This window comes from Hippopotamus amphibius, chromosome 12 (genome assembly GCF_030028045.1).
Source record: "Hippopotamus amphibius kiboko isolate mHipAmp2 chromosome 12, mHipAmp2.hap2, whole genome shotgun sequence".
NCBI lineage: Eukaryota > Metazoa > Chordata > Mammalia > Artiodactyla > Hippopotamidae > Hippopotamus > Hippopotamus amphibius.
The window spans coordinates 7446847-7735204 of NC_080197.1; the positions used below are offsets into that span (position 1 = coordinate 7446847).

The 288358-nt window shown below is 40.7% G+C and overlaps 1 protein-coding gene across 2 annotated transcripts; it reads right to left on the minus strand.

Annotated features, from left to right (window-relative positions):
• Positions 1-80856: 80856 nt before the first annotated feature.
• DOK5 (docking protein 5) lies at positions 80857-230068 on the minus strand. 2 transcript variants are annotated; one of them, XR_009048578.1, is made up of 9 exons: positions 229744-230068; positions 162622-162729; positions 141604-141718; positions 141400-141519; positions 138443-138632; positions 122517-122652; positions 89701-89821; positions 85542-85755; positions 81515-81600 (listed from the first exon to the last, which is right to left on the minus strand). XR_009048578.1 is itself a non-coding variant. In XM_057704251.1 (8 exons), exons 1-8 carry the CDS (start codon positions 229807-229809, stop codon positions 81536-81538), a joined length of 921 nt encoding a protein of 306 aa, XP_057560234.1. In that variant the 5' UTR covers positions 229810-230068; the 3' UTR covers positions 80857-81535. The 2 variants fall into 2 exon arrangements, 1 of the variants encoding a protein (XP_057560234.1); XM_057704251.1 differs by lacking the exon at positions 85542-85755 and having other exon boundaries at positions 80857-81600.
• Between the last annotated feature and the right edge of the window lie 58290 nt (positions 230069-288358).

Consider the following 288358-nt stretch of genomic DNA (forward strand, 5'->3'; position numbering starts at 1 on the left):
AAACTTCACACTAAGGACCCATTTACTACAGTTCCTGTTACCAAATACAACATGTTTGGCTTTCCACAAAAAAATTAGAAGTGAGGCCAAAAGGCAAAGAAAAAAACACTGTCTGAGTAGACAAAACAAGCATTTGCACCAGACTCAGATATGATACAGATGTTGGAACTATCAGACAGAGAATTTAAAATAACTATGATTACTATGCTAAGTGCTCTAATGAAAATTGTATTCAACATGCAAGAACAGATGGGTAATGTAAACAGAGAAATGGAAAATCTAAGAAAGAATGGGGAAAAAAACGCTAGAAATAAAAAACACTGTAACAGAAATGAAGAATGCTTTTGATGGAGTCATAAGAAGACTGGGTACAGACAATGAAAGAATCTGTGAACTTAAAAACAGATTGATAAAAAACCTCCAACTAAAATGTAAATAGAAAAAAGAAAAAGCAGAATGTCTAAGAACTCTGGGACAATTTCAAAATGTGTGTTCTATGTGTAACTGAATTACCAAAAGAAGAAGAAAGTGAGAATGGAGAAGAAATATTTAAAACAATAATGGCTGAGAACATTCCAGAATTAATGACACTAAACCACGGATTGAAGAATTTCAGAGAACACCAATAGGATAAATACCAAAAAAAAAAAAAAAAAAAACTACGTCTAGTCACATCACATTCAAATTGTACAAAACCAGAGATTAATTCTTAAGACAAAGGAAAAAATAAACACCTACGTTACAGAAGAATAAAAGAGATGAATTACAGCAGATTTATCAGAAGCCATACAGGTAAGGAGAGTAAAATACTTAAAGTGTTGAAAGAAAAAAACTCCACCAACCTAGAATTAATTCTAGATCCAATGAAATTATTCTACAAAAGTGAAGAAGTAATGATGATGTTCTTAGATAAACAAAAACTGAAGGGATTTTATCAGCAGCAGAACTGCCCTGAAAGAAATGATAAAAGAAGTTCTTCAGGAAAAAATAAAATTATATAGCTCAGGGCTTCCTAGGTGGCGCAGTGGTTAAGATTCTGCCTGCCAATGCAGGGGACACGGGTTCAATTCCTGCTCCAGGAAGATCCCACGTGCCGCAGAGCAACTAAGCCCATGTGCCACAACTATTGAGCCTGCGCTCTAGAGCCCGTGAGCCACAACTGTTGAGCCCATGTGCTGCAACTACTGAAGCCCACGCCCTAGAGCCTGTGCTCCGCAACAAGAGAAGCCACGGCAATGAGGAGCCCGTGCACCACAATGAAGAGTAGCCCCCACTTGCCACAACTAAAGAAAGCCCAAGCACAGCAAAAAAGACCCAACACAGCCAATAAAATAAATAAAAAATTAATTAATTAATTAAAAAACAAACAAAAAACAAAATAAGATTTAAAAAAATTTTTTTAAATTATATAGCTCAGAAACTCAGATCTACATAAAGAAATGGAGAGCATCAGGAAAGGAATAAATGAAGGTAAAATAAAATATTTTATTTTCTTATTCAGAATTTTAAAATAAGTTAGGGAATACTTCATTATAAGGTACCTACAGTACACATGAAGTGGTGTAGTGTTATTTGAAGGTACACTCAGATTAGATTAAAATATTTGTTTTAAACTCAAGGGCAACCACTAAAACTTCAAATAAAAACAGTTGATATGCTAACAGAGGAAATAAAATGAAATCATATAAAATGCCCAATAAAACCAAAGAAGGCAGGGAAAGGGGGGAAAAAGAAACAAGAAATGCAACAGAATCGTTAAACGTGGTAGATGTTAGTCCAATTATATCACTAATCATTTGAATGTAATACCTAATTAAAAGATAGATTTCAGAGCAAGTTAAAAAATCCTCAACTATGTTGTATCCAGAAGAAACCCATTTTAAAGATAAAGACTCATATTAAGAGGATGGAGTAAGATAAACAACACTAATACTGATCAAAATACAGCACAAAATCCTACCACGAACTTTGTAAAGATAATTACCCTTTGTCCAAATTGCCCTTTATATAGCTCAAAATGGATTTTTCTTTTTCCATAGATATTTATATTAAAAGTGTAAACAAACAAAAATGCAGCAGAAATTGGTTGAACCAACAATAAATTGCGCACTTTGGAAAACTGTTTGGAGCCTCTACTACGGTAAACATACACATACACTTCAACCCAGGAATTCCTTTCTTGGGTATTTAGCTAAGTCAGTATTTATGTCCATCAAAGGAAATGTTCAAGAATGTTTATAACACCTATGTTCGTAATAGCCAAAACTGGAGAACAAGGACCCACAAATGTCCTTTCCTGGTAGAATGGGTTAATAAATTATGATAAATTTATCAATGAAATACTAGTGAGCAATGAAGATGAATGAAACACCATTATAACACAAAACTGGTGAATCTCACAAACATGATATTGAGTAAATGAAGCTATACATAAGACATACGCTGTATGAATCTATTTAGATGAAGTTCAATAGCAGGCAAAACTAATCCATCATGACAGAGGTCACGTTAGCATTTAAATTGGGGGCTAAACACTGCTGGCGGGATTGTAAACCAGTAATGTCACTTTGGAAAACAATTTGATAGCTTCTCCATAACCTCACCAAATCTTTATATCACCTGTGTTTTTGATTTAGTTATTCTAGTGCATGTGACATGACACCACCCTGTGGTTTGAATTTGCATTTTCTTTATGGTCCGTGATGCTGAGCATATTCTCATGTGCTTACTGGTCATTCAGAAATCTTTGGGGATTTATTTGTTCAAATCTTGTGCCCATTTTTCAAGTAAGTTTCTTGTCTTACTATGATGGAGTTGTAAGAGTTCTTCGTATATTCTGGATACAAGCCCTATACATATTTGATTTGCAAATATTTTCTTCCAGTCTGTGGGTTGTTTTATTTTACTTTCTCGATATTTGTCTTTTGATGGGATTTTTGTCTTTTGATGGGATTTTTGTCTTTTGATGGGATTTTTGTCTTTTGATGAGCAAACACTTTGAATTTTTATAAATTCACAGGTTTTTTTTAATTAATTAATTAATTTATTTATTGGCTGTGTTGGGTCCTCGTTGCTGCACACAGGTGGGCTTTCTCTAGTTGTGGCGAGCAGGGGCTACTCTTTGTTGTGGTACAGGGGTTCCTCTTGTTGCCGAGCACGGGCTCTAGGTGTGTGGGCTTCAGTAGTTGCAGCACATGGGTTCAATAGTTGTGGCTCACCGGCTCTAAAGGGCAGGCTCAATAGTTGTGGTGCACAGGTTTAGTTGCTCCGCGGCATGTGTGATCTTCCTGGAGCAGGGATGGAACCCATGTCCCCTGCGTTGGCAGGCAGATTTTTAACCACTGCACCACTTAGGAAGCCCTCACAGGTGTTTTTAATAGAAAAAATATATAATTGAGAAAATATTTGGAAAAGATGAACTTGAACAAAAATATGTATTTGTCACCTACTGGGCTTAGGGTCACAGAGATGAAGGGAGTAAACACAACGTGTAGTTACAAGAGAAGCAGCCAGAAGGAGCATCCACATCAAAGTATCCATTCTATGCCTCTTTACAAAACATGTGGCATTACTATTTATATGCACAAATCCCTAAGTCTGATTAAATGTCATTGTCCTACCAGTTAACATGAGGCTTAACCCAGTTAAAATGTTAATCTTCTTAAGCTGATCATAAGGGATAGCTTTAACGATGATGACTATTCGGGAGACCACTAAGCTGATGCCGGTGAAGACAGATGAAGTCCACTGAGACTTTCTTCTTAAAATCTGAATTTTTTCGTGCCGGGAATCTTTTAGTATTCATTAGATCATCTTTTGAAAAAGCTTTGTACAAAGTGAAGAAAAATCCCACATTTCTCCCATCAAGATTTTTAAATTAATTCATCCAAGGTTTTTAGTTATTGCTGCACTAGATTATTTGAAATTTTATCCTGCATGGAAAAACACCTATCACAAATGAATACCTGACCAATAAAAAAAACATTATATTTCAAGTCCAATTTATAAAAGTCTCTAGAGAGACAATCTTATTTAGTTTTTTAAAGGAGTAACAAACTGATGTTTCAAATACTTATTTTCAGAAGAGACTGTATATTTAAGAATTCGAACATTGAAAATAAAGGGAAGTGGGTGTTTAAAAAATACATTTAGAAAATTAGCCTTTAAAATTGTTTTTCCTCAGAAGAATCATCTTGAATCAACAACGAAGAAGCAATATTGCAGCCCATCTTTTTGTGGTATTTTAGGAATATAGAACTAAGCCAATGTTAGTTGTATGTAGGAGATACAAAAAGCCAGGAGAAATTGACTATCTAGAGATGGTTTTATCTAGAAAGACCTTGTGCCCTAAAAATGAAAATCAGACTAGAATTCCACTAGGAAACTGTTAAAATGATTCCATCAATAATTTATACACAAAGATGTTGAATGAAATATTTTAACAAAGAACATTTGGCGTTGCATGTTAAATAAGGAATAAGCATATTTGGATATGTTACAAAATGAAATCCTACACTGCCTTGCTTTTTCCTCTTCAAATAGTTATTAATAAATTATTACACTCAGTTACACTGATCACCAGTTTATAAAGTCACAATTATCAAAGCAATTATTCTGGGATAATCCTTGGATATTTGCTGACCTGGAGATTAAATATTTGTTTAGAGATACAGTGGTATGTCCTAGGGGACGTCTTTTAAACATCTGTATTCTAAGAGGATGTCTTTTCTGCCCGACACTACTGAGTGATTGCCCCCTTCTCCTTCATGTATTCAACAAATCTGTAAAACACTGTGTGCCTGGTGTCCACCTTGCTAGTACTTGAGGGGGACTTACTAAAGTATCATGTGTGTGTATATGCACACAATAGCCCTGTGTGAATTAGAATTCGGTACTGTTTTTCACAGAAGAGGATTTTGAGGCATAAAGAGAATCTGTAGCTTTCTAAAGGAGTCACAGCTAGTAAATTATGTTGGCTTTTTGTCTTTGGAGCCCAACTCTTTACAACCATGCCTTAGTGTCTCTTCATTAAAAATTTAAGTGTTTTCCAAGTGAAAACAAGTCTTCAGTCCTTTATCTGAAACCCAAAGGACAGAATTTGATTATGCATTGAGAACTTTTCTGTTCTATAAAGATAATGTAGTTGACCCAGTAATCAATCATCTTGCTCTTTCTGCAGCCAAGTGTATGAATGAGGGTTACTGCTTGTCTCAACTCTAAGTTCTGTTTTACTGTCATGTTAATTTTGACTACAATTTTACCAAAAACAAAAAGATTGAAATTCAGAACATTTTGTGCTTGAGAATTACAAATAAGGGATTTGTGGGTCTGTTTTTCACGTCAGAGCTAGTGCCGACTTAGTTGCATGGAGTTCACCTGGAAGCCCAGGACACATTATTTGATCCCTTCTGAATGCGGGAGTTGACGCTCCTGCAAACCACAAGCTCCTTAGAGAGGTTACTGCTATACAGACTCAGAATGTAAGATTTGAAGTCTCTGCAATAACATGAATTCAGTGCAAAAACATCTCATTATCAAATGATTTTTTTAATTAAAGTCTTCAAAACTTATTTTTTAAAAAACTGCTTAGAAGCAAAGAACGTTACTTATACTTTTATATATAAAGAATTAATCTCATCTAAGTCTAAAAGTATATTCACAGTAAAAAAAAATTGGCAGGAAAGTAAACTAAATTGTTAGCAGGGTGTTATTAACAATGATTTCTCATTTTACCCTTTCATATGCTTTTTTTTCAGTTTCCTATACGCATTTTCATCATTTACTCCATAAACATTGCGTAAACACCGATTCTATGTTACTTGTTGATCAATAAACACGTGACTGAATGAACACTGTGTGCCTGGAATACAATAAAAAATTTCTGATTTCCCAATGTCCACAGCCGAGTAGAAAGCCAAGGATAAATTTTATTTAGAAAATGTATGGGGAAAAATGCAAATAGCATTTAAATGGATATATACTAAAATCTCACTGAACTAGTTATATTAGGAGGGAGGTAGAGACAAATATGTCTTAATTTAAATTTATATATCTTTTAGAACTTAGAAAAATTTTTATAATTTTATAACTTTCAACTGTCTCTATTAATGCTGCTAAGGAAATGAGGTTAAAAAAAAAAAAGCTAAACATTTTACATGAAACTTCTAAAAGCTTTAGTATATTCCAGGAATAAAAAACTATTATATTGTAAAGTTGATTAAAATTTACTTTTAGTTATTTATTTATCTCATTTCATTACTAATTTCTTTTCCAAACCCTTTTCTTAAAATTGTGCAGAAATATATTTTACCACAGACGGTGGGAGAATATAATTTTCAAAAGAATGAATTCCAAATTAACGTGGAACTCAGTGTCTGTGATCTGCCTAACACCTAGTAAGTGACTGATACCCACTGAATAAACCAGAGTGTAGATCTAGCAGGCCACACATAGTATATAGTGGAGATGATGTAGCTGTAGCATATGTAGTGCAGCATGTATCATATATAGCTATAGAATACTATAGTGTAGCTGAAATGACATCTTGAACAAATGTCCTCAGTAAAAATCCCTTTGGCTTAACCTAAAATACAGTCTTTCTGTTTATAGTTTCACTGTACTGCATCGAAAAATTCAGTCAAAACTCCATCTTTGATTTCAAACAAACAAACAAAAAATACTTAAGAGTGATTGATCGTTTTTCTCACTGAACTGACCATTTGTTTCCCCTTGTGGTAAACTGCACAGTAGAAACAATTGTCTCAAATGATGCATTGACTGGAAAATGTGGATACCATTTTTTTTCCTGAGCAATTATTATATGCCAGAAATGGTTCTCATATTATAGATGATTGTTAAGCCTAGTTAATTGTATATGATTTAATTTTATTAATTTATTTAATAAATTTTATTTAACCCTATTATAGAGCACACAGTATTATAAACCCTATTTTATAGTCATGGAAACTGAGATACAAAGAGCTTAAATAAATTTCCAACAGTATATCGCTAATAAATTGTAGAGCTGGGATTATATTCTAAAAAGAATGATCTAAGTAAATTATTTGCTTGATTTGTAAATCAGTTGAGAAGAATGAAAGACAGAAAATTAAAGTGAGTTTAGCGGAACCACTTAAAAGGACTGTGTAGATATCCCCGCTAGAATTCCCCAGAGATCTGCTTTTCTTGTTTCCCAAGATGACCAGAACTTGAGACAGACTTAACACTGTTAAAATTTCCAAAAGACCAAGGCAGATAGTAGAATGCCAATTTATTAATTTCAGAGAAAAATCCAGCTGTCTAATAAACGATGAATACTTGGGCTGGGAAGACAAGAACACATTCCCTTTGTTGTCATGTAAAAATCAAGATTCAGGCAAAATTAAGTCATAATCAGAAGACGTTTGATGCATACACCATGCAAAACTGCTCTCATATACACTGGAAAGCCATTTGTTGAATCTTTCAACAGATTACAAAGAAAGCATAGTATTATTAATGCAACAAATAGGTAGAGGCAGCCGAACCCAAAATGCATTATCATCAGCTAAGATTCATTTATTAATTCAGTAATCATTGCTTGAACTCCAACAGTATGCCAGAGCCTGGGGCTATGGTGGTGAATAGGACGCACTGATGTGATACAGATATAACCTGGTTTCTGACAGAAACATAACAACGAGTTCCTTCCACAACACAGATGTTTCTACTTATTTAATAACCACTTATATGAGACAGTACTTTGCAAATATTAACTTATCACAACCATCCCATAAGGTGGTGTTAAAGAAAAAAATTATTCACATACTTGTTAAAACAGTAAGACAGACTAAACAATTAAACCCCTTTAACTCAGATTTCCTCTCTGGGCAGTACCTGGGATGGGAACTGCCAACATTTCTCATGAACATACTTTTACTATGCGTCCTCTGCTTGTTGACATGTTCTTTATTAAATAAAATAAAATAAAATAAATTTGGGATCTAATCTGAAATGAGTTGGCATTATTTTTTTTCTGTCCCGACCAACAATATGTTAGTTTTATATGTTAAGCGAGCACAGTTAGTTGTGTACAAGTATCTTTTCACTGAATTTGTTCTAAGTAGCAATATACTCGGATAAAAGTTTCACCTCCCCAAACTTCCTTCCAGCAATGGGTGGACCTGTGGCTGAGATCTCATCTATGAAATGCAGATGGTAATCTACCACATGGAAAGTTGTTATTTCCCTGAAAAAGGTGATAAACCTGGCTGGCACTTGACTCGTGCCTTTTGCCCTTCCCCTTCCTCCTGATTGGAATGTACATGTGATGGCAATAGCTTCTGCAGCCATGCTGAGACCATGGGTGGAAGCCACATGACTGAGGAAAGCAAAGCAGAACTATAGATGCAAGCTGGAACCACACCAGAATCACAGAGCTACTTTTTCATGGATTTCTTTTTCATCCCACTTGCTATATGAGAAAAATAAATGCTCATTTGGTTAATCCACTATAGTAGAGTTTGTATCTCATGCACCTGAAAACAATCATAAGTAATAAACAGATTTTCAAAGGGAAATTATGGGTGTTATTTTCTCATACTCAGTCAACATCTCACTGTAACTATTAAGTATTTCTAGTAAATATTATCCCTGACAAAACTTTATTGAATAAAGCATGAGGTACATATTTTAAGAAATAACATGCAAAAAAAAATTACTCATAAATTGCTTTTCCAGTTGTTTCTAGTACTCTTCCTTCTTATTTTCCTACTATTACATTTTTATCAAATGGCTGCTAGAGAAAAAAAAGTTTCATCTTGAATTTTTACACTTTTACTATTGGTCAGTTATTTGAAACAATAGTGACCTTAGAAATAAAAATGGAGGTGGTGGAAATTATTATTCTGAAATATTTATGGAATAAATGCAAATTGTGCAGCCTAAATTTCAGATATAATACGATCTGAATTCAAAGAACTTGAACTGGTACTTAAATTCAAGTATTTTCTCCATTTTCTGAAAACACACTCATTACTTTCCAAGCATCTTTGGCTCAAAACGAGCCACTTCCAGAAATGCAATGTTCGTTTGTAAGTGGTTTTGCAGGAATGATCAAGGAAAGAAGATCGAAAAATCTGATGGTCCAGATTATTTGGGGGGAGAGGCAGCATGAAAAATGGTCACTGGCATATAATTTCACTTCTGAGAAACAGAAAACCTAGAGGGAAAAAATAAAGACACTAAGGTCTCTGAACTGCCTCGGAAGGAGAAAAACAGTTTAGATTGCTCTGTTGCCATAACAAGCAGCAGAGTTCATTGTTTTGTTTGCAGACTGAGTTCTGCAGAAAATAAATATCTGCAGCTGCGGACATCTAGAGATAATGAACATGCAGAAGTGCAACTACACCCCCAGGCGCTCTGGGCATCTTCCTACTGACAGAATGAAAGAGAGAAAGTAGCAGAGAAGAAACTTTAGCAGTGGTGAAGCACAGGAGAGGCTGTGAGAGAGGGCAGCTGACTGGTAAGGAATAGAACTCCTTCCTCAGTCAACAGCCACATCCATTCAGGGCGTATTAAAGAACAGGCTTCACTTCATTTCTGCTATAGAGTCTTTAACCCCTGGAATACTATTCAACCAGGGAAACAGTTACGCTTCCACAAAGTTGAGCTGTACCCTCTTTCATTCTCTTCCATCAGCTTCATCCCTTGCAGAGAGCACAGTGAGACTATCCTACCCAGGAAAGTTTCATGCATATTGATTTCAAGAAAATGCGTTGAGTGAATGGTAGAGGAAAGTTGGCACCAGAAAAATCAAAGCAGTGAGTTAATTTCTCTTCTTTTTTTATAAATTATATATGTAATCTACCAATCTATATATCACTCTACCAAATGATAACCAAAAAATGATTTGTTGGAGTTTCTGTTTCTAATTGATGTCTCAGGTCTTAGATTATTTCTACTACCTTGGGGGTTAACTTGGAACATCTGTCTTATTTGGTGTCCTAAAATGCAAAATTTAAATGATCCTAAGGTGAGTCATTGCAAAATGGTGGTTTCTGATGAATCAAGCCGCTATTCAATTGCCTTTATTCAACACACATGAATTTACTAATTCCACAAATGTCTATCTTGTACCTCCTATCCCCAAAGCACTATTGCAGGTGCTGATCTATACAGACAAGTGCACTAGACATGGATTCTGCCCTCAGGATGTGCAAAATATAATAGAAGGGGGAAATAAACATCTGTTTACAAAGAATTGTAAAAAAGTATGTGATGACTTCAGTGATAGAAAATTATCTGGGGCAAACAGGACAGGTACATTCTCAGCTGTGAGAAAAAGGAAGACTTTATGAATACCGTGTGAATGTAGCTATGATGACATGGGGCAAGAGAGAGGAAACCGTACGCTAAGGAGCTGTAATTGGAAAGCATGTTGTTCCTGCAGAGAAAGGTAAGCATATGTCTGGAAAGCAGCATTCATCAAAAGTCAGAAAGTGGAATCATGTGCTGTGTTGTCTCTCTCATTATCCAGTCATACCCGGACTGCAGTTACGAAGTTTACATATTGGCTCACTTTCAATGACAATTTTTGTTAAAGTTGACTCATTGTTTTCTTAACAACTCTTTACATTTTACTTTAAAAAATCACAAACAAGCAAAAAAAAAAAAAAAACCCTCAGTATCATTTGACACAAATAGAAAGTAGACATAAAATTTAACTGAAAAGAAACCAATGTGGTTAAATTCTCCTCAGGCCTTTTTGGTTGCTTGAAGTCTCCTATCAAAGTTAAAAATGCAGATTAATGAGAGGGAGGGAGGGATTGATACCTACTGGAACCAAACCAAGAGTTTTTCCCTGACACAGTGTAGGAGAAGGAACCAAAGAAAAGAAAACCAATGTCTCGTCATTGAATGCTGTTGAATGTTATGTCTGAGTTCCACAAAAATGCAGTTCATATTTTCCAAAGATGTAAGAGGTACACTTGGCAAATCAACCTACAGAGGTAGGAAGACTTGGATTTAAATTATGGCTCTACAATAAAATAACTAACAATTCTCTGTGTTAAACTTTCCGGAAAAGATTTCTTTGTCTCAGACAGCTGATAGATAGATAGATAGATAGATAGATAGATAGATAGATAGATAGATAGATAGATAGATGATAGATAGATGATAGATAGATAGATAGATAGATTGATAGATAGATGATAGATGATAGATAGATAGATAGATAGATACATGATAGATGATAGATAGATAGATAGATATAAGATGTATATATGTGTGTGTCTGTGTGTGTGTGTATATATATGTATGTGTATGTGTATATATATACAGTTGACCCTTAAACAATACAGATTTGAACCACAAGGGCCCACTTGTACATGAATTTTTTTCAATAGTAAATATTACAGTACTGTACAATCCAGGGTGTGTCCCTGCATGTGGAACTGTGGATACAAGGCACCTCGAATACAGAGGAACCACGTATATGCAGAACTGTGCAAACAAAGGGCCGGCTATAAGTTATATTCAGATTTTCAACTGTGCAGTGAGTCAGTGCCCCTACCCCCACAGTATTCAAGGGTCAATGGTATAAAAAATCTATCATATATATATGAATGTATAAATATTTATGTATACAGGAACAAACATATATACATGTAGAGAGAAAATGACAGAGACAGCTAAATGTACTTTTATATCTATGTCTATCATTCTACGTCTTATATATAGATATACAAATAAATATATATAAAGACATGTAAAGAGATAGGAAGACAAAGAGACATCTAAATGTACAGCTGTCTATTTATCTTAAGAGAGAAAGAGAAAGAGAGAGAAAAGACAGAAAGAGACTGGTATATACTAGGCATGCAATCTGGTATTGCAATCATAAAAATGAAGTCGGGTCAAAGTTTGGGACCAACTTATGGAGCTTTAGGCCAGATATGACTAAAAGCACATATCTCTGAGGAGATAAAGCTACATCAGAACACTACTATAATGTCAGAAACATAAGAAAAACAATAAAAATGATCTTGGTTCGTGCTAAAAGGAAGACAAAATGTCAACTGCATTCCAGTCTTACAAAGATTCACATTTAAATGCTAATCAACATGCATGGCTATGTATACAGATATATATAAATTTACTTTAATTTCAGAAGATTTCGAAATAGGTCATATAGCTTTCATCAAACATTTTAAGTAATGTTCTAAGATATTTTTCAGGTGAAAAGAGAACCATCCAGATAGCCAGCTGCCACCTATACACCTCACCAAGCAATAAGTTTGTCCCTTTGCAGGGGAGGGTGTTCCCCAGGAGATTTTACTGATCGCTGTTTTGTCTGGTAAAATGACTAAGTATTTGACAATTCCAGCAAAAGAACATAAATGACTGCCGCCTACAATCAAGACTCAATTATCCACATGCAAATAATTTTTGTTGTGTTCGTTACCCCAGTCTGCCATTATCCTTCTGCCAAGCAGAGTTTTCTAGGCCAATTTTCCCCACCACTGATTGGGATAGACTTAGGAAATTCACAGCTGTTTCAGCATGAGCCTCAGCAAACCATAATTAGGTGAGTCTGCTGAAACAAAACACGGTCAAACTAAATAATGCATTCCAAGACCAAGTATCAATTACAGTAGATGATATAAGTTTCTAGGCTGCTGTCCATTGGCATGGATAAATGAAAACTACGTTTTATCTTCATTATTTTATACTTGAGTCCATATGAAATTGGATGAATAAAGCACTTGCTTCTCACATCTGCCCTTCCCACCCGAATTGCTCATATAGAAAAGATAGTTAAAGAAAGTATTTGTATATCCTGAGGAAGTGTCTCTATCTGTGATGTTGATAAACCTGATTTGCCTTTCTTGTCTTTCTTTGTCATCTAATTAGGGAAGTCATACCATTCTGGACTTCTATTCTCCATCACCTCTTTCCCAGGGGAAATAAAAGCAAAAGAGGATGCATCCTACTGTGATAATATGAGTTTATGGCTCACAGGTTAATCAGTAGTTGGCTTGTCCATTTCGTGATTCTAATTGAAGATGAGTTGATGACACTCTTAATTAGAAGAGTGCATAGTACTCTAATTTTAGCAACTTTCGTTTTCTATTGTCTGAGGGTTTACTATGTGTCAATCACTTTGCTAAGCATTGGTAAAATGAACTGTTGCATAACACTTACAACAACACAGTAAGGTAGAAACTGTAGATATCTTCACTTTACGAATGAGGAAACAGTCTTGAAAACATTTAGTTCCTCGCCCAAAGACATAGTGGGAAAGTGGCAGAAGGATGACTTGAATCCTGAAATACCTGACTCTAACATCCAAGTGATGTCTTAGTCACTTTACTCTCCCACCTCCCCTCCCACTGTCAGCTCCATGGACACCATAACACCAAACTCTCACAAGCCAGAAACATTCACTAAGCTCAGCAACAGGTAAACTCAGAAGCTCTCACCCTCAAATGCGAGCAGAGCAGAGAAACAGAAGCTGGAAGTTATCTGGTGGCTGGAGGACAATGGAGTAAAGGCCAGGAGGCTGAAGGTCATGTAATCCTCCATGTGGGTTTCTGTGTTGGTGTGTCAAGGATGCTGCTGAATTTTGTTGTCCTTTCTAATTTACTTCAAAAAAGGTCATTTCAACCTCAATGTCTTCTCGGTGGTGACATACTGATTTTTATCAGAATTTTCAACTGGATTGACTGACTAAAGCCTGAGAAGGTCAATGGCAATGAGTCAAAGGCTCTGACCACACTGGAATTGAGATTGCATTTGGCCCACTGCTTTTTGCTCTTTCACTCATCACTCCTCCTATTTGTTTAATATTGTGGTTCATTACACAAAATTTCTTATGCTAGGCTGAAGGCTCAAAGATTCAACGTGACTTCCCATCCACTGTCGGCTCTAATCAAGTTTGAATGAAATCAAATGCATTGGGAAAGCAGGAAATTGTATTTTAGTAAAAAGAATTTCACGTGTTAAATTCATTTTTAAGAGTGCTAACATATGTGCCAGATGCTATATAACAATAAACCAGAGAGAGAGATTTTCTCTCCCATGAAGATCGCATTTCAGAGAGCATCTCCTGTTGTGTACATCCAGTCCTCTTTATTCCTTCTTCTGCTTCCTTTGAGGAAACACTGTTCTGCCTCTCTGAGTCCATGTGGTTTGGGTAGATCTATTCCAACCACCAGCTGCCAAGGACATAATGAGGTGGAAGCATGTGACCCAGCCCTGGCCAATCAGCATCATCCATTCCATTAGTCATGCTTATGGATTCCAAGACAGACATATGACTCAAGTGAGGCAAATGAGACTCAAATTTTAGGACTGTCCATGGAATTTTGGAAGAGTGGCTGCTTGACAGGATGGTAGAAAGTAATCCTGGAGCAACTGGTAGCCATTTGCCACCACATGGAAAAAGACTGCCTGAGAAAGAAAGAAGAATTCAACACACACACCACACCACACACACACACACACACACACACACACACACACACACACACACACAGAAAAGAGAAGTAAAAAAAAAATCCTGTGATGCTCTTTGAGTCCATAGATTCAGCTGAAGCTCTGTCTACCCCTAGGTCTCTTACATTCTAAGAGAGAATGAATTTTCCTTTTGTTTTTCTGTTCTTCTTGGTCAGGGTTAAGGAAGGGTTCAGTTCAGTCGCAAGCAGAAGAGTTCTGATTAATTCCTTCCCAAGAGTAATGTTAGCTTTTATTCTTTTAAAAAATATTTCTGAAATGAAGAGTTCTACTTTCCGGCTTTAATAAATATAGGCACCATAAGCTTTCCTTGCCATTTTGTGATCTTAGGCAAAATATCAATTATAGATGGAGGAGGAGAAGGAGATTGGATCTAATAATTTTGGGCTCTGAAGCCACCCTAGAAGTAAGGGATTTCAAAATAAATAGGTGTCATCCATTTATTTCTAGTCATTTTTCATTACCTATAAAAATCAAAGGGAAACTATAAAAGTATTTATACACACATATATATAATTGATAAATGACTTTTCTGATTGATAGGGACAGAGGTAGTTTTGTTAATAGGTCTTGAAAGCCTATCTTCTGTCTGGCTATTTTCCATTTAGCCTGATTTGTCCTCTGAGTAAAGTGTTTCCATCCATGCCTCAACTTCCTAAAAGCTAGAGTGGCTAGTGTCATATCTAGTTTGGTGAAAAGGAAATTGGGAGAAAACACCAGCCAGTCACTTGAGGTCTTAGAAAACAGTCTGTAACTGGTTCCCTCTAGTCAACCAAGCCAACAGTTGAAAGTCAAACAATGAGGAAGACTAAAAGAAGAAATCAGCTCTCAGAGGTGATCATATAGATATTTGGTCATATGACAGTTACCAAATCCTAGACTAGCAAAGCCTGCATGGCCTCAGGAACCATCTGGCTCAAGGGCTTCATTCTACTTTTGCTCCCTACACTCAGTTTTCATTCAGCAGCAGGGACATATTACAAAATAAAATGATACAATAACATTAATCAAATCAAATCAAATCATGAACTTCTCCTATTGAAACACCACCAGCATTTTCCCAATCTACTTAGAATAAAATTTAAAAATCCTTAACTTGGCCTGTTCACACATATTCTGATTCATGTTCTCTTCATCTCCTGTTCTCTTCATTTGTCTTTACGTTCCCTCCTTCCTTACTCTCTGACTTTTCTCATTTTCTCATGCACCAAGTTGCTTCCAGACTTAGACCTGTTTTGCTTCATTTGTCTTTAATGCTTTTTAATCACTTTTCACCCAGATAATTCCAACTCCTCCCACCATCTCTGCTTACATTTAACTAATTTAGAAATTTTCTTTGGCATTACTCAAAGAATGAAGACCTCTTACATAGTTTGCATTTCTTTAAATATTTGTTTTCCCACTAGCCTTCAAGCTGTAAGGTCAGGGGATGTTTGTGCTATAACAAGCTGATGGTACTGACATAAAGAAGGTATTCAACAAATTTCTGCAAAGAATTCATAAAATAAATGGGAATGTCTAGAGGAATGAAATAACTTGCCCTTAGAACTAAAAAGAAATTTAGATGTTTTCATATTTTGACCTCTAGATTCCAATAACTTTAGCATTTATTTTTAATAGTAATGAGATATCGGTATATATGTATAAATCATGGATATTTGTATACACTATAATTTCTTTCAACTTTCTGCTAACTTATTAATGTTCAACAGTAAGTTATAACAATATCATCTTGCAAAATAAAATACAAATAAAACATAACTGAAAGTATCAGAATGTACTGTATATAGTAAGGTGAATGTTATTTCATGTAAGTAGTGTCTTATATACAGTATACATACGTGTGATGATCCCTTACTAGGTTCTAGTTCTACATTAGTAACTTTTTCCCTAGCTCACTACCATATTTTAAAAAGTCACTACTGGTATTTTATTTTGCATTTCGTGTCATCTGTTACCTAAATGGTAGAACAAACTTGGGATTCATAACCAACCAGATTTCCTGAGGGAAAAAACACAGATCCTAATTGTCTGAAAGTACATTTTAATATCACAAAACCCCACGGCAAGATCAATAATTTAAAGCCCACAAATCCATCCAAAGGCACATATACACACGCACCTCCTATATATCCATTCCCCACCCCACCACTAAATATTTCTTTTCCCTCAGGCCCTCAGGGAGAGGCTGCCCATAGCTCAGACAAAAAACATGGACATGTAAGTTAGGAAACAAGCACTTCTTTGGTGAGGTTTGGGGAGACTGAAAAAGGAATTAAAAATGAAAGAAGAGCAGAATCTTGTGCTTGAAAATCCATTAGGAACCCGGCTCCTATTTCCAACCAGTCTTATGTTTCTATGGTCTTCAAAATCACTACCCTAGAATCTGTTAGATCTTAGTTAATAAATTTTAACTGGACCTTTAGTAGAGGCCAATATACGATGGAAATGAAAAAAAAAATAGCAGTGAAGAAGGCTAAAGAAAGGTCTTTTCTAAGACCAAACTTGTCTGGATTGAAATTCCAAGTCTGACACACACCACAAGTGGGATCTTAGGCAAAGTACTTAAGCTCAGGGGGTCCCAGATGTCTCATGTGTGAAGGGGACACTAGCAGTGCCTTGTACGATAATAAGGACAAAGTGAGGGGAAGCAGGTAAAGTTTATAAGCTTAGCAGCCAGTATATAGAAAGATCCAATGTGTATCTGCTACTGTTCTTATTACCACCGTATTTACAATTATCATTACCAGCCTTTTCCTTCAATTCTGATTAATCAGAAGTATTACAGCATCAGCTGAGTATTTTCTATAGCGATCACGAAACGTTAGCTTCAATAAAATAGCAAAAGGAGGAAATGCTTGTTCAGATTTTTGAGCCCCTTTTAACACGGGCCAACATCATTTCTCTTCTACATACACAGATGGAGATCATTCTCTCTTGCAAATCACACCCAGTGAAAACACTAAGAAAGTGTTCTAAGCTTTTCATCAATAACCCTATAGAATAGGTCTCAAATTTATAACAAAAGAAACATTTTAAATAGTGCAGTCTTCCTGATTAAAATATAGATCTTCTAATTTGTCATTGCTTTTGCTTGTCTAAATTTAATGTTTCACTTTCGGTGTACTGGAAGATCTAAGCTCCATTTCCATTCAGTTCAACACCATACATATTTGTTGATTTGTTGATCACTTAATGTGCAGGGCAATATTCTAACTATTAGGGATGCAAACTTGAAGAAGACACAATGCCTGTTTTCTTAAGGATTATCCTTAATGCTGTATTCCTTTTTTTTTTTTTTTTTTTTTTTTTTTGGCCGCGCTTTTCAGCATGCGGGATCTTAGTTCCCCAACCAGGGATGGAAACCACACCCACTGCATTGGAAGCACAGAGTCTTAACCACTGGCCCACCAGGGAAGTCCCATAATGCTGTATTCTTTGCAACCTCTGGTATGATGGATGATGGTATATACTCTGTACACAGTTTCCTCCCTTTCAGAAAGACTTTTAGTAACCACCGCTATAATTTTAGCCGTATAACAATAGTATGACATTAATTCAAAAAGTAAGCAATTGCTAAGCTACATTTTCAGCAAAGCTTTACCAAGTGCAAAGCTAAACATGTGCTGTTATCAAAGCTTATCTTCTCAAAATCATTAAAGCCAAATGAACAAAAACATTTTTAAGTTGTTCATTTGTTTTTATTGATTTAAAGAAAAATAAAAATTGACATTTGAATTAAATTCTACTTAAAAGGGGGACATCTGTAGGTAATTTTGCCCATTATTTGATTTCACAGAAATAAGGCAAAATTTATTTCCGCTATTAGTTAAAAGTTTAAGTACTTATTTAAAAACAAAACCTACATCGTTATTTTTCAGTGAGTCACTTGAACTGACTGAGGGTTTCAGTATCATGGGGCAAACCCCGCAATGTTAAAAGAATAAAATAACTGATGGCAAAAAGCATATGATTAAATACATCGCTTGATTCTAGCAAGGATCAGAAATTGGTTCTGATTAAGTAATTCTCTTAACAAACTGGAGAAGTCAGAATAGGGAGAAACGTTGTATGGTCTGCTGAGATTCAGAACAGAGATGCTCGTATTTCAGACACTTCACTTTGCTCCCAAGACTGCATGTGATATAACTGGGCTGAGTGTTCTCAAGAGGGAGGAAGGGAGGGCCAACGCTTTAGAAACACCTGCCCCGTAGCAGACGCAGCAGATGTTATCTCACCATGTCAATGGCACTGCTTGACAGATCAGACATGGTGGCCACCTCTTTATATGTAAAAATGCCCAACAAATTTAGCCTTCATTTTTATTTAAAACAGTCCATTGTTTTTACTGTTACTATAGTTGGATTTTTCTATACTCCTTAGCAGGGCTTGACCCTCTTTAGGAGCACCCAGGAGCAATGAGGAGAATTAACTGAGGTAGAAGTGGCCACAGTGCAAGAGGCTCAGGCCAACTTAAAAAGCCACTAAGATACAGACTTGCACCATGTTGCATGCCAGGATTTCCCCAATCCAGCTGCAACAGAGGAAGCAACACATCGGAACAAACCGTTGTGTTTATAACTAAACCTCTTCCCTTTTGATCTCATCCCACGTTCTCCACCTAAACTCTCAAACTTCTCCCAACCCTCTTCCAAGGTAGTGTTATAGAGAATACCCATTGCTCTACCTAATTACAATTTACTGAATTTGCATGTGGCTTTTCTTGTGGGGGGTCCGGGGAGAGGCATCCCCTACCCAAGGCCAAGGGGGAACGGGCTGCATGGTCTAAGTGTAACCAGACATTTTGTTCCACTTGGTTGAGCCACTCTCTTGTCCTCACAGGACTGTAATTATTCTACAGTCTCCTCTTTTTCATCTTGCTAGCTTTTCTCTCAGTGTTTGTCACACATCTTCTGTTTGATACCCTGATTTTTATTTCAGTCAATTAATATGTAAAAATCCCTAAGCACATTTAATCTTATAATTACAAAATCTCACAATTTACAAAATCTCTTGCCAAATAACAACTCTGTTAAGAACCCTACATGACAGAACTGTCTTAAGAGCACCCCCATATTCAAACAATTACATTTTTAAAATAAAAATTTAGTATAAAAAAATCTAACATAGACACAGTCAAAGTAAAAAGATTAAGCATTTGTATGCAATGCAGTGGCTTTGAAGAGCACACCATATGGTAGCTCAGTCTCCTACCCTCCTCATCACCCAGTTTATTTCTGTTGTTTGCCTTGTGAGCCGTAGAGTATCAAGTAAATCCTGGGTCTTACATGTAAGCAGATCCAAATGCTAAGTGTTTTCCAACTTTCCCAGCAAACACGTGTTTTCAACTCATTCGAAAAGTAAGAGTGAGGTAGTAATTAGAGTTGACCTTTGAACAACAGGGAGATTAAGGGCACTCGCCTCCCTGCACAGTCAAAAATCAGCATATAACTTTATAGTCAGCCCTCCTTATCCATATCCGAGGATTCAAGCAACCACAGATCGTGTAGCACCATTGTATGTACTTACTGAAAAAAACCACGTGTAAGTGGACCTGCGCACTTCAAACCCTGTTGTTCCAGGGTCAACTGTATATTTGTTTCAAAGTTGAAAATTAAGACTAGCTAAAGAATGCTTGATGTTTTAAAATAAATATAAAAGTGAGAAGAAATTATAGCTGGGAAATTCCATTCTTACCTACATGCCCTGGAGAAGCTCTCACAGATTTGCATACGGATACGGTTTGCACAACTATAAACACTACATCATTCTTTATAAGAATGAAAGATCGTAAACAACTCTTACATACATCAGTTGAGAGATGGATAAATTCATTGTGATATATTCTTACAATGGTATTACTGCACAGCAATCAAATAAATGAAATAGGCATGATTTATCAGCATGAATACATTTTAAGAAAGAAGTTGAATGAATAGAGGAAGTTGCAGGAAATGACATTTAGTAAAATATTATTTACATTGATTTTTACAAACAAAAACTATATTTTAAACATTAGCCTGGGGAACATACATTTGTATTAAATTATTAAAATCATGGATGTCTAAGATACATAGCAGCTCCAGAATAGCATGCATGGAGGTGGGGAGAGGAGGCAGACAAGAAGGAAATGGAATGGAGAAGAGGTAGTTGTGTCTGTAGTGTTTTACTTCTTTAAAATGTTAAGTAAAATTTTTAAAGTTGATATCCATTACATTTGGTTAATCAATACATAGATGTTGATTATGCTATTATATCTACCTTTCTCTATTTCTGAGATACTTTATATCTCAAATGATATAAAAAATAATGTGTATAATATACACATATATAACATATGTATCTCTAAAGGTATTTATAAATGCATATATTACAAAACTATTAATATATTATAGATGCTCATTTATAAATATATACAAGATATATGTATAAACTATGTAGAGTTATTTATGAAAGATGTTTTCCATATAAAATATATAAAACATATAATGGGTATTCTATAAATATATATATAATTCAAAAAGAGAAAATTGCAGAGTATATTACATATATATATATAATAATTGGATAAGAAATAATCAGAAACACCCGAAAATGATATGATAGAATCCCTATGTGATGTTATCCATCTCCGTGTTATTGCCTGTCTTTGCATAGCTAGCTAATAATATATGCATATACATATAACATAGCTAATAATATATATGCATATATATGCATGTATAGCATGTATATATGTACATATGACCATATGTGTAGGATGACGCATTCATGAAAGTCCAGGGAGATGAATGAGAAGACAGGTTAATTGTGAGTGCTGAGCAGCAGCAGCAAGAGGAACAAATAAGACCTGGCATTTACTTATTTTGTGATTTCTAGATGCCATACATTCTGTTATAAGTGCTTTACCTATTTACGTTCATTCACTTCTTACATAGTTGAACAAGTTAGGTGTTATTATTGCACCCATTTCATAGACGTGCATCGCAAAGAATGCAAGCAACTTGCCATGTTACACAGCTAGGAAGTGCAAAGGCAGCACTGGAACCAGGCCCTCTAGCTGCCAAGTCTGTGTTCTGAACTAAAGAGTTAACTTGGCAGCAGAAGCTACGCTCCTAGTATTCTCCAACGGGGACGATTTTGTCTAAGACACGCTAGAGTATGCCTGCTTTCGTTGGTGTGTTCAAACTATCTGATATTCAAGTTTTTAAAATGAAATATAGCAAGTTTTCACAGTGCCCCTTAAGCAACTCTGAAGAACTCTAGGGGACCACAGAAAAATATCGCAACTCTTAGCAGGAATCTCTGATATCTGGGAGGTGTAAATTCGGAGACTTTCAGAATCGCATTTTCAAGAATACCAATTAGCATATAACACTCCCCCATGAGACAAAAACAGTTGGAGAATAGGAGTGAACCCTCAGTTAGAACACTGGCCATTTTCCAGAAAGAAAAAGCTGCGGAGTGCCTGGGCAGCTTTTTGTGGGCTGTTAAATGGAGAACAGCAAGCCCCGGTTAACACACAGATGCTCACAGGCAGCTGGGTTTGCTCACTTCCTTCTGCACCCCAGGCCCACCGTCCTCAAACTTCAAATTCCAGCTTCCTCAAAGCAGCCAGCAGATGCCCATCAAGGCCTTTGGGGTAGCTTGCTGCAGCCATTAGACTCTTTCAAGTCTCAGGAGAAAGCAGCGAGCTCAGATGTTGGAGGAGGTCGTGGAAGGACGTGGGTTGACCCACAAGCTGAACCCGGGCAGTGGGAGGCTCCTCACTCCCTCCTCTGTCCTTGGAAGGAACATTCTGCCCACTGTTCCCACAGTGAAAAAGACACAGCATTGAGAGAGCAAGGTGGTGTTGCGACTGTCTATGCAGGGTACATAACTAAACCCCATTAAGGGCTCTGTACAAATGTTTAAGATTCTGGCAGGTGGGTGCAGAGATCTACTCATCTTGCAGAGCCTAAGATAAGCCTCGTATGTTAGATGGCTTGCTTGTTAAAACTGCCACCTAGCCATCTGGAATGACTGCCTCTTTCTTGATCTCTCCTCGCCCTCAGTGTAAAGAGGCCAGCTTCACGTTTCACCCAGGAAACTCCTGAGCTTGCAAACCACGAGCAGATGCCCTGAGGGAAGGAAGGCAGGCTGCCACTCTCTTAGCAGGTAAGCAGACTTCGTGAACACCAGGACCGTCGTGATGCAGGGTCCCTAAGAAGCTCAAGAGGCCACAGAGTTCTCTCGCATCTTACTCAGTCCTACTGGGTCATCTTCTGACGACAATCAGTTGCTGACAGGCTCTACTCTTCTCCCAATCTCATTTCCTGTGCCTTCTTGCCATGTGCCTCAACTTTTATTCTACCCCAATCTATTCTCTGTCCCTGTCATGCCAAACCTTCTGAGAGAAAGATTCTGGTCATTAACTCCCCAACACAAAACAGCCTTCTTGGTCAGAGGTATCTAGCCAGGGCCTCCCTAAGGCTACTGGCCTCTCTCCAGACTTGGCCATTTCCAGGTTTATGTGAACTTAAGGAGTTAATTAACCTCTAAGTTCCTCAGAGTTTCCTCATTTCCCTATATGCAAAAGAAGTGTCATCAGAGCATATTTTATTAAGCGAAATGATACATGGGGAAGGATTTAGAAGAATGGCCAGGTGGTGTACCCTGCTGTTCTATGCCTGGGCCCATGGTGCCCAAGTTCATACCAGTTCATACGGATGCCCCAGCTGAGTATTAATAGAGCCCTTTACCTCTCTATGCCATCCTTATTTTGACCATAAGTTATTTGAGCCTCCTACCCATGCCCATCTTATAGATATTTATTTTTGGATCAGACAACAACCTCCAATCCAAATTGAGATGGCTGGGTGTCATGGCCACGTGGCTCAAAGTCTGGCTGACTGTGACCCAGAAACTCTGCCAGCTGTTTTATGGATAAGGACCACGTGGTATGACAGATCATCCACATGTCCCAGGCTCCTCCCTGTGACACCTGTAAGTAGCACGAACCACGAATACTGATCCTTTAAGAACAAGCATTTTCCATAGAGAAGAAACAAAGCTACATTTATCCAATAGGACACATAATTTCAGACCTTTAATTTTATATTTTTTGAATACCTTAAACTTTTTTGTTAACACCGAAGTTGGTTGCCTTGGTTTCTCTTGGCTGAGCTGGGAAACTATAAGTTACGGCTGGGTTCTCTTCTCTTTCTAATAGATTAGCTCTGGCTCTTCCTAAGGCAGAGCTAAGACCCAGGTGACCTTTCTCCTAGCCCTGGGCTTCTTCAGGCTGAGCATGTAAACAATCAAAAGCAGAGGAGAAAATGTAATTCGACAGTCTCTCCACGCAGAATGCTGAGAGGTACTTTGAGATGCTTTTCAACTGTTAAGGGCTCCAGGATTCCAAATGGCCAGAGATGTGCGAGGCAGTCCCATTTGACACTTAGCTTGCCATGGTCCTTTGGGTCAAAGGAAGCTTCCAGGGAAAGATGAGCAAAGTCAGCACCTTCATACCAAGATTCAAGACACCAGGGTAAATGGAACCATCTGTACCTCTTATTGAACTGGGGAAAGTGGCAGAAGGAGGAACTGGCAGCTACATCTGTTGTCTGAAATGTATTGAGCTGCTGCAGACACATATAGAGCCCTGGAGGTTTCTTTCTTATGACTGACACATGCTATAATGATATCCTACATTTAATAGAACACAATAGCAGTGTAAACATACACCAGGAATGAATTTCATGAACCAGACGAATTTCTGAGAGGAGGGAGAAGAGACAAGTCTTAGAAGCAAGTATTCAGCAGCTAAAAGAGCTTCTAACATAATTGAAACAGGAGATTTTTATGTCTTGAAAGAAGTATTGAAAACACTATGCATTATTTATTTTTTTAATGGTATATCTGTTATTGTGTCAGCTAAAAACATTTTCTCCATACTGCTGATAAAACAAGCACCGCACCAAAAATGATCCCTCATTGAATCAAATACATAAGGCACAGAGAACTCTGATTATAGTGTCTGGTTTTCAAATTGTCTCCCAAAGATTTGCACTTTGTGCAATATTTGCATGATCTAAGTTCAAGTGAACAGAAACCAGATACGAAGAATGGGAAAAACTGACGTTCAACCATTTGTTTTCGTGACTTTGAGATTCAGGTCTTTTCTGTGTTAATTGTACAGGCCTTGAAGAATTCAAGCTAATAATGTCTGAGGGGGAAATTAAAACAGATGACAAAAAATCTTAACATAAAAGGCAAGATGCTTAAAGAGGAGATGATTGCTGCACTGCTTTGGATATTTATTTAAGTTCCTGGAAAACAGCAGTGGCTTAAACACTTGGTTGTTTATTTCTCTCTTTGTCTAAATTTCCTCTACTTGTAAGGACATTAGTCACATTGGATTAGAGTTTACCTTAATAATCCCATTTTAACTTAATCTCTATTTCAAATACTGTAACATCCTGAGGTACTAGGGGTTAGGACTTCAACATATGAATTTTGGAGGGACACAATTCAGCCCCTATCAGATAGTTACAATATGAGACCTAACTATGTCTTCTTGGCCTCTTCTGTTCTTCAGCAGAAGAACTGACTTTTGTTTGGAGTCTGCTTTCTCCCACTCTGGGTCTACCTGGATTGAGGAGAGGTTCAACACCAGGTTCAGCACACCACATTCTCCAGGTCTAGTAGGAGGTTCAGAAACTAATCCAATCAGAGCAGATCTCGGAATTCTGTAGGAATGAGTGGAATGGGGTTTTCTGTTCCTGGCTAGACTTGAATCCAAGAGGTTGTGCTGCAGCCAATTTACCATCATTGGGAGAGACCCTGGAATGGAGTGGTGGGAGGCATGTCCACCACATGGACCCTAATGTAGCATCGATCCCATTGAATGAAGCATCAGGAGTTGGAGAGAAAGGAAGTTTAATTGACATCATGTAAATCACAAATCTAGACACATGCCTGAAACCAGCATGACAGACCTTTCAACTATGCTTTTCTAAAGTAAATTTGGGTTAGTTTCTTTCTCTTGAAGTTGGAAATGTCCTAATCAATCTAATAGGTGCCACACGTTATAGAGATGTTGAAACTTCCTCAGCTGTTGCACTGGCATATCCTTTCTTAGAAACAGGAGGAAAAGAATTGATAGCATGTCATGGCATTAGAAAAGTGCTGTTAAAAGTTCATTGTAAAAATCATCTTGACTTCTTTGAAGCCATGTGAGATCAAGATCCCCATCTTTCTAGTAAGTAGCAAGTGTTCCTCTCAGCAAACATTGACATCCATGCTTCATGATATTAAGACATTCTGAGGGGTCATCCTTGTCCCCCCTCAAATGGTCAGTGTTTCTGCATTCTCCTTGAAGAGTTCTACAACTCATCATGTTATTCTCTCATCCAAGGTAACATTCTGGGCAAGGGGCTTCACTTGACGCCACCATTCCAGAAACCTCAGAATCAAGGTGACCTTCCTTAAAAATGAATGGGCAATATTGTGCACACATTTCTATCCTGTTGCTTTGGAAACTTAGTGGAGATAAATGTCATTGGCTTCTCAATGTTGCACTCAACTGGCAGAACAAGCCATTCCAGTACAAGTTGGGTCCCAAGTATTTATTATGGGAGGATGTTTACCTATGATGCACTTCGGCCTAGTCAGAATGCTACCTTGGCATTGCTAGAGTCTCTAGCAGAAGGAGAACCCCCCAAAGCAGCTGGCTTCTATAGACTTAAAAAATAAAACAATAATGAAACCCTAGAGTCTCTGCATAATGTATGTGTGTTAGAGAGAAAACACACCAATTAAACTGCAGCCTTTCAGAGCATGATGTCACAAGTCAGATCCCATTAAAGGAAGCAGAAGATGAATGTTTGCTCCCAGCTGCTGGAAGGAGTCAAAAAGAAAATACATTGTAAATCTTTCCACTGCTTGCCTAAATTGTAAAAGATGACTATTGGCATCAAGCAGACTTCTTTTAGTGGATAACTTCTTCCAAGGGAAGAAATTCTAAGCACTCAGTAAATATAATATATGGGTAGTCTGATGAGCAGAGGGGGAGTTGTGTGTGGTAGTTTATTCCCTTCCCCCAGATTAAAGCCTAACTGGATATTAGGGGTGTGACCAGGGAGGTGTTGGAATCCTCACCAGGCGAAGTGGATGGGTAGATAATCCAGAGAAATGGCGTATCCACATGCGCATCCCAACTGAGCACTTCATCTTCTTTAAGCGGGGGGGGGGGGGGGGGGGGGGGGGGGGGGGATGCCCCTCCTTGGACCTAGAGTGTGGGTTTCATTATCTGTAAACGATATTAACAGCATTTCATTTGGTGAAGCCTTAAACAGATTAAAATAAAGAATATCAATGGGGCTGTCCTCCAGCACTGTTTCCTAGGCACATGTGGAGACAAGGCGTGCACCCTATACTATAGCGCATTGCAAGAGCAAGAGGCCTGCTGGGGAGGAAAGAAGGCCTCTCATGGACCAATATATGGAAGAGGGAAATCCTCTTTGGAGTAGGACCAAGAACCAAAAGCCAAAGCTTGTGTATAATTTCAAAATATTGCTAAATATCTCTTGTATATTTTACACACAGACATCTGCATACATCTGGGCAGACAGCCACAGAATACAAGTCTCCACTTCTGTGAGCACACTATAGTGACATAGGCCTCAAAGCAGCTTAGGTGAATGTAAAGCAAAAGGAACACAAAAAGTGTGGGGGCAGGAAGAAGAGGAACATAAAGGAACAAGGGGAAAAGGAAATACACGGAGACTGGAAGTGCTGGGAAAAGGATATGGATGGAAAATGGCAAGATCATCAGTAGGTTCATTATGAAGTGTTCACATGTCTGCAAATTAGAAACCCACATTCTATTGAGTTGGAATTAAGGAATGGCTGCCATATTGAATTGCAGAGATATTGACTATTGGACGGAAGGGTAGTTTGAGTTTAGAGTGGGAAATTAATTCCAATTTATCATTCTAAATCACAGAATTACCCTCATCCCCTAGATATATTGATTGACCTTAACATCTTTTGGGGGGAAGAATTCTGCAATTCAGATTTTCATAAATATTGATTGCGACAACTTTCTAGATAACGGCCCTCAGATTTTAGAATGGCTGTTACAAAATAAGATTCAGAGGGACTAATTTTTGCAAAACTCCAAAGTATATCCTAGCCATTTCAGATTTTTTAAATAATAATAATATTAAAATTTTAAATAATAGTAATATTAAAATGTTGACATACTATAAGGATTTACTATATAATATTTGATTTTTGAAAAGTGTGACATGTGGGGAGATGTCAAAAAACAAAAGAGCAATGATAAGATACTCAAAGCCCGAAATTTGGAAATCATCTACAGGCCCAGGTGGGAAGAAACTCTACAAACCATCTCATCCAGACATGACAAGTACCCTTCAAATTCCATTCAAGTCTGATTCCCAGCCCTGTGTTGAGAAAGCTTCTGAGGCTAAAAGGAAAAACAGCTGTTTTCTATTCACATTTCTATTTCTGTTTCTAGTCACATCACTTCTGGTTTTTCCCACATTGGCCAATACTCCAACAACAGCTAGGTGTCCTACAATTCTATTAAATTCTGATATTATCTACCTGGACTTAGCATCAGACCTCACAACTTAAGGGTTTAATTCCAAAAGACTGCCCTCACTTCAGATGTTAATTATATCCAGCTATAAACCAGGAGTTCCCATGACCCCCTCCTCTGGTTCAATAATTTGCTGTAACAGCTCACAAAACTGAAGGCAATCCTTATTTATGTTTACCAGCTTATTATATAACAAAGAATATTTATGAAGGATACAGATGAACAGCCACGTGAAGAGGCATGGAGGCCACGGTCCTGAGCACAGAAATTTCTCTCCCTGTGGAGCTGGGGTACACCATCCTCCTGCCATGTGGGTGTGTTCAGCAACCTGGACGCTTTCTGAACCCTGCATTTTAGGAATGCTTACGGAGGCTTCATCACCCCCAGGGGATGGGGGTGGAGCTGAAAGTTCCAAGCTTCTAATCATGTTCAGTCTTTTCCGGTGAACAGCCCCATCCTAAAACGATCCAGGAGTCACCTCATTAAAACAAAAGATGCTCCTATCACCCAGAAAATTCCGAGGGTTTTAGTTTGTGTAAGATACTCCTATCACCCCCCCGTCACTCAGGAAATCACAAGGGGGATTTAGGTGCCCCACGTCAGGAACTGGGGGCACAGAGGCTTAGGAGGAAAGAATATGGCCATGAATATAGGGGAGGTGACACCTCCACCTCATTCCCAATTACACACCTATTTCTGTTAAAGAAGATGAAACCCTGTCTTCAGAAAGGTTAAATAAGTTGCATAACGTCAGGAAGTGAATTACTAGAAACTCCACTGCAAGATTGTAAATTTCTTGATATTCTTACCGTCATCTGTACGTCATTTGTTGCCGAGTCATGTTGCCTCCTACACTGATGATCTGGTACATTTAATATACAGTTGGATCAAAAGTGAAATCAAGCAAACACTTGAGAAAACAGATGGCTGTTATGAGCAACTGGTAAGCTGTAAAAACCTGCCCCAACCAAACGGTCCAAAATACGATCTCACTGGACAAAACAGTTACCAACAATGTTTCCAAGTTAGCATCTTGGTGAAGAAAATTTCCAAACTACGGATGAACCCAGTGCTCCCTTTACGTTGTAATTTCCTACATTGCAACCCAAGGAGTTGGAAAGGAAAAAGAGACACACCACACTTTCTGCAGAAATGTTAAACCATTGGTTGTGAGTTTATGATTAACCATATCCTCATTTTTTTTTTTGAAAAATAAAACACACAGGCACACGTACACACCACAAAAACAGAGCATTAACGATTATGCTAAGCACTTTGCCATCTATACCTGTTCATAAGGGGTTTATTTCAACCTAATTGAACTTTTGCTTTTATGCCCATTCCATGTTGTTGTTTTTTGGGTTTTGTTTTGTTTTGTTGGGTTGAATCTGTCATTTCATGAACTGAGGTATTTTTCAGTATGATCCATTGGAAGTTTTTGCTAACCTTGGGTCATTTGAAAATGTGAGCAGCATGTCTTTAATAATCGAGTTGACATACAGGCAAAAGGCCATTTGGAATGCTGAGCTGGTGTTTAGGTGTCCAGTTCATCATTTAGGAATGCAAGATAATGGTATTTATCTTATACAGTCAACCCAATAGGAACGAATCAATTAATACACATTGGCCCTTGTGAAAATTATCAGTCCTATATAACTGTGCTATCATTTAGCCTATTTCTTCCTTTTGCCTAGTAGTATATACTGAGCATTGCCAAATACTTTCCTGCACTCTCCATATATCCTCTGCTCATGCTGTTCAGCTATTTTAATAATTTGATTTACCAATTTAAGTTTGATATTTGTTTTTGTTAACACACCAGGGAGCAATCAATCCTTAGCCTGCCTGCGTGTTTAATAACGTGTTCCAGTACATCCCAGTGATTGAGCTCAACATTCTGCTCTGTGGTTCCCAGACGTGATGATTTTACCACCTTCAGAAAATTAGTACTCGTGTCTGCCTCCAAATCTGATCCTTCACTCAGATGATAACATCTGTGTGGATGGATGACAGTGGCTCCTTAGTCATATCTCCAAGTGATGCTAATATACTTTACTCAGTAGTAGAGGTCAATGTTAGTATACTAACATCAGGAAGTTACTATACTTTATTCAATAGTAGATAATCATTTCACACTTAAAGTGACTAAGGGAGCTCTTATTTCAGGGTCAGCAAACCGTGGCCCAGAGGCCAACTCTGGCCTGACACATACTTTTATAGCACTCAAAAATCCAACGTTTTTTAAAAATATTTTTAAATGGTTAAAAAAAAATCAAAAGTAAAATAACATTGCATGATATGTGAAAATTACATGAAATTCAAATTTCAGTGTCCACAAAGGAAGTTCTCCTAGAACCCAGCCACACATTGATTTATATTCACACGTGGCTGCGTTGGGGCTTCAATGGCTGAGTTGAGTGGTTGCCCTAAAGACCAGAAGGTTCCCAAGGCCAAATATTTATGTTCTTGGCCTTTACGGAAAAAAGTTGGCCAACTGCTGCCTTATTTTAATGTTGTAGTTTGTCTTTAATTCTCCCCTTAATGATGCTTGCTTGACCCTTGCAGATCGAAGGTCAGATGTCTTGATAAGAAGATTGAGAGAAAATGAGGACTGGATGCCTGGGCCATCGTCTCACTGCTCACTGTGCCCCAAGCGGAGGTGCCATTTCTTTCCAGTTTAATCTTCTTACCTGACATATTGCTGTAAAGCAGTTCTCCCTTTAGATAATATTTCCACAAGCTTTAATGCATCATGACCTTTAGCCTCCATGAACATATTCCTATAGATCTGTGACATTTTTTTCTTTTATTTGGCCTTGATTATCTTTTCCTGTTTCCATCCCCCACTCATGTTTATGAATTTATCAGAAATCTACCTCCCCAGACACACTGGCTTTTTCAGATATTTTTTCCCACGTGAGCAGATAATCATATATTATGTTTAAATAACTGATCCCCTTCTTTTAGTACGAAAATGTTTTAGAATCTCTTTTCAAGTGATTTTACTATTTCTACTCATTTTCAATCTGATTTTGTAAAGGCAAGTGCAGAAATTGAACTTAGACAACACCAGCCCCGTCCTCTGTAATTCTTCACACGTCGCAGACATTGCTAGAAGATGGATGTGTTATCCACCCAGCCCCAGCTGCCAGCCCCATTGTGATCTCAGACTTCTGATGGAGTAGGAGATTGAGACCAGTCAGTGTCTGAACCCACTCCTGGGTTGCATTCATAGTCTGAGAAGCAGAAATCCCTCATGTAAAACTGAAGTCCAGCCCTTTCCTTCTCTGAAGGAACTGATATTATTTATTGCAAGTTGCCAACTTTTTGAATCACACATCTGGTTCACTAAAGTTCTATATACTAAACAGGTAAAAAGATATAGGGAAAATGCCTGCTCAGGGTTTGCAGTGGAGATTTTAAAAATCAAAATGTAATTTGTAAGAAATATAAGCTTTATCACTTAGTGTAGGAACAAGAGAAAATGTATTCTGATAAGAGATTTCTTCCAGATTGCATGCATATTTTCTGTTGAGGAAGAAAGAAGACATTTCCAGAGAAATTAATCCAGATTCTCAAATCTTTGCTGAGAAAAGGAGTCACCTAGCTACCCATTTGAAGAGGGTTCCATCTGCCTTTGCCACACCTGGAAAGATTGAATGATAAAGCTTCCTTTTTTGTTTTATAAAATATGTCCACTATAAGTAGATAGGTAATGCAGTCACCAAAAGTACATATAGCAAAATGTTTTCTGTTGAACGAATGAAATTGCCGATATTTGGCAATTTTTGACTATCACAAACTGTAATATGTTTAAATGTAACATTTAGAATGACCCAAGTTTGAAATACAGTTAAACCTAAAATCATCATGCATAGAGCTCAGGGTGAGAAATCCTGATGACAGCAATGTTGAAATAGTTTTTTTTTAACCAAAGAATAACTTTACAAGCCCTGCTTGCCTGTGTTTTCTCAAAAATCCCATCTTCATTCACTGGTATTGAGCAGATCTCTTAACTCTGTCAATTCAATATAAAAGTTTTTTTTTTTTTTTTTAATTTATTTATTTATTTATTTATTTTTTTTTTTTTTTGGGGGGTACACCAGGTTCAATCATCCGTTTTTATACACATATCCCCGTATTCCCTCCCTTCCTTGACGCCCCCCCCAAGCCCCCCCCCACCCTCCCTGCCCCAGTCCTCAAAGGCAACTTCCATCCTCGAGTTGGACTCCCTTTGTTATACAACAACTTCCCACTGACTATTTTACAGTTGGTAGTATATATATGTCTGTGTTACTCTCTCGCTTCGTCTCAGTTTCCCCTTCACCCCCCGCCCCCTCCCATACCTCGAGTTCTCCAGTCCATTCTCTGTATCTGCATCCTTGTTCTGGTCACTGAGTCCAACAGTACCATTTTTAGATTCCGTATATGTGAGTTAGCATACAATATTTGTCCTTCTCTTTCTGACTTACTTCACTCTGTATGACAGACTGTAGTTCTATCCACCTCATTACATATAGCTCCATCTCATCCCTTTTTATAGCTGAGTAATATTCCATGGTATATATATGCCACATCTTCTGTATCCATTCATTTGTTGATGGGCATTTAGGTTGCTTCCATGTCCTGGCTATTGTAAATAGTGCTGCAATAAACATGATGGTACAAGTTTCTTTTGGGATTATGGTTTTCTTTGGGTATATGCCCAGTAGTGGGATTACTGGATCATATGGTAGTTCTATTTGTAGTTTTTTAAGGAACCTCCAAATTGTTTTCCATAGTGGCTGTACCAATTTACAGTCCCACCAACAGTGCAGGAGAGTTCCTTTTTCTCCACACCCTCTCCAACATTTGTTGTTTCCAGACTTTGTGATGATGGCCATTCTGACTGGTGTGAGGTGATACCTCATTGTGGCTTTGACTTGCATTTCTCTGATGATGAGTGATGTGGAGCATCTTTTCATGTGTTTGTTGGCCATCTGTATGTCTTCTTTGGAGAAATGTCTATTTAGGTCTTCTGCCCATTTGTGCATTGGGTTATTTGCTTTTTTGGTATGAAGCTGCATGAGCTGCTTGTATATTTTGGAGGTTAATCCTTTGTCCGTTGTTTCATAGGCAATTATTTTTTCCCACTCTGAGGGTTGCCTTTTAGTCTTGTTTATGGTTTCTTTTGCTGTGCAAAAGCTTTTAAGTTTCATGAGGTCCCACTCATTTATTCTTGATTTTATTTCCATGATTCTAGGAGGTGGGTCAAAAAGGATGGCGCTTTGATGGATGTCATATAGTGTTCTGCCTATGTTTTCCTCTAGGAGTTTGATAGTGTCTGGCCTTACATGTAGGTCTTTAATCCATTTGGAGTTTACTTTTGTGTATGGTGTTAGGAAGTGTTCTAATTTCATTCTTTTGCATGTTGCTGCCCAGTTCTCCCAGCACCACTTATGGAAGAGGCTGTCTTTTTTCCATTGTATATTCTTGCCTCCTTTGTCAAAGATAAGGTGCCCATATGTGTTTGGGCTTACTTCTGAGTTCTCTATTCTATTCCATTGATCTTCCTTTCTATTTTTGTGCCAGTACCATACTGTCTTGATCACTATGGCCTTGTAGTATAGTTTGAAGTCAGGAAGCCTGATTCCACCAACTCCATTTTTCCTTCTCAAGATTGCTTTGGCTATTTGGGGTCTTTTGCGTTTCCATACAAATCGTAAGATTTCTTGCTCTAGTTCTGTGAAAAATGCCATTGGTAATTTGATCGGGATTGCATTGAATCTGTAAATTGCTTTGGGTAGTACAGACATTTTCACGATGTTGATTCTTCCAATCCAGGAACATGGTATGTCCCTCCATCTGTTTATGTCATCTTTGATTTCTTTCATCAACGTCTTAAAGTTTTCTGCATACAGATCTTTTGCCTCCTTAGGCAGGTTTATTCCTAGGTATTTTATTCTTTTGGTTGCAATGGTGAATGGGAGAGTTTCCTTAATTTCTCTTTCTGCTCTTCCGTTGTTAGTGTATAGGAATGCAAGAGATTTCTGTGCATTAATTTTGTATCCTGCTACTTGACTAAACTCATCAATGAGTGCTAGCAGTTTTCTGGTAGAGTCTTTAGGGTTTTCTATATATAATATCATGTCATCTGCAAAGAGTGACACTTTTACTTCTTCTTTTCCAATTTGGATTCCTTTGATTTCTTTTTCTTCTCTGATTGCTGTGGCTAAAACTTCCAAAACTATGTTGAATAATAGTGGTGAGAGTGGACACCCTTGTCTTGTTCCTGTTTTTAGGGGGAATTCTTCCAGTTTTTCTCCATTGAGAACGATGTTGGCTTTTGGTTTTGCATATATGGCTTTTATTATGTTGAGGTAATTTCCTTCTATGCCCATTTTCTGGAGAGCTTTTATCATAAATGGATGTTGAACTTTGTCAAAAGCTTTTTCTGCATCTATTGAAATGATCATATGGTTTTTATCCTTCAATTTGTTGATATGATGTATCACATTGATTGATTTGCATATATTGAAGAATCCTTGCATCCCAGGGATAAACCCCACTTGATCATGGTGTATGATTTTTTTAATGCGCTGTTGCAGTCTGTTAGCTAGTATTTTGTTGAGGATTTTTGCATCTATATTCATCAGTGATATTGGTCTATAGTTTTCTTTTTTTTGTGACATCTTTGCCTGGTTTTGGTATCAGGGTGATGGTAGCCTCGTAGAATGAGTTTGGGAGTGCTGCGCCTTCTGCAATATTTTGGAAGAGTTTGAGAAGGATAGGTGTTAACTCTTCTTGAAATGTTTGATAATATTCGCCTGTGAACCCATCTGGTCCTGGGCTTTTGTGTGTTGGGAGATTTTTAATCACTGCCTCAATTTCCGTACTTGTGATTGGTCTGTTCATGGTTTCTATTTCTTCCTGGTTCAGTCTTGGAAGATTGTATTTTTCTAAGAATGTATCCATTTCTTCCAGCTTATCCAATTGATTGGCATATAGTTGCTTGTAGTAGTCTCTCATGATCTTTTGTATTTCTGAGGTGTCCGTTGTGACTTCTCCTTTTTCATTTCTAATTCTGTTGATTTGCATCTTCTCCCTTTTTTTCTTGATGAGTCTGGCTAATGGTTTATCAATTTTGTTAATCTTCTCAAAGAACCAGCTTTTAGTTTTATTTATTTTTCTTATGGTTTCTTTCCTTTCTTTTTCATTTATTTCTGCTCTGATCTTTATGATTTCTTTTCTTCTGCTCACTTTAGGGTTTCTTTGTTCTTCTTTCTCTAGTTGTTTTAGGTGTAAGGTTAGGTTGTTTATTCGATCATTTTCTTGTTTCTTAAGGTAGGACTGTATTGCTATAAACTTCCCCCTTAGAACTGCTTTTGCTGCATCCCATAGGTTTTGGGTTGTTGTGTTTTCGTTGTCATTTGTTTCTAGATATTTTTTGATTTCCTCTTTGATTTCTTTAGTGATTCCTTGGTTGTTTAAGAGTGAATTGTTTAGCCTCCATGTGTTTGTATTTTTTGCAGTTTTTTTCCTGTAATTGATATCTAGTCTCATGGCGTTGTGGTCTGAGAAGATGCTTGATATGATTTCAATTTTCTTGAATTTGCTGAGGTTTGATTTGTGACCCAAGATGTGATCTTTCCTGGAAAATGTTCCATGTGCACTTGAGAAGAACGTGTATTCTGTTGTTTTTGGATGGAATGTCCTATAAATATCAATTAAGTCGAGATGGTCTAATGTGTCATTTAAAGCTTGTGTGTCTTTATTTATTTTCTGTTTGGATGATCTGTCCATTGATGTAAGTGGGGTGTTCAAGTCTCCCACTATTATTGTGTTCCTGTCGATGTCCCCTTTTATAGCTGTTAGCATTTGCCTTATGTATTGAGGTGCTCCTATATTGGGGGCATAGATATTTACCATTGTGATATGTTCTTCTTGGATGGATCCCTTGATCATTATGTAGTGTCCTTCCTTGTCTCTTTTAATAGTCTTTACTTTCAAGTCTAATTTGTCTGATATGAGTATTGCTACTCCAGCTTTCTTTTGACTTCCATTTGCATGGAATATCTTTTTCCATCCCTTGACTTTCAGTCTATATGTATCCCTTGGTCTGAAGTGGGTTTCTTGTAGGCAGCATATAGAAGGGTCTTGTTTTTGTATCCATTCAGCCAGTCTGTGTCTTTTGGTTGGAGCATTTAATCCATTTACATTTAAGGTGATTATTGACATGTGTGTTCCAATTACCATTTTCTTAATTGTTTTGAGTTTGTATTTGTAGGTGTTTTCCTTTTCTTGTGTTTCCTACTTAGAGAAGTTCCTTTAGCACTTGTTGTAAGGCTGGTTTGGTGGTGCTGAATTCTCTTCACTTTTGCTTGTCTGGAAAGCTTTTGATTTCTCCCTCAAATCTGAATGAGATTCTTGCTGGGTAGAGTATTCTTGGCTGTAGGTTTCTCTCTTTCAGGACTTTCAGTATATCCTGCCATTCCCTTCTGGCCTGCAGAGTTTCTGTGGAAAGGTCAGCTGTTATCCTGATGGGTTTTCCCTTATATGTTGTTTGTTGCTTTTCTCTTGCTGCTTTTAATATTTTTTCTTTGTGTTTAGTTGTCGTTAGTTTGATTAATATGTGTCTCGGTGTATTTCTCCTTGGGTTTATTCTGTATGGGACTCTCTGTGCTTCTTGGACTTGGTTCATTATTTCCTTTCCCATGTTGGGGAAGTTTTCCACTATAACCTCTTCAAATATTTTCTCAGACCCTTTCTTGTTTTCTTCTTCTTCTGGGATGCCTATAATTCGAATGTTGGTACGCTTAATGTTATCAGTGAGGTCTCTGAGACTGTCTTCTAATCTTTTTATTATTTTTTCTTTTTCCTGCTCTGTGGCAGTTATTTCCCCCATTCTATCTTCCAACTCACTTATTCGTTCTTCTGCCTCAGTCATTCTGCTGGTTATAGCATCTAGAGTATTTTTAATTTCAGTTATTTTGTTAACCATTGCTGTTTGTTTTTCTGAGTTCTTATGAACTGTTTCTTGTACTTTCTCTATTTTGTTATCGAGATTTTGTATCATTTTTACTATCATTACTTTAAATTCCTTTTCAGGCATTTTTCCTATTTCCTCCTCATTTATTTGGTCTTGTGGGTTTTTTTCTTGCTCCTTTGCCTGCATGGTGTTTCTTTGTTTCCTCATGGTTGTCCAAACTTTTGGGGTTGCTTGTCCTTGGGTTTTTTTGCGTTATTCTGTGACCAGCAGAGGTTCCTTTATTGTTCGTCTGTAAGCGTCGGTGTGTGGGGAGGGAGAGGGTACAACAGTGGCTCCTTCTCCTGGGAGGGAGTGGGCAGTGGCGCACTGATGTCTCAGTCAGGCTTGGAGGTGCCTGTTGCAGAGGGCGCCGGTGGCTCAGGCGTAAACAGAAAGTCTTAGAGTTGGGCCTCTCTCGGGGTTTTTTTCTTTTCTTTTTTTTTTTTTTTTTTCTCTCTGCAGCCTCCCTGCTGCTGGCGTTGCAAGGGGTTTTAATCTAGCCCCACCCGAGTGCCTGAGGGTACTTGTTATCCCTGAGTGCCTTAGGTGGCCCGCAGGGCGTCTCTCCACTGCCTGTTGCAGAGGCGCGGAAAGAGAGAGAGAGGCTATGCGCGTGGCTCCTCCCAGCCGCCAGTGAGCCTGCAGCCTCCAGCCGCCATCATGGCCGGGCAGCTCTCAGGAACGGGCACTCCTCTCCGCGGGCCTCCTCCCTCCTGTCCTCTCGGTCCGTCACCCTACCGGCAACAATGTTTCTCACCCTGAACCAGCTCTCCTGCTCCCACACTCCCGCTCCTGGACCCTCCGTTCAGCCGCGGATCGATGTCTTGGTCCGGGAACGCTGAGCTGCGCTGTGGACCCTCCGAATGTTTCTCACTCCCTCCCGTCTGCCACAGCTCTGCCGCTTCACCCTCTTTGAGCCCTCGTAGATGCCTCCCTACCGGCTATGTCGGGCTCCCCGCAGTCCCATCCGTTGTCCGAGGCCGTCTGCTGGTGTTCAGCTGGTTCTCTGTGAGAATTACTGCGTCCTTCCGTGCATTCCCAATGCATCTGTGGGGAGGGATGCACTCCACCAATATAAAAGTTTTTAAAAATTACAAAGATTTAAATTTATCTGGGGGCCCCTGTTTAGGTTGTTGTTTGACATTATGTGTGTGCTGAGCTTCACAACTTAAATATATTTGCTGGGTGGAAGATGGAGAGAAAGAGATGTGTGGGGAGAAAGAGAAAGGAAAGGAGAGAAGGGCTAAATGAATGATAACATCAAAAGGAGCTGAAAGAGGCAGGGGTAACATAATGTAAGGCTTCTACATGAAAAGCCACGAAAAATTACTGAGAGAAATCAAAGAAGATCTACATAAATGGGTAGATATACCACTATCATGGGTTGAATGACTCAACAGTATTACAAAAATCCCAATCAAAATCCTAAGTTTTGCATGTGGGGGGAAATTAAGGAGCTGATTCTACAATTTACATGGAAATTCAAAAAACTCAGACTACCCAAAGAAATCTTGGAACTAGCCAAAGAATCTAAGGAACTTAGATTACCTGACTTCAAGGTTTACTATAAAGCTAGAGTATTCAAGACAGTGCTGTCCTGACCAAAGGATAGACAAACAAGCCTTCACTTGGTAATGATTCACTCGGTCAATGTGCCATCTATTCATCCATCCATCCATCTGTCCATCCATCCATCAATCCATCATGTATTATAATTTATGCACTGAATGGGGTATTGGATATACAAAGAGAAATTGGACATGATCTCATTATTAAGAAGTTCTCAGTTTAACTGGTGCTTTAAGCATGAACAAGATAATTCAAATTCATTTGTATAGCAACATTATACATTGTGTTGTTGAAATACAGAGGAAGTAAGAGAAATGTATTAAATTGTGTCTAGGAGACTGAATAGCCATATTGCCCGTGGATAATGAGAAGAAGGTACCTCTGAAAGAAGAATTCGCATGGGCAAGATGGCGGATAACTGAGACAGCCCATGTTCGTGGAGCAGTGGGGAGTTTGAACAACCATAAAAGGAGACAAGGTTACTAAGTAGGACGGAGTTAAGACACAAAAGGTTGTATAGGTCCTGCAAGAAGCTTTATGCAACAGAGAACCCATGTTTTGTTTAGTTTTGTTTGTTTGGGTTTTATAAGCAGGTGACACAATACACGTGGTTTTGTACAAAGATAACTTGGTCGGGAATGTGAAATACCAAACCGCAAATTTGCCTGGAACAGCTCAAAGCAGGAAACCAATTATTCCGTTTAATATGTAAAAATACTCCCCAGATATATTTTCTCACTTGAACACTGGCAAAACAACTGATAACCGCTTAGAACTTGGGAAGAATTTTAATTTCCCTAAAATGTGTTAATGCACCTCTCCATCAGTAAATGGAGTATTGAATGATTGATTATATTTATAAATTATTCTGCCATTATGCAGCCATCAGAAGACATTTCTGAAGCATATTCTCATTTGGGGGCTCATAACAAGTTATTAATATGTCAGCTGCTGTGGTAACACCTCTTCCCCAAGCTCCAGTGAAATTCATGTGAGCAACATATGCTCTCTCTACCCTTGATGCCTAGAGACCAATACCAGGGAAAAAAATACAACACGCAAATGTAAAACAATTTAGAAAATAAGTTCAAAATAATGCAACTAACTTTTCCCAATTACCTTCTGCACCCAGATCGCTTTTGTTGATATGAAAACTTACATAATTAAGTAATGAAAATATAAAGCATGACTTGGTGCTATCAGGCTCCATATAGACACTAGGGCAAGTAATTATAACTCAAGGGCCACCCTAGTCCTACTGGACTGTACAATCCCAGGCTGTGATATGGAAAACAGAATGCAGCCCATCTTCAATTACCTGCTCTAGTGGAAAGGATAATCACCTTTCATGTTATATTGTAATTTATACCTGCATCCTGTCCCAGCTTGATTATGGGCAGCCCATGGTAAGAAAAGAAAATCCTCATGAAGTAAAAAGAGCGTGAATTTTGAGGACAATATCCATCTGACTACATCACCCCAATTTTTATGTTATTAACAATCGCTTCTTTACTCTCTATCTCTGCAGATGGGTCCAGTCCATTCTCCCTTTACATTTTCCCAACTCCAATTCCACAGAGAACTCAGATATGATCAATGTTTGTGTTACCATGGTTGCATAAAAAATTCCCCCCCAAAATTTAATGGCTTAAGAAGACAGCAGCATCCCTGTTTGTCTATAAACGTGCAATTTGGGGAGTGTTCAACAAGGATAGCTCTTCTCTGCTCCACTCAGTGTCAGCTGGGGCAGCTTGAAGGCAGGGGCTGCAACCATCTGAAGTCTTTCTCACTTGTATGTCTGGTAGTTGATGCTTGCTGTCAGCTGAGATCTTAACCTAGTTGCCCAGAATACCCACATGTAGCCCCTCCACGTGGCCTCAGCTTCCCGGGAATATGGTGGGGGTTTCAAAGGTAAGTGTCTTGAGACAGAGACCCAGGTGAAAGCATTCTCACTTTTTATGACCTAGCCCTGGAAGTCCTGCAGCACCCTTTCCATGACATTTTCTTATTTCTGGAAGAAGAGGAATAGACTCCACCTTTCAATTAAGAGTTGCAAGGTTCTGGAGGAACATACCAGATGATTATTGTTGTAGTTATTTTTGGAAAAATCGCATCTTCCACATTGGCATATTGCATCTCTCTGACATTGGTTCAGGCATTGGAATTCCACTCCAACAAGACTGAATCCTAAGACTTTCCATGGGACTATTGTAAAAGAGTCTTTCTATATTCTAGACATGCAGAGAGGCTGGAAGGGATATTGGAGCTTCTGATAAAACGTGTGTGCTGAATCAAGCTAAACCAGTAGAACCAAGAAATACAGAAAGACAGATATATAGTCACATGGTCTCTGGGCCTATTTCTGAGCTTTTCAGTTTCACAAACTAACAAATTCCTTGTATTTTCTCAATCCAGAATCAGGATATTTCCCTCCCATTTGCTTCTAAAGCTTCTTGATTAATAAAACCATTTGCCAGGTGAGTAACTTCAAACAAGATAGTTGAGTTTCTATTACTTTCCAGCAAAGGGAGTATGCAAGTCTACACCACACAGAATTCTTTTGAGGATATGATGGGAGAACAAACTTAGCTTATGTGAATTAGTCATAGAAAATGACCCTCACTTGCAGGTGCATCTACAAGAACCATTTCACCTCTCTTCAGTTCAAGGAACCTGGTCTGAAATACATAGACATCCTAAAGACATCATGATTAAGATGGGAACTCTTCCACCCATAACCATAAAACCTCAGTTAATCAAGATATTATAAGTGGAATCCAGGTGTAAGATGCATTGTGCTGGGAAACTAAGCATGTGTCCTTCATTGCTAGGCCATCAGCTGCATGGGAGTGGACATCGAATTTGCCTTGTTCATTCCCATCACCAACACCTGGTACACTGCTTGCCGCAGTGTAGATACCTGCACATCAATAGAAAGGACTAATGATGAGCTAAACCCTCAACGAACTCCTTTTTAAAAAAAAAATTATCTTAGAATAATTAGCAGAATAAAGCAGCTGACAAAAAATCAAGCTGGAGCTGGTTATTTACTCAACTTTGAACTTCCAACAGAGCTACTGAACGTTGTGTGTCTGCATCGCTGTGTCTTCTGTCTTGTCTATAGTCTTATTAAAATTTCTGTCATTCACTTATTGAATACTTATTGGGCATCTGTCATGAGCTAGGCTCTGAAAAGGACTCTGCCAGGGTAATCTCTTAAACCAGGTTAACTGAAGTTTCACAAACTCATGATTCAGCTGAAAGCACCAAATCCATTATTTGGGTGTGTTATGACCTCAGTTGCTCCCCAGGTCATCCACTGGATCTTGGAACAGGCACAAAAGTGTCCCAGAGGTCACAAACTGGCTTCCTGTGGGCCGTTTCCATCTCAGAAGCATGTTAGTTTGATGGGCACTGTGATATGTAATAGATACCATTGCTATATATTGCTTGCAGTTGGCAGCTATAAATGTGAGAAAATTCCCACATGAAAATCCATATTTTCAGCTTCTTTTGAAAAATTAAAACGTAGGGCACACTTGTTCCCACATTCCCAAGAGGCAGTACTCCTCTGGAAGTGGGTGGTGGCTCCCCTATGCGGATGTGCAGTCCTGTTCGCCACCAGCCCTCACCTCACTCCTCCAGCACCTGTAGGGCTTAGCCCTGCATTCGGGAGCTAGTATATGCAGTGGTTCAGCACAGGCTGCTGGTTTCATAGAGACCCATGCGTGCTTCCCAGCTCTTCACTGCCCTGGTTAGGTGCTGTTTTACCTCTCTAAGCCTCAGGTACCCTGTCTCTAAAGTGGCCGTAATAATAATAATAATCCTTTTCAAGGATGCTAAGATTAAACAAGACAAAACATTAAAATGTCTTCATTAGGGACTGTATTCATCAGCTACAGCTACTATAGCAAAGTATCACAGACTGTGTGGCTTAAACAACAACCATATTCTCTCACAGCTGGAGGAGCTAGAAGTCCAGGGTCAACATGCCAGCAGGCTTAGCTTCGGATGAGACCCCTTTCCTTGACTTGAAGATGCTCTGTCCTCTCGCAGCCTTTTCCCTGTGTGCACACCCTCTTCGTGTCTCTTCCTCCTCTTACAAGGACACTAGTTCTGTTGGGTGAGGGCCCTACCCTGTGACCACATTTGATTACCTCTTCAAAGACCTGCTCTCCAAATACACAGTGGGGGTCAGGGACTTGATCTATGAGTTTGGGGGAGAGACAATTGAGGCCACAACAGGCGCTTCCACAAATTAGCTTAAAATAAGACGGGAAACATTTTACTACACATTTTACAGAAAAGGAAACAGAGGCAAGGGCAGCAAGGTTGCTCTCCTAACATGATACAGGCAGCAAATGGAGGAAATGGGGTTAAAACTAAGTCAAGCTCCCGATTCTCTGCCCATCCTCTCCACGTGGCTGTCCAGCCAGTTCTCTTCTCTGTATTTCCAATTCCCATCATCTCCATTTTCTCTTTCTGCATTTCCAGAAATTTGCATAAACTTGACTGTGGCTCCTATTTGGAAAATAGTGTTAAAAAAGAAAAGGTCCCCTTTAGAAGGAAAAAAAGAAAAAGAAAGGCAGCAGCTCAGGTTAACCAAGATAGATCGTGGCACTGACACTTCTACACCATGCTTTTTCGGCACCACTGGCTTCATTAAAGAGGTAAGTGACCAATAACTTGTGGGAATGAGACATTCAATTGGAAAGACATGAGGAAAACGTGTAACTATTATAGTTGCTCAAGAGCTATAAGTGCAAGCTAAGGCATCACCAATGGTATATGTGGCATAATTTTCACTTCATATATCCACTCTCAGTAGTCCCCTGTATAGTTTTGCACCATTGCCGTAACAAATGACCACAGACTTAACGGCTTAAAGCAGCACACATCCCATAGTTTTGTAGGACTGAAGTCTGAGCAGCCTCAACTGGGTTCTCTGCTCAGTGTCTCACCAGGCTGAAGTGGAAAAGTTTGGTTGGTCTGGGATCTCATCTGGAGGCTCTAATCCATCTCCAGACTCATTCAGATTGCTGGAAGAACTCAGCTCCGTGTGGCTGTGTGACTGAGGTCCCCATTTCCTTGCTGGCTGTTGGCCAGGAATAATTCTCAGCCTCTACAGGATTCCCTCATTCCTACACTCACAGCCTCCTGCATCTTCAGAATCAGAAAGAGTGCATCCAGTGCTCCTGTTGCTTCCCAGTCTCTCTGAATTCCTCTGCTCTCAGGCAGGAGAAAGCTCTGCAGTAAAGATTTGCGTGATTACATCAGGCCTGCCCTGATAATCCAAGATAATCTCCCTGTTTTAAGGTCAATTGATTAGCAACTTTAATTACATCTGCAGAGTCCCTTTAACCATGTAACAAAACGCATTCATAGGCATGAAACTAGGGGTGGAGATCATGGGGACCAAAAATCTGCCGATCGCACGCACCCAGCGAACGCACACGAGTACAGGTCTTCACGAGTCATGCTAATTCCCACTCACTGCGTTGATGATAAACTTCGAAACGCATATAAAACTGGAGGGAAATGCATCACTTCTACTTCTCCTCTAGAATTATTATTTTTCATGCATAAGGCATCTGATTCCTGTATGAAGGGAAACACAGGGAGATTGCTGTATGGTGAGAAAGCTAAAGGGACACATGTGCAGTAGTCACTCTCTCTAAGAGGAAGGAAGGTGGGTGTTGCAGAGACTGAAGTCATCCACCTAAGTTAAGGAGAGAAGGCTGCCAGGACATAAAGAATGATGTCAAAAGGGTTTTATATAACCTAATGATGGTAAAAGTTAGCTTTAAAGAGACCAGAAGGAATAATATGTACACACATATATGTATACACATATACACACACACATATATATTTTACATTTTATTTTGTTTATTATTATTTTGGGCCGCACCATGCAGCTTGAGGGATCTTAGTTCCCTGACCAGGGATCGACCCCGGGTCCACGGCAGTGAACATGCCAAGTCCCAACCACTGGACCGCCAGGGAATTCCCTATGCTTTACATTTATACTGGATTTAAAAAGAAAAAAGAAGCATTCATTGAAAATGATTTGTGTACCATGTGGTGTCTCTGCTAAACGTGGCCACGGTTTGTCTAGTAAGAGTTAACATTTACCAAGCCTGCTGTGGGTGGCAGGACCATCTCATTCAACCCATAAACCGTACAGCATCAATGTTGTGGGGTCATCATGACTGGCATTATTTAAAGGTAAGAAAATGAAGCATAGGCACAGTTCAGACACTTGTCCAAAGTCACACTGCTGATAAAGCTTGAAGCCAGACTAAAACCCCAGCAGTGTGACTCCAGGACTCATGCTCTTAAGCATCTCTGTTCTTTTCAGGAAAACATTCTCCAGATTCAGCATGAGGCACCCTGAAGATGTAAACACTGTAGTAACAAGAGGCTGCAGAAAAAATGAGGTCAGTCATGGCCTCTAGAGCCTGATATAGCCAGGAAATGAGAGCGAAGAACTAAAACAGGTATTGGAGTTATTTCTGGGTTTTAAGACATACAAGAAAAAGTGGATCAGTGATAGTGCCTCTAAGCAAAGGCTGCATCTACACAAACCGAAAGGTCCAATGATCCAGGCATCTGCCGTTAATGTCCTCAGATACCTGTTTGTAATTGAAACCAATTTTTAAAAAGTTTAGTTGAAAGGCTTTGAAACTGGAAACTGAAATTTGTAGATTATGCAATCGGGAAAAATAAATCTTGTGACTGAGACCTATTCGTTTTAGAATAATCCCGCACAGTTCTAGAAATTTTCACAAAGTTTGTGGACCACAGACTCTTCTGTCCAAAGGCTTCCAGAGATGTCTACAGAAATAGGGTTCCTCCTCTTTCATAACTCTAATTGCTGTAGACTTAGAATAATCTCAATAAATCTAATTGTATGATAGGCTGAATTATGGCCCCTAAATGTCCACATCCCAATTCCCAGAACCTGTGACTTTGTTAACTTGTGGGGCAAAAGGGACTCGATGTGATTGAGTTAATGATCTTGAGATCCTGGATTATCCAGGGGGGTCCAATAGAGGGTCAGAGACAGATGGGCAGCAGCGCACAGGTTAGAGAGAGAAAGATTTGAAGGCTGTGGGCTGCCGGCTTTGAAAGTGGAGGAAGTGGCTTTATAGGAGCCAAGGAGGGCAGGTGGGCTCTACACGCTAGAAAAGGCAAGGAAAGCATCTCCTCTAGAGCCTCCAGAAAGAACAGAGTCCTGCTCACACACTGATTTACGGACATCTCACTTCCAGAACTTAAGATGATAAATCTGTGTTGTTTTAAATCACTAAATTTGTGGGGATCTGTTATATCAGCCATAGGAAACTAATATATCTGGTCATATGGTTTAGCTGTGCTTAGCCTCTCCCATCCTCAATTTTTTTCCTCTGTTAAAATGGGGGAGTTTTTCTTCCCTCACAGGAAATAGTGAAGATGAAATATTACAAGGTAGGCATGAGACAGGAGTTAATTCCCTTACCTGACTGTCACAGTCAGCACAGTTAAAAAAAGGACTCCTGCCTCTCCAGGCAACATTTCTTTTTTCTCTACAACTGGGTTTTCCAGTAAAAGTGCAAGGGATGAGAGGGGAGAGAACAGAGACACCTGAACTTTGTCTCATGTATTGGAACTGCTTCGATGGATTCTACCCTTTTATTTTTTATTTGAGCAACCATAAATCCAGTATCACTATGAATAAGTTGGAGATAGTTCTGTGCAAATGTTATTACACATGAGAGCAACCTAGGGCCACATAAAAATGATCACCTTAGCAGGTGGACACCAGGGCAGCTTCCTTGGAAATACAACTGCCAAGTTCAGAAGCTGAAGCTAGAAAAAGAAACTATTTTTCTAGCTGTTCTCCTGTTGTAGCAGGCTGAAACATCTTCCTGGAGCCTCTGGTGCAAAAAAGTCTTTCCTGAGTCTTGAGGATTCATTTAGATTTCACTGTTTTTTGTTGCTGCCTACTATTTATGATTCCCTAGTAGCAGAAGTTTAAGTGACAAGCTCAGCTTTAGCTCCTGTACCTTCACATGCGGTGGCAGCTGACAAACAACAGCCCAAACTTTCTTACCATGAAGTTTGTTCTCTCCTGATGGCCCAGTTGTGCTTTAATGCACACCACACTGAAATTACAAGTAGAAATGTAGCCCAGGTTCTGCAAAATGGCATTTTATTCTTTGGCTTTTCTCTCTGATAACTGTTTTTGTTATCCTATTAGCCAGATGCAGACACACTCTGAAGTCATCTACACAATGCTTATATCCTTGCCTCTTCTTTCATGAAAACAGTCTTTATTCCCTTTCTCTGTGTGAGGAAAAAGATATATATTAACAATTTCAGACACCTCTGAAGCAAAAATGCATTTAAACTTCAGTCGAGGATGATAATCTGAAAGTTGCAAATAAAAATTAACATACGACATCATGGATAAAAGCCTGAGGTTGCAAATAATCTTCGGAAAGTTGCATTCTCTGTAACTTGGGCCAGACCAAAGCTATGACTCAATCCTCCTCATCTTGTGGTATTTCTTTTTGCTTTGATTTTGGCCGTCTGGTTCACAGTTGTAGTGATAACAGAAGCCTTGCAATTTAAAAGCAATGAAATTTTCAGTTGATAGGGTTTGGGAAGCTATAACCAGCGAATCTGATTGTGTTACAAAGAAGTTTGTTCTCAAAAAAAGAAGGCAGCAGGAAATCCAGATGCGGCAGCTGCCCACCGACCAATCAAATCACCACCAAACTCCACATCTGCAAAGATAATTAAACTGTAATTAAATGCTCTACCCCACTCTAAGCAATGGATCATGCAATGTAAGCACTTTTCCATTGGGATTGGACAGTCACATGTCCTGGGGAGAAAACGACTTTGGATTGATTTTGCTACACTGTGTAAACAAGTAAATGAAATAATCCATTTGAGAAACAAATGGCAGAAGTAGCAGGCTTGCTCCACCCCAAATCAGGTCTAAATGAAATTTGCATTGCGTATGGCTGCGTAAGAGCCTTTCCAAAAATAAAGGATAGAATAGAGCAGAGGAAAATGCCCCCCCCCCACCCCCAGCCAAGGAAGGGTTGAGGTGGTTGGCCGTGAGAACAGGATCTCAGTCTCTCACGGAATTGATGGCAAAGGGAAGAATAATTTAAAAGTAGAGACTTAGGGGTATTGCAACTTTCTCCTCTGACAACGCGTGAATGTGTGTGCAGGTGCGCTCGCGTGTGCGTTCACATACACATACGCGCACGGATACACGCACGCAATGTTCTTTCCCTTTGGTCTCTGAGAGGACAGGAAGATGCTGCGATTTGCTTGGAAACACGCTGCTCAGTTACAGAAATCCAGTTCCGCAGCCCTGACCTCTGCATTTTGGCTCACACATTCATATCTCAATGGCCCAAAGCCTGAGTCTCTAGTTCCAAAATTCCAGTGTTTGTTGAAAGGCTATTCGCGTCATAATTATGAAAGGGCGCAAAAATGTAGGCGATACTATTTCAAGCATACACATGAGGTGCTATTCTAAAGATTTTGTATGCTCCATGAACCCTCCTAACAACCTCATTAAACAGGTTCTGCCTCTAATTTTTACCTCCTCAAACTATCCCCCCTGAAATACTTACATCCTTCCTATCCTTCCCCACTTAGCCCTCACTGGCACCATGTTATGAGACACTTGTTTCTTTAGCATCTTTCTATGCCAGTGACACCTAAGTTCCTTGACGTCATGGGTGTATTCACTGAGTATTCGTCAACTCCTCTAATGAATTATGACCCTGTGGCTTGAAATTGTGTAGTAACTTACCAAGGGTGCTGGAGCTCAGAGCAGGTCTAGGATCTAAATCTGAGTCGATCTGAATCAAGGCCTGAACCTTTAGCTTATCTTTTAAATTATGAATCAGGAAAAGGCATTTTCTCCTTAAACATGGGCTGCCACTGCTCTTCATAGGTCTGCTTTTAGTAAATATGGTTGTAAAACAATCAAGAAGCACGATTTCAGAAGGCCAGAGATCCAAGTTCTATATTCAACTTGTGGTCTTCTCAATCTCTCTGTCAATAGGTAGGTAGGTAGGTAGGTAGGTAGGTAGGTAGGTAGGTAGATAGATAGATAGATAGATAGGGAAATATATACATATATATATTTCTTCTTTTGCCATCTTCACCATCTGCCCATATAAAACCCAAATCAGTGAATCATGAATTGCCAGAAGACTAAAAAAAAGGCCTTCCCCACTGCATTAAGCTTGCCTCTTCTCAGATTCGGTCTAGGGCATTTATCCCAGATGATTAATAAGCAAGATGGTTCCACAAACTCACAAGTATCATGATAGAGGGGAAAAATTGAGTTAGAAAAAAATGGAAATAGAGAAATGATGCTTATTGTGTGTTCAGAAATTCAAGATCCCTTGATGGAAAGAAGGGCTTCTCAGTATCACTGAATACAAAGGTATTTCAAAACCAGTCTTAAAAATACCTCATAATTCTTCCTCAGTAGAGTTTGCATTTAAGGGGGATGTAATCACATAGATAGTGGTACCTATCAGTGCACAGAGCAGTGCATCATTAGAGACTTGAGGCCTGAGAGAATCAGCACTGAGACACGTTGTGTTGGTGAAGAAGGTGCCTGAGTGTTTGCAGTGATGCCGAAGAGACCACTGCTGCTGCTACTGGGTCAGTAATCACAGGAACTGCTCCGTAAAGTTAAAGCCATTCACCCCAAGGCACTAGGTTAGATATGTTACATGTATTGTCCCATTAAATAGTCACAAGCAGTAAATGCAATGGGTATTACGTTTATCCCCTTTTACAGAGAGGAAAACTGAGGTTTAGCGAGTTTGAGAATTTGCCCCAAGGTCACATAGTCAATCAGTTGTTGAGTTCAAAGCAAACCAAGTCTGTCTCTTAACCTCATCAGCACTAGTATATGTTGTAACCCGTTCACTTGTGGTTTTTAGTGTAGCAAACACATGATTCTGTATAAAATAAGTAAAACCCAACAATTAAAACTCAAATCTTTCTAAACTAGTAGGAGAGATAAATTAGAAAAATTAGACAAGGAAGATGGGGAGCAAGTAGTCTCATGCACTGCTGGTAGGAAGAGGAAATCTATGGCCTTTGTGCTATGTAATTTGGCAACATATTGTAATATTTAATTATATCCAATCATCTAACCTACCAATCCAGTGGTAGGCAGGCCCAAAGTGACCCCCAGTGAGTCGTACCCATATATAATTTCCTCCTCTTGAGTTCAGGCAGGTCATGTGACTTGCTTCTAATCAATAGAATATGGAAAAAGTGATGGGCTATCAAACCCACAATTAGATTATATTATATAAGACTCTATCTTTACAGACTGGTGGGAGAGATTCTCTTGCTCACCTTGAAGAAGCAACAGCCATGTCCTAAACCCTTTTAGGAGAGGGCCACGTGACAGGGAACCGTGGGAGCCTCTGTGAGCTGAGACAGACCCTGGACCAATAGCCAACGAGTAAATGGGGACCTCAGGTACACAGCCTGGAAGACAACTTAGCAGTAGCCTTATAATACCTCAAGGAGAGGACCCAACCAAGCCATGCCTGACCTACAGAAACTGAGATAATAGATGTATGTTGCTTTAAGCTGCTACATCTATGGTCATTTTTCATGCAAGAACAGAAAACTAGTCCAAATGCTATTTGGGAACTTTAGCCTACAGAAATGAAGTAGAAGCCCGTGAGGTTGTATTTTCAAAGATATTTGAGGCAGCATTATTTACAATGGAAAAAATTAAAATAATCTGAATACATATCAACAGTGGAATGGTTAATCCATTTTATAGACTTGTTAATCCATTTTATAGACTATTACATAGATTAAAAATCAATAAGTAATCAACATCTATTGACTTGGAGGAATGTCCATGATGAATTAGTTCAGAATAACATTTATGTCATTGTCATTAAGAAAAAGTGAATGTTTATTTATATCAAACATAGAGAAATATTTGAAAGGATACACTCTATGCTGATAATATTGGTTATTCAGCTGGGGTAGAGGGAGGCCAGTGGATGATGAGGGGAGACAGAATACAGAAGTGTATTTCTCCTGTATCACTCATTCATTATAACTGACACCTATAAAGAGCATCGTTCTAGGCGTTGGAGATAATTTTAGTTAACTTGCTGTAGGAAGAGCCAGACAACTGCATAAACAAACCAATAAACAAGATTGTATTAGGTGAGAACAGTGGCTATAAAGAAAATAAAACAGGATAATAACATGTGAGCTGGATTGGGTGGGCTCACCCATCTTTTCACCGAATTCCTATTGTTCCATATCAGGACTCTCGCAAGGCATCTCCTGATGCTGAGCTTCCCAGAGGGCTGCCACTCAGTTTTGTGTTTTTGAGTGTATTCATCGCCAACCTTGAGAGCACAGCCTGGGCCTATGGAAGTTATACACAGGGACCCTAGAGCTGAAGACGGGATCTCATTCCAGTCAAATGTCGCCCGTGCGTTTACTGGCAGATACAGCGAATTCTGCGATTCTGAGTGATAGTCATCTGAAGAAGTTATTTGTTTTATGCCACTATTTGTGATAAACCTGATTTATTTGTGTAATTTTTACAAGCAGTATCTTTAAATTGAGAAAACGACGTGAATGACAAGAAATGCCAACCCTGGGAGTGTTTAATGAGACCTCCTCCTCATCGGAGGAAGTTTAACGGAGCTTGCGGGACTGTCACCCCCTCCCATTCTTGCTCCCACATGGGGCTGTGTGTGTAACAGTTTGGGTGACGGCTCGCATGCTCTTCCAGTCTATCAGCTGTGTAGATGGTGCAGCTGTTTGTCTTCTATTTACCACCCTTTTTACATATTGTGAAGGACTCAGACTACTGCTGCTGTTTCCTCCAGGTACCTTTCCTGGGCTTACATCTGTGAGTCCTTCCTTCCTAAATATGTCTCTCCCTGATTCGTCCCTGAAATATAGGGATATAACTCAAGTACACAGGGCTGTGACGTGGTTTGATGTAGAAATCTAGAGCCAGAATGAACTTCAGAGGGCATCACAGACAGAGGTAGCATCCTCCAGGAGAGGAAGCCAAAAAACTCAATAAGCAGAACAAATGCAAAGGTTAAGGGCATGGCCTTTGGATTCAGACTTCCAGGTTCACATCCAAGTTGGTCCCCTACGGCCTTCATGACATTAGGAGAAACACAGTCCTCCCGCAGTATCTACAGGAGGAATGGTCCCTGGAACGCTTGTGAAACCACAATCTGCAGATACTCAAGTCCCTCTGTGTGAAATGGGGCAGTCCAGTGGACCTCCCCTCCCCATATCTGTGGGCTCCACATCTGTGGATTCAACCAGCTGTGGATCTGATTCTGGGTTGGTTGAATCCACAAATGCAGAATCACGGTTATGGAGAAGTGACTGTATTAGGTACAGTCTGCGGTTTAGCATCCTCATCTGTAAAAAGGAGAGTCCTTGATTCAGTTAAAATCAACAAATATTCTCTAAACATGCCTGCGTTTGAAGCTTCATGGAGCTTACAATCTAGTGGATATGGTAGTACAGGGTTGCTGTGAAAATTAAACGAGGAATCATAGAGTGCTTAGAGCAGTGCATGGCCTATCGTAATAATATGATGCTTATAATCAGCTGTTATAATAATGGGTGTTATAACAGTAATCGTAATTGTTACAGTTATTATTTGATAATAACGTATATAACCACCACGTGGGGTTAGTGTGACGATCAAATAAATAATTTATGTAAAATACTTAGTAAAAACATCTAGAAATCGTTCAGTACATTTCATCTATTGTAATTATTGCTAGGTTAAGTGGTTTTGCCAAAGGCACAGAGTATGACATGGGCAGAGCTGAACTGAGAATTTCCACCACATGCCTAAGCCATTCTGCACACCTCACAGCTGTAACACAATCTTGTGATTTCCTGTCTGTCTCCTGGGTTCAGCCTTGAACTACACATTCTATCTGGCTCAGATTCATCCTGCCGAGCCCCACGTGGGATCTCTCATCAGGGTCTCTGCACCATGATTTCAGACAGTTCTGGTATCTGTAGGAACTTATATCATTATTCATTTATCCAACATTCATTTAAATACATATTTGGGCAGCCCTTAACAGGCACAACCCCCTCCCAACAGGCATGTCCTCAGCATGTGGCATGCCATAGGTGTCCTACATATAAACATTCATGAAGTGGACAAACACATCAGGCTCCTGCCCGCAGTGTGATTAAATTCTAGTGGAGGACAAATCACTAATACAGGTCACAATATGGAAACAACTGGAAAGCAGTATGTCAGGTGAAAGGACCAGGGGCTAACCATCGCCCATTGTATTATATTGTATTGCATGGTATTGTATTGTAATATGTTTCTGTCTGTACTGAGTGCCCAGAACAGGTAAATCCAGAGAGACGGAAACTAGACCAGTGGTTCCCTGGGGGCTCCTGGGCTTGGGGGTGGGATGAGGTTGAACTGAAGTTGGCACAAGGAATTTTGGGGGTGATGGAAATGTTCTAAAAATGGACTAGGGTGATGGTTGCACAACTGTATAAATTTATTAAAATGGATAAATTTATAATATGTAAATTATACCTTAACAAAATTGTTTTAAACCAAAATATTCTAGTGGAGGAACAGACCTTAACCAACTAATTACTCAGTTACTTATCTGGTTCCAGCGGTGATAAGTTCTATGAAGGGAAGGTCGAGGGTCCTGATGACCTTGCATCCTGCCATCTGGGTGGTGGTCAGAGACAGCATCTCTGAGAAAGGACTGTGTAAAGTGAGTTCAGATGGGGTGGGGTCGGGGGAGCCGTGAAAGGCAGAACACATGGCATGTGAGAGAGGAAGGGGGACATCTGTGTGGCTGGAACACAGACCTTGCAGAGGAGAGAAGTTCAAGGTGAGGTAACAACGACAAAGGGCCTTTAAGAGTTTAGTCATTTAAGCCCCAATGGCTGCGGTGTGGACGATGGCACTGGAGCCCGTAGCTGGGCCAGAGTCGCTCTAAGACTAACGATGAAGCTGTCCTCATAGCCACCTTCTAGATGGCCGTGGCTTCCTCCCCTAGTTAGCCAAAGAGATGGGTTTACGCGTTGTGTCCCCATAGAGACTTTGTTTGACCCGTGTCCTCCTGTACATTGTTGATTCAGATCACTTTAGGGAGAAATCAGAAAACTGTCCTGCTGTTTCAAACATTCAAACATTTGAATCAAGGTGTTTGATTGGAGAACCCTTGGGTTCATCCCCTAAAAGATCTCAAAGAAAGGCTCCCAAAATTTCTCCCCTACACACACCTAATAAAAACCTTTCAGATGAATCCCATGTCACCTGTTACAGTCAACTTTTCATAGATGATCCTTTAAGAGGATACTGTTGGGAGAGCACCTGGGCTTGCATCCAGGCCTTAGAACTTTTGGCCACAGTTGCCCAAGCAGATTCTCAATTTAGACAAAATATGCTCCTTGGACTCTTACTCAGAGACAAAACCAGATTACTTTCGTTTGGGGAGAATCTGAGCATCTATTTTCAATAAGAGCTACTTTTAAAGAAATCTCCATCTCAAGAACATTACACACACATGCATACACACACACACACATTCTGTCTGAAATATCCTGTGTTCTCACTGTAAATCATGTCTTTTATTCTCCTGCATTCATCTAAAAATACACACAGTACTTCATTCTCACCAGAAGATTCTCTCGAGTCATTTTACATTTGTGGAGAAGCAGGCATTCTGTGTAATGATGAACACCAGCTTTCCCAGTGCTTTCCTACAGAGCCATACCGTTATCAAGGGCATCTCACAAATCATTTTCCTTGCTCTGTTCTATGTTCCTCACCCAGCCTTTCCCCACCATCTCAAACATCTCAGCTTCTAGCTACTGCTTAAGAAAGGGGAGGGCATGGGTCACCACTCTCTGCTAAGGTGTCCCTGGGGAGCACATGGACTGGGCCTCAACCCCAAAGGGGCTTCTGGGCTTCTATTTTCTTTTCCACAATGAATTTCCTGCTTTTAGGGACAAGTGAATTGAGGAACCAGGACCTGTGTGCAGATTTAGTGGAAAAGGGGTTCACAGACATAGACTCCGATTATTTTCAAATTACATGTATAACATATACACACATAACTTTATGCATGCATATGTAGCCACACACACACATATTTACACACAACTTTACATACATGCACATATACCATATTCCCCTTTAGGAAAATGAGGAAAATAAACCAGCCTTTTAAAATGCGGAAGTCATAAGAGATAACACGTCTGCTCAAAGCCTCTGAAACCTCACATTTCACTCAAAATGAAGTTCAAAAGCCAGGATCTACAAAGCTCCATACAATCTTTATGATCCCACCCCCACCCCCACATCTCACCAATCTCCTTTTCTACCATTTTCTTCTTACTTCATCGGAGCCTCACTGGATTCCTTGCTGTTCCTCCAACACATTCCTCCATCCCCCACCTCAGGCCCTTTGCACATGCTGTCCCTCTGCCTGGCATGTTCTTTCCCCAGATAACTGTTTGGCACACTCCCTCAGCTCCCTGCCAAATACCATTTATAACACCAAGTTTCTCTGACCACCCCCTCACTCCCTTAGTTTTCCCTCCCAGACTTTTTGTCACCTAACACATTATTTACATTGCATTTATTGCCCAAATCTACCCCATTCTGACGAATTCTCTGTGACAGCAGGAACCTGGTCTTATTCATCTTAGAGCCCCAGTGCCCAGAACAGTGTTGGGAAACTCTCAAATGTTTGTTGCAGGAATGATGCTGGTCTGATCCCATTGGACCAGACTGCTGCCAATCACAAAGCTTCAAGCTGGGAGGGATATAGAGATGGCAACTCACCCATCTCCCCTGCCAAGGGGGAAAGACCATGCCCGACACACCGCATACAGGTGAACTCGTGCCCTGAAGTCAACATCCTGAGAAACATCACAGTTGGGAACAGGCAGCTCAGATCGAGAGCCAGGCACTGGCCAAGGACCCTTTCAGCCCAGCCTGTGGGGGAGCTTCTAGATGCAAGATCCTTACCAAGCAGGGCTGTGAGGCTCTCAGAGCTGCGGCCGAGGCTGCAGGGCCCAGTGTGGAGAAGCAAGTGGGGCTGGGGAACTGCATGCTCCTTTGTAGTGGGGAACTCATCCCTGGATTTTGCATTTAGGGTCTCCCAGCGCAGGCTGGCTGAAACCTCCGGAAGCTAGACCCCCTGGTAAAAAACCTAGAGCCTAGAAATCAACTTCAGCCAACTACCTGCAGACCGACAAAGCCTTCCAGACAAAGTCCACTGCGAAGTGATGCAGTCTGGTGGCCACAGCCGAAGCTCACAGCCAAGAGGAGGGTGTCTCAGCCACCTGGGCCCTACCTGTGACTGCCCAGCAGGCCCTCTCAAGAAGAGGACTAGCAAGCAGACCACACACACCGCTTCTACTGAGCCTGATGCTCAAAGCAGATCTCCTAGTCTGTATCTTTTGCTCTTCCCCCATTCTCTACCCCACCGCAGCCCAGCCAGGGTCTAGTCCACCTCAAAGAGGTGATTTTCTATAGCGAAGGAACAGGCTTTGCTCCACTTTCCACACTGGGAGATCCAGCAGATTTGCAGACAACAAATGCACAGCATCACCTTTGTACTAACGAGAGGAGGAGAAGAGGGATGGAGAGATGGAGGCCAGGAAGGGCCAACAAGAAGGGAAAGAAAAGCACCAGGGAAGAGGAAGGGAGGGTTTATTCCCATCAGAGGAAGAGAGGCAGAGTCTGAATGTACAAGTATGAGAAGCAGAATTGGAAAAAGAGGAGGAAAGAGACAAAACTGGGAGGAAATGGAAGATGTCAGTAAGCCCAGAGCCTGGTGCAGAAGAGGAGCAGAGTCAGTCTGAGTACAATAAACAGCTTAATTGTATTACACACCGTCCTGACCTCAAGGGATAAATGACGACACTCGCCCAGCACTCCGTAGGTCCTGGCCTCAGACAAGCACTTCCAGGCATTTCTTACATCACTGGGTCGTGAACGGGCTCCTATGAGTTAAACTCCTATCTCGCGGTGAAGGCTGACAATGAACTCCTCCTAAGGAGCTGCCCTGATTCAACACTGTCATATGGAGGATGGAGGAAATCTACATGGGGTGCCATCTGTGGGGTCAAAGAAATAAATTTAAAAAATTAAGCCCCACCTCCCCCAATCTCTCACAGCTCTGCTATTTGCCCCTTGCTGACTGTTGATCAGAAATGGGCCATTCCAGGAATAGAGACACAGATGTAGAGAACAACAAACATATGGACACCAAGTGGGAAAAGCGTGGGGGTTGGGGGTAGGGATGGGATGGCTCTGGAGATTAGGATTGCCATATATACATTACTAATAAGAAAAAAAATATCAAATTGTACACTTTAAATATATGCAGTTTATTGTATGTCAATTGTATGCCAATAAAAGTTCTTAAAAAAATAAGTCAATGGAAAAAAAAAAAAAAGAAATGGGCCATTCACCTCTGGCTGGGCACTGTGGCGCAGACAGACAGGCTGAAAAAAAGATCTTTTAGAAACGGTTGCATATTCTATTTCTTAAAACAGACCTTTCAGCAGCAGATCTTCTATCTAAAGCCACATATCTTGGAAAGCTGGGCTGGAAGACAGCTTATTTTGTTTCTCCCCTCTCCCTTGAAAAAGTCCTCCAACTACCTACGCACACGTGCTTCTGTTCTGCACTCTCTCTTTTGTGGCTCTGCTTCTAGAGAGGATGCCGGGAATAAGACAGATGTTCCCCTTGTATATAGTTTGCATAGCAATTGCTGCAGAAACAAATATCACGGGCTTGGCGTGGCAGGATCTATGGAAAATGCCATAAGATAAATAAAAAAGGAAGACTGTGTAAGCTGTTTTTACTTTATTAGCTATAAACCCAGGCTTAGGCAGAGATCAGAGAACTCAGCAGACATCATGTAACAAAAAGCGGCTCATTGTTTTGCGCTGCTTTCCTGTTTTTCCAAATGAGAACATCGCCACCTGGTGAGAAATCTCCAAATCACCACCGGCAATTTCCGAAACAACCCAGAGACAGAATTAAACCCAAACCTTGAGCACAGAGGTCAGCGGCTGGTGGAAGGGAGGAACTGTGGATAACAGAAAGAGCAGATTTTAAATTACTAGCTGGCCTTGTAGAGTCTCTCGTATACGACTTGTTCCCAGGAGACCAAATCTCTTACAAATCTTTGTTCTTCTGCAACTCTGGTCTTCCCTGACTGTGGTTTTTTCGTGGCCTTCCAGCCTGCCTTGCTACTAGGTACTCAGATTGTATCCATTACTTAATGCCTAGTGCGCTACCCACCTTCTCCAAGAGTCCATCAACACCACTCCAACCACCTTGGATCTGTCCCTCTTCCAACCTCCCAACGCAGCTTTGTGCCACAAAATACACAACTTGATAAAATAATCTGCTCATTGCTCCTGGGCTATTTGAACTTTCTCCTCAACAAGGGTCTGAGCCCCTGGATCTCTTAAATATCTATGCCAAGGGCTCCAGCTGGAGGTCACAGAGACAACCCAGCCCGGAGATAGCTTGGGTTTTGACATTCATACAGTGAATACAAAACAAAAGCCATTGTTTCAACACTGGGAGATTTCACATAAAAATTTGAATTTCTAGAATTTCTTTAAAAAAAAAATTAATATCTGCTAGAGCTGGGCCCACATGAAATAGGCATGTTTCTGATTTTTTCCACCGTCCCCACCACACTTTGTTGTACCATTAATACCAGACCTGAATTTCAGTTGCTGTTTATCATTATGCTTCCTCTGAGTTTTTCTTGTTTGAGAAATATTTTTATATCCATGTCTCTATTAAAAGTGGCGAAATAAGTAGTAGCCCAATACTCAAAAAACAAAGGCAGAGGGCCTATTTCTTTGGGATCTTATCTATGTAATGCACGAACATATGATTCACTTTATTTATTTCTGTTATCTGTCTGACGCTTTGTGAGATTTGAATTTCTTAATCCTCAGTTTGCGATAAGAAGCTCTAGTCCTCCCACCAGGTTTTTGCTCAATTCAAACTGCTCTCCCTGCCCAGCCCGGCCCATGCTTTTCTCTCACATTGCCTATAGATCAGAGAATGGTAAATCTTTTTCTTTAAAGGATATGAAATCCAGATATGGTTTTGCTTGTGGGCCATACGGCCTCTGTCACAACTACTCAACTCTGCTGTTATAGCACAAAAGCATCCACAGATAACATGGAAACAAATAGGCAGAGCTGTGTGCCAATAAAACTTTATTTACATAAGCAGGCAGCAGGCTACCAGTCCCTGCAATAGGATATCTATCCGTCATTCCATCCTCCTTTTGACATCACTTTCTCCAGCCTTGGTCAGGCTTGCCTATGATATGTTCTCGATGAGATAACTCTTTACTTCACTACGTAAACTACTTCACTAGGTAAACTATTTCACTAGGTTATTTCTAGATGAAATAACACTACCCCACTAGGCTGGAAGCACCAAACCCCAAGAGCAGGGACTCCTGTATCTCCAATGCAATCAGCAAAGTCTGTGATACACATAGGTGGAGCTAAGGAATGCCTGTGAAGGACTGCAGGTGAGTGCCGTAAAAGTCCAGAGAGCTCTGGCTGCAATGAGGTGGAAGTCGGCTGTTTCTCTGTCCAGTGACAGATCTGAGCAGAAGCACTTCACAGCATGAGAATCCCACCTCATCAGGGACCCAGGCTCCTTCTAACTGGTTCTGTCTTTTAAGAAACAGCTCCCAAGCCCAGGGTCCCGGTGGCTATGCCAACTCCCATCACTGTGTTTGCACAAAAGAGCTTAAATTCTAGAGCGTGTTTCCCAAAACATAGGTGAATGTCAGTGGAAGTAACCAGAAGTCGTCCCTGGAGGCTCTGCCACAACGATTTTTATTTTATTCACTCATTCATATATCAAGTAAATTAATTCTCCACAAGGATTAGTTATTGTTAAAATTCCAAGCACGCTGCTTCTCCAGACTTCTGCACTGTGGCTGCCTGGAATGTTCAAGATGTCATACAACTCCCCTCCCCACAACACACAAGCAAAACACCCTTCCTCCATTCTCTACCAATGGGCTGTGATTTTTTTTTTTCATAGAAACTCTTATCACCTGATATTTCTATTTGTTTATTTGCTTATCACCTATCTCACTTACTGGAGTATAGGCTCCCTGTGAACAGGAAAGGTCTGGTACTTCGTAGGCCTTCAATAAATATTGGTCAATAAATGAATGACTTTAATCCTTATTTCACAATGAGGAAGATAAGAGAGGGTTCTCATCTCTATATAACTTATATAGAGAATTTAACTTCCCAGGCCCAAGGCCACTCTGACAGTCCTGGTTTGCTACGATTCCAGCAATAAGAGGAATATCCCTGCCCAGATGGCAGTCACCACCCACGGCTCGTGCAGTAGAGCTCTGCTTCTTGTAACTGCCTCCTCTGCTCAGGTGTGCGTAGCTGGAGTGTAGCTCAGTGTCTTAACCATCACTCTATGCACTAGAGAACCACGCGCTCAGTGATTAATGAAGACAAAGGTATGTATATATGTATATATTGTCTTCCCAAAAAGCATACTAACAGAATGTTGATTGAATTAAAATGAACAAAATCCCACAGTTAGAGATAAATTCCTCTGACTTGAACTGTGTCCCCTTTTTAATGAGTACCACCTCCACATCATCTGTTTCAAACAGGGACTTCCAGCCTTGCCAGATTTGTCTATTCCCTAAATGTAGCCCAGAATCAGTAGAACTGCTGGACTTCGAAGGACAATGATAAGTGAAGCAGAGGGTATTTCAGAGATAACCAGCCAGTACTTCTTTGTACTTCAGCAGAAGACCCCGGGACCTTTTCACAATCTAGGTAAGGAAGGAACCCTGATAGTAGCTGAGACAGATTTGCCCACCAATCCAGCTGGATGGGGGCCAAAGAGGAATTTAATTGAAAAGAAGTTTAGAAATGTAATGGCTGGCTTTCTTGAGTTACGAACTGAGATTCATGCCTCATATACAATCTGGCCAGGGAAGGAGGTACGTGGAAACTTACCCCCTGTACCAGACTTAGCACCAGGCTCATTCCAGTGTCATGCCAACAGAAGGCAGAGCCAGGACCAGGGACATCTGCATCTCCCTGGGGGAAATACATCTTTGCACCTGAGAGCAGCAGAACTGTGACGCTGGCCTGAATGGAGCACAGACGTGTGCAAGCAACCTAGAAGACCAGAGTCACCTCCTCAAGGATCTCCATGGAACTTTCCCTCTTCCCTAAAATCTCCTTGTCACCAAACAGGGGATGCTTTTAAAATGGGACCACTTCACTCCCCTTCTTAAACCCTCCACTGGCTTCCCCATCAAACCTGGGAGAAAATTACACCCTTATGGTGACCTTCAAGGCCTATTGCACCTGACCTGGGCCTCTCTGATCTGCAGCCCCCCTGGCCTTCCTGCCCCAGGGCCTTGCTATTCCTTCTACCTGAAAAGCCTGCCCCTTGAAACATCTCACGCTCTCTCCCTCACTTTATTCAGGTCTCAGGAAGGTCTTTCTTGCCTAGTCTATTTAGAATAGCCTTTCCTTCCCATCCCTGCCATACTCTGTTTATCCTGCTTTACTTTTTTCATAGCAGTAATCATACTGGACATGTTCATTGTTTATTTGAAAATTATCTGCCTTCTCCCTTAGAATATAACTCTTAGAGAACAGGGGCTTAGTTTTGTCTACTCATTTTTCCCTAAAAAATGGCTGATTCAGTGACAGTTCCCAGTGAAAACTACTCAATGAGTGAAACCAAACACCGCCCCCCCCCCAACCACCTTTCAACACTTAAAGTTTCCACAAAGGGACATTCAAGGAGGTAGTGAGCTCATCATCACTGGAGACATCTAAGTGGTGCCTGAACTATGCATGGCAGAGTTGTGGTGGAGATTAAGGTATTTGATGTATGAGAGCACTGAGAGGAGGCTTCATGTCCCAAGATCCATGGACATCTGCGTGAATAAGCTCAGGGGTCTGAAATCTTGTAGATGATCTCAAGCTTTCATGTACATGGCTGGATTGTTCCGAAGAGGTAATTCTAGCAATGTTTGCTGACTATTCCTCAGATATTGTTGGAAATGCAGAGTACTCAGAGATGAACACGTCCCCGCCCTTATGAAGGTGTAATTCTAAGAGAAACTACAGATAGTAAAGAGTCCAAAAAGGTGAATGAGGTCCCTAAGGAGGAGCACAGGGGCCACGACAGGGTCAGGGTCAAGGAAGTGACTAGAGTGACATGAGTCAAGAAAGTAACAAAGAATGATTTAGACAAGGTCAGGTGAATTTGGAGATCAAAAAAGGTTATGAACCAGTGTTCTAGAAAATTCCTTCCAAGAAAGGCAGAAGAGCACGCAAGGAGGAGGGAAGACCCACAACTGAGTCAGGGATAATCATTTCCCCATAAGCCAAAGCTTGACAACGGTCAGGACACCAAATAGGGCTACAAGACAGCAGTGCCCGCGGAAACGCATCATTAGTGCTCAGCGCCACGGGAGATCAATCTGTCCTTGTGAAAGTTAATGAGGACGTGAAAATATCACAGGGAGACCTGAGCGCTGAGCGCCTGAAGCAGTCCCATTATTATGTACTGTTCACAGCGTCACAGAAACAAAGCTGAGACCATTCTTCACCTTCCTGTGGGAGTGCAGGGGTTTTATCTGTATAATGTCACCAGAGCTCCAGACATGGAGAGCTTACCACATGTTTAATGAACTCTCCAACCCAAGGAAAGTCTTTGCATGGGAGGACCCCTACCTTCCACTAGGTATAAATGGAGAGGACCCCGTTGAGAAGGGCAGCTGCCTGTGGACCTGCAAAAGCCCGTGGACACTCAGTCTTCTGTGAACTGTCCAGTTGGTGCCTACCAGCCCAGAGATCGCGGGCAATGTAAATTCTACATCCCTCAAGTTTCTAATCCATGAAATACATGTAAGAACGTTACCTCCCCCACTGAGCTGCGGTGAGGAATAGATCAGACGTATTGAGCATAACATGTGAACCATCGCCAACCCTTCCTCCTCATCCCCCTCAGCTTCTGAGTGAGCTCCGAAAGCGCTGACTCTCTGGACTTTCTGTGTCTAACCTACTAGGCACATCTTATCCTGTAATCAGAAGCAGCTACATAATTGGTGGTTCCCAGTGCAAAATCAAGCTGTGGACCCCTTGTTCAAGAATTACTGAGAATTTCAGGCCACGGCAGTGCATTTAACTAAGCGTGGAGTCCTTTTGAGTATGGGGCCCCAGGGACTGCACGGGTCATACATCCACAGAGCCGGCCCTAATCGGAACAGCAAGTCAACAATACTAATGTTAATTTTTATAAAACGCCCACAGCGCCCCCTACTACTGTTTATAAACATCTTGATTTGGGGTCAGATTCTTTTTGTCAATTAATTTATTTCACCCGTATAATACCTAGGGGATATGTCCTATAACCCTCCCTGTGTTACAAGTAAGGAAACCAGGTTTCAAGGGGTTGAGTGCAGTTGAGTGAGTTGATGGAGGGAACATAGATTTGGGATCTAGGTCTTTATGACTCTGAGGCTATAACACCAGCAGGGTCATCATTCTTGGCTTAACTAAATATTCAGGTGCATAAGACTGCCATGGACCACATCTAACCTCCTCAGGGGGATGCGGGCCAGGAAAGAGAGCAAGACAGGACAGCATAAGGCTGCTCTTTAGGTGGAGCAGATGTTCCGTGCAAGGGACGTGCCCAGTGACAAGAGTCTCCACTCACAGGGGAACCCAGAGTTGGGACCCACGCAGTATTCTACCCAGTAGTCACATTTGCCCTGACCAACGTTTCCTTGTAACACAGCTGGCATGCCATCTCTATCAGGTTTCCAGGGGAACTGAGGTAGGAAGTTAGCCCCAGGCTAAATATGCCCCTTACAGCAGAAGAAAGGATTTGAGTACGTTTTGCCCACAAATGCTTTTTACCACGACACAGCAAGTCCTTAACAGGCACAGAATTCTGACTCTTCCAGGGCAGCAGGCGAGCATGTTCCTTGGCAGACACCACACGGCATTTTTCTGCTCTATTTTAGTACCTCCACGCGTGTGTGCTATGACTAATCTCTTTAGCCAAAAAAAGTTTTATTTTGCTTAATAGTAATATGTATTCAAGCAAGGAGATGATAGTGAAATAGACATAACAGGAAACAATTGAAAGAGTACAGATTCGTTCAACTACTTTTGAAAATGACCAGGGCCATAGGCACTCTTGATCCATTGGTCCCACTTCTAGGATTCACAGCTGAAGATGAATATTCATGAATGCTCATTACAACATCATTAATAATAAGAAACCTTTTGGAAACAAATGTTCACGTGCAGAGCAATAATCTATGGAAAATTAATATATTGGAATATAATGAAACCAATAAAAAGCATGTGTTTCAAGTTTCTTTCATGATCCAGAAATTCTTGTACTATCATTTTGAGTGAAAAAAAAATCAGCTTCTTAAGGTATAGTTATGATTTTTGAAATGAAAACGGACTCTTCATACAGGCACAGAAAAGACAAAAGAGACTCCAAAATGTTGAAAGTGGTGATCCACAGTGGGTAAGATTATATCTCATTATCATTTTTTCTTTAATCTTACACATTTCTGTATTTTTAACAATGCACTTGTTTGGATCTTTAGATAAGAAAACAGTGGACTTCCCTGGTGGCGTGGTTAAGAACCTGCCTGCCAGTACGGGAGACACAGTTTGGACCCCTGCTGTGGGAAGATTCCCACATGCCGCAGAGCAACTAAGCCCATTACCACAACTACTGAGCCTGCGTGCCACAACTCCTGAGCCCATGTGCTGCAACTACTGAAGCCCGAACACCTAGAGCCCCGTGCTCCGCAACAAGAGAAGCTGCCGCAATGAGAGAAGCCTGCGCACCACACTAAAGAGTCGCCCCAGCTCTCCGCAACTGGAGAAAGCCTGTGCACAGCAACAAAGACCCAATGCCAAAAATAAATTAATTTTTTTAAAAAAGAAAGAAAACAGAACCACACAAAACTAGAGTTTATAATTCCAGGAAGTTGAATTGTGGGGTTTTCAGCTGAACAGGAGTTAAGAGCAAACTAATAACTATCTAGCCTGGTGTTCACAGGAGTTTCCAAATTGGAAGAAGCTGTTGAATTCAATAGCGTTGCTGCTTAAACAAGCAGCTATTTCCTCATTGACTGAAAGTTCCCCAAACTGGGGGCTCTACTTAGCCCTGCAGATCTGACCCACCAGACTCCATCATGGACACATGCAACAAAACCACAATTAACTGCCTCAAGAAAGCTAACTACACTTGCAGTATCAGCCATCCTGCTTGGTAAAAATCAGTCAGAGTAAACACCCCAGAAAAAAAACAAAGCACCTATATTTTATAGACGTTATGGATTTTTTCCAGATTATAAAGGTGTTCTTTTTCCCTGCATAAGTCAGACAATATAAACTGACATTCACCAAAAATACATTTAAAGTTACCCCACATCCCTCAGAAATTAATACTTAACATTTAGGCTGTCTGATATGATTCCACACTCTGTGAGTTTTGTGTGTGTGTGTGTATGTGTGTATGTATACACATATACTTACACCATACACATGCATACCTTCACTATTCACACACATATAGTTTTATCTATGTAAATATACGTACATATATAAATCCATAGTTTATCCCAAATATGGTGTGATTTATGTGCACTGTTCTCTATCTTTCCCACTTAGGGACACATCATCATCTGACAGCTATTCACTGAGCACCTCCCATGTGTCAAATCCTCTCCTGGGTGCTTAGAATAGAGCAGTGAACAAAACAAAGATCCTTGCCCTCATGGAACTTATAAAGGGGGCCGGAGACAGTAAACAAAAATCATAACAATGGAATTAAATTGTACGATGTGCTTAAAAAAAAGGATGGGATAAGACAGCATAGCATGCTGGGGACCAGAGGAATGGCCAGGGGACAGGAGGCGGTCATTTTTAATTTGAGTGTTCAGGTTATGACACCGAGAAGGCTTCGTTTGAGCAAAGATCTTGACCGAAGTAAGGAAAATCAAGGACGGAAATTGCTGGTGGAAGAGCAGTGAAGCAGAGGGGCCCGTGCAGAGGCCCCGGCCAGAACCCAGCAGGAGGGTTCAGTCTAGGTGGAAGGAGCCGAGTGACAGAGAGAGGAGGAGGTGAGGAAATAAACACTGGGGGCGGGGGGCGTTGGGGTGGCAGCCTGGGTAGGACTTTTTGAAGGCCATTCTGAGGACTTCAGCCTTTCCTCCAAGCTTGGCAGGAAAGAACACATGATTGATGGGCAGCAGCTGCCATGGATACCAGAAGCAAAGGCAACCTCTGTGTATATCGATGTAATGACAATGCACCCCTGGGTACATGACCAGACGAGCCCTGCCAGCCCACTAACCCACAGAAGGAGATGTTTGGTGGGTAAGTGCTGCAATACGCCCTTTATATTTCCAACTTGTGCTGGGAACAGTGGGTATTCCAACACTTGGTTCAAACACACCAGTAAAGGGCTTCCCTGGTGGTGCAGGGGTTAAGAATCCACATGCCAATGTAGGGGACACGGGTACAAGCCCTGGGCTGGGAAGCAACGAAGCCCATGAACCACAACTACTGAGGTTGAGCTCTAGAGCCTGTGAGCCACAACTATTGAGTCCACGTGCCACAAATACTGAAGCCCGTGTGCCTAGAGCCCGTGCTCCGCAACAAGAGAAGCCACCGCGATGAGAAGCCTGCGCACCATATCAAAGAATAGCCCCCACTCTCCACAACTGGAGAAAGCCCACACGCAGCAACGAAGACCCAACACAGCCATAAATAGATAGATAGATAAATTAATTAATTAATTAAAAACAAACGTACCAGTAAAAACTGATTTCGCTGCTTTCATGCAGTGACGGAAAAGGTGCACACACACATGCACACAGGGACGAGGGCCAGGAGGTTCCTCTGAGTACGAGGGTTGGAGATGAGCTGATTGACACAAAGGTTTTTAGTACCAAGTATAAACCCTTCAGCTTTTAGGGGCTGGAAATCGACATCTTCCACAGATGCCCCCTGCTCTGCAATTCCGGACGACAGGGATGCCATCTCTACTTTCCTCCCCTAAGTCTTTCCCGTGCCCTCCCCCAAACCTGGTTGGTCCTTGGCACCCTAACCTGCCCTCCCACGCCTCCCCCAACAAACTTACTCCCCTCCAGCAAGACTGTGCCCCACCCCACCCCAGTTACTGGTCCTCAGACATCCCGGCCTCACGGCTTTCACCCTCACTTCTCCCCTTCTTAGCATGTTCCCAGATACTAGAAAGCTGAGCCACTCAGTCTTCTCAAAATCACCTTCTTTTGTGACCTTCCTTGACCACCTACTTAAAATTACGACACCCCACCCAGAACTCCCTACACCCCTCCCTGCTTGGTTTTCTCAGCAGCAGCTATCAACAGCTGGCATAACACAAATATTACCAAATATTCCCTACTCTTTACTTCCCTCAACTAGACTGTAAGCCCCGTGAGGACAGAGAATTTTGTCTGTTTTATGCACCACTATTTGCAATGTCTCAAGGACATAATAACACTTGTTACTGACATGTGTTGAACGGCCGAATGAGTGACCATCAGAAGCCCTGCTCGTACGGCTTTGCCTCCTCTTCACCCCATCACAGCATCCACTCTCTAACAGGAAATTAGAGCGAGAGGTCTGCTCAATAGTTCTTTGAAAATGGGGGCAGCAGGGGCTTCTAAGCAAGGAGATGGGATGGGAACGCTTCTGGCATGCCTCTCCGGAGAGGGGACGACCGGGAACACTGACCTTGCACCTCTGGCCTCTCAAGCTCCCCCACAGGCGGTTAAGCTGCTGGAGAAAAAGCACTTCAGTATCAGTTCTTCATATTTCCTAGCACCTAACATGATGCTGGACACGTACTAAGGTTGTTAGTCACATTTGAGGAATGAATAAATAAGTGAATGAATGAATGTGTTACTCTGGGCTTTTTTTGACTGAGAGAATATGATCGCTCAATAAATTATGATTCCCTGCTCCCCTGGAGAAGTTCAGCTTTAAGCAAAAGAGTACGTTGAGAAGAGATGAAATGGAAGACACAGCAGGGAGTGCATTTGGGGGATGTGGGCATTCTTAGCGCCCCTGAATTATTTGTATACATAGTTAAATAATGTGTTGGCTGTGTTTGGAACTTCCAACTATCAGATCTCTTAAAGCAAGTGCCCTGTGCACTGCTGGGCACATCCTAGGCATCATCCAATCACAGGGCAGATAGGAAAGGAATCTGCAGTCACCAGGACGGTCCCAGGAGGATGTAAACTGGGCTGCTGCCTCTCCACATGACAGGAGAGTGGAGGCTTGGCAATTATTGACTTAATTTGCTACATACCAATAAGGCTTCAATGGACTTAGTCCTGCCCCGGGTGGAATCCACTGGCACATAGGTTCTCTCTGGAGCCTCTTTGGGACTCCGGAACCAGGCACAGAGCAAACAGGCTGAGAATGGGCATATTTGATAGAAGAGGGAATGAAATCTTGCGTCTCTGTCTCCTAGAGGAAAGAAGCACTGCTGTTTCTTACACAGAATCTGAATAAGTTAATAACAAGGGAAATTTCCTCCGCTTCTCTGCAGGCAAATTTGCATGAGGATGTTTTCTTATCACAGCAGGGTCTATCCTATGTTTGTCAAAAATTCACTTGGTATGTTTTTCTGCCTGCAATCGAAAAAAATAAAGGTACTCCTTTGCATCAGATATTTGCATACAAATTATACTTGGCACTTTTATAACATACATACTACAGAATCTTCAGTGTGCTCTGATGTGGCATGGTATATTATAATGGGGAAATGCACATTTTTCTAATAACCAATTGCTTTTTTCACAGATGTATCTATAAGGGAGTTATAAGAGGGCAAAAGAAAAAAAAATCCCTACGACAAAAAAATAAACCAGGTCTGAAGTTCTGACAGCTTCTTCCAATGAAAGGTGGTTAAGTGGGTCTTTGAATTATCATCTTACCCTACACTGCTGTCTGATTGTTGTGCTTAGAGAATGAGTTTTACAGACTCTTATACAGAACAAAATCATTAGAGAAGAGACGCTGGGACATCACGGTAATGATTGTGAGAAGGAGCATTAGGCCTTAATTAAAGTCAAGTGAAAAGCACTGTCCTTTTGCAAACGGTGCATGGATCCCATCTTGAGAAGAAGGCTCTTTCATAGTTCCAATGTTCCGCACAGCAAGAGAGACGATAACAGTGGACCGTGCCCTAGGCTTGGAGCTCACAGCCAAGGGCAAGGGAATTAAAAACAGAACCGAGGGCCAGATTCTGGGTTTCCTATGCATCAGTTCCTATGTTCCTCAGAAGATAATTACCCTACAGACAGTGCCTGCTGCATTGTGGGCCTTCAACTCACTGTTGAAGAAAGACCTGACTCAATCAATTGTATAATACTGATACCAGGAGAAATTTGCCTAAAATCACACTGGGGTTCAAACCCAGTTCTTCTGAACCCAGAAGCCTTGCCAGTGCCCCGGTTTTCATCTGTTGAATGGGGGCGTTTCTGTATCCAGAGAAGGAAGATTTTGGAAAGGAAACAAGCAGGAAGCAATGAGACCAGTTTCTTTCTGAGATGAGGAGGTGTCCCAGGCCACACAATGACATCCATGGGCCAATAAATAGTTCTGCCCTCAAGGACCCCTTCCTCTGTGAAATGGTATTAAAAACTGTATCATACGACTGGGTTTGTATAAAGACCGATATAATCCAAACTGAATTTTTTTCTTCTGATTTTAAAAGTAAGTAAAACATTTTTATGGGCCACTAAAAGAATCACGGATCCCAGGCACCACACCTATTGTGTCTTACAGAGACTGTGGCCCTAACACTAACATGTAAAAACTCCATCAACTAGAAATGCTGCACACACAAAATTGTCAGAGTGAGTCCACATCCCTGCAAGCTTTTGATGCTCACAACATCTGCCAAACACCATTGAAATCAATACCTAACAGCTCAGTTAGGATTGTGGTTGGCTGCACATGCTAGAGACCCTCACATAGGAAATTTTCATATGAAATAAGTCCAGACAAGGGCAGTCCTTGTACAAAGGCTGGTCCAGCTACTCATGGGGGAGTCATAAAGGACCCTGCTCCTTCTCGTTTCCTCTCTGACATCCTTACCAAGAGTCTCTGCTCCTCGTGGAAGCAAGATGACTGCTCCACATCCAGCCATCCCACCTACATTCCAGGCAAGATGAAGAGGCAAGTGCCAAGGATGAGGGATAAAAGCCTTCGCCTTAGAAGCTTTGTTTTATGGGGGAAAGGAAGCCTTCTGCAGGCTGGAATTTGGGTCCCATGACATTCCAAAGAATCTGGAAAAGTGTTTTCAAGTAGAATCACCGCTTCCCCCAAAGAAAATCAGGGTTGTTAGTAAGGAAAACGTTTAGTATAGAAAAAAATGGAGCTCAAGGGGGCGATGAGCAGTGCCTGCTTCAATAGCCATAATCCCTATAAAACAAAATGACTCCCTGGTCCGAGCACACGACCAAATCGTTGAAAAGACTATCCAGCTCAGGAAAGTTTCAGCTCAGCAGAAAGCTGGGTGAGTTTTTTGTTTTTCACCAGAATTCAATAATCCAGGCCACTCTGTCCTCTGTTAGCACCTGAGCAAGAGAGCCACAGTATCATACTGTCGATTAGTGAACACATCTGCAGTAACCACCTCCCCACGCTGTACTTATTTTTATAAATCTCTTATCTTCTAGTACAAGACACTGGAGTTGTCCTTCTAGGCCAATAAAAATAGGTGTGTCATTTGCATCTACATTTGCCTGGCTGGATCTTATCTGCTTGCTAATTTTTAGCTCAAGTGCTATTCTCTCAAGAAAAACTAGCTGTTTGCACCACAGGAGGCTGAAAGTGCCTCTCGGTGCTCTCTTGGCCCAGGGACCCAAAATTGACCTTATTGGCGCCCCTCCTACAGTGAGATACATTGAACCCTCGCTATTGAGCACAGCTCTTGGTAATTAACGTACACAGTCAGTGTCTGTGAATCGAACTATGAACGTGAGTCAACCCCTATCCTGCTGGGGTAGGATTAGGGTGACCCACTGCCCGGGTTGGCCTGGGACTCAGGGCTTCCCTGGACATTGGGTTTCTGTGTTAATACCAGGAATGTCCAGGCAAGCCAGGAGGAGTTGGCCATGGCGGGTATAATATCCATGCAGCACTGGCTTAGAACCGATTGGAAATATCATCATCATTAACAAAAATGAACAGTCATTGAGTGCTAATGCCGTACCAGCCTCTCGTATAACACTTTACATGTATTATTTTGTCCTCACAAGAACTCTAAGAAGAAGGGACTACTGTTATTCCCATTTTACAGGTAAGGAAATACGTGCAAACTGTTTAAATCGCTGATCTAAGGATATACACTTAGAAGTAGCAGAGGTGGACTCAAGCTCAGGCAGCCTGGCTTTAAAACCCTAAGCTCCTGCCTTACCTGGAGCCCTCTGGAGATGTTGGGCTGTGTGAGCTGAGGCCCATTTGCTTGCTCAGTCTGTTGCATCACTGATGTGCGTGAGAACTTCCATTTTATAGCTGTGGGAGGAGGAAGAAATTTCTGAGCAGAGATGTTTTATTCGTGCTTTCTTTTACTGGTTTCACCTGGAGGAAATTCTGCCCCCAGAGGACTGTTGGCGATGACTCTAAAAGCATCTCACATCTGAATCGTTTTTACAGTTTCCAAAAAGTTTTCATAACTGTGACTTCTTTTGGTCTTAGCCAAAGGAATAGAAGAATTGTTGCTATTATTTTGTAAATGAGGATATCAAGTCAACTCTGCCTTCCAGTTATTTCTGGAACTTTTCCAGATCTTACTCTCTTTTTATGGTAGCCTGCAAGGCATTTTTGTAAGTTATTTTTATTGTTACCTCTATTTCAGGAATCAGAGCATAGACAGGTTGAGGGACTTGTGCAGAGTAAAACAACTACACAATAATCGAGTGAGGCCTCCCAGACCAAAATTCCTTCCTCCCACACATCAGTTCCTAAAGTGGGGTCCTTGGAACCCCAATCCTGAAAGGTGTTCCAGGAAAAAGAATTATGTTTGTTTTAAGCTACATGTTTAATACTTGCAGTATCCTAATCGGAAATCTACATTCCAGGAGTTGTAAATTGGCTAAAAAAAGAAAAACAAAAAACAAAACAAAAGCCAAACAACAGAAAGCCACATTCACCAAACTCCCTCAGCTCTAGAAGTGGCTTCGGCTGCCTTCATATCTGATCAATGCCAGCAGCTTTGCTAATTAGCAGGATGGATGTTAGAAGCAGATTTTCTTGGTGAATCAAGGGGTGTTCAAGAATACCTGGAATCCCTGGAGACACTGCCAACATCCCCACCCCTTTCGGGATTAGGGAGTAAGACTCCTGCGGGTCCAAGGACCTTCATCTGGAAAAATGGTCCCTCACAGGCTTCGCAGCCTTAACTGGCCCTCTTTTTAATGGATAGCTGTGGATGCCTCCACCTTCCCACCAGAACCTTAGCTGAATCTGCTGCTAGACTACTGTCCCACCTGCCTCAAGGAAATCATCACCACACCTACAGTGAGAACACCTGAAAGTATAGGGGGGTCACCAGTCTGGCCACACCACTGTTTTTATACCTCCTGGCTAATAATCGTTAGCACGTGTCTAGAAACTCGGTACAACTGCATTGTAAACAACTATCCATGGCCCGTTGGAGGGTGAGGAGACCTGCCCTCGCCTACCTCTAATCATCGGAAACAACTGATGCAAAAAAAAAAAAACAACCTCCAGCCAAAGTGGTTTAAGACACGGTGCGATAAAAATTCTTCATCTTGTTATGAAGATAAGTAAATAAAAGGTAATATGTATAAAAGTAAACAAACCAAAAAGCCCTCTGCATCCTATAGCCCGCCCTTGGCTATTACATTGCACTTACTATATGTAAGGTTCCAAGAAGTCTGCAAAGTAAAGAAACTGGTTTGATGTAACATTTACCAAAACTTCACTTAGGGATAAAAATTTTTCCTCCCCCCAGGAACTTGAATTGGCGTCGCATAGACCACACTAGAGGGAAATCCTGGTCTAGCCCTATCTGACCCTTCTCTGTTAACTGACATTTCCTCCAGGCAAGGAGAGGACCAGAATTACGCACTGGGCTTTTATGCCTTCAGAGCCCAGTCCTTCCATTGTTCTGGGCTCTTTTCTTCCTTCTTCAAGTAAATCACAGGATCATCAGAAAGCCCATTGAAGCCTCTCTAGGACTGCACTGTGATCTTTACCTTCAAAGCTCTCCAGCTCGGCCTCTGGCTGGAAATTTGCATGACAGCTAAAGCAAAGCAAGTTTGGGGGCTGGCTTCCTTTGATAACCAAATGTTTCTCTTTCTTTCTTTGTTCTGAAGGTACAACTTTAAAAGGAATTCAGTGATAAGGAAAATAATTCTACAGTGTTTAGCTCTGTGCAGTCACTGTGACTGGCTTGGGGCATTTGCTGAAAATAGGAACTGCGGGGCTTGTCTTCAATAGAGGTCAATTATTAAAAGACTGGACTGGAAGGTTTAAAAGCGAGGACTGGTCCTGGGTGGAAGCCATATGTGGAAGCAGGAAAGAGGCAGAAAAAGTCATCTGGAACCTAACCCTCAGCCCCAGCCAGCTTGCCTCCTCTTCAAGAAGCACCTTCCACACAGGACTGGCCACAGAACTGGTGAGACCCAGTGTACAATATAAATGCAAGCCTGTTGTTCAAAAAGCAAGAAAGAAGTGCCATTCAAGGAACTAAAATGTAAAGTGTTTCCCTTTCTTCCTTATTCTGTCTGTCACTGTGTTTCTTATCTGCTATTAATGTCTTAAGATATATTAAGATTTTAAATTAGCACAAATTTTAGTGGTCATCTTTACATCATGCCATGTCTGTTTTAAATGCTAATATAGACACCATTAGAGCCTATAAAGTGGCTAACCACTGACTAGAATACACCTGGTATCAGCATGAAAGAGCATCCAAATTTACAACACGGACCCAAAGTCAATAAATGCCATGGACAGAAGAATATATATTGTGGCCACTTTGAGCTTTCTGTAAAAAAAAGGTTTGCAGATCATACTAGTTCTTGCTTACAAGCCTCTGGTGATATTTACCCAAAATTCAACAATTTCAGCATGGCATCACAGGTCTTTTTAGTCTGGTGCTGGCTGAGCTCACCAGCTTCATCTTCTGCATGCCTTCCACAGACACTGTTTCCCACTCACTAGAAAATCCTCACCTTTCTTTAAAATCATCTGCTTTCAAACCCCGGTGGACCTTTGTTCTTCTTGCAAGGTTCAGAACAAATATATTCCTCCAGACTCCACAGAGGTGGCAACACAGAAATTATTGCTCAATAGAATCAATCTTAACTGTAACACCTTCTAAATATGATCATATCATAAATATTTGGTATTATATTACTAATATTGACAGTATCCTCCATTTGGTTCTGTGCATCCTCTATCAGTGTTTTTCTGTAGGTAGCGTGTGTGTGTGTGTGTGTGTGTGTGTGTGTGTGAGATTGCGGGTGGGGGAGTGGATTAGGGCAGCGTATATATAAGTGATGCTTCTTAGATCATATCTAAAACCTAATAAAATGTATAATCTCTAATACTTTTATATTAATAGTTTTAGTCAAACAAATGGTTAAATTTCAAAAAATAAAAATTATTAAAAAATGCTAATATAGGAATAATCCACGTGCTGAATCACCAACATTACACACCTCATATTCCGTAGCTCATATGTGCATATACATTTTTTTCTTGTCAGAACAGGAGAAAGCTACACAAAAACTAATGCACTTGTTTTTATTTCACTTCTCGACACACAGACATTCTATCAACAGCCTCTGGCTTGGCCATCCTGATGAACGAGAAAGGAACGAAAGGAAAAGGAACCGGGTTTTTCCCAACTTTACTTTTCCTTCTACGTCACACAGGGGAGGACCGTGTGTAGGAAAGGACAGGGTGGGCTCCCTTGGTTGGTTGTGTTTCGTAGACCACCACTGCCTCCCTTCTGCAAATGAAGCAAGTTCTGGTCTAGAGGGAAAGCGTCTCGGGCTGTCAAGGCCCCTGCTTACTGCAAGATGGATGCGACACCCTTGTGTTGTATTTGCTGTGGGGATCCCTGAACTCCCATGCATCTCGGGGCCTTGGGAATTCTGTGTTTACAGGGCACGATGAATGCGACATGCGAACACGGCACCGAGGAACAGCAAGTAGACACGCACTGCAGGCACCTCCTCTGTTCATATGCACCGTCGGACTTTACTTATGAACACAGGTTCAAAGATAAAAGTATGAAGGATTTCAAGGTGGCACCAGCAAAGCCAAACGTGGGGCCTTAGTGAGCGTGCAGGCCTGTGTAACTGCATGGATTTTGCACCCATGAAACCAGCCCTGCTACGCGTACTAGACACAGAACTGGGGGTTTAAATCTGACAGCCTGAATCTGAGGGCTGCCGCAAGGCAGGAGAACATAACGGGGAGCAAAGCTTCTCACATTTTCTCTGTTCACAATGCGTTTAGTAGCTCAGTAAGTTTTCCATAATATCCTTAGGCCAAAAGAAATACTGAGTAGTTCCATGTATTAAGCTGTTCAGTCCAAGCCAGTTAAGCTGTCCTAACAAATTAAAAACCATTAAAAAATACACTGAGATCAAAAGAAAAAAATATTTTTAATTTTATTCTTAACTAACCACAATTACTTGCTAAGAGGATGTGTGTGTCTATTGGGCACTGAAGTTCCTCGAGTCTGGGACTCAGACTGGGCACCTACTGCCACCCTCATTTCCTGGCCTACACCAATTATTCACATCGTACTTTTGCTTTTTATTGCTCAAAACCCAGCTTCACAAAAGTGATATCATAGAAATGAATTTAACATGATCTGATGTTGAAACTGAACAGCCTCCAGCCAGTAGTTCCCAAGGGTCCAACAGAGGCTGAATATCACTGTTTCCTGCAAAAATGTAATATATCCCACAGCACCTCTGTGAATTCACTGTGGCACCCTGGGGCAGCTTGGCACACAGTCTGGGAACCATAAGTGTAGAGGTCAAGCTTGTGGGCTCTGGAGTCATCACCCTCACAGGGATTGTATAAGGGTTATGCCTGGCACACACAGAAGTCAGAAAAGTCAGGGCTCCCTGGCACTTTTTTCTTTATGCTACTCATCTGAGGTAGAACCTACACTGCCTGATACTGTGATTTAATGATGTATTTGCTGCCATCTCACTTTACATTTCTTTATGAAATGAAGATGTATGGAGCACCCGCTAAGTTAACAAGGTATTTTATTTGGTGCTGGGAGGACAAAGCTTAGCCAATTAGATACAGTACCTGCCCTCAGGGCGCTTGAGAAGCCGGGGAAGGCAGACAATGCAATAAGCACATGATAATCTCATTATAAAGAGTAATTAGTGCTAATGCAGGAACCGTGCTGAGTACTTTAAATGCTTATAACTTGCGGCTTTGTTGGGTCTGGGGGTCTCGGGAAGGAACTCAGAGTGTGGTGTTTTAATTAATGTCTGAAGGAAGCATTGGTTTTGCAAGAGTGGCGGAAGATAAGGCTTTTCTAGGCAAAATGGACAGCGGAGAACATTTATTTCCCAGGTGATGCTGAGCACGAGAGATGCCTGCAGTACCAGGGTCCCCAGAGGATCAGCTGGTACCTGAAGGCAGGCATTGTACACAGCAGGACTCTGCAAAGCTTTCCTGTAGAGCAGCCACCCCAACCTTTCGGCACCAGGAACCGGTTTCGCAGAAGACAATTTTTCCACGGACCTGGGGGCAGGGAGATGGTTCACACGTAATGGTAACGTGAGCTATGGGAAATGATGGGGAGCGGCAGATGAAGCTTCGCTCCCTCACCTGTGGCTCACCAGCTGCTGCGCCGCCTGGTTCCTAACAGGCCAGGGACCAGTAGCGGTCCGCGGCCTCGGGGTTGGGGACCCCTGCTGTAGAGGGCCTGTGGCCCCCCCACACCAACACTCAACTCTGTAGTTGTGCAAAAGCAGCTGTAGGTAGCAAATGGGCTTGGCTGTGTTCCTGTAAAACTTTACTGACAAAAGCAGACGCTGCTGCAGAAGCCTTCCACGTATGCCTCATGAGGTGGGCCAAAGGAGGGGAGCCACCTACTGAACAAAACAAATAATGAAAGCCCGTCCTTGGCCTCCTAGGGTTTCCAATGTAAAAAACTACACACAACCTATAAACAAAACAGAGAGACACAAAGAACGGCAGTCATGGTCCGTCAAAACTCAGAGCAAAACTAGTGATCCCTAGCCCACCTCTGCCACCTTTAAATCCACCCAAGCGACCTCTGCTTTTCAGTAGAGGAGGGAACTGCGTCATTACCAAAGGCCAAAGATGATAACGTAAGGTTCCTATTAGAATAAGGAGGACAGAACACTGGGGCAGGGAGGGCGGGAGCCTGGCTGGCTAGCGGCTCAGCGCTGGGTCATTAACAGCAGCAGCCAGGCCCCGGCTTCCTCCCTCGCGCTGCGCGCCTTTTGCAGTCTATGCTCTGCGTTCCCGAGCAGCTCCTGGCTGGCGTTTTCCTATTAAAAGCAGCAGTGTGAGAAGCCCTCGCACTTCAGTCATCTCCGAGAAATCAACAAGGTCAAACGGAGTCTCCTTATAGTTGTTATGGCAACAAAGAAAGTACTGCGGAGGCACTGGAAACACCACCCAGGACCTCACTGCCTGAGCTTCCGTCACAACACAGCTCCCCTTTCCCGTGCGAACCCCCGCGTGCAATCTCACCCGTGCCAGTGTCCCTGCCTCTCGCGTCCCAGCTCTGCCTGCTGACTTCCTGAAGGCGTCTTGTTTAACAGCCCCTTACGGATTGCCTCCAGGTGCCAAATCTCACCTGATGGGAACTCTCTCCATTTCCATCTTCTCAAGGTTTCTTACAATGGGGTTTATACCACCTGCATTGGAATTACCTAGAGATGCTGATTGAAAATACAGATGCATTGGCTTCACCCCCGCAGGACTAATTGAGCATCTTTTGCCAACATTTGAGAACTACAAGCTCAGAGAGTAGCATGTGGGTGGCACTGTCTTCTTTAGCACAAACGGTGGCCAATGCGTCTCACCTGGTCTTGCCTTGGCTGACTCAAATCCCCACAGGTTGAGCCAAAAGCTCGCTTTGAAATCAGCCAGCACTGACATTGATCAGAAGATGGGCAGCCTTACCTCCAAAATTTAACCAAAAGAACCTAAAATTTCAAAATGAATGAAAAATACTGAGTTTGTTGTCTTAACGGAAATCTCAAAATAGATTTACTTGGAGTTACTTTTCTAAGTATATAATTAAAACAGAAACAGCAACCATGTCTAAGTAAAATTCCGCAGGTTAACCTCTAGATTTTAACTTATTCGCAATGCTGGTGTAAGTGCCTGAGAATTCAGTTTGGATTGTGTACAAATCCACCACAGCTTTGAAATGTTCCCCCTTCTCACCTTCGGATGTTCACCACTGAGGTTAGGGATTAGAAAAAGAAAATTTCAAATCACTTCAAATCACTATTTCTCTTATTTAAGGACAGAGAGTAAAGTGTTTAAATTTCTCATGGTTTCCACCAAAACCCTGAAACTGACAAAAGATAGTATTGGGGGGGTTCTTACAATCTAGAGGAGGGGTCGGCAAGTATAGTGTGGGTGAGTCCAGCCTGTCACTTGTTTTTGTGAATAAAGTTTTATTGGCACATAGCCACGCCTCTCTTTTAAGTATTATTGTCTACTGCCGTTTTGGCAATACAGTAGCAGCAGTGACACCATATGACCCCCAAAGCCTAGAATATTTATATCCTGGACCTTTAAAGAAAACATTTGCTGCCCCCAAGACAGCATGTGTAAGGGATTCACACAGCAGTCTCAGCAATCAGATTGCCTGGGTTCAAACTTGTCTACCATTTAGTAGCTGTTAACATAACCAAACAGGAAGGCCATTAGACTGGGGTGGCCCTAATGCCTCGGTAGCCTATGGGAGCAAAGCAACACGTAAGCCAGAGTCAGAGCACCAGAATCCAAGAAAATGAAACCTAGGAACAACCAACCACAAACAGCCCACTAGCCTTTCCCAGATAAGGCAACCACTTAACCTGCAGTCAACCAAGTAATTTCCTTGCTCTGCTTCCAAGTCTCTACGAAAACCTCCTGTCCAAGGAGCACTTCTAACTACCTTTGGTTTGGCGCTGCCTGATCTGAAGACACAGCTACTCAAGCTCTTTTAATCTGCCTTGGTTTACCTTTTAACAGAGCTAAGAGATCTTGAGCATATTTTTAGATTATTTAAACTCCTTAAGACTCTTAAATGGCAACAGTCATTATACTCACCTCACGGAGCTGCTGTGGGGATTAAGTAAGAACACAAGTACAGCTCTAAGAATAGCAGAGACAATAAGTAGAAGCTGTTAGGATAATCTAAGAGAATTCTAACTGTTTTTGCCGATATGTTTCTTTTTTGAAAAGTCCTAGAAGAGGCTCTGGTTTGTAGTTAACTACATTCAGCAACATTTCTTCACACCCTCATTAGCTGTAGACGTGCTTCAGCAGTTCTGACTTCATTAAAATTATAATTATTTCTTTAATACCATTTCCTGTATCTACTTTTTCAACTTAATCCCCCACGCTGGCTGCCAAGGCCCTCGGAATCAGGGAGAACCTCTTATGAGGCAGTTTTAGATGAGAACAAAATAAATAAGTAAGATCCAGACAGAGTCAGGAAAATGAACAGTGAAGGAATTATCAAATGTGTGTGGCAAACCAAATTTTTAACAGATGAATAGAAATACATCTGGGAGAAGCAGGAGGAGCTAAAAGGATGTGAAGAGAAGCTACAGAGAACACAGAACACAGGGCATCCCAGTGAAGCCATCAGCACTACATCATTTCCATATCCCTAATCCACTAATTAACTCTTAGCTGAATTTAATCCTCCCTCCCCCAATATTTCTCCACCCCTGAGAAAAACACATCCTAACCAGCAGCGTCCTTGGAAATCCCAACCAACTCAGATCCAGGTGGGATCTTAGCAGGGCCTTTGGGGTTTCACTGGTCAATCTCCTTTTTAGGAAATTATGCACTTTTTGGAAGGAGCACAAATGAAAATGAACCTTTTTAATGTCCCTTCCTTGGGACTCAGCAAAATTTTTTTTTTCCCTAGTGAAAATAATCATTTTGGAAGGAAGGGCCTGGCCCCATGCCTAGCATGAGAACATACACAACCAATGATAATTTGTCTCCCCTTGTAGAAAGAATTCTATTCCAAGGATAGTTCATCCTTCCATCCATTCATTCAACACATATTTCTCAAGCATGGCCTATGTGTCAGGCACAGTTTTAGGGCCTGGGAAATAGGACTGCCAAATTTAGCAAGGAAAAACATAGGCCATCCACTCCAATTTGAATCTAAGATATACAATGGACAATTTTTAGTACAACTATGTCCCATGCAATACACTCACGCTAAAAAATTATTCACTGTGTATCTGAAATTCAAATTTAATTGGATGTTCTATATTTTATCTGGCAACGCAACTGGGCAGAGACTCGTGACCGAGACAGACACCATCCCTGCTCTTTCATGCAGCTTTGTAGCAGTTCTAGCCTCAGAAACTCACAAGACTCAATTCCCGTCTAGCAGTTTGCTGGTGGGAAAACCTGGGGAATAGAGTGACCATCTCTTCAGAAGTACATCACCTCTGGGGGCCCTTTGAGCAGATGTCACTCTTACCGGAGTTGTGTCTTTATTTCCTCATCATACTCCTCTGCATTTAAGATCCTTGGTGAGAGAGCCTGTGTCTTTTTATCTAGACATCTCCTGACTCTGTCTAGTAGGTGCCCAGCATAGACCAGCTGAATGAACAAGTGAACAAACACATAAACGGGTGGATTCCATCAAACGTGATGCCAAACCACACTCATGGCTCATAAGGAAAATATTCACATACCTTCAGAAACACCGGAGATACAGAGAAAACCATACAGCCAGAATCCCAAGACCATATGAGTGAAGAATGATCTTTTATTTATATACACCGAACAAAATAAAGGCTTTTTTAAAAGGGAGGGAGAAGGGAGATGGTGTGAGAGAGAAACTGTAACCCCGTAAAGAATATAAAACGGTGTTTGGAAAGGTGATTTCTTAATCAGGTAATACTGAGTCAAAGTACTGATTTAACGAATGGGGAGTATCATAAAATGATTGCCAACAGTTAGGCAGAACCATAATATTAATAATTGAGGAATATGGTATAAACAAATAACAAATAATTAAGAGCCATTTTATTGTCAGCACTGTCATACAATTGAAACACTCAGAAGGAAAAACCACAAGAATCCGCAAAAGGGTAGGTTCAGAGAGGTGCAAGGGACACGGTGTTGACACTAGAAAATCATTTTGTGACATCGACTCCTTTCTGTCCAACTGTAAAAGAGGGAAGAAAAAGTCGATGTCTATAGAGCAGGTTTCAATTATGCTAAGTATTTTTTAAAGAAAAAAAAGGGGGGAAAGAAAAGGAAAAAAAGAAAAAGACAAATGTGGTATTGCAGAGTTTCCCGAGGACCGCACAGTTAGCCAGGACGTGTAGCTCTTCATAGCTCCCCTCGGGGTCACCCCCTGACCTCTGGGGTGAATCTGTGGCTGACACATCACAAGCACGTCACACAGCAGATTCTCGGCAGTTCCGTCAGTGCTCCGATGGGTAGGCAGGAAAAGTTTCTGTTCGATGAAGCTTCAGAGGGCTGGTGACATCTTTTCCAAAAAAGATTTAAAAATTGGCAGTTATATTTCAAGAAAGCCCACAACCAGATTAGCTAATCACAAGTTTCTCTATAACAGAAATAAGTAACATAGGACACAGGATTTTTTTCCCCAGAGGCGACTCGCAGGGATATGCAAATGAGAGTCATGAGAGATGGCATGATTAACATACTATTTGCATGTGCCTTTGCACTGAGCTATGATCAGACCAGTAAGAGTTAAGGAAAACCTCCACCCTGATATTTCATCTTTATCAACTCCTATACCCAGATATTTAGGGGAAATGAGATAGAATCAAAGGACTGTGGAATCTTTTGGCAAGAACACCCTTTGGAAACCTGACCACAAATTAGACGATATTACACTTTTACCTAGGAAATTTTGCTCTGAAGGAGGACTTCTTAAAATCCACTTTGCCTGTATTATTTCAGGTTTAAGTTCCAAACCAAGAAAAATGAAAAAGTCAGGAAGGCCAGGTCAGGAAGGCAACATACAAGGCCACTGTGAGCCCCCTTTGTGACACAGGAGAGGGACTGGAAAACTTTTCTATAAAGGGCCACATACGAAATATTTTAGATTTTGCAGACTGTATGGTCTCATAGCAACTACTTAACTCTGCTGCCTGTAGCACAAAAGCAACCAGTTAATATGTAAGGAATGGGCATGAATGTTCCAATGAAACATTGTGAACAGAGACAGACAGCAGGCTGGATTGGGCCAGGAGCAGGATTTTGTCAATTTTTGCAGAGCCCTTGATTTTATAAAAACAAGAGGTTTTACTGCCCTCTGCTGGCTAAGGGTTACCCCAAGCAAAGGAATTTACACTGCAGACCAGGTGAACGGCTCTCAGAAGTGAGCAAAGCAAAACCTACACAACAGTACATCATTCCTGGAACCAAACGTGTGGATCAAGCCAACCTAACACACAGGGAGATGGGACCCCAGCTAAGTGGAGCGTTTCTGCCCCGTCAACACATGTTCGAAACACTGGACTGAACAAAAAGCTTCATGGTGGCCTCTGGCCCCTAAGCCTCAAGCTCTATCTCCTTCACCAACAGCTCTGGCCTCCATCACACCCTAGTTGAGTCCCTTTCTGACCAAAGAAATCGTGGATTCGCATATTTGCAAACCTCAAAACGGAACCATAAGAGAATTATATATATCTAGCCATACAGTCATTGGTACACAACAGCAGTGATTATTATTAGAGAAATTTGAATATTAAAATATCCCAAATCACTAGAAATAGTTTGTTCTAGCATCTCAGCCTTTTTGAACATGAATTCTATTCTCATTCCAACACACACACACACACACCATAACATAGAGAAATTGCATTAATGGCTCTGTCTCGCAAGTAAAAATTCAGGCAAATCTTTATTACTATTTGATAAAATTCCCCACAGGAAGTAGACAGCATACAAACAGTATTGATGCAAACCCCAAATACTCAGTCAAGTGCAAGGCCCTACTTGAACCTTCAATGGTAGTTCCTTAGACTCTGAAAGTTTTCGAGAAAAGTGACTGATAGTTTCACTTGGGATCAAGTCGAGATGAGAACACCTGCAGCTTCTATCATGATGGTTAACTGAATCTTCCTGGCTTGGCTGGAAAGCTGTTTTTAAGCTCACAGCCAGGAGATGGATTGAAAGATTTTCTTACACTTTTGCAGTTCACACAAAGGTCACCAGCTGGTACTGGCCTGTGCACCCCATCTGGGCCCAGCCCTGTTCTCTGGCCTGTACAGGGCATGGAACATTTCGAATTGCCTGTCAATATCTGAATGACTGCAAACTTCCCATAAAGGGCCAATGTCCCGGTTCTCTAGGCCCGTGCCCTCCCTGCCTTTTTTACCAGGGACCCCACCACTCAGCTCGAGACCTGGTTTTTGTCATCTTTTCACATTTGCTTAGATCTTAATCTATTACTTAGATCAAGAATTAACATTGAAAAACTAATGTTAGAATTAACATTGTGTTAGAATTAACACTGAAAAACCAGTGTTATAGAGAACATTAACATTAAATTAACATTGAAAAACAATTAGAATTAACATTGAAAACCAATGTTATAGAGAACAGACTTGTGGTTGCCAAGGGGGAGGGGAGATGGGGGAGAGATAATTGGGAGTTTGGGGTTAGCAGATGCAAACTATTATATATAGGATAGATAAACAACAAGGTCCTGCTGTATAGCACAGGGAACTATAGTCAGTACCCTGTGATTAACCACAATGGAAAAGAATATGAAATAGAATGTATGTATATGTGTAACTAAATCACTTTGGTATACAGCAGAAATTAACACAAATTGTAAATCAACTATACTTCAATAAAAGATAAATTTTAAAAAAAGAAAGAAAGAAAAACCAGTGTTAACTCCTCCAAAGTAGCCACTTGCTCCAAGAATCTATCATCCTTAAAATAAAAACGGAAACTGCATGGCCTGGAACCAACCCTCTGGAGGAGCTATTCCATCACATGGTATTTGTCTTGGAAACACCTATGGTGGCAGAATTTCCTCCCGAAGGCAAGGACATATGATAAAAGAAAGAAAGAGCCCTGGACTGAGTCAGAACACTGAAGTTCTAATGTCAGTCCCTCCACCCACTGGCTACGTGATCTTGAGTAAGTACTTGACCTCCAAGGGTCTCAGTTTCTGCCTTCATTGAAATGTAGAAGATAGTCCGACTCTTGTCAACTCAAACTGTTGCCAGGTGAACCAAATAAGCAACATGGAAGATGCCAGATAGAGTGACCCAAACATCAGATACCACTCTTTGATTTCCCAAAAGTATCTCAAGTCACATCTGATCAATGATATAAGTTCTTATTTTTTCTCATTTTTGCTTTGAAACAAGGGATGCTATCTTCTGAGGCAATTCCAACAGAAGGGTTCTAAAAATATTGAGCAATGGGGCTCTTTAGGATTAAGGGCAAAATTCCTAAGATGTTAACTTTAAGAAGGAGGTGAGGGCATTTGAGAAGAATATCGCAATGAAGCTGGACACACTGGCTGTCTCCTAAAGGCCCTTAAGCACCAGCCACACCACCTCCTTTCTGCTCTTTGAATGCCCCAGCTCATTTCTGCCTCAGGGCCTTTGCACTCATTGATCTCTGTGGACAATGTTTTTCCCTGGCTCTCAGTATGGCCACCTCTTCTCAGACTTCAGGTCTTGGGGTAAATACTGCAGCCCGTCTAAAGTCCCTATATCATCATTCTCCCCAAGTTCACAACAACTCTGCTTCGCTATTCTCTACTACAAACACTTTCTTTTCAATATGACATAGACCAAATTTGAAATTACATATACGTGTGTAATTACTGACTGTGACTCTCTTTTTGACTGTAAGCTGTAGGAGGGCAGAAAAAAGTCGGTCGAGTAGCCCCAGTGTATCGCCATCACCTAGCACAGTGTTTGGCATAAAGTAGATGCTCAACAAACATTTACCAAACAAAGGAATGTCAATGAATGAATGGAGAGATGCAAAACCTCAACTCCTTATTAGACAGGTGGTCCTGGACGCATTACTAACCCTTCAAGTTCTGTGTCTTAGCTGCACATGGGAATAAAATACTCTCAGGTGGCTGCTCTATGGACCAAATGGGATCGTGTATGTTAAGTTCCTAGTGCAAATCCTGGAACACAGTAGATCCTCAAGAAATGGTAGCTTTTATGAAGATACTCACTGAGTATGTCCTGTCTTCCTTGTAAGGAAGAAATCTGGCAATTTACTAGCGGTATGTGAATGTTTATATAAAAAAGGAGAGAAAAGACTGCATGTTCAAATAAATTTGCAGAGCTCTAGTTTAAGCAAGACTAAACAGATTTTTTTTTAACCGCAGGACATCTCAGAGCCTTGAAAATATTGATTTGCTTTCTGAACCTCCTACAGGAGAATTTACCATGTAGCATTTTGCCCCAAACTTACTGGACCACAGCACTTTTTTGGAGGAGGGTGACATCAACCAGACGTAGGACAACACAGAAGACAATTGGAAGAAGATGATTCTGGTTGTTTTATGCAATGACTTCTTAAAATAATCCTGTGAACACAGTGCTCAACATACTGCTGAATGCTTCTGTTTCATAAATTCTTCCCAGTTTTCAGGATAAACCTCCTTCACATGTTGATTCTGTATATACTTAAGCACAGAATAGAATTTAGTTTTGAAAACTGTAAAATGGGGTGGGAGAAGCAGTGAAGGTGGATTAAATACATCTTGGTGTATGTGGGCGTGTCTGAAACGTCCTCTCCCCGCTAAAAACAGCAATAATAATGTGGTAATTCCAAAATCAACCAGCAGGTAGCTCTCTAAGACTAAATTCGGAGAGGAAAATTTTCTCAAACCAGTTGGATAAATTCCCTCATAAGTTCCTTTTCTATGTCTGTGAGTCTGCTTCTGTTTTGTAGATAAGTTAATTTGTATCACTTTTTTTTTTTTTTACACAACTTTATGGTTACCAAAGGGGAAAGGTGGGGCAGAGAGGGATAAATCAGGAGTTTGGGATGGACATATACACACTACTATATTTAAAGCAGATAACCAACAAGGACTTTCTATACAACAGCACAGGGAACTCTGTTCAATATCTTGTAATAACCTAAATGGGAATAGAATTTGAAAAAGAATAGATATATGTATATGTGTAACTGAATCACCTTGCTGTACACCTGAAACTAACACAACACTGTAAATCAACTATAGTCCAACATAAAATTAAAGTTAAAAAAAAAAATTCCCTCATAAGGGTCTGTATGATTTCCAAGATTAACCTCCAGATCAGGATTGGCCAGAGGAATTACAATTCATGGATACTAGCAAAACAAGAAGAAATTATGAGCTGTGTCATCTCATCGTGACACACAGGGCCATGATGTTATTAATTTTTCTCAATTTCATTTTTTTTTTCTGGGGATGGGCAGAAGGCAAGAAGGAAGACAGGTGGTATAGGTGAAATAGATGAACTTACCCCATTTATTTGTTGTGTAAATGACCACCTCTGATAAGATAATTTTAGGTAGTTTTTGCACTTTTTTTTAATCTATCAAATTTAGTGGTAAATTAAGCCCCCAAACTACATACACAGTACATATTAGCACTGTATCTCAATGAATATTGGCGACTAAAAACCAATCCACAAGATAAAATAAATATGGACAAATCTACATAGAACATGCTAGTGAGGAAATATCTCAGTAAACACTGGTACAAATTAAGTAACAAAATAAAATAATTTACATTAATTCCTACACAGGTAACAAAAGTATGTGAAAACAAATAATGTGCTGAAATAACACACAAAACATAAAGCAAAAAAAAAAAAAGAATGAAGCAATTACAATGACATTCTCATGTACAGAAATATTCCAAGATAACAGGACATTTCATTGAGTTATCGGCATGCAGTCAAAACAGGAAAAACATAAGAATTCTATTGGAAACTTGTGTTCGATGAAGGTCATACTATATAAAAAAGAGGAAACAATAATAGTTTTAATTATCATCTTCAAAACCTGGAACAAAATCACCTTCAGAACCCTATAAAATTATCAATCACAAAGTTTGATAAGCCATCATCTCTGCAGGAATTCTGCGGCATTTTTTCCCATCATCACTGGCGTTTCCTTCATCAGAAACTAAGCTACGGCTATCTTCAAATTACTGCTGTGTAAGTACCACTACTGTGTTCGTTTCAGAAACTCTGTACCACTGAACTTGAACTTAATTTTACAGTCGTGCAGGCAGACCTTTTTTTATTGTGCTTCACTTCGATGATATTGCATTTTTTAAACTGAAGATTTGTGGCAATTCTACATCAAGTAAGTCTGTTGGCACCATTTTTCCCAACAGCATTCGCTCACTTCGTGTCTCTGTGTCACATTTTGGTAATTCTCACGATACTTCAAACTTGTTCCTTATTATTATATGGGTCGCGGTGACCTGTGATCAGTGATTTTGATGTTACTACTATGACCTGCTGAAGGCTCAGATGACAATTAGCATTTTTTAGCAATAAAGTATTTTTTTAATTCAGGTATGTACATCTTTTTAGACATAATGCTATTGTATACTTAATCGACTATGGTATAGTGTAAACATGGCTTTTGTATGTGCTGGGAAACCAAAAAATTCATGTGACTTGCTTTATCGCCATATTCATTTTATTGAGGGGGTCTGGTAATTGAACCCGTAACATCTTCAAGGTCTGTCTGAATCTTTTGAGGACTGAATTATAAAAACAATAGGTAACAAACCCAAATATAAAGACATCAAATAAACCCAAATCCAATTCTGATGAGTTGTTTGGCTTGTGCCTTGCTATTTTTGACAAAAACAAAAGAAACTTCTCAAAGAATGTGATTTTTTTCCTCTGTGGGGAGGTTTTGTGTTGCTCTGCTCCACTTCTAGAAATAATATTATCACTACTGTTATTTTGGAATTAGTGGGTTACTAGTCTGTGATGATCATCCCAGACCTGTCAGCTAGCTATGGTTTTCCAACCACAATATAGGCTTTTGCATGCAGGTAAATTTGCATTTTTTTGTGGTTGAAAAAATCCGTGCCTGTCTGCTGGAAAATAGAGTTGTTTTCTTTGTAGCAAACAGATGTAGCCATTGCCAGAGGTACCTACATAAACCCAAGGAGCATACAAACTGTGTGCTAACAGTATCTAAAACATCTGCTTTAAACTTAAGTTGATTCTTAAAATATTATTATACCATCAGAGCCCTGATAAGACCCTTAGCCTTAAATCATTTCTGATGAATACCTACTCGCTTTGGTAAAAGAGAGTTAGATTCGTCAAAATAAGGATTGCAAAATGAGTGTCTTCTTCATATGATACTTTCTCTGTCCAGACTGTCCTGACGATTTTTAAACTCTGAGATACGTGCTAATAAATTCTGAAACTGCCATACATACTAAATATCCGGGACTTCCTCACTCTCAGAGGCATCTTGGCAAACATGGGCATCTTATTGGTATACACGAACAGAGATTCCATACCAGTTATGATAAAGTCTGGGAGGTCTGCCTTGGAGTCAGGGAGGGCCCTGGCGATAAGACCTGGAGATGACAAAGAGTTACCTGGGACAGGGGGAGAGGCACCGAATTCCAGGGACACAGGGAAACGCTCTCTGGGGGAGAAATGATCAGGAGGAAGGGCTGACGGGAAGGCTGGGTGACGAGGGTACAGGGAGCAGGAATTTATGGCCGAGGCCATTGTTTCCTGTGGTCATTCATTCGTTCTTGCATTTATCTATTTAGCAAGGTTCTGCATACGAACTAGGCGCATCTAGCAGATATTCTTCAGTGTTTTGGGCTCTTCCTCCTCATCAGTGAGAAATTCTTTGGCAAGAACCCCCCACATAGGCCCACTCATTTATTGGTAAGTTATATAAGCACAAGGTATCCTATACACCATAAAACATACAAAAATACATTTGAAAGTTAAAGAAAATGTTTTAAAACGATTCTAATTGTTCCCGTGGTCCCCCTATGGGCCATTCTGTACCCTGCTTCAGAGATCACTCTTCTGGAAGAGGAGCCTCTTAGGACTGGCTTAGAGTCACAGCAGAACCAGAGCCCAGGGCTCCCCGCCCCCCAAGTCCATTCCCTTCCCAGGAGAGCACGGGTCTGAAGCTTGAGCATCATGACCAACACCTGGGGATCTGTTAACACACACGTGGCCGGGCCCCACCCTCTGAGGTCCTGAGAGGGGCCTGAACATCTGCATTCCAGCAACAGATTCCCTGCTAGACATTGGTCCGCTAGACTATTTATCCAGGCGTGGACGCAGACCTCGTGCCCAGACCCTGTGTAGGTTGTTAAAAGTGCACCTTGCTCAGCCACTCCCTACACCTTAAAATCTAGCATCTCTGGGGTTAAGGGCCCAATAATCTGCACTTTAAACAATTTCCCCCAGGACACTGTGATAAAGCAAGTGACCGGGGAATGAGACGTTGATGGGGGACCGGGCTCTGGGAGGAAGGGGACTAACCAGCCTGGCATGCAATAGCGCTGAGAAGCTGAGCCCCTCCCCAGCCATGCCCCCCCTTTCCCGCGCACAGTGCTCCCCGCACTCACCTTGCAGGCGGTAGAGCTGCCCTGTGCTGTGCTGCCGTGTGATGTGCTGCCAGTATGCACTGCGAGGCAGGGGCACCATGGTGCTCAGCGAGGCGGCCCGCTCACTCATCTTCATCTGGAGCTGTGCCAAAGGAGGAGAGTGTGTCAGCAACGCCAGGGCTGCAGGAGACCTGACCCAGGGAGCCCCACACAGGGAGCTCGAGAACCACGCGCTGGCCCACCAGCAAGTCAGCAGGTGTGGCTACGGTGGTGGCTGCCTGTCGGTTTTGCTGACTTAGCAGCATGCATTCTTCACCCACTGGCAACAGTGCGTTGACTTTCCTGGAGGAAACCTCCCTCCGACTCAACTCAATCCATCCGGCCATGGTGGGGTGGACCCCACCACTGATTCTAGGGGTGGCCGGGGACCCAAGTCAGGCCAATCAGACACAATTCCTGGGGACATTTGTTAAAATTTTTGTGGAAGAGAAAATCAGTAGAGGTAAATTAAGGGAGATTTTGCTTGTTTTATTCATTGCTGAATCCCAGGGTCTAGATTATTTCTGGCACGTGGTAGATGCACAAGAAATACCCATTGAATAGAATGTGTATGAACTTCCCTGTGGGGTTGCTGAGAGGACAGGAGATGGGCCTGGAGCTTATCTTGGTACAATAAAGGGAGAACGTGCCAGTCAATGGACACTATTCTGAGGAAGAGAGTCAAGGAAAGGAAGGGAGAGTCCTGACAAGTTCCACTGAGACCCTGGGTCATACCTGAACCAAGAGACTAGCCCGAGACTTCTCAATTACATGAGCTGATTGTTTCTGTTCAGTTTAAGCTGATTTGAGCTGGGTTCTATCAACAGCATAAGAAAAAGAGCCTTGTCTGCTCCTACAAGTGCCTGAGCCTTGTTCCAGGTACTGAGGAAGGGTGGGGAAGAGGAAGTAGTGGCTTTTGGCACCAAACAACTAAGAGTATCCATTCTAGGAGATACAGTGTGAGGCTTCAGGTCCTTGGGGAGTAGTTAATGGCCTGTCTGACCACACTGGGGGAAGATTCAGAGAGAAGACAGTTTAGTGGGATGGGCAGGAGGTGAATAGAAGGAAATGGGGACAATGCTTGCAAGAAGAGGGGGTGGAATGTGTGATCTGAGGCAGCTGTCCAGCCACCCTCTCCTCTGGGCCCCGGTCTAGACACAAACACGATATACTTTTATTGCATCATTACATGAGAAGTGACAATTTGCAATGTTTGATTTCCTGGAGTTGCTTGACTATCAAATAACCCACCCCAGTCTTATAGAAATGTGCCCAGAAATACATGGATTTATACAAGGATGGGCATTATGATACAGTTTGCAATCATGGAAAACTGGGAGCAACTTAAGTCTCCGTCACTCAGGACCTGATTAACTGCAGAGATACACTGGAATACTTGGCAACTGCCAAACCAGAGGAAGACAGATTTATATCAACTAAAAAGGAAACATTTACATACTGTATCATTAAGGAAACAGTGAATCCCACACAACCCTATCTAGTGGAATGACACTTTAATTGCTCATATGAGAAAAGCTGGCATTAAATATTTATCCATTTGTGTTCAGTGAGATGATACCTGCTTAGCACTTGCCTAGCACAAACTAGGTGCAGGAAAAATGGAGGATCTTATTATGATGAGAATAAACTGCAATGCCCACTGAAAGATTTTTTTAACAGAAAACTCCCCACTCTACACATCTCATTAACATGGTAGTTCCATGCATAATATCTGTATATTCACTCAATAAAGCCAAAATAATATGAGGCTTCACACCCTGGAGACCAAAACTCGTAGTTGATGACATTGACTTTTTAAAAAAAAATTATAACCATCTTTCTAAAGACAATTTTAATTTCGATGTCTTGCATTTACACATGATGGATTGGATTCTTTATCACAATAGCACAATCATCAAAATGCATCTCCAAGTAAAATTACATAGCACTACGTTTCATGGGGACATTTTTTCTTAAACAGGTCCTGTTAAATTGAAAGGGCAAAAAGCTGAAAATAAAAGCTAGTAGAAAAGTTTTGTGACTGTTTCTCTACTTCTGCAGAAATGAAAGTCTCAAAGTTTAAGAGCAAAAACCAACATTCAATCTCATTAATGTGGAATACAAGAAAATAAAGACAGGAACAGAACTGAATTCCCAAGGTACAGATTATATGATTTTCTTATTATAAAGGGATTATATTTAATATAAAAATTTTAATATAAAGAAAATATTTGGGAAATAGCCATCAAGTTCAAATTACTCGCTACATTACTGGGAATATATTTCTGCAGCCCAGCATGATTTGACTATATTTTTAGAAAGCTTACTTATAGGAACAAAAATAAAATGACACCAATGTCACATGTCATAGAGAACATTACAAAGCCTGGTTCTCTGCTTCTTCCCCAAACCTTTGAAAGAATATCTAATTTTATGAAAGGGGCATTTTAATTGTCATTGGAGAAAAATGCTGAGAAAAGTCTTCTTATTTAATAATGCAAAAATGTCTGAGGGGGAGGAAAGATGGCGGTGAAGTAGGAGGACGTGGAATGCATCCCTCTCCACAGATGCATCAGGAATACATCAAAAGACGCAATACTTCCCACAGAGAACCAGGTGAACACCAGCAGACGACCTCAGACACCAGAAAGGACTGCAAAGATCTCGACACAACTGGGTAGGACAGAGGGTAAAAAAAAAGAAGAAGAAGAAAGAAAAGGAGAAGAGAGGAAAGGGACAGGTCCCACACCCTGGGGTGGGAGGATCTGAAACAGAAGGGAGATTGCTGAATTCGGGGAAAAGTCCCTTATCTGATGGGGAAACTCCTTCTCCAACAGGGAACTTCCCTGGGTCAGAAGGGAGGCATCTGGGACTGTTCAAAGTGGGTGAAGCGGCTGAGCTGTGGCAGACGGGAAAGAGTGAGAAACACACGGAGGGTCTGCACCACGGCTCAGCATGTCTGGACTGAGACATCAGTTCACAGCTGAACAGGGGGTCTGGGAGCTGGAACATGGGAACCGGAGAACTGGTTCAGGGTGAGAAACATTGTTGGCGGTGGGGAGACAGACTGAGAGGACAGGAGGGAAGAAATCCACAGCGGAAAGTGCCTACCGCGGGAAGCTGGGTGGCCATGGCGGCAGCTCGATACTGCTGACTCACAAACAGGAGGGAGGAGCCATGGGTGTAGCCTCTCTCTCTCAGTGCCTGTGACAGACAAAGGAAGGACCTCTCTGGGCCTGGCTAACGCACTCAGAGATAACAAAGGCCCCCAGCAGGGCTGGCCTACAGTGCCTGCAGTCGAGAGCCAAAAGTCTGCAGAGTGGCCCAGCTCTGGAGACATTCTGTTTACACCTGAGCTGCTGGCATCCCTCTGCAACAGGCACCCCCATGGCTGACTGAGCCGCCGTGACCCAGGCAGGGCTCCCCAGAGGAGTTGTAGCAGGGGGGGAAGCCACGGTTGGAGTCACTTTCTCGGCCTGAGCCGCCGGTGTCCCTTTGCAACAGGCACCACCCAAGCCACCCAAGCCACTGCAACCCACGCAGGGTGCCACTGCTCACTCAACCCCAGGGAAAGGAGCCACAATTGTACCCTCTCTCTCCCCACACACCGGCGCTTACAGACAAACAATAAAGGAAGCTCTGCTAGTTGCAGAGTAACACAAAAAGCCCAAGGCAGGTAGAAGGACACTTACAGCTGAGACCCCAAGGAAACAGAAATATTAGTATTAATTGTATTGATCTTGTCCATTCTGGGGTCAGTTTTAGCTTTTTTTTTTTTTTTTAATTAATTATGATCTTAGTCCTAAGGGATCTACATGTTTTATAATATATTTTTTTATTCTATTTTTTATTCTATTTTTATTTTTAGCCTTTTTTAATATTTCTATTTCTAGCTAAGTTTTTTTGTAGTGCTGACTGTATCTCTCCTACCTTATTTTCATCTCTATCTTTTATACATTTCTATTTTTTCTTTTTCTTTTCATATTTCCAGTCACACTATGCTCTTCTATTGCCCTGTCTTCTATCCTTTTTTAGTTTCTTTTATCTTAATATACTTATAATCAGTATTATCACTCAGCTCTGTTTCCTTGCTTTATTGTCCAGATAACATACTACTTAGTTCTAAGTATAATTGTCTGATTTCATTCTGAGAATCTTCAGTCTCTCTGGGGGTACTCTCGCTCTTCATTATATTTGATCCCAGCTTTCACAATCTCCCTGGATTTGTGTTTGTGTGTGTGTGGCGGTTTTTTTGTTTTTGTTTTTGTTTTTGTTTTTTTATTTTGAATTTCTGTTGGTTTTCTCTTTGATTGTCTGATAGCATACTGGGGTTCTTCTCTCAGGTCTTTCTAGTGCCTTATGTTCTATTGGACTCAGTATTTGTGTGTCTGAAACATATATGTGTTTCCGTGATTTAGTATTTGTTTGACTCAACTCTCTGCCATTAGTCTGGGGCTTGGGCAGTCTTCTTTAAACCCCTTTATTGCTGGGACAAGCAACCTCTGAAGTCTGGACTACTCCATCAGAAGTCAACAAGGAGGCTCTGGGGAGGGAGTACTGAATCCAGGATGCAAGACTACTAGGGAGTCCTCAGGCACAAGGAAGATTAACTGCAGAGAACTTTCACAGAGCCCTGTATCAGAGTCTAAGACTGGGCTTCATCCGACTGTCTGCAACTGCCAGTGCTGGACACCTCACACCAAACTACAAACAAGATGGGAACACAAACCCACCCATAAGCACACAGACTACCTAAAGCTATATTAACCTCACAGATACCCTAAAACACACCACCTGACACGGCCCTACTCATGAGAGAGAAAAGACACAGAGCCACACCCCAGAAAGCAGACACCAGACCCCCCACCAGGAAGGCTACTCAAGACAGTGAATACAACCACAGGGTACAGAGGGCAGAAACAAGAGGAATTACTACTAGGCAGCATAGGGAAAGGAGACAGTAAATCCTATAAATTAGACAAAGTGAGAAAAAAAAGAAACACCATGAAAGCAAAGGAGCAGGAAAAAAAACCCCACAAGACCAAATAAATGAAGAGGAAATAGGAAGATTGCCTGAAAAAGAATTCAAAGTAATGATAGTAAAGATGATCCAAAATCTTGACAACAAAATAGAGAAAATACAAGAAACATTTAATAAATATCTAGAAGAACTAAAGAGCAAACAAACAGTAATGGACAACAAAATAACTGAAACTTAAAATACTCTAGATGGTATAAACAGCTGAATAACTGAGGCAGAAGAACGAAAAAGTGAGTTGGAAGATAGAATGGGGAAAATAACTGCCACAGAGCAGGAAAGAGAAAAGAGAATAAAAAGAATAGAAGACAGTCTCAGAGACCTTGGTGACAACATTAAGTGCACCAGCATTCGAATCATAGGCATCCCAGAAGAAGAAGAAACAAAAGAAAGTGTCTGAGACAACATTTCATGAGGTTATAGGGGAAAACTTCCCCAACATGGAAAAGGAAATAATTAATCAAGTCCAAGGAGTGCAGAGAGTCCCACACAGAATAAACCCAAGGAGAAATACACCGAGGCACATATTAATCAAACTAACAAAAATGAAACACAAAGAAAAAATATTAAAAGCAGCAACAGAAAAGCAACAAATAACATATAAGGGAGAACCCATAAGGATAACAGCTGATCTTTCTGCAGAAATTCTGCAGGCCAGAAGGGAATGGCAGGATATACTGAAAGTCCTGAGAGAGAAAAACCTACAGCCAAGAATACTCTACCCAGCAAGAATCTCATTCAGATTTGAGGGAGAAATCAAAAGCTTTACAGACAAGCAAAAGTTAAGAGAATTCAGCACCATCAAACCAGCCTTACAACAATTGCTTAAGGAACTTTTCTAAGTAGGAAACACAAGAGAAGGAAAAGACCTACAAAAACAAACCCAAAACAATTAAGAAAATGGTAATCAGAACACACATGTCAATAATCACCTTAAATGTAAATGGATTAAATGCTCCAACCAAAAGACACAGACTGGCTGAATGCACACAAAAACAAGACCCTTCTATATGCTGCCTACAAGAAACCCACTTCAGACCTAGGGACACATATAGACTGAAAGTAAAGGGATGGGAAAAGATATTACATGCAAATGGAAGTCAAAAGAAAGCTGGAGTAGCAATACTCATATCAGACAAATTAGACTTTAAAGACTATTAAAAGAGACAAGGAAGGACACTACATAATGATCAAGGGATCAGTCCAAGAAGAACATATAACAATCGTAAATATCTATGCCCTCAACATAGGAGCACCTCAATACATAAGGCAAATGCTAACAGCCATAAAAGGAGAAATCGACAGTAACACAATAATAGTAGAAGACTTTAACACCCCCCCATTTACATCAATAGACAGATTTTTCAAACAGAAAATAAATAAGGACACACAAGCTTTAAATGACACATTAGATCATCTCAACTTAATTGATATTTATAGGACATTCCATCCCCAAACTACAGAATACACTTTCTTCTCAAGGGCACAGAGAACATTTTCTAGGATAGATCACATCCTGGGTCACAAATCAAGCCTCGGCAAATTCAAGAAAACTGAAATCATATCAAGCATCTTCTCTGACCACAATGCCATGAGACTAGATATCAATTACAGGAAAAAAACTGTAAAAAATACAAACACATGGAGGCTAAACAATACGCTATTAAACAACTAAGAAATCACTAAAGAAATCAAAAAGGAAATCAGAAAATATCTAGAAACAGATGACAATGAAAACACAACCACCCCAAACCTATGGGATGCAGCAAAAGCAGTTCTAAGAGGGAAGTTTATAGCAATACAGTCCTACCTCAAGAACAAGAAAAATATCGAATCAACAACCTAACCTCACACCTAAAACAATTAGAGAAAGAAAAACAAAGAAACCCCAAAGTGAGCAGAAGGAAAGAAATCATAAAGATCAGATCAGAAATAAATGAGAAAGAAATGAAGGAAACAATAGCAAAGATCAATGGAAAAAAAGCTGGTTCTTTGAGAAGATAAACAAAATGGATAAACCATTAGCCAGACTCATCAAGAAAAAAAGGGAGAAGACACAAATCAATAGAATTAGAAATGAAAAAGGAGAAGTAACAACAGACACCACAGAAATACAAAAGATCATGAGAGACTACTACAAGCAACTATATGCTAATAAATTGGATAACCTAGAAGAAATGGATAAATTCTTAGAAAAGTACAATCTTCCAAGACTGAACCAGGAAAAAATAGAAAATATGAACAGGCCAATCACAAGTACGGATATTGAGACTGTGATTAAAAATCTCCCAACAAACAAAAGCCCAGGGCCAGATGGATTCACAGGCAAATTCTATCAAACATTTAGAGAAGAGCTAACACCTATCCTTCTCAAACTCTTCCAAAATATTGCAGAAGGAGGAACACTCCCAAACTCATTCTACAAGGCCACCGTCGCCCTAATACCAAAACCAGGCAAAGATGTCACCAAAAAAGAAAATTACAGGCCAATATCACTGATGAAAATAGATGCAAAAATCCTCAACAAAATACTAGCTAAGAGAATCCAACAGCACATTAAAAAGATCATACACCATGATCAAGTGGGGTTTATCCCTGGAGTGCAAGGATTCTTCAATATACGCAAATCAATCAATGTGATACATCATATCAACAAATTGAAGGATAAAAACCATATGATCATCTCAATAGATGCAGAAAAAGCTTTTGACAAAATTCAACATCCATTTATGATAAAAACTCTCCAGAAAATGGGCACAGAAAGAAATCACCTCGACATAATAAAAACCATATATGAGAAACCAAAAGCCAACATCATTCTAAATGGTGGAAAACTGAAAGAACTCCCTCTAAGAACAGGAACAAGACAAGGGTGTTCACTCTCACCATTATTATTCAACATAGTTTTGGAAGTTTTAGCCACAGCAATCAGAGAAGAAAAGGAAATAAAAGCAATCCAAATTGGAAAAGAAGAAGTAAAATTGTCGCTCTTTGCAGATGACATAGAAAACCCTAAAGACTCTACCAGAAAACTGCTAGCACTAATAGATGAATTTAGTAAATTAGCAGGATACAAAATTAATGTGCAGAAATCTCTTGCATTCCTATACACTAACAACGAAAGAGCAGAAAGAGAAATTAAGGAAACTCTCCCATTTACCGTTGCAACAAAAAGAATAAAATACCTAGGAATAAACCTGCCTAAGGAGGCAAAAGATCTGTATGCAGAAAACTATAAGACACTGATGAAAGAAATCAAAGACGATATAAACAGATGGAGAGACATACCATGTTCTTGGATCAGAAGAATCAACATGGTGAAAATGACTATACTACCCAGAGCAATTTACAGATTCAATGTAATCCCTATCAAATTACCAATGGCATTTTTCACAGAACTAGAGCAAGAAATCTTACAATTTATAGGGAAACGCAAAAGACCCCAAATAGCTAAAGCAATCTTGAGAAGGAAAGATGGAGTTGGTGGAATTAGGCTTCCTGACTTCAAACTATACTACAAGGCCATAGTGATCAAGACAGTATGGTACTGGCACAAAAATAGAAAGGAAGATCAATGGAACAGAATAGAGAACCCAGAGGTAAACCCAAGCACATATGGGCACCTTATCTTTGATAAAGGAGGCAAGAATATACAATGGAAAGAAGACAGCCTCTTCAATAAGTGGTGCTGGGAACATTGGACAGCAACACGTAAAAGAATGAAATTAGAACACTTCCTAACATCATACACAAAAAAAACTCAAAATGGATTAAAGACCTAAATGTAAGGCCAGATACTATAAAACTCCTAGAGGAAAACAAACGCAGAACACTCTATGACATCCATCAAAGCAAGATCCTTTTGGACCCACCTCCTAGAATCATGGAAATGAAATTAAGAATAAACAAATGGGACCTAATGAAACTTAAAAGCTTTTGCACAGTGAAAGAAATCATAAACAAGACAAGAAGGCAACCCTCAGAATGGGAGAAAATACTTGCCAACAAAGCAACAGACAAAGGATTAATCTCCAAAATATACAAGCAGCTCATGCAGCTTAATACCAAAAAAGCAAATAACCCAATCCACAAATGGGCGGAAAACCTGAACAGACATTTCTCCAAAGAAGACAAACAGATGGCCAACAAACAGATGAAAAGATGCTCAACATCACTCATCATTAGAGAAATGCAAGTCAAAGCCACAATGAGGGATCACCTCACACTGGTCAGAATGGCCATCATCAAAACATCTAGAAACAATAAGTGTTGGAGAGGGTGTGGAGAAAAGGGAACTCTCCTGCACTGTTGGTGGGAATGTAAGTTGGTACAGCCACTATGGAAAACAGTTTGGAGGTTCCTTAAAAAACTAAAAATAGAACTACCATATGATCCAGTAATCCCACTCCTGGGCATATACCCAGAGAAAACCATAATCCCAAAAGAAACATGTACCACAAAGTTCATTGCAGCACTATTTACAATAGCCAGGACATGAAAGCAACCTACATGCCCATCAACAGATGAATGGATGAAGAAGATGTGGCACATAGATTCAATGGAATATTACTCAGCCATAAAAAGGAATGAAATGGAGCTATATGTAGTGAGGTGAATAGACCTAGAGACTGTCATACAGAGTAAAGTAAGCCAGAAAGAGAAAAACAAATACTGTATGCTAATTCATATACATGGAATCTAAAAAAATGTTACTGATGAACCCAGTGACAGGGCAAGAATAAGGATGCAGATGCAAAGAATGGACTGGAGGACACAGGGTTGGGGTCGAGGTGGCAAAAGGGGAAGCTGGGACAAAGTGAGAGAGTAGCATAGACATATATATACTAAAACAGATAGCTGTAAAACAGATAGCTAGTGGGAAGCTGCTGCATAGCACAGGGAGATCAGCTCGCTCCTGTGTGACGACCTAGAGGGGTGGGATAGCGAGGGTGGGAGGGAGGCTCAAGAGGGAGGGGATATGGGGACAAATGCATAAATACAGCTGATTCACTTTGGTGTACCTCAAAAGCTGGTTAAAATGTGTAAAGCAATTATATTCCAATAAAGAGCTTAAAAAAAAATGTCTGAATTCTCGAAGAGTGAAAAGACTTAGGAAGTCATGTGGTGAGGAGTCTAGCCACCCTCTTCCTTCTTTATTGCTGTAAGTAACCCTTACCCTCTGATCTCGATACCCTGCCCATCTCAGGCTGCACTATGGCCGGGCCCAAGCCACATCCCTCAGTGCTGCCACTTCCACCCACCTGTGGTGCCCACCCCCCTTACCCCTTCCCACCATTGCAAATGCCACTTCCTAAGCCTGAGCTCCCTCCACTCCTCACCTGGCTAACACCTACCTTCCCTTCAGGAGGCAGCTCAGGAATCCCCTCCCGACAACTCTTGCCCCTTAATGACACCAGGTGCTCCTACCGACATCCCACAGCCCTGCTCTTTCTCTGATGATTTCACTGTTTTGGGACAGCAGCTAAACTGGCCCACCTCTTCCTGTAGCCCATGCAGTTTGAGTAAGTGGGGATTATCTTTTATCTCTGTTTCCCCAACACCTAACTGGGGTCCCCAAAGGCTGAACGAATACAGGAAGGATGAATGAATGAACAAATGAAGCCAGCACTTGCCCAGGTAGCAGGGAATACATCCTAATGAACCCAGCAAATTAGAAGCACTGTCAGCCCAGAGCTGAATTCCTGCTGAAGCTCTAGGTCGAGGTTAAGTCAACGCGGTTCTCGGGGAGCTGAGGCGAATGTGGTGATAAGACTGCTTCATTTTACTCTGCCATTCAAGTGAAGAGCAGAAGCAGGGCCTCGGGGAAAGACCTGCTCACGTGTGTGCGCACAATCGGTCAGAGCAGTGCGACAGCAGGGCAGCTCGGCTCTGAACATTTATTCATTCCACCAGCGGTGTGAGCTCAGGATCCCACCAGGGAAGAAAGACAAGGCTTCGAGAATGTCGAACAAATGCCTTCTTGTACTCCGACACTCAAACTTTCCCCCTAAACAACAGGGGTGCACCTAGGTCTCTTCCTAACCCAGCTTGAGCAAGTTCTGATGCTGCCCAGGGGCCTGAGATGATCACTCAGTGGATGTAACTGATTGGGTTTCAAGGACACACAAACATTGTGCTGCCAGGGGTGGCAGGGAGTCAACCATGCTCCAGATGAGCTGTGTGACATGGGACACCTCCCTCCCCATGTCTGTGCCTCCAAGTCTCCTTTCTATGGAGAAAGACAATAAGGAGACAGATAATGAAACTCAGCAAATAGAAACAGACTGCCAGAAAAAGGAAGGAAGTCCTGACACACGCTACAACACGGATGAAGCTGAAAACACGATGCTGAGTAAAAGAATCCCATCACAAAAGACCACGTGGTGCATGGTTCTATTTATACACAATGTCCAGAACAGGCAAATGCAGGGAAAGAGGATCGGTGGTTGCCTAAGGCTGGGTGGATGATGGCTAAAGGAGATGGGTTTCTTTCTGGGGTAAGAAAATGTTCTGGAGTTGATTGAGGTGATGGTTTCACAATTCCGTGAATATATTAACACCACTGAATTGTACGGTTTAAAAGGGTGTATTGTATGGTATGTGAACTACATCTCAATAAAGCTGTCCTCGAAAAAAGTAAAATAAAATCAGATGTGGACCACTTTCTTAAAAGGCATAATGTAATGAGGTAGTGGGTGGCTACTTCCAGTCAAGAAGTCGCAGGAGAAGGTAACATTTAAATTTGAGCGATAACTGGACAAAGCACGGTTCCCCACCATTTTCACCATCAACAACGCAAACAGATCCTTTTAAAAACCTCCCAGTACTCGCAGTGAGGGAAGTGCTCATTGTCAAGGCCCTTTTTTCATAATAGCGGGCAAATCACATCAACCCTCTTGGGAGAGAAACATTCTAACGACCTCTAAACACAGTGTGTCAGCAGGAAAAACAACTGCCCTCTCCATCGCCAAGCACAGTTTTGGTTTCTGCTCCTTTCTTTGGTTTGGCTGACACTTACCTGTGGCTTGTGCCTTCTTTTATGAGTCTGAGACCAGGCGTGCAGGGCAGCGGCCGGTGTCTGACATAACACTACACCACACCGTCCTCCTCTGGAATCCATCTGTTTTTACAACAAAGCACTGTGTTTTGCAAAAGTGAACAGCATGACAGGATGTAACTGTCGCTGCTACGGTCACCCCATCACGAGTATGTCCACGTGCCGCGTATGCGACATTGCTGTGGATCTGTTCAGAGACCAGCACAAACCAGCACAACGGCAAACAGATGATGACTTCAAGACCCAGTTCCCTCCTCATCAGACTCTTAAACGTCCCCTGGGCTGCCCCTTAAAGTAACTCAAGTGGGGTCTCTGCCAACAGCCACTCTGCATGTGCATTTCACCTCGTAACCTTCTACTCACTCAACCTGGGCCCTGAAGTCACCCAATGAGGACACGGTTTTGACAATACGCTTGTGCTGTGAGTCACAGCTACATCGACGCCGAATGTCTGCTCAAGTTGAGAGACTTCCAAAGCTCATCCGATTCTGGTTGTAGCCTCGGTTCAGGGAAGTATATATAAAGCAACTTATTTTCTCCAGATATTTTTGGCACAACATGTGCGCAAAGTTGAATCAGAAGGAACAATTCAGTCCAAGAAAGAAAAAGTAAAACTAGGTTCTAAAAGAAACCCACATTTCCATGTCTTTCATTCCACCTAAACCCAGCTGTATGAGTGACACCACCCTTCAACTCAGGGACATTCTCCACTCAGCCTCCTGAACGATGCCTAAACGTTCTCGTGTGAAAATCACATTTGGAAACAGACTCTCACCTATGCTTTCTGGACCCAGGTCAGCAGTTCTCGGAGCTCTTCAACTTTAGCAAGCAAGAATCATCTAGAAGGCTCATTAAAAGGCAGATTCCTGGCCCCCATCCCCACTGTAGGTGGGCGATTTGCATGTCTCCCTAGTTTCCAGATAATTCAGATTGTACCAGTCCAGAGACCACACTTTGAGAACCACTGTCCTATGTTATTTATCACCTTTGAACCAATCACTCTGGGAAAAAAGTTTTCCACTATAGTAAGAGCCCAAACTCTGGAGTCAGGAAACTGGAGTTAAAGTCTGGAATTTGCCACTAATAACTGTATGGCTCTAGGCTAGTTATTTAACCTCCTTTAGTCATCACTATCATGTCAGTACAAAAAAAGGAGAGAGAGAGAGAGAGAAAGTTTCTCCTTTGGAGCTAATTTCAAGAACACACATGACTTGTCATGAGGTTTCATCAGTGTCAGCAATAGTTCTAATTAGCCCTATATCAATCAAAATACTGTCTTTAGCAGGAGTTCTGAATAAGGTCCTAATAGGAACACTCACATTTTCTTTTTAAACCTCAATATTTGGTATTGGACTGTATTTCTGGCTTGAGGGCAGAAGTTTTTAAAAGTTTTCAGGCAACAACAAAAAAGCCACACATCGAATCAAATAAACAAATATGCTTAGAGAATATATTTAATCACCTGATCCAGTTGGGGTACAATGAATTCAATGAGCAAGCATGGATGAAGCTCTTATTATAAACATGGAACAAGCATAGCAACAGGAGAAAATCGAGAAGCTCTAGGGTTCCCCTCCCCCTCCCCAAGAAGTTTATATTCTCAGAGGCAGCTTTAGCTTTGGATTTTGCAGTATTTTGCTGGCACCTAAAAGGGGTGGGGCGGAGGGAGTCCACATTTTTGTGATATTTATTACCCATCTTTTAAAAGTTGTAATAAACTATATTGTCTCTTAATATGTTGATATATTTTTATTACATTCAGGAAATACAGAAAAGAATACAGATTTGAAATAATCACTTAGAAAATCTCAGAAAAAAACAAAAAGAACAAACAAAAAACAAAAACAAACAAAAAGAAACAAAGAGAACTTTTAACATAATGTTTTCTTTTGGTCTTTTTAAAAAATGTGCATACATGATGTATATTTAACACAAACTGCAGGATAATGTATATACTGTTACACCTCCTCTTTTTTTCATTTAATATATTATAAATGTATCCTAATGTTTCTAAATACTGACATCTTCTACACTGTCATTTTATTTTATTTTATTTTTAAATATCTTTTTGTTTTTTTAATAAATTCATTTGTTTGTATATTTATTTTAGTGGCTGCGTTGAGTCTTCATTGCTGCATGCAGGCTTTCTCTAGTTATGGCGACCAGGGGCTGCTCTTCGTAGCGGTGTGCAAGCTTCTTATTGCCATGGCTTCTTGTGTTGTGGAACATGGTCTTCAGTAGTTGTGGCACGTGGGCTCAATAGCTGTGGCTTGTGGGCTCTAGAGCACAGGCTCAGTAGTTGTGGCACATGGACTCAGTTGCTCCGCAGCATGTGGGATCCTCCTGGACCAGGGATCAAATCCGTGTCCTCTGCATTGGCAGGTGGATTCTTAACCACTGTGTCACCAGGGAAGCCCTACACTGTCCTTTTAATGCCTGCCTCATAGCCCGTCCTTTGGTGGCACTATACTTTATTTGCTCATTTCCCTAACAATTTTTAATTTACCAGATAAGATAACAGAATTAAATTGAGACCTAACCTTTTAAACACTTTTCCCCTGCTAACCACAGTTTTTATCCTGAGACCCACCTTATCCACAACTATTCTAATAATCGGGTTTTTTAATGAATTTTAAAATTTAATTTTAATTTACATGTCATATGGGATTTTAGACTGACTCAAAAATTGCTTTTAAATGTGACTAACATCAGAAAAGTAGATGAGTTGGTAATTTCGTTTTTATTCTTAAACAAAAACAGTCTTACCTTCACATTATTGTATTTCTATACAACAGACTAACCTGTTAGCTATTAAACAGAAAAGGGTAGATCTTCATGAAGTGGTATGAAACAATTCTAAAATCAAAGGGCCACATTTACTCATTGACACGTTACTTATCATCACTGGGACGGGTCTAACCACCGTCTATCCACACTCTGATGATTCTCAAATGCGCGTCTGTAACTCCGCTCTCTCCCCTAAACCTGACTCCCGTATTTCACAGCCTGCTCCCCACCTCCACCTAGATGTCCAGTAGGCATCTCTCACTTAACATGCGCAAACTGGAACCATCGTTTCTGCCCCCTCCACTCCCTGCAAGCTGTTCCCCTTCTAGGTAAATGGTTCTTCCGTTCGACCCATTGTTCTGTTTAAAGAAGAGGAAGAAGAGAAATCTTTGAGACTACCTTGGTTCCTCTCTATCCTACAAGAGAGTTCAGCCATCAGCAAATCCTGTTGTTCAAAATGTATCCAGAATCCGCTTTTCACCACCTCCCTCCCCACCATCCTGCACGCACATCATTTGCACTCACCTGGATGCCCGGATGATGTAAATAGTCCCTAACTCTCCTTCTTAATTGTACTCTCGCCTCACCCACCCCCGGTCTTTCCCAAACAGCTGCCAGAGTGCCCTCTTCAACAGTAAAGGCAGCATATCTCATCTTTTATCAGAACCCTCCAATGACTTTCCAACTCACTCCCTGCAAAATCCGAAGTATTGACCACAACCCAAAGGTCATATAGGACTCAGTTCCTACTTACTTCTAAACACTTCCTACCCCTCTTCTCATTTCACCTGCCTCAAATTCATAGCTTTGTACTTGAACAGGCACAGCACACAGTTGCCTCAAGGTCTTTGCACTTACAGTTCCCTCTGCCTGGAACAGAGATGGTACATGTATACAATGGAATATTACTCGGCCATTAAAAAGAATGAAAAAATGCCATTTGCAGCAACATGGGGGGACCTGGAGATTATCATACTAAGTGAAGTAAGTCAGACAGAGAAAGGCAAATATCATATGATATCGCTTATATATGGAATCTAAAAAAAAAAAGATACAAGCGAATTTATTTACAAAACAGAAACAGACTCACATACTTGGAGAATGAATTTACGGTTACCTGGGGGGGATGAATTGGGGGAGGGACAGATTGGGAGTTTGGGATTGACATGTTACACAGTGCTATATTTAAAAGAGATAACCAACAAGGACCTACTGTATAGCACAGGGAACTCTGCTCAATACTCTGTAATAACCTAAATGGGAAAAGAATTTGAAAAAGAACAGATACATGTATATGTTAAAAAAACAAACAAAAAAAACCCCAAAGTTTAGAAATTTCCACTCCTCCCTTCCCTCCTCTCTCTGCCAGAGTATCACCTTTTCAGAGCAACAAACCTCCCTCATTCTCTCCTCCTTTACAATGCGGTTTCCTTCATAGCATTTGCCAACTCTTGATACAGTTTTATGTTTATTAGCTATTGATGACTGTCTCATTCTCCATAACAATGAGTAAACTCTTTGAACCCAAGGAGTCTTTCTTGCTCTCTGTTCCTAGAACAGGGTCTGACACGAAGTAGGTACTCAGAAAAATGCATGTACTTATTAATACATAGATACATTATATTTTTAAGTGATATGATGTTCTGGAAGGAGGCAAAGGAGCTGGTAAAGTGTTTGCTTCCAAGAAAGTAAACTGGGGACCTGAGATGACTGAGCATGGGAAAGAGACTTATTTTACATGGTATAACCTTTTGTATAATTTTATGTCATGTGAATGAAATATTTTAATCCAAAAGCCTTCTTTTGAAATCTTCAAATAAATCCTAGCTCCTTCCCTCAACTGCATACCATTCCACGCACTAGTTTCAAGAACTCTGAAACCATGAGTAAGGCACTGAGCAATGTGGGTAAATACCCCCACTCCTCCAAGAAACAGGCTTCTGGAGAGGAAAGATCTTCCCACTTCCCACACTGTCATTTTGAGGCCCTCCCCCTCCCAGCCCTAACTCCCTTGATCCTCTCCAGATGACACTTACTAGAAAATGAAAACAAGGGGAAATTAAAAAGAGACTAGAAAAGAGCTCGCAAAGAAGCTTAACCATAATTTCACATTTCTAACCAGAGAGAGGTATTCCAAATATCTCATGAATAGTAAACATGTTTTGAATGGAATCTTCAAAATGTTAGGTTTATTCCTACAAAATCCAGACCACATGTCTCTCTTAAAAGAGAACGCTAGTCTTAGACAATACTTTCTAAAAAAATATATAAAGTCAAGCATGTGTGTGTGTAGCATGCGATCTATTTACCCAGTTTGACAAATCTATATTTCTAAGGTTTATCAAACACCCTTGCATAGTTCTAGCAAATATGTCTTGTACGGTTTGGTGCTTGGAGTAATTCACTGAGATAACCATTTGCTGCATTCTTTGGGGTTCTTTCTGCTTGATGAAGCACCTTCATTTAATCAATACAAACCACTTAAAATGCTAATTGCTGTGCTAAGTGGCGGTAACCGAATCCTCTGGAAGGGAGATGCAAATGCTGTTGTGGGGCAAGTTCTGGAATCATCGTGGGTTGATGAGAAGAGGTAAATCATCCTCAAGGTATACAGAGGTCTGCAGATTGCCTCTTGCACCCACCTTTCCTCCACCTGCTGGATAGGTGCGCTCCCCATTCTGTTTGAGGAGGAATGATTTCTTAAAAGAATCTAGCTTTTAGACTTCCCTGGTGGCGCAGTGGTTAAGAATCCACCTGCCAATACAGGGGAGATGGGTTTGAGGCCTGGTCCGGGAAGATCCCACAAGCCACAGAGCAACTAAGCCCATGTGCCACAACTACTGAAGCCCACGTGCCCAAAGCCCCTGCTCCTTGGCAAGAGAAGCCACTGCAATGAGAAGCCTGCGCACCACAACGAAGACACAACGCAGCCAATAAATAAACAAATAAGTAAGTTTATTTTTTTAAAAAATAAAAGGATCTAGCTTTTTTTTTTTTTTTTTTTTAAAAAGGATCTAGCTTTCTCCAGTGAGAGAGCTTAACCACGTTCTTGCTTACGTAACCACATGAGACCCCATGAACAGATCCTGCTGAGACACGTGTAAAGACTGGTTAAGGTCCGGTACAATTAGACCCACAGGGAATTATGGCTGCACTGACACCTCTGTTCTTAGCGCGATGTATGTTCACTGAATGATTGGTAAGTCTTACCGAGGATTTTTGTGCTATAAAGGGCCTCAAAGCATGCGGTCCCATGCTGTGCTCTCTCTAGCTCCTATGCCATTTCTTCCCAGGACCAAGGAACTGGATTCTCAGTCACTTCAGAGCCATAGTTCTCAAAGTGTGGTCCCTGGACCAGCACCAGCATCAGCTGGGAACTTATTAGACGTTCAAGTTCCGATGGCTCACCCAGACCTGCCGAATCCCTGGAGGCAGAGCCCATCCACAAGGCTTAACCAGCTTTCCAGGTGACCTTGATGTCCGAGGAAGGTGAGGAACCACTGCTCCTGAGTCCCCCTTTCCAGCTCCCTCCCCTCATCACTGCTGCCCAGACCACAAACACACTTGCACTGAGGCCCTAGACATCATCTCTAGTACCTCCAATGCCTCTCAAATCTCCTCCTTCCTTTCAGTTCCCACTGACTGCGCACCCTGGGCTTTACGTTCCTGTCCTGGCTCTTCACTTACTGACTCTGAACCATGGAGCCTCACTTTCCCCTTCCGTGAAATGGACGTAATAACACGGGCAATAAAATGCATACCATTAAAAAGAATGAATAAGACCAAGGTTGGCAAACTTTTCTGTCAAGGGCCAGATATTAAATATTTTCAGCTTTGCAGGCCATCCAGTCTCTATGATGCCAATGAATTCCTTCTTTTATTTCCCTGTGAAAGCAGCCACAACAATGTAAAGATGGATGGGTATAGCTGTGTCCTAATAAAACTGCACTTACAAAAACAAGCACAGGCTAGATTTTGTTCATCTGCCATAGTTTGCCAACCCTGAATCAGACCTATGCTTCATGACTTGAAACTACTCCCATGAGGTATCTACTGTTGAATGAGAAAACCAGGGGGTAGTTTTTTAAATGTGTAATATGATCATGATTTTGTAAAATCAACAATGATCCCCAAATACCCATATCTTGTGTAGGTATCTACGTGTGTGTCTATCCACCTCTGTGTCTATGTAGATACCAATTTCTGTGTAGGCTATGGGTACAGAGGAGAACATGGAAAGATAAGTGTACACTTTTAAGATTCAGGGGTTGCTAAAGAGGGGAAAGAGGCATGAAAACCAATAACAAAAAGGAAAAAACCGAGCACGAGTCATCATCTATATGGTCATATTTTTGCAGTTAGTTAGATTTTCCATACATGTGTTTATGTAAAAATAAATTAAATAGGATTCAAAAAACCAATCCTGATCTCCAAGGATAGTTGTGAAAATTACACAAAATAAAGCATGTAGACACCTAGTGCCGGGCCAGATGGAGCTGCTCATTCCAACTTTAATTATCCCTCAATGACACGAAGCCTCCCGACTCGGTTGTCCGTTCACGCCCTCCCTGCCTGCGCCCCTGCCTGCCCCTAACCCCTTCCAGTGAATTCTGCACGTGGCGTTCTTTGGTTCACTCCCTCCCTCATTCCGTGCATTTATATATTCCAGGCATCAGTTACAAGCCATGCACTCCGCTGGGGGCTGGAACGTAAATAAAACACAGAACCTCTGTTCCCCAGGATTTTACAGGAAATGGCCAGAAAGCCAGATCAAAGCCCAGCTCCGGTCAAATCACCGTCAGCCTGCACAGTGGCGCGCCTTCCTCTACAAAAGAAAGCAGACCCTCTCTCCTTCCCGTGGTGGAGCAGATTCCTCATCGACGCTCACATACCCAGGACCAGGCACCACGTGTATGATGGCACACAGGAGGCACTTAACAAAAAGTGGCTGAATGACTGAATCACTGACGGACACACTGGCTGACGTGACTGACGAGATGAATCGGTAAGTGGACGAGAAACCTCTCTCATCTTCCATGCCCTTGCCATCTCACCCTCACTTACTCCAAGTCAATATTAACAACTCAAATTGACTTGTATTTAGTAGGTGCCAGACCTGATGTCAGCAAACCACAGGCAATATCCCACCAGCAAGGTATGTATTAATACAACCTTCTTTTTCACAGGAAGGGGAACAAATAGTAAAGGTGGTGAAGTGACCTGCCCAAGGGCACTGAGCTGGTAAAGATGCCCAGCCAGGATGTAAGATCCGGCCTCCTACTGCAGAGCTAGAGTTCATATCAGAATCCTGTATATGTCTCAAGAAAGCACGGAGGATGTCATAAAGACCTTAAAGGATAGGCTCATATTCTGTTCATAGTGATAAAAGGCACCCGAATTTTTGGAAATAAATTTTATTTTAGAAATAAAATTTTCAAAGCTTAGAGAAATGGCAGATGGTCGAAGGAGGTGCAAGGAGATGGAAACACCCACGGAATCCTGAAGAACAGGATCTCCCAGTGATTCTCCCGGCCCTTGGAGCCCCCACTGTCCCAGGCGGCCTTGGCTCAAGTGGAAATCAACCATCTGCCAAACACGTGGTCATCCTCGGCTTTCTAATGAAACCCGCGCTCCTGGGCTGCTGAACCCTGACTCCGGCTCTGACAGATGTTTGGCAGAAACCACCCAAAGAGCTGTCTTCACTTTCTCCAGCTCCTCTCCTTTGTTCTGACATCCAGAGCAAAAGTGATGGTATTCCCATCATCAAAAGGTTACCAAGGTATCACATAATATTATTGAACTGTCAAGGAAATAGAGCGAGCAGAGGCTTACTTTAAAAAGAGAGAGAGAGAGAAGAAAAAGTGAGCAGGAGAGAAAGATTGCTAAGGAAAAAAAATGTAGCAGAGACACTACTTGGTGAGCAGAACGCTGGCTGAAACAATGCCCCCATTGTCGCCCGCAGCTTTGATAAAGCAGACTGTTAGTGGAATCAACCATTGGGGCCAAATTTCCAAATACAGCATTTTGCTGAGCACCAGATGCACTGAAATGGTTATTTTCATGGGGAATGAAAGTGATTTGCATCAATTTGCTCGGAGCCATCTGAATTCTCAGCCATATGTGTGAAATAGAATCATCCCTCCCTTTGCTCCTGGTAACTTTTCATGCCTCCTTACCGAGGAAACCCTCTCCCCGCCTGTACACCAAAATTGATAACCTCTGGGACTGTTTTCCATGGCCTCTCAGAGCAGACTTGCTTGGAACCTGTGCTCTGCGTTGGGAGGGAATGGGATTTGGGAATCTGGCTTCATGTTCCTTTTCCTCTATGCGCATAAAATTGTCTATTCGACTCCTCTTTTGTTCATTCAGCAAAACTTTAGTAAAGCCTGTGCCAGGCCCTGTGAGGACTGGACACACGGGGCCTCAGCCTCTCCCCACTGGAGACCCAAAGCCTTGAGTGGAGCTGCCACTTGCTGAGAGGCCAGCTTTTAAAGATGATGCAAAGGCACAATTCCCATGTGGTCAGATGGAACCTTTAGATGCAACAGCTCACACTCAGTAGAAGCAGGTGCTTTAGTGACATGATGCCATGTGCATGCGGAACTGGGACCAGTGAGGGAAAGGGTGTCTCCTGCTCACTTCAGGCAAGTTCACTGCGTGGAGTGGTCGGCTGTTGGGCAGAACGGCCTGGACCACATAGATGTGCTATACTTTGTGTTGCTGCCCCTCGTATTGCAAAGCGGCTGTAGTGAACCCCATGCATATTTACAAGAGTGTGCTGAGTGCTCGGCCCTGCTGGAGCCCCACGCAGAACGCAGGAACCTTCCCTCAAAGTCTGATGCTGCACTATTCACAGCAGCCAGGACATGGAAGCGACCTAAATGTCCATTGACAGATGTGTGGATAAAGAAGATGTGACACATATATACAATGGAATATGACTCAGCCATAAAAAGGAATGAAATTGAGTTATTTTTAGTGAGGTGGATGGACCTAGAGTCTGTTAGACAGGGTGAAATAAGTCAGAAAGAGAAAAAAAAAAAACACCATATGCTAACACATATATATGGAATCTAGAAAAATGGTACTGATGAACCTAGTGACAGGGCAGGAATAAAGATGCAGAAGTAGAGAATGGACTTGAGGACGCGAGGTGGGGGAGGGGAGCCTGGGACGAAGTGAGCGAGTAGCATTGACATATATACACTACCAACTATAAAATGGATAGCTAGGGGGAAGCTGCTGCATAGCACAGGGAGATCGGCTTGGTGCTTTGTGATGACCTAGAGGGGTGGGATAGGGCGGGTGGGAGGAAGGCTATCGTGGAGGGGATATGGGGATATATGTATAAACATAGCTGATTCACTTTGTTGTACAGCAGACACTCACACAACGTGGTAAAGCAATTATACTCCAATAAAGATGTGTACTGAAAGAAAAGTCTGATGCCGCCATGCTTGCACAAACGCCATCCGTGTCTTAAGGAAACAACAAACGACAGTGCTTAGCCCCATCACCGAAACGCCTGCTGTCACCCGTGCGTATCCCCACTGTCTCCTGGCCCAGCCCGCGCCAGTTTGTGTGAGTACAAAGGGAACCATTATAATGGTTCACGTTCATTGCATCTTACTATGCCCCTCCTAAGTGCCTGCCACGGACCAGCTTACGTGAACCACACAACACTGCGAGGCACAAACACGACTGCTGTCACCCACATATGACATACGAAGTAAACAGGGCAAAAGGAGGCCAAGCTGCGTAGCTCAGAAGTGACATTCAATCCTGGACTGGCTGACCCACCAAACTCTTGCCCAGACTTGGAGCAGAACCCGCCCTCTCTTTAGAGAAGGTTTCTCAACCTCTCGCAATTGACAGTGTAGCCAGGTGGTTCTTCGTTGTGGATTATGTGGTCCTGTCCATTACAGGATGTTCTGCAGCACCCCCGACCTCTATTCACTAGATGCCAGTAGCACCCCACTTCCAGCCCCTACCCGGAGCTGACAGCCGAAAAGGACTCCAGCTATTGCCAAATGTCTCCAGGGATGCAAATCACTGCCCACTGAGAACCACTGGTTAAGGGCGAGTACCTTGGTTGCATCCTGTTTACATCTGTTATCCAGGCGTAACTCTTGATCAAGGCCAGCTTCGGGAGCTGTAACTGTTCAGTCCCCCAGGGCCCCATGCTTGATCTGATGCTATGCTATCATCATCTTGAAAATCTTAAAAATTCTTGAACAAGGGACCCTGCGTTTTCATTTTGAACCAGGCCTACAAACTACATAGCCAATCCTGCTCTTAATAGGATCAGACTTGACTCTCAAAGGTGTCCCAGCTTGGGAAAAAAAATGCGTATGGCCACTCTTCTGATTATGCATAACAGAGCCTTTAAAAGCTCATCATGTAATGTTTGCCTTATTGACCTGAAAAATACAAAAGCCTAGTTTACTATCCTGTAAGAGACCACTCCGTGACACTCATGCCTGCACATCGTTTGCATTTTCCATCATCAACTACTAGACGCATATCCACCCTGACATTTTCCCAGTAAGAGCTAGAGAAATGGACATAATCGTCCACAAAAAGAAATCAGGGAAACAAATGTCTTGGCAAAAATATAAAGGACAAGAGGTATGTGTGGTTCTCCTAAACCAGGGGTTGCAAACTTGAATATGTAAATGGGTCATGCAGGTATCAGAAATGAATACAACCTTCTGGTTATTGAGACATCAAGAAATGACAAGAACTATAAAAAACTGAAGAGCAGTCAGCATCTCAAAATGGTAGCTGCTATTCAATTTTGACTCAGGCAGGCACAGTGTTACCAGATATTCTCATTTTTTCAAAAGACAGAACTATTATTTTATGTGAAACCTTTCATTTTAGACACTGGGAACTAATTTAACCTTTAAAAACTATCATCTGTGCCAGTACATTGTAGACCAAACAAAAACTGGTCTGCAGATGCCAGCTCATGACACCTGCCCTACAATCTCTGACTATCTTAGCTCCCCTTCCCCACTCTGGCCATTTGAGACATCTGCCTAAGTTTTCTCGCTGTCTAAAGGTGAGCCGGTAGATAACTATACCCCGCCCGCTTGCTACTTACATACAAGAGGAGGATTTGTATCTCATGCTTGGACAGGTCAATGAGTATCTGAGCGGGAATCTATTAAGTGGTCAATTTCTAGTTCTGCAGAAGCAACTGACTGGATCTCCCCCAAAATGCTGAAACCTCCACAGCTGGTGACAACCTCCCATCCTGACACCACCTCCGAATGCCCTCTCCAACCTGCGCGCTGGTCGTCCAATTCTGGTCACGTCCAACACTTTAATATCATGAGAACAACACAGCCTTACAAGGCAAAGCATGTGTCTGCTGGGGCAACCAAAAGCTGGGGCCTCTACTGAAGGATGTCTATGGTATCTTTCACAATGACTGAATCTGGTTAAAATCATAAGTGGCTGCTGATTTTACTGCTAGGTATTTGAGGTTACTGCTTTTTCCTTTGGCAAACTCCTAGGAGAAAAAAGTGAATCCACGTGGCTTGGAAGGGAGAGACTGGTTGTATCTAATGACTAAAAACCAGGGTGTAGAGTGGGGGTCTGTGCAGGCCAAATCCTGGCAGCCTGTGTTGTATGGCCCAGAACTAACGATGGTTTTTACATTTTTAAAGTAAAAAAGAAGAGGAGGAAGAAGTGTGTGTGTGTTGCGGGTGGGGGGGGGGGGGGAGGGAACTGGGGAGAAGGTAAGGCAGCAAAAAACAAGCAGGAGCAGCAACCATACCTGGCCCCCGAAACCTACAATATTTACCATCTGGCCCTTTTCAGAAAATGTTTGCCAACTCTTGGTGGAAATAGATAAATCACTCATTCCCTATCTTCTCGAAATAGATTTAAAACAGTATTGAACTGATTCCATTCATCTCTCAGTCCCCATCATCATTCCCGTCTGTCTGCTGCCATGAGTGACCTTGGGAAAACCGTCTTGCTCAGCACTGCCCATCCAGTCGACCAGGTGCGTCCTCTGCTCTCAAATGAACATTTTAGGTTCACATCATGGCCTGCTATCTTGCCACCAACATGCTTTCAGTTTACTGCCTACTTCTGGAGCCCCCGTTTTAAAGATTAATATTAGTTTTAGAGCTTATAAACAAAGCTACAACCTGTGAGCCATATTCAGTTTGTCTCCTTTTCCCATAGAGGCACAGCCACCAGCTAAATAATGACCATGGAAAGGTTACAGGAGCTTACAGCTCCGGGGAGATATTGTATGAAGTCCGCAGCATTTAATAACTAGGTGAAAGGATCATTAAAATGTACCACTGCACCTTGTTGGTTGTTTTAAGAGACTCAGCAAATGACAGTTCCTCCCAAATATACAGGAACAAAAGTCACAGCAAATTTAAGGAAGAAGCCTGAGTTGCATCTGCATTTATCCTGTTCAAGGAAATAGTTTAGCCTTTCTTAATTGTCTATTAGTAAGCATAGGTTAATAACACTTAGCCTCTTTTAATTTCTTATGAATTCATGAAGAGTGTTTTGACTTTATACTATGTACTATTATATACTATATAATATATACTATACAGCTCAAAAGATGCTTTTGTATTTGCTGCCATCTAACTAAACTATATAGGTTATTATTATCTTTCAACCTGAAAATCAAGCAGCATCACTCTTAACTTAGAAACTCTTAGTTACTTATATCATTAGAGTCTTAATAAATCTTAAAATCTACATCTGCTCCTTTTAAGATATTTATTAATAGAAACGAAATATAACAATTCAATTCCCCAACTTCATTCTGTGTTGATATTGTGTTCCATGATTTCGAATGGCTGTGTTCTATCTTTAAATAAAGGAATTCAGAGAAAAAAATTAATTTAATTGTAGCTGAGTAAGTAGAGCCCAGTAGCTAACCTGTGGACACTGGAGCCAGCAACACCTGGATTTACATCTTGGCTCCACCATTTTGAGCTGTGTGTCCACACTTCAAACTCCTTAGCTTGTAAAAATGGGGTGACAGTGCCCCCATCAATGGAGTCACGCTGAAGATGAAATGTTGGTTCATGTCTAGTGCTCGGCGGATGCCTGGCATGTAGTAAGTTCTCTGTGAATGTCAGAATCATTACCATCGCCAGCAGCCACAGTCACAGGAGCCCACAGCTAACTCTGGTTCATCCGAAAACTCAGCTCAGGCACAAACTTCTCCAAAAAGATGAGCTCATCCCTTGATGGAGCCCCATTTCTAGCACCAGAAAACTTCCCTACCAAGCTGTCACACATCTTTCTTATCATGCTCTTTTATGCATTCAAATGGGAGAATCCTTCCTTTTTCTCACCAGCATATCCATTCAGTTGGCCAAACGCCATAAGTTCAACTACTGTGTCTGTTCCTATAAATATAATTACGTAGCCACGGTTTAAAAAAACTGATGTTAGAAAAAGGCATACAGTGAAATATAAAAGCCCCTTCCCCAGCCCTCAAACCACCCTTCAGCTCCCCAAAGGTAACCAGCATTACCCGGTACATCTGTATCCCGCTGCTAGTTCCCTCTCTGTGCTGACAAAGCACGTGTGAGTGTGAGTGTGAGTGTGTGAGTGTGAGCGTGTCAGACTCTGCCTATTGTCCTGCCTCCTCCTCATCCATGTGTTTCACACACCTTTGATATTACCAAGTGTGACCCTATTTAGTTGTTACCTCATGTACCATAATTTATCTAATTACCCCCTTTGAGTGAAATCTCTATTACACACAAGCGATCCAAGAATGGGAACTTTATCCTCGTCAGTCACCTCCCCAGCACCTCGTGGACAGCAGGGCTCAGCAAATGTTTGTAAAATAGCGAAATGTAAAAAAAAAAAGGCTGACTCCCTCAGTTTATGTCCACATCATCTTTGCTTCTGCTAGTGCATCTTAGAGTAAATTCCTAGAAGTACCATTGCTGTGTAAAGACGTGTGTGAAATGAATTTTGATCAATAGGGACAAACTGCCCTCTAAAAGGACCATAGCAAATTGAATCACAGGATTACACTGTGGCGTGTTTTGAGGGGTTTAAATCATAACTGTCTATCTAAATTTCAAGCTCCTTTAAAGAGGCAACAAAATTTTTTTACACCTTATTTTACGTTCTCTTTAAGGTCTACTTTGCAAGCAGTAGACAGATGTTCAATAAAAGCTTTTTGAATTATAATTAATATACCAAGATATAAAAAGGGTTTAATTCAGGAGTGGAAAAAAAGTTAACTGCTTTAAGTAGTACACTAAGAAAAAAAAAAAAATTTGTAAGTTAACCCAATTAACCAGAGCCTATACACAGAAAAAGAGGTAAAAACTGATTTTTTGTAGATGGAGGGGTGGGGACAGAGTTGTAAGAAGGGTGTTTACACAGTAAATCCCAGCAGGCATGGGTCTTTTTCAGTCTGAGTCGTTCTGAAATTGATTCTGTGGTTTCTTTGATGCCCTCTATATTTAAAAAGAAGTGTAGACTATGGTTTTTTTAATTAGGTTGAATATAAGTTACTTTGGTTTGCAGAAGAGCTCCTCTTGAATTCTACAAATTCATTAACAAATTTCTTTTGCAAAACCATGTCTGGAAGTAAATCTATCAATTAAACAAACAAAACATGAGGGGACCCAGAAACAGTTGAGATTAAACTCTTACACCTGGGAGCACAGTCAGGGCTGCAAAGGATGGGGGGACATCACACTGGGATCTGAATGTCACCCCCAGTGGAGCCTGGCCCTGCAGCCCCCGAGGGAGCTGCTCAATTGCCGTCATTCTCCACCTTGTCACTCTCGCCTTGAAGGAAATTCTAAAAATGACAGGCTCGGTCATGGAATGAGGAACATCCCACACACTGCCACTCCTTGTTCCAAAATTAGACTCTGTCATAGACACCAATCTCCAAGGTGGCAAAAATAGCTGGCTGCTCGGGGGAGTCCCAAACTGTCCCCGCGGAGTTTCCCTGTAGCTGCTCCAGAGAGGCAGCTGGCAGCTCGTGGGCCAAAGAGTCCCTGCCGCTCCATCTCATTCAACAGTGAGTCCTTCCCCTAATACCCCAGGCCTGCCAGCCTCGTCTACACCCTCTTTAGAGTGAATCGTAATACACTGAACATAAAAAGAGAGGAGGTGGGGGAAGAATTAGGAGAAACACGATTACTATCCGGTGCCAAAAGTACCAAAAGAAACGGGATTTCCCGTAACAGTGATTTTTTAAGGTATACTCTGAGTTGATATGTATTTCTGAAAGGTACTCTGAGAGTCAGGATAATTCGAAAACACTAAGACAGTTCTCAGTGCGGATACAAGAGAAACAGAAGGGCTTTAAAGCCCTTCTAGGGAGTAAGGCACTGTGGCCAGAGGTAGAGTTTTAAGAACCAAATAAAATGATCCTGAAATCCTGGCCCCAACAGCAATGAGCTCTATAGCTGCGGGCAAGTGACTTAACCTCTGAGAGTGTATGTTTTCTCATCTATAAGAGCTGGAGAGTGATTCCTTCCAGGTCAAGGGTCATCAATAATACTCCCTTGAACGATAAGCCCCATGGGAGCATGAGCTTTACCTGTCAAGTACTGCTATACCCTAGAGCACATGACAGCCTATTATGTCCTCAATAAACATTTCTGAATGAACAAATGAATGAGAATGAATGAATGAACCCACCTCCCAGAGATATCGTGGTGATTAGAGAAAAAGTGAGTGAAGTGTCTGGCTCAATAAGTGGTATGGCTGTTGTTACTAAAGAGCCTGGCATTCAGCAGATGTGTCATAAATAAACGGCATCCACAGCAAAACACCATAAAGTAGGAAACACACTTAAAAGGTAAGATCAAAGCACTAAATAAACATTATTCCAGAAGTCTGCATGGTATGGGGACAGACACTAAGGTAGCCCCCATGATCTCCTCCTCCAGGTGTGCATGCCCTTGATGGTAGGAAGGACTTGTGACTTGCTTCCAACCAATAGCCTATGACAGGGTGATGGGCTGTCACGACCATGATTGGGATACACAGGATTGTGGCCCTCATTTTGCAAGGAGAGTCTTTCTTGCTGGCTTTGATGAAGCAAGTGGGAAGGCCCATGTGGCAAGGAACTGAGGGTGGCCCCTGGGAGCTAAGGGTGGCCTCCATCCACTAGCCAACAAGAAACTGAGACCCTTGATCCTAACTTTCACCAACCACCACCATGAGCTTATGAGTGGGTCTTTCCCCATTCTAACCTTGAGCTGAGGCTAGAGCATCTCAGCCTTGTGAGACTCTGAAGCTGGGGGCCCAAGCGAGCCATGCTAAGATTCTTGACCCACGGCACCTCTGTGATAATGTATCTGTGTTGTTTTAGGGTGCACAGTTTGTGGCACTTTGTTACATGACAACGGAAAACTATTACATGTAGTAACATGGGCACGACATCAACTGGCCACAGCATGGGGAGCAAACACCCAGAGAAGGACCACTTGCTGAGTGACAAAAGAGAGTGGTAGGGACTGAGGAGAACTGAGTATCCCCATTCTACCTAAAGACAGAAGGCACGACCGGGAGTATCTGATGGTTACCACGTGGAGGTGTGAGATCAGTGTGATGTTTTCACTTTTCAAGATAATACAGAAATCTGAGTTTTATGTGAAACCTCTTAACTTTTAAACGTCAGCCATTAATTTGGAATTTTTCGAAAAGCAGTGAGGCCGGAAGTCTGAAATCAGAATCACTGGTCTACAGTCAAGGTGGCAGCTGGGCTGATTCCTTTTGGAGGTTCCAGGGGAGAATCTGTTTCCTTGCTTTTTCCAATTTCTAGAGGCCACCTACATCCTTTGGGTCACATCTCTTTCTACCTTCAAAACCATCGGCACAGACTCTTCAAATCTCTGTCTGTCCCTCTGCTTCCACTGTCACATCACCTTCTGCCTGGCTCTAACCCCTCTCGTTTCCTTCTTATAAAGACCTTGTGACGACACTGGGCCCACCCAGATAATCCAGGGCTATCTCCCCATTTCAAGAGCTTTAACTTAATCACATCTGCAAAGTCCCTTCTGCCATGTAAGGTAATGCTCAAAGGTTCCAGGGATTAAGATGTGCAAGATCTTCAGGGAGCCATTTGTTCAGCCTATCACAGTAATAACAATAATGATAATGATAAAATAAAAATTATTATTATCATCCAACCCACACGTCTCTTCTTGATGACTTCTGGGATTCAGGGTCATAAGTCTGATTCACAGCCATTCACTCAAGGCTGCAACTTCAAGCTGTCATACATCCCATGGTGAAGCATTCTGCCTGGGGAGTTAGAGGCAGCTAACAGTGGGCTAGGGCTTCCTAAAAAGAGTTTAGCTTCACCATCTTTCTCCATTTATGACCTTGACCATCCCAGAGAAGCAAGCCAGTAGTGACATAAAGGCAATCCTAGTTGAGAACATAGCCAATCTGTGTGGACCTACTCCCAGTGATCAGAAAATGAAAAACTGTAACTTGGGGGCTGTTGTATCATCTTCACATGTTTCATTTTAGCACAGTATCTCTCTTCTCCTCGAATCAGAGATCGATTCAAGGATGTTGATTTTTAAGCATTTCACAATCTTCAGTTTAACTTCCTTGAGATTCAGATCCCATTTCGAAGCTTACTCATTTCCATCTAAAACAGAATGTTTTTACTTTTAAAATCATATTCATTTTATAGAGCTTGTTAAGCATACAGCAAATTAAGAGCAAACAACATTATATTCCAGTTAAATTTGCAAAGGGATGATCTGAACAAATTACTCATACTCCTGATTAATTTTTAGTGGAAGTAATGAGGAGGTTGTAAACGGAAAAACATGCGTGTGCAGAACCTGCCTTTCAAGTGCATAACAATTTATGCTAATTGATGGCTTTACCAAAAGGTAATCTTAAAAAAAATTCTTCAGACATTTAAAAGCATCTTGTGTAGCTTACAATTTTAATGCAGTGACATGTTGCCCTGTAACTTCAAAATGACTTGAATTCTTCTCCCTTTCTTTTTCTCTTTCTTTTTCTTTCTTTCCCTTTCTTTCTCGCTCTCTTTTTCTTTCTTTCTCTCTCTCTTTCCTTCCTTCCTTCCTTCCATCCATCCATCCATCCATGCACTTATCTATCTCTTATCTGTCTCTATTTCAATATCCAGAATTGGGAAGCATATGGGGAAATGGATATGAAGACTATATTAGTTCTTTCTGAACTAAATGGTTGGGGAAAAAATCAGAAGAGTATTTCATGATGTGTGAAAATTACATGAAATCTGCATTTCAGTGTCCATTAATAAATGTTCCTTTGGAACACAGCCATATCCACTTGATTCCATATTACCTATGCTCGCTTTCGCTCCACAAAGGCAGAGTTAAAGACTTTCAGCAGAGACCATCTTAGTCCACAAAGCCTAAAATATTACTATCTCACGCTTTACTGAAGTTTTGCTGATCCCTGCTCTAAAATTCCAGACCACTGCATGCGTAAGCCATTTGGGAATAATCTGGGGCTGCTTTGGGACAGATCACATTACTGGCATGCTTTTCCCTTCTTTAAATCCAACCACCCCACATGGTTAAATCATAAATTTTCAAATGGCCCTAAGCTTACCATGACAACCCAGTTCCTTTTGGTTTTGCAGATTTCTTTCCAGATGTGAATCCCTATGTAAGTATTTGCAGCCACACTGCATGATTTGCATTATCTAACTGTTGTACATTCATTTCAGTTTGTAAATTTACTCTTCTTAAAGGAGAAACTCATGAATCATGCTTCTCTGAACAATGCACAGTCCCTGGCACCAAGCAATGGACAGAGTAGGTGTTCTGAGACTGCATTTACACATGCTCATCTGTACTTGTGTTTGCGGTGTCTTTATACATCAATGACTATGAAGGTTTATCCACTAGAGACGGCAAATGCACGGCTATGGGCAGAATGGAGTCTTACGGATAGGTTTTCTTTGTCCCACAGAGTGTTACTGTTTTTTTGTTGTTGGTTTCATCTGGAATTAATTTCCAGCAGTTACAAATGGGAAGATCCTATATACAAACTCAAATTCTTGACTTATCTGGAAAAAATCAAGAACTCTCCTACACAGAAACCACGATCTCATGTCAACAGCTGTCTCACGTCTCTCATGTCTTGAGCTTTTGACATTTCACCCCAGTTTCCTCTCAGCCTCTTCTCCCACGTATATTTTCTCTCTGATCACTGTTGACATTTATCATGACAGTTATATATACATCCAGAGGTACATAACCCACATAGTTGTGTCTATAGTTGTCCATACTCATCCAAGTTGATTTGAATGTACACACATACACACTGCAATGCACTGAATACTGTGTCCCCCACCCCCAAATTCGTATGTTCAAATCTTAACCCCCAAAGTGATGGTATTAGAAGGCAGGACCTGTGGGAGGTGCTTAGGTCATGAGGGCAGAGCCCTCATGAATGGCATTACTGCTCTTATAAAAGAGACCCCAGAGAAACCTCTCACCCCTTCTGCCATATGAGACACATTAAAAAGACAGCCATCTGTGAACCAGGAAGTGGGCCCCACCAGCATCCACAGGCACCTTGATCTGGGACTTCCCAGCCTCCTCATGAGAAATAAGTACATTTTTTTTTTATAATGTACTCCGTCTACGGTATTTTGTTGTAGGAGCCCACACGGATGAAACACACACGTAACCACTGAGGCACAAAGTGGATAAGCAGATGATGAGGGGGTGTGTGGTTACCATGTTACCAGTTGGCCTTTTGGAGCTTTCCAAGGATGGCATTTAATCCAAGCAATGCACTGCCGAGTACTAGAGTACATCATCTGCCCAAAAAAAATACTGACCGTATTTTCGGCACAAAGATTCCAAGACTGCATTCTGCAGCGGCGCACACTGGGTCATAGGCAAGAAATTCCAAACGTACCATTGAATTTTTCACGCTCTGCAGCAAGCGTTCGTGCTGCTCGGCTATGGCCAAGGCAGCAGAGTGGACTTTCTGGTAGATGGCCTCCCCATCTCGCGTTTGAAAGATAAACAGCCCTTCACCAGTCTCACACATCCTGTGAAAACAAAGACAGAGAGCTTCTGAAAACCAGCTCCTACAAGTTTAATGCACCAAGAGCCAAGAACAGTCCAAGATCAAGCTCCTTTATTTTGTGTGAGATTAGGATTCTTGTTCACCTGTGCTAAACAGTTAACTAGAATCAAAGTGTTCGATGAATTGTTATTAATATGGGCAAGAAACCAATCACTCTAAGCCAACACGATGCCCAAGTTGTTTGTCCTGAAGGTTTTCTTATAGAAGGTTAATTTAAAAAGCTGTTTCTGGATTCTCAGTATCATCTCTCTGCTTCCCGTATGACTCTCAAAGAGGACACCTGAGCAGATGCCTTCCCACCACAGTCCCCGAATCAGAAACTCACCGGAAACAGTGCCAGTTCAGCTCAGAGGAGAAGGGAGGATTCTGGGACTCTCAGATTCTGCCCTGACCTTCCTTACAGACAATGGCTTGAAGAATGATTTCACTTCTGAAATCAACTGTGCTTTCCAAGAGCACAGATCAAATTTTACTCCAGCTGTTCACTCAATGTGATGAAGCAAATGCAGGAGTTTTGTTGTTGTTGTTGTTTTTTAATGAATATAACTGTTCTGAATTAATGTGTGGAACAGGAGTTACGCAAGGAAAGGTATATGGGTTGCATCATTAATGGTAAGGTTTAAGAGGAGGGTCGTTTCTACTTCAGACTGTTAAAAAAATGAATTATATTAATAAGGGAAGATTGGTACAAATAATTGGGCAAGAACAAAATAAATGTGTTTTAAATACTATACACACACACACATATATGTGTATATATGTATGGCGCGGTGTATATAATTCATAAATATATTTAATTACTCTAAATATTTTGAAAGACTTGGCACAAAATCATATTATCAAGGATAATTTTTAAAAGGGTATTTTTTAAAGTTCTGGTTTTGATACATACATATATGAACAGTAAACTAAGAGGTTGTTTCTGTTTTAAAGAACAGTATTTAATTATTACATTATTTACAGTTATTAATACCTAATTATTCTAAGACACAATTCCACTCCTTCCATCTCAGAATCTCTTGCTGAAAAACTGAATACTGGCCTTAAAGCCTGAGTTTTGGTCACATCTAGAGGCTCACATCTGAAGAACTTTTTAACACAGCATGGAAACCAAGCAAATTTTCAACCCAAACTACTATTCCAGTCTGTGCAATTAATGCAAAAAAAGGAAGATTTATCCTTATCTAATTTTCCACAGTTGGCTCAATACCACAGCCATATGGCAGTTTTCAGCATATATAGCATGGAGTATTTTAATTGGTCAAAACCTGCCTAGCTTGAATTTCACTAATATGGACCATGTAAGAATAGAGAGAAAAAAGAAGGCTCTTTCAACAAGCTAACATAAAGAACTAGCTTACAAGGTTGATCATGTGATTTTAATTATTAAGTCATTCTAATCCAAGCAAGAACTAAAAACTAAAATTCAAAGCATTTTTACTCAAGTCCCATTTCCTTCCTGAAGACGTCCTAAAATACTTCAGCTGTCAGTGCTATCCTCTCTTTATTTGATCCACCGTACAAATTTGACTCTGCTACTTGGCACTTAATTCTGCAAGGTTTTAATTCTTTTCACACCTCTTTGTTTTCCATCAAATATGGAAATATATGTTAAGAGGAAGGTAACCTCAACCAATCCTTTAAGAGGAAGAAGTGGCCTTCTGTTCCCTCTAGGGCAGAGGTCATTATATATTTACTTACTTAGATGCCAACCTTGCTTCCAGAAAGGATGAAGGTACCTGTTACTGGGAAACATTTGTGGGATGATTGATTCATAGCAAACCGTGCAACTGTGTTTCTAAAACTTGACTATCTAGCGGCTTTTCAGGTTTTTGTAAGTGCAACTCAGAGTAAATACATATAGTTTAGATTGTGACCTAGTACATCTGTTGATCTATTTATCTATCATTTAGCCATCTATTTATCTATCAACTTATAACATGTTGATATTTTCTATTCTATTTTTAATACCAGTGATGAAGTGCTTAATTTATGTTATGCCTCACTAATTGGTGAGACCTACTTTTTGAAAATCACTCTTTTATCCAATGTCTGCTTTTGATTAACATAATGAATCCACAGCCATCCTTTAATGGCATTTGACTCTAAATAATTACTGTGATCAAAAACAAAATCAAAACAACCAGAATATAAAGTATTCTTCCTGAAAGTACACAAACTTTCCTTGCCTCCACCTAAAGATCTGAAAGACACACACACACACACGCACACACACACACACGCACACACACACACCCCACTTACCACTTACAGAAAGGACCAGAGTCACAACTTCAAATTCCATCAGCACTGAGACAAAGAACGTGAATGGATAAAGATGCTCTGACCCCCTACAACACAGAGCCACACAGAAGGAGTGCAGCTAGTTGACACCAGCCGCCAGTCAACCCTGGTCACATTTACGTGGGGAAATATAAGCCCAATGTAGTTACACTTCTGATTGTTTAAGAAAAACCAGAAATCTTGATTTTTATAGGAAATAACCTGAATTTTTAATGTTGGCAACCTTTTCTATTTTTTTCAAGCTGTTGGGTTCAAAATGCCTCTATGGACCAGATCTGGCCAGCAGGCCACCAGTTTGCATCAAAGGGACAAAAATGCACTAAAGAGCTTCATATAGAACAGAAATTAGGCCTTTGGTTTGCATTACTAGGACATATCAAAGGCACATGCCCTTCAGTGGAACAGTATGACCCAGAAAGTGTGGATAATTAATTAAAATCGACCTCAGATGCTCTTTCATGTGGTCTCTTCCAACCTTTACCCAGGAGTTCTTTTGTTTCACTCACACCCCTCCCCCAACCCAACAGATTTGTTTGGTGCTGTTTCCTAAGCAGCTTTATCACCCATTAAAAACGTTACTAGAGGCCTTCGGCAAAATAATTTAATGGGCCAATTTCCCAAGGCAAGTAAGAAGAAAACAGGAAAAAAAAAAGGAAAGGAAAGGAAGTCAAAAGAAAAGCACATCAAAGGGGTAATGGTCTTACATAACCTAACACAGCAACGTCTGCTTCACATCTCAGAAGAAAACACAACACAAAGCAAAGATGTTCTAATGGGTTTATGCATCGCAGACTTGCAAATACACAAGTTTGGACTTTTAATGGTCAGATTCCTTTCTTTCTCCTTACTCACTGACTTTTACCTTGGACACTTCAGAGAGCATCCAAAGCTGTCCCAAATGCTCCAAGATGCTTTCCTGATGGCCTTATGCTAACAGAACCAGTGAATGGAAACCCAGAAATGTAAAATAACGAGTTTAAGTCGGGCCCTTCCTATGTCCTTTGTAAAGATAAGCGTTTGGATATAGGAACACTGCGGCCATATAGATGCACTTATAGCTTTGAATTTCTCAATAATTACTTTGTCTAAATGATATGCCTGTCACTCCAAACCATTGATTATACACTTGGTTAAGAATCTGTAAGAAATCCAAGAGCTCAGAAAGTACTGGAAAACTCATTCATTCATTCTTGCACAAAGTAAGCATGTATCAGGGCAGCGAAGAATAAGAGGCTTGGTAAAGGTACAGACTTGGGCTCCAGGGTGCCTGGCCAGGACTGCCCCTTACCAGCTTAGTGACCTGGTACATGCAGGTTAACCTCTCTAAGCCTGCATTTCCATCTGTAAAATAAATACGATAGTAACTATCACCTAGATTTATTGAAAGTATTAGATATGACACATTTTGTTAGAAAGATACTAATGGAACTGACATTATGAGGACCAAAAATAAGTGAGCTCACAGGGGACAGTATTAATAAGTAAACTTATGAAATCAGGAAGTCAATCGACTTCACAGTTCCTCACTTTCAAGATGTATTTTGTGCATGTGTGTGCGTACATCTGTATGTGTTTATGTTTAGAATATTTAAACATTGCCAAAAGCAGGATGTATCTCACCCTCAACATGTATATTTAAGATAATCTTTTCTTCTCTCCATCCCTGTCATAGTGGTTATTAGATCAGCACTGATTTTTTACATTTACAATTATACTGTATATTATAATGAAAAGAATACGGTACTTGTCACCCTAACCTTAGGCAAATCATAATAGTGGCTGCGATGGGTGTAAACAAAGGTAAGGGCAGAGGCTTTTTCTTTGAGGAGTTTACAATTTACTTGGTTGGACAAGTTCTACATATGTGAATGGGTTCAAAAATAATATAATGGTGGAGTGAGCCGTAAGAAGATCAATCAAGAAAGGAAAGGTATATTTGGGAAGAGAGGTGGGTTTGCGTTAGACAGCAAAAAGGAAAATGAGTCAGCAGAAAACCTGACAGAAACAAATCAGAAACACCTTGCAGAGAGCGACACAAAACTAGGAGCAAAAAGCCTGCAGAATGTTGATATTCTTCTGCCTGTGAATATGAGATGAACAAATGGAGTAGGACCCCTCCCCGACCTGTGCCTCCGGCAATGCCAAAGAAAACACACACATAGAAATGCAAAAGTAAGTAAACAAGAGGCCTAGCCACATGAGATCTAGTAGCTCCATCATGAAGAAAAATCTGGGGAGGGGTCTGTTAGGAGCTCGTAATCCAGAACAGGGGTTCTCTCCACTGGTAAAATTACTATGAGCAATACTTAGATGCCAGATCATCCTTCGTTGTAGGGGCTGCCCTGTGCATTGTAGGGTGTTTAGCAGCATCTCTGGTTTCTACGCACTGGATGCCAGTAGCATCCCCTACTTGTGACACTGATAAGTGTCCCTTCGGTGGCAAAATGCCCCCAGCTGAGAATCACTGAAATAGACCTAAACGAAGGGGATGAGGGAGCATCTGACACATGCTTAAATGGTACTGAGGTTGTACACACAGGCAGCTTCTGGGTTCATCAGAGGTTGCCTCACTGCAGACTGAACTGAGACTGGGGTAGAGAGCACACCCTGTACTGGAGGTTCTGCTTTGTCCTACGTGTTCCAATCACTGGCATCGCTGCCTGGTTGACCTCAACTTGAGAAGAGGTGGTGGTTGACTCTGCTAGTGCCGTGTGTGTGTGTGTGTGTGTGTGTGTGTCTATGTATCAGCTGGAGATCAGGCCAATCTAGGCTGTCAGCTGAGACTGTCCGCCTGGCCTTTGCTGCAACCCGTAGGGCAAGATATGGAATAAATGTGAGATCCCAGGGGAGGTACCACCCAGGCTTCTGCACAGGGGACAGCTCTGTGAACATTGGTCATCCCCACACAACTTTTGTTTGTCAAACCTTTGTGTCACCTATTTAATATTTTTAATCAACTCGCTTTTCTTCCCTCTTAAACAAATGTGTTGTAAATGGAATTATCAGATCAGCTATCATAAGCCAGTGTGCTCTGCTGTAAATTGAAAGCAGACTTGAACATAAATACAATGAAAACACAGTAAGTCAATAAATTCGGTCCAGGTCCCCTTGTCAAAGATCCGAGCTGGAAGTTAGCTTACTTCTCAGTAACACAGGTAAATCAGAAAGTGTTAGAAGGTTCCCAATGTTTAAGACATGCCAGCACCCCGCTGAAATGTTTCTTTATAATTTAATCAGAGATCAGAAAGGTAATTGAAAAGAAAATGACTTCATCACAGTAAGAGTCACATTCATTTAATGCTATGTCTCTATCACCGAAAGTCATCTCACATTTTGGGAAATACAGGAGCAGTTTGCAGACTCCTTCTCTGGGTGGTGTGGGAGACAGGACGTCTCCATCCCAGCGCCCTTGGATGTTGGAATCATGACCTTGGGCAAGTTCCTTGACCTCTTGAAGGCTCAGCGGCCTCATATTTCAAATGTGAGTAATAAGCCCACCCAAACCTCAGAGAGTGGTGGGAAATCGTGCGTTATATTTAGCAAAGGACCTGACATCAAGTCAACATTTAATTAGGATTGGTTATTGTTATTTGAACCCTTTAAAATGTGAAAGCCAATGAGGACGGGGCTCTCGGGGAAAACTTCACGAGGGAGGCACAACCACATCTCTACCCGGAAGGAAACGTGGGTGACCGCATTCTGGGACAGCAGTGGGGAAGCAAGAAAAGATGCGTGGGAAAGGAAGGCGTGTGGCTGGGGGAATGTTGATGTCAGGCTCACGGGCATGTGAAAACAGAGTAATAGGAACCTCTTCCTTAAGAAAGGAATTATGAATTCAGGGAGACAAAGTCTCCCTTTAAGAAAAGTATCAGCTTTCATTGAAAAAAAAAAAGAAACTATGATGTGGAATATCGGGTGTTTCATTTCTCCAGCTCCAGGAAGTACACAGTGTCGGGCATGGACTGCTAGCAGCACCTCAGTAAAGCTTCCGAGCCACGTGATCAGGATGAAGACAAAGGTCCCAGTTCCGAGTGTGCATCACTACATGCTGTCCCTTCTCCTGTGGTTTCATCTTCAATGTCACCAGGCTTCCTAAGACCGGTTCCCTTACATGTGTACAGAGATCATCACTCTCACTTCTCAGATGCACATTCTGACCGCTCTGTTTGGACTTGAAGGTTTGTGGGAGAAAAAATTAACTATCCAAAGTCACAGCGCACAGCTGGAATACAAGCAGTTTAGTACTTGCATGTTCTTAATCACTCAATATATAAGCAAAGTCAAAGAAAGATCACATTTTTCTTCCTTTTTTGCTTTCTCATGTTATGCCACGACCCAGATCTACATCCTTCTGTCGAGGACGCATTTTCTCTCATCCTCCCGCTGTAGAAGTTTATCAGGAGCGGGTTGCAGATGAAGCGCTAGTCACAGCTCTCGAACCCAAACATAACATTGTGTAGCTTTACTAATCCCTGGTGGGACGAAAAGCCAGTTTAGCAACAGAGGGAAATCGCTGAACGAGCCTTGATGCTAACGTGTCCAAAACTGAAGTCTGATCGTTGTCAGCCCAGCTCCCCAGCCCCCGATTTAGGAAGCTCTGCAGCAGCAGCCGCTCCTGGGGGGTCGTGAACAGCTCTCCTTCTCTCCTAACCCACGTCTGACCAGTGCGTTCTTTTCGCTTTAGCTTCAAGACACGTAAGCCCACGTTCACTCACTGCTACCAGCATCCTTGCAGCCACGATGTCATTCTAACGGGTTTAGCCAGAGAAAGTGTGGTTTTAAAAAAAGAAGTCAGACTGTGTCACCTCTTTGCTTAACACTCCCTGTGTACTCAAGAATTTAATCTCGTCCAAAACGAGGTCTGGCCTTTGCCAGGGGCTCCTGGGAGGTCATTTTTGTTTGCCTGGAGTTCCTGACTTGGCAAAGAGTAACAATGTGATTTAGGATGAGCTTCGGGTCATGTGCTATCTGTGGACCTGGAGACTGAGATCACCCACGTGGGCAGACAATGACCAATCCTCAGGCGTGTGATGGAGCCCCAGTAAAAACTCTGAACGCTGTGGACCGGGGAGCGTCCCTGGGTGGCAACACTCCGTGCAACTGTCACACATTGATACGAGGAAAGTAACGCTGTCCTGGCCCCACGGAGAAAGAGTAACAGAAGCTCCATGTCACCTACTTCTCTGGTCCCCACCCCGTGCACTTCTTCTCTTAGCTGATGTTAATCTGTATCCTTCTCTGTAACAAACTGTAACTATGGATTTCATAGCTTTCAGTGAATTCTGTGAGTCATTCTAACAAATGATTAAACCTTATGTGATATGGGAACCCCTGAACCTGCAGTTGGTGTCAGAAGTGAGAAAGGCCTTGGGGACTGTTCCTTCAAACTGTGTAGTCGTCCAACTATGCAGCCCCCGTGGCTCCCGTGTGATTAAGACTAAAAGCCAGATTCTTTAGAACGTCCATCAGGCCCCACATGGCGTGACTCCGTTGCATCTCCAGCTCTAGCATACATTGTTCCCCCCTCACTTTTTCTGCTCCAGTCTCGCCGGCCTCCTGGCTCTGCTTTACACTCTAGATACATACACTTCCCCCTCGGCACCTTCTCCCATCCTCCTACTTCTGGCTGGAATGCTCTTCCTCCAGATTCCTACGTGGCTCACTCTCTCGCCTCCTCCAGGTCTTTACTCATACATCACTGACTTGGCAAAGCCAGTACTGCTCACCCTATTTAAACCTGCAGCCCTCCTTCGACACTTTCTATCGAACATCTTTATTTTTCACTGTGGGACTTACACGTTCTAACATCTATCTCACTTTTTCTTAATGTCTGTTACTGTGTGTATCCCCTCTCCTCTAGAGAGTAAGGTTCACAACAACAGAACACATGTATGTTTTATTTATTGCTATATACACAGTGCTTGGAACCACACCCGGCTCTCAGGGTGCACTCGGGGACTACGTGATGAAAGAAGGTATGATTCATTTTCACTAGTGCTGTACTAGACTTCTGAGGTACTATCATATATAAAATGGTCACATACACTAGTGGGCCATCACCTACAATAAGATGTCACAGCACACAAATCGCCAACTAACCACCAGGGAAATCTAAACCACAATGAAATATCACCTCATATTGTGAAAAAAACAAGAGATAACAAGTGATGGAGAGGATGTAGAGAAAAGGAAATCCTTGTGCACTCTTGGTGGGAATGTAAATTGGTGCAACCACTGTGAAAAATGGTATGGAGGTTCTTCAAAAAATTAAAAAGAGAACTTCCCAGTGATGCAGCGGTTCCACTTCTGGGTATATATCCAAAGGAAATGAAATCACAGTCCCAAAGAGACACCTGCACCCCCATGTTCACTGCAGGATTATTCACAACAGCCGAGACATGGAAATAACCTTAAAGTCCCTTGATGGATAAACGGATAAAGAAAATGTAGTGTGTGTGTATATACACGGACACTGGAATATTACTGAGTTGTAAAAAAAGAAGACAGTCCTGTCTTTGTGACAACATGGATGGAACCCGAGGGCATCATGCTACGTGAAGTAAGTCAGACAAAGAAGGATAAATACTGTATGATCTCACTGATATGTGGAATCTAAAAAAAAAAGCCAAACTCATAGAAACAGAGAGTAGAAAGGTGGTTACAAGGGGTTGGGGTGGAAGAAAAGGGGAGATGTTGGTCTAAGGCTACAGACGTCCAGCTGGAAGATGAGTAATTTCTGGGGATCTAATGTGCAGCACGGTGACTATAATTAAAAATACTGTATGGTATACCTGAAAGTTACTAACAGAGTAGATATTAAATGTTTCTCACCACAAAACAACGTAATTATCTGAGGTGATGAAGCTGTTAACTAACCTTATTGTGGTGACCATTTTGCAATATATACATGTATCAAATCATCACCCTGTACTCCTTAAACTTAAATACTGTTATATGTCATTTATACCTCAATAAAGCTGGGAAACAATAAAAAATACACCCAAAATTTTTTTAAAAGATGGCCACAAGACGGGAGGCATTGATGAGTGTCTAATTTCTTTTTCCAAAGGTCCTAAGAAAGGCATCCGTTCCTTTAGGAATTTCACATGCTAAGACCAGAGAAGCTCAGAGGTAAGAGGGGACCTAGCTAAGCTTCTTACGACGGCCTTGTCTTGTCTGTGTTCACACCCACACACCTAGCGCGGTGCCCGACAGAGAACAGACACGCAATAATGAAAGATCTTTTAAAGCTGATGGTTAAAGAGGTTACTCTGGGGAGCAGAAAGAGGACCTTCCCTTCTGATTTCACACATGCCTCCACTCAAGCAACATTTATGTTACATTGTAAATATTACTTATACATGAAAATTTATAAATAAAAAATGGAAAATTATTTCTTAGATCGATGCTAATGTAGAGTGAATGGCCACATAAATGGCACAACTGTAGTTTCTGTTTTCTTTCAAGAGAAGAGACTCTCACTTCACCTGAGCAAGACTGTGCGGGATCCAGGACATCTGAATTCAAATTTCTCTACTGAACATAGTAGGGAGAGGGGAGTACATTTTATTCGTTAACTTGCTTTCATTCCTCTAGTAAGAATGAATATATGCTCTACAAAATATTTAGAAATGAGGGATTAGTAAGTGGCTTAGCATCAAAAAGACAAACAGAGAATATCCAAAGATTTATAACAGAGTAATGGTCCCTTTTTACCATAAACGCATCAATTGGAGGGGGATACAATTTTCTTCTCCAATAAAAAGTTATTTCACCAATTAGACTTCTTTTTAGAGTGATGGTGATTTCTTTTCCAAGACTGGTCAGATGCCTTTACATCCATAAAAGCCTTTTTCACCAATCTGTGCACTCCATTTAAGGAAGAGAATTTGTAAATGCAATGTCAATTTTCACATATTCTTGGCGCACCTAAAAGTTTCTCTTAAAAGGATGTCAAAAGCACAAGAGAGACATTCTCAGGCTGGTAAAGAGAGGCACCCACGTGTGCTAATTACTCACCACTTTCTGCCAAATGTCACCTGAGCTTCCCTCACCCCTGCAGGTGCTAAACCCAGGGTATTCATTTAAATCAGTCAGGAGGTGGGGCGGGGCCTGACACCAAAGCATGCGAACTGGGCGGCCAGCTGTGAAATTCACAGGGAATCTTACTGGACACCTGCCACTGTGCTTTAAACAGTAACGTTTCAAGAATAGTTCCACGGGGGATGTTGCCACGGTTAGAACTTCATGTCAATTGGATCTTCCCTTAAAAAAATCAGAGCCCCTGCCAGTCTGATGTACTTCACTGAAGTTTCAGGGCATTCCAAGTGGAAAGAAACAGCGAAAGACTAGAAAAAATTCAAATGAAATATGCAATGTGTCTCTTCTCCCTGCCCCAAATAAGCTAATTGTTCTTCATTTCCAGGGGCAACGAGTGGCGATTAATTGTGCAACTGCACTTTATTTAAAAGATGATATTTCACCTCTGGATTTCTTCCAGAAAAAAACAGAGGTATGGTCAGATTTGCCTATATTGGGGAAGAGAGGGAAAATAGCATCTAGAAGACTCTCATGAACTTTGATCACGACACTGCCGCCCAGGAGAGATGAACAGTCCTGGCTGTAGGTGCCTGCACTCCGAACTAAAAGGACAAATAGGACGTTCCAGAGTCAAAGTAAACAAAGACAATTCACACATGAGTGCACATCTAAAATGGTTTTAGGGTGTTCGGGTTACGTAGTATGCCTTCTCTTCCTCAGCTCTGTAGAGTTCTAACCCAGCAGAGTGGTGATACTCAGGCTTCTTCGAAATCTACAGGGTTTGGAAGTAAGAAGAGCTGAGTGTGCTCCTGAATCCACCATTCACGTACTGGTCTCGTGCGTTTGGATCAGTCACACAGAGGCCCAAGTTTCCTCTTAGGACCAGAATAATAACATCCCCAGGTTTATATGACCAGTCAGTGGCTTAAATGAGACAGTGCGTGTAAAATGCTCAGTACAACGACTTTCATATAGTAAGGGCTCAATAAATAGCAGTAATAATTTTCAATGGTTGATACGCCTGCTAGAGCAGAGTTTTTCACCTGGATAATTGGACCCGATAATTCTTTTTTGTGGGGGTTGTCCTGGGCAGCTTACGTTGTGACAACTAAAAATGTCTCCAGACATTGCCAAATGTCCCTTGGGAGCAAAATCACCCCTGGTTGAGAACCACTGTTCTGTATCTCAGCACCATTATGAGTGAAGTTGCTGATATAGTCAAAGAGCCGCTTCACTCTATTTGCTTTGAGCAGCTATTAAATACTGAAATACAGCGGTGCCAACCTTTTTGGCACCAGGGGCCGGTTTGGTAGAAGACAATTTTTCCATGGACCGTGGAGGGGGCAGGGTGTGATGATTCAGACAATAATGCAAGTCATGGTTCAGGTGGTAACGCAAGCGATGGAGAACGATGGGGAGTGGCAGATGAAGCTTCTCTCCCTCACCCACCACTCACCTCCTGCTGTGTGGCCCGGTTCCTAACAGGCTGCAGACCGGTACCAGTACCAGTTCGCGGCCCAGGGATTGGGGATCCCTGCTGTACTGGATAAATTTAGTTAGGTTTTTTTTTAAACCTCACATGCCTTGTGATGGTATCAGTACCCCCTTCCTGCTTTGGGAGAACCACCGCCCCATTCTATCTGTACCCCGTGTGCTTTCCATAAAGTCTCTAGAGCAGTTCCTGACGCATAGTGAATGGAATGGTCAACAAATGGTAAGAATCTCTCTTCTATTGGCTGATGGTACAAGAAGATCTCAAAGCTCCTGGAAGCCCTGTGTGGAGCCAGAGTGAAGCCATCTAGAAGGAACAGGACTATGAGATGAAACCTAGGGTCCTCATTTGGACTCCATATCAGCCCAAGCCTGAAACCATCCCTACTCCCTGGACTTTGGGTTCTGAAGGCCAATGAATTTCTTTTCTGCTTGTGTCAGTTTGGGTTGATACAACTGCCTACCTTCCAGGTGTTTGTATACGCACCTTTGTTTAATCTTCACAACCATCTTGTGAGAGACATAATATCTTATACCCATTGTACAGGTGGCCAATGGAAGCTCAGAGAGCTAGGTCATTCAGCTCAAGGTCCCACAGCCAGTATGTAATTGACTATAGTTTCATTTCATTTTCTCCACCTCCCCCCACCCCGCCCCAGTTTATTACACTATTACACGTGCCCCACTGTCAATCTTGGTGCAGCGAAATGGGCCATCCAGCAGGAATAACACTTAGTTCCAAGTCTAACAGAGGCTTTGCCCAGAAAGAGCAGAACTTTGCCCAAGGTCTTTGGGAAGATTCTCTGTGTTCTAGAGGGCCGTCTCTGTGTTCTCTGTGTGATGTCTTTGCAGACGCATGCTGGATATGTGAAAACTATCTGCCTAGAGAGACTTAACTCCTGTTCATCTATCACTGTGAGACAGGGAGAAAATTACCTTAGTTAATATGAAACGGCCTTGTTTTGAACATACCCAAAAATAGCCAAGGGAAAAAATTATCCTCACTAATAAAGCGAGGCAGGTACAAAACCTTCACACTCGGAGGAACTTGAATGATCTTATCATCCTGAGTATCTTGATGGTAACTATAAAAATTCATCTTTATTTCAGTTTCAGGCAAAATATAAAAGAGTAATATTACCTTGCATTTAACACTGTCTGGATCCTACAAACCCAGTCTTGCTCCAAAAGTTATTATAATGAAACTTCAAAGATACTATTTAAGAGAAGCCCAGCACCTTCTGGGTCATCTCTATGCGTTGCTGCTTTTACCTACAACCACCCCAGAAGGAAGTTATTACTTAGATAAACTAACAAGGGAAGTTAAACACTCTGTCCACAGCCAACATCTAGTAAAGAACAGAGATGAGAACCTAGGATCTCTGACTTCCAAACCAGTGCCCCTTACACTACACAGCACGCTGTTGGAGAAATGAGTGAGGTCCTAAGAAGACATTTCCAATACTTATCCTTCTGATCATTCGTTCAATCTCAGGTCTGTACCAGCCCCACAAAGCATGACCACTGAACAAGAACGCAGCTCAGAATGCATGAATACTCTAAAGTCCTTACAGTATTTGAGGCACGACACTTTGTGGTATAGGTTGTAGGTACTATGATCATCTAACCACTGGAGTTCTTGGATGAAATACCCAAAAGGTCAGACCACAAAGAGACTGAAGTCATGAACCAAAAAAGCTCTTTCATTTTCCAAGTCAGCACTTTACAGCTTTTGGTCAAAGACCATTGGAATATTTCTGAAATTCGTGTCTCCAATATATCCTCACTTTTCCTCCACCATTTCTTTCACCTAAGCTCCTCTAGTATCTCCCCACAAACACACCTGCCACCTCTATCCTATTATTTACAAAATATGAACATGATTACACAGTACACACACACACACACACACACACACACACACACACACACCCCTGCTTAAAAATCTCTATGGTTTCCTACCACACTTGGGAGAAATATCAAAGTCTTTAAAATAATCTCCTAGGTCTTTAGCAGTTCCGCAAGATGTCAACATGAGTTAAACTTTTGCAAGCTATAAGCAGTTTTAAAACCTGGAATACTGACAAAATTTTTAAAAAGTTTCAAATAGTCATGAGATAGTACAAAGGTTGACTAAGTTTTTAGCCTTCAGAAGTGACAATAAAAAACCATGCATACCCTTTTCCTTTCACTATTTCCTATAAATAGAAGGAATCAAAGAAAAACTGAAAAATATGAATGTTGAAATAAATGCTGCCCAGAAGAGGCCTCAAACATCTTGATCAATGCAGACCTCTCTTGCACATAGATATGAAATAAGAGTGGGGAATGATACGAGGTGTACAGTCAATAGAAAAGTCTATTTTCTATGATAAAACATCTTTCATACCCAGATTTCACTAGTTACAGTTAATACATACATAATTTCCAAGGAAATTCCCTGGCAGTCCATTGGTTAGAACTCTGCACTTTCACAGCCCAGGGTGCGAGTTCAATGCCTGGTCAGGGAACTAAGATCTCACAGGCCTTGCAGTGTGGCCAAAAATAAAATAAATAAATAAATAAATAAATAAATAAATAAATAATAATAAGCAGCCAAAAAATAAAATTATATAATAATAATAATTTCTGAGACCCAAACAGGGAAATATACCCACCTTCCCAAACAAATTCTTAATTTTCTACCGAGATTTTCCCATAAGGGCAATAAGTAATTCTGACATAAGAAGGATAAGGCACTAAAAATTAAAGTTTCATTTGCTAATGTGAGAACTTTTGTGTCTCTGGGAGATTCACTGATGTGTTTATACTACTTCCATTTCCAGCTTCTTAAAATTTAAACAGACCTGAGAAGAGCTATGTGGGAGAGAAGAATTTAATCACTTTCGAGGATAGTTGTAAGAGTATCAGATTGATCATATTTCTGAAAAGCGCATCTTAAATAACTGGGCTTTGTTTATAATGGAGTGAACAGGTGAATGTGAGTGGAGCAGTACTGTGACATAGTCACGTGGAGCAGAGTCTCAGGTGTTTAGAACGTCTGTCATTGCACTTACATCAAGTACTATATTCCTGTCAGGAAGCACTGTCTACTTTTACAAACAAACAAACAAACAAAAATCTCTTTAAGTCACAAGTTGATTTTTTTCAACTTTAATTTCTTTCAGGTGATATATAGAAGGACTTGTATTTCTTAAAATTTAGTCATTTAAAATTCTAAAATATAAAATTCCATCTGCAGTGTTTCCAAAAGAAGAGCCTGCATTCTGAGGGAGGAAGGGTGAAAATAAGACACTGATTAGACTAATATCTTGGGTAGCTGAAGATCAACTCAAGTATTATTGGCACCATCTTCTCTCTCCAAAATTAACTTCGACAAGGGAAAAAGGAAAAGTCTCAAATGTGTTTCTTAGGTATTGCAATAAGCAAGTCATAGAATTAACCTCTTCCAGTATTAGTGTCATTCATTACACTGTGAGATAAATAGATGAAACTTAATAAAGTGCAACTTGAAGAATGTCAATGGCCCCTAATATTGACAATGTACCACCGTTAGTTCAGTGAGGAAACATAAATATCAATATAGAAGTTTACCAAAAACCAGTGAGTTGGCCTCTGTTGGGCATGACCCTGTAAACAGTACACTGCTAGCACTTGTACCTAGTTCAACTCTGGTCTGTGGTATGGACTCAAACTGTGTCATGAAAATTCCCATTACATTCGTGAAACACGAGCACCCTCCCTGGGAAAGAAAGCCACGTTGAATACACGAGTATTTACACCATTCCCAGCATCATACAGCTACAGCTCCATGCATTTCCCCAAGTATGCATCACATTGGATCCCATAGGTAAACCCAGGCCTCACGTGATGTGAACCTGGGGAAAAAAATGTAGCAAAACAGTCATGAAACTCACCTCCCTGCCTCAAAAGTGAACCAAGCAGCATCTCGTCCATACCGCCGCAGGGCGCTTAGCGGCCAAGAGATGAGTTTGACTCTGGGATTCTGGACGTCCCAAAGACAGATGTGCTCATATGTAATCTGCAAGGCACATTCGCCATGTACATCTAAGTTAGGAGATGGCATCAAATACACATTGAATCTCTCTGGGAGAAAAACAAAAGGTTAGTCTAAAATCCCCAGGAATAAAACATCAAAGACATTGTAGGAACAAAGAGGCATTTCAAAATAATTCAAGCTTTTACTCTAGGTTTTGGTTGAATATTCGAGAAGATAAACCTTTCTCATAAATTAACAGTTCTAGAAAATGATTTTTTTAAATGAAGACTATATTAAATAACAGAATGATACAGTCTGGTTGTCAACATACATGCAACACTATTTACATGAGCAAAGATCATTTTTAGATTTTTTGATCTGCATAATAAAAAATGTGTATGCCAGTCAAAGACTAAAGCAATGAAACCATTAAAAACGATTTTTTTTCCTGCCAAGTACACGTTAATTACACCCACATTTTTGTGTTCACAAAAGATGCAGGTGCAAAACAACTGCTACATGGTTTATCAATATTAAAATTATACTGATCAACTTATAATTTTCATTACTAAAGGAACACAACTCTATCCCAAATTATTTAAATAAAACTAATACTATGCACTTAACTGACCAACAGTTTGGAAAAATTCCAGTGGATCTATTTGAACTAGTTTTAACAAAGAGCTCCCCTTAACTAAATACCAGAAAGAAACATTCATTTGCTTATTTGTATGATTGTTAAAATTTAACTATGATTACTCTAAGTAAACTATCTGGCTTATTATTGCAACTGAATTTTCATCCCCACAGATACAGTCATGGTATTTCTGTTACATTCCTAGAAAATTCATTAGTTCAGGAAGTTACAGAGTCAAAATTTTAAGTGAAATATGAACAAAAATATTATCGCTATGGCAAACACATTTTTAGCTATTCGTCATTATGACAGATTGCCAACATCTGGGAAAACAGTGTGGCACTAATAATATCACTGATATTCTAAATTAGTTGTTTTATAATAAGGAAGTCATTAGAATTTCCATAGACTTTAGTTAAGTTTGGTAAATAGGAGTGTCAAGATAGTGTTCATAAATGTATTCAAGCATCTCTTCTTCAAATTTTCTAAGTTACTTCAAACTCCCAATAACCAAATATTTGCTGCTTTCTAGTAACTATTATTTTAAAAGTATATTCTAGTGGAGCAAATTTCTCCCTGGAGAGTTCTGAAATAAGTAAGAAAGACTGTCATCATTAAGCAAAAAGTAAGAGAGAGCAGTACCAATTTACTTGCCTGGAAGTTCTTCTATAACTACCTCGTCCAAGAATAACAGCAAAAGTGGTTAAGAGTGACTACTACAATTACTTGAAGTCACACAATTAATCTTGTGAAGTGTCTTAAAAGACAGAGCTGAGCTTCGTTATAATCCCTAGTAGTTATATGCCAGAGGTACTCTTATTCCTGTTTGACAGAAGAGGAAACTGAGGCACATAAAATTGGTACCAGAAAGGTAACTCCTAGGCACAGGCAATTCTTGAATTCTTCTTGGAGCACTATCTGAATATAGCTTTGCAGATATAAAATGTGAGAAGTAAGTGCTGATCTGGGTACTCTAAAGAATAACCAAAACCTGTCATGTTTTCCTCTTTATTGGTTTCATGTGCATCTGTCTGTGAGGCACTATGCGTGCCTCCGTTCAGCCCAAGAGCATCCTGAGTTCGTGAACTACAGAGGGAGGAGTCTGGGGCTTGGTTGCATGACCCCGGTAAACGGCTTAACCTCTCTGCAGCTCAGTTCCCCAGTCTGCTAAGAGGCTCCTCTGAATTAGCCAGCCCTTCTAAGACTGTGTCAATACCACTTTCCTGGAGATGGATTACGGCAGATACGGTGCATCCAAAACGGTCACTGACTGTAAATGTGTCATGAAGACATAGTTCCAATTGGGAGAAAGGGCATTTTTTACTAACAATTGCAGTGTGAATCCGTGGAAAGGGTCAGTACATTTCCACCTCTGCCATTAGTAATCAAGCCGGGTGACCCACAGCCTCTTTTCAGTTGTGATACATCTTTATAGATAAGTCAACAGGCTAGAGCAGAACTCTGGGATCCAATCTATCCCATCACAGGGCCCAGTTATCTGGAGCCAAACAAATGATTCCTCACCTCCAAGCTCATATGGCAAACCAACATTGATTTTGTTGACGTGTTCATGAATATTTTGGTCATAATTATTTATAATGATGTATTCCCAGGTTGAGTGCTGAGCTCAAAGAGTTGGCTCAATTGTTAAGAGTTAAAAAAATAGATCACAGATTCAGGTGGGTTTAAACTTGATGAAGTCTGGATTCTATTAAAAACACTGGAAAGCATTCAATAAAAATTTTAAGTGAAAAAAAGCAAGACAAAAACTCATTGCACTATAAAATCTATACACTGTAAATATAGGCCCAAGAGTATAGTCTGGAATCAAATAGCAGTTACTGGAATTGGAGCAAGATCTTTAGCTCTTTTAAGCCTCAATTTCCTCATCTGTAAAATGGGAAAGTAATAGTACTTGTACCATAGGGCTGCCGGGAAAATTAAATGGTCTAATGCATCTTCCACAGAAAACTCACACACACAGCGGTTTCTTCATAATTTCTAGCTGATATTATGAGTGTAGATACATTCCTATTATATGCTGAAAACATATTAAGAAAAGAAACACACTGAAATGTCAGCACAAGTTCTAGGTGAAATAAAAGGTTATTTTTACTGCTTTCTTTATACAGTTAATACCTTCAAAAATTTTACATCATGAAGATGTCTCATGTTTCATTACATGGGGGCAAAAACAGTTTTAGAAAAGGGCGAAGGAGACAATTCTCTTTACATACCACTCTGTTCTCTCTCAACCCCAGTAGCCAGTAAGTCAGGCTCTCCAAGGCTGATGTCATTGATTCGCGTCCCTACACACTCCATCTGGAGGACTTTGCACCATTCGTCCGCCTCAAGATCTGCGGAAATGTCCAGAGATTAACGTGTATGCCCAGCACCCGCTGAAAAGCAAAAAGCCGAAGCCCTCCCTGCCTCCCACAAACCTGATTCACACGCAAAGGTCTTGGAGGTATCATCATTGAAATAAATCCCTATGGCGTGTTTCTTGGTGCTTTTTGGCAATCGAGCTACGTTCTTCACATTGTTGAGTTCTGTAACCTGAAAAAGGAACAATGCCGAGTTTGAGGATGCTCCGGAAAGAAAGCTGCCCATCAACACCATCGCACCGAGTGGAGGTACAGGAGGTGGAAGGCATATCCCAGGGGAACACAGCCTAAGAGAAGAGTATGTATTCAAAAGCAACAAATTATTTCAGTGTCATCCTTAATGCCTAGCAAGGAAGGTTAACAAATTACCTCCCCTTTTCAGATTTTTCGAAGCCTATTAAGTGGCACAGGCTCAAAGCTTCATAGATGTAAAAGCTTGTTGTTGTTGTTGTTTTAGCTTTTTATCTGCACCTGTCAAAGACTCTGCCTTCTCCATTGTTTTCAAGTCTATCTCCAAGTCCATCTCCATCAATGTGGACAGACTTTCAAACACCCCATCTCTTCAGAGCACTCCCAGTGCAAGCATCTTAAACACATCAACCCCAAGGAAGAGAAGGCCATGGTGGTCTGGTTCGTAACTAGACGATCTCACTCTTTGATAATCAGAGAGAGAGCCTCAGAATCCTCAAAGATGCCCCTTTACTCGAGGTTGAAGTCATGTATCCCAACACAGAGAGTTGGTTCATGAAATGTTACCCCGGTCTCTCTGACTTACTCCCAGCTTCTCCATGGTTATGGGGCCACTGTTTTAGGGTCTGAAAACACTGCGTGGTATCACCTTCTTCCTTTGAGTAGGGGAAAGCTCTCCCTACTAGACATTCTCCTCACCTCCCTCTCTCCCACAATCTCTTGGTCCCTTTAACACTTTTATGAACGTTCCACTCCCACAAGGGGTATTGGCTTATTGTGTTTCCAAAATGCCCATCCCCCATTCAGTTACATCTCCTGGGTCCTGCAGGAGAGAAAGTTTAGGTGGCTTGGGACAGAGCATTTACAAGACAAATAACCCTTTCACACTGACAAGCTTAACCTCCCCTTAGTCTATCTCTTCTGTTTTATACAAAAGAATGTGCCTCCCATCAATCTTTTCCATCAGTAATGGCATGCCATTTCTCCCATCTCTTACTCTAAATTCAATAAATGCCTGGCTCAGGAAGTAGGTGAGGAGAGAAGTAAATGCTCTCCATGCACCTGCTTCTTAACCTCCACTGGCTCTCTTTATAGGATAATGCAAATTTCTTAGCATGAAATATCACAACAGTTGCTATGGACCAAGTGTCTGTGGCCCTCCCCAATTCATAGGTTGAAAGTCTACCTCTAAGGGGATGGTATTAAGAGGTGGAGACTTTAGAGGTGATTAGGTCATGAGGGTAGAGCCCTTGTGAACTGGATTAGTGGCTCTTAGAAAAGAGGCCCCAGAGAGCTCCCTTGTCCCTTCTGCCATGTGAGGATATAGCAAGAAGATGCCTTCTATGAACCAGAAATTGAGTTCTCACCAGACACAAAATCTGCCTGTGACTTGACCTTGGACTTCCCAGCCTCCAGCACCATGAGAAATACGTCTGTTGTTTATAAGCTACACAGCTTATAGATTTTTGTTTTAGCAACCCAAACAGACAACTGTTTCCCAAAAGCTGCAAACTCTTTAGTGGTTTAACACTACCTATCTCAGTCTCCAAATGCACCAAGTCTCTTACTGTTTACCAGATGCAACCCGTTTTATTTTTTGTTTATTTCTGTGCTAATACCACACTATAAGCCACTATCATCTTGTCCCAACTACTTACTGGTCTCTCCACTTCCATCCTAACCCCATTCATTTACTGTAAACACAGCATCCAGATGACCCCCCCCCTTTTTTTTTAAGTTTTCTTTTTTAAACCCCTAGTCAGCTTCGGGAAGGAAGCAGCTCTGGTGGAAGCAAAGATATTGTGGTGAAAAAGTAAAAAGAAGCTTTAACATGAACAGAGGAGCTTGGACAAGTGAGGGTTGGGGAAGGGGAGTAGATGATCTTTTTAAAACACAAGTCTAATTCCAGCATTTCTAGGCATAAAACAGAACACTTCAATGACTTCCCTTTTGTACTTGGAACAAAAGCCCAAATCCTCAGAATGATTATGAAGGCCCCCTGAGGTCTTCCCTCCAGCTATCACCAGCCTCCTCTCTGAAACACCATCCCTTGTCCCAGCCGCACTGGCCTTTATTCAGTTCCCAGGAGGCACCACGATGCTTGGGGCACAGAGCCTTCCTCACTGTCTCTTTACTTCACTCCCACTCACCCTTCTGGTCTTAGTCTAAATCTCAGCTACCTGAAGACTGCCACTGGACAACCCCCGAGCCCCCATCAAATCAACGTCTCAAGGCTCCACTATCCAATGACATCTTTGGCCTCTGGCTATGTGGGTTTTTCCTTAGCGCCTGTCTTAGAATAAAAGTTCCATAGGGCAGAAACAGCATATTTTTTGCCCACCACTTTGCCCCCAGAATCTAACCCAGACCCTGTCACATAGCGAGAACTCAGCGAACGTATGTGGACTCGAACAAAAGACCAGACTCACCCGCAAATTTACTTGTGTGATGCTTCTCCAGGGTGAATGCCTCTCTCTCCTGTCTCTTTTCTCCAGGGAAATTTCCCTTTTCCTTCAAGGTTCACTTCCGCTGGGAAAGCTGCCCTGACCTCAGTGTGAATTCCTTGTTCCCTCTTTCTGCTCCCACATCTGCCGCATGAAGCTGTATTCTATTATCTGTTGTCGTAATTAATCCATTCATCTCTCCAGCTCCCAGCTAGACATGAGTCACCTACCCACGACTTACTGATGAGCTGAATCAATGAAAAACCATCATTTGAGAGTCAACATTTACTGAGCTTGAACCATACGTTTACGCACACTGCGCTTATTAGTGTTTTTTATATAGAATGTCTCATGATCTTCATAAAAATCCTATGACATTGATATTATTATCAGTATTTCCCAGATGAAGAAACTGTGGATGAGAAAGGTTAAACTCATATGCCCGAGTCCACAGCTAAAAAATGCCAGAAATGAGCTATGAATGAGGCAAGCTGACCCCAAAACTTGGGCTCTTCACCGTCTGAAACACTAATAATGACTGACTCTGCAAAGGTTCAGCATAGAAAATCTTGAACTCCGAAAGTCATCTCTTCCTGGAGGACCTCTTTCTTTTCATGAGGATATAAGGAGGGCATGACGGCTCTAGGTTTTATGCTGACCCTCTGCTGAGATATTATATGGGAGTAGTCTACCTTAGCCTCCAACTCAGCAATGACCTTGAAATATGTGATAGCATGAAACATCCATTAAGGGCAAAGAGGAAGGAATAAGTCACCTGAAAGGATCAGGAAATGTAGGGAGAAGTGCAGGAGTCAGAACACCATCACCCATTTTGGAAACCGGTTTAGATGATTAGAAACCGACATCTTGCTCAGGGGAGGTGACTGAGTGTTCAAGCAGCAGGCAGGGTCATGCTTTGTGTGTGGTAGGATCAGCAGGTTCTGAAGCAACAGTTTCTGTCCCCAGCTCAGAACACATCTCAGTGAGCATGTTTATACACACACACACACAAGCACACACACACAAACACACTTGAACAGTTTATTTTCAAAAGAATTGCAATTTGCTCTAATTCATAATAGAATCTTCCTCAAAATATATGCTAAAGTGATAATTATGAGAATTAACATTTGCAGATATATTTAAAAGTCACATAAAAACTTTTATGAGCTATATTTGTTTCCACCATCACTCCATTTTGCAAATAAGAAAGTCGAGGCAGGACATATTTTTTAATATTCCTTTTCCAAAGAAATAATTTGCCCCTAAATAATTACTTTTGAAGCAACGAGAGATTTTTTTTTAAATAAATTTATCTATTTATTTATTTATTTTTATTGGCTTAGTTGGGTCTTCATTGATGCGCGAGGGCTTTCTCTAGTTGCAGAAAGCATGGGGTTACTCTTCACTGCGGTGCACGGGCTTCTCGTTGTCATGGCTTCTTTTGTTGCGGAGCACAGGCTCTAGGCACGCGGGCTTCAGCAGTTGTGGCTCACAGGCTCTAGATCTCAGGCTCAGTAGTTGTGGTCCATGGGCTTAGTTGCTCCTCGGCATATGGGATCTTCCCGGACCAGGGATTGAATCTGTGTCCCCTGCATTGGCAGGCAGATTCTTAACCACTGTGCCACCAGGGAAGTCCGCAAAGAGAGATTTTGATAAAGTCTCAGATTCTCATTTAATATGAGTGGTATTTTAAATAGGGGCGACATCAGAGTAACTGACCATCAGAAATGACTATATGCGATCCTCAGAACCATCTCAAAGAGGATCAGCTTTCAGGACCACGGGCACGTAACATCTTCAGTTCACCTTGAGTATGAATTTACTCTCTTCTCCTTATGTCTCAGGTCAGCCAGAAGTTATTTCCTGCCAAGTTCAAAACCTTTAAGGAAAACTGCCTCTTAAGCTTTATAGATTATACTTATAGTTTTCTAGACTTTATTTTTTTTCCACAGTGCAAGAGAACAGACACACCCTAAACTTTACATGAATTACGCTGTCTTTGTGTAGAGAGTCAGATAAAATGTAAAAATTTCCTCAAGGTGTAACAGCATCAAGGAGGAAATCACTTAAGCACAGCAGCAGGAGAACCACATTCCCTCTTTAAGAATCTTCCTTGCATCCACTGATTCATCAAAATGTTTAAGTCATTGTTTATTTACTATTCATTTGCTCATTCATTCATTTATTTTTATAATTTACTCTGTGTCAAGTGCTGTTCTTTTCACGAGGGATAAGATATGGAAACTCTGTGCATTGTTAGAGGGAATGTAAAATGATGCAGCTGCTATGGAAAATAGTATGGAGGGTTTCTCAAAAAATTAAAAATAAAACTATCATGTGGTCCAGCGATCCCACTTTTGGGTACGTATTCAAAGGAAATTCAAAGGACCTCAAAGGGATATTTACACTCCTGTGTTTATTGCAGTATTATTTACGACAGCCAAGATATGGAAACAACCTAAATGTCCACTGATGGATGAATAAAGAAAATGTGGTCTATACCTACAACAGGATATTATTCAGCCTTAAAAAATATATCATTTTCTTTCCCTTGTACTTCTTTTTAAATGTGAATTCCCGTTCATGGCAAGCGATACTGGTTTCTATCGATGGTAGTAAGAAAATGTTCTCTTATTTAAACAAAGAAGTGATATGACTTCAAGCAAAATATTAAGTAAATGAGTAGAGGTGATACCATGACAGCAAACTGTTATGAATAAGTGACAAAGGACTAAAAATTAGGGAAAACACCATCAATCTACTCGTCCTAATCTAATACTACTATTATGACACTGACTTTCATTTCATTTTCTGCTGAGTCAACCATCCAGGTGGTAACAGTTGATCTAAAGGTCTACAGTCACCCAGAGCAACTCTCATTTGTTTGGCAGAAGCGTGACAAGAGATTTCAATAGAAACCTGGTAAAGATTTGGTGCCTACTTGGTATCCCAAAGCTCACTCATCTGAATAGGATCATTTGGGTTTTTTTGCCTTTTTTGTCCATTTCAAGATTACATGTCCTAAGTGAGAAAGACGACAAAGCGTTTTAAGCCTCATGACCAAAATCTGAAATGTGTCTGAGAATTAGGATTTAAAGGTCAAAAGAACAGTTCCAAAGAGAGGTCTAGTGTGAGATCCAGTTACAAATTTTCATTACTTAGTAGCAGAGGGTTTGATAGTCAGCAGTAAAGAAATAGAAGTCAAATGTTATGATTAAAAATGGCATATAAGTAGAGTTTAAATATTTTGACCTACCCTTTTATATAATCTTCATGGTAAGGGAATAGTTGACCAAGTCAGACAATCAAAATAATTTCTATTTATTTTCTAGGCTGTTACCTGTCTGATTACTTGTTCAAATTAATCTATGGCCTCTCACTCTCTAACCTTCCTTTTCCTTTTCCAAGATATATTTAAGCATCCTGACTCCAGAGTTTTTCTCTTGAAATGGAGCTAAAATCTGCTAAAGAAGACCAGAAACATGTATATGGCTTACTGAAAGCATCCATATTAGGACTTTTGAAATGCTTGATTTTCTCTTGAAATTGGGTGTTTACTTTTAAAGGCCCAGGTTAGCTTTAGGTTTAATCTGATTTTAAACATCCTGGGCCCAATTCAATCCTTGGACTAATTCAAAATCCAAGGAAGATAGTGACTCCTTGAAAATTCCACTGGTAAAAGATAGTGAACACTGAAGAAGAGCTTCCCTGATACACAAAGTATGTTTATGAGCACAGAGGATGGAAAGATTAAGTAGAGACAAGACTTGGCAGAAATGATTCTCTCTTTAGAACATGGAGGTATTTCCAATCAGACCAAAGGCAAATTCTGTACCTCACAGCAACCTTCATTGTCTAGATTGGATTGTTTGTTCAAAATCATCCATTCCCCCTGGTCCTCGGGACTCTCTCCTGATGAGTTTGGACTTGGTCACGCAACTTGCTTTGGCTAATGTGAGCTGATGTGCTCAAGAAGATGCTTTACGTGCACATGTAAGTCAGTTCCTCTCTCCGTGAGCTTCAGCCCTCCACTCCAGTAAGAATATCCGCCCCCCCCCCGCCCCGCTTCTTCCTGGATCTCTGAATGTACAGACAGATGGACTGCAACTGAGTCAAATTAATCCAGCTATTCTCAATACACCCACAGCCAACCCAGATCCCTTGTGCAACAAGGGCAGAAGATAAAGATGAGTTGCTATAAGCTACTAAGATTTTGGAATTGTTGCCAGAGCAGAAGTTGGCTAAGACACCCTCTGTTTGATTTCCTCTTGGCCAAGAATTTTCATGGAATTTTTCTCTCAAATCCCACTGTATAACAATATTGCTTCTAGTACAAAAGAGACCAGACTTCCTAGTCAAATACATAATAATCCACAAGAACTTTGATTATCAGTTTTATCAGTTGAATCATTTGGTTTTTAAAATTTTTTTCAAAGGAAATCTTACGGTTCACCATCATATATAAGTAGAACTAGTCTACTTAAATGAGGAAATGAATCCCACCCTACTCCTCAGTTATAAATCCACTTCTCAAGAAGGAAGCCCCCTCACTTCAATCAAAGGCAGAATGGTGAGTGGCTACAATGTAATACTAAATTCTCAGGATGATACAACAAGGGTGGTACTATTATTAAAGCTATTACAAAGATGAGTAGTGAGAATCAGAGAAGTAACTTAATTATGATTTCTCAGGTAGAATGCAAGGGTCGAGCCACACTCAAAGCTAGAACTTCTGGCTTCTGTGGATGTATGTTATTTCCTAGCAGTACACTTCATAATGTGTCGTCCTTCAAAAATACTAAAAGCAAATGAACGAATAAGTGACTGGCTGAATAAATGAGCAAATGAATAAAACGAAAGATGCAAACAGTTTTGGAAACATATTAAAAGATATTTCTACAAGTTGTAAATCATATCTTGAGAGGAAAAAAAAAGAAATGCAAACCTTAATTCCTAAGTAAAAATACAGTACTTGTCAACTCAAAAGACAGTCTGAACTAAACTTATCTTTCCTACTTAGACCTTAAAATGTTGAAGAAAACTCAGCTCTTCAAAACCCACTTGCTTTTTATGTGGGTACATATGGCACCGTGGTTTGTAGTCCAAGCTACTGCTCTGTGCAATTCTGCTTGGAACCAGCACAGGAATCTAAATGTCAGGTCCCACGGATCAAGCACAAACAGTAAAAGACAGAAATCTCAAGACTACAGTCCAGTGAATCTTGACACGTACGTGTACACACCTGGGCGGCTACCATCCAGACTGACATACAAAACATTTCAGTTAATACCACCACTTCTTGGGTCACTACTGACCATAGATAAAACCACTATTCTTACCTCCATCACCACTGGTTAGTTCTGCCTTTTAGAAAACTTTATATAAATGGAATCATACCACATGCATTTTTCTGTGTTTGGATTCTTTCACCCAATATCATGTCTATGAGATTCATCCATGCTGGGTGATACTTTGGCATCATGTTGATAAGCTGTTCCCCAACCACTTTTCAGAGAATTGTCTTAGCATCCACTGAAGACTCATGTGCGTCAAAGTACTATTCTTTTTAATCCAACTGGTTTGTCAACCTAAGCCCATACATCTATGAGTGCCAGAGTCAAGAGAAATATTGACTGAGGATGCTTTTACCGTTCCCACCTCCATACTGCTTTTTTTTTTTTATTTTTTATTTTTTTGGGGGGGTACACCAGGTCAATCATCTGTTTTTATACACATATCCCCGTATTCCCTCCTTTCCTTGACTCCCCCCCCCCCTCGAGTCCCCCCCACCCTCCCCGCCCCAGTCCTCTAAGGCATCTTCCGTCTTCGAGTTGGACTCTCTTTGTGATACAACACCTTCCCACTGACTATTTTACAGTTGGTAGTATATATATGTCTGTGCTACTCTCTCGCTTCGTCCCAGTTTCCCCTTCACCCCCCGCCCCCTCCCATACCTCGAGTTCTCCAGTCCATTCTCTGTATCTGCATCCTTGTTCTTGTCACTGAGTTCATCAGTACCATGTTTAGATTCCGTATATGTGAGTTAGCATACAATATTTGTCTTTCTCTTTCTGACTTACTTCACTCTGTATGACAGATTGTAGTTCTATCCACCTCATGACATATAGCTCCATCTCATCCCTTTTTATAGCTGAGTAATATTCCATTGTATATATATGCCACATCTTCTGTATCCATTCATTTGTTGATGGGCATTTAGGTTGCTTCCATGTCCTGGCTATTGTAAATAGTGCTGCAATAAACATGATGGTACAAGTTTCTTTTGGGATTATGGTTTTCTCTGGGTATCATACTGCTTTTTATTAAAGTAATCTGGAACACAGGTCACAAATATTACAAGAATCACAATGAATATTCATTTATTTAAAAAATGTGGACTACTGCATTTAATCAGATGAGCATGTGGAACGACCTAGAATTTACTGCATGTTTAGTTGATAGGAGTGTCCACCACACACCCTGTATACATTTAGGCATCCTCATCCTCAGTTTTTAATTTAGATTTGTCACCAGGTGAGCTGGCGTACACAACTGAGCAGCTCACTCAAGAAGGGAACCAAGCCATTTGTGACTTGACACCATCATCAGTCTCTTCACAGGCATTTCAGCAGGACAGCCAGCTAACTGTTGTCACAACTGCACGTTCTAACTGTAGTACTTCGGAGCTGAAGCAAATCATGCACAGGTGAAGATGGTGGTCTGTTTAGGTTACACTTCTAGAGCCTGTTGAGCAGGGATGTTGGCAATTCTTTGTTTCTTAGCCCTTTGGTGGCTCCTGCAGACCATCGTATGGGGCCTTCCAATCTTCCCCCTGTGCTGAAGCATCCTTCCCTCAACAGAGACGCTAGGCAGATGGTGAAGGTGGTCCAACTCACCTTTCCTGAGCCAATGCAGAAAATGACAGAAGGCTACCTTGCTGGTGGTGTGCTTTTTGGCTCCAGTTTGTGACTACATTGGACGGCACTGCCTGAAAATCAGTCTGAACAAACTTTGATTCACTTTTCTCAAGATGCAGCCGAACCACATGTATTCCTCCCACACACTCTGCACCCCTCTAAGAGAAGTGGATCTCTTTCCAATAACTGGAGGAAATAAAAAGCTACACACTGAAGTCTCCGCCTAGCTCCTGCTTATCCAGTAGACAGTTCTTTGGAACTTTCACAGTGTTCCTCCAAATACTTCTCTAGGCACACACAGCCTATTGTGATGCTAGAGGTCCTTATACTGAAGAGATACAGCTCTACCGAAACAAAGGCAGTGCACAATTTACTGTTTTCTTTATCTTAAAAGCCCAACTGAAGTCCCTCTCATCTCTGCGGTCTTTTTAGTCCCGCCATGTAAGAACACTTGGGCTTGCTCTTCCTTTGCCTGGAAACACTCTTCCTCTACAGGAGGAAGGCTCACTCCTGCCCGTCTTCAGCAACTCACATGTCATCTTCTCCTGATGACTCTTTTTAAAACTGCAACACTCGCATTCCATATGCTAATCCTTTCCCCTGCTTTCATTTCCTCCTCAGCATTTATCAGTCACACCGCCACACTGTTATATTTTACTTGTACATTTCCTTTATGTTGGAGTAGAAGTGGGGAGTTGCCTGCTTTGTTCTCTGCTGTATCTCCAGTGCCAAGGACTGTGCCTCACACAGTGCAGACCCTCAATAAGCACATGTTAAATGAAAGCCTCACCTCCTTATCACCATCCCCATCGTAAAGACAAGGAGACTGAGGTGCAGTGATGTCATTATCATGCCTGGGGCTGGACAATTCCCGACCAGTGGCGGAGGCAGGGTTTGACTCCAAGCAGGTGGACTCTTAATTACGTGCCAGATCTTCGGTTCTAAGCTCTTCATGTGGATTATGTTATTTAATTTTTGTTATTTAACTTTTCACAAACTTTCTAACTATGATTCCCATTGTACACAGACCTCTGTGTCGCGGTCTACAGAGGTGAATTGGTTCACTCAGCTGGCAAATAGCAGAGCTGGGATTCAAACACAGCCGATCCAACAGCTCTTTACTAAACCACCAAATCCACCAAATGAATATACGGAAAAGAATCAGAGGCCATCATTCCTCAGTTAGGCATTGCTATTCCTAAGGTGGGTCGTGAAGGATGAGCAAGGGCTTTGTGAGGCAAAGAAAGGAAAGATGAATTTCCAGACCAAACACACCCTACAGGAGCACAACCACAAAACTGCAGTTTGGTACAATAAAAACCTGAGGAAGAGCCGTGGTGAAGAGGGTGGTGGTGGAAAACAGACAAAGCATGAAGCTGGAGCAGCTGGACCGGGGCGACATCCTACAAGGCCTGGTGTGATGCCGTCAGGAGTTAGAGTGACTCATGAGGTCTGTAGAGCATATACTAAGAGGTTTTAAGCAGATAAATGGAAGGGTCACATCTATGCATTAGAAAGATTATTCTATAGGCCAGTGGTTCTCAATCTGGGGGAGATCTTGCACCCCCCTCCTTCCCAGGGGAAAAGATTTCAAAGTCCGGAGATATTTTTGGTTGCTAAAACTGGGAGGTGCATCTAGTGGGTAGAGGCCAGAGATGCTGCTAAACATTCTACAGCGAACAGGACAGGTCCACAACTAAAATGTTAACTAACAGTGCAGAGGCTGAAAACCCTGTTACAGTAAAAAGTAAAAGGAGGGAATGAACAAGGCAGATGCAACTGGAGAGTGCTCTTCACACAGAGCTGATGAGAAGGGCATCCTCTGGAGCTGAGCGGCACACATTTGACTTGGCCATACACGGTGGACTTAACCATAGGGAAGGAAGGGAACGTGACCAGAGGGTGGAAATGACATCTACAGAGCCCAGGAGACAACCAGGTAATAAATAGATATGACTTTAGCTTAGGTTACAAAGGGAGGAATAGGAAAACAGGGAGAGATTTAAGAGCTACTTAATTACTATGCAGTTCTTGTTTTCTAGTTTTCTGAGTATCAAAAATCCAAAGTACTATGAGTCCCTCAAAGGAAAGAAATATTCAACACTCTCCAAAATTTCTGATAAATCTTTAAGTGTGCCATCCAATTAGGAATTCCAAAAAAAGGACTGACAAATTAATTTGGCTGTTTAACGCCATATTCCAGATGTCATATTCGTCATAAATGATAGTATTCACTGAAATAAATGTTTAACAGCCAGTGAGTAACAAAGTGGCCATACTTTAAAAGTTTAATTTGCTACTGATATAGTTTTGCATTAACAACTTGGAAAAACAAACTACACGATTCAATTTTCCAAATGGATTATTTTGTAACTAGATGGAGAAACTGTTGAAATTTCTTTCAGTGTTTCAAGGGAAGATTAATACAATCGGATTTTTAAAAGTACATCCCCTTGAGGCACTGGTATATTCCTGTCAGAATTATGCAATTAGTCAGCATTGTGTGGGAATATTAAGTATGTTTCTGGTGTGCTGCAAAGTCAAAAGCCATTTAGGAAAACAAGGATGTGATTTTCAATTTTTCCCCTTCTTTTGCCAACAGTAATTTACAGATGATGATTTATTTATGTTTACAGAGTGAAATGGAGACTGCTACCTAAAAGGCAATTTTTCCGCCTTGCTTTTGTAGGCTATATTCTAATTATTTTTCCCCTTGTGCCACTAAATGAATTAAGTGAGCAATTCACTTTGTATATGCAAATTGTGAAGCTCTGAAGAAGCTTCAAATTATTTCATTCTAAAAATAAATGAATAAATAAAGCCATCCTCCTACGGAAAGTGAAGAGGCATGTCTCCCTTTAACTTTTGTAGGCTGCCTTTGAAAATAAAAGTCATGTAAAAGCAATCCATTTCTGGGTCCATAATGTTTTCTCAAGTACAGGATTAATAAAATAACCCATTACATTATTATTATTGTTATTACGTTATTATTATCTGCTGAAATTTTCAGAGCACTCTAAAAAGCTCTAATAAACCTTTCCATTAAAATTTTGCAAAAGACTTCTTATAATGTGTCCCAAACCTTTAACTTTTTCATATTGTCTTTCCTAAAAAAAAGCACCAATGGTTTTAATGCAGTGCCAGTAAGCAGGGACAGACAAATAAGGAGAGACATCCCCAGTTCTAATCAAAAGTTGTCAGCATAAAACATTTCTATCCACAAGTCTCCCCTCAGGACCTGGAACACAGCAGTTTAAGCAAACATTTTGTAAAAGATTTCTTAAGAAAGAACCAGTCTAGACAGTTATATCCCAGCCCCCATAGAGATGGTTTCATTCTTTCCAAAAATACCTACGTGCCCTTGGTCACTTAAAATAAATTGGACTAGCGCCTGTCTGAGGTATAAATTTGGACTGTCTCCCCTGAAGAGTGGAGCTTTATTTGTACACATGAAATAACTGAAATAATCTGTTCATCGTGTCTTCCTTAAAAATAAAAAGCCACACACACATCTTACGCTGAAAAGTCTGCATCTGAAACTTACAGAGAGAATGGAGTCTAGAGTGAAGGAAAGGGCACTTTCCCAAGCTTTCCGTGAGTGTGGGATTTTGGATAATCTATCTGGAGACAATTTGGCAGTAGCTACAAAAATGTTAAAGGTATGGGATATTAGCTGACCATCTCAAGTCTAAGACTTTTCCTCCCAAAAAGAGTAGCATAAGCATATAAAGATAGATGCACAAGTTTTTCACCATACTAGAATTTACAGTAGTAAAACATTAGAAACCTTTTTGCCCATCAATTTGAATATTTTTAAACAGATTGTGGTGTATCAATATTAAAGAGTAGCCTAGAACTGTGAAATTAATGAGGTGTAGCCACTAATTATTGACTTAGAATTATAGTCAAACCATGAGAGAGAGGGTGTAATTAATGTGACCATTTATTTTATCTCCTAAACCAGAATATTCTGAATGTGAAAGAAGTTGCTACTATAAATTATGTAAAGACTACAGGGTCATCAAAACATCCTGGGGAAATCTGTATTTATGGTCTCCTTAAACACAGTATGCATAGTATGTACTGAATTACTCCATTTTTGCTTTAAAAATGTGATCTATATGTGCGTCAGAATATGCTTCTATCTGTATAGAGAGAGAAAAGAGTCTGAAGAGTACACATCAATCTATTAGTATTTTTTCTCCCTGCGGACAGGGACTAGGGCCAAGGTAGGATTAATTCTTTCGTTTTACTTCATACACTTCAGAATTATTTACATTTGTTACAAGGAACATGCAGGATGTTTATGATTTTTAAAAATAAGAGTGACAAGCAAAAAAGAAAAAGAAATCTGCAAAGAATGGTAAAATGGGCTAAGTGGACCTCCATCTTTTGCCAACACATCCTTTGCCAAACTCACTTGGTCGACAATATTCTGCAGTTTCTCCCACATCCAAAAACCATTTGACTAATTTTTTACCAACTTGAGAAAACCCACCCTTTTCCTTTTGACGTTATTTACAGAGAGCTTCTGTGTGTTCTTGGATTATAGTCAAGTGTCTCCACATAAACACAAGTGTGAAATCACACAGATCAAGTCCTGGAGATACAGGCTTTTAAGAAATTATAAGAATGGGGAGGAAAAAGCATTTACATTCAAGGAACTTTGTAGCGAATTTGTTTTTGTCTTGTTATTTTCCTACGTGCATATTTGTTTCTTAAGATTATAAAGTCAAACTAACAGACCAGTGACAGACTAAACAGATTACATTTCCATAAACCCACAAAAACCTGAGGTTATTTCCAAAATGGAAGGACAACTAATCATTTCAAATGATTAGTCAAATAATTGTGGGGTAGGAGAAAAGTAATTTAAACTAGATGATTGTTTTATCAGATTACAGGCCCAAAATGACTGGTTTACACACAAGTATTTAATTCAAAAGGGCTTGAAATTTAATCCAAATTAAATGAAATAATCACGTATAAACTTAAAACATGTACAGGTTATGGAGGCTGAACATTACAAAATGCTGATGAAAGAAGTTTTCAAAATTCAAATAAATGGAGTAACCATATTTATGAACTGAAAGACTTGACATAGAAAAGATGTCAGTTCTTCCACAATCTGATCTATAGGCTTAATATAATTATTTTCAAAATTCTAACGTGGCTTTCTGTGAGCACAAAGAGGCTTCATTTAAAACTTTATGGAAAGGCACTAGAATAGCTAAAACAAACTTAAAAAAAAAAAAAAAGAATAAGTGGAAGCAATCATTCTACCCAGTATTTAGGCCTAGTAATATGATACATGGCTCAATGAAAAAGAAAAGAGAACCCAGGAACAGACCTCTGCTAATACACCCAAATGATTTTTGATAAATGTGCAAAAGTAATTCAGTGGGAAAAAAATAATTTTTTCTTAACAACAAATGGTATTGGAATAATTGGGCAACCATAGGTAAAAAGAATGAAACTCAACCTACATCTCACACCTTATACGAAAATTAAATTCAATGAATCATGAACTTAAATATATTACTTAAAACCACGAAATTTTATAAAAAGAAAATGTTCAGGATCTAAGATTAGGCAAAGAGTTCTTAGACTTGACTGCAAAAGTGTAATCCATAAAAGTAAAAATTCGAACACTGGACCTCGTTAGAATTAAAACTTTTGTTCTGCAAAAGATCCTGTTAAGAGGCTAAAAGATAAGCCATGGAAAAGGAGAAAACACTTCCAACCATCTATCTGACAAAAGACTAGAATGTAGACTGTATAAAAAATCAACAAAACTCAATGGTTAAAAAAAAATCTGTTAAAAATTGGTAAAAATATATGAAGAGATATTTCATAGAAAAGATACACGGATGGCAATGAAGTGCATGAAAATATGTTCAACATCATTAGCCGTCAGGGAATACAAATTACAACCACCATGAGATGTCACTATCAGAATGCCTAAAATAAAGATAGTGATATCACCAAATGCTGGTGGAGATGCAGAGACGCTGCATCAGTCAGTCACTGCTGGCGGGACTGGAAACGCCACAGCCACTCCGTAAGACAAGCTAGCAATTTCTTATAAAAATAAACATGCAGCCACCATGTGATCCAGGAGTTGCACCCTTGGGAGTTTATCCAAGAAAAATGAAAACTTTATCCATAATAATGAAAAACTAGAAACAACTAGTTCTTCAGTGGCTGAATGCAGATAAACTGTGGTAACCTACACTATGCAACACTGCTTAACAATAACAGGGATGGACTACTGAAACACACAACAACTTGGATGAATCTCAAGGGGATTACATTGTTCACAGCAGCACGTTTAAAATAGCCAAGACATGGAAGGAACTCGAGTGCCCATCAACAGACAACTGGATTAAGAAAATGTGATGCACAGACACACACACACACACACACAGACACACACACACACACACACACACACACACACACACACACACACAATGGAATATTACTTAGCCATTAAAAAGAATGAAATACCGCTTTATTTTTGTTTTTATTTTCATTACTTTTGGAGGTAGATCAAAAGAGATCTTGCTGCAATTTATGTCAGAGTATTCTGCCTATGTTTTCCTCTAAGAATTTTATACAAGCAGAAATAGAGTCACAGATGTAGAAAACAAACTTATGGTTACCAAAGTGGAAAGCAGGGGAGGGATAAACTGGGAGATTGGGATTGACATCTATGCACTACTATATATAAAACAGATAACTAATAAGAACCTACAGTATAGTACAGGGAACTCTACTCAATATTCTGTAATGACCTACATGGGAAAAGAATCTGAAAAAGAGTGGATACATGTATATGATTCACTTTGCTGTACACCTGAAACTAACGCAACACTGAAAAGCAACTATACTCCAAAAAATATTAATTGAAAAAAATACTGAATCACTATGCTGTACACCTGAAAATAACACAATATTGTAAATCCACTATACCTGAAAGAAAGAAAGAAAGAAAGAAAGAAAGAAAGAAAGAAAGAGAGGTTAACTAAAAAGTAAAAAAGAGAGAGAAAGAAAAGAGAAAAGGGAAAAGGGAAAGCAGATTTCCCAAACCCAGGGCCAGCACACCTCCCACCACATTATTTGCCTTGGTCTCAAAAACAACAGATGATCGCCTTTCCACTTAGATTTCTTCCCAGTTGTTCTTTATCTCACAAAATAAAACCTATGCACAGAAACTCTCAAACCCCCTTCTGGTTGGTGTGAGCAACTTTGATTTGCAGAGTGAACACAATAAACTTGTGTTTCACAAGAAGGTCAGCAACTATAATACTTAAAATCCCTGGAGTCTTACGTCTCAGACTCAGACAGTGATGTATGTCAATTATTTCTCAATAAAACTGGAAAGAAATAAAAAATAAAGTCACTGGAGTCTTAATATTGTTGCAATTACAGTTAATCAAATTCACAGCCGTCTCTGACAGCTGGGGTACTCCAGGGGTGCTTTACGGAAGAAGTGAAGACATGAAAAATAAATGGCTCTGTACGTGCATTATTCATATATTTATTTTCCAATTTTTGTACAAGAGCACCTTTAGCTACCTTGCCAGTGAGGAAAGCACCAAGTTTTAAAATTGTACAGTCGATTTCTCGTTTTAGAAATTTCAAAAAAGAATCACATATGTAAAACTGGCATTTTTTTCATAATAATATTTTTAAAAGTGAAACAAAAGAAGCCCTATATCCCCATAAATGCTACAGATGTCCTATAGGAGAGACATGGGTGTCTATGCCACACCACCTCCATGTTGATCAAACAGCATCATGTACAGTCCTTCATTTCTTTTGGAAATTGCTTTATTTGTATTCAAATAAACTCTGAAATCTGGTCACGGTGTGCTACTTATCACCCTGGTATTTTATTATCAAGATTCATAAATTACACAGCATTTAGATAAAAAATGCATATCTCAGAGTTACTCCAGCTTTTTATATGCCCCCGAGAGATTAATACTAAATGTATCAGATCTAAAAGAGTAAGGAGGATGAATCGGCTACAGGAACTCATCAAGGGCTTGGAGGCTTAATGCAGATAATTCTTCTGTTCTAATGCTTTGAACTTTGGTTAATGATTATTATAGATGAAAGAGAATGTGGCTTACCACATTCCCCAAAGATTTACATATTAAATTCCAAAGCCAGCAGGTAGAAGTCTGGGAAATAGGGCAAGTTTGTCCTCAATCTCCCCTTACTTGTTTCCCATTCAAGGGGAATCTTTTCCATCCATTTTGGTTTTATATTTGAGTCTGTCCTCATAAAACTTCCCAGTCCTGGCTTTCTGTGCTCCCATCACCATGCACCCCATTTCCTCCAAATCAAAATTCCTTTTCCTGGTTTCAGATGTCTCAAGATTTTCTGATAAGCTAAATAAAAGTATGACACAAAGACATCTACATGTATTCCATGTCCTCTATCGATAATATTCAAGCTTTTCAATCAATAGTTTAAAAAGTGTCTGCTATGTGTTAGGCTCTGATAAGGAGTAGAAGCAGACCTCCTCTCCTCCCCTCAAATCTCTGCCCTTGTGGAGCTTGGTTTTTGGTGGCACTGCAGTAAAGACAATAAGAAACAACTAAGTAAACGTGTGTAGCGATAAGAACTCAAAAGAAAAATAAAGGGAGATGGAGAGGGAGGGTGTTCAAGGATTCCATTTTAAATAACAGGGGCAGGGAATGGTCACACTTAGAGGAGGAATTTGAACAATGACCCGAACAAAGTAAGGTCATGAGCTATGCGGATATTTGTGGGGAGAGCCTTCCAAGGAAAGGCAAGAGCAAGTTCGAAGGCAGGAATGTGCCTGGCATGTTTACAGAGAGCAAAGAGCCCAGGGTACCTGTGGCAGAGTAAAGTGGGATTAGGGAAACTGCGCAGATGAGGTTAAACAGGAGACAGGGAGTCACATGTGTGATGTGTAGGCCATTATAAGGACTTGGCTGAGGGTTCTGAGCTAGAGTATCATGCTGTAATATAAGTGTTTGGAATAGACTCTAGAGGGCTGGGAACTAGGCAGCCTGGTGGCTTGGACCAGAGCGGTAGCAACAGAGCTTGTGAGAAACATTCAGTCTCTCTGCATGTTGAACACAGAGCTGACACCATCTGCTGATGGACTGGAGTTGGGGAGCGCCTATAAAATACTCCTCACGTATCCTCTTTCTTCTCTTGGTTATGTATCGCTCTGTAAGCAAAATATAGCCTATTTAGTTTTCTACATTCAAAAAGGTAGGTACATGTGGAGCCCTATGGCAAGGACACAGAACAAAAGAAGTCCCTGGACTGAGTCCAATAGCAGTTGTTGACATGGGCTCTCCTGACCTTGGCTGAACAGCCCCCGACTCCTTACTAGGTAAAATATTCATTATATAGCAATCTGACCAATCACATAACGCCACCCTTCCAGCAGGAAATCTTTTCATTTTGAGAGTACAAAAATTGGCTGCAAGCCCACAAAAGGGTCGGCTCTCCATGGTCTGCCAGGAAGTTGTCCTGCTGTCTTTAGAGCGTCCCTTCTCTCTAAGAAACTCTTATCTTCCTTACATCCTGCCTTGTGTCTGGAAATTCTTTTCCAACCCACGACAGTACAGGGGATTGTGAAGAATCAGCTATTTCTGGAAATATATGCAACTCACCAAAACAAGGAAGCACTGATCAACATCAGTGGCCACGCACAATGAGAAAACAGAAGTCTGACGGTGTCCTAGTCCATTCAGGCTGTTGTAACAAATTACCACAGCCTGGGTGGTTGAGAAACAACAGAGATTTATTTCTGGAGTCTGGGAAGCCCAAGGCAGGGGTGCCGGCCGATTCAGAGTCTGGTGAGGACTTGTATCCTGGTTCATAGATGCTGTGTCCTCACATGGTGGGAGGGAGGAGGGAGCTCTCTGGGGTCTCTTTGATAAGAGCACTAATTTCATTCGTGAGGGCTCCACTCCCATGTCCTAATCACCTCCCAAAGGTCCCACCCCCAAATATCATCACACTGAGGATTAGGTTTCAACATACGGGAGCAGGCATGCAAACGTGCAACCCAGCGCAGATGGCGATTATGAAGTCATAGACTGTCTGGGGTTCTCGAGAGAAAAGCTGATGTATAACCACAAGCTCTGGCCACCTAGGACATGCAGCCTTTGGATGACCTTGTTAATTATAGCGTGAAGGCAATGAAAAATGAATGATTTTCAACCACAGCAGAAAGTCTAGTCACCAGGAAGTGATGGACCTGAGAGGTGGCAGGGAGGAATCAGTGCCAGGTAAGGAAGGGGAGAATGGAAGTGCCTCTGTCCTTATCCTAGAGATAAACTAAACACCCCTTTGGGCATCTTGAGCTCTGTTTTAAGGCAAGACCTCTCAAGTAAAAATGAAGCACGGCATTCCTATATCATTGTTCGCAATCTTGCTACTACGAGAACAGACACCAGGTATGCATGGGATAAATGGGACATATTATATCTGGTCCAAAATGACTGGACATCAATAGTTTCAGGTGTTATAGAAATGGAGAGACTGGCTCAAGATTACCTTCAAAGGTTCAAAGTTATGCGATCCCTGGCTTCCTGGATAGCCACTCCTAAATAATAGATTTGCAACAACTCCTTCCTGAGGGCAAAAAAATATTTACTTAAATAGTGGTAATATCTGGCATATGGAAGATAAATAGTAGAGGAAATCCAGACTCATACAGAAGTATACTTGGGTTCTCCTTTGGAGAGAAGGAAGGCTGGAAGTGGGGCTGACCTTGAAAGGGAGAACTTCGTTATGAAATAGTGGGGAAAGGAAACACATGGAAGACGCTACTCCTGACTCCCTTTCCTACTTATCTCAAAGTCTTGCTTAGTGTTTTTCCTTCCCTTATGTCTGTAGAGATGCACCTATAAACTATAAAGCACAGCATACTCTTTATGTCTCTAAGTTGAAAAGGAATACACCTTGTTCTCCTGCTTTTCATCATTGTATAAACCAAGATGTCAACACGGGCCCTTAGGAAGATGCTGGAAAGTCACTACTTCTGGAGAATTTGCACAAAAGGAGAGATTATTCACTTTCCCTCACCTAGCTAAATTTCTGGGCTAGTGGGTCCACCTCTTTCCAGCTTCTTCCCCTCCCTCCTCACCCCATTTCAAGCACTGACTGAGGATCTTCTCTGTATCAGTTACTGTGACAGACGTAATGAGATTGAATCCTGACCCCCAAGGCGCTTCAATGCTGGGAGGAGGGCCTACTAACACAAACTGAAAACTTAGCAAAACATGGTCATTTCTACGCAAGAGATTGGAAAAAAACACTAGCAGGAAACCAGAAGAGGGACTTCACATCAGTCAATTATTTTAAACAATAAGCAAGAAGATATTATTTTAGAGATGTTTTGTCCCTGGAAAAAGTATTGTTCGTAGCTTTGTTAAAAAAGCAAGACAAGTTTTCAGACTTGAAGAACTTGAGTTCCCTAGTTAGGAACAGATTTCGGGAAAGCTACAACAATCGAGATTTACCTTATGATAACATCTAAAATATGCGGCACGTTCATCGGAAAATTTCTCCAGTCTTTTCGGACCTTTGCTTGAAGCTTTCTTGAATACTAACCAACATCGTTGATAAATCTGGAAGGAAATACAAAGACAGCACTCAGCATCACTACGGACTCGGATATTACTGGCATTTGCATTTAAATGTTTTCTTTTTGATGTTTTCACCTGTAAAATATTCATAAGCCATAAATGTGATATTGCTTTGGGAAAATAAAATTTTAAAACCCCAAATTGTTTCCACAATGGGTGTATTGTGTCATTCAGAAAATCACTGGAATCAAAAGAAAATAAGTATTTGGAGGCAAATTTCTTCATACTTTGACAATAACATCAGTAGAAACATTTCAGAAAAAGTCCTAGAAATAAAAATCCTGAATCAGCGCAAATAATATAAGCATTTACAGCACATGCTCTAATTTCAAATGCCATTATATGTGGAAATCATAGGCCTGATATATGCCAAAGACTTTAAGTCTGAGAAAGAGACAGTCCCTGTGTGTCATGTGACAGCCCTCAGAACTGATGGTCAGGAACTGAGCCAGACACTAGATAAGCTAATAAATCCTGATGAACACCAACCAGATTCTCCCTCAGAAAATTCAACCCAGAGACTCAAAAATTATTGGCATGCTGGCGTGCAGTCCAAGTTAATACTGTAAAAAGTTAATACTGTAAATTAAAGGAAAGAGAATTCTGTTATTTCTTAAATATCTAGAGATAGCAGTAAAATAAATAAAATCCATTCTATTGGCTTTCATCCTGCATAGTCACTGAACTTATCAAGAGTCATAAAAACATGGAGACAAAAGTGGAAAAGCAATGGCGGGAGGGTAGCCCTTTAAACAAATGGTGCTGAAATACCTGAATATCCATAGGGAATAAACAATACCTGAACCCAAAACACTCATATAAAAATTAACTCAAAATGGACTTAAATATTAAAAAGAAAAAAACTATAAAAGTTTAGGGGGAAAAAGCAGGAAATGTTTGGCATCATAGTCTGAACATTCTTAGACGTCATACCAAAAACAGAACCCATAAAAGAAAATGCTGCCATGCTGTACCTTGTCAGAATTTAAAATTTGCTATGTGAAAAATTCTGCTAAGAGAACAAAAAGACAAGCTACAGACTGGGAAGAAATATTTGCAAACCACATACCTGAAAAAGGATTAGTATCTGAATATATAGTCCTCAAATCTCAGTAGTAAAGAACCAAACCATCCAATTACAAAATGGACAAAAGAGAGAGAGATTCCACCAAAGAGAATATACAGATGATCAAGAAGCCCATGAGAAAATGTTCAACATCATTAAGCCTTCAGGGAAATGTAAATTCAAACCATGATGAAACATCACTACACACCCATCGGATTGGCTGTCATAAAAAATAATAATAATAATGCCACCAAATGTTGACAAGGACGCTGAGAAACTGGATCACTTATACTGTAATATATTGCTGGTGGGAACGTAAAATGGTACAGCTCTGAAAGAGTTTGGCAGTTTCTTAAAAACTAAGCAAGCAACACAGGACTTAACAGTTGCACTCTTAGGACTCTGTGCCAGAGAAATGCAAACTTGCCACATACAAAACAGTGTGAACATGAACGTTCATAGCAGCTGGGTTTGCATCAGCGCAAAACTGGAAACAAGCCAGCTATTCTCCAATGGGTAAATGGTTAAACAGTTTGGGAAACATCTGTATCATAGAATACCACTTAGCTACAAAAACAACTTGAATGCATCTTCAGAGAATGATGGTAGGTGGGGGGTGGGGTGGGGAAGCCAAACCCAAAAGGTCACATACTGTATGACTGCATTAATGGCATTCTTGAAATGACAAAAATTATAGAAATAGAAATGAGATTAGTGGTTATCAGGGGTTAGGGATGTATGAGGAGGGAGCAGAAGGGAGACGAGGGTGTCTATAGGTAACACGAGCGATCCTGGCAGTGATGAAACCGTCCCGTATCTTGACTCCATGAATGTCATTATCTTGGTTATAATATTGCACTGTTGTTTCAAACATGTTACCACCAGGGAAAGTGGATAAAGTGTATAGGATCTTTGTGTAATACTTCTTACAACCACATGTGAATCTACAGTTATCTTAAAACAAAATGCTTATAAATTTTTAACAAAAAATGCAGAGATATTTAACCAAGATCTTAAACACTACAGCCTAATCTAATAACAGTTACCTGCTTCTTTTGCTATCGGACTGAAGTCTAATAAACCACTAGACTAAGTAATTTTAGAAAGCCGAGTGGCGAGAGTCATTGGTAAAAGTTTTAACACAGAATCCTTTTCAGGATAGAGAGTCAGCCATGAAAATTAACATTTTCAGGGCAGTGGTTGGCAAAGAGAAGACCGACCAACATCTCGCTGATGTCTGAATAACAGATGAGATCACCAGCTCCCTTAAAACCTAACCACCAGAGAGAGGACTGTCATTACAGCAGGAATGACAAGTCACTCTGATCATTCAAGTAAAGGATATGGAAAATAGGTTTCTCACCATCATTCTATTACTGGCAACCCCCTTCTCCTGGACATGGCCCTGAAAGTGTGTTAAAGATAGCACGCTAAAATATGCAAGAAATATGCCTACTATGGGGAAAAATATTTTCACTGAAGAAGATATTTTATATTTCCTAATTATGCCCCAACTTTTAGACCCAATCTTGAATGACAGCATTTCTACTTAAAAAAAAAAAGAAAAACCCCAAAAACTAAAACCTTATTCATCTTCTTCACAATCAAACCACTGCTGCCTGGCTGCTGTCTGAAGCAAAGCTACAGATTCCTCACTTTCAGCATGCCTAATGATTTCCATCTTCAATTCATCCTAATACACTCAGGGGATTTTGGTTTTTCTTTTGTTCTATTAAGTAGTAAGAGCAAAAGTGCAATGTTATAATCAAATAACTACACAAGTACTATCATATAAGTTCACAGGCAACATTGCTTACAACTATTGCCTGGAAAGTCACCACGGAACAGATTAAAACATGTTGGTTCATCAGGAGATAAGGAAAACCCCGAAACTTGGTTTATGAAAAGGGAGTTCAGTGATTCTCAAGCGTAGGTCCAGCTTCACTCAAGATAATTGTTAATTATGCAGATTCCTAGAGATTAGCCAAGGTCTACTGCATCACAGCCTCTTGGGGTGGGGCCAGACAAATTGGCTCTTTACCACATTCCCCAGGGATTTCGTTTGTAATTTGCAAACCAATGCCATGAATATTCATAAAGACTTTCAGACAACCCAGTGCTTCCCACGTGGGACTACGAACAAAAGCCCTCCAGCAAATTCTCCATTCGGGACAAGACGAGGGCCTCTGAGTTGTGTGGTTTCCAACAAGTGATGAACAGAGGCCTTGGACGTGGAGCAGCGTGAGATGCCACCTTGGGACACAGTGAAGGGGAAAGTGGAATCTGCTGAACTACAGTAAACTCCCCATTTCACCTGCCCTATGCTCTCGGTCCCAAGAACACAAGAGCCACATGGTATCAGAGGGTTAAAAACTTGTCCTCGAGGGGCTACGCTGGAGCTCCAGTGGTTAAGACTCTGTGCTTCCAGTGCAGTGGGCATGGGTTCCATCTCTGGTCAGGGAACTGAGATCCCACACGCCACGCAGTATGGCGGAAAAAAAAAAAAAAAAAAAAAAAAAAACCCAAAAAACAAACAAAAAAAAACCCTTTTCTTTGATATTTCAGTATTGGTTAGAGGAAATGAAACACTGACTCACTGAACATGGGTACAAGTGGAGACTAGTTGGAGTAACACTGACATCGTTAAAAGGACCCCAATTCGAGAATAATCTCATTTGCTTAACAGCATAGGGCAGTTTTTTTTCCCTCAAATTAATTCATTCAACCATCTCCTTCCTATTTTATCTAACACACCTACTGACCCTCTATAGTATTTTTTCATTAACATTTTTCTTTCCACTGACTTTTTTTAACTAAAAAGTTTTTATTTCAACCATAATAGCAAAGTGTAGTTTCACTGGCCATAAAGAGTAGGTAACCCTAATGATAGCTATACTCTTAGAGAATCTGATGACAGAATAATTTCCACGCTGAAATATCTCACCTCCTATGCATCAGGGTTCTACATTCTTGGCACTGTTGACATTTTAGACAACGTAATTTTCCGTAGTGGGAGGGGTGGGGCTGTCCTGTGTGTTGCAGGATGTTTAAGAGCGTGTTTGGCCTCCACCTACTAAATGCCAGCAGCATGCTCCTCCTACCCTGTTGACAACCAAAACTGTCTCCAGACGTTTCCAAATGTCCCCTGCGGGACAAAGTCAGAACCACTGCTATAGATGAATGCAAGCTGATCTGAGATTGCGGAGCTGAAGCATCTGAGGTTGTGTGAATATCGTCAAAGTCCTGGATTGGGACAAGTCAGTCCACACAAACCACTGACGACCTGGCTGGCTGGATGTCAGATTCAGCAGTTTCACGAAGAGCTCCTTCAGTGTGTATTTTGTTGTTGGTGGTGGTGGTTTTATTACACCTAATTTTCAGCCTTAAATTGTCACCAACCCATATATGATATTTTTTCCATTGTCTTCCCTTTCTTTAAAACCTGATATCCTTAATAAACACTTAGCTGTGGCTTCGCATCCCTGGCATTTTCACTAGCAACTTTTCCTAACAAAGACTAGTCTAGTAAATTCACCAAGATTTCCAGGGCCAAGGAATAGCTGAAACAAGAATTTGCTTGGAGTTCCCAACTTCATTAGCAGTCCATCACAATGTCTTGAACAACAGAGTCACAAACTAAACTTCTATAGGATGTGTCTTCTTTTTTTTTCTTTTTTTTCAGCCATGCCGCTCAGCTTGCGGGATCTCAATTTCCCGACAAGGGACTGAACCCTGGGCCACGGCAGTGAGCACAGAATCCTAACCACTAGGCCACCAGGAAACTCCCTACAGGATGCATCTTATGAAGATAACAGCAAGTAAATTCTGGTCACAAAATTTCTGTCCAAAGGAAAATTATATACTGCCTTTATACAAGCTAAAGAAAAGCAGAAAGCCTAAGTAAGATGTAACCATTCAGGATTTTACAGTCTATTGCAAGAGTCAGCAAACTTTCTTCTGTAAAGGGCCAGACGGTAAATATTTTACTCTTTGCGGGTCACAGGCCTTTGCTGCAACTACTGACCTCCGCAGTTGTAGCATGAAAGCAGCCATAGGATATATGTAAATGAATGGTGTGGTTATCTTCCAATAAAACTTTATTTAAAAAATGAGGCAGTGAGACAGAAGAGGCCCACAGATTGCAGTTTGCCAAGCTCTGCTCTTCGGTAGTATTTCTCTCAACTGTTCAAGCTCAGGTCACTTTTTCATGAACATAAAACTTCCTTGACCCGTCTCTCCTTGGGGAAAGAGGGGAAGAAATACTCCCCAGGTAAGAATCCGTATATATTCCTTATCTCCCTCCTCGCCAAATTTAACCTCAATCAAATTCTATTAAATGTTGACTTGATGCCTTTCAACACCCTCCACCATGTACGTCCACACGTTTCCGGTCTCGCTGTCCACTGCTGGGACCCACTGCTCTACAGTGAATGCGGATGCTGTCCTAAAGAGGTCTTTTACGGGCAGAGACATTAGCATCTCACCTCTAGCCTTGGGATATAGTTAGCTTTCTATTTTAAAAAAAATAAATTTATTTATTTATTTTTGGCTGTGTTGGACCTTCGTTGCTGCGTGGACTTTTTCTCTAGTTGTGGCGAGTGGGGGCTACTCTTTGTTGCAGTGCACAGGCTTCTCATTGCAGTCACTTTTCTTGTTGCAAAGCATGGGCTCTAGGTGCTCGGGCTTCAGCAGTTGTGGCACAAAGACTTAGTTGCTCCGAAGCATGTGGCATCTTCCCAGACCAGGACTCAAACCCTTGTTCCCTGCATTGGCAGGGAGATTCTTAACCACGTGCCACCAGGGAAGTCTCTAGTTAGCCTTTTACAGTTATCATATTCGACACAGGGAAGGTGTACTTTGGGGGAAAAAAGGTAAACTAGGGCTGTTTTCCATTTTGCCAATATCCCCTTCCTGTAATCACATTGATTTTTCTCTTCCCAAAGCATTCTCTCCAATTCTAAAGATAAATCCTCAGCCATCTAATGTTAAATTAGCCTCATTTCTCACACTCTAACTCCACTTTTACCTGCTCTCCAAAACAAATCAAATATTCCTCTTATCCAGGGTGTTAACATCAACACCTAGCATTAGTCGAACCCTTTGTGCATGCAGAATGCTAATCCCTTTTTTGTGCATGATCTCAACTAACCCTACCAACAGCCCTATTAAACAAATGCTGTTATTATCCCCATTTTACAACGAGGAAATAAGGCCTCAGTGAGGTTGTATTACTCAAGGGCATGAAACTGGTAGAAAAGAGCCAGCATTCCAACCTTGGTTTGCCTGATTCTGAAGAACAAGCTCTTAACCATTCCTCCAGGATTTTTCCAGAAAAGCTGATCTCCTAGAGATGCACAAACTTATGCTGGGGTCGAGCTGTCTGTAAGAAGTTGATTTCCATGCTTATCATAGTCTAAAAAGAGACATCTAGTTGTAACCATATGCTCTTTCATCTGGACGACGGCTTTATCGTCTAGCTATTTCAGTGTGACATTTGCATTTGTGATTTAAAGTTCCCTGGCACCAAGTGTTCACCAAGAGTGATAGTTTTTAATGGAGTGTTACTGCAATTGGGGTCTGAAGACCCTATTCCAAGACTGCAAGGTAGCCTAGCAGTTTGTAAGATGTGCTTTCTTTTCAAAGAATTCCACACTCTCTCTCCTTAAGTGACAGAGTATTCAGTATCCTTGACTGCCGTCCAGAAACTCAAACGCCCGAGTATTTCTAACTATACGGTAAGAATCTCATGTAAGTTCTCAGTTTTTCTTGGCCTGCCTTCCCTTGCTAACCTTTAGTCTCTTATTATTCATTAGTTACAGCTTCAGTAAAGCACTGTCCTGGCTAACTGGCTCCCTGCTGGTGTGTGAAGTCAGCTCCCTGGAGCTGACCAGTCACTTCTCTAAGAGCGCCCAGCCCTCCACTTTGGCCACAGAAACCAGCTGCCGGCCCAGAGTCCTGAGCCCCTCTGTGACTGATGAAATACCACAATCCAAGTTCAACCCGACAGCCATAGAAGACGGTGCTGGGTGATGCAATCTGGAAGCAGAGGGATAATCCCCCCTCCATCCTGTCTGCCTGTGTCTACAGATAATCCTTCCACAAGATAAGAATTTTAACCTGGATGATCTCTGAGACCAAGATGGTTATACCTTTCTCGTCTTATGAGTGACTCTGTCATTATGGGATTTCAGAAGGGGACAGCTGAAGAGTATAAAAAACAGTTCTTTGGCATCGTTGAATTGTAACGGGTAGGCTGCCACCGATGCCACCTACCAAAATAATGAGCTGGTTGGGAATTATGTATTTTATGAGGGGAAAAAAATCTTTTTAATGAGTAAATAACATGACTCTATGCCTACCATTTATATATACCTTTCATTAGTAAGGAAAGAAATGCTAATTTGGAGAAGGTTGCACAGTGGGTAGCAAGGTACGTTTTAAATTCACCACAAAGAAAAATACCAGCAAAAATGGGATAATTAATCATAAAATAAAATTTGTATAAAGAGGATTAAAAATACTTCAAGAGCATCCACAGGCAATAAATTAGCTACATCAGTCCTCTGCGGATGGTGAAGTAAATTAGCACAACCTTTCTAAGGGCGAAATTATGCCTACCCTTTGACCTGGAAATACTATTTCTAGGAAACTTCCCCCCCCCCCCCCCCCCGCCGAGGAAATAATTAAGGAAATATGCAAACATATGGGAATAGCGGTCTTTGGCATAAAAACTGAACGCACTCTAAATGTTCCAGGGGACTGGCTTAATTAATTATGGCATATCCGTAAGCTGGAAATTGCCATCATTAAAAATGATGTTGTAAAATAATATTTGTACCATAGAAAATGCTATTAGTAAGTTATTAAGTAAAAAAAAAGCAGGTTGTCCTTGCTTTTTCATCTGTTGCTACTCCAGTATATATACTCATTCAGTAAATAGGGCCCAGTTGCTCATACAAAAGGATTGAGAGCTATATTTCCACCCTTCCCACCTCCACACACACACACATACACACACACACACACACACACAATGATGGGGGAAATTGCTTCAATGGAAAACCGTACATTCTCTAGCACACACACATCCAGTATTATCTGCTTCTGATTCTGTGGGAGCTATTCTACAACTCTAAACTGTAGATTACTGATAGAAATGCAAAATAATTCTAGTCCATAAAGATGCAAATTTTATCCTGTTCAGTAGAGATTCCATTGATTTCCCTCCCCCACTGTCACGAAGCTAGTTTTGCCTCCTTCGGAACATGCATTCGCTATGCTGGATATATACACATGCGGGTTCTTTGGATTCCCCTTAGAACTAGTTACTATAATTTTCTGCGTTGTTCTCTCAGTTAATGAGCTAAGTAGAATCTTCAACACATGCTCTTTCTACATCTATGAGAGTCACGATAAAAACAATTAATTGTTTTTAATATGCTGAAAATTTTTAACACAAGCCATCAGTCACAGAGTTCTGTGTATTTCACCTTCTGGCTAAACCTGGAATATCTTTATTTCTTCGCAGGGACCACCACCCTAATCTAAGCCATCACCTCCCGAGCTTCAGTTTTCCTGCTTTCGTTCTTGCCACTTCTCAATCCGCTTCCTTCAGTACATCTGGGGTGATCTTTATTTAAAACACTCATCTGACCACATCAATCCACTGCTTAAAGCATTTCTGTGGCTGCCTGTTGCCTTTGGGGTAAAAACCAAAGTCTTAACAAGACATTCCAGAACCTACAAAAACTGGCTCCTCCCTACCTTTTTGCCTTATTTGGCTGATTTCTTCATTTATATATTCTTCACTTATAACTGTATACATCCATTTTTTAGTACTAATCAAACAAGTAACATGAGGTTATTTGGAAAAACTCCATGGAATCAATATTGGCCGTGAGCTGTTCTAGCCACACGTTGGAAACCCTCCCTTTGTCAGACAAGGCTGACCGATGTAGAGAGCAGACACCAAAAGGGAGAAGTGATGGCTCCTTTCCTTCTCTCCCCAGTTCCTTTCTGTCCCTTGGATCCACAGAGTAGGAGGAAGAGAAGGGAGAAACAGGAGACCTGCCTGAAGAAGCCATACACAGTTATATGCCCTTATTGAGCTTCTACTGTCAAGCAGCCTTACAGAAAAAAACCAAACTACTCTAAAGAAATGCTAGAGAATCATCACTACTGGGTGATCATTCTATTCAAACAAAAAATCCGGGAGCTGATAGCATGCATTAATTCATTCAACAAACATTTATTGGGCGCCTACCATGTGCCAGGCACTGTTTAGGTACTAAGGACACAGCTGTAAACAATGCCGAGGAATCTGCTGCCTTCTCTGGGCTTACAGACAATCAGTAAGATGACAAGACACATGTGCATACATACGTGTGCGTGCGTCTTACAGTACACAGGTAACATGTCGTATGCTGTAAGCACCATGAAGGAAAATAAGCCAAGAGAGCAGATGAGAATTGCTAGTGGTGAGTATTTCAATTTTAAATAGGGTAATCGGGGAAGTTCTCAAAGAGAAAGCGACATCTGAGCGAAGACCTGAAAGAGACGGGGGGGTTGGGGGAACAGAGCGCCAAGCAGAAGCAGCAGAAAAGGGGCCTTGACACAGAAACATGCCTGGAGTGATGAAGCCATGAGAAGTCCAGGGAGTTCAGAGATGGTGGCGGCGGGCAGGCCTTAGGGGTCTTATGGTAAAGACTCTGATTTTTCTCTGCACAAGATGCGAAGTGAGATGAAGGGTTCTGAATGAAAGTAATAGAATCCAATTTATGTTAAGTACACTGCAGGGAACTAAAGGCAGAATCAGGGCAACTAGTGAGGAGGCTGCTGCTGCAATAAATCACATGGGAGGCGATGGCGCCTCCGGCCAGGATGGAGGTGGGGAAGGGGATGAGACGTGGTCTCAATCTGGACGTATTCTGAAAATAGAACCAATGAGACTCACTGATGAGACTGGATGTAAGGAAGAGAGTAAGGAGAGTCAGGGATAATTCCAAGATTTTTAGCTCAAGCAAGAAGAAGAATGGAGTTTCCATTAGCTGAGCAAGCAGGCCTGGAAGAAGACCAGGATCTGTAGGGAGGATGCGGAGTCTAATGATGGATACAAGGAGCTTGTCATGCCTCTTAAACATTTAAGTTTATGTACACGTTATATAATCAAACATGATGAACAGTCAGTTACTTGTGTGTATATATACACCTATTATACAAGATTTTATTGTAGTTTAAAATAAATTAATAACACTATCTTCCCTATAGGCCTGTTGGTAGGATGGAATGAGTTAGTGCATTTAAAGGGCTTGTATTGCTTGGGAAGCACCTCACAGAGGTCAGCAGCTCATACCATTCAACCAGGCAGTGATTTGCCTACAAACAAGGACAACACCCATTTTGGTTCCTTCATTTACTCATTAATTTCACGAATATTTACTGAGCATCTACTATGTGCTAGGACCTGTTCCAAGCACTGAAGAAATGACAAGGTATAAAGCAGAGTCCACAGAGTTCACTTTCTCCCATCAGAGACAGATAATTATCTTTCTCCCAGCCCCAAGCACAATGCCTAGCGTGTGGTTATGATGGTTACAGACTACTTCTGCAGAATATGTCATTTGGTAGTGCGCACCCAATAAATATTTGGTGAAGTTAAAAAAGAAATGATGTCATTGTGGCTTCCAAAGCACTCTTTGAGTGATCACCAAACCAAAATCACCAACACTGAGCTCCAGCTTCACAGCCTGGCTCTACACAAGCGGACCCACGCCTACTTGTCAGACCTCCCCGCCCACCACTTCCTGCTCCACTCATGGCACCCCAGCCTCCAAAATGTTCCATTCTTCTCTGACAAGGGATGAGAGAATGTGCTGGACCTCTCTTCCCCTTGCTGTCCACACGGCTGCCTCCTTCTCATCCTTCAAGTCTCAGACGAAATGTCCTTGTCACTGAGCTATTGTTATGTAACAAATCGCGCCAGAGCTTAGTAGCTTAAAAGAACAATCTTTTTTCACTTCTCACGAACTGGACGGTGGATGAGGCAGAGCTGCTGATCTGACCTGGCTCCTGGCTCATTCACAGGTGAGCAGTCCAGGCAGGGTTGTCTGGAGTTTGCCTGGGGTGACAGCTCTGCACTGCACGGTTTCAGATTCTCCAGAAAGTTAGCCGGGACTTATTTTCACAGAGCAAGCAGGAGTCTGAGAGAGCAAGCAGGAAAAACTGTTGATACCCGAGGGGGCCCTTCATTACTGCTGGGTGGGTGGGGGTGGGGGGAGCTCTGTCTCCTCCTGGGATCTCCACTGACACGGCAGTGGGGGTGGTCTCCTCACCACGGGGCACGGGTGAAACTCCTGACCCTCCACCAGGCCCCCTCTGACCCTGCCCCAGTGGGGAGGGGGTGGGCACCTCATTACTGCTGAGTGAGGTGTACGAACTCCCACCGTGGTCTCCACTGACACCGTGGTGGGGAGGGCTAATTACTGATGGCCAGGATGAAAGTCTTGGCGCCCTACTTGGCCTTCACAGACACCAACTAGGCGGGGTGGAGGACCTCGTTACAGCGGAAGGGGATCAGAGTGTACCTCAAAATATGCTACCCTGACATCAGGATTATCTTGAGCTGAAGGCAACTGAGAAACAGCAGACACTGGAGGATCTCTCTGCCGTCCCCCTTTCTGCCTGAAAGCAAGGCATATATTTTTTTAAGTGACACGGACTTATGTGTATAAAGATGTTTCCCTCTCTCATACCAGGAAGACAGGAGACGGCACCAGGACGAGTCTGTATAACAAACCACACGAAACAATCCTTATCTACAGTAAAAACTTCCTAGTCACCTTCCCACAAGTTAGCACTTCTAGTTGCTGAAATTCCCTTTCCTTTGTCTAGTCACTTCTCCACAACTTATAACCCTGTGTTAAACCGTGTATAAGATTCCAAACCGAAAGTAACACTCACTGTGGAGGGGAATGCTTTAAACAGCTGCGGTAAAAGGTGAGACCTCCAGGGCACAGGTATTATCAGGACTCAAGGCAACAGAAGAAATGGCCAAAATGTTTTGTAACAGAGTGATTTGGATTTTTTCTTTCTTTTCTTTCCTTCCTTCCTTCCTTCCTTCCTTCCTTCCTTCCTTCCTTCCTTCCTTCCTTCCTTCCTTCCTTCCCTCCTTCTTTCTTTCTGATACTTTGAGGGAAGGAGAAATGAGAGAGAGAAAAATAAAAGCAATGCAAGGGAGAGAAAGAAGTCATGAATCTGGGCACTACTTGGAAAACAACAGGCAGAACACAAATCTGAGTTCGGGCAAATAAAGAACTTTTAGGAAGTGGAGTGACAAAAGAGGAAGGAAGGAAGGAAAGGAAGGAAGGAAAGGAAGGAAGGAAAGGAAGGAGGGAGGGAGGGAGAGTGTGAAGAAGGAAGGAGAGAAAAAAAAGATTCTGAGCCTAACCATTTCTTTGGATTTTCAGTTTTTTTCTGTTTAGTCCTCATAGACATGAAACTATCGATGGAATTTGCATGCCTTTTGTCAGTTTAATTCACAATGTCAAGGTAACGCACCTAAGAGGGTAGAGGAAAATACTCACTTACAGAGGCTCACAAGGGTGAAAGTCTAGACTCCTTACTGCTGACATGGAGGGGGTGGGAGCACAGCCTCTTCTGTGATGTTTGGCTCATATTAAAACAGATGTTTTCTAAAAGTTTTCTGTGTTGCTTGGCTGCCTCATTTCCTGGTCCTTTGACCAGAAAATGGGATTTTGTTGGGGTTTTTTCTTTCTGCACCCGTTGGCATTTCTAGTTTGCTGGCTTCTTTAGCACCAAGCTTGGGATACATGAGACAAAAAGAAAGCCCAGGGAAATCACCACTGTGTTGCTCCTCAAAAGCTGAGGTCTCCAGCCAGTCTGATTCTCTCCAGCTTTCAGAGCCTTCTTAGTTTGATTTATATATAAAGTCCAGAGTTTGTAGTTGTACTTAGCAAGAGCAGTCGGGAAAGTGATGTCCATTCACTCATCTCAAAAGCAACAGGTAAATGTTTTCAGAGGCTCTGCACAAAATGCTTCCATAAGCCTCTGCTTGTGGCAAGTCTTCTGACAGTTCATCTCACATGTGTTCATCTCATGAGCCCAGAGTCAGGGCAGATAGAGACAATCAAGTTTCAGAGTAAAGGTCATGGCAGTAACTGAGGCCATCACCGTACTCACAATCTACCATGACATCACCTCCTCAGAAACATCTTCCCACCTATGAAAACTAAAGTACTTCCCTACACCCCCTCCTTGCAACTTCAAATCAGTGTCTGTAAACCATCTTGCTCATTGACTTGTCTGCATATTTATGTTTTACCTTCCTCCCTAGAAATCAAAAAAAAAAAATCATATTTTATCTTGATCATCTTGAATTCTCAAGACCTAGGAGAGCATAGGTTCTCGGTTTCTTTTTAATGACTGGGTGAATAAACTAATGAAGAAATAAAAGAATGGGAAAAACCAGACTCAGCCCTCACGAGCCTTCCACTATTTCATAAATGATGCCCTTGGATATCAAAGCATCTCAGAGTGGACCTGACATGTTCCAAAAAGCCTTAACATCTTTATACAACAGAGTATTATTAAAAAAAAAAAAAAAAAACTCAAGTTGTGTAGAGCACACACATTCAAATTATATTGACAGACATTCTTTTAAAAGAAACAATTATAAAACCACATTTTTCCTTAAAAAGTGCATTCCACAAAATGCTATCTTCTATACCATGAAGAAATGCTTCAGTGGCCATTGGTCACATCAGTGTTTTCAAACATCAATGGATTTTGTTCTAAAACCACAGAATCTCAAGATGACTATAATTCCCTAGAGACTAAAGCAACTCTTTCTCTATAATTAGAAACAGGCTCTAACCAAACTGGAGAGCCATCATATTTGCCATGACCCCCCAAAAAAAATTAAAAATTGAAAATTAGGAAGTTTTCATTAGAAATGCTCCTTCTAAAGTGGAGCCACTGTAATGCTTTCAGAAGGAAACATTTCAGCAAGGCTCGCCCCTCCACACCGCCACATTACTGGGGCACAACACTGAGTAAAAGTCATCCCGTGAGAGGGCTCGGTACAGACAATAGAATGTCACTCTCAAAGAAAGGAAGAGAAATGAATCCCATGGCTGAGAAAGCACTTTAAAAAAAAAACACACACACACACAAGGAACACATGTTTCCAGAAAGGGGCAGGAGGGTGAAGAGTAATAGTCACGTAAAAAATTCTAAGCCAGGAATTCAAGAGAAGGAAACCTGGGTGGCCACGGAGGAAACAGTTTCAGATTTTCATGGGTAATTTACAACAAAGAAGCATATTTTCATAAATTATTCTTGTGAAGAGATGCGAAATTGACAGCACCTGGAAGATTGGTTGGTTGGCTGTTTCCTTTTGAGAAGGTTTTCTGTTTGTTTGTTGGCTCGGTTTGGTTAAGGATGAGTGGTATTAAACATCATCAACACATAAACTATAACATATCATCATCATCACCCTTCACTAAGTGCTGACTTCATCACAGGCACCTGAGGGAGTATTTCACAAGCCCTGTCTCTTTTAAGCGTTTCCCAAGCTGGGTGAGCTAGGACCTATTAATGTCCCCTTTATACAGATGAAAAAACTAAGGCACAGAGACCTCAACCATGTGACTGAAGTCACACTAATATATTAGCTAATATATTATTGAGTCAACACTTAAAATCAGCTCTGTCTGACTTACATGACCTACATTCTGAGCTTAAATCCCCAATGTCTGAACAGAAGTAAATCTTCAGGACCATTCATTTTTTTCATTGGTGGTCCAGCCATACCGGCCATTTTCTTTTTGAAATCATTCTTCTGTGATTGAATTTACTCCTGACGATCAAGTCACACTTATACTAGGTCGTTAGCAGAACAGTCAAACATGAGATGATTATCAAAGAGCTCTGGTGTCCATAGACACGGATGCAGAACAGTCCTCCTGTGTGATTAGATCAGTGGTCCTCAGTTCAGCCAAGCGTGTCCTCAGGAGACATTTGACAACGTCTGAAAACACATGGGCGTAACTGAGGACATGCTGACCAGTGTCTAGGGGCGGAGGGCAGGGATGCTGCAAACATCCTATAATGCACAGGACAGGCCCCCAGTACAAGGCATTATCCACCCCAAAATGTCAATAGTGTTGAAGGGGAGAAAAAGAAGACATCCGGTGAACAGTCGTCTCAAAATTAAAGCCTTTATCCCAGATTTAAAAGGACTCATTGACCAAAGTTAAGTCCATTTGATGAGTTATACAACGTAGTGAAACCAGGTATCTGTCATGTTGGAAACCAAACATCGAGATGCCCAAACATTTCTGTTAATGTGATAGGATACTTTAGGGTCAGGCAGACACAGATCTTAACAAGCTGAGACATGCCTGTAGTCCCAGGATGAGATATTTCAAACCTCAAAGAATTTCTGAAGTCAAGTGGCAGTAATTACTGCAGGGCCAGGAGGTGTGGATAAAGCCTGGGGAACTGCCACTCAGACCGCAGGTCTCCAAACCTCCTGGCACCCTGCTCAAATTTGAGCCTGGCTAGAAAAGTCAAGATAGAGAAAACATGAGAAAAAGTGGCATGGTGAAGATGAAGCAGGAAGAAAAGCAGCACAGCAAAGGCTGTGAACAGCAGCAGTCCCTGCACATGAAGCCTCAAGTCTGCATGAGACTTAGAAGTTTATTGCCAAGCTCGGCACACACCCTACAGCCTTCCAAGCCACCTTTCTTTCTTTTAGCTCCTTTCTTTGCCAAAACCATCCCCACCTTCTTTCCTGCACCTGGGTTGAAAGAAGGTGCAGGTGGAATGCCTCTGCGTGGATCACCCCTCCCATCTCACACCCTTCAACCTGGATTCTCATCTTCCACGTGTCCTGTTATTTCCTCTAGAAAACTGTCACTTCCTGTCACCCACCCCTCAAGCCAATATACATACAGACCATACAAAGAAGCATACACAGCAGAAGTCGGGAGCACAGTCTCAAGAGTCAATCTGCCTAGGCCCAAATGTTGACTGCAAAATGTACATGCTGTGTGGCCTTGGGGAAGTTATTAACCTCTCTGTTTCTTCACAGGATAACAACTGTCATAGTACTTACCCCACTGGGCCTTCAGGAGGATCCAATGAGTCACTACATTTAAAGCACCTTGGAACAATGCTTGGCACATAATAAACCTTGAATAAATGACAGACACTCTTACAAGAATGCAACCACCATGACTAGAGGTTATCTGTCTGTTTTCTTCATTGCTTTATCCTCAGCTCGAGCACAGTGCTTGCCATATGGTAGGAACTCAATAAACAACTGCTAAATAAATGAATTGTCTGAGGCCCCTCTTACACATACTCAGAGCATCTCGAACTTCCACCATCATAAACAAACTATACTTCGTGGTGACTGTAATTTGTTCTCTCTCTCTGGACTGTAAGCACTGTGGGAGGCAGAGCCTGCATTTACACACCACTCTTACTGGATCATGGTGAGCACACATCAGAATAGTTCTCAAATGGAATGAAGAAATGAATGCATGTCTACCTTAAAGAATAAATACGACTGAATTATACCCAATATCTTGTAACAACCTATAATGGAATATAATCTGCAAAAAAATGAATCACTATACTGTACATTTGAAACTAACACAATATTGTAAATCAACCATACTTCAATAAAATAAAATAAAGTAAGACTGGCAGTACAGCCAATAGCATTCATATTTTGCTTTCTTGTAAACGTGTCTCTACTAAGTTCTACTGGAAATGCCTTTGCTTTTACAAAGATACAAAGAAAAGGGGAGGTTTTTCACTAGAAACTAATTGGAAACTAACTCCCCCCAAAATTTGTCTCCAGTAGTAAAATGTGGTGCTAAGAGGCTCAACTTTCATCCTCCTTGTACCCGAGGCCAGCAGGAAGCTGCACAGGAAGCTGTTGAATATTACAAGACCCTGGAATATTCTCACTCCAATTCATTATGAAATGACACAAAGCTGGTGATTTCTCTCCTCCATAATATCAGTTTTTCCTTAGGTGTCCTAACTGTAGTAGATTCTGCTCAGACTCACCCAAAATGTAATAGCTTCCCTGCCTTGTAAGCCAGGGTCTATTGTAGTTTCAGTCTTTTGGAGCTCTGAGGTCCTGCTAGAATCAAAGTAGGTTCAAGACTCATCTGAATGAGAACATTACAGTCCAAGGTAATGCTCTTCCAGTCCCACAAGCTGGGCAAAAATGAAGACGTTAACATAAAAATCCATAATATAATTTCATATACTTATTAATGCTGGACCACAAAGTTGGCTCTAAGCAGGTAATAGAATACAAGCCTGATGAACTATGAGTCACATTCTCCATAAGATAAAAAACAAACCGATTGCTGAGGAAAGTCACAGTAATTCTCTACACCAGGTTCAGACAGAAATATTTCCTCAGGGTCTTTATAACAGATGGGAGTGCAGTTTGGACAATCTGGGAGGGCAACCTGGCAAGATCTTTTCCCCAAATGTACACATCCTTTGACCCAGCAATTCCACCTGCAAAGATTTAACTTACCCTTACATGCTTACATGTGTGAAATAACGGCTGTGTAAGCGTGTTCACTGTGGCACTATATGTAAAAGCACAAGATTGGAAACACCCAGAACATCCACCATTAGGGAGCTGACAGAATAAACGAATGTTATAAAATACTATGAAGTTGTTAGTAAGACTGAAGCCCCTCTGAATCCACCAAAATGAACTGGTCTCCTCCAAGAAAGACTGTTAAATGAAAAAGCAAAGTGAATACCTAGAAGAAATTAAAACATATGTCCACACAAACACTTGCACACAAATGTTCACAGCAACATCATTCATGACAGTCAAAAGGTAGAAATAGCCCTCATGTCCTTCGACTGAAGAACAAGGTAAACAAAACGTGGTATGTCTATAAATGGAATATTATTCAGCCATGAAAAGGAATGAAATTCTGATACCTGCTACAACATGGATGAACCTTGAAAACATTATACTAGGTAAAAGAAGTCAGACAAAAAAGGCCACATAGTGTATAATTCCACACGCATGAAATGTCCATAAGAGGAAAATGCATAGAGACAGAGAGCAGATTAGTGGTTGCCAGGGACTGAGGCAAGGGGAAGTTGGGAGCAGTGACTGCGAATGGGCAGGAGATGTCTTTACGGAGTGATGAAAACTTTCTAAACCTGGATTGTGGGGATGGTTACACAAGCCTGTGAGTGTGCCAACAACCACTGATTTATACACTTCCACAAGGCTGAATTTATGGTATGTGAACTGTATCTTAATAAAGCTGCTATTAAAAAAAAAATAAGCATTTCCCCTATAGACTTGTGGGGTTTGGAGGAGGTAAAATTCAAAATAACTATAGAACTCCCGACATGTAGTGTGCCAGCAACAAAAACATCATCACCTTGACCTTAAGCACTTACTAATAGGTGGTCACCTGATCAGCTTTGTCTTCTTCAATTCTTAGGATGGTTCCACGGTATAGAGAGGGACTCTTCTTATCACCATTTTAGAGGTGAGAAACTGAGGTTTAAGATATTTAAAGTAGAAGTAAAGAGCCATTCTGATTCAAGAATCCACATTCTTGTCCATTAGATGACTCTACCTCACTAAAGCATTCAATCTCTATTAGTCTTTTTATTACAGTTGGACCTTGAACAACTCTGGGATTAGGGGCACTGACCCTCCTCCCAGTCAAAAATCTGAGTATAACTTTACAACCAGCCCTCCATACCCTCAGTTCTGCATCTGTGGATTCAAGCAGCTGTGGATCATGTAGACTGTAGTACATATTTATTGAAAAATACATCCACATGTATAAGAGGACCATCGCAGTTCAAACCCGTGTTGTTCAAAGGTCAACTATGTAATTATGTCTCCAGCCTTGAACATTCAAAGGCTGGAGCAGCTATTAGGAGGCTGAGTGGCAGCTAAGAATTAGTACTTGTCATTAGAATGCTACCTCTGCAAACAGGTTTAATACATATAAGAAAATGATGAAATCTAAGCTGAGCTGAAATCTAAACACCCTTTCATCTGACACTGTTCGGGGCCCAGCTCAGGGTCACGACAGAGGATCCGCTCAAACACGCCAAGATGCTTTGACATTAAAAGAGAGGTCCAACAAGTCAGGGAACTATCATTTCTATCATGCTGCTAATCATGGACTCCTGGGTCCACGTGTCTCCTTACATTTTTATTTCCTCTTCTTTAAAGTATGCATTTCTTCAATTTTCTTTTTTTACTGTTTAAGTAAAAAATGACCAAGACAATCGGTGATATGGAAGTGTAGGAGGTTGCCACTTGGCCGTTCTAGCAAGCTGCCACCCAATCACCATTCTCTTCTTATTCAATAGTAACAAAATCCTGGGCAATGTGCCACCTGAGGGACTATATTTTCTAGGCTTCTAGGTGAAGCCAGGTGACTAAATACTGACCAAGGAGATAGAAGAAGTACTCTTGTGTTGGTTTTCCAGGAAGTCTTCTTAAAATGGGAAGGGTCAAAATTATTTTACACTTCTGGCTTTTCCTCCTTTTTCTGACCTGTAAGAGATATGATGCACGGAGCACTAGCAGCCACCTTGGGCCATGAGGTAACCTTTAGGTGAGAAGCAACATACATGAAACCTGGTTTCCTGATGAACATGGAACTACTATACAAACTTTGACTTCTTTTCTATGAAAGAAACTAAACTTCTACTTAGTAAACCACTACAATTTTGAGTTTTTAGGTATAGGCAGACAAACCTAATTCAAAAAGTAATACCAAAAAGTCTACCTTTCTATTTATATATAAACATTTGTATATTTTTAAAAAAGGATCATACCAGGTATTATGTTTCATACCTTTCTCCTTTACTTTTCCACTTGAAAGCAAATCAAAGGCACCTTTCCACTTCAATATGCATAGCCCTAACTCTTTTTTTTAATGAATGCATAGTTTTCCACTGCTGAAGTTTCAAATTGTTCCCCTGCATCCCTCTGCCACTTTGTTAAATTCAAATTGATACCTGTTTCTGAAAAAAAAAAATCTATTTCTACTCAGCTCTGCCTTCCCAAGATACTGAGTTTTATTTTGCTCTTAGACAAGCGACTTTTTTTTCCCAGCTTCCATTTTGGGAAATTAACAAAAACCCTTTGGGGTCAGCACCCCCCATAGCGTGTAGTGGAGTGGATACCATCTAATAACACCAATGTAAGAGGTCTGCTCTTGGATTTGAATTCAGCCGTGGATGCCATGACAACATACTGTTCTATAAGAGGAAGGGAGCTTAGGGCTGTTAATCTTGGAAGCAATCAGGGAACTGCAAGTATAAAGAAGCTTCGTGAAATTATAAGCAGAGGAATACACACTTAAAATGTATCTTCATTCGTCAAACCACAAAACAGCTATTAATTGTCAGAGAATAAAATAAAAAAAACTTTTAAAGCCACCATTCTCAGAGAGAAGGCAGGTTCTGAACCACAAAGCCTGAATTTTGCCATTGGACTTGGAATTGCAATTGTTTAGGTAAAACGCATCTCATAGATCATTCAAAGACCAAATCCATGTTTTCAGGCAAATTGCTCAAGCTTTCAATTTTAGAGAGAAAAATTAACCAAGGAAATTCTCAATATTACCCTTTCTGCTGAAAGTGCAATTATTTCAGGGTCCTTATCAGACGCACACAGAAACCACAACTATTTTGAACCACTTCTTGGTAAAATACAAGACCAGGCAAACTGTGCCTTAATAAACACTGTCTCTGATAAATAAAATCTCATTATTTCATAGACAGTACCTGTTTGTGGTAAGCAATTGATTTTAAAACGTCTCTGCCTCTGGGTAAGAAATTGCACTCTCCTCTCACATTGGTATTCTGAAAGAAAGGGGAAAAAAAGGCTGCCTTCTGCTAATAGGCAGCCCTACAGTTTTCTCTGGGAGTCCAGACGTAGCCATGTGCAGGAAGAGGTATCTATTATTGGAAGATGGACTTGCTCCAGGTATTTCTGAAAAGCACCGTTTAATTTAATTACATGGCTCAGGAAGCATCCAGCAATTGGACATCTTTTCTGGGGGTTTTCAAGGGGTGTGTGTGTGTGTGTGCGCGCGGGCGTGTGCTTAACCAAGTATACTTCCTTTGTGTCAAATCCTCACTTGATTTATAATCAAACCACAAGTTTGCAGCAAGAAAGTTCAAATTCTCAAGAGAAAATCATTATTTCTAACGTTCCTAATACCCGAGGAGTCTCTACGTTTTCTTTCCCTTTCCAGCTGGCCCCCCCTGGCAGCCAGCTCTGGATCAAAGGGAACAAATTCATTTCTTTCCTGAATATTCACTAGTTAGAACGCCATGAATCCTGGCGCCAGACTGTCGGTGTCCCAGCTTTGGGGCCTCGCCCTTCACAATGCAGAGAAAGGACACCTCTCAGATGGGAAAGTGTTCTTTAAACAGCCTGTCTTTATCCAAACTTATCAATGGGGGAAGCAGAAAACTGTCAGGTTGGCGATTCTGAAATCTGAGGAATGTGAGAAACGGTTAAAAAAAATTCTTGGTTTGTTTTTACGCAGGCTTCTGGGCCAGAGATCAGAGAAGAGTGAACTGTGAGTGGGAAAAGCGGCCAAATTTTAAAAGTAAGACTTATTGAGGGAAAGTGGTGAGAGCAGAAAGGGAACAATGCAGCCTGTGGCTGGGAAGTGGCGTGAAAAAAACGGCACACTCACGAGAACACACTGAAAACAAGAAAGCGATTTGGTTCTTAGCGTTTGGCTCCAAATCTTCGGGCAAATCTTCAAAATAAATTGAATCACCAAATGGGAAGCATTAGAAGACCTGAATAAGACTTCTACCAAACTGCTCTATAAATTCAGTAGAGATGAAAGGACTGCCTACATTATTATCTTTTTATCATTGCCTAAATTATTATTAAAACTAGGCAGCACAATTTTTTAAGTACTTTACTTTCAAATGGATAATAAGGGTCAATTTTTTTTTTTTTTTTTGGCCATGCTGTGGGATCTTAGTTCCCCGACCAGGGATCAAACCCGTGACCTCTGCATTGGAAGCGCAGAGTCGTAACCACTGGACCGCCAGGGAAGTCCAGGGTCAATATTTAACGGGAGCCTCGACTCTGGGTTTCTCTATAAACACAGCTGATTTAACTCTCCCAACAAGGGGGCTGTTATTATCATCTCCATTTTATGGATGGAGAAATTCCCCAAAGGTTAATTAACAGACTTTGACATCCTGAAACCAGATCAGCATCCAGATGTTTCCATAATCCCTCTCACCTGTAGCCAAAGGTGTCCCACAATTATTATAAACCCCGAAGAAATAACACAACTAACAAAAGCATAACATGTTTCCTACTCTTTGGGGCATCTCAAGGAATGTTTTTTCTACAAGTACTCATCCCCTGCATCAAAACATTCGAAACACTCACATTTAAAGATTAAATAAGCATTGTAATGCTCGAGTCCAAAAGAGAACTCATTCCTGTTTGGTGATATTCTATGGGTCCCTGTAATATTTCTCTGTATCCCGTAGTGAACGGTGACTAATGTAAAGGCTTCTAGCCAACTAGGGGAGCAGGATTCTACCTTCTCCTGCCTGAGCTCGGGTGTTTCTTAGCCAGTCTCCCACCCTTGGGGAAAACGCTTCTTTTAGGGCAGGGACAGTCATGATTAGACCCACTATAAATAACCTGGGTGTTCCGAGCAGTGACACTTGGAATGTTTAACATGTGAGCAGAGCAAGAACTTTTCTCTTCCTCTAGACAATGACCATTACCCGCCGAGGACCATTCTTGACTAATGTTCTTCTCCAAAGGGCTGTCCTCTGGCTGAAAACTAATTGTAGCCAAGCACCCACAAATTAAAAGCTATTGAGCCACAAAACCCCAATCTTTCTCGTTCTCTTTTGAAGGCCTGATTTTTAATCTGATATAAATTTCAGCTACAAGCTATTTATCTTAATGAAAATTAGTCATTAAAGAAAATAAGATAGCAAAATGCCAAGAAGTGACATGTGTTGTAAATTTGCTTTAAGAGTCACAGAACGTTGAATCGGAAACTCACCTCCTACTGTGTGATCTTGGGCAAATAAATTCCCTCAGTCCCCTGAGTCTTAGTTTCCTCTGCTGAATAATGAAGAAAATGTAGCCAACACCTTTGCTGCCCCCACAGCATAGCTGCAGAGGGAGGGCAGGTCTGAATGGCAGACAATGGTCCATATTCCTAAAATGAGATCGTTCATGGAGATGATGTGATCAGAAAAGGAGAGGCTGGGGTTTCTGGGAGCTGTAGGGGCCTCAAAGGGCAAATCCTGTTAATTTTCACTGCATCCTAATGAAAACACTGACAGCACCCGATTGCCTATGTTCGCAAGCCTTTCAGACTGTTAGATGAGAAGGGACAAAGGGACAAAAACTCCAAGTTGCATAGTTACCTGCAGCAAAGCTGTCCCTTCAGGTCTTCCTGCTGTAGCATCAATGCCAATCCCTTCTTCAAACCTAGACTTCCCTTCCATGATCCTTTCTCCCCTCTCCCAGCACACTGCTTTCCTCCCTTGGCCCTCTGCCACCTCAAAACGGGACTGAGCTCAAGTTGGGTTAGACCCAGAAGGTGCAGGGGGCGTGGGTGAGAGGTAAGCGGGGTGGACCATGGCTAACCCTGTTTCACAGCCTTTAGTCCAGCACCAGTCTTCAAGCCCGGTGTGCAGAAATTAGCAGGACTGCATCTCAATGCTCCAATTCTGCAGCCAGAAGGAATTTGGTCCCTGATGCTGACCTTAAAGACAGTTATTTAATTAATCCTTGTAACATTTTTATGGGAGTTTTGAAGTGCCCTCAGAGAGGTCATGGTCCGTGTCTCCTTTTAGAATGCCTAATGGGTTTTCGATTTCTGCGCGCTGCACTAGCTAGCAATCACATGTGTGGGGGCCTTCTCCCTCTAGTCAATAGGAAATACGAGCTTTTCTCCCTTTAGCAATCATTCATTCTTTAGAAAATATTTATTGAGCACTTATTATGTGCCAGGCACATGCTTTTACTCTTCTATAAAGAGTTGCATTAGCCGAGGTACTTTGGCTTTTGACAAATGGAAAACCCATTAAAACCTTGCTTTAAAATGGGGGGATTTATTTTCAGGAGACAGGCAAAGCTCAAGAACTTTCCAAGGGAAAGAAATAAAGCAGAGTGTCAGGAAGGACTCAAATGCAAACCAGAAAGCTCTTTAGAAAATCATTTTCTTCTCTTTCTTTCTCTTTCTTGGGGGCTGGGTCTCACGGAACATGTATTTACTCATCTCTGCCTCTTAACTGGTCTTCCTCCGTTAACTACTGAATTAACTAACGTTCAATTTAATTCAATTAAGTAACTCATTCAATAAATATTGATCGTCTGTGGTGCACCAGGCACTGTTCTGGGTGCTGAATAAGAGCAGTAACAAAACTGACAAAAGTAACGCGCTGCAGAGCAGCTTAATTCTAGCAGGTGCAGGCAGACAATCGACATCTGGGTAGGGTATGAAGTAGGCCGGCCGGTGTGGATGATGCAAAACGTGTATTTTGTTTTTGTCTCTGGTTCTTGGTATAGAGCTCCTAAAACCCTTGGAATTTCCTGAGTGATGGGAAAGATAGGAATTTAGAAACATCTTCTATTATTCATAACTAACTCCTTTCAACCATACCTAAGTTTATGCTAAAAAGGTGACTCCTGATGGGCCAGAGGAAGCAGGCATGTGATGGGAGGGTTGGAACTCTCAGCTCCACGCACCCCACCACCTCTGGGGAGGGAAGAGGGGCTGGAGGTTGAGTTCAATCACCAATGGCCAATTAGTTAATCAATCATGCCTATATAATGAATCCTCCAAAGAAACCCCTATTCTAAGATTTGAGACTTGCGGAATTTTGAGCAGACGGGTGGCACGATCTGATTTTCAGTCCCCAAAATAATCTCCACCAAAGATGGGCAAGGGCAGAAGCAAGGCAGCAGTTAGGAAGTTGTTGTAATAGCCCAGGTGATAATACAGGGAGTCTTGGCCCAGGGCAATAACAGTAGGGGTATAAAAACTAAATCCTGGATGCATTTTGAACAGAGAGCTAACAGAATTTGCTAAGGGAACTGCCAAATAAAGTGAGGGAAAAAGAAGAGTCAAGGGCAACTGAAGGTTGACAAAGTTGGATTGGGAGTTCTACTGAGATGTCTTTGGCCCAATGAACTGAAAGAGGAGAAGCCCAATAACACGAGCATTGTAACAAGAGTCCAAGTGTTGAGCAAGGCTGTAGGTCAAGGAACTTTCACAGGCAAGCATCTGCACTACCGAATTTAAAACGCACTTGATTTTCAAAGACCGGAATTCTAACATGACAGGATTCTATCTTGAGAATTGGAAATGAAGTGTTACTAAAAGCCTACAAGTAAGACTTGCCATAGATAATCTGCAATGTCTACTGCACCGCATTTCCTTGAAGCCAAAACAAGTATTAATTCAAAGATAAAAATCTGACAAATTGGTTACTTCACAGCAGAGAGACAAATTCACAAATACAGTTATTGAATGCATCATTCGCTCTGAAATGAAGTAGTAAACCGTCATGCTTAAACCACCCACTTCTCTTAACTGAATCACGAGAGGATGGTGTTATAGACTTAGTGATATTTGCTTAAAATACAAGCTAGTTATTTGAAAAAAATGCATCATATTCAAACTTGTAAATTTGACCTAAAGAATTTGTTTCTGATTTTCTGTAGATATTATAGAAATCCTGTCATTCTCTCATCTTCAATTATATAGGCACTGATAACTTCTGGAGCTCTACAGAGGAGAATAAATAATTTAATCATTTCAGGATGGCTTTAAATGTTAAAGGCAATAATAGAAATGGAATGAATAAAGATTAAAATTTATAAGTAAGAAGAAATAGACCTAATATTAATTAAATACCTAATATTTATGTAGCATTTACTATGGGACAGATGCTAAACATTTAACATATATTACACCTCTTTTAACCTTCATAACATCGACCTCTTGATACAAAAAAAAAAAATGCAGTTCAAGCCACTAGAACACACTGAAAACATTCAGTGAGACACGGTGCACACTAAAAGTCAGTCACAGCTACACTGGAGTCCTAGGTGAGCTAATTCCTACCTAGATGAACCTGGACGTGTTAATTAACTTCATTAAACCTTAACCTTCTCATTTGAAAAAATGAGATTATAATAGTACCTACCACAGAGGGTCAGTGAGAATACTACGAGGTGATGCAGGTGGAGTACTCAGTGTGGTACCTGGCAGAGAGTAAGGGCTTAATAACTGTGAGGCATTTTCATCAATATCCTCAACATCATCACCATCAGCAGCACTTTATCATCCCTACCAGCCCCTTCATCATCATCAATCCTATAAGGGAAATCTATTATTATTCCTATTTTACTAACAAGGAAACAAAAGCTCAGAGAGGTTAAATAAGTTACCCAAAGCCACACAGCTCATGAAAGTCAAAGCCAGCACTTACACTGGGCAGATGTACTTCAAAGACTATATAATTCATATTCAAGTTGGGTGACTTCAGCATACAGGTCAGTCTGTTTTGGTGCCCCACGTTGCCCAAATCATAAAGCTTCCAACGTATGTCAGAACTTAAACCTGTGATAGCATTATTCGTGTCACAGAACGCCTACACAGGAGCATTTGATCCTTGTAAGAATCCATACCTACGCCCATCATTCAGGTAAAGAAACTGAGGCCAAGTTAGCTCAACTGAGCTCATTAACCAAATGCTAATAAAACCTTGACCAAAGACACAGAGGGGATGAGAATCCAAAATTATTGAACTCAGTGGTTTAACACTGCATATAATGTAGGAAGTGATACAAGATCAAATAAACCCTGCTAATTCTTTAGGGACTTTGTACAAAGCAACATATATTTTTCAAATTCTCAAATAAATAAATAAAAGAAATTGAAAGATTATTACAGCACAAAAAAAACATAAATCCTGTTACATGTTGTCCTTCGAAGCAAATGCATGGCTCTTAAGAACCTTGATAAGATGAGGACTTCTGAGCCCAGGAGACAGTTTGTAAAAGCAGAATTGCTTCTGAGAAAAACCAGTTTTAAATTCAGTGTTTCTGAATAAAAGCAAAGATGTTAAAGACTTAACTGCTGGTTTAGAAGCGAGTTCCCCACGACCCTGTAAAGTTTTTGAGGGGAGAAACTAAGCCTAACTCCTATATTTCCCAGTCTAGCGAAAATCTCACTCTTTAGTATTGTGCTATAGTAATAAATATATATGTGGTCTCTGTCACTGTTTCCTGCACCGAGCTCCTAAAACCCTTGAAATTTCCTGAGTGACGGAGGCGAGAGGAGCTTCTTCTGTTATTAATAATAAGCTTTTTTCAATTTTACCTGAGTTTATGCGAAGGAAGTGCTGGAGGGGCTCTAGAGACTTCAGGATGGGAGCTGGTTGCCAGGGGAACCAACCACAGAATTATCGGGTTGGAACTCTCAGCCCTTCCCCCAACTTCAAGGGAGGGGAGAGGGGTTGGAAATTGAGTTAACAGCCCGTGACCAAGGATTGAGTCCATTATGCCTACGTAATGGAATCACCACCAAAACTCTAAACAATGTGGCTCAGAAGATTCCAGGTTTGAGAACGCACCCACATGCCAGGAGGACAGCACATCCAACTCCCCGGGGTAGAAGCTCCTGCACCCAGGACCCTTCTGGCCCTCGCCCTGTGCAGCTCTTCCTCTGGCTTGGCATTTATATCCTTTACAACATCCTTTATAATAAACCAATAGTAGCAAGTAGCACTTCCCTCAGTTCTGTGAGCTGTTTTGGTAAATTATCAACAAAGAAGAGGGGGTCAGGGGACCCCCAATTTATAGCCAGCTCAGACAGAAGTGTGGATAACCCTGGAGACCCAGTACTTATAACTGGCGTCTGAAGTGGGGAGCAGTCTTGCGGGTGAGCCCTTAACCCATGGGGCATGCACGAATTCTCAGCAGTTAGTGTCAGAATTAAATTGAATTATAGGACATCTGGTTGGTGTCCGGAGAGTTGGCAAATTGGTTGGGATAGGGAAACCCCATAACATTTGGTGTCAGAAGGGTTCCATGAGTAGAAAATGATCAGAGTTAGCAGTAAGTACCTAATTAGTAACTGAACGAATGAGGAAATATCTCTGTTAAGCTTTTCATTATTTATTATTACAATACACCCTGGGTGTGTGTACAGCACACACCTGGAGCCAAACCAGCGGAGCTAGAGCCCCATTTCTATCACTTGGAGGGACCCGAGTTTTTGTAAGGATAAAGCTCTTAGCCCAGAATGTTAGAAGGGGAAGACACGACGACAGCACACTCTACCAGACCCAAAGAAGACAATCAAATGTCCCCAAAGCCAGAGTATTTCTAAAGGGTTAAATTTAAATGATTTTCTTTTTTCACTTATGTCTTTCCATCTGCTGCAAAAGCCTCTTTATTTAAATAAAGCGGGGCTATAGATACATATACACATACTGTCTCCTAAGAGGCAATCATTTAAACAACACTGCTCAGTTCTCTTTAGGCTGAATTAGCACTCTCATTTGAATAAAATCAACCCCCACATCATATGTAAATTCCCGGGGTTTTTTTTCCCCTTACAGTAATCAAATATGTATCTGTAGCTGACAATAGATTCTCCACATGCATATTTAAATATAGCTCCTCTTCCCACTATAACAGGGTTACATAATGAGACACACTTTTGCACACTTAAGGAACTACATACAGGGAAATAAGAATATGGGGGCTGGATTCTGAGATGCTATCTTTAGCCTAGGGTGCACGACACACTGCAAGTGAACATTTTACGATTATACACACCTTTCTTTTTGCTTCCCCTGTCCACTTTAAGAGTCAGAAGTAACTAGAGCTAGAAAGAGACGGATCGTGTCAGGGATCTATGTCAGCTAATGCATTACCCAATTACCGCAGCATCACGGAACTGCATAAAAGCGTACTCTAGACCCTTAACGCCATCGCCTGACAAAACCGGCTGATTGCCAGCAATCTGACGTCTCTGTAGTACTAGCCTATGTTTCTGGGTACCTAGCATCTCTTCAGGAGGTACTGAATCCATCTTTGCATGCTTTCTTCAATTGAACCATGCCTCTTTTCATGGGCAACATTAAGAAATGATTTGTCTGCTTGGTAAATAAATTTACTTTCTGAAATGGACTAAGCAAAAGAGAACACAAGCTCAAAACTCTATAAATTTGCATCTGAGGTGACATTGGTAGCATGTCCTCCATTATAAGATCTAAAAATAAGAATTAGCAGTCAATAGCAATAAGATATACTATGATATATCTAAATGTCCCCCTAGGACTTCCCTGGAGGTCCAGTGTCTAAGACTCTGTGCTTCCAATGGAGGAGGCGCGGGTTTCGTCTGTGGTTGGGAAACTTAGATCCCATATACCATATGGGGGCGGCCAAATAAATAAATAAAAAGGTCCCCCTGAAGATGTCCACATCCTAATGCCCAGGACCTATGAAGATATTGTCTTAGATGGCAAAAGATATTTTGCAGAGGTGATTAAGCTAAGGATTTTGATATGGGGAAATCACCGTGACGTATCCAGGTGGGTACAATGTAATCACATGTGTCCTTATAAGAGGCAAGAGAGTAAAGTTAGGAAAAGATGTGACAAGAGAAACAGGTTGGAGTGACGGGCTTCGAATACAAAGGAAGGTGCCATGAGTCAAAAAGGCAGGCAGACTCTAGAATCTGGAAAAGGCAAGGAAATAATTTTCCTGAGGCCTCCAGAAGAAACACAGCCCTGCTGACACCTTGATTTTAGCCCCCATAAGGCTCAATTCAGACTTCTGACCTCCAGAATTGTAAGAAATTAAATTTGTGTTCTTTTAAACCATTAACTTGTGATAATTTGTTACAACAGCAATAGGAAAGTAACACATATATCATTCAATTTTTTTTAAGGTACAATTTCAGACAAATGTTTCTGGAATTAATTTCCACTTCTGAAAATCGAATCCACATATAACTCATTATACGTGAGAATTACGGTAACTTTAAACCATTCTTTCCAGTTCTGAAAAATGCATTCAGGTATTAGTTCCTCATGTATTTGTGCAGTAACACACATTCAGTCACTCACGTAATATTTTTCTTCACTTGTTCAACAGCCTCTATTGAAAGCCCACTCTGAGCCAAGGTAGGTTAGGAAGTCAAAAATGAGACTTTCAAGTCCTACCCTCCAGATGCTTGCAGTCTAACATAGGAGGAATACGAGTCAACAATTTCAGTCTCGTGCCATAAACAGCTTAATGGAAACATGGATGTGATGCAGAGAGTACAGTGAAGAGCTTTCCATGTTAGTATATGTATGTGTGTATTTCATTCTATATCTCCATTCTTTTTAAAACTGTATAGAATTTCACAGTAAGCATAATTAATAGTTATCTGGCCACTTCTCTATCAATGGACTTACATGCTGCTTTTCATTTATACCACTACAAGCCATGATACAATAGTCATCCCACTATACCTCTGCTTATGCACATGTGTTTTTCTCTAGGTAAGTAAATAAAACATCTTGTAATAAACTCCATATAGGATATCGTTTAAATAAAAGAACACGTGCCCCAAAGAACTATATTTCTAGGGATACATATATTTATGCAAATACCTAGAAACCATATGTAATAACTGATAACGATGGTTACCCCCAGTAAGGAGTTAAAGGCAGGATGACATTGTCAAGGGACACTAGCCTTGACATTTATTTGTAATATTTTAACTTCCTACAATGAGACTGTCATGCATTATTCACATAATTAAAGTTAATAAAGTATTACAGCAGCATATGTTCCCAAATCAGAGTAAGGAGGGATCAACTGGGTAGAAAGTGAGAAACTGAGTCAGCCAGACCCAGAAAAGAGAAGGAAGTTGTGATTACGGCATGGGGCTTCAAAGGAACACAGAACACTTGTGCATTGCTTCCAAAGCTGTGTTCCTAACAGGAACTCTAAAGAATAGTTAGTATAAAGAAGCAGAAAGAACAAGGTCATGGTCTCTCCAAAAGGTTGGATGGCAGCTGGCTTTTCCTAAAACATTCAGCGCCTTCTGCATACCTACAACCAGTACGAACCAGCCCAGGCCTCTGTTAAACTATTAAACACATTTTACCTTCCCTTAAAGGCACTTGTTTCAAAGTCTAGCGCCCTTATGCTTTTAGAAGACTGAGATCTAATAAACTGGGAAGGAATGTTCTAGAGGCAGGGACCTTGCTTATCTTGTTCATCATAATACACTGAGTACATGTGTCTGGCTCAGAGATGGTAACTAACAAATATTTGTTAAATGAATCAAGTCTAGGTTTCCTGTATCACAGAGTACTAATGGTTCTATTAAATTCCATTTTCCCTCGGTTTTTTTCTCTCCGTATCAAAGAGTAGTTAAAGGGAAAAAAAAGAAGGAAGGAAGAAAAAAAAGGAAAGAAATGGACAAAGAAACACAAACGATCTGTGGGTATGGAAAGAATGGAAAGATGGACCAAGTACTACTGTAAGTTCATAAAACTCACATAATCCCCATAGAACTCTGCAAAGTTCAACATTCAGCTCAATAAGTTAGTTCCAAACCTGGACTGACTCAGTAAAAACCTCAGTGGCTTTTCACCTTGATCAGTGGTTAACTGTTTCCCACTAGGCTAAACGAAGCAGAATTAAAAAGAGAAATAAAGTCAGTTATGAAATCAATTATAACTAACTTGTATTTCAAAGCCCGAAGCCAGGTCCACAGAACACTAAGATTACCTACAGTATTTTCTATGGGATGAACTGTGTCCTCCCCAAAATCATATGTTGAAGCCCCAACCCCCAAAAGTGACTGTATTTGGAAATAGAGCTTTTAAGGAGGTGATTAGGATTAAATCACATGGTTAGATCATACAGGTGGGGCCCTGATCCAGTTAGATTGGTGTTCTTATAAGAAGAGGAAGAAACAGCAAAGACCCTTCTCTCCCTGCCAACACTGAAGAAGGGCCGTGTGAGGACACAGCAGAAGGCAGCCATCTTCAAGCAAGAAGGAGAGTCCTCACACCAGATAGCAATCCTGCTGGCACCTTGATCTTGAACTTAGCCTCCAAAACTGTAAGAAAATAAATTTCTGTTAAGCTGCCCGGTCTGCAGTATTTTTTACAGGAACCCAAGAAGACAGTTACACTGAAGAGAAGAAGAAGAAGAAGGAGAAAGAAGAGAAGAAAAGCAGGGAGAGACAAAGAGAAAGAAGAAAGAATATTTTCATAATTCAGCTCCCTATGATGTACTGCACTCAAACTACACAGCATAAGCAAAAATAAAGTAGCAGATGATGTCCTTGAACTTCTTCACTGCCTCAGACACAAACCTAGTGTTACACGTTCCCTCTAACATCAGTTTTACGTGACCCCCCAAACTCCCAAAAGACACCTTGTTTTTCATTCATTTCTCGATGAACCCCATCTCCCACTACTCTTCCCCGACAGCCCTTCTGTAGCAAAAAGAAAGAGGGGGGAAAAGCCCTCTCTTACACAGCTAGTGAAGCTGTAGTTACTAGGCAACCCTCCATAGATTTTAAAATAACTTGCAGTTCTTCAGCAAAAGGAAAGAGAATATTTAAGACTGTTAAGCTTCGGATTTTTAAAGCACACCTGAACCAAAGTTAGTAGGAGAAGAGATCTACTGCCATTTCTAGAACCCTTGGAATTCCTCTTCTGTCTGAAAACTGAAGTACAACCATGGACTCCCAGAAACTCTTGACATCTTTTGACAAGTGGAAAAGGCAAATTCTCATGCTCAGTACACTACTGGAATGAGGAGGGCTTTACAGAATTATTCAGAATAATGAAAGAGGAGGGAAGCGTCAAGTTGGTATCTGTCAAGCTGGGAGATGTGACTTCCCCAGGGGAAACTTCATTTCTGCAACTCCAAAAGGAGCCCTCTATTCAAAGCATGTGTCCAGTAACTGAAGTAGTTATGGCATATGAGGGACAGAAGACTCTCAAGTAATCAGAATCCAAAATCCCTAAGGACTTCTCTTGAATTGAGCCATGCAGTGAACTGAGTGCAAAAGGTTGGATGCAGCTATTGAATCCCTTAAGAAGAAGTAATCAAAGCCTCAGCATTCCATATGGGGGGCATTCCAACATCACACAAACTATATAAACAAATCCCTCCGATAACCTGTCCTATGTTTTTAAAGTCTTTACAAAATGAGGGTCCACAGGCTTTTCTCTTGTTCTGTCGAAAACTTAATGAGTCCCAGTATCCAGAATTTTTTTCACATTTATTCATAATGATTCTCCTTAAAATGAATCCATTTTCTTTTTGTGCTACTCGCAAAAAGAGCATAATTAGTCAACATCAACTATTTAAAACCCCTTCATGTATTTAAAAACTACTAATTAGCCAACCCATATCCCACCCTTCTCCAACATTAATAATTTCAGTGTCTTTTATCTTCCTTTGAAAGTCTTATTCTCCAGCCATTTTTGTGACTCTCTTCTGAATTAACGTAAACCTCTCCACAGCTTGTTGAATGAATCAATGAAATGAATAATCAGTGGTGGCAAAATGGCAGCCTGCAAATGATACAGAGATTTTTATTTTTGCTCACAGAGCATTGAAAAATATATAAATGAACTAATATTTTATAATCGTTTCACATAGTTTCACAAAAATCAGACTTTCGATTTTGCTTTAAAAATTGGAAGAACTGACAGCCGGCTTGAGACGTGACTGCTCCCACAGCTCATGTTTGAGTACTGAAGTAGGTGTCCGTCATCTAGAATTAATATTTACTTATCATCTACTATCTGTCAATTACCCATTAATTCCCATAATTCTCACAATGGCCCTACTGGCTAGGTGTCATGGTTATTTCCACTTTATAGAACTGAGGTTCTGAGGTTAGGTAACTCGATGACAACGTGAAGTGGCAGAGATGGTATTTGAACATAATGTTTCTGAAACCGAAACACGTGTCTCCTCTGCACTGAGCCATCCCTCTCACCAGCAGTAAAGTGCTTGCCACTGATACGGAGGTGAAAAGGACAGACTCCCAAGGTCACCAGGGATACAGAGGTCATGATGAACAAAGAAAAGTAGCAATTAATTCCGACTGCTGATGTATCAGCCCACCACTAGTTAAGTGGTGGTAAAACTGGGATCAGATTTCCCAAATCCTAGAAGGCATTCTTGACTTCAGGCAAATTCTGACCAGTTTTAAGATGTGGGACAAAGGAATTTAACTACCTTCTCTGCTCTTTACCTTGTCAAATGGAATATATAATTTCATGTTTCTCCCGAAATTGAGAACAGTTATGAACACACCTTAGGAGGTGGAGTTTTTGCTTCTTTGTTTTTTAGCTTATTATTTCATTCAATTTTACCTGCCAACGTAACATGAGTTCATTATAAAAAGTCAGCCTATCTTCTTAAGAGCAGAAGCTTTGCTGCGGAACAGACCTACGATTACACTTAACCACTCAAGGACAGGTAACTTATCATCTCTAAGCTTCAGTTTCCTCATTTGTAACATAGGAGTATTGTTGCAAGTATCATTAACTATACGGCTGTAGTAAGGATCATAAGGTAAGGTAAATGAAATCACGCATATAAACCATTTGGCACACTGCCTGGCAGACGGCACACACTCAGTGAAAGCTCAATAAACTCCTATTACTATTATTCTACTTATTGGGAATTGCACTCAGCTGAATGTAACAGAAAACCAAGTACTGTGGCTTGTCAGCTCATATTCCCAAGGTGGCTGTTCAACCTCCAGTAGCATCTCCACGTTACACACTGAGAAAAGGGTGAGACGAGTTACCAGCTGACTCTGTCCCTTATTAAAGGGTTTTACCATTAGCCCCATCCAATGACCGAGCCCCAGCCAAGAAGCTGGGAAAGGTGGTTAGTTTTGCTGGGTATACCATGACCCCAGACAACCTGGGATCTGTTGATAAATAAGAGGGAGAAGAGACTATCAACTAGACGTCCAATAGTGTCTAGGAAACAAACCTGTATCATGGGCTTGTTATGAAGAACAAACAGTTGATGCAAAATTTCTGAGACATGCTCAGCACTGCACAGAAGCTCACTCTTGCTCTCCTCTCCTTTATCACTTTATATCCTGTTTGTCCACCTCCAGCTGTAGATCCTCTTATGCTCGCCTTCTCCGTGGTACAGTAACTACACAAAGACTGAGGCCAAAATCAAATCGCTATCACCGAAAGAGTTTACCCTTCTTAGCATATTTCTTTTTTTAAAAAAAGTGTTCATTTTTTGAAACAGAAAAGCAAAATCAGATTTCAATATGAAAGAATGCTATAAAGGGGAAAGGGAGGGGGAAGGATAAAGTGGGAGTATGGGTTTCACAGATACAAACTACCATATATAAAACAGATAAGCAACAAGGATTTACTATATAGCACAGGGAACGATAGTCTCTGGTAATAACCTATAATGGAAAATAATCTGAACAATATATATGTATATAACTGAATGACTTTGTTGTATACCCAAAACTATTGATAATACAATATTGTAAATCAACTATATTTCAATTTAAAAAAAAAAAAGAAAAAGAAAACACCCATTACATGGTAGCTATTTTCGTTGCTGTTGTTGTTGGAGTCTGGTGGCTCTGACCGTCCTCAGACACAAACGCTATTATTCTGTATTGTCGCTTTGAACACCATGGCCAGGCAGCGGTGATCAAGCCAGCCTTGCTGAGCCCTCTGGCTCATTCCCACTGCAACGGGCTGCTCTTTCAACTCCAGAATCCCAGAAATGAAATCAAGTGGATGAATTTATGGCGCGGGGGGGAGGCAGTGTGCTTCCCAACCGCCAAGCAGGGAGAGTCATTCTGGCCTAGGGATCACACAAAGCCAGGCATCCTTTCCATCCAGCACAACCCAGGCAACGTAAATGAACTAGAGCAAAACAGAAGGGGGGTGGGCTAACTGGATTCCTGCAGATCAGGAAGGAGAAATGTTTTCTCTTAAACCAGGCCATGGGATCCTATACTGAATCCACTTCAAAAGCTCGAATGCTATTTCTCTCAAGGTTCCAACAGTATTGTCCATTTTCCAATTAGTCATTATGATAAAGTGATTTTCTGAGTATACATCCCTGGCTGTGGTTTAGAGAGAGAGCAGTAAAACCCCTCTCTTCACCATGACCAGAGACTTAGCATGAAAGGGCTTAGTCTCCCTTTAATTCTAATCAAGATAAAAACTGTGCAAGTTCAAAGTTTAACATAGGCTTTGTAAAAGTGTTATGTTATTTCACATTTAGGATTAGGCATCAAGTGTGACTGTTAATGACTGAGCATTTGTGGATAGAGAAACAGCCCCTTTCACGCCAGCCTGCCTCATCAAGGAAGGCAGAAAAGAGAAACTTGAGCAAAGAAAGAGTTCTGCTTCTCAGAGGAAACTGTCCAGGAAATTTTGTGTAAGCAAAGAATGTAAATAAAAGGAAATGTAAGTCAGTATTTTTTTACAGTGTCCATACTCTGAAGCTTCTGATGGACATGTCTACGTCTTGGTATAACTGGAAACTTTTTATTGGATCAGCCCCCAGGTCGCATGTGGGTATTTCTTCTGGAGCCGTGAAGGTAGGGGTCCGGGTGAGCTGGCATTCAGTCTGTCCCGGAACGAAATTTCTCTCTGTGATGAAGACTATGGTCTTTACCAGCATGAGTTCAACTTACAGAATTTAATTAGAGAAAGTGGGAAGGAGAGAAAGGAGAATATTCCAATTAATAATCAATGTTCTTGGCACCACCTTGCTTTAAACCCTTCCATTTGTTCTTGCGTTGGGAAGAACATGGGAAAGACAAATGAGATGAGAAAATGAACGTAAAGTGCTCACCAAAATGCTGGATGCCCTCTGGAGCTTAAAACCCACCAACGGCCTCCCATCACACAGGTGTTTAGATATACTGATGTATCAAAATCATTCCTACGGCCTATAAGCTCTTCACGACCTAGCCCTTGCACAGCTCTGAACACTTCCTCACCATCACCCCCCCTACCTCCCGGCTTACACTCTTCCCCCAGATGTGCTGAGCTACTGCCATTCCCCACGTGGGTCATCCTGTGTTAAATCTTCAGGCCTTTCCCTTTGCCTAGAACAGTCATTTCCAAAAGAGGGAGCAGAAGAGTAAAGGGAAACATTTTAAAACCTGTATTTACGTGTGTGTGTCTGGATTAAATAAGAAAAGCTTTTGTAAAATATAACACCACACTATATGGCTTGTTAGTAGAGCACATATATAAGGAATAAATATTAAAATATGAGAAGCTGCTTTTTTTTAATTGAATGAATTACGTAATCAAAAAAATTTGAAGACTATGGATCTAAAACACTCTCTGTGCCTTCAATCCCATTTCAACCCAACTTCGCCTGGACATGTCCTCTTTATGGCATACTTCCTCCAAGCCACGCTGGACCTTCCAAAGCTAGACTAGATACATCTCTAGTGGTTTCCATTCTCCAGCGGCATCACTCCATTCTGCTTCCATTCTTGCCTCTTCACATTCCACTCTCATCTCCTCATCACGACAGCCAGTGATAGCTTCATCATATCACTTCTCACTTAAATCTTTTCATTGATTTTCAACACAGAGTTCATCCGCCTCCCCAGTATGGACTCTAAATTCCTACAAGATCTGGCCCCATGTAGCTCTCCAACCTCATATGACTATCCCCTTTGTCCTCTGGGCTCTGACCCCACTGACCTCATTGATCTGTTCTCAATGAACACATGAAGCCCCATTCTGAACCTACACTCTTTGCCTGGTTCCATCTTCTACACATGAGGGCTTCCCCCAGATCTCTGCACGGCTGGATCCTTCTTGTCATAGGTCCCAGCTTTTCCTGACCCCTCAGTCCAGAGCAGGCACCCAGTCACTTTAAAGTCTGTGCTGTCCAACACGGCAGTCATCGGCCTCAGGTAGCCTTCAAGCACTTGAAATGTGGCGAGGCCAAATGGAAATGTGCTCTAATAAATCAAATGCCAGATTTTGAAGACTTTGTAGAAAAAAGAATATAAAACATCTCATTAATGATTTTCCACATTTATTATATATTACAATGATAAAATTTTGGAAAAACACATTTAATCCAATAGAATAAATAAAATATATTATTAAAGTTAATGGCACCTGTTTCAACTCACTTTTTAAATGTGCCTTCTAGAAAATTTAAAATTGCATGCGTGGCTCACATGGATGGCTTGCTTTATATTTCTATTGGACAGTGTAGCTCTAGAACATATATTTTTTGAATTTTCTGTGTAATTTTTAGCTTGACCTACCATTTTCATTTATTTGCCATCTGTTTCCCGCCCCAGCCTCCCTAGGATCTCCTTAAAGGCGGGGTTTTCATCTGTCTTGTTCACCTTATACCATCAATGCCATCCAAGCTCCTGGCACATGGTGAATACTCAACAATTATTTGTGAAATGCATGAATGACTGTATAGCACCTTTTATCTTTAGATGGTGTTTACTGAGCTCTTAGATGCATTATAAAAATAAAGTTGATGTCTCTATTTTCTAGATAAGGATGAGAATATGGGGAGATTAAGTAAGCTGCAAATGGCTAATTTCATAGAAATCATGATTTGGACCCAGGCAGCGTCTGTGCAATTCCCCCAAAGCTGCAATGCCCTCGACCAATGATCTCACATATTATCTCCGAGGATTTATCTGTCTTCCCACCCAGCACCAGGAGGACAGGGATGGGAACTCAATCACTGCTGTATCTCTAATGCTGAGACATAATAGGTATTTACATACACATGTATAATTCTGTATTAAATTTATATATATTATATGTAACAGTTAACATTTACTGGTTATTACTATGTGGCAGGCATTATTCTAAGCACTTATAGTCCCACCTGGGTCTTTAATAGGCATCTCAAAATTAACATGTTCAATTCTGAATTCTTAATCTTTGCTCCAAAACCTGCCCTTTCACCTGTTCTCCCACATTTCAGTTAATGATAATCTCATTCTTTCAGTTGACCAAATCAATATATTGAAGTCACCCCTGACTTTTTTTCTTTCCCAGTGCATTTCTAATCTGTTAGGAAATCTTCCTATTGTTGTTTTTACAACAGATCCAGAACCTGGCTGCTTCTCACCACCTCCACAGCTATAACCTTGGCCCAAACGCCCAGAGCCCTGCAATAGCTGCCGTGTGAACTCCTGGCTCCTGTCGGCATCCTCTGCAAGGCAGCCAGAGTGATGCTTTTAAACTGTAACCCAGGGACTTTCCTGGTGGTCCAGTGGTTAAGACTCTGCACTTCCAATGGAGGGGACACAGGTTTGATCCCTAGTCAGGGAACTAGGATCCCACATGCTGAATGGTGCAGCCAAAAAATAAAAAAAATAATTAAAAAATAAATAAAATAAAATGTAACCCAACGCACACCATTCTCCAGCTTGCCACCATCAAGTGTCTTCCCTCCCTCATGCTCAGAACAAAATGCAATGTCCTTGAGTTGGCCGAACAAGTCCAACCTCACTGAGCTTATCTTCCACTCCTCTCCTACTGCTCACTCGGCTTCAGGTACACTGGCCTCCCTGCTCATCCTTGGACCTTCCCAACACACTCCTACCTCAGAGCTTTTGTCCTTCTGCCCTGCTATTCCTCCTACCTGGAACTTCTTCCTCACTTGTCCATATGGCTCCATTCCCCACCTCCTTCCAGTCATTGCATAAATGTCACTCTTTCAGTGACACCTGATTACTCTAATTAAAACTGCAACTTACGCTGTACACACACACACAAACACAGGCGCACACACACACACTTTCTCTTTCTTTCCAGATTTTTCCTCCATAGCACTGATCACCATTTGACATATACTTCATCTTTTTTTTTTTTTTGGCTTAGTCTGACTCCTTCTCTAGACTGTAAGGTCCTTGAAGGTAGAGATTTTTGTCTACGTATCTTCCCTCCTGTATGCCCATCACCTAAACATAGTAGCCAATAAACATTTGTGAATTGAACTCACATGTACAAACTTATTTCATTGAGGGGTCAGTGCACTTTCTCAGTAAGTATCTTAGGCTTTGTGGGCCATAAGGTCTCTCTCTGCCACAATTACTCAACTCTGCTGTGTTCTGTGAAAGCAGCCACAGACAATACATAAACAAACAGGCGTGGCAGTGTTCCGATAAAAGTGTATCTGCAAAAAACGGAAAGAAGAAAGGGCACATTTGGCCCGTGGATTTGCTGTTTACCGACCTCTGATTTAAATCTCATAACTGTCCAATGATTTAGAAAGTATAATACCCCTATTTGTCAGGACTTTTAAGTGGCCTGACCAAGATCACTTGGCTGGTCAATTGCAGAACTGATTAGAACACTGTGCAGTTAGGGGTCGGGGTATTCAAGGATGCTGGGAAACCAAGAGAGACCTGGGGACACCAACGGGACATACATGAATGGAAGCATCTCGGTGAGAAGCCAGCCCCTGGCTGCTTGCATCCACACGCACAGAGGAGGTTCCTCGGAGCCACAAAGCTGTGAGGTTTCTTCAGCCACCCAACAATGAGTACCAGGATGACCACCAAACCCTCCGAGGTCGGAGCCAGGCTGTGCTTGTCTCTCGCCCACCACCTCAAAAGCCAACAAGCCTTTGATGCAGATAATCTTTGCCCTTCATGTGTGACAGGGCTTCAGTGAGCTGGGTCTACAGATGATAAAGTCACATCTGGCCTGGCTCTTTTCCCTCCTGTCTACCGCACTGTCCTCCCCATCTCCGTTACCTTCGCTTAAGAAGTAGAAATGGAGAGAAGAGCATGCAAAGCGTGACACCATCCTCATTCACCACCATGAATAGTCCTTAAACCATGAGAGGATTGGAAGAAATTGTATTGGGAAAGGAACTAAAAAACATTGAAGCTCACAGTGAGAAAGATACTCATGTTGCCATTTCCATCCTTCTGAATGTGTCAAGGAGAACGTCCCAGGCGGTGGGTAGTCACAATTCTGAAACGGCTCTAAAACTGGCTCATCTTCTTTCCCAACAAGGAGAAAGCCTCGGGATCAGGGCCGTCGGCGAGTGATGTGTCTCTTTAGAATTCAGTAACACTGTTTGGTTTTTACTATATTTACTTTCGCGGTGGATTCATGTTATGCCAACCCAGTTATGCGAGAAATACTCTTCAAAGAATTGCCTTCCCTCGAAGGTCAGAGTTAGTGTGGACCACTAGACCTGGAAGAAGGAAGTGAAGCAGCACCGTATTGTTTTTACACTTCGGAAGCTCAGCTCAGGGCGCTGCTCACGCACATTGTCTGAGATCTGCTGGCTCACCTGGTGGGCACGAGGCAACAGCTGCACGGCAGCTTCTTCAGCTCCTGCAAGATCCTCCTTCAGCGCCTCAGAAACCTGGGCCAAGTGTCTGTCTAGCTCCTTGACGATGGGCACCATCTTCCCATCTCCTCCTTGCAGGACGCCCTTGTTGTTGAAGATGCTGGACTGGAGGCTTCACCAATCAGAGGCTTCCATTCCATCCACGTGGGTTCCAGTTGTCTCTGTTTCCCCCATTTCACGTCGTCTTCACTGCTGCTGTCAGGTACCAGCATTGGGCACATCTACTGTGTAAACCAGCTCCCATGATTCTGTAAGAACTAATCCTGTAAATAAATTCCTGATGAAATGTCTCCTAGTGGTTCTGCTTCTCTGATTAAGCCCCAGCTAATACAGCTTTTCGTATGGAAAATACCATTGGTTTCTTCATGAATGGCAGTTCTATAAAATTTCCACATAAAATAAATCATTTTAAAGGAAAAAGAGTAAATGAATAACAATAAAAGTGGTCCATAGCTATGACAAAGATTGTGGAGGGGATGTGTGAATGATGATTTGGAAATACTCTACTATTTTCCCCTTCTTTTTAAGAGTTAGGCCAGTGGGGAAAGTGGGGGGGAGGGATAAATTGGGAAATTAGGATTGACATATATACATTACTATATACAAAATAGTTAACTAATAAGGACCCACTGTATAGCATAGGGAACTCTACTCAATACTTCGTAATGACCTATATGGGAAAAGAATCTAAAAAAGAGTGGATATATGTATATGTATAACTGATTCGCTTTGCCATACTGTAGAAAGTAACACAATAATGTAAATCAACTATAGTCTAATAAAAATTTTTTTAAAAAAGGTAGGAATAAAAGCAACAGACCTCTGAATTAGATCCTATCAATGAACAAGTTTCATGACCAAGTGTACTTTGTGACATATTTCACTTAATGGTACTATTTTTGGATACCCCAGTATTAAAAAAAAAAAAGCCATTCATATTCATAGAATGAAATGAATATGGCAATATAACAGAGAATTACATTTCGCTTTTTAACTTCATAGTTAAAACTGAAATTTTATTATTTTTAAAAGTGATATGTTCACATGGTTCAAAATTCAAAATGATTTCAGTTGTATATATTGACTGGCCTGGCTCTTTCCTCTCTGTTTTATACCCCCTGAAGCAGTCCCTATCACCTATTTGCAGCTACATTCATTAGTTTCTTATGCAAATACTAGCATATACATATACATGTAAATACACAGCCACATCCCCCTCCTTTCTTACACAAAATATAGTATTCCATACATACCGTGCATCAATACGTTCAAGTTATAATGTGAAAAATATTTTTCAATAGCCAGAAAAATTGCCCAGCTTTAAATGTACAATTAAAAATTAAATGCACTTATTAAGAAAAAAGATCTAAAGGAATAAAACCTATGTACAAAAATTTTCTTTGCAGTACTATTTATAATAATAAAAAAGGAGATAATAAACTTAAGAATTCCAAATTAATAGAATATTTAACACAATGGAATACCCCAGAAAAAAAAAAAAGAAATGAGACTGATCTTTAAGTAATGATGAGGAGAGATTTCCAAATTTATTAAGTGACACAAGGTAGGTGCAGAATAATGTATATAGTTCATACATCATACATGTGGGGAAAAAGGAGTACACAAAACATATATATAAGCTTATCTATACATGCATATACGTATATGTTGACATATGCCTGAAATATAGCTGAAAAAATAAAAAACCATAAGAAACTATAACATTGATTGCCTATTTGGATAATTTCGGGGAAAGGGACAAGAGAATTTTTGCTGTGTACTTTTTTTTAGCTTTAATTCTGAAATTTTGAGCCACGTGAATTGCTATAAAAGTTACGTTAAATAGCTTTTAATTTAACATTAAAAATATGACTATATTTTTAATTTCATATATAAAATCATTATAGTAATATTAATTATGGGTTAAATGAGTACAATTATCTTTAATATATTTTCTAGTTTCCTTTGATTCACCATTTACCTGTTACTACCAAGAACTGAGCCTTGCACATAGTAGGCACTCAATAAAAAGGTGTTAAATACATGAATGCATGTGTGGAATGCACGGACCCACCAATGAATGTACGTTCCTTAAATATTTTAATCTCGAGGAATGATTAGGTCACTGGTGTAATGATTATTAAATAGGTCAATTGCTGATGTGGTTTCTGATAGAGCCACGCATACACCACGAATAGCCAGAGTGCACCTTCACTCAGGACCGAACTCACTAGAAAGAACACGCTCTTTCTTTATTAACTTTCCCAGCTTTGCAGGAGATGTAAATCATTTTATTGATGGAGTATAATTAATAAAGCCACAAAATCAAATCCAATGCCCTCCGCTGTCAGCAAGCATAACAAGTAAATTGCATTCAGAGTATTAGTTGAGGAACTAAAATTTGCTCAAAATTCAGAAACAGGTATCACGGGTCCTCTTTCCAGTTTTGGAACAAATGAAATCAAAATGGTCACTGAACTCATTCGGCAGTCGTTTCTTAATGGGCTGGAGACACCATTCCAAAAAGCATATTTAATTTTTCTCTGGTTGTAATGGAATTCCTAACCAAGCTAAAACATTTCCAGAATGTCTAAATGACAGAAGTCACAAAACACTATATATATCTTCACGCTAAGGATGGAAAGTTACACTGAGGACTATAGGTATAACTTTATTTTAGTTCGGGATTCCGAGCCATGTTCTACAACCAGTGAACGGAAGACTGTAAAACAAACAGAATGTCAGCTTCATCTGTGGCAGGCTGCTAGATTTTTCATCTTAAAAACTGAACTTCGTCCCTTCACACGTTGCTGACAGCAATCTAAATTGCTGTAGATCTTATGCAAGTTAATTCACGATGTATTATATATCGAGGGTCATAAAAATATTCAAACTCTCTAACCTTATAATCACATTGATTATTAGGGAACAATCCAAAACACGGTCCAAGTTATAAGCCTGAGCATTATTTGAATTTGAAACAGTTTAACTGTTTTAACTATCAGTTAAATTATGTACCCACTCAACAGAGTATCACAGACTTTAAAATTATGGATTAAAAGATTATGTAATTATTGCAAAAATGTATATAACACAATACATTTTAAAACAGACACAGGATATGACATTGTAAATACATAACAATAGCAACCTTGTGAAATTTTAGAAGTATGGGGGGAAAATGGAATGAGATCTACTAAAATAACAACTTTGTATTGAGGTATTAGGTTTATATGATTTTTTTTATAAGTAACATCTGGCAGTTTATTAACCAACGGCGTATACTGCACAACAAACTACCTCACATCTTTCAGGAAGAAAAACTACTAAATTTGAAAAGGAAAGACGTCACCCACTGAATGTGGATACAATTAAAACGTGCTTTAAATAGTTCTTTAGGGGACGGGACACACACCTCTACGCGATGAAGAGAAACACCTGTACAGGCCAGCATGAATTCATAGGGAACAGACTCCAGTAGCTCAGGCTCCTTTCTGTTGGTTCTCACGAAGTGCGCTTCTGGGTGGAGCAAGCTGGTGCTTCAGCTGAACCCAAGTACCTTTTCCTTTGGCTGCCTTCTCTTTCTGATCATTTTCCTTCACACGTTTCAGGAAGCTATCTCGGCTCTTAGAGTGCTTAATATGCGCGATATGGACATTACTTCTCTTGGCAAGAATCCTGCCCTCCGCTTGCTTGTTTACGACGATGCCAACTGCATGCTGGGTAATACTGCAGACTCTTCCAGTTCTGCCATGGTAACATCTCTGGGGCATTCCGTTTTGAACAGTGCCCATTCCCTTGATATCGACGATATCAGCTTTCTTGTAGATTCACATGTATGTGGCCAAAGGAACAACTCCATGTTTTCCAAAAGGCCTGGAGAACATGTAAGTGGGTGCCCCTCCTCTTCCCTTTTGTGTTGGTCATTTTGGCCAATTAGCAGAAGATGGGGGTTCCGGCCAAAAGGGCTATATAATTTTATTACAGGGAAAAATACTAGAAAACCTTGCAAAACTATAACAATAAAAAGAGGGAAAACATTTATTGACATCAATGTGCTCTTTCCTATTCTTTGTGTGTGCAGTGTTCAAGTTTAGTTTACTATATTGAATGAGAGGATCTTGGTTAATAAAATTGTTCTACAGGTTCCATATGTGGAACCTAGCTTTAGACTATTAGTCTACTTTTCTAACGGAATGAATAAACTCACAGAGTGCCCAGACACCCAGCTGCACTCTCCCGCCATTGGTTTTCAAGTCAGTTGTATGACATTCACTTTGGTTTCCTTCAAATCCATTTCTTAGTCTTTTCCTCACTAGCAACTTCTATGTTTCTTATTTTCAGAGCATCAGGTAATAAAGAAGTTCAAGAAAATATCTATAAGAGGCAGTCTTACAGTAATAACTCAAAGCATTTAGCTAGTTCTGTTATTAATATTAAAATTACAAGGATTGGCTCTAGAGACCTGCATTAGTATTGCAGAGATTAAGTGGAGAAAGGCATAGGTCTGGACCTCTTGCTTCTCCTGGTACTGGCAGGGCAACCTTGAGTAGATTATGCACTCCCTGTAAGCCTAAATCCTTCACCTATAAAATGAGGACAATGACAGCACATCTTAAAGGTCTGAGACTGAATTCAAGCCCAGATTTAACCATTATGCTATATATCCAGTCAAGTAGTGTGGTTAATCATAGATACAGATGTGGGTGTCTTGTCTGTGTGACCTTGGTAAATTATTTCATCTCTCTGTGCCTTAATTTTACCAGCGCTGGAGAGGTCCTTTTCAATTTTAGGCCAGAGACAATGAAAGTGGTGACTCCTCCCACTTAGCAATCATTCCACTAATATTGACTCAACAATACTATAGTAACTGCGTCAGGAGCAGAATATCACAGAAGCAGTCTCTGTGAGTGATGGCTGATTCAACACACTTTCTCATCCATACAACATCCTGATGAAGTGGACCAGCATTCTGGGTCCATCTGCATCCGTGAGAGTATAAGTAACAGAATTAGCATGGACGGTGGTCCCACAGGTAGGAGTTCAAATTCTGCTCCATAGTTGACCATTTCTGTGATTCCGGACAATTTCTAACTTCTTTGATCTTGAGTTTCCTGAAACTTTAAATTAAGCTACTAACACATGCCTTAGAGTATTAGTGAAGAGAGACCAAAAAGATGGTGAATGCAGTAAATCTGGTACCTAAGAATCTCACTCTCCCTCCAAAGAGAGTAACATCAACGATTACATGTTGCTCCAAGAGTTAAGTTAAGAGTTAATGAAATGTGCCCAAGCTCAATTCCAGGTTCATCTTGCTCGGCCATGTGACCTTGAACACACTATGGCTCTGCCCTTACTGTGTGTATCTACAAAATGACGTTACAAGTAGTAACTAATTCCTCTGTATGTGTATATAATGCTTTGCCTAATGGCAGCAACTATTATGAAGTGCCTACTATTATTAAACCCTAATGGCACTAGCTATTATTGTGTCCTACTATTGTTAGTCTAAATTCAGTATATTGATTCATACAGCGTATAATAATTTCTATCAGTATTTCTACATTTCTACGTCCAAATGACGACCAAGCATGTTGACGTGGTAATTAGATGGCTTTATTCTTCCACAGAAAAATCTTTATTTGGCTGAAGGGCCAAAACCTACAAAAATACTATTCAATCGCTTTTGGAAACAAACTTTATAAAACCAGCTCAAAGGGACAAGAGTCTCTCCTTCCCTGCATTCTATTATTGTCCCAAACAAAGGACTTGGGTTATACAATTTACACGGTTCACCAAGACCATGGGTCTGAAATATTGGATGTAATTTTGCTACATAAGAGCAAACATCAACACTTGCAAAAGGACATAGAAAATCGGAAGTGAACAAAATATCAAGATAAACTGGAATTTCAAATCAGTTTGATTTGTTCTGAAAATCTGACTCAAATTCCTTCTCCCCTTTGTCCAATCCAACCACAGTCTCTCACCGCCGAAGCTGCCATGTTTACATATTTAAGCACAGAATTCAAATCCCATCTTTCTCTGTTGACAAACTAGAGTTGTTGTTGTTCCCTTGATAAACTTAATATGATACGTAAAAAGACCACTCAATCCTCCAATTTATGACCGTGAGATGGTGCTGAAACACTGAGCTCTCAGTGGTCCTAACTAAAACATTAATGGTGATCACTAAAGGAAGATATTTCATTTGAATTGTGAGGATGTCTTACAATGTTTTTGGTAAAGCCACAATGATCATGTTAAGGTGCAGAAAGTCACATGGCCTAGCTTCCTCTCCAGCAAAAGAAAATACGCAGGTGAATCAAAAATTATCCACACTCTGGCTGTAGAATTTATTTTAATTAACTTTTAGAAAAGACAAATACATCATTTTTTGACGTAATCTCCTTGCTTTTCAATACACTTTGTCCACCTGTCAACAAACTTTCGTACTCCCTCATTAAAAAATGTTTCGGGCTGAGCTGCAAGCCACGAATGCACTGTTGTCTTCCTGTCTTCATCAGAAGGAATCTTCATCCTTGAAGGCTGCTTTCAGAGGACCAAACAGGTGAAAGTCCAATGGACCAAGATCAAGACTATAGCGAGGATGCTTTAATATCTCAAAACGAAGTTTCTGCAGAGTGTCGACAGTGTGGGCAGAAATGTGCAGACATGCATTGTCATGCAAGATCACAACGCCCTTGGATAGCAGTCCTCTGCATTTAATCCGAAGTTTAGGCATCAGCTCTTCAATAAGCACCTCACTATAATGAGCACAGATGATTGTTGAACCTTTTTCCTGATAACGTTCCAATACTGGCCCTTGAGAATCCCAGAAAACTGTAAGCATCAGTTTTCCAGTTGATGGTTGACCTTTGAACTTTCTCCTTCACCTAAGAAATTTTCACCTTCATTAGGGTATCGGTCCAAATTTTGTTTGCAGATATCCAAATGCCTCTGTTTATGCCCTTCCATGAGTTGTTTCGGTACCCACCTCACACAAACTTTTCAAAACCTAAGTCTGTCGTGAGTTACTTCGTTTTGAGGTGTTAAAGCATCCTCCCTATAGTCCTGATCTTGCTCCATTAGACTTTCACCTGTTTGGTCCCCTGAAAGCAGCCCTATGAGGACGAAGATTCACTTCTGATGAAGACATGAAGACAGCGGTACATTCAGGCTCACAGTTCAGCCTAAAGCATTTTTAAATGAGGGAATACAAAAGCTTGTTGACAGATGAACAAAGTGTACTGAAACGCAAGAAGATTATGGCAAAAAAAAATGATGTATTTGTCTTTTCTAAAAGTTAATTAAAATAAATTTTACAGCCAGAGCGCGGATAATTTTTGACTGACCCTCGTATACAGTGAAAGTCATGTGTGATGACCTTACATATGAATGAACATAATCTGTCACTCTCCCAAGTTCCAAGAGATACAGGAGAGAAAAGGTCAGTGATGTTACTGGACGATATCTTTCCAGACAAGGCAATACATGAGGATGTGCCCTTGTCAGGAAGAGAATGAATTTTCCATATATTTTAAGTAAAACGAGTTCACCAAAAAAAAAAAGTTCTGTCTTCCAACTGCTGTCCTCTGTCTCTGCCCAATTAGGGTCATGATACTGTCTTTTATTGTATTGCAAAAGGTATGAGTGTGCATAAAGAAATAAATGGATAGATAAATTAAAAAGCATAAAATTTAAAAAGCAAATGACCACCCACCTCGCTTTACCTCCAGCGTCCCACTTCTTAGAAGAAAGCATGGTTACTTTCCAAGAGTTATGACCAGCAACTGTTCCTTTTTTCATTTTTCTATGACCATATATATAGAAACACTCATGAGTGCACATCTGTGCCAAAATTCCTCTTTTTTTTCTGCCACTTGCTTTCCCGCACACTTCACAATATATCAGGATAATTCCACATTGTAGATTCCACATTGTAGATTAAAAATATGAATTCAGAGGAGCCAGAGCCTTGGAGAAGGTTTCAGTTTGCTCTTGGCTTCAGTTTCCCCATCAGTAAAATACAGGGATCAAATGAATTAGTATCAAATCTCTTTGCATCATGAATATCTAATTATTCTGGATCTTTTCTCTTTCCTCTGGTTTCAAAATGTGAACTGATATTATTCTTTTTATATGTTATCCCTTAAATTTAACATAATTTTCACCTGCATGCCTGCCTAGGTCAGAGAATAGTAAGAAATATTCTTTTAATAACCCTTATATTCTCCTTGTTAGCTGTTTCTCCAACTAATATGTCAATGCCTTTCTCCATTCGAACCTTTATAAGATAAAATGAAAATCTGCTCATTTCTAACTCCATATGCCTAAATGCCCATCTAAAATCATGATTACAAATGCCCTAGAATGCATGACCTTAACTGGCAGGGAGCTGACCCATTCTTTGAGTTCATATTAGAGAAATTAGTCTAACAAAATGATTTTTTCATCTTTGAAAGATCCAACTTCATCTATCTCTGAAAAAGAAGCTTCAAAGTTAAATACTAGTAAAATGTCCAATCTGCTTCACACACACTTTATCCTGTATCCATCTCTCTCAAACAGATTTAACTTAAGAAATTTATTTCTGTATGATAAAGAACTTTTTCAGTCCCATGTGTAAAACTGTCAATCTCATTAAAAGGTAGTCCAGCAGCCTGGGGAAATGTACCTCTTTCTAAATCTTCAATCAATCTCAAAACATCTGCCAGTCAGCATATCTTCTGGAACTCCATTTACGTTACAAATGTTCTCCAGAAATACACAGTTCCCCAATGACATTGACAGTTTTGAAGAAATATCATATTGTCTCCTCTCCATGAGTGGGCTACTTGATGGCCAAACGCTCCCTTTAGGATTAAAGTAGAATCACATCCCCAGACAAAAGCATACTCCTTCCCTCTGGCTACAACAAGGTATAATCAGAATTCTCCTTTTATGATGGTGTAAACAAGTACTCAGGAAAAAGAACTGTAATCAGGCCTTTCAAACAAGAAAAGCTATAGTAATCTGCATATAAATCTTGCCTACTGTTTATCTGGAGCATCTTCCTCCCAGAGAAAACCATGGTTGACATTAATAATTTACTAAGTCCATGGGAATGTAAATTGATACAGCCACTATAGAGAATAGTATGGAGGTTCCTTAGAATACTAAAAACAGAACCACCATATGACCCAGCAATTCCACTTCTGGGCATATACTTTGAGGAAACCATAATCCAAAAAGACACATGTACCCACAATGTTCACTGCAGCACTATTTACAATAGCCAGGACATGAAAGCAACCTAAATGTTCATCAAGAGATGAAAGGATAAAGAAGACATGGCACATATATACAATGGAATATTACTCAGTCATAAAAAGGAACGAAATTGAGTTATTTGTAGTGAGGTGGATGGACCTAGAGACTGTCATACCGAGTGAAGTAAGTCAGAAAGAGAAAAACAAATATTGTATGCTAACGCACATATGTGGAATCTAAAAAAATGGTACTGATGAACCCAGTGGCAGGGCAAAAATAAAGATGCAGATGTAGAGAATCAACTTGAGGACACAGTGGGGGAAGGGAAAGCTGGGACATAGTGAGAGATTAGCATTGACATATATGCACTACCAAATTGTAAAATAGATAGCTAGTGGGAAGCCTCAGCATAGCACTGGGAGATCAACTCAATGCTTGGTGATGACCTAGAGGGGTGAGATAGGGAGGGTGGGATGGGCTCGCGGGAGGGAGGGGACATGGGGATATATGTATAAATACAGATGATTCACTTTGTTGTACAGCAGAAACTGGTGCAACAGTATAAAGCAATTATACTCCAATAAAGATATGAAGAAAGAAAGAAAGAAAGAAAGAAAGAAAGAAAGAAAGAAAGAAAGAAAGAAAGAAAGAAAGAAAGAAAGAAAGAAAGGAGGGAGGGAGGGAGGGAGGGAGGAAGGAAGGAAGGAAGGAAAGAAAGAAAGAAAGAAAGAAAGAAAGAAAGAAAGAAAGAAAGAAAGGAAGAAAGAAAGAAAGAAAATAATAATTTACCAAGTCCAAATTCAATGTAATGAACCAGTGGAGGTATTTTCCTAATTCATTTATTAGATGAGTCTGTTGAAGAGTTCATGCATTTTAACAACATAAGAAATGAAATAAACCATCAAACTTTCATTTTATGAGAAGTAAACTAAAGAACCATTTTGGTTTGGAGAACACTGGGTACAGCACAGGGAGAAACCATCGGCCAGCAAATCAAGCAAAACGCATTCCTGCAAAAGGGCTTGGCTCCCTCTTTGGAAGGCTGAGCTAAGGCTGCAGGTTTGCAATTACAAATCAGGTTGCTGCAAGTTGAGTTTAGCAGGAAGCAGATTCTAAGGAGATTTGCATTCAGAAAGTTTCGTGAGGGGGGCTCTGGAAGCAACAGCTAGGAGGTCGTCAAGGATGCAGGTCTGCTGTGATGCACTCTCAGCAATGCCCTATGAAGACCCTTCACCCCCACCCAGGAACCTGGATGCCACAAAGTTGTCCTGAACCAGGGCAGTCATTGAACGTAGGCTGTACCCCAGGAATGGGGTTTGGCTGTGGTCAGGTAGCACTCTTCAGCATCAGCACAGGGCTTGGCTGCAAGCTTTTCCTCTACAACACTCCTAGCACTCCCAGTGCAGGGAAGAAAGCCTTCAGTCCTGGAAGAGATGGGTGGAGATCTGGGAGGCACACCACAATGCCACTACGCTGGTCCAGCCCAATCCCAGGCGACCTTTCCACAGTTAGGCAATGGATGCCGAAATGTCAAGCCCAATGAGAAAAAATAATCCCAGATGATGGCGGCGAAAGAATTAGGATCCCACTAAGGTATCTAACTGGAATGTTGATGGAGACTTGGATAAAAGCATGGAGCGTCAGCCCCTTCCCAGAAGGTCTGGTGATCAAGAAGGCATAACAATACAGCTAAGAGCTTGGAGGAATTCTTTAATTCACTCATCCATTCATTCAAAAAATACCTATTGACCCCCTAATAGAAGAAAAAAAGCAAGAAACAAGACAAGAATAAGCTGTACCCTTGTGCGGCTCACAGACTAATGAGAATAAAACCATCAAAACAACACGTTTAATCATATGTTTTAAAACAGTCATGAGTGTTATGAAGAAATCAGGGCAGCGCTGTCCAACAGAATTCTCAAAAATGATGGAAATATTCTATATCTGTGCTGCCCGATAAGGCAGCCACTAACAAAATCTCACTATTGAGCACTTGAAAGTGGCTAGCGTCATTAAGTAAAGGAATTTTTTGAATTTTATTCGATTTTAATTAATTTAAAGATCCACATGTGGCGACTAGCTTTTCCCACCATTTCGATGTGGGATGGTGCTGGGAAAGCATCTCCAGATCAGTAACATCCCAGCTGAGATTTTCAGGATGAGAAAGAAGTAGAGAAAGTAAAAGTAAGATGAAGAATTTTCTAATCAATAAAAAGCACGTGTAAGGGCAGTAACAGAGGAAAGAGAGCTTGGCCACTGGAGGAGCTAAAGCAGGTAGGTTTGGCTTGAGCACTGACCTGGGGGTGCAATGATGGGAGCACTGATTTGGGTGGGGTGAGATATGGCAGGATCTAGATCATACAGAGTGTCTTAAATACACTACAGAATATTTATGTGTAAGGAGAAGGCAGTAGAGAGTTTTAAAGTAGAGGTAGGATAGGATTGGATTTGATTACTAGGTAATCAATTTGCTATAAGCAGAATAAACTTGAGGAGCAGGGGACTGAGCCAAGGAACATTCTCGCAGGTTCTAGAATATCCTTCCAAAGTTAAACACACACACACAAACACAGAGTCAAACACATCCTAAGTGAGGACTGGCCAAAACAAATATTTCTGAGTACTCTCGGTGGAAGTATACCAGGTGCAACCTCTCTGAAGGAAAATTAGATTCATAAAAATTCTAAACATACACAATTTTGTAAGAGCAACCTCCTTTTTAGAATTTATCTTAGAAATAGAGCTTCATGTATGCGTAAATGTATGCATAAGGATGTTTACTGCTTCATTACTTAATTAGCAAAAATTATAAACTATATTGAAATGTCCATTATTAGCATGAGCAAGTTAAAGAAATCATGGAAAAGCCAAATAAGTGAATACTGGGCACCCAAAACTCTTCTGAAAAGTGCTACAATGTAAGTTAAGAGAACAGGGACAGAGTATATAACAGTGCTAAATAATATGAACCCATGTATGCAAAGCAAATCACACACACGCACGCACGCATTTTTATATATTTTGTAAAATATCTCCACACAAATATTTAAGAATTTGTCTAGAACTGCCTGGAAATAAAGATAAGTCTGGGGTAAGAGGGAACTTTCCTCTTCATTCTATCCTTTTTTGCCCTGTTTTCTTTACCATGTACATGTAATGTAAAACACTAGTAAATTAAAAAGACTTGATACATGCAAAAGCCATCTTTTGTTGTAGGTAGTGTTGGCCTGTTTCCCCTTCCTTCTTTCCTTCCTTCCTACCTTCTTTCTTTCCTTCCTTCCTTCCTTCCTTCCTTCCTTCCTACCTTCCCTCCTTCCTTCTGATAAATTCAACACTGCCTTTTGAAATCCAAAGTAAAGCATAAATTTAAGAAATTTTCAAGTTTTCTATTCTTGTTTTGTGGTCTGACACAAGTCTTGGCAGCACAGTGGCATCCAAAGTTTTCTCTGCTATTTTCCACTCCGGTGGCTGACAGCAGGGCACTGCGGAGACCAATTTGGGACTAGATGGGATACTGTGTGTGCTTGGGCATGCTCTTCAAATCCATAGTCACACTTCTGGCTCAGAGGGGGACAGGTGGGAAGAGAGGGAGGTCAGACATTTGTATCTCATCTCACCACAGTGGAAGCTGAGGTGTGAGAAGTTCAGTGACATGCTCTGGTCACAGCAGATGGCCCGCAGCAGGACAAGGGAAAAATCAGGACATTCTTATTCCAGCCAGGTTTCTCGTCTCCACATGTTTGTCCTGTGCCAAGGACTACAGTTTGGATACTGCAAAAGGGCTACCAACCAACATCACCCAACAGAATTCCTCAAAACTCTTGGAATTTCTTGGGATTTATGAATACGTGTACTCGTGAGACACTAGGGCTACTGTCTGTTTCATAACTGAATATGCAAAATGTTATTCCAGGGTTTTATTCATTTAGTTAAATGTTTATTGAGCACTTAATATGGGCAGAGACATATTCTATCATCCCTCCTCCCAGCTGGACCCATTTGAAGCATCTTACAAGACTGAGTGAGTTAATAAAAATATTGACTGTGCAACACTAGTTACTCTGCATTTTGATTCAATAAACACATCTTTTTTACCCAACACATGTTGAGCAAATTTTCAGTTTTACCATTTTAACTTTAGAATAAAAATTACAAATGCAGTCACAGTTAACATATGATTTATTGTATCTTCTAGGTCAAAGATTTCGACACAACATTTCCCAGGAAGGTGCTGTTCTAAGAAAATAAATCATTGTTTATGTGTTTCTAAATCCTTACTTAATAACTACTTTTTAAGTTGTGTAAATGTCATTCCCAAAAGACTGCAAAACTGAAAAGATTCTAATTATAAAATTGCCAAGAACTCAGCCTCATGCTTGAGAAAATCTCTGTATAAAACAGATCCACTTTTCACCTACTGGATTAGCAGAATCTTGAAAACAGCTCTCAAAGCACACTTCCGCAAAATGGGAGGAAAGAGGTGTCCTCATAGATTTCTGGGAACATCCTCCAAGGCAACTTTGACAAAATTTTACTTGTGAATATGCTTTGGACAATAAGTCCACTTCTAGGAATTTATTCACCAATATACTCAGCATGGGATGAGATGAGGGGGATTGCAACACTGTCTGTAACAGAAAAAAGAATTACTCAGATGCTCCACACGAGAGAAACAGCTTGAACTCAGGCGCTGCCACGTGTGACTTGGACAAAAATTTAGCATCACAGTAACTCAGTCCTGTGATGTGTAAAATGGACATAAAAATACCTCCTTCCTTCACATATTTAATAGTAAGTAAAAGGAAGAAAGGAAAGAAGGAAAAATGAATAAATAAGCAAATAAGTATAGCAAATATAGCCATACACTGGAATTCTATCCAATTACTGAAAAGTAAGATATATTGCTAATAAGAAAAGCACAGCTCAGATGAGTATGTAATTATACACATCACGCCACACATACATGCGTGCATACACACACAAGACTTTCTACACATAGACTACTCTGGAATAAACTATTCACTGTGGTTGCTTCTGGGGAAGGAAACTAGATGATTCCTAGGCACAAGGATGAAAAGAATCTGACTGCTCAATGGAGAAACTTTGTAGCTTTGAATTTTGTACCAAGTACACACATTGCCTGTTGCAAAAAAAAAAAAAACAAAACTCAATTTTAAGGGGGCCGATCCAAACCTCTGGTGTTAATTGCTGAATTCCCTGATACTGAATTTGCAGATTATATACCAACAGCAATTATGAGACATTCTAGAACATCCTACCCTTCAAAAATAGAATATACAACAAAATCGGGTGGGACACAGGCAGTCTTCTACTTGTCTTCTTGCATTTGAATGTCTCATTCCATTATTCTGACCTGCAGTAAAATCATGCATCCATTCAATCTGCAAATATTGAGCCTTCACCATAGGCTAAGAGCTGGAGACACAGCAGTGAATAAAGAGTCAAGGTCTTTGGTCTCACGGAACTTACATCCTACTGGGAGAAGACATACCCTACAAAGAAACAAGTTAAGAAAAAAAATCTACCTGGCACAAAAATAAGAACATTAATCTTAAAACAATCATATGGATACTCTTAAATAAGGGCAATGTTCCAGAGGGATGTGACAGGGAAACTTGAGATGTGATGCTCTGGGTAGGCTGGTCTGAGGTAGGAAATACAAAGCTAAAACCTGGATGCCAAGAGAGAGGTAACCAGAAGAAAATCAGAGAAAAGATGATCCACTAATGGAGGAGATGGATTCAAATGGACTGAGACCTCTCCCGGGGCCAAGTCCCTGGGAATATTCCTTGCAAACCACATTTTGTACAACATTCTCCATCTGAACTAATGTATGCTGAAGACTAGACTAGTTTCATAGCATCTAGATTTGGGGGCCACAGTTGGTGGAATACCAGGCTCAAAAGGTGGTTCTTTGGCAAGTGAGCTAAAATACCTGCTGCTGGTAAATGGAAAGCTGGAAATCTGAAGAAATTGATCATATGAAAAGTCAATGAACTCTTTTGCTAGGGGATTCAAAGAGGTACGATTTCTTGAAGTTTTTTTAAAAATAATTTTCTTTGACTAAGTTAATGTGTGGTGTTAAGATAATAAAATGGCATTTTAAGACTTTAACTCTTTCCCGAATAGTGTAACTTGTATTAAGTGAAAAGCTTTGAACTCAAGCTAGTGTTCTAATTTGAGTTTGTCCATTCAAAAGGCAGGATAATTTCTCTACTAACCACTAAAGCATTCACTGTATAAATGAATGAAGGGAAGATAAAATAAAAACTTAGGCAAATTTGAGACAGTTTGTGGGTTTAGGGGGGTGGGGGTGGGAAGGGACACACCCACCCACAGTCATATCAGACGGAAGTTCCTTAAGAGGACGGTATTGAGTATATGCGATATCTTTTCTTAGAACCCAATTTTTAAGATATTTGTATGAAATCAAGCCATATGGCGGCTACAAGTAAAGAATTTTTCACAAAACCTACTTAAAAAAATACGTACAATCGTCCTGAGTTTCCCAAACCTCAGTCATGCACAGGCCACTGGATCTGTGCTGCATCCAAGTTCCACCACCTGCCCCCATGGTTTTTGCTCCTTCTTGGTAACACTTGCCCTATGAGTTAATTATCTATTTAAAAACTTCACATTTTATTTAAAGAGGAAACTATATATTCCTATCTTAAATGGAAAACTAGTATCACTTAAAGGTAAATGTAAATTTTAATACAATATAATGTTAATGAATACAATAAAATATGATGTTTTTGAAGAGTCTGCACCCAAATATGATTTTCTCTCTATTAAAAGGCCTCCTAGCCGACAGCTCCTTGAGATGAGTTAAATAAGAAGTAGCGCTTTAAAAAAAAAAAAAAAAAAAAAAAGTAGCGCTTTTTCTCATTTTATGATGCAGTGTTGTTTATTGCCTTAAAATGGTCTCTCAAGACATATGATTCTCCTAACACAACTCTGTAAAGCAACCATATTCCAATAAAAATTAATTTTAAAAAATTGACTATAGAGACAGTCAAAAAAAAAGACACATGATTCTCACATTTGGGGAAGATGTCTAGAGTTAATAAGCAAAAAATATGATGATCAATCTTTTTTTTTATTAATTTCTTTACTGGCTGCATTGCATCTTTGTTGCTGTGCATGAGCCTTCTCTAGTCGCAGTGTACAGGGGCTACTCTTCGTTGTGGTGCACAAGCTTCTCACTGTGGTGGCTTCTCTTGTTGCAGAGCATGGGCTCTAGGTGCACAGGCTTCAGTAGTTGTGGTGCACGGGCTTAGTTGCTCAGCTGCATGTGGAATCTTCCCGGACCAGGGATCAAACCTGTATCTCCTGCACTGGCAGGCGGATTCTTAACCACTGCGCCACCAGGGAAGTCCCATGCTGGTCAATCTTTTAATCAAACATCTGCCATTTTGGCTAACGTATTCAACTATGCATTTTCTAATATAGTGTTTCATCAGTGGCTCCTAAATAAATCCAATGTTATAAAAATGAATCGCTAAAGTTAACAAGAGGAAAATATAGTGCTACCTGTTGTTCATTACCAAAGCCATGACTCTTCTGCTGAGATAGGAGTGAATTAATTTCTACCAGTTTATGGTTCTTACAGACAACAAACAACAAATATCATCTCAATCCCTTAACAATAAAAAATAAAAATCATTATTACAGATCTTCATGAAGTTCCTACTATGAGTCAGCACAGGATTAAGAGAGTGAAATCTTTTGTGAGAAGCATATTATTATCCTTATTTTTGTACATGAGGAAGCTAAATTTCAGAAAGAGTAAGCAATTTCCCCAAGGCCACAAAGTAAGTGGCCAAGTTGAGATCCAAACTGAATTATGAGTCCCAAATGTATCCTATGTCCACCAAGGAAAAAATAATGCACCATTCAATTACGAATGAAAGAAGGGAGGAGGGAAGGAGGGAGGGAGGGAGGGAGGAAGGAAGGAAGGAAGGAAGGAAGGGTGGGTAAGTGTCCCAGCAAGATTTGTAGTAGTTATTGTGAAGACTACTCTAAAAATGCATCAATTCAACAAATGAAGGATGGAAGGCAGGGAGGGAAGGAAGGAAGGAAAGGAAAGAGGGAGGATCCCAGTAGTTATAGTCAAGACTATTTCAAAATTCATATTGAAAGCAAAGGACCTAAACTACCTAAAACAATTTTGAAAAAGAAAAATAAAGTGGGAGGAACCAGTTTACCCTATTTCAAGACATTGTAGAGCTACACATGTAGACATATATAGACACACCACTGCACAATGGAGGCACACAAAACAATGGAAGAGAATAGAGGACCTAGGAATAGATACACATAAATATGCTCAACGGAGAAAAGACAGCCTTTTCAACAAATGGTCCTGGAGCAATTGGACATCCACAGGCAGAAAATGAACCTACACCTAAAAGGCACACCATATATAAAAACTGACTCAAAATGGATCATGGACTTAAAGGGTAAAACTATAAAATATTTAGGGGAAAAAAGTAGGAAAAAACAGTTGGGGTCTTGGGCTGGGCAAAGCATTAAAACCAAAAGGAAACAACAAAAAAAACCCTGATAAACTGGACTTCATCAAACTTAAAAACTTCTGCCCTGTGATAGATCTTGTTAAAAAGATAAAAATAATAAGATATATACTGAGAGAAAATATTTGCAAACCACATGTCTGAAGAGGATTAATATCTAGAATATACAAAGAACTCTCAAAACTCAACAGTTAAAAAACAAACAACCCAATTAGAAAATGGGCAAAAGACATGAATAGGCATTTCCCCAAAATGTATGTACAGATGGCAAATCAGAACACGAAAAAAATGCTCAGCATCACAAGGAGATGTCAATCATCATCTCATCATCACAAGGAGATATCAATATACGCACGTCAGAACATGTAAACCAAAACTGACACCAAAACCCGGGGGGCAACATCAAACACTGGTGAGGATGCGGAGAAACTGGACCACGCGTGCATTGCTGCTGTGCATGTAAAACGGTACCAACCACTGTGAGAAACATTTTGGCGGTTTCCTGAAAAACGAAACATGCACCTACCAATACAACACAGCAATTGCACTCCTGAGCACCTTCCTAGAGGTACGAAAACGTATGTTTGCACAGAAACCCAGACCCAAATGTGTGTATCAGCCTATTCATAACAGCCTAAAACTGGAACCACCCCCAAATGCCGTTCAATAGAGGAACGGCTCCACAAACTACGGCACATCCGTACCACAGAATGTGACTTGGAATGAACCATCGATGCCCACCATACCCACAACAACCACAATTCCAGAGAATTATGCTGAGTTTAAAAAAAAAATCCCAAACGTTAGATCCTGTGTGGTTCCATTTATATAATATTTTTGAAATGATAAAACTATAGAAATGGAAAACAGATTTGTGGCTGTCAGGGCTTTAGGGCTGTGGGAAGGGGAGTAGAAGGGGCAGCTCTAAAAGAACAACACGAAGGACCCTGCGGTGAGGGAATGCTCTGTATCTTGATGGTACTAACATCAGTATCCTGGTTGTGAGACTGGGGATTCAAAAGATGTTACCATTGGGAGAAACTGGATAAAGGGCATGTGAAATTTCTCTGCATTATTTATTATACCTCATGTGAACCTACCATCACCTAAAATCTAAACATTTAACTTAAAAACATGAGACAGTAGTTCTTAACCTTTTTGGAAATTATGGAGGGTGGGAGGTGAGAGGGTTTGGGACACAAACGTCCAGATCTCTCCAAGAATCTCATAAAGGCTATGAAGCATCACCTGAGAACAATCATTTGCATCCCATCCATTACACAGTGCACACAGCTAACATTTATGTTTTCTGAGACCCAGAGCATCAACAGAGGCTTAGAACACTCATCAAATAAACACATCCCCCCAACTGCTCCGAATAAAATCAGCATCTGGCTACACATCCAAACTGTAGGCATCTGCATTCTAGAAAGAAGCTATTTTAACTTCAACATTCACATACATCTGTGGCAGTTCTAAACTCCCAATTCCCTTTTGAATTTCACAGAAACAGGGGTTTGCAAGAGGGTGGCATCCGAATCTTCTCCTGGTTTAGAATCCCCAAAGATTTTATTTCCACCCGACTGGAGTTAAATTCCTAGAGTAAGAGGCAAATCAAACTTCCCCTTCCTCGTTTCATGAAAATGAAACAGGGAAATACCTGCAGATGTCTTTTCAATATCTGACCTGTTACTCAAACTAATTCATCCTTAACTAGAGTGAATATATTAATCTCATGTTAACAATACCATTCCAAAAATAGACTGTTAATTCCTTGAGGTTGCTGACTGTACCTGTCTTATTTAAGGTGGTTTTCCCCTGAGCTTCTTAAAACGAGTATTCACTCAATAAACGTTTGATGTGTGACAAAATAAATGAAAGCAAATATATCCCGAATGAAAACTAAATTCTTAAAATACCAAAGATAAGGAGCCACAAAAATGACAAAGCTGCTTAAAGAATAAATATTTCTAGCCATCTAATGAATATCATAAAAAAATACACTGGCAGATGTGGGGAAAATCATCACATCAGTAATTTGGTTTATGTCTACACATAAAAATCACTAAATTGGCTGTTCTTTGCTTAAATCAGTTTTGGGGGTGATGATTAAAGGCTGGCTTTATGCGTAATTAATCATACCATCCACAAGGACCATCCAATAAAGATGACTAAAACACCAGCTGGAAAGCACTTCTGATACCAGTAAAGCTGATTCGAACTGGGCTGAAATACTAAGTATTCTTAGGCAAGTGTATTCAGTCTATCTGACCATAAATTTTACCACCGGAAGTCAGCCCCAAACTCTCTTTTCCTTAAGGAAGGAAAAGGGTGCTTCATGTATCTTACTGAATGGTGACAATGTGTTTGTGTGCATGTGTGTATATATACCCTCATGTACTGTTGGTGTATGACTGATATATTCCATTTCTATGATTTGGATGCTATGAATATAACTTTCCCACGATATCATTAAAAATGCACAGATTCCGGATTGCCTATAAATCCAAAAACCCTAAATGAAATATGAAAGCTCTTTGGCAGGCTGGGTCAAGTGAAACAGAAAAACAAAGGAGTGAGAAAATATTTCTGCCTAAAATTTGGCCATTAATCAACCAATTTTTCAAATCTACTCACCGCCACCCAAGAGAAAGATCCTCAGATTAACAGATTTATGCCCCAGTCTGAGGAGTTTGCTCAAACCAGAGTTACACAGAGATGGGTTTCTCTGTTCTTGATACCTTTGCCATTTATCTAAGGATCATGAAAAATCCCACAAAGGCAAACATCCCTTCCATAACCTAGCATCGGTGCTTGTACATTAATTATTTCACAGATATTAAGTTTTGTTTTCCTGACTAAAGAGCAAGTTCTTTGAGGATGAGAGCTATTGCAGCGAAAGAGGTGAAAATAACAACCATGTAGGCATCCTGCTCCTCTAACAGCACGAACAGTAAGAGTGAGGGCAGTAATAAACATTAGTTGGGCTTCCACTGTGTCAAGCATTGTGTTAAGCCTTTTATGAGGATCCTCAATGAGGCGGATGTTATGAGTCTCCCTGTTTTTACAGAAGACTGAGGCTTATAAATGCTAAGTAACTCACCAAAAGTCACATAACCGGTCAATGAATTGGGATTTTAACTGTCTCATGTCAGAGCATATGCTCTTAAACCAGCAGACGGTGATGGATTCATTCATTCATTCATTCAATAAATCTTCATCAAGTGCTTCCCCATGTAGGAAACTGTTCCAGGCACTGGGGTTCAGCCCTCATGGAGTTCCACATGCTGTTTGGGAGATGCAGGGAATCAACCAGTAAAACACACAGACCAGTACGTGAGGGGATGATAAGCCAAGAGAGAAAAAACGGACAGGATATAGGGGGAGGAGGAGGGAAGAGACAGAGTAGGGTGGCTGGAAGGCCCCCATGAGAAGGTGGCATTTGTGGAAAGGCTAAAGGAGGTGAGGAGCCAGCTAGGAGGAGATAACCTGGAGGAACAGCATTCCAAGCAGAGGGGACAGCAAAAGAAAAGATTATGAGTCAGCACAGGGCCTCGGAGCCCAGAGTAATAAGGCTGTTACTCTGAATCGCATGGAAAGGCCTTGGTGGTTTGAGCAATGAGGGAGTTAAATCAGAAGGTTATTATTATACAATATTTGGGGGCTCGGGCCAGGGTGGCAGTGGCAGACGGTGTGAGAGGTAGCTGGACTCTAGATATGTTTCCAAAACAGAGCTTACAAGATCTCCTGATGGATTGGTTGTGGAGGTAAGAAATAAGGGAAGAAGCGAGAAAGGAGACAGTTTTGATTGTTTGCTGCTTGCTTGACTATTTGATTCCTCGAGTGATTTTCACAAGGGCAACTGAAATACTGGGACCTCTAGTGGCTGAGATGAAGACTCCAGATTTGGAAGAAAAAATTAAGGGTGATTGGGCATATTGAGACTAGGAGACGTCCAGACGAGGATGTGGGCTAGATGGGAGAAGAGGTCGTTAGTAGATAAGAGTATAGAGATGCTATTCAAAGGAAAGTAATAGAAGGGGGCTCCATGGACATAAAGTGAAGAGGTGTGAGTTTAAACTCTGAGACTTGCATGGTGGACAAGCCATGGCAATTACTGACCGGGAAATCCCCTCCACTGCAAAGGCAGAAACCAAGTGAGGGCAGTTACCTGATGCCATGTAAGCCACACAGTAGGTTAATGACGTGCAAATAGTCTGGTTCCCCATTCCTCCAAGAACACATTTTTAGTGCCGTTTATGGATTTGCCAGATAATTGTAGACAGACCCCTCCCCAGCCCCCAACCTAGTAACATCGGCATTCCTGAACAAATATTGCACCCAGGACCCGGCTTGACACCTCTATGAACCAATGGAGATGAAGCTGGAGCATAAAGATGGGAAGATACTGAGACTTTTGAGTTAAATGAGTTGAATTTCATTAAGCTTTTTAATGTCTATAGAAAAAAGCAAGTCTACAAAGGCTTGACTGCTTAATCACTTAAACCGCTTAGTACCTCAACTAAAGGTGACCACTTATTTGCAACCCATCTAAATGGGGATGCTCTTAGAATATTTTATGCCACATTGAAAAATAACTTAAATGTATATAATTTGTAAAAACTCTATCCAGTGAAAACGTTCGAGAGCTGCATAAACATTTATGCCTTTGGACACGTCTAGATAGAAAGATAAAAAATCAATCATTCCTATGTCCTTCCACCAATCCTAACTCATCTCTGATTACACCAAAGAAATAATACAGTTGGAATCAACGCTGTATGCTTTCACTGCATTTTCACAGATACTATCTTATCCAATGCTCCCAGCATCATTAAATAGCGTTCATCATACAGATAAGAAAACTGAGGCCAAGAGAAGTCAAGGGTCATACAGCTAACCAGTGAGAGAAGGAGAATTTTTTCTCTTTTCTTCTTTCATCAAGTCTGACGGGGCATTCCTTGGCACAGCAGCTGCTTACCATGAAATGTTTTCTTGTTTAATTATAAACCCTCCCAAACATGGTCGTAATCCACAGACACTTGTCTGGATTCCATTAATAAAACCACCATGTCATATTAGTTCCTCAAGGGGCTTATGAATTGCAAAGTCAGGCATTCACTATGTAGCTCAATCCATGTTCATCGTGCACTAACTGAGCGCCTACTGTGTACCTAACACAAAGCCCTACCACTCTTTGAGACTTCCACATGCTGTGTGCTGCTCGAGGCTACCTGCAGCCTAGATTAATACCACTAACATGTCTCGCTTTGGACCGAGGGTCCCCATGCCCTTTCCCTGAAGCATTCCTCTTGATGCCTCCATTAAAACTTTAGTTTGCTGTGCCTTCTGACAACTATGTGATCAGCCTCCTCAGTTTATATAAATAAATTATAGCATTAGGACACTTTTTGAAAATTAACAGGTGATAAAATCAAACTGAACAAATAAAACCAGATTTTGTTGATTATATTTTTGACCTTTTCTCTCTAAGAGCAATAACCATCATTCAATAAATATTCTAAAATCTATTTGAGCGTTAACACAGACACAATGAATAAATCCTGAGAAAGTACACTTCTGGTCGGCATCCAAGATACTGTAAAATATAAAGGGATGCAAAATAAACTACATTTCCTTTCCTTCTGCTTCAAATATCTGTCCATAAACACTGACACACACATGGGACTATTTTGTGTCAGTTGTAATATTACAGGAAAAAAGTCTCAATTACTATAAACTAGAAAGTTATGGTAACTAGTCTTTCAAATAAATCACCATGTGTCACAGTTTGGCATAAACTCTGATCCTCATGAAAAATTCACATTTTGTGCATTAATAATTCATGTCCTCTTTCTATTGGAATGCTCTCTAGCACAGGATGGATGTCTCTTATCAGTCTCCTCAGCTGACATGATGGAGTAAATCTAAAATTAGAATGGTGTTTTCTAATGCTCCTTTTAAAATTGTAACACCTGGCTGGCCCATAAGGTTATCAAAAATATAAAGTTCCTATTATTACTTGCCCTTTGCATGAAAGTCATTAGTTAAGTACCCTAACAACAGTTGTTCCCCTTGATGAGAATATCTGCACAGCAGAAAAGAAAACCAAAGAAACTTAGGGTTGATAGGGATTGGTTAGTTCTGTCACATTTCTCCCTAATTATACATTTACATATTCACAATAACACGGGGCATAGTTGCTAAAACATGGTAACCAGCAGGGAAAGAAAAAAAGGCAGAGAAAGAAAAGAAGGAAGGAAGGAAGGAAAGAGAAAGAAAAAAAGAGAAAGAAAGAAAGAAAAAGGAAGAAAGAGAAAGGAAGGAAGAAAGGCGAGAAAGAAAGCAAGCAAAGGACCAAAACAAATCAGATAAGAATTTTCAATAATTACAGATGTTTCCCATCAGCAGGTTCTCCTCCCTAGCTGTTCAACACTGTGAAATTTCCCTTCAATTTTCAGTAAAATTATCTGGTACATAAAAAAGTCCAAAGACCAAATAAGAGAAAGGTGCCAATGACACAGATTTGTGGAGAGGGATGTTCAGTTTATCACTGTTAACGGTACTCCCACTGTGGCCACTCTTCATCATTATGGACATTATTATTTTTAAGACATTAGGAAAGTAAACTTTTCTCCCCGAACTCCCTCTCCCCAAAGCACACAATAAACAAAAATAGCAACAGCACTTGACACGAGGCAAAGGGAAATGAGGCAGTTTGAAATTTAAAAAAAAATCATTCTAGTATCCTCCCCCTCCCTCAAGAATTCCTCTGCCATCCCTCAAGCCCAAAGAGAAGCAGAATGAGTTCACCGAGGTCCATCGATGAAGAGCAAAGGGGAAAAGGACCAAAAACGAGGGGATTTTAAGAGAGGAGCCATCCCTATGCCAACATCCGGTCCTGGACAAGTATCCTCTGGTTCATTCATTCTTCCTTTTAGGACGCATTTAGGGAGGGAGCACTTACTCTGTGCCAGGTATTATATTCCGCCCTAAATAGTCCTCCAGCGGGCATCCGGTGTGTATTCCAGCAACAAATCCACTAGCCAGGCTCAGGACGAGGGAATCCACCCACACCGCCTGTGCCAGCACCTGGGTCAAGGATGGGTCACTGTCCAGGACCCGGGGTCCGAAAAGACCTTTCGGTTGGCAGAAATCTCTCCCTGGGGTCACAGGGTCACTGACCTTCTTCACACTCAGAGCGCCTGCCCTTCCTCAACCAGCCGATCCATCCCCGGAAAAGTTAAGTTGGCGGCGAGTGGCAAGAGGTGCACCGGGGGCATCCGGCGGGTTCAGCACCCCCGCCCGGGTTTCTCAGCTCTAACTCCCATGGCTACCGAGAAATATTTATTTCCAGTAGACGGGTTCCAGTGGCTACTGAAGCCGAACACGCGGCCACCATCAGAAAGCCAAGTCATCCGAGAGATAAAGATAGATCCATTACATACCTAGACCCGGCCTTACAGTGGCAGCCCCAGGAGATGTGGGTTTCGGCTGAGAAACCACAGCGCAATTCACCGGTGCGCTGCCGGGCATCTCCTTCCACCCTCCAGGGGTGCTGGCTAAGGAGAAAGACAATTGAACCGGTGAACAGGAGAAGGAAAAAAAAAAAAAAAAGGATCGATACTTACCCCTAGGCGTCTGCTCCGGATCCTCACGTACCCTTGCTTCACTATGTCATTAAAATTGGAAGCCATCCCGGACAGCCGGTGACCCCCCCCCCCCCGGCCACCCAAGTGCACGCACCCTAAGTGGCTTTGGGGAGGGCTGAGGACAGGGTCAAGAGAAGGCTTTGGGGTGGGGGAAGAGAAAGTTGAAAAGGTGAAGCGGCTACGGCTGCGGCTCGGCGTGGCTTCAGAAGGCGCACATCACTTTCTCTGCCCCCCAAACCCTGAAAGTGGGCGGCCGGCTTGCAGCCACTTTGGGGGAGCGCAGAGCGCGCAGCGCGGCGAGGCGAGGCCGGAGCGCCGGCGTCAGCTGACTCATCAGCCAGCCTGCCAGGAGGAGGAGCGGCGGCTGCTCAGGGATCCAGCCCAGCCTCTTCCCGGGGCCCAGGAGGAGAGGGAGGTGGAGGAAGGAGAGAAGGAGGAAGGGCGGATGGGGGAGGGGGAGGAGGAGGAGCCGCGCGAGTCCGGCGCCCGGCGGTGGCCACCCGCAGGCAGACACACTTGAACGCGCTCAGCCTCCTCCTCCCCTCCTCTCCCGCCCACCTTGCCCGACCCCGTTCTCCTTCCGACCCCTCCCCTCCTCCGGGACCCCGAGCTGGCCCCTGCCTGCCCCAGCACCTCGCCCACACCCGCGGAGATAACGCTCGGCTAGGTCTCTTCTGGCTCTGGGCTTATTTTAGATGGAGAGGAAATTTCACTTTTTTCCCAGCCGCCGCCTAACCCGCCTCTCCCTTCGGCCCCATCACTGCCCTGAGAAGGGCTGGCTTTTCCCTCTGTTGTGCATGTGTCTGGGGAGTGGTGTTGCCATGGTTTGCCTTAACCTTGGCACCTGAGGGGAGAGATACTGCCCTGGCTTAAGCTGCATGCTTCCTCGGGTTTCCTTGGCATCCTGGACCCAGCCCTTGCGTTGATATCATTTTCCACATTTTCCTTGCTTGAGCTTGTCTTACCCGCCTGATTGTGAGTTTCCCAGGGGCTGACCCTTAGCCTCATTAACACATGTACCCCAAAAGCCTGGCCCCGAGCAGGTGCTGAATAAATCCTTAGTGTCAGGCACCCTCTAAGCCCTTAGCTTGGGCTCATTTAAACTCCCCTGTACCTTGTGAGGTACCCACCCCTCTTATGTGAATACCAGAACCTTATTTATGCCTCCCTAGCCTGGCAATGCAGCTCATGTTCATAGCCATTGAGGGATGCTGCCTGTAGAATATGATAAAAGAGAGACCCTATTTCACATTCACCTGCCCCTGGCTGCACTACCTTCCTGAAACATGTTGTTTGAGGTGATAACGACTATCATTTATCAGCACCAGGCATTAGGCATTGTGCTAATCCTGTTAAAGGAATAATGAGATAGGTATTATCATCCACATTTTATAGAAACTGAAGCTCAGCGGAATTAAGAGATTTGCCCCAGGTCCCACAGGAAGGGAGGTGTGGTTCCAGCTCTGATGGAAAACGCTGTCCTATACATCTTCTGAAGAGCAGATGTCATGGGGAAGAGGGGTTACTAGCTCATTTCCAAGGAAGAGCTTTACTCATCACTTGAGCTGTCCACAAAGGCAAAGACGGAGTCAGCAATGTGACAATTCTTGTTCACTGGAGGTGACCAAACCAAGGCGAGGTGACCTTTGGTCAGAGCTATTGAGGAGAGGATGCATTTATTTAGTGGATTCTTTGATCTGATGACATTTGAAGGCTTTTCAACCCTAAGGTGATATGAATCTTTCCTTTCTCACTGGGAACACTAGCTTTTCGTCATCCTGGTTTGATGGGTGTCAGTTAAAGAAGAGAATCACCCAAGAATGTGTCACAGGGGAACTGGGACTAAACTGGGACAATCAAAAAGCAAACCTTCTGGCAGGGAGAACTCTTTTTGTTAGTAAACCATTAGCTCTGTCACCATGTTGTCATTCAGTAAAAATGATGTTTTAAGTTTCAATCTCTCACCAAAAGAGGATGAAATGATTTTAAAAAATTCATTTGGAGAGTTATTTTTGGAGGCTGAAAACTTAAAAAAAAAAAAATACTGTCCACGGTTGCCATGAAATAGGATGTTCAGGGAAGGCATTTATCCAACACATCATTTGTAGAGCAAACCCATAGTATCATAGGAACCAAGAACTAAAGAGTTTATGCATAAGGAACTTGAAGTGAATGGCTCAAGGTAACAGAAATAATTACTGACAAATTGGGGACTGAGGGACTTCCCTGGCGATCCAGTGGTTAAGGCTTTGAGTTTCCAATACAGGGGGTGCGGGTTCAATCCCTGGTCGGGGAACTAAGATCCCACATGCCATGCGGCGTGGCCATAAATACATAAATAAATAAATAATAAACAATTAAAAACTGAGACTGAGAAATCCATCCCTTGGTCGTTAATGTTGAGTTTAATCTACATCCATAAATAATTTAGCCAGAAGTGAGGAAACTAGAATCCCTCCAGACTATATCAAACTAGATGTGAAGAAACAAGTGATTTTCTTTTTTAATTGCAAGACTGAATCCAGTGTATGTTTTGTTTGTTTGTTTTGGGTGAAGTCAAACTGATACACATGCAAAACACACACACTGTGCTCTACTATTCAGAGGACAGACAGCCGCTTACACTTGTCCAAAATGTGCCGTATGCAACCACTGCAGAAGGGGAAGGAGTAATTCACAGAGACACACAACATAAGTAGTGCTTATAGAGTTACACAGTGTACAACCTGCACAACTATGCCAAACAGAGACACAGTCACACACAGTTCAGTTTCCCTAGAGATAAGTCTGACACAGAAAAAACATTATTGCAACCCCTGTTTTTAAGTCAATTTTTACCACTTAGAACTTCCTGTTTGTAGTATCCATTCCTGTTTGCTTCCTGAGCAGGCAAATTCCCTTCTTCCAATAGTTATCACCAATTTCACTTGGGGTATAATTATCCCCTGCTCCCAAGTACAGGTGTGCAGCCTTGTACACTGCCTTCCTCCAAATGTACTGATTGGTTTAGGCATGAACACATGACCCAAATTGGTAAATTAAGAGTTAATTACATCACTTTTGCTGAATACTGGGGCAAAGGTTCACACCATGTTTGGCCGAAATGGAGCCTGGCTGGATGGAGCCCAGGAGCTTCGGAAGTGGAGGCCACACAGAGAAGCGGAGTCAAGAGATAAAGAGAAGCCAACAGAATCCTGATGGTACCGTTTGGACCCCTCCAGCCAGCAGCCCAGGAACCTATTATGTTATAAACACTCATGAAGCTGGTCTAACAATTAGACCACAAAATGCAATGGCTTTGATTGGCTAAAAGCTTATGTCTCGTGGAACAATCTAGATGGGCAGATAGGAAGCTCAGTCCCAAAAGGTCATCAAGGGACTCAAGCGGGTAGGTCAGCTGTGGAAAGGGTGGCCATCCTTGGGTCTAGTTAACTGCCACTTCCTAGGAAGCGGGAAGACATCATGGAGGGAAAAGAGCCACCAAATAAAAATTTCATCCAGATATTTCAAACCTCTCTTTCTCTTGCATTCCACTGACCAATGTATTGTCACATGGCCACAAGGGAGAACGGGGACTATAGTCTCCGTTCCGACACGGCTCTATTTCTGGAAGAACAGAATCAAATTGGTATTGCACGGGTCAGTTGGCATTTTCTACCTCACTTGAGCCACTCTTTAATTGCACAAGGTAAACAATTCCCCTTTCTGCTTAAACCAGCTCAGACTGAGGTATTCAATCATCTGCAATCAAAGGAGTCCTGTTTAAGGGACTGTGGTACAATCTGAAGCCTTGAGAATCTAAACAAAACTGTATACAGACACACCTATAAGGCCCAGATTACTTGGGAAAATTCCAAAACTTTTTGTGGCATTTTCCGTAAAGCTGAAGTCACTTTCAGGTCCAAACTGGTCTGATCTCTGTCACTTGGAACCACAACTCTCTCAACTAGGAATGACTCTGGGGGAATGGGTGGAGACAGCAATCATCTCATCCACCACCGGGCTGGACACCTGATCAAGTCTGGCCAATCAGCACACACCATCCTTGTACCCGGGGATTGGCACAGAGATGGGCATGTGACCTAGAAGATCCAATCCACATCTTCCCTGAGGTGAACAGACGAAAACACTGAGATACACAGCTGCATGGCCACATTGTTTCCAAATGTGAGTCCAGTTGAGAATAAAGCCAAGAAAGGAGAAAGTGGGATTAGAGATGGAGCTAAAGATACAACCATTCCTGAAGCCAGAACTACCTCTTCCACTTTTCACTGACACAATCTACTTTTTTTGTTTTGTCTTGTTTTGTCCTGTTTATTTGAGCCCATTTGAATTGGGTTATAAAGAGCATGCTCCCCAGGGCTGGGACTAGGGTGAGGCGAGTGGGGCTCTTACCGTGCAAAATTGAAGGAAGCACTCGTTCTCAGGGCTGCGTGAGTGCTGAGCCTGCATTTGCAAGACCCTGAGGGTGAATGCTTCCTGAAATTATCCATTCTAGGAGCTTCTTGCTTCCTCCAGATACTTCTCGGATACTACTGCCTTTCTTAGTCAGATCAGGCTGCTGTAACAAAATACATAGACTGGGTGGCTTAAACAACAGAGGTTTACTTCTCACAGTTTTAGAAGGTGGAAAGTCCAAGATCAAGTGCCTACAGATTCCCCTTCCTGGCTTGCAGATAGCCGCCTTCTTGCCATGCGCCCACATGCCAGAGAGAAGGAGAGGGCTCTAGTCTCTCTTTCTCTTTTTGTAAGAGCACTAATCCTATTCATGAGGGCCCCACCCTCATGACCTCATCTAAATCTAATCACCTTCCAAAGGGCCCACCTCCAAATGCCATCACACTGGGGGATAGGGCCTCAACATATAAATTTTGGAGGGACAAATTCAGTCCATAACACTATCCTTAATGAAAACATTAATTAAAATGAAAGGAGTATCAATTCGAAATGGAATACATATAACATTACTCTTCTGCTACTTGGATTTGTTATAAAACAAAACTATGTCATACGCTGAAACAGAACTTTAAAACCACAGCGTCACAAAGGCAGGAATTAATCCAAAGGTTGCCTCATTCGTACATTCAGAGCAGAAATCCACTCTAGCTTCAAACATGAACAACTCATGCCTTGCTCTCTGCATTCCATTCAGCCAATTTATTATTATTATTATTATTATTATTATTATTATTATTATTATTTTGCTCTTCAGAACAGAAAACCCAGAGGCTTCTGCACTTTTCCAGAGCAGGTGCTCAAGCTTCAAAGGAGATTGTACTTTCACCATGTACCACAAAGTACCAGGGCAGGGCTGAAATGGCACTTGTCCAAAATCTTTACCAAAAATAACTTGAGCTTTGGCCCCGTTGCCTGCTGCTCTCAGTCGGAGTGTCACAGAAGCATATGCAGCTTTTCCCCAGGCAAGGTGAGCCAGTGCTAATGAGAAGAATCGGCTCCGGCTGAAGAGAGAGGCTGTGTGCCCTGCACCGGCTCCCTAACCCAGCCCCTAACCAGCTAAAGAAGGATGACTCCAGAGATGACACCGAAATCAGGTGGGAGAAAGCCTACGCACAGGTCTGCTTCCGTTATTCATTGCTTCCCTGCCTCCTTCCTGCACTGGACAGATATTGATTGAGCACCTGCGATGAGTGGAGAGTGTTCACATTAAGCTTTGACACACACGCACCCACACACACGCACGCACACACACGCCACATAGATGAACAAAGTCCATGTTCTCAAGGAGCTTATAACCCAGGAGAGAGAATAGATAAATAAGTAAACAATGTGAACAGCTGCAGATGGTGACAAGGAAGTGAGTGGAGTGCCACCTGGGGGCTAACCTGCGGCCTCCTTGAAGCCAGAGAGTCAGGGAAGTCGTCTCTGTGGATGTGGCATTGAAGCCAAGACAGGAAAGAGAAGAAGCTATGTGAAATGTCAGGGGCAGAGGGAAGAGCGCTCAAAAAAGCCAGGATGCTTTAGGAAAGAGCTTGGCAGGTTCAAGCAGCTGAAGGAAGAAGAGTGTGTCTCAAGCCCAGAGGAGGAGGGACTGGTGGGGGAAATGGTCCCAGAGAAAGGATGAGACAGACCAACCCCTGCCCAGCAGCCGCAGCAGGGAAACTGCTTCCTACTCAAAAGGAGCAAACAGGAAGGGACTGCTGATTTATATTTTTAAAATATTATTCTGTCTGGTGAGTAAAAAATGGGTAAAAAGGGACTGGACTGGAAACCGTGAGACCACATAAATATCTAGTTCTAAAGACCTTTGCCCAAATATCTTTAGGAAAAGAGAAATAAAGCTTCTGAGGAGAATGTACGTTTATATCAATTGCTATAACTGCTTTGCAGCATAAGCAATGCTATCTTAAAAATTTTAAACTTTGATAATTGCTTAGGTCCTCAACAATTCCAGTGCTGGAAATATATCCAAAGGCACAAATATTTACTTACAAGAATATTCACTGCAGTGTTGCTTATGATTTCATATAGAGAAATAGATATAGGTATAGATATATTATTTTTCACATGGAAAAGTGTATACATATATGTAGCCAAATTTCTGAAGAAGCTAGGATCACTGAGATGTAATCATTCCCTATTAAACTTTGCTTATTGAGAAGTGCTTTCTCGGAGCCTAAATGAAATCTCCAGAAGGTCCCTGGCCCTTTTGACTATACTGGGTACTAAAGAGCCCACTTCAGCCTAACAACCATAGAACACCGACACATTTCAATGTAGGATTTAGCCCCCAGTTCAGGCCTGCGAGTGCAGTGGGGGTTGGGAACGGAGTCTTCACTGATTTTCTGCTCTGCCTCCTCTTCCATGTAATAACTACAGGCTTCCTTGACCCCCCAGGATTGGAGTCCGGGAAAAAGGAGAGTCTAGAACACAGAGAAGTTCTGCTTGCCCCAAGATTTACCTGGGGGGTGGATGCCCTCTGGGCTGCACGCATATAAAGGCTGCTCTTTCTCTCACTGAGCTTTTGTGAGTTCGTTAGAGATGCACCTGCTGAGAGCTTACCTTCGATGCCCTTCTTGGTTTGGCTACTCTTTACCCACCACAATCTTGCTCATACCAGTGCTCCAGGCCTATGTTGGGTTCCCTGTGCCCTTCCAGGTGGTCCTCTTGGTGCATCTATTCTAAGACAACCCCTGCCTGTTCCCTGTGTATGTGCAACTGGCTGCAGGGAAAACTCACTCAATCATGAGTGGTCAGCTCACTCCCAGGGCAGCCACTGCTCTTATCGCTGCCTCACGTCAAGGCAACTGGTCAACCACAGGCCTCCTCCTTTAGATTATTAGGAAGTGGGTCCAGCACCAGCCCCTGTGTCTTCCATATTCGTGGGGACTCACATCTCACCCTTCTGAGTGAACTCCTGAAAACCGCTCCCTTGCTGTAAGGTAAGGAGAAGCTCCCCCTTCCCTGCCCCATGGGGAGAAGAACTCTCTGCCAGGGAACCTCCCTTCTTTAACCTCTTTATCCACAATGTCCTCTTTAGTCCAGAGGTGCGTGATCGACTATTGCAGACAAAATGGTTTCGAACTACTTTTTTGGTAATTTCTGTACAGACAGCCCAGCACCTTGCCTTGGAATGTTTTCTAAATGTGCCCCCACCCTTCCCCTGGGCGTGTGAGGCTTCCTCTGAAACCAAGTCAACAGGAGAGGTGACATTTTCTCATTCTGTTACAAATCCGTATCACAGCCATTTAAATGGATGTAAAGAGGTCCCTTCTCATTTGTTCGTTCAACAAATATTATATGAGTCAGGCTTGCTAGGCACTGAGCAGTCAGTGGAGCAGATAGAAAGGGACCAGGCTCTGCCCTTGTGGAGGTGACAGTCCAGTGGGAGCACAAGACATTAATAAAATATTCCAGTAAGTGTAAAATTATGCACTAAAGAAAGTTCCATGATGTTAGAGCAAGGAGAGAGGACCTGGCCCCTGTGGAAGATGGGGAATGGGGAAACTAGGGAGCTGAGATGAGAAGAAGACGGCGATGTAACCCAGGTGAGGGAGGGAGAGGATGGGGGAAGAAGGCCGTGAGCAAATGTTCCGGACAGGAGAGCATGTGGAACCTTTAGAGCAGAAAGAAGGTCAAGGTGACTGGAATTTGCAGAATGAGAAGAGGGTAGTGGGTGATGAGTCCAGAGGAAATAAAAGGGCTTCTCATACATCGATTATAAATGACCTATGCAGTGTGGTCCTGCTTTTTAAAAATTAGATAGGTAGATGATAGGTAGACGGATGGATGGATGGATGGATGGATGGATGGATGGATGGATGGATGGACGGACAGATAGATAGACAGACAGACAGATAGATAGATATAGACTGATTCTACCCGGTGTGTGTGTGACATAAACACACACCAGGTAGAATACATCTACACTAAAATATTAGCAGTGGTTATTTGTGGGCAGAAGTGAAGTACTGAAGGTGTTAATTCTCTCTCTCGTGTGTGTGTGTGTGTGTGTGTGTGTGTGTGTGTAATTTGGCTGCACCACATGGCTTGCACAATCTTGGTTCCCCGACCAGGGATTGAACTTGAGTCCTCAGCAGGGAAAGCACGGATCTTAACCACTGGACACCAGTGAATTCCCACCATTTGGAATTTTAAATAAATTCCAAATGCAATTTTAAAAAAAGAGAGAGAATGACTTTCTGCACAGGTGGACTTCCTATCTTAAGTTTTATAACCAAGGACACCAAAGCAAACACAAAACATCTAGGGAACTTGATTGGGATACAAATTTTGGAGTCTTGTGATCCTTAGGCTTCTCCCAGATATTCAAGTTTCTTTTCTGATGAGAAGAAGCCTCCTCTCTGAAGGTCAATACAAAGCCAACCCAGGGAAATCTAGGCCAACACAGGAGAAAGAGACCAGAGAGAAGTACGTAGATGACAAAGGCATTTGGCATTTATAGAGCCCTTTTTCAAAATGAAGCGTGTATTCAGTGGTTGTTGGAAGATTAAAAGTCAATACTCAGAAGGTCTCCTCAGGGCCCTCCCCCTAGTTCACTGAGTGACTTTGGGCAAAGCTTTAATGTCTTCTGCCTTATAACCTGATCTGGAAAACAGAGATAAACGGGAGCAGCCTTATTGGTACAGTCTGTTGAAGTCCCTGGATAAAATGTGCAAAGAGGGCAGAGTCTTATGTTCAAAGTGTTCTGCCAATGTTAATTAATCCTCACAGCACCCCCAAGCCTTGTAATGTTATCCACAATTCACGGCTGAAGGACCTGAAACAGAAAGAATAAATGACTTGTCCAGGGACACAGAAGGAGCCTGCCTGAAAACAGGAATTAGCCATCGACAGCATCTGCATCCAAAAAAGTGGCCTTTTAACATCACTCATAAGATACAACTAGATTGTGTCTGGAATGTTTTTATTTTGAAAACAGAGTTTCTGTGTCGATGAATTATAAGGCAGCAAAAACCCAGACTCATTTACAATAAAATATGACAGACAGACCCATTCGCAATTCTAGGAACTCTTTTCTTAGACTGATGACAATGGTTAGCTGCTCGCATCCATTCCACTCTTATCTCATTGACCAGAGCTCAGCCACATGACCTCGGCTTCATGAAGAGAAGGGAAAAGTGGGGAAATGTAGGTTTTATTCAAAGCAGCTATGAGCCAGGCTAAGGGTGCGAGTCTATGGCAAAGGCAGAAGGGCTGCTTGGGTGGGGAGTGGACCGGAGAGAACCTGAGAGGATGGCGCGACCAGTTAGGAAGCTACCGGGAATAACTAGTCATCCTACCATCCCAATCTTAACATGGCTAAAACCAAATTCACAGTCTTCCCAACGTTATCCCCCTCTCGTATTCCCAAATCATATAAGTTAGCATCTTTTTAGCTGAAAAGAGCATATAAAGCTCAGCCACCAGAATCTCAGATCAAAGACATTTATCGCCATAGTTGACGAAATCTAAGATGCTATTAATTTTAAGGTGCACTACCACTGTATGCTCTGGTAAGGAAGAAAAATTACTACCAACTTAACTTTCTGTGCCAATGACCAACTGTAATCATTTTTCATAGCTTTCCTGAGGTATAACTGACATTCAACAAACCGCACATATATAAAGCGTAAAATTTCATAAGTTCTGACAAATGTGTACACCTGTGAAATCATCACCACAGTCAAGATATGGATATACCCACCTCCCCCACCAAAGTTTTCTCGTGTCCTTGCTATTTCATACCACCATGCTGTAGTGGTCATCATTTTGCAATACATAAATGTACCAAATCAACTTTTGTGTACCTTAAACTTATACAATGTTAGTTTTATCTCAATAAATCTGGGGGGAAATGTATTTTTCTACACTTATTTTACTACAGCCTACTTTTCCCTTCTCCTGATTCTATGGAGACTGGTACAGTTTGATACACTTTAAACTACAGAATCATATTCCCTCACATGATAACACATTTTATTTCTCCTTTTCCATCGACGGACATTTAAATTATTTCTATTTTATCCCACTACAAGCAACAGATATTAAATTGTTATGCCTAAAATATGAAATAAGATCATCACAGTCATAATATCTTTCTAAAAAGAAAATCTAAAATCACTGACAGCCATTGGCACTCAATATCAGAATTCTTAAAGAATACAGATGCTTGTGGGAGCTTTTTAATGAAATCAAATACTCAACAGACCTTCTAAGGAGCCAGTGCAATAAAGGAGCCAGTGCAGAAGCTCTGCAGTGAGAATAAAAACTAAACTAATATACTTTAAATATTTCTTTCATTTCCCTTGTAAGCTTCAAACATTGTCTCACACCGGTCCGTTTAAACAATTGCAAACATGTACCTATGAAGGATGGAAGCAAGAACGTGTAGGACACTGCATTGGTATTTCAGCTCGAAGAAAGACAACATTTGGTCTTCCTTTTGAAGTGGCTTCAACAAAATCATGTTGCATTTGCGTACAGATTAAAATCCATTGGCTTACAAGGTCAGACACGCCCCGGGATCCCCACACACCTCCCAGGCCCATCTACCTCTTGGCTCTGCTCACCCGCCACCATCCACAAAGGCCTTCTTCCTGTTCCTGAAATACACCAAACTCACTCCCTGCTCAGCATCTTAGTGTTTGCTTGTTCCTCTCTTCCTCACACCCTTCCTTTGGATTTTCGCGTGGCTGACTCCTTCTTGTCACTAATTCTCAGTTTGTGTCACTTCCTCTGAGACACCTTCCCTGATATCTGAGTCCAAATTAGCTTCCTTCTTCGAACCACGTCACTCACCCTCATAAACGTTGCTTTCTTTTTTTCAAAACACTTAGCACAAATTGAAAGTATCTTGTTTCACGATGTGCTAACACGTCTCCTGTCTGTTCTCTGTCCCCCATTAGACTGAACACAAGTTGGGACCTTTCTGACTTGTCCACTGTGAGCCTCAGTGCCTGGTGCAATGCCCAGCATTGCTGAATGAATGAAGGAATGAAGGAATGAATGAATGAAATACAGGCTATTATTTGATATTACATGTGTCCTGAGATGTTCAACAAATAATAGAAAACTAAAATAATGTCTGTATCACCATCTCATGTGTATCTTCCTCCAGGGCGAGCCATTTGTAGGTAAAGATCCTTCCTTACTGCATTGCTTTAAACAAATGCAGTTAAACATGAGTGAAAAGTGCTCAAGAGAGACCTATTCAGGACGGCATTGTACATTAAAGTAAGAAATATGAACAAATAAGTAAAAACAACGAACAACTATGGGCTTTGGAGTCAAAAGATTTGGTTTGAATTCCTGGCCCCCACCCCTCATTCTGTCTCTGAACCAGTGATTCTCCTCGGGGGTGATTTTGTCACCCAGGAGACACTTGTCTGGAGATACCTCAGTTCTCACAACAGTTGGGGGTGGGGAGCTACCTGCTTTTAGGAGGTAGAAACCAGGGATGCTACAGAATACCCTACAATGCACAGGACAGCCTCAAAACAAAGAATTATCCAGCCCTAAATGCCAAGAGCATGGAGGTTGGGAAACCCAGCTCCAAACAAATTACTTAATCTCTCCTATACTCAGTTTTCTCAGGTGTAAATTGGCAACAAACAACATCAACCATGTGGAATTACTGTAGAGATTAGGAAAAAAAAAATGGGTTTAAGGCACCAAGAACTGGGTCTTGGGCATAATCTACAAATACGCATTGCTTTTATCATGAACATCACACATTATACTGTTTGTTACTTGTTTCTGTTTATTACTTATTTATTAAGGCATGTGGCCCCTTCTAGGGCAGGGTTTCTCCTTCTTTATCTCTGAATCTTCAGTTCCTAATAAAGGGTCTGGCCGATGTCTTAACAAATGTGGTCTGCATTATTTAAATTAAATATTGAATTATCAAAACATCTTATACTTTGCTCTCATTTTGTCCCTCTCTCTCAAGATTAGTTTGACCACTCCTATCAGTGCTCTCCCCTATATGTTTAAGTTTCTTTTTATTTATCTTATTATCTTGCAACCCTCTTAGGTCAAAGATTGAATATGTGACATAGAAATTAATGATCTAGACCCTCACTTGTCTTTGTCATCACCTTCTGCCTCCCTCTCTCTGGCTCACTAGAGGCAACAGACTGGCCTTCTTGCTATTTCTTGACAAGCCAAGCAGGATCCTGCCTCAGGGCCTTTGCACTTCCTCTGGCTAGAATGCTCTTCTCCCGGGATATCAACATGAGATCTTAATGTTCATTTTTCTGATTATGATGGGGTGATCACTGTCATATGTTTATTTTCTATCCATGTTTCATACTCCGTGCAGTGTTTGTTCATGTCTTTTGCCCGTATTTTTGTTGTAGGAGTTTTTTGTGAATGCATTCCAGATAACAAATTTTTGTCAGTTGTAAGTATGACATAAGTCTTGTGGCCTGCAGTTTTCTTTTTCTTTATGGTGTCTTTTAATAAACAGAAGTTTTAATTTTCATTGGAGTTTCAATTTTCATTGGAGTCAAATTACGGGTCACTTTTTCATGGCTAGTCATTTTTGTGTCTTAAGAAATCCTTCAGTATCCTAATGTCAAACACAGTCTATACTTTCTTCCACAAGTTTTAAAGTTTTGCTTTTCACATGTGTCTTGAATTCACTGTGAATGATTTCATTGGGAGAGAGTGGTGCCGATTCCTCCATTTCCATGTGGAAACCACTGTAGCGGCCCCATTTCCATATCAGCCTACAGCCTCTCATCTGTCATGGATCTAATTTCCCTACATGGGTCAGTTTCTGGATACTGGACTCAACCCCCCCCACCCCACCCCACCTCAGCTCACTGCCTCAATAACTGGCATCTCTTGGAGTGCTAACCCCAAACCACATACTCATTCATCCTTGATTCTTCTGCCTCCTACATTCTCTCACCTCAACAGCTTTGATTTATGTATTTTGATGCTCTTTTATTTTATGCATAAAGGTGCATGACCATTTTTTTCAGAGTTGGGCAATACCAAAATAAAACTAATTTCTTTTACATTAATAATGTTTACTTTGAATTGTAAATTAATGCATTAATATACTCGCTGTTAATGTTTTTGTGATGGTCTGAGACATCACTGCCCACCCTTTATTTTTAATCTTCAGGTATCATTTTAAAGTATGTTAGTCTTCAATTAGAATATAATTGAATGCATCTTTTCCCAAGATAGTTTAATCCACTTTCATTTTTAACGTTTATTGGTGTGTTTGGTCTTTTTCTTAATTTCTGTTTTCTGATTTTATGCCTGTTTTATTATTCGTCTTTCCTCCTTTTGTCTATACAATCTATGTTTTCTTTTTAATTTTTAATAAGGCTGATGTTTAAAAGAATGTTGTTGACAACTGATACCATCCACATCAACATAACTTACTGTCTACATTAACATGACTCTAGTATGCCTTCTTGCACAGAAAAATGAAGTTGCAATAACTTTATTGTTTCTTTCAGGAACTTGCTGAAAATCCACTTATCTGAACAATAGACTATTCACCTTGTTCTCTTCAGTACAAGGAACAAAAGTCCTTTCTTCCTATTAAACAACAGATTGCCCAAGTGGATTCATCAAATTATTGTGTGGGTCTTTTTTTTTAAGATTTTTTTGATGTGGACTATTTTTAAAGTCTTTATTGAATTTGCTACAATATTGCTTCTGTTTTATGTTTTGGTTTTTCAGCGGTGAGGCATGTGGGATCTTAGCTCCCCACCCAGGGATCAAACCTGTACCCCCTACATTGGAAGGCAAAGTCTTAACCACTGGATTGCCAGGGAAGTCCCAAGTTATTGTTTACTCGTTAAAGACTCATTTCAAAATCTTCACCTCTCTGCATCCATCAATCCTCAACTATTATACCACAAACTTTGCCAAATCCCAATCAAGCCCCTGCATTGAAAGATCTGCCTTAAATCAGATCACAAAAACCTCATAGATGTCCTACTTTGGACTTTTCCCTTTGGAGATGCTACTAAGATTCTGCCCTCCGTTACTGCAGTAAACAATAAACTTGGCTTTGCTTGATCTGCAGGTTATTTGATGATCTCTTTGAGGAGTCAGCTGTCAACACTATCTTATTTTTATTCCCCCGGCAGTTAATTTTATAATTTTATGCATGTATTCTTCATGTCTATGTCAAAAATTTTTTGAAGTCTAACTTTTTGTAGAAGATAAAAATGTGAGCAGTTTTTATTTTGCCTAGACCTCAACCCCTTTCCTGGCTTTTGTCCAATGATATGATATAATATGGAATTATAATGACAAAGAAGACAATTTTACATTATTCATTCTCTTTCAATAATTATTTTTGACATTTGTATTAGATTTTATAAATACATAAACATCCATGGTGGAAATTTTAGCACATTTTGTTTTATATCAGCTCCATTCTACCTCTTCTAGTATCTACGATATACTATTTGTATAATGTGAGATTTTCAATCCATAGATCTATTATTCATTTTTTGCACCTTCTCATTCAAAAATTACTTTTGAAATTTAATATTACTATCAAATTTAAACCCTATCATTACATTGCATCTCTCTTGATCACTGATACTTTAAAAAACTGTCATTTTCCTTCTCTGAAATTCTTTGATCCATTCTTTTGAGGAGCAGGAGGGTGTCTTTGATTTTATTTTTAGGAAGAGGACCTACATTTTCCTGCCAGCAGAATGACCTCATGAGTTTAACTGCAAATGAGACAAAGGCCACGTGAGGGATACAAAATTCTACTGCATATCACTCTTAACATCTGCTCAGTTACGTGAATTTGAGAATATATATTTTTAAAAATGAGCTCATTGAACTGACAAGTCTTTATCCTGGGGTATAAAATTATATTTATACATCTTTAAAATTCCATCAAATTCATAAGTCTGAGTTAGCAAGAATCAGTGTAATGTGCTTCAAGATGGGGGGAAAAGAAGCAAAAGTGAAATCAAATCACTGATTTGGGTGAAAGTTACAGAATCTGTAAATAGATGAATTAGCAAACATGTATAAACTGAATTTGGGGAAATACGCAAACTGATCACATCCTAGAGTTATGGAGACATGACAAGCAGACTATAAAACAGATCTCGATGAGTCCCAGCAGGACAGTCACTAAAATCCAGGCAGCCACCTGGATGTAACCTCTGGTCATGAATAAATCCAGTTAATTAAAAGTATAACTATATTCCTTAAATATGAACACAATACTTACACTTTAAAATTAAGTCTAGGGCTTCCCTGGTGGCGCAGTGGTTAGGAATCCACCTGCCAATGAAGGGGACACAGTATCGATCCCTGGCCCGGGAAGATCCCACATGCCACGGAGCAAATAAGCCCGTGAACCACAACTACTAAGCCTGCACTCTAGAGCCTGTGAGGCACAACTACTGAGCCCGTGTGCCACAACTACTGAAGCCCATGTGCCTAGAGCCCATGCTCTGCAACAAGAGAAGCCACTGCAATGAGAAGCCCGTATACCGCAACAAAGAGTAGCCCCTGCTGGCTGCAACTAGAGAAAGCCCGCATGCAGCCACAAAGACCCAACACAGCCAATAAAGAAACAAACAAACAAATTTTAAAAAGAGTACAAAATAAATAAATAAGATTAAGTATAAAAAATTTGACTAACAAAAATCATAGTGTTAACATTTTTTTCTGTAAATACTGATTTTGTATACACCTCCTAAATATGCATTTGAAACATTTTAAGAAAATAAAAACTAAATTTTTGTAAGTTTAAACATTAGAAAATGGAAAAGATGATACATATTCTAAAAGGTTGTTTTTATTAATTCAGTCTCTTGGGAGTAATTAGAGAAAGCAAATATGTTAAATTTCTAAAAGCTATTTAAAATATTTGAGGTGTTCAAGCTTGGAAAGGGAACCAAATATTTGTCAAAGATCCCTTAAAAATGATTGCTAATAATATCTTTTAAAATAAAATAATAGATTTGTGAGCTATGCTTAAAGCCTAAGTAAGACTTAGTTTTCCTTTCACAACTGTACCTTTAATAATAAACTGAATAGTTATTTTTATTTTTATTTTTAAAAAAATAAAATACTTCTGAGTAGTATTTTTATATGTACAAGCAACCCTTGGGGGCACCAAAGAATCTTTACATAAATATATCCTTCCTTTCATGTTGCTGATCAAGCATTTATTTAATCATTAAACATAGGTTTATTAAATGCTATTATAATCTATGTAATGGGCAAAACACTGGGGACAGAGTGAGAAATGAGGGAGGGTAATACGTTCACACAGATACACATATTTTTGTGTTTTTGTCAATTTTGTAAGAGTAAGAGGACGAAGCATAATTAAGTTAGACAGCTGCTTCCTTTCCCACCAAATCCCTGCTTGTTACACTTGCCTTTTATCAGTGGGATTAGAGTGGTGGGGAACATTTTTTGGATCTAGCTAAGGGAAAGATGAGCTTAAGATACACAGATCTTGTTTTTAGTGAGATGATATGTATGTGATTCACAGTCATTGATGTGTTCAATTGAATTTTTGCTAACTGTCCCAGGGTAGGAACTGCGCCCTGGAAAATTCTCAGTGCCTACAGGGTTGACTCCCCCGGCATCATGACACCAAGATACAAGGACAGAAGGATCACAATGGAGCCTCGCCCCTGGCCTCACAAGTATGTGGGCCGTGGAGGAGAAGCAAGGCCTGGAAAATCCAGTCAGAGGGAACTGAACTTCCAGACAGTCTATGGAAAATTCTTACACCAAAGGTCTCTATCATTGAGAAGCTACTTGATAACACAGCACAAATAACAACAAATGCACCGCGCATTTTCATTCTTCTCTTGACGCAAATTATGAGAACTTCAGAATTCTTGAATTCACAGTGGACAAACTGAGTAGCAGCATATTAAATCACATCTCAGCTCCTTTGACACACCTTGTCCTGATGATGGCTTATGAATCCAGACAAAAGAGCACACCAAACTGCTCACAAAACAGAAATAATCAACCAGAGTGGAGTGAGAACTGAATTACCCTTCAATTCTCCCTCTAGGAAATAATATTGTGAAATCACTGTCACATGAAAGAATGATATCAATGATATCAAAAGATATGCCCACAAAAAATGTAGGAAGAAGAGTACTATAAAGATGTGAATCAGTTAATTGAAAAAAAAAAAGCACACACTATTTTTTCTGGACTTTGTGACGTGTGGGTTTTTTTAAATCAGCTTTAAAATCGTTTGTGATTTATGATTTTTAATGATTTATTATTTATTTCATGATTTATGTTCTCATTCTAAGTAAATATTGACCCTAATTCTTTTTTTTTTTTTTTTTTTTATTATTATTTTATTTTATTTTTTTGGGGGGGTACACCAGGTTCAATCAACTGTTTTTATACACATATCCCCATATTCCCTCCCTTCCTTGACGCCCCCCCCTCGATTCCCCCCCACCCTCCCTGCCCCAGTCCTCTAAGGCATCTTCCATCCTCCAGTTGGACTCCCTTTGTTATACAACAACTTCCCACTGACTATTTTACAGTTGGTAGTATATATATGTCTGTACTACTCTCCCGCTTCTTCTCAGTTTCCCCTTCACCCCCCGCCCCCTCCCATACCTCGAGTTCTCCAGTCCATTCCCTGTATCTGCTTCCCTGTTCTTGTCACTGAGTTCATCAGTACCATTTTTAGATTCCGTATATGTGAGTTAGCATACAATATTTGTCCTTCTCTTTCTGACTTACTTCACTCTGTATGACAGATTGTAGTTCTATCCACCTCATTACATATAGCTCCATCTCATCCCTTTTTATAGCTGAGTAATATTCCATTGTATATATATGCCACATCTTCTGTATCCATTCATTTGTTGATGGGCATTTAGGTTGCTTCCATGTCCTGGCTATTGTAAAGAGTGCTGCAATAAACATTATGGTACAAGTTTCTTTTGGGATTATGGTTTTCTTTGGGTATATGCCCAGGAGTGGGATGACTGGATCATATGGTAGTTCTATGTGTAGTTTTTTAAGGAACCTCCAAATTGTTTTCCATAGTGGCTGTACCAACTTACAGTCCCACCAACAGTGCAGGAGAGTTCCCTTTTCTCCACACCCTCTCCAACATTTGTTGTTTCCAGACTTTGTGATGATGGCCATTCTGATTGGTGTGAGGTGATACCTCATTGTGGCTTTGACTTGCATTTCTCTGATGATGAGTGACGTTGAGCATCTTTTCATGTGTTTGTTGGCCATCTGTATGTCTTCTTTGGAGAAATGTCTATTTAGGTCTTCTGCCCATTTGTGGATTGGGTTATTTGCTGTTTTGGTATGAAGCTGCATGAGCTGCTTGTATATTTTGGAGGTTAATCCTTTGTCCGTTGTTTCATAGGCAATTATTTTTTCCCATTCTGAGGGTTGCCTTTTAGTCTTGTTTATGGTTTCTTTTGCTGTGCAAAAGCTTTTAAGTTTCATGAGGTCCCATTCGTTTATTCTTGATTTTATTTCCATGATTCTAGGAGGTGGGTCCAAAAGGATGTTGCTTTGATGTATGTCAAAGAGTGTTCTGCCTATGTTTTCCTCTAGGAGTTTGATAGTGTCTGGCCTTATATGTAGGTCTTTAATCCATTTGGAGTTTATTTTTGTGTATGGTGTTAGGAAGTGTTCTAATTTCATTCTTTTACATGTTGCTGTCCAGTTTTCCCAGCACCACTTATTGAAGAGGCTGTCTTTTTTCCATTGTATACTCGTGCCTCCTTTGTCAAAGATAAGGTGCCCATATGTGTTTGGGCTTACTTCTGAGTTCTCTATTCTGTTCCATTGATCTTCCTTTCTATTTTTGTGCCAGTACCATACTGTCTTGATCACTATGGCCTTGTAGTATAGTTTGAAGTCAGGAAGCCTGATTCCACCAACTCCATTTTTCCTTCTCAAGATTGCTTTGGCTATTCGGGGTCTTTTGCGATTCCATACAAATCGTAAGATTTCTTGCTCTAGTTCTGTGAAAAATGCCATTGGTAATCTGATCGGGATTGCATTAAATCTGTAAATTGCTTTGGGTAGTACAGTCATTTTCACGATGTTGATTCTTCCAACCCAGGAACATGGTATATCCCTCCATCTGTTTATGTCATCTTTGATTTCTTTCATCAATGTCTTAAAGTTTTCTGCATACAGATCTTTTGCCTCCTTAGGCAGGTTTATTCCTAGGTATTTTATTCTTTTGGTTGCAATGGTGAATGGGAGAGTTTCCTTAATTTCTCTTTCTGCTCTTCCGTTGTTAGTGTATAGGAATGCAAGAGATTTCTGTGCATTAATTTTGTATCCTGCTACTTTACTAAACTCATCAATGAGTGCTAGCAGTTTTCTGGTAGAGTCTTTAGGGTTTTCTATATATAGTATCATGTCATCTGCAAAGAGTGATAATTTTACTTCTTCTTTTCCAATTTGGATTCCTTTAATTTCTTTTTCTTCTCTGATTGCTGTGGCTAACACTTCCAAAACTATGTTGAATAACAGTGGTGAGAGTGGACACCCTTGTCTTGTTCCTGTTCTTAGAGGGAATTCTTCCAGTTTTTCTCCATTGAGAACAATGTTGGCTTTTGGTTTGTCATATATGGCTTTTATGATGTTGAGGTAATTTCCTTCTATGCCCATTTTCTGGAGAGCTTTTATCATAAATGGATGTTGAACTTTGTCAAAAGCTTTTTCTGCATCTATTGAAATGATCATATGGTTTTTATCCTTCAAGTTGTTGATATGATGTATCACGTTGATTGATTTGTGTATATTGAAGAATCCTTGCATCCCAGGGATAAACCCCACTTGATCGTGGTGTATGATTTTTTTAATGTGCTGTTGCAGTCTGTTAGCTAGTATTTTGTTGAGGATTTTTGCATCTATATTCACCAGTGATATTGGTCTGTAGTTTTCTTTTTTTGTGACATCTTTGCCTGGTTTTGGTATCAGGGTGATGGTAGCCTCATAGAATGAGTTTGGGAGTGCTCCGCCTTCTGCAATATTTTGGAAGAGTTTGAGAAGGATAGGTGTTAACTCTTCTCGAAATGTTTGATAGAATTCGCCTGTGAATCCATCTGGTCCTGGGCTTTTGTGTGTTGGGAGATTTTTAATCACTGCCTCAATTTCTGTACTTGTGATTGGTCTGTTCATGGTTTCTATTTCTTCCTGGTTCAGTCTTGGAAGATTGTATTTTTCTAAGAATGTATCCATTTCTTCCAGGTTATCCAATTGATTGGCATATAGTTGCTTGTAGTAGTCTCTCATGATGTTTTGTATTTCTGAGGTGTCCGTTGTGACTTCTCCTTTTTCATTTCTAATTCTGTTGATTTGCATCTTCTCCCTTTTTTTCTTGATGAGTCTGGCTAATGGTTTATCAATTTTGTTAATCTTCTCAAAGAACCAGCTTTTAGTTTTATTTATTTTTCTTATGGTTTCTTTCCTTTCTTTTTCATTTATTTCTGCTCTGATCTTTACGATTTCTTTCCTTCTGCTCACTTTGGGGTTTCTTTGTTCTTCTTTCTCTAGTTGTTTGAGGTGTAAGGTTAGGTTGTTTATTCGATCATTTTCTTGTTTCTTAAGGTAGGACTGTATTGCTATAAACTTCCCTCTTAGAACTGCTTTTGCTGTGTCCCATAGGTTTTGGGTTGTTGTGTTTTCGTTGTCATTTGTTTCTAGATACTTTTTGATTTCCTCTTTGATTTCTGTAGTGATTCCTTGGTTGTTTAATAGTGAATTGTTTAGCCTCCATGTGTTTGTATTTTTTGCAGTTTTTTTCCTGTAATTGATATCTAGTCTCATGGCGTTGTGGTCTGAGAAGATGCTTGATATGATTTCAATTTTCTTGAATTTGCTGAGGTTTGATTTGTGACCCAAGATGTGATCTATCCTGGAAAATGTTCCATGTGCACTTGAGAAGAAAGTGTAGTCTGTCGTTTTTGGATGGAATGTCCTATAAATATCAATTAAGTCGAGATGGTCTAATGTGTCATTTAAAGCTTGTGTATCTTTATTTATTTTCTGTTTGGATGATCTGTCCATTGATGTAAGTGGGGTGTTCAAGTCTCCCACTATAATTGTGTTACTGTCGATGTCCCTTTTTATAGCTGTTAGCATTTGCCTTATGTATTGAGGCGCTCCTATATTGGGGGCATAGATATTTACCATTGTGATATGTTCTTCTTGGATGGATCCCTTGATCATTATGTAGTGCCCTTCCTTGTCTCTTTTAATAGTCTTTACTTTCAAGTCTAATTTGTCTGATATGAGTATTGCTACTCCAGCTTTCTTTTGACTTCCATTTGCATGGAATATCTTTTTCCATCCCTTTCCTTTCAGTCTATATGTATCCCTTGGTCTGAAGTGGGTTTCTTGTAGGCAGCATATAGAAGGGTCTTGTTTTTGTATCCATTCAGCCAGTCTGTGTCTTTTGGTTGGAGCATTTAATCCATTTACATTTAAAGTGATTATTGACATGTGTGTTCCAATGACCATTTTCTTAATTGTTTTGGGTTTGTATTTGTAGGTGTTTTCCTTTTCTTGTGTTTCCTACTTAGAGAAGTTCCTTTAGCACTTGTTGTAAGGCTGGTTTGGTGGTGCTGAATTCTCTTAACTTTTGCTTGTCTGGAAAGCTTTTGATTTCTCCCTCAAATCTGAATGAGATTCTTGCTGGGTAAAGTATTCTTGGCTGTAGGTTTCTCTCTTTCAGGACTTTCAGTATATCCTGCCATTCCCTTCTGGCCTGCAGAGTTTCTGTAGAAAGGTCAGCTGTTATCCTGATGGGTTTTCCCTTATATGTTGTTTGTTGCTTTTCTCTTGCTGCTTTTAATATTTTTTCTTTGTGTTGAATTGTCGTTAGTTTGATTAATATGTGTCTTGGTGTATTTCTCCTTGGGTTTATTCTGTATGGGACTCTCTGTGCTTCTTGGACTTGGTTCATTATTTCCTTTCCCATGTTGGGGAAGTTTTCCACTAGAACCTCTTCAAATATTTTCACAGACCTTTTCTTGTTTTCTTCTTCTTCTGGGATGCCTATAATTCGAATGTTGGTACGTTTAAGGTTATCACTGAGGTCTCTGAGGCTGTCTTCTAGTCTTTTTATTTTTTTATCTTTTTCCTGCTCTGTGGCGTTTATTTCTCCCATTCTATCTTCCAACTCACTTATTCGTTCTTCTGCCTCAGTCATTCTGCTGGTTAGAGCATCTAGAGTATTTTTAATTTCAGTTATTTTGTTATCCATTGCTGTTTGTTTTTCTGAGTTCTTATGAACTGTTTCTTGTACTTTCTCTAATTTGTTATCGAGATTTTGTATCATTTTTACTATCATTACTCTAAATTCTTTTTCAGGCATTTTTCCTATTTCCTCCTCATTTATTTGGTCTTGTGGGTTTTTTTCCTGCTCCTTTGCCTGCATGGGGTTTCTTTGTTTCCTCATGGTTGTCCAAGCTTTTGGGGTTGCTTGTCCTGGTGATAGAGGTGTTTATAGAAGACTGTCCAAGCCTCAGACTAATGTCCAAGTATTGGATTAGACGAATATTCAGTCGGCTATGTCAGGTTCTCCGCAGCCCTTTCCGGTGTCCGAGGCCGTCTGCTGGTGTTCAGCTGGTTCTCTGTGGGAATGACTGTGTCCTTCCGTGCATTCCCAATGCATCTGTGGAGAGGGATGCACTCCACGTCTCTCTACTTCGCCACCATCTTTTTCTCTGACCCTAATTCTTTTTTCATAATTTTATATATACATTTTTCTTTTTCAAGAAGGCTGTATTCATTATAAAAGCTCAAAAACTAGAATTTATCACCACTAGTGGACCCAAGAGCTGAAGTTCCTGGGTTAATGGAACTTCGATTCCAGTGGGAAAGTGTCTGTTACTGCCCTTTACAGTAATAATGATTGTTTGGCTTAGATTTTTGCTTTTTTTAAATCTTTTTTTTACTCCTAAATGTATCGACATCATTTCATTTAATTCTGGGTTTTAGTACTGTAGAAGACTGGCATAACGGGAAATAGAAGACAACAGGGCAATGAGAGGTAGACTGGCGTTATGACATTAAAAAAAAAAGAAAAAGAAAGTGCTTCAGCGGAAGACGACTCATGTCTACAGCACACCGAGTTCTCAGAATCTAGCTCTGTTCCTTGAGCTACGTGACAACTCTGCAAATTGTGGGTAACTGACAGATACGCAAGGTATGTCTTATCTGGTGGAGGTTCAAACTGTCTTCACTCCCACCCTGGTTTTTGTCTTTGCTTGCAATTCATCTCAACATTCCTTTACTCCATATAAATGTGTGCTGTTCCGATGTTCTCTTTGAACCAGTTATAACATCAGCCTGGGCCCCCTCATATGAGTAAAACAAAATCTTTAATACACATGTTCATTTTGATATCTGCATGTAAGTCATGGGTTTACCTCTTTCTGAAAATTATCTTTCAATAATGGTCAGGGCTATCTAATTCCCTCTCTCCCAGAAGAGAAAGTTGAAGCTAGCCTGATTTTTTTTCTCTTTATACATTACTTGATTTTTCTCTCTATATACTCAAGCTATTTTTCTCTATCCTTGAAGATATAAATTGTCATCATAGATGAATGTTATTAGTTTGTTTCGACATGGTGCATTAAAAAATATAGTTGACAACCTCCAACTTAAGTCAAAACAAAATTCTAAAAAATTGATTATCAACTATTTGTGAACTCTCTGGTTTAATGGAATTTGTGGATGTTATTGAATATTGTTGAAATAGAACAAATGACTGATTTTTCACATTAAAAGCATTAAACCATTTTAGAGTTAGACAAAGCCCAAGGGACACTGTACAAGCCCACATTCCTGTGCAGTTATTTTATTTCATGCCCATTGAGCCTATTTTGCTCCCTTCTAATTGTTATTATTGTCTTAAATTTCAAGGATAAAAAAAAATCATGTGTACTACGATGTTATTTTGATCTAAAGTTGTTCTCCAGACAGATTATTTGAGATTGTTGTAATGTTATCAACAAAGCTATGTGTCTTGTAATGATGCAGTCTATGGAAGTCTTAGGCTTAAAGTATCACATACTTAGAATACTCAGACTGTAAGTTGAAATAAAGAGGAATGATTATTCTTAGAAAATAAATGTACTGCTTAAAACCTGCCATTTTTCTTCATCTACATTTTCTTTTCCAAGATTTTGTTTCATTTATCACTTCCCCTTTATAAAAATGAAATTTTTAATAATTTTTAATAGATGTATAAAAACTCCCCTTCATAAAAAATGAACCATTTACTTTATTTTTGTGAATCACATGACAAGTTGAAATACGTCAAGACTGAATCAATTCTACAGCTAGAAATAGAGGGAGTTCAACTTTTTGACTCATACTATCTTGATGTTATCCCAGAGTATAGAACCTCTCTTTGCTACCAGGGTTAAACTTCTTTTACAAATGTAGATATATCATATTACTATCTAGAAAAAAATTCTTCCAGGACAAAGTCCACAATATAATGTTAAGTGAAGAAAGAGAAAGAGACAAAAATAATATCTATCTTAACATTATAATAAACTAGAATTAAAATACATTACGTTGAAATTACTTAATTTTTTAAAAGACTGAATGATACACATAAAACAAAAAGCTTTATCGCTGGATGTTGAGATTAAAGGTGATTTTAATTTTCATACTTATATTTTTTATACTTTAAATTTTATATAACATGCTGAGGTTAATTTAAATAAGGAAAAAATAGTATCAAGGAAATGAAAAAAAATTAATACTCCATGATGGTAGAGTTCAAATTCTTCCGGTTGACATATAAAGAAAATATTTACAGTATGGCCCCAGCCGACCTCTCAGACCTCACCTCCATCATCCCACCCTCCACACACATCTCACGCTCTACACTTCAGCCACACATCGAAAATAATATAGAATCTATACTCCTCAGCCTTTGCACAATCACATTCCCTGCTTTTGTTGTTTCTGCCTCAAGAAAATCTTCCCTGACTTCTTTCAGTGGCATCAGGTGTGTTCACAGCAATTTGGAAATCCCTCTTCCGTGGAACTTACATTTCGGCTATTTCTTTACATGTTTTCTCCGCATACCTGTGGGTTCCCTGAGGGCAGGGACCACATGTTATACATCTTTGCACCTCCAGTGTCTCTGCCTGATTCTAGTGGGCTTTATATTTTTGAATAAATGAGTGAATGAGCAACAAAACCCAACACAATATTAGGGGAGCTTTTGTCCCCATTTCATGTGAACTTCACTTCTTGAGAAGCCTAAGAGTGCTTCCTGCATCCTCCATAAAATGACTGTCTGAATTGACACTCTCTTCTACAAGTTCAGTGAAAAAGCCAAATATGGATGGTCCATGTTGATGAAAACTTCCTTTTCTTCCAGAACAAACAGAAGAAACACTTCTTTGTATCTCTGGGGAGAAACTGATTTTCTCTTAAGAAATGTCCAGTTTATAAATAAAGAAAGCAATTTCTGAAATGCTGCAGAATCACATCTAGGTCAAAAATTGTTATCCTTTTGTGTATATCTCACTTATTTTGGAGTTATGTATTATTCTGGTAAAAATACACTGTGGAGAGCTCAGCTCTTGTAACAAAGAACTTGGCTGGGTGTGTAATAAAAAAATGCTAGATTTCATAAAGGTTGTCTCGTGAATATGTCCTCATGTTTTGGATAAACCTGGCAGTGATATGTTTAATAATTACAGAGTACTTTTTCCTCAAAGGACTTGGATTTCTTTATCCTCCCTTTAGCACTCCTATGGAGAGGTAATCTTACTATCATAAAACAGATGAGAACATGGAAACCTCGTGTTACGAGTTGAATTGTGCCTCCTCAAAAGATATGTTGAAGTTCCAACCCCCAGTACCTCAGAATGTGACCTTATTTGGAAATCAGGTCATTGAAACGTACTTAGTAAAGATGAATCCAAATAAAGCAGGGTGGGCTCTTAACCCAATAGGACTGGTGGCTTTGAAAGAAAAGGAGAAGAGACTCAGAGACAGAGACATGGGGTAAAGCTAAGTGACAAGAGAGGCAGAGAAGCTAAGCAACAACAGAGCAGAGTTAGAGGGAGGTACCTATAAAGCCAAGCAGTACTAGGAAACACCAGAAGCTAGAGGAGGCAAGCGGAGATTCACCCCTAGATCTTCAGTAACTTGATTTCAGACTTCTGGTCTCCAGAACTATGAGACGATACATTTCTGTTATGTTAAGCCACCCAATTTGTGGTACTTTTGTCACAGTAGCCCTAGAAAACAAATACACATAGATAAACTCAACCCATTTCCCAGGATTTTGCATCTAATTTATTGATGCAAATAGGACCAAGTCCAAGTCTTCTGTCCCCTGAGTCAGTCTATGGTCAAATGGCAAACACCTGTAACTCTCTAGTTACAGTTCTCCCAGTTGTGTCATAAATGTTGGCCACAACTATTGAGTCCTGCAAGTTGTAGAAGGTGAAACATGAATTGGCAGAGAGATAAACTTGTCTTTCCCTTAATTTTCCATTTAACTTTTTGCAAGATTGGTCTAAGAGTCAAGAACAAATCCAGCAGGGTCAGACGAGGCTATAATTTTCTATTATTGTTCATGTGGTCATTTATCCATCCTGATGTACTGTGAACTCAAGATTTCTGCGTATTAACCTTTCAGCCAAAGCAAGCCTGACTTTGGGGTTAGAAGCTAAAATATTAGGAACAATTACCTTAAATGGCACTGCACTTCACACCAAGGAATTTGGCCTCGTGGATGCCCTTTTTTAAGTAGCCATTTGTTACCGGAAAGAGGGAACAGAGATGAGAATAAAGGACGAGCTAAAATAAATAAAATGTATATAGATTCAAACCAGGAATTAATTTAAATGCCTGTAAGTGAGCAAGCTGTGAGTCTCACGGAAAGCAAACACGTGACATGAGAGGCAGAAGGGGGTCATTTTTAAAAGCACCCAATATGGATACAAACTCTCAGTTTTAAAATCCTGGCTCTACCACATACCAGCCTTAAGATCCCAGGCAAGGCACATAATCTGTCTCCATTTCCTCAAACATCAAGTTGGGGGTAAAAAGAGCATATCCTTATAGCATCATTGTAAGTGTAAAAAGTTCTTAGTATACAAATTCAAGGGAGAAAAATGCTGATGGTACTTTGACCCTAGTCTATACCTAGTCCATCCCAATCTATTCATGACAACTCACCCAGGGCCACCCTTTCACAGGGCATCCTCAGGCAACTAACGAGAGCTGGAGAACTAAAGCCAAGGCATCCTCAGCTCTGCCTCTGAAAGTCTACCAATCCTTGAGGTCCACACTTCCCCAAACCGTAAAAAGGTCCACTTTTCCTCTGCTTGTTCAAAGAAAGACTCAACCAGAACAGTTCTGATAGTTCTGCCTTCTAAGCAAACAAGAAATTAAGCTTTTTATTTCAGATCTTGAATGTGGCTTCTTCCATCAATATCCTAAGGATTAAATCATTGAATATATACACAGATCCCTTAGGCAGTGCCTGGTGTGTAGTCAGCAGTTAATAAATGTGCATTATAGTTATTAAAAACTGTGGTGGCCCTGACCTATTAGATAGACCAGCAGGAAGCAGAGGCAGTAAATGCAGTATTTGAAATCTAGCATTCGGGAATCAGGACAACTGGAGTTCAAAATCTAGCTGCCACTTAGCTATTTAAACACAAGCAAATTACCTACCCTCTATAAGAGAGGTTGGCAAACTATAGCCAGCTAAATCCAGCCCACTGCTTGCTTTTGTAAACACAGTTTTATTGGAACATTGCCACATCTGTGTGTTTCTATAAGGGCTGTGGCTGCCTGTGAGCTCCAACAGCAGAGCTGAGTAGGTGTGACAGAGACCTCATAGCCCACCAAGCCTTAAAATATCTACCGTCAGGCGTTTTACAGAAGAAGTCTACCCTGCTCTATAAACCTCAAGTACTGCATTTCTAGTAGTCCTTCAGTACCCTCAGTTCCAGGATCCCCATGGGTACCAAAATCCAGGGATCCTCAAGTCCCTTATATCCAATGGCGTGGTAGTTGCATAGAATCTACATGCATCTCTAGATTCTTAATAATAGCTAATACAATGTAAATGTTATGCAACTAGATTTCAGGGCACAGAAAATGCAAGTTTTGCTTTTTGGAGCTTTCTGGAATTTTTTTTTTCTTCTGAGTATTTTCAGTCTGGTTGGTTGAATCTGCAGCTGCAGAACCTGCAGATACCGAGGGCCGACCATATAAATGATGTCAATAACAGGATCTCCTTCACAGGGTCTAGTGATGGTAAACGGAAGAACACATGTAGACTGCGTAGCGAAGCATTTAGCAGAGTAAGCACCACACTGAGGATTAGAAACCAGCCGGCTGAATTCGTGGCCAAGGCTACCGTTTTTGCTTTTATTTTCTAAATTGAGTTTGAATTCTCTTAGGTGAGGTATAACTCTCAAGTTAGGCCACAGCTCTCACCCTTTCCCTTTTCTTTAAAATTAGGTTGACTTCACACTGTTTACCTGCCCAACTTCTGTAGCTATTGAAACCGGGACGCACCATTCTAACTGTTAGTCATTCTATTACTCCTCCTTCCAAGAGATCACCTAAATCTCACGAGTCCTCCTGGAGTTTAATTATACACCTAAATATTTTCTTTAAAAGAAAGCAATTTGCACATCGTAGAAACATCCTTCATGTGATTTAAATTAATTAAGTACTAGCACCTATTACGTGTTTGGCCCTGTTCCAGGCACTGGAGAAGAGAGAATTACCTTAAGTTGAGTCGATAAGAAAAGCCTCGGTGGGATGGAAATATTTGAACTGAGCCAGTCATGGAAAAGGTAGAGAAGAGCATGGTGAGCAGAGTAAAAGCCTTGAAGCTGTCTCAATTTGGCTCCTTTGATGAAAGGCAGTTAGACAGGAGGGCAGAAGCAGAGAGACAGGGACAGTGATGCAAAATGAGACAGAGCCAGGCAAGGTGGGATCAGGCCGGGTCTCGTGGGCTAAGGAAAGAGGACCAGCTCTTCTTTCAGATGCACAAGAAAGTGCTGAAGCTTTTTAAATATTTCAGAATGTTTGTGATAGGATTCACTCTCTGATAGGTATCTCTGTGTGCCATCTGGAGAATGGATGAGTGAACAAATGAACGAATGGTGGGAGCCAGGTGTCTGAGTTCACTATTACAAGGTCAACAGGGGAAGGTAACAACTCTGCTGAAGGCAGGGGGCTGGAAAGCCCCTTGGAGCCTTTCCTGCAGTGAGTGCCGGGTGTCCTTGGATGTGGCTCAGTACTGCTGTGTGACAGACCCGGAAAAGGAAAACGCCAACTGGGAACGATGAGCCGATCTGGAATCGCAGCAGGTGGTGTAGCTGTCCTCCCCCAAGGTTCTTGAAAAAGTCTGTTGTGCAAATATTTAAACTTCTGAGGTTTAAGCCAGAAATATCCAGATTTACATGCAAACATGTGGAAGTCTTTCAGGCTCTGGTTCAAACGAATCTAGACAAGGGATCCTTTGTTGTTATGTGTTTTGTGAATTCCGGCAGGGTAGGATATACTTTGGAAATCCTTTGGCCAGATCACCTTGGCATTGCCTCTAAAATTAAGTAACTAATACAGCCTGGGGCTCTTGGTCTGGGTCTAGATGCCTAACTGGTCTGTTCCAGTTTGACTTACTTGACCAGTGCATTCATTCACAATATTATCTTGGCTGATATGCTTTAAAATATTTACAACATAAAAAGCAGTGTGTTAGGCACATAACATTACCCTCACAGGCCTCTATAATTATTAATATGAATAATAGCAAAGGCGTGAATACATGAGAGGTACTTAGGGCCTCTCACTCAATAACTACTAGTTAGTACCATCACCATTGCTATCATTCTTATTATCATTGCTATAATTTAATACTCTTATTCGTTACTATTAACTCAATGGATAGATGAAGAAACTGAGGCTCACAGAAATTAAGAAACTTTCCCAAGGTCAAATTAAGAATTGGAACTCCAGAGTCTGACTTCAGAATCACCAGGCTCCCCAAATCTACAATGACGAGTATCTGGTTGAAAATATATTATTATTTGGGCCAATATTTGAACCAGTGGTCTATAGGATTTCTCCTTGAGGTCACTTTAAGATTTCCCATATACCAACACACACACACACACACACACACACACACACACAGAGCTGTCCATATAAAAACACATTCACAGTTCCAGTACACTTAGGGCCTCTATTAAATAACTATAATAAACTCTTTGTGTGACAAATGTGCTGTTTTTCTAGAAAAAAAACCAAGTTATTTTTTAAACTTTTAAAAAATATATTAGAGACCTAATAGTGTAAAATAATTCTCAGTGAAAAATATCCCATGATTACGATTCCAACTCACAGCAATAAATCTCCAAATGTTGCCACTGCCATTTCTGCAGGTCTGGTACTTTATGTGAAAAAGCCTGGAGAAATTTCCAAAGACATTTTCTGATTAATGCACAAGTTTAACATTTTTATTTATTTATTATTTTTGCTTGGCTCAGGTGTTTCCTGAACAAGGTCTCAGGGAAGCAAAAAAGGAGGATTATTTCCATGGGAACATATGCAGAACTTAAAAACCTGCAAATTACTGTCAACATGGTGAATATTATTAAAATGGAGGAAAATAACGCTGACTAAACCTGCAAGCAAACAGACTGTGCTGAATCCTGGGCGGTGTTACCCACTGAGAAACGCAGCATTCATTTTGCTTGTTTGGGATTTTTGTGACAGGTTCCAGGCGTACAAACAGCTTTCTCTCCACTCCCTTCTGCTTTCGGCCGTTGACAGCATATGCCGAGAAGACCTTCTCCTCGCTCTGTTCAGTGACTCAGGAGCAGCAAGGCTTGAGTCAGATTACAAAATAATTCCCATTTGCCCCCTTTCGTGCTCTTTATTTAAAGTTCATTGAAGGGGAGTTTCTTTGCCAAATTAATTGGCAGGGTCTGTATCTATCGCCAAACCAGGCTGGCGTAAATGACAGAATCCCTCCTGTTTTATACACCCGGGAAACCACCTACAAAGCCACGACGTGCTTCGGTGATTATGGGATTTCCAGTTCATCCTTCTCGCCCGGAGCCCCTGTCTAAATGCCAGAAACTAACTGGGGTACAAGTGTGCCAAGCCAAAGACTAAAAACTCTCTTTTTTCCTCAGTCACAGAACCTCAATTTTATTCGAATGTCTTGCAGAGGTCCCTCAGGAAGGAAAGGAGCAGACCCCAATCTAGGGGTGGTCATGTGACCCAGGTGGTCATGTGACCTGGGTGCGGTCAATGAGCTCTAAGCAGAAATCCCCTGGGGCCCCCTGAAACAGTGAGTTTTCACCCCTGACAAGAGGACAGCATTGGTAAAGAAATACTCTGCATGCCTCCTCCTTGCTTTGGAAACAATTGGGTAAGGACATCATGCGAAGATGAGTCAGATCTATCTTGTAATTAAGTGGAAAGGTTAGAGAATTGCAGGGCTACTGATCTGGGGCCCTGATATTGTGGAGCCACTGAAGCATCACCAGCAAATCACCTTTTGCCAGAACTTCATTTTATATGAGAAAATGATCCCCTCCTTTAAGATCCTGAAAAGTGAATATTCCCTTACTTGCAGCCAAAAGCATTCAAAACTGGTACACTGATACTCTGATCTCATGCATTTCCCTGACTTTTCTAAAACAATATGAGGGTGAAATTGGGACAGATCTTGCATCCGTCCTGAGAGAGTGGCTCTTACAAGGATGGCTGTTGTTCACACTGGGGTAAGCTGCAGGCCTGGTGGGGGTGCCGGATGCACAGGCAGCTGCCGTGGGCCCTGAAGCATCCCTGCCGTATTCTTGCCAGGTGGGCCAAAAATGCAAGGCCCTGACTGCTGTTTACTCAGGTCACTTTCCAGGGCTCTGTTTCCAGCAAGTTACTTTAAAGGATGAGGGAACAGCTCCTCCAGACAACAAGCAGGAGTGCCTACAGTTTCCTATGAGAACAGTGCATTCCCCAAGCTCAGGGTCCCTCAGCTGTAATGCAGACCTACTTGAGCCCTTCTGCACTGGCAACTCTCCCTTCCTCACGTCCTGTGGGACTTGGAGGGCAATGGGAACCAAGTCAAACATGAAGCTCATGCTACTTGCTGTGCATAATAAAGCCCTCTGTCTCTGACCCAAGAACCTCGCGTCTCCTGCCAGCAAATATGAAACTGTTTGTTCGCTTGAGAGGAGAATAAAATCTCAGACCCTTCACAGTTGTCAATGGACCTATGGAGCGAAACGTTCTCCTCGGTGAGAGTCAGATTCTTCCACATCCTCAGACTATGGGCTTCACACCCATCATCCCTCCCAAGACAATCTACAGCAACTACTTCCTTGAAGCCACGATATTATAGCACTCAAGAACAGTCTTTGAAATTTGACCAAGTCATTATAGAGTCTACCATTTATCAACTATACGTGCAACTTTTTTAACCTCTCTGAGCTCCAATTTTTCTCACCTGAAAAATAAGAACAGTAATAGTACCTTTTCAAAATGTTGTTAGTTTTAATATTCTTGAAGCATGAATGCGATGTCTAATACACTGTAAGCAAACAATTTTCATGACTTCCCCCCAGACCAAACCACCACAATCTCTTTCCTATGTAACAGCAGCAGTCCCTTAACCAGTTTCCCTGCTTGTATTCTTGCCCTGTTTCAATGCATCTTCTACATGGCAGGCAGAATAGCATTTTCGAAATCAGAAGTCATTTTAGAAATTCCTGCCCCAGCCTCTTCAGTAGAACAGAATCACACACCAAATCCTACTTGTGACTGATAAGCCCCTACATCTTTCCATCCCTGTGTACCTTTCTAGCCCCACTCATCTCTCACTCCATTTTTCACTGTGCTCCTTGAACAATTCAAGTTCATTTCAATCTTTGGGCATTTTTCCTCGTTATCAATGCTACAAGCAATGCTTTCTCTACGGGTCTTTACATAGCTTACTAGTGCTCATCATTCGATCATAAAATGCACTCCTTTGGAAAAACTCTTATCACTCTATCAAGATTTGCCTCTACCAATTACTCTCTTCCTTAATTTTTTTGTTTTCCTAGAACTTCCAGCAATTATCATTTTTTATTTTCTTAGAAACTTAATGCTTTTTTTCCTCCCTTCATAGGATGTGGGTTCTATCTTGTTATTGCTATAACTTTTGCAACAAGAAGAGTCCCTGGAATCTAGCTATTTTCTTGAATGAATGAACGAGTGTCATGCTTTATCATCAGGATATTAAAGAAACAAAACGATAGTTATTTAATATCTCAAGGCAGGACTGTGCCACAAAAAATAACAAGCCTCAAGCCTTTCTCTAACCCGTGTTTATTTGTGGAAATTCAACAGTTTGTAAACAATATTATATCAACTTTTTTTTGGAAAATATAGTATGGAGGGGATTCTTTCAGCTTTAAAGGTAACACTTGTGAATTCTGCAGAGAATTTCCTGGAGATGGGCTATTTTTCATTACAAACATTCCCTTGACAACAATGCCCACCAGGACTCAGGCTCCTTGTGGAAGCTAAAACATCATAGGGATTGAAGGGCATCACAGTAGGCTGACAAAAGCCCACAAAACACATAGAAAAACACATTTTATGTTGTTGACTTTTAGAAAAATGACGGTTTTGAGAATATGAGCTTTTCTTAGACATTTATGGTTCAAAATCACATTTCCTATCTATGCTAATGTATTCCACAGAAAATGACAATTGGGGGGTAATCATCTAAAGTGTATTTTCCTTATCATTTGAAATAACATTTAGGGGGTGGGAGAAGGATTTTTAAAACCCACAATGTCCTGCAGAAGCATATTTTAGGCTTGATTCTTATCAAATATTAAGTACAAATAATACATAGACATAACATCCTAGGGGAAATCCAGCAGGTCCTTTTCAACTTCTCTGCAATATGCAGGCTTTGGCTGCTGACATAGTAAAATAATGAAACTACACACTGGATTATAAACATCTTGCCAGTTTACAAGCAATCTGGAAAACTGCATTTCTCACGATGTTTATCTCAGTTCTTGGCAGGTAGCAAGTGTTTAACACAAATTTATTCATTTGTTAGTTATAAGAATAAGGAAAAGATTTTTGTTATAAAAAGAAAATACGTTAGTATAACCTGTCACGGTCTAGGGCTTTTATGGTGACTCTGAGGCCTCAGTTTCCCTCTATTTTGGGTCTTGCTGTTTCTAGTGTGCGGCTTCATGCTTAAGTTTGCCTCATGATGGCCATATGGCTGCTGCTCTTCCAGCCATTAAGACTACATTCCAGCCAGGAAAAAGGAAGAAGGGAAAAAAGTATTCATGAGTTGAGCTCTTTAGGTACTTCCTGGGAAGTCCCACACTAACTGAAAGTGGGGTCTGGTTGCTCACCTCTCAAAAGCCATTAAAGAGAAAAGGGTTGGTGGAAAGGATAGTTTGCTTTATTTATTTATTTATTTTTCCCTTGGGTTAAAAAGTTCGCTTTATTTTGGATGCCAGCAACCAGGGGTGGGGGGAGGGTGGACACCTGTCCAAAGGCCGACTCCCCTCCTCCTACAACCAGTGGGCAAGAGCTTTTATAGACAGATGAAGGGGGCTACATACAGGAACAGTACAGTCATCTTGAAATTGGTCATGAGGTTGTCTGATCAGCGTCACCTTGATTGTTTTAAGTACAGTTAGTCTTTAGTTCCAGGGTCGGTTTGTCCCCCTTTCTTTGAGGCCAATTCTTGGAATTGTGGCAGCTTATGTCACGGCTATGGCCTGGTCATCATGTAGTTAACTTCTTCCACCTGGTGGGGGTTTCAGTATCTTTAAGACAGCTCACCAGATATGGCTCAGAATATTATCTGTAGCCCTTAAGGAGGAACGAAAGGTCCTTGACTAGGCTTAATGCTTAAACTATTATTATTTGGTCTTCTTTGACTGTTTTCCTTTGGTTCTGCATTTTCTCATTTCTCTGGTTAAACTTATTCTTTGGCTAAAGTTCTTCCACAGACAACAGAATGAGGACATGACGGGGAGGGGGAGGTGCCTGGGGTCTTGCTCCATTTCACCACCAAGAAACTTCCATTCACATCACTGGCCTGAACTTGTCAAATGGCAAGCCCTATCTCCAGGGGACGGTAGACGTGTAGACTTTTACACAGGCATGTTGTTTTCATCATCGAAATTATGCCTTATCTTAGTAAAAAAGAAAGGTTAAAGTGTTACTGGGTGATTATGATCCCTTTTCTGCCTAATAAAGTCATATAAGCATCCATTTCTCTTACTTTTGGAGGACAGGCGTACCAGATTATACAGGCTCAGATATGGAAGATAACATTTTTGATATGGACTAATTTATGAACTTCGATCCATATATCCTGATGAGTCTATTCTCAAATTCTCTAAGAAATTAAACACCTAAAATTAGGTTGGTTTTTTTTTTTTTCCCTAAAAAGATGACAATAGAATAACGCAGCTGGTAAAACAAAAATATGATCATTTTTGCCATTTTGTGATGATAATCGCTGAACGCTACATGTTGAATAGGAAAGGTATTATGATACAGCAGATGCTACTAGATTATCAGAGATTATGATACACCTGATAAGCTTAAATGCAATTTTTAAAAAACACATCAATGAAAACCATTTAGAAGAGTCCACTTTGAAAGCCAGCATTATCACTTCACACGCTGCGGATAGGATGCTGCTGTTGATGGCGGTGGGGATGAGGCTGATGACGGTACTGGTGGGGTAAGGGCGCAGGTGGACATGGTAGCTGACACATAATTGGAGCCTACTGTGTGCCCAGTCCTGTTCTAAGCACTTGACACATTGCCATCTTGTTGAAAATTCACATTCATCCTATAAAACAACTAAATATTTTAACCCGATTTTATGGATGACTGAAAACAACGTCTAACAGCCCTAGGGCATCGCACGGATAAGCATTTGAAGTCCGACGCCAGGGTTGGCTCTAAATTCTCACATTACACCACTTCTCTGGAGGGATGAATTTGGGAGGCCCAGCAGTACTCAGCAGATCTGAATTCTCAGCACAACGCGAGGCTGCTACTCTTGGCTTCATAGCCATCTTGTTCTGCCCTCACCTAGAGACCTGTCCCTGTTCCTTCCCGTGTTCCTGATTCTGGAGCAACGTGGAGCCTGTAGAAGAGTCAGGTCGGGGAGGAACCCTCACTAGTTAGTCCATCAAAAACCACACACATCATGAAAGACAGAACGTATGGAGACTCTCATTCTGGGACTGAAACTGGTGAGTAGTAGAACCTTCTTATATAATAACTAATAGATTTGATCCGTTTCTCATCGTTTATTTTTACTGAAGTATAGTTGATTTACAATGTTGTGCTAACTTCTGCTGTACACTAAAGTGGTTCAGTTATACATATATATACATTCTCCTTCATATTCTCTTCCATTATGTTTTTAATCCCAGGATACTGACTATGCTTCCCTGTGCGACACAGTAAGCACTTGTTGTTTATCCATTCTATACAAAATAGTTTGCTTCCACTGACCCCAAACTCCCGCTCGATCCCTCCCCCACCCCTCTCCACAAATACCATATGATATCACTTATATGTGGAATCTAAAATATGACACGAATGGATCTATTTAGGAAACAGAAGCAGACTCACAGACATCGTCAGATATTTATAACATCCAAAAATCAACTTGGTACCCACTAGGACATCACTACAATCGACACTGTTGAGCAGGGAGGGATATTAACACAAGGACTTCTTTTTGAAGCAGTTTATTAACCAACACTTTTATACCACAATAATTTTATTTTCTCCTGAACCACAGGGTTCAGATACAGAAATTTTGGATAATGAAGACCGTTATGTAAATGGTGTACTATAGAACTATTGTTTTAACTCGCTTTGATCACTTAATAATGTACCATGAGTATTTCCCATGTTATTAAACATCCTCGTGCGACATCCTTGCAAATGCATATATAATATTCTATTGTGAGTACATACTATATCTAACAGTATATTCTGGACATTTCAACTCTAAGAATTAATTATTATTAATAATGCTAAACTATATATATATATATATTTGTAGTTAATATCCTCACATATCCTTAACTATTTGAGGTAATATATTTCTAGATGGGAGACTATCACATTGAAGGATTTATGCATGGTAAGAAAACTTTTAAATAAGTGGTTTTTAATTAGCATTTACCAAGAGGTTGCCTTTGCCAAATCCCTTCCCTATTGCCATGTGAAGACATGACTCTCAATTTCTACCTATCAGCTGTTGCATCCCAGCTATACATTATCGCTACTGAAAAATGGAAGCCCCTCTGGCCAGCTATCTTCTGGCAATTGCTTTTCATCCACATAATATGTTTTTCTATCTTATTCTACCTTCCTCCCTTCCAAACCCTTGGGCTTTTGGGAAACCAGTGACACAGTTCCCTGATTCCCCTCTAGTTCCTCAATCCCTCTCCAATCATGCTCTCTATTCCTTGGTATCCGCTGAGTTCTCACTCTCCCCTGACAGCACTGCTTTTCCACAGATCAGTGAAGGGGAGCTACGCTCTCTTCCACACCCATTCCCAGTCTTCTCCTAGCTCCTTGTCTCCTCTCCCCAGCCACTGCATCACACCCTGATGTAAAAGCACCCTCTCCTTTGGGAATCAGAGTATCTGCTCTTCATCCAACGTTCTCCCCTTCTCTCCCTGCTTATCCCCTTGCCTCACACAGCAGCCAGAGGGATCCTTAAAAATCTGTAAGTCAGACCATGTCAAACTTTGCCTAAAACCACCTTATGGTTCCCATCACACACAGAGAAAAATCTGAAAAGGCCCTAAAATACCCGTGCTCCATTCTCATTCTTTGCCACTGTCCCGGCACACCCCACTCCAGGGCTTGCAGTCTCACTTCTGTCTGCCTGGCACACGGCCATCGGCTGCCACATGGTCTATCCTCCACCTCCCACAGGCCCTGGCTCCAGCAGCGTCTCATCACAGAGGCCTCCCCAACCAGCACACCTGAAAGACGGATGGGTCTCCTCCCCCGAGCTCATTCTTCATTCGCTATCCCTACTTTGTTCTTATCCGCAGCATCTCATGAAATGAAACAGTGTGCATTGTCTTTGCTCAAGGGTTAATCTCCAGTGTCTTCCATCCCTGGCACATCAAAAGTAGTCAAGCAATACCTGGTGAATGAATGAATGAAGAAATGATTATCAGGGCTTCCCTGGTAGCGCAGTGGTTAACAATCCACCTGTCAATGCAGGGGACACGGGTTTGAGCCCTGGTCCGAGAAGATCCCACATGCCACAAAGCAACTAAGCCCATGAGCCACAACTACTGAAGCCTGCATGCCTAGAGCCCATGCTCCACAATAAGAGAAGCCACTGCAATGAGGAGTCCGAGAACCACAACGCAGAGTGACCCCCCACCTCCCAACCCCCCCCCACCGCAACTAGAGAAAGCCCGTGCACAGCAACGAAGACCCAACACAGCCAATAAATAAATAATTATCAACATCTTTTGGTCCCTCACCCACGTTTATTTTGATACTCTCTCCTTCTCTAGATTATAACATAACTATCTCTATTTTCCTGTCATGGAGAACAGACTATGAACCCCCTAAAGGAAGGCCTTCATCCTGTTGGGTTGGCCAAAATGTTCATTTTGGTTTTTCTGTAACACCTTACCAAAACCTGAATGAACTTTTTTGGCCAGTCCAGGTTTTTTTTGCTTTTTTGGTTTTTTGTCTCCTGTGATGGAGACTCAGGAAAGTATCTGTTGAACTGAACTCTCCTCCCTTTAAGACACCTTTCTTACCTTCCTGATTATTCCCATTTTTCAGGGGAGAAACAGAAGGCCAGAGAAATTCAGAGAACTCCCCAAGCTAGTAAGGGTTGAGCCATGTGACTTTAACTCACATATTTTCACCCCACGTCTAGTTCTTTTTTTTTTACTTTTAATCTTGTTTTTCCTACTAATGGCCTAGCCTCGCCTTGAATCGGTATCTACAGAAGCTTCCACCATTATGAACATGCTGTGAAAAGCTATGCTTGAGACCTTGGGATCCTTAATTTGACAAATGTTTGGAAGAAAAATATACTGCTCTAATTACAGAATGCAGATGGCACTTTGAAAACTTACAAACTATGTCATTTAACAAAGTAGAACAAAAGAGAATCATGGCTTTATCAAGTGACCTTATTTTCTTAAAGAAAATGATTTGGGGGAATCTTTGAAAGGCATAAACAGGTTGCCTACCCGTTCTTGATTATAAGAATACCTAAAGGAGGCCCATTAAGCATAAGTTACAGTCATTTTAACCATCAATTATAAAAGTGGGCCTTTCTAATTATAGGCGACATTTAGCATTTGGGACTGAGTTATTGCTGGTTATGCAAGTTGCAGATCTAACAAAAGCCAAATATACCCTAGCTGGATTTTATCCCACATTTCTATATTTCTAATTATATTGTGATAGCATCAGCATTACCCGCCGCAAACGTTTAAAACCTCATGACTCAAAAATAATCTATAGGGAAACTTCCAGAAACAAGGGGAAAATGTGAATGAGGATGTGGCCTCGTCTCAAAATCAAAGGCCTCAGGAACAAGCTCTTAAAAACACAGGTTAACTGCAAAAAAAAAGGTGATTATTTTTAAATGAGTTTTCTAGAAGGGACACAAAGCTCCCAATTCTGCCCTTTTTTCTATGGAATGCATACGAATATAAACCACAGCAGTAAGACACACTGTGACAAGTCCTCTCACCCCCAGAGCAGGACACGAAGAAAGAGAAGGAATAGCTAGATGAATGAATGAAATTCAGAGTGAATTCTGGAGCAGGTATGAATCAGGGAAGCAGACCAAAGATCCCACCTTTTTAGAGTTTATAGTCTTGCTATAATTAAGAGTGATTACAAAACTTACTCAAGAAGTCTTTAAAAATAAGCTTGCCAGCTACCTGAGATGGTAGAAAGAGAGCTCCCGTCTAAAGCAGAAACTCATTAATGTTTCCCCCAATGTGGGATATGAAATGCATTCAGGGGTTAAGCTTTTAAAACAACCTAATGCCTTTATTTTAATATATGTAACAGAGAGAGATACAAAGATACATTATGTATAGAATATGCATTTATTTACATGTATATCTTTACATATATATTTAAAGGGAAAAAGAGAAAATTTTTTCATTAAAAAAAATACTAAAGAAATAAAACCAGAAGTAGTATGATACACAGATTACGGTAAAAATTATGAAGGTGACACATGATCAAAGTTTTGTAAATACTGATCTCTTCAGAAAGTGATTGTAACTCACATAACTCCAAATTGCAGATGTACAAATGCTTGCTATTAGAAAAAATTGCTTAACTCTGAAATGCTTCATCAAACACATGGAGATATATATATCCATATATATACATGTATAGATATACATGTATCTATATACATATGCACACACACAAATAAACAAGTAATTGTGCAATAACAGTAATATTGATTGTGGTTTTATTAAATTCAGACACTGCTCTAATCACTTTACATATTTTATATCATTTAATACATACAACAAAATCATGAGATAAATACAATTTCTGTTTCCTCTTATAATTTAAGGAACCATGGCACAAACCAAAAAAGTAATTAAAGGTACAAATACTAGGGGAGAAAAAGGGTAAAGCTATCCCTCTTTTGACATGACATATTTATCTGGAAAACCTAAACAAATCTGCAGGAAAATACCGCAGATAATAAGATAATCTAATAAAGTAGCAGGTGTAAAAGCAACATACTAAAACCAATAGCCTCTACATATATATAAGACCATAAACTGTAGAAAGTATAATGGAAGAGAAGGGAAATAAAAATGAACGTATGAATAAAACACTGAGCAGCAAATGTAACAAAAAATGTTCACGGACTATGAAGAAGACTATAAAATACTCCTGAGGAACACAAAGTTAATATGAACAAAGGGAAAGACAGTATCACAGGAAGATATGGCTTCATAAAAGTGTCAATTCTCTACAAACTTAACTTATAAATTCAACAGTATCCCAGTAAAAATACAAAAGCATTTTTTGGAGCCAGACAAGTTTATTACAAAGATTCCTTGACAGAACAAAAAAGCAATAAATAAATAAATAAATAAATAATAATAAATGGTGGTGTGGAGAATAGCTAGCCCAACCAGATAGTAACATATACAAAGCCTTTAAAATTAAAATGGCATGATATCGGTGCATGAATGGACATAAAAAACAATGAATCAGAAGAATCATCTAGAAATAGACTCAACTGTATGGCAAATTTAGTATGTAATAAATTCAAAATTGCAACTCAGTTGGGTAAAGATGGACATTCTAATAAGTGATGTTCAAATAACTAGATTGTTATAAGGAAAAAGAGAAAATTGAGTATAACCCTCACACTCAACATAATGATGATCTCCAAATGGTCAGAGATGTAAAACAAAAAGAGAGAGAGACAACACAACTATTAGGAAAAAAAACTTGATGAATGTCTCTGCAACTTGAGTTTGCAGAAAGCTTTCCCTATTATAATTCAAAATCCAGATGCAATAAAGAAAAAGACTGATTAATTTGACTACTTACAAATAAACTTTTGCACCCTAAGCAAAGTAAAAATATAAATTATAAAACAGGGAGAAAACATTTTCAACTTACACCAAAGGACTGATACCCTTAAAACCTTAAGAGCGTCTAAAAAAAAGAGAAAAGTTCAACTAGGCTATTAGAAAAATAAGCAATGAATATGAACAGATGGTTCACAGGAGAAAATGCAAATAAACCTTAAACAGAAGACAAGGTGCTCAACCTTGACTCAGGATAAAATCTCCCAGATAATGCCAAGGAACACAGCAGACCTGGGACTCCCTCCCCCTCTTCTTGGATTCACCGCAAACAAACCTCCTCTTAAACATTCTAACACCTTCACCAGGATACAGCTGGTCAACCGAGATTGCTTGTCATAAACAAACTCCTGGAATGTATAATGTGTGGAGCAAGGAAGGCTGGAAAGTGGAAGCCGACTCGCACAGACTCTCTCTCTGCATAACTAACAGAGTCTAAAAACCAAGAAGCCCCAAACCTGAGACAACTTCCTCTGGGCTGAACTTGTGTCACACACAGTTTCGCCATTCGTCTCACTCTGACATTGACATGGGTTCCAATGGAGGTAAGAGGTAGTATAGCTTTTGAAAGCTGCATCTGATATTTTGGGGTCCCTCCAGAGAAGCGTGCTGTGTCTCTGCTTCTACTCGCTTTATTGTATTGTGAATTATTAGTGGAGTCCAGCGTTAGGTAAGATCTATGGTTTGCTGAGTCAGCGCTCACAATGGGACATTTTGCTGTGAGGCTGTCACTTTCATTCACCTATTAGGTTGACAAAAATAATCTGTTGGTGTAGCTGCAGGGAAAGAAGCATGTTTATGCGCTGCTGGTAGAGAAACAAAACAATATGTGGAATTCAGCAATGCAGAGCACCATGACATATGCATCTACTTTTTGATCTATTAGTACTTCCTCTACTAGGGATGGACCCTAAAGATATACCAGCAAAAATAAAAAGCAAATAGAGCCAATAAAAGCAAGAACAAATGAAACCCCCATATGTACAAGGCTATTACTTGCAGCCTTGTTTGAAATACAGAAGATTGGAAATGACACAAACACCCACTTGCAGAGAACTGATTTAACAAATAATAGAACGTCTACACAGTGGAGTACAATGCGACTGTTGAAAAAATAAGGAATATCTTAATATTAATATGCTGCCATGGAACGGTTTCCAGAATATATTCTTAAGTGAAAGAAAGCAAGGTACAGAACAGTACATATAATTATCTACATTTTATCTAAGAAATGAGGGTTATACTAATGTATACATACATTTGCTTATATTATAAATAAACAATGGAAGGATGAGCCAGAAACATTAAAAATAGAAGATTACCCATAAAGCGAAGGAGAAAACAGGTTGACGGGCGCGGATAAAAGCTAAAACTCTCTGAATATTTCTTGGTTTATGAATTTAACTTTTACACAGTTACAAAATGAAAATAAAATAAATTCTTCAAAAAAAAAAAAGCAACCCCTGAAATGAAAGCAAAATAAAACAAAGCAAACTAATGAGTGTTGATTAGTGGCTTAAGCAAACAGACAGGGATTATTTTAAGTGACTTTAAAACACAGTAATTTGATGCTACATCCTTAGTGCGATGCATTACAAGAGCAAAACTCTTTTTTTTAAATTTTTTTTTATTTTTTGGGGGTACACCAAGCTCAATCATCTGTTTTTATACACATATCCCCATATTCCCTCCCTTCCTTGACTCCCCCTCCTCGAGTCCCCCCCACCCTCCCCGCCCCAGTCCTCTAAGGCATCTTACATCCTCGAGTTGGACTCCCTTTGTTATACAACAACTTCCCACTGACTATCTATTTTACAGTTGGTAGTATATATATGTCTATGCTACTCTCTCGCTTCGTCTCAGCTTCCCCTTCACCCCCCGCCCCCTCCCAAACCTCAAGTTCTCCAGCCCATTCTCTGTATCTGCATCCTTGTTCTTGTGACTGAGTTCATCAGTACCATTTTTAGATTCCGTATATGTGAGTTAACATACAATATTTGTCCTTCTCTTTCTGACTTACTTCACTCTGTATGACAGACTGTAGTTCTATCCACCTCATTACATATAGCTCCATCTCATCCCTTTTTATAGCTGAGTAATATTCCATTGTATATATATGCCACATCTTCTGTATCCATTCATTTGTTGATGGGCATTTACGTTGCTTCCATGTCCTGGCTATTGTAAAGAGTGCTGCAATAAACATGATGGTACAAGTTTCTTTTGGGATTATGGTTTTCTTTGGGTATATGCCCAGGAGTGGGATGACTGGATCATATGGTAGTTCTATTTGTAGTTTTTGAAGGAAGCTCCAAGTTGTTTTCCATAGTGGCTGTACCAACTTACAGTCCCACCAACAGTGCAGGAGAGTTCCCTTTTCTCCACACCCTCTCCAGCATTTGTGGTTTCCCGATTTTGTGATGATGGCCATTCTGATTGGTGTGAGGTGATACCTCATTGCAGCTTTGACTTGCATTTCTCTGATGATTAGTGATGTTGAGCATCTTTTCATGTGTTTGTTGGCCATCTGAGAGCAAAACTCTTTTAATAATAGTGGTATTATTTTTCTCACAGATACACACACACACCCACACATGATTAATAATATACATGCAAACAGTAATAGCGATATTATTATTCTGATACACACACATTTATAAACATGATTAAAGTTAAAGCAAAGAGGTAATTATGTGGCTAAATATAATTTAAAATCAGGATTTTGCAGTGTAAAAGTAAAGAAATTCAAATACAAAATCAAAGAAATTAAGTAAAAATCTTGTAACCACAAATTTAAATGGGTAATAGCAATATAAACTCATGATTTACTTTTTCTTAAGAAATAAGCATATATCCTGTCTCTGTCCACTGAAAAGACAAGAGACAAAGACCAGGCTGGTATGATTAAGTAACCCCAGCACCTAGACTGTGCTCTTTAGATGCCAAGAACCAGGGCTCTTTGGAGAAACGGCAGATTCCAGGTCTGGGGCAGACAAAGCATGTTAGGAGTTGGGAACATCTTGTGCCAGAAACCAAGAAAGCTGTAAAAGACTCTTGAAATTATGTCAAAAGGACTCAGAAGTGACTTGAAAGCACACCCCTTGGGCAAAGATAAAAAGAACTGAGCCACAAAAAAAGAGACGAAGAAAAAGAAAAAAAATGCCAATGGACGGAAAAACAAATGTGTTAAATGTACATTCATAATAATACTAAAAAAATAATGCTAAACACAATCAAACAGAAGAAGAAACTCTTGCTGGTTATCTTTGTGAAACTCTGGTAAACAGAGGGGAAAACAAGCATTTTTCCTGCCAGCCCTGCATGAACTGCACCTCCGAGTGGCCACATGCTAGATCCGGGAAAGTCTTCAGCCCAGAAGAGTTTCCAGGTAACACACGTAGAAGGACTGCCAGGACGAGACAGTTTGCCACTTTCAGAGCCTACTGAAATAATGCATCAAGGACTGCTCATGCTGTTAGGTGAGAAGCTGATGAGAAACTCTAATGGATGAGTCAGTCGTGACATCACAGTGCTAGACATCCTACGCTTCCTGATGGGATGTGGAAGGAAGCACCACCTCCCACCTATATTCTTGGGGTGGGGAGGAGGGAACTCCACTCCACTTACAAAAATATCAAACGACCGAGTGACCTCTTACATGATACAGAAGCAATCAGCAAAATCCACAACGGCAATGTTACAGAACAATCTAGTTTCTTCAACCAATAAACGGCAAGAGAAAGGACAGAGTGGGAAGGGAACTTGTGCGTTGAAAGACACAGCAATCAAAGGCAAAGTGTGGACTCTGAATCCTGATTTGAAAAAAAAAATCATCTAAAAGGAAAATGTGTATGATATAAGCAGAACATCTTAACACTGATTGGATAGTTCATAAAATTGAGGAATTATTGTTATTTTTTGTATGTAATGATGGTGTTATGGTTATGTGAAAATTTAGAGGTACTTAAGGAAGTGCTGCTGATGAAAAGAATATGATATCCAGGATCGGTTTCAAAAGAATCCGATGGTTAAGGGGTAAGCGGCAAAGAGAGGACATTTAGACAAAAAAACACGTTTGCCCATGGGTTGCAAATTGCTGAATTCGATTGATAGATGCATGGGGGTTCATTATACAACTCTCTTTACTTTTGTGTATGTTTGAAATTTTCCATAGTAAACTACTACACACACACACACACAAACACACGCACACACAAAAACAAGCACAAAGATGTTAACTAATTTGCCCAAGATGGCTAAGCTAGTTAGTGATAGAGCTGTTAACTACTATATAAATTAAAAATCTGTTAAAATCATGAAAAATTGAGGAGAGGGATTACGTCTTATCTTTTTTTTTAAAATTTCCAGATCTTAACAGAGTATCTGGCACATAGTTGCCTGATAAAACTTTGTTGCATGAAATATTTTTAATTACATTCTGTTTCGTATCAAAAATGATTTAGTACAGAGTGAAGTAAGTCAGAAAGAGGACAAATATTGTATGCTAACTCACATATACGGAATCTAAAAATGGTACTGATGAACTCAGTGACAAGAACAAGGACGCAGATACAGAGAATGGACTGGAGAACTCGAGGTATGGGAGGGGGCGGGGGGTGAAGGGGAAGCTGAGACGAAGCGAGAGAGCAGCACAGACATATATATACAACCAACTATAAAATAGATAGCCAGTGGGAAGTTGTTGTATAACAAAGGGAGTCCAACTCGAGGATGTAAGATGCCTTAGAGGACTGGGGCGGGGAGGGTCGAGGGGACTCGAGGCGGGGGGAGTCAAGGAAGGGAGGGAATACGGGGATATGTGTATAAAAACAGATGATTGAACTTGGTGTACCCCCAAAAAAATAATAAAATAAAATAAAATGATTTAGAATTTAATGAGTAAATAAAATCAATATGCAAAGTTTTAAAAATGAAATTAGGACCTTTATTTGGATGTGATAACCACATTCTGGTTTGATATTCACATAATCCATCTTGAAAATACAAACCTCATCATTCAGTTTTTTCCTAACATTGGCATTCAATCATACACTGCTGCTTCTCCTAGTTATTCAGCTTTTCAATATACTTGGAGGGAATAATTTACTTAGGAAAGTGTTTTGCTGAATGAAGTACAGAGCTTTGATGAAAAAAAGCTACAGTGGTCCAAGGACATAATCTTGCACCCTGCAGTCATTTATTCCACCACCTCTGAGGCGGGCACCTACTGTATTCCAGGTGTTTTGTATTCAAAACCACAGTTGCAGTTAAGAACAGAGCAATATATAAGTCAATCCATTACTTGGAGATTCTCTTTCCCCTAAACCTGACACCAAAATCCTAGCCATGAGCCCAGGAATGCAGGGCCTGTAGAAGCTGGGAAAGGCAAAGAAAGGGATTCTCCCCTGGACCTTCCAGAAGGAACACAGCCTTGCCAACACCTTGATTTCTAGCCTGGGGAGAATCATTTTGGACTTCGGACCTTCAGAACTGTAAGGTGGTAAATTTGTGTTGTTTAAAGCTACTAAGTTTATAAGTTATAGTAATTTGTTAGGGGATGCATAGGAAACGAAAACAACCTGCATACAAAACCGACTCTACCACTTAACCTGCTTGAGCCGTAAGTGCCATTTCATAACGTTCAGTCGTCTTTTCAGCCTCAGTCCATCATTTTTCCAAGATGTGTACCTGACTCTAAAATGAACAGAGTGACTCATCTGTCCCATAATACGAGTACCACCCTCCAACCATCTCCATCACTTTTGCCACCATCCTGGTTCAAGCCAGCAAACCTCTCACCTGGACAAGAGCAGCTCCTTAACCAGCATCCTGACTTCTGTTCTCCCTCCCTCAAACCCATCCCCTGGGACAATCTATTTTAACACTGCCAAGCAACTCAAGTTCTATCATCCTTTGGCCAGCCAATTGTCTGTACTTTCCCTTCCTGCTTTGAAAAAAGTCCAATACTTCTAATATGACTAATAAAGCCCTACTTACTCTTATCTCTGCCAAGTTTCTTACATGATTTTATTTGAAATAGGACAAACATTCAGAAAAGTGTGACCAAGAACCAGTGTAACACACCACAAACCCAGATTTAACAAACATTACCATTTTGCCATAACTGCTGCAGATCTTGTCATAGCTTTATTAAGATATAATTCACATGCCCATAAAATCTAGCCACTGAGACATATGTAATTAAATGGATTTTACTCTTGAACATTTTCATCACTGCAAAAAGAAACCTCTTACTAATTGGTAGTCACTCTCAGTCTTCCCTCAACCTCCCCAGCCACTCAGAAAGCACTAATCTAATTTCTGCCTCTACAGATCTGTCTACTTGGGGTATTTCATATAAATGGGATCATATGATTTGTGGTCTTTTTTGGCTTCTTTCACTTAGTATGACTTCTTAAGGTTAATCCACAGTGTAGTGTGTTTCCACATTTTATCTGTATTTCATTCCTTTTTATAGCTGAATAATATTCCATTGTATGGGTGTACCACAATTTATTTATCTGTTCATCAGTTGATGGACATGTGACTTGTTTGCACCTTTCGGCTGCTATGTTCAATGCTGCTATGAACACTTGTGTACAAGTTTTTATATGAGTATCTGTTTTTGTATGGACATTCATTTTTATTTCTCTGTATACAGAATTTCTGGGTTATAGGTTGCCTTTATGTTTAAGACTTTCAAGGAAATCTCCAGACTTCCCAACACGGCTGCGGCATTTAACATTCCCACCAGCAGTGTATTAGAGCTCCAATTTCTCCATGTCATACCAATACTCACTGTCTAGCTTTTGGATTCTCGACATTCTAGGGGGTGTAAGGTAGACTCTCATTGTGGTTTTATTTGTATTTCTCTGATGGCTCATCATGCTGAGCATCTTTTCACGTGCTTATCAATTATTTGTGCATCTCTGGAGAAATGCCCATACTAGACCTCTTGCCATTTAAAAATCATTTTAATTATTAAGTTGTAGGAGTTTGTTACATATTCTAGATGTAAGTTTCTTATCGGATATATGATTTTCTCCCACTTGTGTGGGCTGTTTCACTTTTTTGATGATATCCTTAGAAGCATGAAAGTTATTAATTTTGATAAAGTCCACTGTATCCATTATTCTCTCAATGCTTGTATTTTTGTTGTCATATCCAAGAAGGTTTTTGCCTAACCCAAGGTCATGAAGATTTATTCCTATTTTTTGCTAAGTTTTATAATTTTATCTCTTACGTTTAGCCTATGATCCACTTTGAGTTAATTTTTTGTGTGTGGTGAGACGTAGGGATGCAACTTTATTCTTTCCATGTGGATATACAGTTGTCCCAGCCACCATTTATTGAAAAGATTATGATTCTTCATTTAATTGTGTTGGCATTCTAACTGAAAGTTAATTGACTGTAAATGTGAGGGTTTATTTCTGGACTCGCAATTCTATCCCACTGATCTTTACGACTATACTATACCAACACCTCTCTGTCTTAATTACTGTCCTGATTACTTACTTGATTGTAGTAAGTTTTGAAATCAGAAATGTGAGTCCTCCAACTTTGTTCTTCTTCAAGATTATTTTGGCTATTCTGTGTCCCTTGAATTTCCTTATGAATTTCAGAACTAGCTTTTCGATTTCTGCAAAGAAGCTAGCTGAGATTTTTATTGCAATACCACTGAATTTATAGATCAGCTTGGGGAGTATTGCCTTCTTCACGAGATTCTATCTTGCAATCTATGAGCAAGAGCTGTCTTTCCATTTATTTAGGTCTCCTTTAATTACTTTCGACAATGTTTTGCAGTTTTCAGAGTGTGAGTTCTGCCCTTCTTTTGTTAAATTAATTTCTAATTATTTTGTCCTTCTTGATGCCATTACAAATGAAACCGTTTTCTTAGTTTCCTCTTTGGATTTTTTATTGCTAGTGTATTAAAATATAGTTAGTTTTTTGTGTATTGGTTCTGTCCCTGGCAATCCTGTTTACCTTATTTACTAGTCCTAATAGTTCTTTACTGAATTCCTTATGATGGATGTTATAAGAGATCATGTCGTCATGGTCTTTGAACATGCTGTTCTCTTTGTCAGAAATACTTTCCAGCTCTTAATGTGGCCAACTCATTCTCTTCCTTCAGATTTCACATTAGAAGTCACATACTAGTCACTTCTTAGTCACATCTTTCCTGATCACTCAGACCCAAGATGGCCAACACTGTCACCTTATCTCAGCCCCCTGATTCTGTCTCACACGACATAATGAACAGAACTTGTACGTTTATCAAGAAAATGTCCAGGCAAACAGAAAAGTAGTGCGACTGTCATAATGGAGTCCCATATACCCATTAACAAGATTTAATATTTTGCCATTTTTTAAATTTACTTTCTTATTGTTGAATACTTTTAAGCAAAGTTGCAACTATCTTGACATTTTACCCTATATATATGCCAGCATAAATCTCAAAAAACTAAGGACATTTTGCTTCATAACTGCAGTACACCTACAGAGACACACACAAAAGCATTTCCATAACATCATTAATACCCAGGCTACATTCAAATTTCCCCAACTGTTTCTTTTTTTTTTTTTTTAATATTTATTTATGCATTTGTGGCTGTGCCAGGTCTTAGTTGCGGCATGTGGGATCTAGTTCCCTGACCAGGGATCAGACCTGGGCCCCCTGCGTTGGGAGTGCCACACCTTAGCCACTGGACCACCTGGGAAGTTGTCGTCCCATCCCCCACCCCCTCCACCCACCACTGTTTCAAAGTCATCCTTTTCAATTGATATGTTAAAACGTGAATCAAATCAAGGTCCACAATTTGCATTTGATGATATCACTTTAAATCTAGAACAGAAGCCCCTTCTCTGTTTTTAAAATAATCTTGTAGAAATTGGATCAGTTGTTTCATAATTATTTTGTGTATTTGCTTTGTTTACTTGCTTATTAGTTGAGTCTCAACTGGCAGCTCTAGGAGAGCACTGGCTTCGTCTGGCTTGTTCCTTGATGAGTCCACATTACCTGGACTACAGCTGATACTCAATAAATATTTCTGAAACAAGTTAGGGAGTGAGTGAATGAATGAATGCATTTCTATGATAGGGGTATGAACAAAGTGCTATGAGAACACTGAGGGGGTCATTTTTATACAGGTCCCCCTTTAAGATCCCCAAAGGAACTGCAGAACAGAGATAATAGGGACTAGGCATCTTAAAATCTCCCCTGTTTTCAAGAAGAAGCGTCTCTCTTTGAAACATCCTCATTGACAACAGGCATATATCTGGATCCTCATTTAATTAGAAGATGAGCTATGGGATTAAACTTTAGGGCCACCTTCTTCTTTGATACTCAGTTGGTCTTTTCATCTTTCTCAAACCTCTCCTACTTTTGTAATCATCTTCCAAGAGAGACAATTAAAATTCCAGCTTTGTGGCACAGGCACAAATCTTTGGGCTTTAGAATAAACCCTTTGGTTTCTGAGGTTCACAAGTACAGCACAGAATCCATATGGGGGAGGGGAAGACATAACTTCTAGCTAGTTTTCCTCCTGGAACTTAAACTATCTCCCTCTTTAGTTTCGACATGACTCACGTAAAACGGCTCCTGTGGCATTTAGGTAGAATTTAAAGTCTGAATGCACTCACATTACTTTATAAGCTGTACAGCCTTAGACCTCCTGACAGAGCCCATTTCCCTAACATTAAAATTTTAACACCAGCATTTCTCCTCTTTTCAATTTGGGATTTAAAAATGTAAGCACTCATATTCAAGCTCCCTTTAAGCAATCCTATCCAGTTTCAAAATGCCTTATGTGAACCCTGGACCTTCTTTTTTCCTTTAGAATATTGAGGTCACTGGTAACTTTCAACGTGTGTCATCAAGAATAAAACGCAAGGACCTTGCAATAATTTTCAATGTAAGCTACATACTGAGTTGGATTGTATGAACCTCTTTTGAAGGAAGGCATTGAACAGGAGTGGTAAGGGATGGTAAAGTGGCTTCATCATGTACTTTTCCAAGGCTTGAAACAGTGGTCATATTTTGGTTATTCTACTAGAGACCTCAGTAAAGAAATGTTGAGGGTGTGAATGATTTTTGATGTCAATGGTCTTTGCATCTCCATTACCAATAGACAGATATTTTTGTTGGTTGGTTGGTTGATTTTACGCCCATCACCCACTCTCTGTTCTTTAGTAATAGCCCATCTTTTGGCCTTTGGAAGGAAATCTTCCTTAATTTAGTCTATATTGTTTATGTAAGATTGAATCCACTCACTTTGCTCCAGCAGTAATCATGTGACTAAGGCATGTCCAATCAGAGCATTTCTTTTACCTGGATACCACATTTGGATCAGGAATGTACACAAGCCAAACCAATAAGACACAATGTAAAGATTTTGATGAAATCAGTATAAAAAAGAATTCTTCTTGTGGTAGGGTTGCCATTCTAATAGGATGTATATCTAGAACTGCTGGAGGCTATTTTGCTACGATGACTCAAGAGCCTGACTAAAGTCGAAATAGAATCAATAAAGCAAAGAGAGGAGACACAGACACATGCCTAATGACGAAGTCTGGGCACCTGAATTCAGCCAGGCCTGAAGATGACTCCAAACTTTTCTGTTACATCAGCCAGTAAATTATTACTGAAAATAGTCGGAGTCATATTTTTGTCTTTCGGAACTGCCAGCATACTGACAAATATAAAACACCGTCGTCTGATCATCCTGGAATCCAGGAATAGGCGGGCAATTCTCACATTACGTGCTCTAAGCAAGGATTTCCGTGCTGTTCATCAAGAGCCAAGGATGTTTTCAGGAAGTTCTATTAAGAAATTAGCCTTCTAAGAAAGAGCTAGCCTTGTAAGAGAGAGCTAACAGGACACTGTCTATTTGCCTTCTGGTTATATTCTTGGTAGACATTTAAAAGAAAAATGTAAGTTTAGAAGTAGTAGTTGTTTCCAGTCCATGTTCAATTCTATTTATTTTCTTTGCTTTTTTGTCCCCCTGAATTTCTGCTGTAGGTGCAAGTCAACCTTGCCAGAAGGCCAGATTGGAATATTGATTTAGCACACAGATGACTCTTTGCCAGCATGGCCAAAGCACCATCTGTGGCAAATGAAATCTGATTGCTCTACACAGTCTTCTGGATCCCAGTGACAGACAAGGTACAGAGTCTGTGAGGGTGAAAATGAACCCAGAAGCTTGTCTCTCCTTAAATCACCCGCATTCTTGGGACAATGAGGAAAAGGGAAGAAAAAGGTCCACCTACAAGTGACAAATGATCAACACCGCTTGCTTGCTAAGTGAAGCTGACTAATCTATTACCTCTGAAATGATCTCAAGGTGTTACAAAATGAGCTTGCCTATATTTCACATTTGCTAGGACGTAAGGCAATAAATTTCTAAGCATGCTTCATTGCCCTGTAATAAGTTACTCACATCACCTTCACTCTAGTCGATTACTGATCAAATCATCAGGTGACCATGGTTGAGAATGCAAGCACACTTCTGCTGAAGCACCTGTACTGCAAAATGTTTTCGTAGCAGGAAGACGCAAGGAAATTCATATTTAGAAGTTCCTGAACTCTGATGTCAGTCAAATAACAACACTTGATTTATTTAATCATAGCGCGTTATTTGCAACCTGTGTAATTTGCATGTACTCATTTCTAAGGAATCCAAGAACATTCACGTTGTAACTTCATTTATCTCCATAATTTCCCTAGGCGGAAAAAGATCGGGACTGATGGGCAAATGGGACCCAAATCATCACGTTTTGCAAGTGAAGACCTCGCACTGCAAAAAGCTGGATTGGTCTGCCCCAGGGTACTTACACACAAAATCTAAGTGATCAAGACTATATTGATTTTTCTCTCTCATCACTGCGTCTCAAAGACCCAGAAGTAAAAAATGAAACTCAACCTATTGGTCATGGTGGTAATTACCAAGCAACCCTTCTCCCTTCACGCCACATATAACCTCTTTGCTCAGAGATCTCTCAACAGTGCAGTTCAACTCAACACATAGGCTCTCTCACTGTCCTGGGTGCCTCCATCCATGCTGTGCCTGGAGATTGGAAGACGAGTGTATGGGGACTCCTGCCCTCCAGAACCTCCTAATCGGATGGGAGGGGCGGAGTTATATCAACATTTCGGTACTATCTCAAACATTATTTCCTCTTCATTGATTTAGTAAACAAAAACAAAAACAAATGACAAGCTAGCAACAATCCCCCCCCCCATTTACTCATCAAATTCTAAACCCTGAAGCAATAATGTAAATGAAATTGGTATGGCATCTTCCCCACGATTTTTTTTTTTTTTTTTTTTTGGCTTATGAACAACAGAAATTTATTTTTCCTAGTTCTGGAAGCTGGAAGTCTGAGATCAGGGTTGGATGAGGACCCTCTTTTGGGAGGAAGGCTTCTTACTGTGTCCTCACATGGTGAAAGTCCCCTGCCATGTGTTTATGCTTGTGTAAACTTATACAAACCTATGTGGGCATTTTTATTTTCCAAATGGAATCATACTACATAACACACACTGCAACTTGTGTTTTTTTGGTTTAGTAATGTCATATATATGCCTTTAAGCATATGTGGAGAAGTCTAACCTTCTAAACAGCTGTACAGTGTTCTATTTATGGGTCTCCCACACCCTATTCAACTACCCCATAATTGGTGGACATTCATGTTATTTTTTTCCCAGTGATTTTTCTCCTCTTTTCTCCTTTCTCCTCCCCTCCTCCTCCTCCTCTTCCCCTGAAGGAAAGATTCACAAAAATGGGATTTCCAAGAGAAGAGGACTACTTTAAATTTTAAAGTCAGTATATGCAATTGTTACTTCATCTGAAGTCTTTTGTACTTTTGTTAATCACACTGTAGTCAAGTTATTTGCTTATATTTTTTTAAGAACTTTATCAAGATATAATTGACATACAATAAATTGCATATATTTAAAGTGTACGATTTGATATCTTTTTTCTTATTAGTAATATGTATATGGCAATCCCAATCTCCCAATTCATCCCCCCACCTCCCCCTGCTTTCCCCACTTGGTGTCCATATGTTTATTCTCTACATCCAAGTCTCTATTTCTGCCTTATTTGCTTATATTTATCTCTTCTTTTATTGAATGATTTTTACGATAATAGCGGCCTGTTGTAACAGTCCTGTGATTTTTTAATTACGCTTATTAGCCCAGCAAATGCATCAGCATGGATGCTGTTCCAAAAGCCTTATTTCTGTCAACTCACCTGACCTTACAACAACCTATGTGCCATTAGTGTCCCCAGTGTACAGAGAAGGAAACTGAGGCAGAGAAAGGCTAAGTTTCGGACTTCCCTGGTGGCGCAGTGGTTAAGAATCCACCTGCCAATGCTGGGACATGGGTTCAATCCCTGGTCCAGGAAGATCCCACGTGCCGCTGAGCAACTAAGCCCATGCGCCACAACTACGGAGCCCATGTGCCACAACTACTGAGGCCCAAGTGCCTAGAGCCTATGCTCCGTACCAAGAGAAGCCACCACAATGAGAAGCTGTTGCACTGCAACAAAGAAACTAGAGAAAGCCCACACATAGCAACAAAGACCCAACGCAAGCAATAAATAAATAAACAACATAAAATGTCTTCAGAATTTGAAACCATTAAAAAAAAAAAAGGCTAAGTCATTTGCTGATGGTTACACAGTTCCAAAGGTAAGGGCTAGGATTTGATAGCATGAAGTCTGGCTGGAGCCCACATACCTGTCCACCACCTTTTAGTGAGCAAAGAAGGGCCTGGGAACTAGAAGGCAGACGACTTGGGTTCAGTTATTGACTTTGCTACTTATGGTCTCATAGCCTAAAGAAACTACTTATTGTTTCTGAATCTCAGTTTTCTCATCTTTAAAATGGCTCTAGTATCAACCTCTTGGAAGGGGCGCCATGAGAACTGAATGAAGTAATGTGATCGTGTCTAGCACACAGTTCCCTAAGTCTGTTTCTCTCCCCCCACCCCCTTTCCTTTCCTGCATTATCTCCTTTTATCCTTTCTTTGTATTTCTAACCACTGGTTCATTGTCTGGCATGTAATATTCTCTTCTTTCTCTTCCTTGTTCACATCTGCTCAACCTACCGCTTTTTCACTTAGAAGATATTCAATAATTGAAGGTTGAAATTAGCAACCTTTGGTCTAGCATTTAAATCCACTTGGACATTTTTTAAATACGTATTTATGTACATACATATAGAGACAGGCACGTACCCCAATCCTTGAGAGTTAATTAAGTCTGAGCATCAAGGAATTTAAATTTCCCCAGGTGATTCCAGCGTGCAGCCAGAATTGAGATCCACTGGTCTAATAGGAAAGTCTGAACTCTTAACCATTTTGATGCACTGATGACTGAAACTCAAGACACATCAGAATTACTCACTTGGAGGGCTTATTAGAACAGAGATTGCTGGGTCCCATCCCCAGAGTTTATGACTCAGTAGGTCTGGAGGAGGACATAGACGCTGCATTTACAAAAGTTCCCAGTGAGGCTTTTGAGGCTGATCAGCGGATCCTATTTTGAAACCCCCTGTGCTCTATTTTTGTCCTCCAGGAACTCTGTGTTTAAATCCCAAATTGAGCTATGAGCCTATTCTCTGTTTCCACAGCAGCCAATACATACCCAGCTTGTGCTTCCATCACAACACTGAGCTTATCTGTTTCCCTAACTAGACTCTTCTCCAGTATTGAAACCATGAGTTTTTTCATTCCTGTAACTCGCCAGGGTTAGCCTAGCCCTTGACAGGCAGTAGGTACTCATCAAATGTTGAACGAATGGAAGACTTCTACCTAGAGGTAGAAGCAGTAAAGGAAGTTCTTGATTAATCATCAAACACTGCCTCGCTTGCACAGCATTAAATTCATTGAACATTAGAGAGGCAAATGTAGTGGGTAAAATAAAAATACTTAATTCCACACCACATCCATCCAATTGCTAGTTTTGCTGGAATAGAGGCGTAGATAGACAACCCCGGCTGGGGTTTTCATATAACAAAAATCAATTTCACATCCCCACAACGGCAACATTCAACTACTCCATATTCCTTGTTTCTGCCACCCACCTCACTTTAATTTAGCAGGTGTTTAATAGCACACAATTATATCTCACTACTGTTTGGGATAGAGAAATCAGAAATCCAATTTGCATTTTAGGAATAATCTGGAAACCTAAAAGCCAATTATCTAAGATCAGATTTGTCCAAATAGAATAAGTGGGTTCTCTTTTGATACTTCTCTGAATAAATCCAAGTATTGGGCATGAACTCATTTATAAATTGATGGTTTTTAGGTAACATTCTTAGTAGGGGTCACTTTATTTTTTGCCTTCCCATTCTATGTCTGTTTTTGGGGGGAGGGGTCCTCCCTCATCAACTGTATGTAGTCTTGGTAGCAGGATAATCCTAAAGGTTGCCTATCCCTAGGGAAGCTAGTGTGGGATGAAAATACTGTATTTTCTTGGCACGAGAAAGGGATTTGCTTGTGAAGAAACCTGCGCCAGCAGGCACTTCCTCCCAGGATTTTAATTTTAACAACTGAAAAAAAGAGACGAAAATGTCGTTGGCATCTTCAACTGGGTCATTCCAGATTACGAACGTTCCTGCATCCTTGGTTCTGGGACATTCCCAAGCCTGGTGTACCAGTTTCCTTTTTCATTCTGCGAGTATTCCGCCTCTATGGCTCCTCGCCATCCTAATAAATTCTCTGTGGTTTACGTTTGCCAGATTTGGTTGCTGTTGCTTGCGACCGTAACACTCCTGCACAGATTGGCTCTAGCACAAATATATAGTTTTTTCATTGCTTCCTGCCCACTAACCTAGTCGAGCTTATTTTTGGCATTAGCTGGATCTTTGTTTTCAACACTCACATTTAAATATTTTCAGTTCTTCCATAGCTTTTTCCTTTTAAATGAAATCCCCCACCCAACATTCTGGAGATGTTTATTAGCTGCATTACCACATACAAGAGTTAAGGGTCATATTCAAGCCCTGCGACCCACAGTACGTTTTAATGAAAATATCTTTGTCCTTATAACAATTGTTCTTTTCTTCAGGGTAGTCAAGTATATCCTGTGTTCTATAAGAAATAAGTTTCTTATTTCTACAAAGAAACCTCTACGAAAAAATATCTGTGTCGCCAGAATTTGGCAATGTTCAGCACATGCTTATTTTTTGAGTGACTGAATATTTGAAGTAACATTCAAGGATATTTGAAGGGATGTTAAGATCAATGAGATCAACCTTTTACACATTCATTTAGAAAGAGAGATGAGGAGTTGTTGATGTGCTTTTTCAGGGACGCCCAAAGCCAACTCCACAACTGTCATGATCTCTTGGACTTTATGTTCAGACATATATGGACACTACACACATCACTTAAAACCTCAGATAATCTATTTCCTCAAATTTATAATGGAGATAATAACATC

Excerpts from the sequence above, each read along its gene's own strand:
- DOK5 (XM_057704251.1), bottom strand. The coding sequence starts at position 229,809 with ATGGCTTCCAATTTTAATGACATAGTGAAGCAAGGGTACGTGAGGATC. Across the intron at positions 141,719-162,621 it reads ATTTTAGATGTTATCATAAG|GTTACAGAACTCAACAATGT; the intron begins GTAAATCTCGAT and ends TTCCTTTTTCAG. Across the intron at positions 138,633-141,399 it reads GGTTGAGAGAGAACAGAGTG|AGAGATTCAATGTGTATTTG; the intron begins GTATGTAAAGAG and ends TTTTTCTCCCAG.